Source organism: Heterodontus francisci, chromosome 3 (genome assembly GCF_036365525.1).
Source record: "Heterodontus francisci isolate sHetFra1 chromosome 3, sHetFra1.hap1, whole genome shotgun sequence".
NCBI lineage: Eukaryota > Metazoa > Chordata > Chondrichthyes > Heterodontiformes > Heterodontidae > Heterodontus > Heterodontus francisci.
Window position 1 is genome coordinate 193,141,350 of NC_090373.1, and position 253,243 is coordinate 193,394,592.

The window sequence follows — 253,243 nt, forward strand, 5'->3', positions numbered from 1 at the left end:
GACCCAAATTTGTCTTCACTAATCCTTTTCTCTTCACATATCTATAGAAGCTTTTACAGTAAGTTTTTATGTTCTCTGCAGCTTACTCTCATACTCTATTTTCCTCTTCTTAATCAATCCCTTTGTCCTCCTTTGCTGAATTCTAAACTGCTCCCAATCCTCAGGTTTGCTGCTTGTTCTGGCCATTTTATATTTCTCATCCTTGGATCTAATATTATCCCCAATTTGTTTTGTAAGCCACGGTTGAGCCACCCTTCCTGTTTTATTTTTGTGCCAGACAGGAATGAACAATTGTTGTAATTCATCCATGCGCTCTTCAAATGCTAGCCATTGCCTATCCACTGTCAACCCTTTAAGTAAAGTTCCCCAATCTGTCATAGCCCACTCGCGCCTCATACCTTCATAGTTTCCTTTATTTAGATTCAGGACCCTAGTCTCGGAATCAACTCTCTCACTGTCCATGTTAATGAAGAATTCTATCATGTTAAGGTCACTCTTCCCCAAGGGACCCTGCACAATAAGATTGTTAACTAATCCTTTCTCATTACACAATACCCAGTCTAGGATGGCCGGTTCTCTAGTTGGTTGCTCAACGCATTGGTCCAAAAAACCATCACGTACGCACACCAGGAATTCCTCCTCTACAGTATTATTGCTAATTTGGTTTGCCCAATCTATCTGTAGATTAAAATCACCCATAATTTCAGTTGCACCCTTATTGCATGCGTCTCTAATTTCATGTTTAATGCCATCCTCTACATCACCACTGCTGTTTGGGGGTCTATATACAACCCCCACCAACGTTTTCTGCCACTTGGTGTTTCTTAGCTCCACCCATACAGATTCCACATTAGGATTCTCTGAGCTAATATCCTTCCTCACTATTGTATTGATTTCCTCTTTTACTAACAACGCTACTCCACCTCCTTCCCTTTTTGCCTGTCCTTCCTAAATATTGAATACCCTTGAATGTTCAGTTCCCATCCTTGGTCACCCTGCAGCCATGTCTCCCTAATCACAACTATATCCTATCCATTTACATCTATTTCCATGGTTAATTCGCCTACCTTATTGCAAATACTCCGCGCATTGAGACACAATGCCTTCAGGCTTGTCTTTTTAACATTCTTTTAACATTCATCTTAGCATTATTTCGCACTATGGCCCTATTTTTTTTATTAAGAACATTACAGCGCAGTACAGGCCCTTCGGCCCTCTATGTTGCGCCGATCTGTGAAACCATCTGACCTACACTATTCCATTTTCATCCATATGTCTATCCAATGACCACTTAAATGCCCTTAAAGTTGGCGAGTCTACTACTGTTGCAGGCAGGGCGTTCCATGCCCCTACTACTCTCTGAGTAAAGAAACTACCTCTGAATTCTGTCCTATATCTATCACCCCTCAACTTAAAGCTATGTCCCCTCGTGTTTGCCATCACCATCCGAGGAAAAAGACTCTCACTATCCACCCTATCTAACCCTCTGATTATCTTATATGTCTCTATTAAGTCACCTCTCCTTCTCCTTCTCTCCAACGAAAACAACCTCAAGTCCCTCAGCCTTTCCTCGTAAGACTTTCCCTCCATACCAGGCAACATCCTAGTAAATCTCCTCTGCACCCTTTCCAAAGCTTCCACATCCTTCCTATAATGCGGTGACCAGAACTGCACGCAATACTCCAGGTGCGGTCTCACCAGAGTTTTGTACAGCTGCAGCATGACCTCATGGCTCCGAAACTCGATCCCCCTACTAATAAAAGCTAACACACCATATGCCTTCTTAACAGCCCTATTAACCTGGGTAGCAACTTTCAGGGATTTATGTACCTGACACCAAGATCTCTCTGTTCATCTACACTACCAAGAATCTTCCCATTAGCCCAGTACTCTGCATTCCTGTTACTCCTTCCAAAGTGAATCACCTCACACTTTTCCGCATTAAACTCCATTTGCCATCTCTCAGCCCAGCTCTGCAGCCTATCTATGTCCCTCTGTACCCTACAACATCCTTCGGCACTATCCACAACTCCACCGACCTTAGTGTCATCCGCAAATTTACCCTTCTACACCCTCTTCCAGGTCATTTATAAAAATGACAAACAGCAGTGGCCCCCAAAACAGATCCTTGCGGTACACCACTAGTAACTAAACTCCAGGATGAACATTTGCCATCAACCACCACCCTCTGTCTTCTTTCAGCTAGCCAATTTCTGATCCAAAGCTCTAAATCACCTTCAACCCCATACTTCCGTATTTTCTGCAATAGCCTACCGTGGGGAACCATATCAAACGTCTTACTGAAGTCCATATACACCACATCCACTGCTTTACCCTCATCCACCTGTTTGGTCACCTTCTCGAAAAACTCAATAAGGTTTGTGAGGCACGACCTACCCTTCACAAAACCGTGCTGACTATCGCTAATGAACTTATTCTTTTCAAGATGATTATAAATCCTGTCTCTTATAACCTTTTCCAACATTTTACCCACAACCGAAGTAAGGCTCACAGGTCTATAATTACCAGGGCTGTCTCTACTCCCCTTCTTGAACAAGGGGACAACATTTGCTATCCTCCAGTCTTCCGGCACTATTCCTGTCGACAATGACGACATAAAGATCAAGGACAAAGGCTCTGCAATCTCCTCCCTGGCTTCCCAGAGAATCCTAGGATAAATCCCATCTGGCCCAGGGGACTTATCTATTTTCACACTTTCCAAAATTGCTAACACCTCCTCCTTGTGAACCTCAATCCCATCTAGCCTAGTAGTCTGTATCTCAGTATTCTCCTCGACAACATTTTCTTTCTCTACTGCAAATACTGACGAAAAATATTCATTTAACACTTCCCCTATCTCCTCTGATTCCACACACAACTTCCCACGACGATCCTTGATTGGCCCTAATCTAACTCTAGTCATTCTTTTATTCCTGATATACCTATAGAAAGCCTTAGGGTTTTCCTTGATCCTATCCGCCAATGACTTCTCGTGTCCTCTCCTTGCTCTTCTTAGTTCTCCCTTTAGATCCTTCCTGGTTAGCTTGTAATTCTCAAGCGCCCTAACTGAGCCTTCACGTCTCATCCTAACATAAGCCTTCTTCTTCCTCTTGACAAGCGCTTCAACTTCTTTAGTAAACCATGGCTCCCTCGCTCGACAACTTCCTCCCTGCCTGACAAGTACATACTTATCAAGGACACGAAGTAGCTGCTCCTTGAATAAGCTCCACATTTCGATTGTTCCCATCCCCTGCAGTTTCCTTCCCCATCCTACGCATCCTAAATCTTGCCTAATCGCATCATAATTTCCTTTCCCCCAGCTATAATTCTTGCCCTGCGGTATATACCTGTCCCTGCCCATCGCTAAGGTAAACCTAACCGAATTGTGATCACTATCGCCAAAGTGCTCACCTACATCTAAATCTAACACCTGGCCGGGTTCATTACCCAGTACCAAATCCAATGTGGCATCGCCCCTGGTTGGCCTGTCTACATACTGTGTCAGAAAACCCTCCTGCACACACTGGACAAAAACTGACCCATCTAAAGTACTCGAACTATAGTATTTCCAGTCAATATTTGGAAAGTTAAAGTCCCCCATAACAACTACCCTGTTACTCTCGCCCCTGTCGAGAATCATCTTCGCTATCCTTTCCTCTACATCTCTGGAACTATTCGGAGGTCTATAGAAGACTCCCAACAGGGTGACCTCACCTCTCCTGTTTCTAACCTCGGCCCATACTACCTCAGTAGACGAGTCCTCAAACATCCTTTCTGTCGCTGTAATACTCTCCTTGATTAACAATGCCACACCCCCCCCCTCTTTTACCATCTTCTCTGTTCTTACTGAAACATCTAAATCCCGGAACCTGCAACATCCATTCCTGCCCCTGCTCTACCCATGTCTCCGAAATGGCCACTACATCGAGATCCCAGGTACCAACCCATGCTGCAAGCTCACCCACCTTATTCCGGATGCTCCTGGCGTTGAAGTAGACACACTTTAAACCAGGTTCTTGCTTGCCAGTGCCCTCTTGCGTCCTTGTAACCTTATCCCTGACCTCACTACTCTCAACATCCTGTACACTGGAACTACAATTTAGGTTCCCATTTCCCTGCTGAATTAGTTTAAACCCCCCCGAAGTGCACTAGCAAATCTCCCCCCCAGGATATTGGTACCCCTCTGGTCCAGGTGAAGACCATCCTGTTTGTAGAGGTCCCACCTACCCCAGAAAGAGCCCCAATTATCCAGGAAACCAAAACCCTCCCTCCTACACCATCCCTGCAGCCACGTGTTCAACACCTCTCTCTCCCTATTCCTCGCTTCGCTATCACGTGGCACGGGCAACAACCCAGAGATAACAACTCTGTTTGTTCTCGCTCTAAGCTTCCACCCTCGCTCCCTGAATTTCTGTCTTAAATCCCCATCTCTCTTCCTACCTATGTCGTTGGTGCCTATGTGGACCACGACTTGGGGCTGCTCCCCCTCCCCCCTAAGGATCCCAAAAACACGATCCGAGACATCACGAACCCTGGCACCTGGGAGGCAACACACCAACCGTGAGTCTCTCTCATTCCCACAGAACCTCCTATCTGTTCCCCTAACTATGGATTCCCAATGACTAATGCTCTGCTCCTCTTCCCCCTTCCCTTCTGAGCAACAGGGACAGACTCTGTGCCAGATACCTGTACCCCATTGCTTACCCCTGGTATTTGTTTCTTGCCCTTGATTTCTATGCCTTCCAATTTTGCCTTTTTGTTTCCTGTCTTTCGTTTCTATCCTTATTTCCTCCTCCTCCTCAGTCTCCCCACTCAGGTTCTCGTTCCCCCTGCCATTCTAGTTTAAATCCTCCCCAACAGCACTAGCAAACACCCCTGCGAGGACATTGGTTCTGGTCCTGCCTGGGTGTTAACTGGCCCACTTGTACAGGTCTCACCTTGCCCAGAACCGGTCCTGATGTCCCAGGAATCTAAATCCCTCCCTCCTGCACCATTCTCCAGCCATGCATTCATCTGGTCTATTCTCCTGTGCCTATACTCACTAACACGTGGCACAGGAGTAATCCTGTGATTACTACCCTTGAGGTACTGCTTTTTAACTTAGCTCCTAACTCCTTAAATTCATCTTGCAGGATTTCATCCCTTTTTCTCCCTCTGTCGTTGGTACCGACATGTACCACGACCACTGGCTTTCACCCTCCCCGTTCAGAATGTCCTGCAGCCACTCCGAGACATCCTTGACCCTAGCACCAGGGAGGCAACATACCATCCTGGAGTCTCATTTGTGGCCACAGAAACGCCTGTCTGGTCCCCTTACAATTGAATCCCCTATCGCTATGGCTCTCCCAGTCTTTCCTTCCCTCCCCTCCCCCCAGCACCCCGTGCAGCAGAGCCATCTATGGTGCCACAAACTTGGCTGTTGCTGTTTTCCCCTGGGAGGCCATCCCCCCCAACAGTATTTAAAGTGATGTATCTGTTTGAGAGGGGGTTGGCCACAGGGGACTCGTGCACTACCTGCCTGCGCCTACTACTCCGCCTGGTGGTCTCCCATCCCTTTTCTGCCTGTGCAGCCATTACCTGCGGTGTGACCACCTCACTAAACGTGCTATCCACGATGTCCTCAGCATCGCAGATGCTCCACAGTGAATCCACCCGCAGCGGTGACGGGGGCGTAGTGGTATTATCACTGGACTAGTAACCCAGAGACCCAGGGTATTGATCTGGGGACATGGGTTCGAATCCCACCACAGCAGAAGGTGGAATTTGAATTTAAATAATAAATCTGGAATTAAAAGCTAGTCTAATGATGACCATGAAACCATTGTCGATTGTTGTAAAAACCCATCTGGTTCATTAATGTCCTTTAGGGAAGGAAATCTGCTGTCCTTATCTGGTCTGGCCTACATGTGACTCCAGACCCACAGCAATGTGGTTAACACTTACATGCCCTCTGAAATGGCCTAGCAAGCCACTCAGTTGTACCTAACCACGACAAAGTCAATAAAAAGGAATGAAACCGGACAGACCACCCGGCATCGACCTGGACACCGGAAACGTCAACAGTCAACACAGCCCTGTCAACCCTGCAAAGTCCTCCTTACTAACATCTGGGGGCTTGTGCCAAAGTTGGGAGAGCTGTCCCACAGACTAGTCAAGCAACAGCCTGACATAGTCATACTCACGGAATCATACCTTACAGACAATGTCCCAGACACTGCCATCACCATCCCCGGGTATGTCCTGTCCCACCGGCAGGACAGACCCAGAAGAGGTGGAGGCACAGTGGTATAGTCGGGAGGGAGTTGCTCTCGGAGATCTCAACATCGACTCTGGACCCCATGAAGTCTCATGGCATCAGGTCAAACATGGGCAAGGTAACCACCTACTGATTACCACCGACCGCCCTCCCTCAGCTGATGACTCAGTACTCCTCCACGTTGTACACCACTTGGAGGAAGCACCGAGGGTGGCAAGGGCACAAAATGTACTCTGGGTGGGGGACTTCAATGTCCATCACCAAGAGTGGCTCGGTAGCACCACTACTGACGGAGCTGGCCAAGTCCTAAAGGACGTAGCTGCGTGACTGGGTCTGCAGCAGGTGGTGGGGGAACCAACACGGGGGAAAAACATACTTGACCTCGTCTAATCTGCCTGCCGCAGAAGCTTCTGTCCATGACAGTATTAGAAGTGACCACCGTACAGTCCTTGTGGAGACGAAGTCCCGCCTTCACATTCCGGATACCATCCATCATGTTGTGTGGCATTACCACCATGCTAAATAGGACACATTTCTAGCAATGCAAAACTTGGTATCGCTCAGGCATCAGAAGCCATCAGCAGCAGAATTGTACTCAACCAAAATCTGTAACCTCATGGCCTGGCATATCCCCCAGTCTACCGTTACCATCAAGCCAGGAGACCAACCCTGGTTCAATGAAAAGTGCAGGATGGCATGCCAGGAGCAGCACCAGGCATACCTCAAAATGAGGTGTCAACCTGGTGAATCTACAAACTGCGTAAGCAGCGTGCAATAGACAGAGCTAAGCGATCCCATAACCAACGCATCACATCTAAGCTCTGCAGTCCTGCCACATCCAGCCGTGAATGGTGGTGGACAATTAAACAACTAACTGGAGGAGGTGGCTCCACCAACAGCAATGTGCTTGACTCTTACATGCCCTCTGAAATGGCCACAGTTGTATCTAACCACCACAAAGTCAAAGAAAAGGAATGAAACTGGACAGACCACCCGGCATCGACCTAGGCACCGGAAACGACAACAGCAAACCCAGCCCTGTCGACCCTGCAAAGTCCTCCTTACTAACATCTGGAGGCTTGTGCCAAAGTTGGGAGAGCTGTCGAACAGACTAGTCAAGCAACAGCCTGACATAGTCATACTCACGGAATCATACCTTACAGACAATGTCCCAGACACTGCAATTACCATCCCCGGGTATGTCCTGTCCCACCGGCAGGACAGACCCACCAGAGCTGGCGGGACAGTGGTATACAGTAGGGAGGGAGTTGCCCTGGGAGTCCTCAACATCGACTCCAGACCCCATGAAGTCTCATGGCATCAGGTCAAACATGGGCAAGGTCTAATGCAGTTGGGAGGTATACAGTAAATGGCAGAACCCTTAGGAGTATTGACAGGCAGAGGGATCTGGGCGTCCAGGTCCGCAGGTCACTGAAAGTGGCAACGCAGGTGGATAAGGTAGTCAAGAAGGCATACGGCATGCTTGCCTTCATTGGTCAGGGCATAGAGTATAAAAATTGGCAAGTCATGCTGCAGCTGTACAGAACCTTAGTTAGGCCACACTTAGAATATTGCGTGCAATTCTGGTCGCCACACTACCAGAAGGATGTGGAGGCTTTGGGGAGGGTACAGAGGAGGTTTACCAGGACGTTGCCTGGTCTGGAGGGCATTAGCTATGAGGAGAGGTTGGAAAAACTCGGATTGTTTTCACTGGAACGATGGAGGTGGAAGGGCAACATGATAGAGGTTTATAAAGTTATGAGCGGCATGGACAGAGTGGATAGTCAGAAGCTTTTTCCCAGGGTGGAAGAGTCAGTTACTAGGGGACATAGATTTAAGGTGCGAGGGGCAAAGTTTAGAGGCAATGTGCGAGGCAAGTTCTTTACGCAGAGGGTAGTGAGTGCCTGGAACTTGCTGCCAGGGGAGGTGGTGGAAGCAGATACGATAGCGACGTTTAAGAGACATCTTGACAAATATATGAATAGGAAGGGAATAGAGGGATATGGACCCCGGAAGTGCAGAAGGTGTTAGTTTCGGCAGGCATCAAGATCGGCGCAGGCTTGGAGGGCCGAATGGCCTGTTCCTGGGCTGTACTGTTCTTTGTTCTTGTAACCTCCTACTGATTACCACCTACTGCCCTCCCTCAGCTGATGACTCAGTACACCACTGGGAGGAAACACTGAGGGTGGCAAGGGCACAAAATGTACTCTGGGTGGGGGACTTCAATGTCCATCACCAGGAGTGGCTCAGTAGCACCACTACTGACCGAGCTGGCCGAGTCCTAAAGGACATAGCTGCTAGACTGGGTCTGCAGCAGGTGGAGGGGGAACGAGGGAAAAACATACTTGATCTCGTCCTCACTAATCTGCCTGCTGCAGATGCTTCTGTCCATGACTGTATTGGTAGGAGTGACCACCGCACAGTCCTTGTGGAGACGAAGTCCCGCCTTCACATTGAGTATACAGTCCATCGTGTTGTGTGGCACTATCACCGTGCTAAATGGGATAGATTTCGAACAGATCTAGCAATGCAAAACTGGGCATCCATGAGGCACTGTGGGCCATCAGCAGCAGCAGAATTGTACTCAACCACAAACTATAACCTCATGGCCCGGCATATCCCCCACTCTACCATTACCAACAAGCCAAGAGAGCAACCTTGGTTCAATGAAGAGTGCAGGAGAGCATGCCAGGAGCAGCACCAGACATACCTCAAAATGAGGTGTCAACCTGGTGAAGCTACAACACAGGACTATCTGCATGCCAAACTGCGTAACCAGCAAGCAATAGACAGAGCTAAGCGATCACATAACCAACGGATCAGACTATCTGGAGGAGGTGGCTCCACAAATATCCCCATTCTCAATGATGGGGGAGCCCAGCACATCAGTGTGAAAGATAAGGCTGAAGCATTTGCAACAATCTTCAGCCAGAAGTGCCGAGTTGATGATCCATCTCGGCCTCCTCCTGAAGTCCCCAGCATCACAGATGCCAGACTTCAGCCAATTCTATTCACTCCGCGTGATATCAAGAAACAACTGAAGGCACTGGATACTGCAAAAGCTATGGGTCCTGACAATATTCCGACAATAGTACTGAAGACCTGTGCTCCAGAACTTGCCGTGCCCCTAGCCAAGCTATTCCAGTACAGCTACAACACTGGCATCTACCCTGCAATGTGGAAAACTGCCCAGGTATGTCCTGTACACAAAAAGCAGGACAAATCCAACCCAGCCAATTACCGCCCCATCAGTCTACTCTCCATCACCAGGAAAGTGACGGAAGGTGTCATCAACAGTGCCATCAAGCGGCACTTGCTTAGCAATAACCTGCTCAGTGACGCTCAGTTTGGGTTCCGCCAGGGCCACTCAGCTCCTGACCTCATAACAGCCTTGGTTCAAACATGGACAAAAGAGCTGAACTCAAGAGGTGAGCTGAGAGTGACTGCCCTTGACATCAAGGCAGCATTTGACAGGGTATGGCATCAAGGAGCCCGAGCAAAACTGAGGGCAATGGGAATCGGGGGAAAACCCTCCGCTGGCTGGAGTCATACCTAGCACAAAGGAAGATGGTTGTGGTTGTTGGAGGTCAATCATCTGAGCTCCAGGACATCACTGCAGGAGTTCCTCAGGGTAATGTCCTAGGCCCAACCATCTCCAGCTGCTTCATCAATGACCTTCCTTCAATAGGGCGGTACAGTGGCGCAGTGGTTAGCACCGCAGCCTCACAGCTCCAGTGACCCGGGTTCGATTCTGGGTACTGCCTGTGCAGAGTCTGCAAGTTCTCCGCGTGGGTTTTCGCCGGGTGCTCCGGTTTCCTCCCACAGCCAAAGACTTGCAGGTTGATAGGGAAATTGGCCATTGTAAATTGCCCCTAGTATAAGTAGGTGGTAGGAGAATTGTGGGGATGTGGCAGGAATATGGGATTAATGTAGGATCAGTATAAATGGGTGGTTGATTGTCGGCACAGACTCGGTGGGCTGAAGGGCCTGTTGCAGTGCTGTATCTCTAAATAAATATAAATAAATAAAATCATAAGGTCAGAAGTGGGGATGTTCGCTGATGATTGCACAATGTTCAGCACCCTTCGTGACTCCTCAGATACTGAAGTAGTCCGTGCAGAAATGCAGCAAGACCTGGACAATATCCAGGCTTGGGCTGATAAGTGGCAAGTAACATTCGCGCCACACAAGTGCCAGGCAATGACCATCTCCAACAAGAGAGAATCTAACCATTTCCCCTTGACATTCAATGGCATTACCATCGCTGAATCCCCCACTATCAACATCCTAGGGGCTACCATTGACCAGAAACTGAACTGGAGTAGCCATATAAATACCGTGGCTACAAGAGCAGTAACTCACTTCCTGACTCCCCAAAGCCTGTCCACCATCTACAAGACACAAGTCAGGAGTGTGATGGAATACTCTCCACTTGCCTGGATGGGTGCAGCTCCAACAACACTCAAGAAGCTCGACACCATCCAGGACAAAGCAGCCCGCTTGATTGGCACCCCATCTACAAACACTCACTCCCTCAACCAGTGATACACAGTGGCAGCAGTGTGTACCATCTACAAGATGCACTGCAGCAATGCACCAAGGCTCCTCAGACAGCACCTTCCAAACCCGCGACCTCTACCAACTAGAAGGACAAGAACAGCAAATACATGGGAACACCACCACCTGCAAGTTCCCTTCCAAGTCACACACCATCTGGACTTGGAACTATATCACCGTTCCTTCACTGTCGCTGGGTCAAAATCCTAGAACTCCCTTCCTAACAGCACTGTTGGTATACCTACCCCAAATGGACTGCAGCGGTTCAAGAAGGCAGCTCACCACCACCTTCTCAAGGGCAATTAGGGATGGGCAATAAATGCTGGCCTGGCCAGCGTCGCCCACATCCCATGAATAAATTTTTTTAAAAGCTCCAGCTTCGTAATGCGAGTAGCCAGTAGCTGCAGATGGATATACTTCCTGCACACATGGTCGTCAGGCACACTGGAAGCCTTCCTGATTTCCCACATAGCGCAGGAGGAGCATAAACTATGCTCCAACTTTCACACACAAACACACACACACGAAAATTTCATATACACAAGTAGGTTACATAGTGAAGAAGAATAGATTGAGTGGATTAGAGTACAGAACAAATAAAGGAATATACAGTGTTACGAAAGTGCGTCTGTTTTGTTAAATATATTTTTTGAGGATTCATTTTTGAAAGATTGAAGAAGTGTTAAAATTTGGGGTTTCAAAGGGGGTCATGTAAAGGCCACTCGACTTTGAAAAACAGTCTCTGAATTTTCTTTTTAAAAGGGGCACTGAGAGGTCTTGTCAGGAAAACAAGCCTTTCCAGGAAACCACCTGACTTCCAGTTACAACAATAACAAGCCTTTCCGGGAAATCACCTCACTTCCAGCTCAAGAAACAACAGAGAACATTGGACACCTGGAGAAGTTGTTTACAAAGAAGTGACAGGTCAAGATTGATGGCAGTCAAAAGGTTACCTCCTGTTGTGGTTTCGCTTTTGAATTGTTTTATGTTGAGGTTGAACTGTATAAAAAGGGAGAGAACTTCCAAGGAAGGAGAGAAGACCACAACCCAGCTCAGCTTTCCAACACCTCTCTAAAAGACCCTGAGAAGTCCAATGTCAATTCATCTCGTCTCCTGTCTTTGAAGAAAAGCCTGCTAAATTAATTCTCAATGCCCCCTGAAAATAACTGTTTTAAAAGATCCCAGTGACCTGTCTATGTGTACTCGGATGCCAGACTGTATGCCAGTTTTGGAACACAACATATCTCATCTGCTGTTTTCTTCAAGAATGAGCAAGTATTTAGCCCGTGTTTTTTTTTTGTCTGTCATTGAGCTCTGAAAACAAAAGTCCCTTTATTTCTCCGGTTAACGGTGTGCGTGTGAGTGTGAGGGGCTAAGGTAAAAAGGGAACTTTAATATTTCAATCTGTGTGTTTATGCTTTACTTCATTACTGGTTAAGACGTGTTTTATAACAAACTGATAATGTTGTTGTTTATTAATGAAACCTGGTTAGTGTGTTTTATTCCGGGATAAAAATAGTCTGATTGATGGTTTCGGTAAGTGGGAAAAATTTTAAATATGTTGTGAGCCATGGAGAAGTGGAACTGGAATAAACAGTGCACTCCTCCTGCCTCTGTTGTAACAACAGTCTGTGGAGTCCGGTAATTCCATTATCTTCCAGCTGAACTCGTGGTCCTGAAGTTGTTAGAGATTGCCACCTGGTTTTCTCCCCGGGATCTCTGTCTGCCACAATGATAGACTTGAATGTTTTGCAGCCAGCAGGCAGGCTTTGAACTTACAGGGTTGCGTGGAGAGGGAAAGAGAGAGAAACAGACCTCCACTTTCATCCTGCACTGGTCAAACTCAGGTGCTTGTCTGCTGTAGAGAGAAGAAACTGCAAGTGTTCACATAGATGGAGAGTCTGTCACATGATGGCCTGGTGTATTCTCTCTTTTGCATCTTAATTAGACCAGCGTGTACAGACCTCAACATTGTGACTGTCCACGAGATCACCAAGGTACCCATAACTGCAGAAGAGACCAAGGGTACGCATATTGAGTCAGTCCAGAACCTGTACCCGGACAGGTTCGACGCCATAGGAGATTTCAAAGGCGATGCTTTACTGCACCTCAGACAAGATGCTCTCCCTGTGTCCAGCCCCCTGATATCTGAAATTGAGTCACAATTCCTCCAGGATCTCAGTGGTTCTGGTTTGGAGATTATCAGCCCCTTCTCAGAGACGCCACACCAAGAGAATGAAGATCCAAATTCAGATGGTGCAAGTTCTTTGTCAACAGGCCGTGTTTCCTCACACTCCACTGACTCAGAGGAAGAGATTGACATTGTAACCATTGAGAAGAAAAGGCTGTCAGTGGGGAACATTGCCAAGGGGAAATCTCCATGGACTGGAACCTGCTTGTAGACTCGGGCCAGCATCAAACGGTGCAGTCTGGAAATCCATCAACAGCACAACTATGAACCACCAGCACCACAACGAGCCAGAACAGACAGGTACCACCATGAGGCCAAGTAATCCTCCCCGAAAAAGTCCTCAATCTTGAGCTGCAAGCCTTCAGACTTGGAGAATGAGGAGGCAAAGGACACGCAATGTCCTGAAGAGGTAGAGGAGGAATGAGTTGCAGCATTGTTTGTTGTCTCTTCGAGATGAGGTGCCAGAACTTTCCATAACGACAAGGCCTCAAAAGTGAGAAAAGCAACAGAGTATGTTAGCAGGCTGAAGGCAGAACAACAGAAACTGAATGCAGAGAGGAAGAAACTTCAGAAAGAACAGCAACAGATGAGACACAAATTCTCCGAGTAAGAGTTATCAAACCACCAAAATGATATATGGATTTTGAAGCTATTATACTTGTAAATGTCACAAACCCTATTCTTGTACCTGTGAATTTTATAATCTATATCCTTTACAAGTAATTTTGATATCTAATTTTATGTGTTTTTACTTGTAGCATATGAGACTTATATTTGGAAAGGGAATGGCATGTGATCACATTAAGAGTGATATCCCTTTAAGATCTCTGTATGCTAATGATTAAGTACCAGGATGTAGTCAAGTGACTACAAGCCAGGGTCACTCTGCAACTGTACAACCCAGATGAAGGTTCTGTAAATAGTTTGCTCTGTACTGTATCCAATAGTTCAGCTGTTAATAAACCTGTTACAGATCTTCAGCAAACTGGACTCCATTCATCTCATTTATGTTGCATCAGACAACACAAAGAACTCATTACAGGAACAGAGGAACATAGGAGCAGGAGTAGGCCATTCAGCCCATCGAGCCTGCTCCGCTGTTCAGTTAGATCATGGCTGACCATCTACCTCAATGCCACTTTCCCATGCTATCCCGATATCCCTTGATGTCATTAGTATCCAAATATCTATCGATCTCTGTCTTGAACATGCTCAAAGACTGAGGTTCCACAACCCTCTGGGGTAGAGAATTCCAAAGATTCACAACCCTCTGAGTGAAGAAATTCCTGCTCATCTCAGTCTTAAATGGCCTACCTCTTTTATTCGGAGATTATGTCCCCCTGGTTCTAGACTCACCAGCCAGAGGAAACATCCTATCCACATCCACCCTGGAAGAATTTTGTAAGTTTCAATGAGATCACCTCTTATTCTTCGAAATTCTAGAGAATACAGGCCCAGTTTATTCAATCTCTCCTCATAAGACAATCCTGCCATCCCAGGAATCAGTCTGGTGAACCTTCAATGCACTCCCTCTATGGCAAGTATATTCTTCCTTAAATAAGTAGACCAAAACTGTACACAATACCCCAGGTGTGGTCTCATCAAGGCTCTATACAATTGCAAGACATCTTTACTCCTGTACTTAAATCCCCTTGCAATGAAGGTCAACATACCATTTGCCTTCCTAATTGCTTGATGCACCTGCATACTAGCTTTTAGTGACTCATAAACAAGAACACCCAGGTTCCTTTGGACATTGTTATGACACGACCGCTTAAGACAAAGCCCCCAATCAAAATATATTATACTGATTGTGGTGGGAGCAACACACTGTCAATTCAGTCTCCTTGCTCCACAGGTCATTCTTTAAGCTTTCCCAAATCAAAGAAAGCAGCAGCCGAATTGAACAATGTAGTAACCCCCGAATGAGGTGAACCAAACAGGTATCTTTAGATATCAACAAATTAATTGGTTATTAAAAAAACTAAAATCTTAAACACTGCTAAGATAAACCAATATCTAAAGACCTTATAACTTATTTACAGAATCGAACTGCTGCATTCACATACAAATAGACAAACTATCGGTAGTATGGTGTTTAATTAGCTGCCCGAAATGAAACAACCACTGACCACCTCCAGGCGCGTATCCATTGTCTCTCGAGATAAGGAGGCCCAAAAAGAAAAAGAAGAAAAGAAAGAATAAAGTCTTTGTTGATTTATGTTCCTTATGAAATGGAATCTTCAATGTAGACATAGTCCAAGGTTGCTTGAAGTCTTCACAGTTGTCCGATGGGAAAAAACAAGTTCTTCAACAATAGGAAATTCAGCAATCCAGTTCAGCAGTTGAAGTGTTACTCTTCTTTTTCCAGCGATGAACACAGCAGATCAACAATTTGCTAACACTTTCAAAAGAATCAATTTGGCTTAACTTTTAGAATTTTGAGAGGTAAATAAACAGACCAGATACGCTTCCTTCAGTTTAAATGGTCTGAGAGCTCTCCTTTCAGGTGCTAACACACAGCTATGTCAACTGTGTCATGCAGGCTCCCATCTGCCAAAAATGAGGCACTTTAATTTCAGCACATGGACATTAAGTTTCAAATTGTTGCTGGGAAGAAGAGAAGGCTTGTTACAAGGAATTGCCAGCCCCCTGGACAAAAAGACATTTTTGCATAGTAGCAGACAGTGTTGGAGCAAAGGACCATTCCCTGACCCACCAAATACACAAAGCCAGAAGTAGTTTGTGACTGGTGAATGGTGGGTTCCGACTTTTTTTAAAAGCCTGCTGGAAAACCTCGAATCTGTCTGAAGTTCAGAAACTGCTGTTCCTGATGTCAGCACCTGTCAGCTGTGAAACTGACAGCACTATGTTTTAAAAAAATGACCAACCACAAAGCTGAGTGCTCCCGCTCCCTGCAACTGTCAAAGAGAGAGGGAGAGGGGGACAAAGAGAGAGAATGAGGTGGGTTGGGGGGAGAGAGAGAGACAGCAAGCGGGGTGGGTGTGGGAGAGAGGGGGGAACAGGGAAAAAGAGTGGGGGACAGGGTGAGAGAGAGGGACAGGGCTAGGGAGAGGGGGACAGGGCTATGAAGGGGGAACTGGGTGAGAGAGAGAGGGGAACAGGGCAAGAGAGCGGGGACAGGGTGAGAGAGAGGGGGTATAGGGCGAGAGGGGTGTGACAGACAGAGAGGGGACAGAGAGAGGGGGAACAGAGAGAGAGAGAGATATGGGGGTCAGAGAGAGAGGGGCTGAGAGAGGGGGGATAGAGAGGGACACAGGGCACGAGAGAGGGGGGACAGGGTGAGAGAGAAGGAGGCAGGGGATGAGAGAGGGGGACTGCGCGAGAGAGGGGTACAGGGCACGAGAGAGGGGGGACAGGGTGCGAGAGAGGGGGACAGGGTGCAGGAGAGGGGGACAGGGCACGAGAGAGGGGGACAGGGTGTGAGAGAGGGGGACAGGGCACGAGAGAGGGGAACAGGGCACGAGAGAGAGGGACAGGGCACGAGAGAGGGGGGAACAGGGTGAAAGAGAGGGGGACAGGGTGCAGGAGAGGGGGACTGAGCGTGAGAGAGGGGGGACAGGGTGAGAGAGAGGGGGACAGGGCGTGAGAGGGGATTCAGGGTGAAAGAGAGGGGACAGGGCATGAGAGAGGAGGGACAGGGGGCGAGAGAGGGGGGACAGGGTGAGAGAGAGGGGGACAGGGCATGAGAGAGGGGGGACAGGGTGAGAGAGAGGGGGACAGGGCGTGAAAGAGGGGGGCAGGACACAAAAGAGGGTGACAGGGCACGAGAGGGGGGACAGGGCGCGAGAGAGGGGGTCAGGGTGAGAGAGAGGGGACACAGCACGAGAGAGGGGGACAGGGCACGAGAGAGGGGTACAGGGTGAGAGAGAGGGGGACAGGGCACAAGAGAGGGGGGACAGGGCACGAGAGAGGGGGTCAGGGTGAGAGAGAGGGGGACACAGCACGAGAGAGGGGGACAGGGCGCGAGAGAGGGGGACAGGGCGCGAGAGAGGGGGACAGGGCGCGAGAGAGGGGGACAGGGCGCGAGAGAGGGGACAGGGCACGAGAGAGGGGACAGGGCACGAGAGAGGGGGACAGGGTGCGAGAGGGGGGACAGGGTGATAGAGAAGGAGGCAGGGCAAGAGTGGGGAGTATAGGGCGAGAGGGGGGTGACAGACAGAGAGAGAGGGGGACAGAGAGAGGGGGGACAGAGAGAGGGGGAACAGAGAGATGGGGGATCAGAGAGAGAGAGAGGGGGGTCAGAGAGAGAGGAGCTGACAGAGAGGGGGGATAGAGAGAGGGAGCAGAGAGAGCGGGGGGGGTGGGGGGTGGAGAGAGAAAGATGGGATAGAGAGAGGGGACCAGAGAGAGAGGGGGCAGAGAGAGAGAAAGCGGGAGGACAAAGAGGGAGAAGGGGGACAGAAAGAGAAAGAGGGAGGACAGAGAGGGGGGCGGGGTCACAGAGAGCAAGGATGACACAGAGAGAGGTGACCCAGGGAGAGAGAGAGAGGGAGATAGATAGATAGAGAGGGAAAGAAAGAGAGAGAGTGATCAAGATCACTCCTGACTGATGGACATCTATCTGGAATACGCTGCATCGCTACAATTGTGCAGGCAAACATTGACTACTCCTGCATGCAAAAAGATGCCAGGTATCTCACTAAATCAGTGTCCAACATAGTGATGAGAAAGTAAGTTCATAAATTAAACTTCTCATTTAAAGCTTCTTTACAAAAATGCACATATATTGTTGTTTTGATTAATAGTAAGATAAATGTTTAATTCTTTTTAAAATTGTCTCACCGGACCCCGCCCCATGTAAGACAGAATTTGTAACGTGGTTCCCGCTGGCAAAAACTTTGGACACCCCTGACTTAGCCTGCCCAAGTATCTGTGAAGCCTCCTTGCATCCTCCTCACAACTTTCCTGTCTAGTTTTGTGTCATCAGCAGATTTGGAAATATTACATTTAGTCCCCACATCCAAATCATTAATATTTATATTTGTTATAGCTGGTGTTGCCCAAATAAATAAACCCTTTCTTTCTCAACCGGAACCTTTCTTGCGCTCCTTCGGGTGCCTCATAAATGTTGCACGCTGTGCGGGGCGGAAGTGGTTGCTGGTGCAGCAGTTATCCAGGTCCCCCGGGGCGGAAGTGTCTTTTGGGTTGCTGGCGGCCAGTGGTGGCACAGGGATCCTGCTCCCCCGAGCCTCAGGCGGAAGTGAAAATGGAGGCGTTGGTTTTCATTGTGTCGCTGGTTGATTGCTGTACCCTGATTTTCATGGCGGTTTATTTCGTATCCTTTCAATCTGGAAGGAAAGATGGAATCTCTGGGAGCAGTTTGATAAATGGATCATGGCCAGAAACTGAGAGGTGCAGGGAGAGTGAGAGGAGTCAGAGAGGACAGGAAGAAGGAGGGGACAGAGAGTGGAGTGGAGTGGAGTGGGACAGAGAGTGTGGAGGGGGGGGACAGAGAGTGGAGTGGGGGGACAGAGAGTGGAGTGGGGGGACAGAGTGGGGTGAGGGGGGGGACGGAGAGGGAGGGGACAGAGAGTGGGGTGGGGGGGACGGGACAGAGAGTGGAGTGGGGGGGGGGGACAGAGAGGGAGAGGCAGGGGACAGAGAGGGAGAGGCAGGGGACAGAGAGGGAGAGGCAGGGGACAGAGAGTGGGGGGGGGGACAGAGAGTGGGGGGGGACAGGACAGAGATTGGGGGGGGGGGACAGAGAGTGGGGGGGGGGACAGAGAGTGGGGGGGGGGACAGAGAGTGGGGGGGGACAGAGAGGGAGGGGACAGAGAGTGGGGGGGGAACAGAGAGTGGGGGGGGAACAGAGAGTGGGGGGGGACAGAGAGTGGGGTGAGGGGGGGGACGGAGAGGGAGGGGACAGAGAGTGGGGAGAGGGAGGGGACAGAGAGTGTGGAGGGGGGGGACAGAGAGTGTGGAGGGGGGGGACAGAGAGAGTGGGGGGGGACAGAGAGTGTGGAGGGGGGGACAGAGAGTGGAGTGGGGGGGGGACAGAGAGGGAGAGGCAGGGGACAGAGGGGAGGGAGGGGACAGAGAGTGGGGGGGGACAGAGAGTGGGGGGGGACAGAGAGTGGGGTGAGGGGGACGGGACAGAGAGGGAGAGGCAGGGGACAGAGAGTGGGGGGGGGGACAGAGAGTGGGGGGGGACAGAGAGTGGGGGGGGACAGAGAGTGGGGTGAGGGGGGGGACGGAGAGGGAGGGGACAGAGAGTGGGGTGGGGGGGACGGGACAGAGAGTGGAGTGGGGGGGACGGGACAGAGAGTGGAGTGGGGGGGACGGGACAGAGAGTGGAGTGGGGGGGGGACAGAGAGGGAGAGGCAGGGGACAGAGAGGGAGAGGCAGGGGACAGAGAGGGAGAGGCAGGGGACAGAGAGTGGGGGACGGGACAGAGAGTGGGGGACGGGACAGAGAGTGGGGGGGGGGGGACGGGACAGAGAGTGGGGGGGGGGGGGACGGGACAGAGAGTGGGGGGGGGGACGGGACAGAGAGTGGGGGGGGGGGGACGGGACAGAGAGTGGGGGGGGGGACGGGACAGAGAGTGGAGTGGGGGGGGGACAGAGAGTGGGGGGGGGACAGAGAGGGAGGGGACAGAGAGTGGGGGGGGAACAGAGAGTGGGGTGAGGAGGGGGACGGAGAGGGAGGGGACAGAGAGTGGGGTGAGGGGGGGGGACGGAGAGGGAGGGGACAGAGAGTGGGGTGAGGGGGGGGGACGGAGAGGGAGGGGACAGAGAGTGGGGTGAGGGGGGGGACGGAGAGGGAGGGGACAGAGAGTGGGGAGAGGGAGGGGACAGAGAGTGGGGAGAGGGAGGGGACAGAGAGTGGGGTGAGGGGGGGGGGACGGAGAGGGAGGGGACAGAGAGTGGGGTGAGGGGGGGGGGGACGGAGAGGGAGGGGACAGAGAGTGGGGTGGGGGGGGACGGAGAGGGAGAGGCAGGGGACAGAGAGTGGGGGGGGAGGGAGGGGGAGGGGACAGAGAGTGGGGGGGAGGGAGGGGGAGGGGACAGTGGGGGGGGAGGGAGGGGGAGGGGACAGAGTGGGGGGAGGGAGGGGGAGGGGACAGAGAGTGGGGGGGGGACAGAGAGTGGGGTGGGGGGGACGGGACAGAGAGTGGGGGGGGAACAGAGAGTGGGGGGAACAGAGAGTGGGGGGGACAGAGAGTGGGGTGAGGGGGGGGGACAGAGAGTGGGGTGAGGGGGGGGGACAGAGAGTGGGGTGAGGGGGGGGACGGAGAGGGAGGGGACAGAGAGTGGGGTGAAGGGGGGGTGACGGAGAGGGAGGGGACAGAGTGAGGTGGGGGGGTGACAGGGGGAGGGGACAGGGAGGGAGGCGGAGGGAACAGAGGGGGAGGGGACAGAAAGGGAAAGAGAGAGGGAGAGGACAGAGAGGGAGGCGACAGAGGGAGAGGAGAAGCGAGTGAGGGAGAGGGAGGGAACAGAGAGGAAGAGGGAAGTGACAGAGTGAGGTGGGGGGGGACAGAGTGAGGTGGGGGGGGACAGAGTGAGGTGGGGGGGGGACAGAGTGAGGTGGGGGGGGGACAGAGTGAGGTGGGCGGCGACAGAGGGAGAGGAGAAGCGAGAGGGGACAGAGAGAGAGAGGTGGGAGGGGGGAACGGAGAGAGAGGTGTGGGGGGGGGGGAAACAGAGAGAGAGGTGTGGGGGGGGGAACGGAGAGAGAGGTGTGGGGAGGGGGAACGGAGAGAGAGGTGTGTGGGGAGGGGGAACGGAGAGAGAGGTGTGTGGGGGGGGGGGAACGGAGAGAGAGGTGTGTGGGGGGGGGGGAACGGAGAGAGAGGTGTGTGGGGGGGGGAACGGAGAGAGAGGTGTGTGGGGGGGGGAACGGAGAGAGAGGTGTGTGGGGGGGGGAACGGAGAGAGAGGTGTGTGGGGGGGGGAACGGAGAGAGAGGTGTGTGGGGGGGGGAACGGAGAGAGAGGTGTGTGGGGGGGGGAACGGAGAGAGAGGTGTGTGGGGGGGGGAACGGAGAGAGAGGTGTGTGGGGGGGGGAACGGAGAGAGAGGTGTGTGGGGGGGGGGAACGGAGAGAGAGGTGTGTGGGGGGGGGGAACGGAGAGAGAGGTGTGGGGGGGGAAGAACGGAGAGAGAGGTGTGGGGGGGGGGGAACGGAGAGAGAGGTGTGGGGGGGGGGGAACGGAGAGAGAGGTGTGGGGGGGGGGAACGGAGAGAGAGGTGTGGGGGGGGGGAACGGAGAGAGAGGTGTGGGGGGGGGGAACGGAGAGAGAGGTGTGGGGGGGGGGAACGGAGAGAGAGGTGGGGGGGAGGTGGGAACGGAGAGAGAGGTGGGGGGGAGGTGGGAAACGGAGAGAGAGGTGGGGGGGAGGTGGGAGACGGAGAGAGAGGTGGGGGGGAGGTGGGAGACGGAGAGAGAGGTGGGGGGGGTGGGAGACGGAGAGAGAGGTGGGGGGGGTGGGAGACGGAGAGAGAGGTGGGGGGGGTGGGAGACGGAGAGAGAGGTGGGGGGGGTGGGAGACGGAGAGAGAGGTGGGATGGGGGGGGGTGGGAGACGGAGAGAGAGGTGGGATGGGGGGGGGGGGAGAGACGGAGAGAGAGGTGGGATGGGGGGGGGGGGAGAGACGGAGAGAGAGGTGGGATGGGGGGGGGGAGAGACGGAGAGAGAGGTGGGATGGGGGGGGGGAGAGACGGAGAGAGAGGTGGGATGGGGGGGAGAGACGGAGAGAGAGGTGGGATGGGGGGGAGAGACGGAGAGAGAGGTGGGATGGGGGGGAGAGACGGAGAGAGAGGTGGGATGGGGGGGGGAGAGACGGAGAGAGAGGTGGGATGGGGGGGGAGAGACGGAGAGAGAGGTGGGGGGGAGAGACGGAGAGAGAGGTGGGGGGGGAGAGACGGAGAGAGAGGTGGGGGGGAGAGACGGAGAGAGAGGTGGGGGGGGAGACGGAGAGAGAGGTGGGGGGGGAGACGGAGAGAGAGGTGGGGGGGGAGACGGAGAGAGAGGTGGGGGGGGGGAGACGGAGAGAGGGAGAGGGCGGTGACAGAGTGAGAGGAGAAGCGAGTGGGGTAGAGAGAGGGGACAGAGAGGGGGAGATGGAAATGTATGAGAGGAGCAATTGTGAGTGAGTGAGGGATGTGAATGAAAGGAAGATTGTGTCAGGGAGAGTGAGTGTGAGAGGGGAAGATGGGCAATGAGAGTGAAAGAGAGAGACAGAGAAAGAAAAAGGGATACAGAAAGAAAAAGTTAGACCTGCCGAGAATAACAGGAAAAGCAGAGGGGTTGTAAGAAAAGAGGGAAATGGAGAGATAGAAACTCGAGGGAAAAGTGAGAGAGGGAGTGAGAGCATGGAAAACGGGCAGAAGATGGTGAGAAATTGAGGGAAAGGAGGAAGACGAGAAGGGAGAGAGTGGGTGAGATTGTCAAGTGGGAGAGAAGGGGAGGAAGAGAAACAGTGAAAGAGACAGGAGCTGAGGAAGGATCAGAGGCTGAAAGAAAATAAAGACAGGGAAAGGGTGCAAAACATCGAGAGAGAAAGCAACAGGGTAGGGAGAGAAAAACAAGCAGGAAGAGAGTCAGAGGTAGTGAGGGATTTCCTTGACCTGTGTAAAGATTATAACCCTGTCGGATTTAGAATGTGATTATATAAACGCCAGAGCGTGCTGCTCCAAACTGAACAAGGTGATTCCTCCACATAGGAAGCGTGTGGGGTGCGGGATGGGGTGTGTGTGTGTTGCTGAGAGATGGAAAAGCTCCCTCCAGCTGGTGCTGTTTTCCAATTGGGGATAAACAAGCAGACGACCATGAGCAGATGCTTTCTGGTCACCAATCACTCCTGTGGCATCAGCACCTTTTGGGTGGCACGGTTTGTGATTTTATGTCTGTCTTTCCTCCCCTTCTCCAACAGAGAGCTGTCATTGTGTTACTCCAGGCTGTGCGGCTGTATTGGACAACAGTACTTTCATGGACTAACTCGGTTCCTGTACAGATAGCTGCTGGGATAGTTTTCCTCTACCCAACCCAGGTTCAGTGCTCTCTGTCCTGAGCCTGGGAATTCTTACAACCCTCGTGCCTTACTGAGGGAGGCTGGCAGTGCCAGGAGGGTGGAGTCAACAAGCAGCCTGTTTGTTTTGTGAGGAGAGCAGATGCTCAGTGATTCGGCCTTCTTGTTCCCAGTTAGCTCCTGCACCTCAGTGCCCAGTGTGACTGGTTCTGAACCATCGGTTTCTCAAGATATACTGGTCTATACTTTCTCTTACAGTGGGTACTGCCCGAGCTGGTAGCTCTAGGAATTGTTACAGTGCTGATGTTCGTCTCCATGCATTGGTTCATATTCCTGCTCAATCTGCCAATAGCAGCATGGAATCTTTACAGGTGGGTGCCCGTTACTCAGTCAGCTCCGCTTTGAGTCTGGCTGGGAATCTTCACACAGCCTTTGGGCTGCTAACCCAGCAAGTAAATTTCAAGGGCCTTGTTTCCTGAATGTCCTGCACAGAGGTCGCACATCACCTTGAGGTCCACTTATAACTCAGTGGGTAACACCCGCCTCCAAGTCAGTGTGTTGTAGGTTCAACCTCCGCACCAGAGACATGACCCTATTATCCAGATTGATACATTCAGAGCAGTACTGAGGGAGAGCTGCACTGCCGGAGGGTCTGTACCGAGGGCGTGCGGCACTGCCGGAGGGTCTGTACCGAGGGCGTGCGGCACTGCCGGAGGGTCTGTACCGAGGGCGTGCGGCACTGCCGGAGGGTCTGTACCGAGGGCGTGCGGCACTGCCGGAGGGTCTGTACCGAGGGCGTGCGGCACTGCCGGAGGGTCAGTACCGAGGGCGTGCTGCACTGCCGGAGGGTCAGTACCGAGGGAGTGCTGCACTGCCGGAGGGTCAGCACCGAGGGAGTGCTGCACTGTCGGGGGGTCAGAACCGAGGGAGAGCTGCACTGTCGGAGGGTCAGTACTGAGGGAGTGCTGCACTGTTGGGGGGTCAGTAGAGCTGCACTGTCGGGGGGGGTCAGTACTGAGGGAGTGCTGCACTGTCGGAGGGTCAGTACTGAGGGAGTGCTGCACTGTCGGAGGGTCAGTAGAGCTGCACTGTCGGGGGGGGTCAGTACTGAGGGAGTGCTGCACTGTCGGAGGGTCAGTACTGAGGGAGTGCTGCACTGTCGGAGGGTCAGTAGAGCTGCACTGTCGAGGGTTCAGTACTGAGGGAGTGCTGTAATGTCGGGGGGGTCAGTACTGAGGGAGTGCTGCACTGTCGGAGGGTCAGTACTGAGGGAGTGCTGCACTGTCGGAGGGTCAGTACTGAGGGAGTGCTGCACTGTCGGAGGGTCAGTACTGAGGGAGTGCTGCACTGTCGGAGGGTCAGTACTGAGGGAGTGCTGCACTGTTGGAGGGTCAGTACTGAGGGAGTGCTGCACTGTCGGAAGGTCAGTACTGAGGGAGTGCTGCACTGTCGGAGGGTCAGTACTGAGGGAGAGCTGCACTGTCGAGGGGTCAGTAGAGCTGCACTGTCGGGGGGGGATCAGTACTGAGGGAGTGCTGCACTGTCGGAGGGTCAGTACTGAGGGAGTGCTGCACTGTCGGAGGGTCAGTACTGAGGGAGTGCTGCACTGTCGAGGGTTCAGTACTGAGGGAGTGCTGCAATGTCGGGGTCAGTACTGAGGGAGAGCTGCACTGTCGGAGGGTCAGTACTGAGGGAGAGCTGCACTGTCGGAGGGTCAGTACTGAGGGAGTGCTGCACTGTTGGAGGGTCAGTACTGAGGGAGTGCTGCACTGTCGAGGGGTCAGTAGAGCTGCACTGTCGGGGGGGTCAGCACTGAGGGAGTGCTGCACTGTCGGGTCAGAACTGAGGGAGAGCTGCACTGTCGGGGGGTCAGAACTGAGGGAGAGCTGCACTGTCGGAGGGTCAGTACTGAGGGAGTGCTGCACTGTCGGAGGGTCAGTACTGAGGGAGTGCTGCACTGTCGGAGGGTCAGTACTGAGGGAGTGCCGCACTGTCGGGGGGTCAGTACTGAGGGAGAGCCGCACTGTCGGGTCAGAACTGAGGGAGAGCTGCACTGTCGGGGGGTCAGAACTGAGGGAGAGCTGCACTGTCGGAGGGTCAGTACTGAGGGAGTGCTGCACTGTCGGAGGGTCAGTACTGAGGGAGTGCTGCACTGTCGGAGGGTCAGTACTGAGGGAGTGCTGCACTGTCGGAGGGTCAGTACTGAGGGAGTGCTGCACTGTCGGAGGGTCAGTACTGAGGGAGTGCTGCACTGTCGGAGGGTCAGTACTGAGGGAGTGCTGCACTGTCGGAGGGTCAGTACTGAGGGAGTGCTGCACTGTCGGAGGGTCAGTACTGAGGGAGTGCTGCACTGTCGGAGGGTCAGTACTGAGGGAGTGCTGCACTGTCGGAGGGTCAGTACTGAGGGAGTGCTGCACTGTCGGAGGGTCAGTACTGAGGGAGTGCTGCACTGTCGGAGGGTCAGTACTGAGGGAGTGCTGCACTGTCGGAGGGTCAGTACTGAGGGAGTGCTGCACTGTCGGAGGGTCAGTACTGAGGGAGTGCTGCACTGTCGGAAGGTCAGTACTGAGGGAGTGCTGCACTGTCGGAAGGTCAGTACTGAGGGAGTGCTGCACTGTCGGAAGGTCAGTACTGAGGGAGTGCTGCACTGTCGGAAGGTCAGTACTGAGGGAGTGCTGCACTGTCGGAAGGTCAGTACTGAGGGAGTGCTGCACTGTCGGAAGGTCAGTACTGAGGGAGTGCTGCACTGTCGGAAGGTCAGTACTGAGGGAGTGCTGCACTGTCGGGGGGGTCAGTACAGAGGGAGTGCTGCACTGTCGGAGGGTCAGTAGAGCTGCACTGTTGGGGGGTCAGTACTGAGGGAGAGCTGCACTGTCGGGGGGTCAGTTCTGAGGGAGTGCTGTACTGTCGGGGGGGTCAGTTCTGAGGGAGAGCTGCACTGTCGTGGGGTCAGTACTGAGGGAGAGCTGCACTGTCGTGGGGTCAGTACTGAGGGAGAGCTGCACTGTCGTGGGGTCAGTACTGAGGGAGAGCTGCACTGTCGTGGGGTCAGTACTGAGGGAGAGCTGCACTGTCGTGGGGTCAGTACTGAGGGAGAGCTGCACTGTCGTGGGGTCAGTACTGAGGGAGTGCTGCACTGTCGAGGGTTCAGTACTGAGGGAGTGCTGCAATGTCGGGGTCAGTACTGAGGGAGAGCTGCACTGTCGGAGGGTCAGTACTGAGGGAGAGCTGCACTGTCGGAGGGTCAGTACTGAGGGAGTGCTGCACTGTCGGAGGGTCAGTACTGAGGGAGTGCTGCACTGTCGAGGGGTCAGTCGAGCTGCACTGTCGGGGGGGTCAGCACTGAGGGAGTGCTGCACTGTCGGGTCAGAACTGAGGGAGAGCTGCACTGTCGGGGGGTCAGAACTGAGGGAGAGCTGCACTGTCGGAGGGTCAGTACTGAGGGAGTGCTGCACTGTCGGAGGGTCAGTACTGAGGGAGTGCTGCACTGTCGGAGGGTCAGTACTGAGGGAGTGCTGCACTGTCGGGGGGTCAGTACTGAGGGAGAGCCGCACTGTCGGGTCAGAACTGAGGGAGAGCTGCACTGTCGGGGGGTCAGAACTGAGGGAGAGCTGCACTGTCGGAGGGTCAGTACTGAGGGAGTGCTGCACTGTCGGAGGGTCAGTACTGAGGGAGTGCTGCACTGTCGGAGGGTCAGTACTGAGGGAGTGCTGCACTGTCGGAGGGTCAGTACTGAGGGAGTGCTGCACTGTCGGAGGGTCAGTACTGAGGGAGTGCTGCACTGTCGGAGGGTCAGTACTGAGGGAGTGCTGCACTGTCGGAGGGTCAGTACTGAGGGAGTGCTGCACTGTCGGAGGGTCAGTACTGAGGGAGTGCTGCACTGTCGGAGGGTCAGTACTGAGGGAGTGCTGCACTGTCGGAGGGTCAGTACTGAGGGAGTGCTGCACTGTCGGAGGGTCAGTACTGAGGGAGTGCTGCACTGTCGGAGGGTCAGTACTGAGGGAGTGCTGCACTGTCGGAGGGTCAGTACTGAGGGAGTGCTGCACTGTCGGAAGGTCAGTACTGAGGGAGTGCTGCACTGTCGGAAGGTCAGTACTGAGGGAGTGCTGCACTGTCGGAAGGTCAGTACTGAGGGAGTGCTGCACTGTCGGAAGGTCAGTACTGAGGGAGTGCTGCACTGTCGTAAGGTCAGTACTGAGGGAGTGCTGCACTGTCGGAAGGTCAGTACTGAGGGAGTGCTGCACTGTCGGAAGGTCAGTACTGAGGGAGTGCTGCACTGTCGGGGGGGTCAGTACAGAGGGAGTGCTGCACTGTCGGAGGGTCAGTAGAGCTGCACTGTTGGGGGGTCAATACTGAGGGAGAGCTGCACTGTCGGGGGGTCAGTTCTGAGGGAGTGCTGTACTGTCAGGGGGGGTCAGTTCTGAGGGAGAGCTGCACTGTCGTGGGGTCAGTACTGAGGGAGAGCTGCACTGTCGTGGGGTCAGTACTGAGGGAGAGCTGCACTGTCGTGGGGTCAGTACTGAGGGAGAGCTGCACTGTCGTGGGGTCAGTACTGAGGGAGAGCTGCACTGTCGTGGGGTCAGTACTGAGGGAGAGCTGCACTGTCGTGGGGTCAGTACTGAGGGAGAGCTGCACTGTCGTGGGGTCAGTACTGAGGGAGAGCTGCACTGTCGTGGGGTCAGTACTGAGGGAGAGCTGCACTGTCGTGGGGTCAGTACTGAGGGAGAGCTGCACTGTCGTGGGGTCAGTACTGAGGGAGAGCTGCACTGTCGTGGGGTCAGTACTGAGGGAGAGCTGCACTGTCGTGGGGTCAGTACTGAGGGAGAGCTGCACTGTCGTGGGGTCAGTACTGAGGGAGAGCTGCACTGTCGTGGGGTCAGTACTGAGGGAGAGCTGCACTGTCGTGGGGTCAGTACTGAGGGAGAGCTGCACTGTCGTGGGGTCAGTACTGAGGGAGAGCTGCACTGTCGTGGGGTCAGTACTGAGGGAGAGCTGCACTGTCGTGGGGTCAGTACTGAGGGAGAGCTGCACTGTCGTGGGGTCAGTACTGAGGGAGAGCTGCACTGTCGTGGGGTCAGTACTGAGGGAGAGCTGCACTGTCGTGGGGTCAGTACTGAGGGAGAGCTGCACTGTCGTGGGGTCAGTACTGAGGGAGAGCTGCACTGTCGTGGGGTCAGTACTGAGGGAGAGCTGCACTGTCGTGGGGTCAGTACTGAGGGAGAGCTGCACTGTCGTGGGGTCAGTACTGAGGGAGAGCTGCACTGTCGTGGGGTCAGTACTGAGGGAGAGCTGCACTGTCGTGGGGTCAGTACTGAGGGAGAGCTGCACTGTCGTGGGGTCAGTACTGAGGGAGAGCTGCACTGTCGTGGGGTCAGTACTGAGGGAGAGCTGCACTGTCGTGGGGTCAGTACTGAGGGAGAGCTGCACTGTCGTGGGGTCAGTACTGAGGGAGAGCTGCACTGTCGTGGGGTCAGTACTGAGGGAGAGCTGCACTGTCGTGGGGTCAGTACTGAGGGAGAGCTGCACTGTCGTGGGGTCAGTACTGAGGGAGAGCTGCACTGTCGTGGGGTCAGTACTGAGGGAGAGCTGCACTGTCGTGGGGTCAGTACTGAGGGAGAGCTGCACTGTCGTGGGGTCAGTACTGAGGGAGAGCTGCACTGTCGTGGGGTCAGTACTGAGGGAGAGCTGCACTGTCGTGGGGTCAGTACTGAGGGAGAGCTGCACTGTCGTGGGGTCAGTACTGAGGGAGAGCTGCACTGTCGTGGGGTCAGTACTGAGGGAGAGCTGCACTGTCGTGGGGTCAGTACTGAGGGAGAGCTGCACTGTCGTGGGGTCAGTACTGAGGGAGAGCTGCACTGTCGTGGGGTCAGTACTGAGGGAGAGCTGCACTGTCGTGGGGTCAGTACTGAGGGAGAGCTGCACTGTCGTGGGGTCAGTACTGAGGGAGAGCTGCACTGTCGTGGGGTCAGTACTGAGGGAGAGCTGCACTGTCGTGGGGTCAGTACTGAGGGAGAGCTGCACTGTCGTGGGGTCAGTACTGAGGGAGAGCTGCACTGTCGTGGGGTCAGTACTGAGGGAGAGCTGCACTGTCGTGGGGTCAGTACTGAGGGAGAGCTGCACTGTCGTGGGGTCAGTACTGAGGGAGAGCTGCACTGTCGTGGGGTCAGTACTGAGGGAGAGCTGCACTGTCGTGGGGTCAGTACTGAGGGAGAGCTGCACTGTCGTGGGGTCAGTACTGAGGGAGAGCTGCACTGTCGTGGGGTCAGTACTGAGGGAGAGCTGCACTGTCGTGGGGTCAGTACTGAGGGAGAGCTGCACTGTCGTGGGGTCAGTACTGAGGGAGAGCTGCACTGTCGTGGGGTCAGTACTGAGGGAGAGCTGCACTGTCGTGGGGTCAGTACTGAGGGAGAGCTGCACTGTCGTGGGGTCAGTACTGAGGGAGAGCTGCACTGTCGTGGGGTCAGTACTGAGGGAGAGCTGCACTGTCGTGGGGTCAGTACTGAGGGAGAGCTGCACTGTCGTGGGGTCAGTACTGAGGGAGAGCTGCACTGTCGTGGGGTCAGTACTGAGGGAGAGCTGCACTGTCGTGGGGTCAGTACTGAGGGAGAGCTGCACTGTCGTGGGGTCAGTACTGAGGGAGAGCTGCACTGTCGTGGGGTCAGTACTGAGGGAGAGCTGCACTGTCGTGGGGTCAGTACTGAGGGAGAGCTGCACTGTCGTGGGGTCAGTACTGAGGGAGAGCTGCACTGTCGTGGGGTCAGTACTGAGGGAGAGCTGCACTGTCGTGGGGTCAGTACTGAGGGAGAGCTGCACTGTCGTGGGGTCAGTACTGAGGGAGAGCTGCACTGTCGTGGGGTCAGTACTGAGGGAGAGCTGCACTGTCGTGGGGTCAGTACTGAGGGAGAGCTGCACTGTCGTGGGGTCAGTACTGAGGGAGAGCTGCACTGTCGTGGGGTCAGTACTGAGGGAGAGCTGCACTGTCGTGGGGTCAGTACTGAGGGAGAGCTGCACTGTCGTGGGGTCAGTACTGAGGGAGAGCTGCACTGTCGTGGGGTCAGTACTGAGGGAGAGCTGCACTGTCGTGGGGTCAGTACTGAGGGAGAGCTGCACTGTCGTGGGGTCAGTACTGAGGGAGAGCTGCACTGTCGTGGGGTCAGTACTGAGGGAGAGCTGCACTGTCGTGGGGTCAGTACTGAGGGAGAGCTGCACTGTCGTGGGGTCAGTACTGAGGGAGAGCGGCACTGTCGTGGGGTCAGTACTGAGGGAGAGCGGCACTGTCGTGGGGTCAGTACTGAGGGAGAGCGGCACTGTCGTGGGGTCAGTACTGAGGGAGAGCGGCACTGTCGTGGGGTCAGTACTGAGGGAGAGCGGCACTGTCGTGGGGTCAGTACTGAGGGAGAGCTGCACTGTCGTGGGGTCAGTACTGAGGGAGAGCTGCACTGTCGTGGGGTCAGTACTGAGGGAGAGCTGCACTGTCGTGGGGTCAGTACTGAGGGAGAGCTGCACTGTCGTGGGGTCAGTACTGAGGGAGAGCTGCACTGTCGTGGGGTCAGTACTGAGGGAGAGCTGCACTGTCGTGGGGTCAGTACTGAGGGAGAGCTGCACTGTCGTGGGGTCAGTACTGAGGGAGAGCTGCACTGTCGTGGGGTCAGTACTGAGGGAGAGCTGCACTGTCGTGGGGTCAGTACTGAGGGAGAGCTGCACTGTCGTGGGGTCAGTACTGAGGGAGAGCTGCACTGTCGTGGGGTCAGTACTGAGGGAGAGCTGCACTGTCGTGGGGTCAGTACTGAGGGAGAGCTGCACTGTCGTGGGGTCAGTACTGAGGGAGAGCTGCACTGTCGTGGGGTCAGTACTGAGGGAGAGCTGCACTGTCGTGGGGTCAGTACTGAGGGAGAGCTGCACTGTCGTGGGGTCAGTACTGAGGGAGAGCTGCACTGTCGTGGGGTCAGTACTGAGGGAGAGCTGCACTGTCGTGGGGTCAGTACTGAGGGAGAGCTGCACTGTCGTGGGGTCAGTACTGAGGGAGAGCTGCACTGTCGTGGGGTCAGTACTGAGGGAGAGCTGCACTGTCGTGGGGTCAGTACTGAGGGAGAGCTGCACTGTCGTGGGGTCAGTACTGAGGGAGAGCTGCACTGTCGTGGGGTCAGTACTGAGGGAGAGCTGCACTGTCGTGGGGTCAGTACTGAGGGAGAGCTGCACTGTCGTGGGGTCAGTACTGAGGGAGAGCTGCACTGTCGTGGGGTCAGTACTGAGGGAGAGCTGCACTGTCGTGGGGTCAGTACTGAGGGAGAGCTGCACTGTCGTGGGGTCAGTACTGAGGGAGAGCTGCACTGTCGTGGGGTCAGTACCGAGGGAGAGCTGCACTGTCGTGGGGTCAGTACCGAGGGAGAGCTGCACTGTCGTGGGGTCAGTACCGAGGGAGAGCTGCACTGTCGTGGGGTCAGTACCGAGGGAGTGCTGCACTGTCGTGGGGTCAGTACCGAGGGAGTGCTGCACGGTCTGAGGGTCAGTACCGAGGGAGTGCTGCACTGTCTGAGGGTCAGTACCGAGGGAGTGCTGCACTGTCTGAGGGTCAGTACTGAGGGAGTGCTGCACTGTCTGAGGGTCAGTACTGAGGGAGTGCTGCACTGTCTGAGGGTCAGTACTGAGGGAGTGCTGCACTGTCTGAGGGTCAGTACTGAGGGAGTGCTGCACTGTCAGAGGGTCAGTACTGAGGGAGTGCTGCACTTTCGGAGGGTCAGTACCGAGGGAGTGCTGTTCCATTGGAGGTGTCGTCTGTCAGTTGGGAGGTTAAACTGAGCCCCCATCTGCTGTCTGACTTGAATGTAAAAGGTCACACAGCCACAGGAAAAGCTCAGGTGTCCTGCCCAATAATTATTCCTCAACCCGTCAAGAAGGGCTGCACTGAGATGCAGAGGGATCTGGATGTTCCAGTGCATGAATCACAAAAGGTTAGTATGCAGGTACAGCATGTAATTAGGAAAGCTAATAGAATGTTACTGTTTATTGTGAGGGGTATTGAATAAAAAAGTAGGAAGGTTATGCTTCAGTTATACAGGGCATCAGTGAGACCACATCTGGAGTACTGTGTACAGTACTGGTCTCCTTATTTAAGAAAGGATGTAAATGTGTTGGAAGAATTTCAGAGGAACTTTACTAGACTAATAATTGGAATGGGCGGTTTGTTTTATGAGGAAAGATTGGACAGGTTCGGCTTGGATCTGCTGGAGTTTAGAAAAATAAGAGGCGACTTGATTGAAACATAAGATCCTGAGGGGTCTTGACAGGGTGGATGTGGAAAAGATGTTTCCCCTTGTGGGAGAATCTAAAACTAGGGGTCACTGTTTAAAAATAATGGATCACCCATTTAAGATAGATGTGAAATGTTTTATCTGAGGGTCGTGAGTCTTTGGAATTCTCTTCCTCAAAAGGCAGTGGAAGCAGAGTCTTTGAATATTTTTAAGATAGAGGTAGATTCTTGATAAACAAGGGGGTGAATGGTTATCAGGGGTAGGTGGAAATGTGGAGTTGAGATTACAATCAGATCATCCATGATCTTATTGAATAACGGAGCAGGCTCGAGGGGCCTACTGCTGCTCCTAATTCGTATGTAACCAATATCACAAAAACAGGATGAAAGTTTCCGCTGATAATGAGTTGCTATTTGTGACCTCTTGCTGGTCGCACAATGGCGGATGCATTTGACCACACGCTCAGCAACTGCTCTTCGAAGTAACTCTAGTGTATGTGAAGTGTTTGGGAAATTTCCAAATGACCGGTGGTGATGGAAGCCAAGTTAGTGGAACAAACCCAGAATGGTTTGTTTTATTCTTGTTATAAAGATTTTCCTCGCTGCCAGTTTCTGTGTTGATGCTGACTCACAAGGTAGATACGAATGAGCAAATCTTCCCGACAGCCAGCCTGTCTGGTGAAAGCCCACTGTCCCCCATTGGAGTAGTGAAAGAATGACTGGTCAGAAGTCACCAATCAGCATGTTTCAGGTGATGAGCAGAGTGGAGAATAGTGAATGCATGGCCTGACATTAAGATGGAGCAAAGAGGAGGACACATTGACTTCGAACCTGGGATGGGTTGTGCAGCAGTGAAAGTCTGAGTTTGGAAATTAGGCACATTGCATATGTGTTTTATCTTGAGCAGTTGTGAGGTCAGTAAGTGCATGTTATCCCTTACTCTGCCCTAGGTACCTGGCAGTTCCTTGTGGTAATGTGGGAATCTTTGACCCAACTGAGATCCACAATCGTGGACAGCTCAAGACTCACATGAAGGAGGCGATGATAAAACTAGGATTCCACCTCCTCTGCTTCTTCATTTATCTGTACAGGTGAGTGTGTTGCCAATGTCAACAGCCGCAAGGGGCTGGGGTAATAGAGTTATAACACTGTGTCCGATACAGAGGGTGGAATGTGTAATACAGAGAGTTAAACACTGTGTCCGATACCGAGCGTGGAGCGTGTCATAGAGTTAAACACTCTGTCCGATACAGAGGGTGGAGTGTGTAATACAGAGAGTTATAACACTGTGTCCGATACAGAGGGTGGAACGTGTAATACAGAGAGTTATAACACTGTGTCCGATACAGAGGGTGGAGTGTGTCATAGAGTTAAACACTTTGTATTACACATTCCACCCTCTGTATCGGACAAAGTGTTTAACTCTATGACACACTCCACCCTCGTTATCGGACAGAGTGTTATAACTCTCTGTATTACACATTCCACCCTCTGTATCGGACAGAGAGTTATAACACTCTATTACACATTCCACCCTCGTTATCGGACAGTGTTATAACTCTCTGTATAACACGCTCCACAGAGAGTTATAACACTGTCCGATACTGAGGGTAGAGTGTGTAATACAGAGTTATAACACTGTCCGATACAGAGTGTGGAGTGTGTAATACAGAGTGTTATAACTGTCCGATAACGAGGGTGGAGTGTGTAATACAGAGAGTGGAGTGTGTAATAGAGAGTTATAACACTGTCCGATACTGAGGGTATTACACGCTATAGGAAGGACATGGTTGCACTGGAGATGGTGCAGAGGAGATTCACCAGGATGTTGCCTGGGCTGGAGCATTTCAGCTATGAAGACTGAAAAGGCTAGGGTTGTTTTCCTTAGAGCAGAGAAGGCTGAGTGGGGGGGATCTAATTGAGGTATACAAAATTGAGGGGCATAGACAGAGTAGATAGGAAGAAACTTTTTCCCTTAGCGGAGGTGTCAATAACCAGGGGGCTTAGATTTAAGGTAAGGGCAGCTCAGCACCACCTTCTTGAGGGCAATTAGAGATGGACAATATACACTGGCCTAGCCAGCGATGCTGACATCGATGTGCATGATGGAAAGAGTTACAATGTGGTCTGATATTGAGGATGAGGTGTGTAATGGGGAGAGTTGTAACAGACAGTGGGGTGATCTATTCCAGTTTGCTACTCAGCTTCTTACTCCAGATAATTGTGAAAGCCAACAATCTGCTGCTGTTTTCCTTTTGCAGTATGATCCTGGCTTTGATAAATGACTGACACTGTTGTGGACCCCCCTCAATGGCAACGCGCTCGAAGTACAGACCAGGGACTGTTGCTCCCGCTCAGTTCTGTTCACTTGGAAGTTCTCAAGTACAAGAAAAGGATGCATCATGCAGTTTATTTTTTGGACATGATTCAAATGTGTTTTGAAATTATTTTTTAAGCAATAAAAGTTACTGTTTAAAAGGAAGTTGTTGATTCCCAGTTTGACTTATCAGGGAGAGATTTCCCATTGGCCCTTGCAGCACAGGCATTACCTGAATTGTACTTAGTGGGATTGGATTGCCAGAATGACCCTCAGTACCCTTGGGTTCAGGAAGGAACAATCCAAGCTGAGCTCCTCCTCCATCAACAATCGACAATGGTTTTATGGTTGCCATTAGACAAGCTTTTAATTCTAGATTTTTTTTTATTAATTGAATTCAAATTTCACCCTCTGCTGTGGTGGGTTTCGAACCCATGTCCCAAGAGCCTGGGGGGGTCTGGATTACTAGTTGTGACAATACCACTGTCTCAAGTATGTCTCTCACTTGCTGCAGAAGTTTCTACCTTTTGCTTTTTCCCATCTGCATCAGATAAATATTAGTCAGATGATGTCCCCTGTAATTGTTGTGCACTGCCCCTTCATCATCCTTCTCAATTTTTACATGAAGCAGAATGGCATGGCTAACCAACACCTCACCACCATCAACCAGCTGAGTGGGCCTGCCCACACCTAGTTCCATTCCTTTCTATCTAATTGTAGCCAGAGAAGCACCGATGGTGGTTTATTTCCCCACCTGGACCATTGCCTCTGGTGTTCCTCAATAGTGTGAGGACTCTGCATCATGGCAGTCATGAGCTGTGAAATTTGGATTCTAAATTACATTTGGCCAGTTCTGTCCAGGGAGGGAGGGGATGAGTGAGGGATTGGGGGCTTCAAGGTGTGTGTGCTAATCAAATCACCTTAATGCTGATGGTTAGTTTGAACACAAGATTAAAAATGTAAACACAATTCATATTGCACTGTGTAGTCCTGCAGCCACAGCTCCTTTTTATCAAGAGTACTTTTTTCAATACAGTGTGGGAGTGCTGGGCACTAAGTGCTCCAACACCAAGCCAGGCAGTGAGCCAATGATAAGTGAATCTCTGCAACACAATGGGTGTTTAAGCAGGTGCTGCCCTGGTCAATGTTTCTTTCTGTACATCATCACCGATGGACTAGTCTCACGGCAGTTAGTGGGACCTTGCTGTTACCTGCATAACAGTTTGCGCACTTCAAGTGGTCAGTCGGGGCAGAATCCCCCACTTTCCCTGTCTGTCTCTTTCTCTCTCTGTCTCCCTAACTATGTCACTGACTGACTCACTCACACCCTATGTCTCTCATTGTGTCTTTTCTCTCACTCACTGTTCCCATTAACAAATAGTACAAGGACTGGAGGACACAGATTGGAAGTTTTGGGCAAAGGATGCAGGGGGAGTATGAGGAAGCACTTTTTTTTTTTACACAGCGAGTGGTAACGACCCGGAATTCGCTGCCCATAATTACTTCAAGAGGAAGTTGGATGACCACCTCAGAGAAATAGACTTGCAAGGCTACAGGGATCGAGCTGGGGAGTGGGACTGATTGCATAACTCGATGGGCCGAATGACTCTGACTCTAATCGACAGAGTGCAAGTGTTGAGAGGAGTTCCTGACGAGAGAACAGCATACTGAAAGAATATACTACAGATTATTACTCAACTGAGGGGTGGAGGACAGGCTTATAGACATCAGCTGCACTTCAGAAGCTCAGGCAAGTGGTCAATCTGCATAGCTAAGCCTCGGCAGGGAGTTTCTACAGACCATGAAGCATCATATCCACAAACACAGTAGGAGCAGGATTCAGGCAGAGTTCCCTCTGACCTTTACACTTGGGGAATATTGGAACAGGAGTCGTCCATTTATCCCCTCGAGCCTGTTCCACCATTCTATGAGCTGATCTGTCACCCAACTCCGTATACCCACCTTTGCACCATCTCCCTTATTATCTTTAGTTAGTTTCAAAACAGTGATATTTTTCTTTACCATTGATATAGCATCACTTGCCCTTTATGTGTAGAAGTGTTTCCTAATTTCACTCCTGAAAGATCTGGTCCCGTTTTTAGACTATGCTCCCTAGTCTTAGATTGTCCAATCAGCAGAAATAGTAAAGTACTGTAAAGACTGGAAATCTGAAATAAAAACTAAGTGCTAGAAATATCAGCAGGTCTGACAGCATCTGCGGAGAGAAACCTGAAACCAGACTTGAAATGTTAACTCTGTTTCTCTCTCCACAGATGCTGCCAGACCTGCTGAGTATTTTCAGCACTTTGTTTTTATTACAGCAGAAATAGTTTCTCTCTAATCCTATTCCCTTTAATATCTTGAAAACTTCTTCAAATCACTCCTCTTTCTAAATTGCAGGGAATACAATCTTTGTTGCACTTTCTCCAAGGCCAATATATCCTTCCTAAAGTGTAGTGCCCAGATCTGTTCAGAGTACTCCAGGTGTGGCATTGAAGCCAGTTGTGGCGCAGTGGTTAGCACTGCAGTCTCACAGCTCCAGGGACCCGGGTTTGATTCTGGGTACTGCCTGTGTGGAGTTTGCAAGTTCTCCCTGTGTCTGCGTGGGTTTTCTCCGGGTGCTCCGGTTTCCTCCCACAAGCCAAAAGACTTGCAGGTTGGTAGGTAAATTGGCCATTATAAAAATTGTCACTAGTATAGGTAGGTGGTAGGGAAATATAGGAACAGGTGGGGATGTTTGGTAGGAATATGGGATTAGTGTAGGATTAGTATAAATGGGTGGTTGATGGTCGGCACAGACTCGGTGGGCCGAAGGGCCTGTTTCAGTGCTGTATCTCTAATCTAATCTAATCTAATAATGTCCCTGTCAAGATCAGCTGTCTACAGACCAGGGATTAAACCTGGGACCTTTTGCTCCATTAGACTCAGTGCCACACTAATAGCGAGCTCACTTACTGAGCCAGGACTCTGGAATCTCCCTATAACTCTGACCCTTCCTCTTATTCTCAGTACTGCAGACAAGGCATCTTACACCTTAGCCAGAATCACTGATAAAACTTTGTCCTGTCAAGACCACAGCTTTTCCCAGGTATGAATAAAAGCTGAAAGTTCAGTAAGATGCAGTAATTTATTTTTTATTGAGTTTTAAGAAACAGGGGTACAAATCATCCTTGTTTTTTTCCTGATTTTTGAAGCATCACGTGCATTGCAGTGATGTGACAAAGTGGATTTTCTCAAACCTAATACAACAGGAACAGAAATATTGGAAGCAGTTAACATTTATCAATCATTACGATATATTTAAAATGCTGTAACCTTTATAAAATAATGAAATGGTTTAAAATAATCTAAATTGGAAAAAATAAATAGGCAAAAAACAGGCTGGATATTAGGTTGTGTAATGGATTAACATAGAAACTAATGCAGAAAGAATTTACTTGTTCAATGTTGTTTCTAGGATTTAATGTAATGGCAAAGAAAATTGTGATATACACACCTTGTGTGATACTCATCCCCTCAGATTCTTCACACTACCAGTGACAGACACTAGTACTTCACCCGGTGTTACACGGTTCAAACTGCCCTCTCCAGATACAACCCAAGCTTGGAATCTGCAGTTGTATCTAGCTCGGCATGTTGATGCAAGCTCTCACACACCACACTGTTACACTTCATAGAAATCCCAGTTACAGCAGCTTGTTCAACGTTGCAAATTTCAAAAATAAGAGGCCAAAAGCAGTCACTCGAGCAAGAACATGACTGGTAGAGCAAATGATGAGTGTGCTCTTTGACATTTAGTATTAGCCTATTGCAAATATCCTTATAAATACCAAAAGCTCTAAATAAATTAGCTCTACCACATCTGTGCATAAAGTCAAAACAGCAAAAGGACCTTCAGCTCAAATGGGCTTCCTGCCTGCCACTCTTCATCGCTAGAACAAAGGCTCTTAAAGAACATCTATTTACTTCCCCTTCAGAGGCCAGCAGACAGTTGGTTCATTGTGGAGCGAACCTGCAATGGTAACTTTCAAACATCCCATCTCTGTTGTGAGATGGATATAATATTGATGTAATTATGCATTATACACTTTAGCAATAGAGAAATGGGGTTTTGTTCAAATACACCCACATTAAAATAGTTACATAAGGAACAGATTTTCTTTTTCAGATTCATGGGGCTCAAGAAACCAAAGGTTAAACCGAACACTTAACCAGAGTAATGATCAGACAACGGACTATCAAGTAAAAATTCTGGAAATATGCACAGGAGGATGTGTCAGCATCTGAAAGAGTAAAGGCTGTTTCGCATCTGGCTTTCTCAGTTCTGGGAGTGGAGGTCTACCCAAGATGCTGCCTTTTTCCTTCATGGATACTGACACATCATTCTGCGTTTAACCAGAATTTCCGATTCTTTTCTGGAAAATCGAGGGGGAAAACCCACTTGGGCAATCAGACAGTTAAAACCACCTAACTTTAGGATATGAACATGAACTGTCCATCCTCTTGTTAGGTTGTTTTTTAATCAGTGACTAAATTTGGGTCGAGAGAATGATTTCTACAAATGCACAAATCACTATTCTGATCAAAGGACCGATCAAATGCGGTTGCATTTTACTGGCCTTGTAATGTCCAATAGGCCTTTTAATTTCAAATATCATTTAAGAAAATTTTCTTTTGATACATAGCAAAACTTGATTGTGTTTAATTTATTATAATGCAGAATATAAGTCTGATAGCTCTCTTTATGGCTGAAATTGTATTTTTCAAAGTGTGGGGCAGCAGTTCTGGGAATGGAACACTTATCCAGGGGTCCCAGGTCAAGTATAGCACCTGGGTTTTATACACAACAAAACTTCTTCTACATGGCCTCAATAATATGCCATAGCACCAACCTTCAGAAGGGAACTCTGTACTGTACCAGGGTGATTTCCCCACCCTCCCACCTTCCATATGGCTTGATCGAGACTGATTATTCTTTTGGTGTGCATTAGTGCTAAATTAAGGCAATTCTATGCAGCAGACCTACTAGGGATCAAGGTTAAGCCTGTTCCCTAACTGACTGAGGAGTCCTCACACACTGCTTGCAGAGACAACATTTAACAAATGAACACAAGTCTCTAAATATTGAAGATCGTGTGATAACCTACTCTACCTCTGGTTACAATGCATCATAGTCTGCCGCATTAGGATGGTATTTGCCCATGGATTCCACGGCAACAAAGAGGAAACTCTAGTTCAACACATGGCCTGTCACACCCACAGATGTGTCTTGGTACTCTGTGCTCGCAATATGCTACACCATCATTATTACAGCTGTACAGAATGGATTTAGGCAATAGCAAAAGCATATCTTAACAGGAAGTTTAAAACCCCTTTGTTAGAGGTAGGTTTATGCAAACTCGCTACTGATTGTTAAGCCACAGCACATCTGAGCAATTGTCTGATTTAAGTCACAGCCTTGGAGACAGGCAACCTCTAATCCAGTCCCAATACAAGGGTCATCAGCCCTGGAGACAGGTAACCCCTATCAGTTCCAATACAAGGGTATGTTCTTTCCGTTAAGTAGCAAATGCTGCATCGCTTAAGGCTACTGATAATTCACTGCATTGAGGTAATTTATACTCTACAACCTCTCCCAAGTTGCCACCTTGTTATAGGCAGCATCTTGTGATATTCTGGGCAATTTCAAGGAGCTGAGCATCACACTTGCAATAAAGGCCCCCTGAAACCTTAGGTTCTGGTCAAAGAGCTCAAAATCTGGGTCCCCATTATCATCATCATTTCTCAATGAACACAAGATGCTAAGGATGTTGAAGATAGTGTAATAACCAAATCAGGCAGTGAAATAACAGACAGCAGCCACCTGCCAGCTTAATCTCAAGACAACAATGGCACAATACTTTAATATTTCCCTACGGATTGTACAGAAGATTCAATGTTGGGAACAAACATTCTGTCTGCTCATGTCATTGACCTCTACAATTCCTGGGTTCTGCCACCAGAAGGGAGCGGAGAGTCATAGCAAACCACGCATCTCCAGAAATTAACTGACACACTGAAAACCTCAGCAATTTGCACTACCAGATTAAACGGCCATTCATCTCATTGCTGTTTACTAGATCTTGTGTGTGCAAAACAGTGGATACATTTACCTATGTAAGGCATGACACCTCAAAGTAACTGTGTGTGTGAAGCACTTTGACTGGGCTGAGATACAGTAAGGTGTTGTGTAAATGCCAGTCTTAACTGTTTTTAACACAATGCTTGAAATAATTTAATATCCCCACCATTAACTACCCTATAGAAAGGGATTTTTTTTTTTTTTAAGCAGGGTGGGGTTTAAGGAAGTATTAGGTTGTAGCAAAGCCCCAAACCCAGTGTCTGCTTAAACAGTTTAACGTGCATTTGAGGAGCTAAATTTGATCTGTTGGCTCTTCAATGGCATTTCTTCTGTTTCGGGTAGCTTGCTCAATGTTAGAGTGTGTCTCAGAGTTAACTATATTATAAAAAGCATCTCAGCTAAAGGTTCAGGTCCTTTGCGCAATCCATAAGCAGCAGCAGAGAATACCTGAAGTTTCAGTCAAGAGGCCAATAGTTAACTCAAAGGTTGAGGAATCAGGATAAACCCTGGGTAATGGCCATCGATGGAAACTGGGCACTGAAAGGAGTTACATTGAGGGAGAGGGGTAGAATGTTGGGACCACTATTGTTTCTAAATTACATCAAGGACCTGGATTTAGAAACTCAAAATAAAATGGTCATATTTGCAAATACCAAATTAGGAGGGATCGTGAAATCAGAAGATGCTTCTCAACAATAGAAAAAGAAATATAAAGTTTAATACAAACGTTCTAATATCCTGCAGATAGGACGGAAAAATAGATGGGATTCATATCCATGAATGGTGTTGAAATAACTAAGGAGTAAACTCATACACCTGGGAGTTTTTGATTTGGCTTTAGACATGTCCAGCCACTGCAGAGCAGCAATCAACAAAGCCAATAGAATATTGAACTATGCAGCCAAGGCGGCAGAGTATGCCACAGATGGTGATCAAACTGTACAGTGTTCTGGCCAGACAGCACCCCAAGTACTGTATACCGGCTGCCAAGAAAAATGGGCCATTCAAACGCTAGACAGTTGGTATCAAGGGTCTATGTTATGAGACACACTCAGGTTTTTCATCCTGGGAAGAAGTCTGAAGATGGAGGGGTATCTAAGAGTAGGATAAGGGAATACAGGTAGAAAGTGATGAGAAAAATATTTAGGGCCGACACCAGAAAACTATTCAATAACTTGCATGAAATAGACTGGATAAAGTAGTGGAGGCAACAATTAAGAAACATGGATACCGCAAGAAAGATTTCTGGATCAATGAATTTAGATAGCTACATTTGCTCCATCTTGTGAAACTCCTGACTAGACGAGGAATACAAATTTCATCTAGGATAAAGAGATCGATCTAAATTCTTTTGACACAAATAAAAAACTGTGCTCCTACCCAAGACAAATAGATCCACTCAAGTGTCACGGGGTAAGATCGCACTCTTATTTATACATGATTCACAAGCTATTCTTGCAATTGTACATCTATACCTACTGGGCTACAATGTTGTGAGGAGCCCACAAAAACAGCCAATATTGACAAGTTCAAATGCCATCTTTCAGACTGACATAGCCCAAGAAAATAACATTTGTGAACTGGATTGAAAAGGACAGGAAAGACTTAAGACATGACTGTCAAAGTATTACCACCCTGTGACATACTTAGCTGATGCAAGTGAACTATCACAACAAGTTGAACCTGAAAGGCATTTAAAATCAGCAACAAATACGGCAGGCACCAAGGAAGGGCAGTGAAGAAGGTCTTAGTAGATGCCAGGTCTGAAGTCCTGGATATCTTGAGGTCCTGAAAAGAGATGCTGTATGGAATATGCCAATTGAAACCTAACTGGGTACAGGGTCCATATGAGCTGACTGATAACAAGTATACACCACTAAACCAATTGAGATTGAGATATGTATATGCAGGCTTCATTACAATGTATTACAAGACTATGAATGCAGAGGTTCTACTTAATAACTTTAACTTGCAGTGGCAGTACTTAAAAGCAAAGAAACTCAATATCCCTCACCAATGGATGCATCAAAGTAGATAACCTTGAGAGCCCGTATTACTCAGCAACCATACTGAGCTTTGAGATTTCTTTTATCAGATGTAGGATATATTAAATCACTGTGGTGAACTATGAAGGGAGACCAAACTTGGCTCTGTTCCAAGCTTCAAGCACTTTCTCAACAGCACCAGAGGATAAAATCCAATCTTGACAGTGAGGCACCCCATAACAATATCAAAATGGGCCAGCCTTCAGGCATCAGTGGAAACGATCTTCTGAAGCTAAACAATTTCGTCGAGGAACCAGAATCACTGATTGGATACATCAGGTGGTCTCTTTTGGGACTCCAAGCCACAGCACAGGCTCTTAAATCCCAAACAAAAACAAGCCCTTCTTTCAAGGAACTCATTTCAACTATAATCATCTCCTGGTTCTGTAAGTCAGAAGAATGGCCTTTGTCACTAAGTGGTTCTCTTCCTGGTATTTCCTGACCCTTTAGTAATGGCAGGGGATGAGCCAACACAATAAGCCACAGGACTCTCCAACATCTTGGAACCTTGGTGTGGTCTCCATTGTTCATTCTCTAGTGCTTAAAGAGGAGTGGTTTTATCCTTTGCTGTTCCTGCCCTCAGAATACTGTCTCATATGGCAAGTTGAATTCATGTAACAAATTTGTTGCAAAGCAATTTGTAGCTTTGAGTTCAAGTTGAGGTATTCCACAAAGTCCATTTTTAACACATTCAGAGGAAGAGCGAGCGAGGGTTTGAGCTCTGTCTGCCAAATTTCCTAATTCAAGACCAGTTACAATAGGACACTGCAATTGTTGGGCCAAGCCATTCCCCCAAGTTCATCATCAAGCAGTCACTTCCGACTGGTATATGGATGGATGATTCTGCTCACTGTGTCATTTAGAGGCAGGGTGAAACTCAAACTCCTGGCAAGGTGTGTAATGTACTTATCCAATAGATGGAGTGGCGGTGACATCCATATATACAGAACACATCCCACTTGGGTACTAAGGATATCAAAACAATAGTGTAAAGTAGAAAATGTTCACTATTGCATGCTGATACCACAGAGAACCCAACCATTACAAGTCCCAGGATACTCCAATTCTGACAAAGCCTTTTTTTGCTCCTGTTTATGAAATTATGCTTGAGATATCTTTGCAAAAAAAATCTCCATTAACTTATTTGTCAGAAAAGGTAAATCATTCTGTTTAGCATCATTTAAAACAGCAATGTTCTTGAATGTAAATGCAAGACGCAGAAAGTGTTTACAGTATGGAATGCTGCTGAAAAATTCACTGAAAAGAAAAGCAGCTAGACAAAATGCTGAACTTTGTGCATATTGCTGGCAGCCTCTTACCAAGCAATATTAAATATCCTTTGCACAATTTTTAATTTAAAATATCAAAGGTATTTCCTCGGAACAAGGTATAGAGACAGGTTATCAAAATACTGGCCAACCATCTTTTTGTGTGACTGGTTGGCAGAGGTGGGCAATGTCTATAAAAGGTATAGAGACAGAAGATCAATATACTGGGGGGGGGGGGGGGGGGGGGGGTGGAGATGGGAAATGGAGATGGGAAATGTCTGTAAAGGCACTAGAACCATCACAGGAATGATTACATTCTGCATCTGGCTACCTACTGGCTCATAATACGAATATTGTACCCATCCATAAAGTCCCAGGTGTCAGTGTAGCCGTGGGGAGGGGGGTAAACAGAGGGTTAAATTAGGCATGGTCCCAACTGATGATCAGTAACTTGATGGAATGTGAACATGACTAGTCTTAGATGTGGTGCTACCCATAGTTGAATAGCCTAACCCAGTGTCTAGATTTGCGTGCAGAAAATAAAAAACAAATTGGGGAAATGCCTGCATCAGGTACGAGAGCTGAATACCATACCTTTCAATATTTAAGAGTCTGCTCTCTTCACTGGATATGAACTCTTAACCCAAGGGACACTTCACCAAAGGAGATTCTGAAGCCAAACATAAAGCATCCCCTTATTTTTCTGACAATAACAAAGACTGTGGGAAGTTGTCAAAGTCCTAGATTCTGACCAACCTCAATGTCTAGGGACTACCTATTAGTTTTTCCAATGAGCTCCCTCTATCAACCTCGACAGATCTGAAGATTAAATCATGACCACTTGCGTTTGTGCAGAGTTAGCAGGTGCCACCTGGGGAAATAGGATATGTGCTACAATTAGCCTCTGTACCCTAGGGCAAGAGAAGAGCAAAACAAGCCTAGGTTTCCACCTCTGTCTCTAATTATCTTTACTGTGTGACTATTGTGTGAGTTAAATAATCACCCCAGATCAGCATATATGCATCACTAGGGTCACAATTTTTGAAGCTGGGATATAAGCAGTCTCCAGAACTAGAACACAGTGCACCCAACTAACAGGCCAACCTGCACCTTCTAACAGTAAACTGAACTGATTGACAAGGGCTGTGTAGTTCGCAATCTCTACTTTGTAGCTGGCACAATATAGCTCAAGGTGCACTGCCGACAGAACTCCAAAGCTGCATCATAATTTATATGAAAAGATGATTTGGTTTGTTCTGGTGGGATCTGCTCACAAACCTGCTCTTCCCAGTTTTTGGATCAAAACATCTGCTGACAACATGCTTCTCAGGAACTAAGCAATGTGAATATTGCACAAGGATCCACACAAAAGTATTTGTATCGCTAAGAATTGGTGCTATTTTAAGGACGGCAAACTCATCACAAAAAATGCTCAAATCAGTTTCCCCTTCTTTCTGAACACACTCAGCTTTGGATTTCACTCAAGGGGCTCTATTAGTGCTACACACAGATGTAAAGGCAGGTTTGCAGAAACATGTAAACTTGTCAGACAAGATTTTGAAACACTGTTTTAACTGAATGCGTTTAAAATAGAAACTTGGAATATATGTATTAACTGTATCTAGAATAATCTTGCCAAGAGCTGGAAAAACAGAACATATTTCCAATCTAAGACTGGTAAATTGTCAGTTAATATCTCATATCTATTCCCTAGTGCACAGCATCTAAACTCACACTGAAATATTGAATTTATACAGCACACTATATTTAAAGGTGGTCTGAAGGAACACACACTGTCGAAAGTACTTCCCCAATGTTTATATTGAACAAAGTGAATAATCTGATGCTCTTTTATCAATTTCCTACCTCTAACAGACACAGCAGGTGGGCCCTACTCACTGCTTGGCATAACAGAAAGAGCCTTATGTGGCTCAGGAGCAGCTCTGCAGAATCTAAATCTTGAATGGAATTGTACTACTAGGGGATATAAAACCTGTGGGAGTTGTGACAGAAAATTGATTATATAATAATTTTAAGTATATTCTGGGGTGGGGAGTAATATGAACACACTCCTACCCTTCTCTTATATTAAACCAACATTGTAAGATCACTTTATATAGAATGTTGAAGCTGTAGTCATTTTGTGTTACCTAACCCATCAAAATCGACTAGCAGTTAACCCAATCACCTAGGTTCATTAAGGGACACTCCCAAACTTTGAAAATTTAAAAGTGACTATTTAGCATCCTACTCCAAAATATATGACCAATGTGGCATGATAAATCATTTGAAATATCAAACAGTGCGGAGTATTAACACCACTTACATTTTCTATTTCACATTAAGATAGCAAATAACTAGCACACTCCAGGGGAACCTTTCTGCCCACTCTGTAACCTCAGGTCAGTAGATCTAGGGCAGTAAGTAACTAGCAAAAGGAACAAGTCACATGTCAGGGAGCATAAAATGAATGAAAGCAGGAACAAATCCTGCAAATATATTAACTAATTGGGAAGAAAACCCAATGCTGATCCATGTGGACATTCAATTCTTTGCACTGAAATTAGAGACCCAGTGCTAAAACTCTGCAGAACTAATGCTAAATGCAGATCACTGGAGCTGCCCCTGTTACAGAGACACAAATGTGAAAACATTAATACTGACTGCAATTAATTGACACCTTCAGAGCTATGGTGTGTGTGTTCAGCATGGGTATGAATCACAGCTAGTGAAACCATCCCAGGTGTGGGCCTGATTGACACTGGCACAAATTCTGGCTTTAAGTTGGGTGTTTTGCATGGCACACTGCCAGTTCTGAAGTACAGCCAATCTCTAACTGGACAAAGTCAGATTACAGTCTCTCAGCAATGCAGCTTTCTCTCCCCAACACTGAGTTTAACAGACTAAATACAAACTACAATTTTTGTTAATAGGATCCAATTTGCACCCCCATCTCGACAAAGTGATCTTTGTTTTCCTTTTCCTCTCCTTCCCCAGTGCAAAAAAGCAAACTTCCAAATAACACAAACCCAAATTTGGAAGAGATTTAATCTTGGTTCTAATAGCAGTTGTACATAAAAAATAAATCGTGGACTCTAAAAGAATGTACAAATAAATTGGCAAAGTACAAATTTGTGATCGATAGATATCTGATTGATCGAGTCACTATTCAATTTCAGATTGCATTGCTGTTTCCCCACGCCACCCTCCCCACCCCAGATCCAACTCACACAGGTCAAGTACTAGCTACACTACGAAATAAAGGCATTAAACCACATTGCTGCACCTTTTCTCTTGAGCCCTTAGACCTGCACACTTCCTTCAATGTCACTTTTCAAAAGGAGGAACAAATTCTATAGTAGAGAATGGTTCACCAGTAGGAGGTAACACCTATGCACTTCCCACTCCAGCAGCAGTGCAACACCTGGCAATTGTCAGTGTCGGTTAATAGTTTTGAGGGGTACATTAAATTATATTGGTAACATATGCAAAAAAAAATCTAAGCAGATTGGCCAATATGTGGTGAGAAATCTTGGGAGATTACTGTAACTAGTTGAGAATTTAAAAATGGGCAAAATAGAAATGGCAAAATAAAAAAGGGCAAACAGGATCATAGTATATTGCACAAGTGAAGGTGCGATAAGGTTTCTCCTCCTTAAGCATTTACATTTTCGCTTGTCCTTGCTTTAAGCCTTCCCATACTCAGCAGCAGTTCCCTGACAGGAAGGAAAGAAGGCATGTGCCCTGCTTCCAAGCCTCTACCAATGCTGCTCTGTAATCATCCACCTGAAAAGGTGCTGCAGGGTTCACTCAGTGATTTTTTTTTTAAACCAACTCATACCACCCACCCCACTCCCGCCCACTCCAAGGGAAAAGCACCTGGTGTCAACCCCGAGCTAAGATCAACAACTTGCCAAATTGAAATCAATGATGTAAAATCTTGCCACAGCTAGTTAGTACACTGGGCATGTCACATCACTTGGCACTGATTCTGTCTGCAATTCAAACAGGTGAAGTTACCAATCTGAATGAAAGAACATGTACTACTGTACAATTAGCAGTACCACACAATCTCTTCCAGTCAGCGTCAGTTTGGATTTAAAATCATCCCTATACAAATCAATGTAGCATCCCACTGCAGTGAAGTTAAAAAAAAAATCACTGCTGTGATCATTTCAAGAACACTGAAGTGAATTTATCATAAAACAAATGGAAGACCATGATGAGGGAATGAGTGCAGGAAATTAAGATTTAAATTTTTCAGCTAACATTAAGGTTCTTAAAAAACCCTGAAATTTTGTACATGAATTCCTAGCTCTTCCCCTTTCCAATAAACCACAATGAAAAGAAGTTCCAGGGCAGCATGACCCAAGGTGAAGTCCATGAACTGAGCTGTAGTAATTTCCACGAATTCAGGCTACCAGATTGAAAACAATCTTCTATTTGAGTGCATGTTTGTTCCAGACTAAAGCTTTCTTCACCCTAGCACGCCTAACTGTGTTAGACTCCAAACAAGCACTTAAAATTCCATGGTGTACGGCAAGGTGGTAGGCTGTCAGAGCAAAAAAAACCAAAAAGGCAGAAAACAATCTAAGTTCGATGGAGTCTCAATGTAACACACATTCCTCAAGATCAAATGGGTAAAATTCAAAATGGCATCCCACTGGGACCTAAAGGAGATTACTTCTCTTGGATTTGTAACTATGAAGCAAGGTGGTAAGATGCTGGCACCGGTTATAGGACCGGGAATGAGTTTTTTGTCACAAGCATGTCTTATCCAGTGATCAACCGCAGTTGCTTTGTGCCAAAACCCAAGCTGTTTTGTTCCGTGACTAATTTCAGTTCGAGGCTGTTGCAAAGTCACCGTCAACTATCCATGCTACTGCAAGCTTGAGGAGAAAGAGGAACACTAGATTAATATGGTAAAGCAAATTTGAAATTAAACCATTTGTGGCCAGCACATGTGTGATTTAACGTAACTGCATTACAGGGAAACAATTGTTTGGGCTGTTCAATGAACAATGTTGCTGGTTCCAGGTATCCCACAGTGGGTCCCCTAGTGACTGTCCATCAGGAAGAGATCTGAATTTAGCTTTCCCTTCAAATGTTTTAGTTTTGGAGTCACTTTACCAAATTGGTTACATCAACACGGGCGGCACAGAGGTTAGCACCGCAGCCTCACAGCTCCAGCGACCCGGGTTCAATTCTGGGTACTGCCTGTGTGGAGTTTGCAATTCTCCCTGTGTCTGTGTGGGTTTTTGCCGGGTGCTCCGGTTTCCTCCCACCACCAAAAGACTTGCAGGTTGGTAGGTAAATTGGCCATTATAAATTGCCCCTAGTATAGGTAGGTGGTAGGGGAATAGAGGGACAGGTGGGGATGTGGTAGGAATATGGGATTAGTGTAGGATTAGTATAAATGGGTGGTTGATGGTCGGCACAGACTCGGTGGGCCGAAGGGCCTGTTTCAGTGCTGTATCTCTAAATAAATAAATAAACACATGGACTTGGAATTAAAGAAATGACAGAACACACAGCAGCCATTCAGTTCTATTGCACCTGTGCTGCCAGCTTTTCAACTAGAGCTCTAAACTCAATTCGGGTAATGTTGGCAAAATGCTAATTATTCCATGCTTACACACACACTGGAAAAAAATAGTGAACACACTGAAATTTAAGAAACAAGGCATAAACATTTTGGTAATATAGGCTCTCAACTTAAAAGGAATTTGTACTGTTTTTGATTTAGAAACCATCAAAAATCTGCAATTCTTTTGCATCTTTAATGTAGGAAAGACACATCAAAATCAGTGTAAACCATTTCTGCAGAATGCGATTCCAGGCTTCAAGTGGTGTAAAGTCATAACTTGAATCCTAAAGCTCCACAATTTTATTTTTCTGCTAATTGTCTAATCCCAGTAATTTCCAGTACAAACATCCTATTAACAGTGTTCATATAATTTTGCCTTGTAAACCAATATGCAGCTACTGTACATCTTACAACGCCAAGTTTGTGACGTAACAGAAGAAACAGGGGCATTAGTAGGCCATGTGGCCCATTGAGCCTACTCTGCCATTTAGTAAGACCATGGCTAAACCTCTCAGCATGTACCTGCTGAGACCTCTCATTTTACGCAATCTGTCCTCATAGGACAATCCTCATCCCAGGAATCAATCTAGTGAACCCTCATTGCACCCCTTCTAAGGCAAGCAGATCCTTCAATAGATAAGAAAACCAAAACTGTAGTCTAGGTGGAGCCTCATCAAAGCCCATATAATTGCAGCAAGACTTCATTACTCTTATACTTCAACCCCCTTCGCTGGCATACCAATAGCCTTAACTACATGCTGTACGTGCATGCTAACTTCCTCTGATTTGTGCACAAGGACCCCCAAATTTCCTCCTAATACCATTATTAGTCTCCCACCTTTTAAAACAATATTCTGCTTTTACATTCTTCCTACTAAAGTGGATAACTCCACACTTCCCCACATTATACTCCATCTGCCACTTTTTTGTCCCATCACTCAATTGAGTATGTCCCTTTGCATCTTACTCACAGCTGGGTTTCCCACCTTGCTTTGCAATAGATTGTTAACTGCAGTAAATAATGCAACTCATCACCTTCAGACTCCTGGTTGTCTAAGAAAGGTGCTGGTCCCCATATCCTGACCGTACCATCATCTGAAGCACTAGCCATCATGGATGGGATCTGTGGGTTCCAGCTCACGCAGTTTACAGTACGAGTGTGTCCTGTCAGCTCTGCTATTGGCAGTTCACTCCGCTTGTGCCAAATATAAACCTTGTGATCTGCAAGAGATTTTCTTTTGTCAACATACAAATTACAGCACTCTGTTTTAGCCCCTCACACGCAGATCCAACCCATATTTCACAAATTGATTAGTAACAAGAAAATTAAATGGTAAAAGTTTAGTGTTAATTACTGTTATGTTAGCATTTTATCATTAAACCCCCGCTGCAGTCTCCTGGCTGAGGGGGTCAGGCAGGCAGTCTACTCTCTGCTCTCAGCCACTCCGCACTCAACCATCTAGAAGGGGCCTCTATATTAGATGCAGCCTGGCAAAAGTGCAGATCAGGGCAACTTGCCCAGTGATTTCTCTTTTCCACACTGTGGAAGAATCAGGCTTCTGTTTGTCACCTCCTAACCAATGCACCCAACACCAGCAAATGCAGAGAATCAGGAGACAGAATGGGACAGGGTAGGGCAGGAGAGATTTTGCCTTCCCATTCTGTGATGGAGCAACAACTTCCTATCTCAGCTGACAGTTACCATCATCCACCACTGGTCACAGTTCCAAATCAGAGCTATATTGTTTGGTGGATGGCAAGCAAAAATGTCCCACTTTCCCACAGGGAGTCGGCAGCAGAAAACCTTTTTAAAAAATCTACTGTGAACCCTCAATTCTAGTCAATTAACTACCTGAGTTAACTGAATGGGGCTGAACACACTCTTTCATCACAGGCGTCATCACAATTAAAGTGCCCCAATATTAAAAAAAAATCTCATTTACAGATACAAGCTGAAGACTGTATTTTAAAGAAAGATGTGTGTTTCCAAACTGCTAATCTCTATTTTTTTTTAAACCCCTTAGGTTCGCACGAACAGCCACAACCCAGGGTGAAGGTCAGGAGGAGGCAGCTATAGCAGTCAGCACTGAAAACAGTCTGTTACAAAATCTTCAATGTACCTTTGTTACTCAGGAGTGGCATCACAGCACAGCAAATCATCAGCACACAGTTCAGGGCAGTGCAAACAGGGTCGCCAACCTTTGATCAGAGCTGTGGTGCTGTGGGAAACTGATAAGCTGAGGACAGATGGTTCTCCATATGGGGAGGTGCAAGTCAACCAGCTCAAAGCAGAAAGAGCTGAGAGCAGACTCCATGCCTGTCCCTCTCTGCCCCAGGATGTGGTGAGTCCTAGGAAAGCTGATGATATTTATCATCTCACAATGCTAGTAAGATTGTGTGAAAAATAGAAAATGTGGACCATAAAATTTTATACAGTCATTGCTGAAAAACAAATTGTTTGAGGTAGATCCACAAAGTGACACAGGAAATATTAGAATCATAGAAAGTTTAAGGCACAGAAAGAGGCCACTTGGCCCATCATGTCTGTGCCGGCCGAAAAACGATGCACCGACTTTGGAATCAAGAGAAAATGGGTGAGATTCTAAACGAGTACTTTGCATCGGTATTCACCGAGGAGAGGGATATGACGGATGTTGAGGTTCGGGACAGATGTTTGATTACTCTAGGTCAAGTCGGCATAAGGAGGGAGAAAGTGTTGGGTATTCTAAAAGGCATTAAGGTGGACAAGTCCCCAGGTCCGGATGGGATCTATCCCAGGTTACTGTGGGAAGCGAGAGAGGAAATAGCTGGGGCCTTAACAGATATCTTTGCAACATCCTTAAACACGGGTGAGGTCCCGGAGGACTGGAGAATTGCTAATGTTGTCCCCTTGTTTAAGAAGGGTAGCAGGGATAATCCAGGTAATTATAGACCGGTGAGCCTGACGTCAGTGGTAGGGAAGCTGCTGGAGAAGATACTGAGGGATAGGATCTATTCCCATCTGGAAGAAAATGGGCTTATCAGTGATAGGCAACATGGTTTTGTGCAGGGAAGGTCATGTCTTACCAACTTAATAGAATTCTTTGAGGAAGTGACAAAGTTGATTGATGAGGGAAGGGCTGTAGATGTCATATACATGGACTTCAGTAAGGCGTTTGATAAGGTTCCCCATGGTAGGCTGATGGAGAAAGTGAAGGCGCATGGGGTCCAAGGTGTACTAGCTAGATGGATAAAGAACTGGCTGGGCAACAGGAGACAGAGAGTAGCAGTGGAAGGGAGTTTCTCAAAATGGAGATGTGTGACCAGTGGTGTTCCACAGGGATCCGTGCTGGGACCACTGTTGTTTGTGATATACATTAATGATTTGGAGGAACGTATAGGTGGTCTGATTAGCAAGTTTGCAGACGACACTAAGATTGCTGGAGTAGCAGATAGTGAAGGGGACTGTCAGAGAATACAGCAGAATATAGATAGACTGGAGAGTTGGGCAGAGAAATGGCAGATGGAGTTCAATCAGGGCAAATGCGAGGTGATGCATTTTGGAAGATCCAATTCAAGAGTGAACTACACAGTAAATGGAAAAGTCCTGGGGAAAATTGATGTACAGAGAGATTTGGGTGTTCAGGTCCATTGTTCCCTGAAGGTGGCAACGCAGGTCAATAGAGTGGTCAAGAAGGCATGCTTTCCTTCATCGGACGGGGTATTGAGTACAAGAGTTGGCAGGTCATGTTACAGTTGTATAGGACTTTGGTTCGGCCACATTTGGAATACTGCGTGCAGTTCTGGTCGCCACATTATCAAAAGGATGTGGATGCTTTGGAGAGGGTGCAGAGGAGGTTCACCAGGATGTTGCCTGGTATGGAGGGCGCTAGCTATGAAGAGAGGTTGAGTAGATTAGGATTATTTTCATTAGAAAGACGGAGGTTGAGGGGGGACCTGATTGAGGTGTACAAAATCATGAGAGGTATAGACAGAGTGGATAGCAAGAAGCTTTTTCCCCAGAGTGGGGGATTCAATTACTAGGGGACACGAGTTCAAAGTGAAAGGGGAAAGGTTTAGGGGGGATATGCGTGGAAATCTCTTTACGCAGAGGGTGGTGGGTGCATGGAACGCTTTGCCAGCGGAGGTGGTAGACGCGGGCACGATAGCCTCTTTTAAGATGTATCTAGACAGATACATGAATGGGCAGGAAGTAAAGAGATACAGACCCTTAGAAAATAGGCGACAGGTTTAGATAGAGGATTTGGATCGGCGTAGGCTTGGAAGGCCGAAGGGCCTGTTCCTGTGCTGTAATTTTCTTTGTTCTTTGTACTTTAATCCCACCTTCCAGTATTTGGTCCGTAGCCCTGCAGATTACGGCACTTGAGGTGCATTTCCAGACTCCTTTTGAATGAATTCCAGACCCCCACCACCCTCCAGGTGAACAAGTTTTTCCTCATCACCCCTCTAATTTTTCTACCAATCACTTTAAATCTATGCCCCCTTGTCACTGACCTCTCTGCTAAGGTGAATAGGCCCTTCACCTCCACTCTATCCAGGCCACACAAAATTTTGTACATTTCAATCAGATCTCCCCTCAGCCTTCTCTGTTCCAAGGAAAACAACCCCAGCCTATCCAATCTTTCCTCATAGCTGCATTTTTCCAATCCTGGCAACATCCTCATAAATCTCCTCTGTACCCTCGCTAGTGCAATTACATCCTTTCTGTAATGAGGTGACCAGGACTACACACAATACTCAAGTTGTGACCTAACCAATGATTTATACAGTTCCAGCATAACATCCCTGCTCTTATATTCTATACCTCGGCTAATAAAGGAAAGCATTCCATATGCCTTCTTAACCACCTTATCGACCTATCCTACTACCTTCAGGGACCTGTGGACATTCACTCCAAGGTCCCTCACTTCCTCTACACTTCTCAGTATTTTCCCTTGGCCTTGTTTGACCTCCCCAAATACATGACCTCACACTTCTCCAGGTTGAATTCCATTTGCCTCTTTTCTGCCCATCTGACCAGACCATCAATATCTTCCTGCAGCTATCCTCCTCGCTATCTACCACACAGCCAATCTTAGTGTCATCTGCAAACTTCTTGATCATGTCCCCTAGACCACATAAACTGCACTACCCTCATCTATCTTCCTTGTTACTTCTTCAAAAACTTTGATCAAGTTGGTCAGACAAGATCTTCCCTTAACAAATCCATGCTGACTATCCTTGATTAATCTGGGCCTAAGTGACAGTTTATCCTGTCTCAGAATAGATTCCAGTAATTTGCCCACTACTGAGGTTAGACTGACTGGCCTGTAATTATTCGGTCTATCCATCGCTCCCTTTTTAAACAGAGGTACAAGGTTAGCAGTTCTCCAATCCTTCCAGTGGATTATTATTGTATTATTATTGTATTTACTGCAATTTTTTCTGGCCCAATTATATGGTGGGTTTCTGTTAATAAAATGCCAAGACCTAGGCATTTAATGATCATTTTCTCTCTAACACCCACATCAAGACCTACCATGGGCGGGCAAACAGAACTAAGTGGATAACTCTTGCAGAGAGCTGGCATAGGTACAATGGGCCAAATGGTTTCCACCCGTGCTGTAAAGGTCTATGATGTTGTGTACCCCTCTTCTTACCTTCACTGCCACTGGCTATAAAGTCTTCATTGTTGCCTCCAAAACATGAATGAATTGTGTAAAACCCTTGTGTGACACCTTGATACTTTCTCACTAAAACACGGTCCTGCAGGTCCCATAGATGAACTCCCTGGCAACAGAAGATAGGCAAAAGTTTAGATTTTCTTTCTATTGCATTTCATGCTAGATAAAATAGCCTTAAATAAAAAATGTGCAATTAACATTCAGATGTTCTGGACAGTAGGAAGGGATGATACCCAGATGGCCACCTTACAGTAATAATTTGATTAGAAGTACCTTTTTGGTTGACAGAGAGCATCTGAAAAGATTAAGATTTCTGGTTCTGGCAAGGGTTCAACATTAAGCTGCCCCTTGTCTTTTCAGATGCAGATTGGTCTTCTGTACTTTTCCGGTATTTCCATTTAAATTTTTAAAAAATTTATAGCATTTGCAGAGCTACGCAGATAAACACTCCACACTGGGCTTTAAAAGTCGAGGCCACTGCAGCTCTTAGTGCATGGTTTGAGCGCTAGCCAGTAGCTAACAATTTTTCCATTGATGGTTTTAACTATTTAACCAAACTGGCTCACTGTGGTTAAGTGAGTTTGGATGTAATCAGCTATCATGCACTCATGTTTCTTCCAAACTCTGATGCATTATAGTTTGGCTGTGTTCCTGGCCCAGAGTCTTTTAAACGCAGCAATAATCCACCTCCCTCCCCATCTTTCAGATCTTTTTAAAGCACTATTTCTTTGACCAAGCTTTTAGTTACCCTCTTATATTTAATGTCCATGTTTTGTTGTACACCTCTGTGAAGCACCGTGGGACTTTTTCTACACCGAGAGGTACTATATAGATGGAAAAACAGCAGCTTACATCATGTCCACATTGCTTTTCTCCACATTAGTCATCTTATCTAATCTTACGCTTCCCCATTCCCTTTCACAGATACACAGACATGGATCCAAAGAATGAAATATTGCAAGGATAACCAAAAGCTTGGTCAATGAAGTGGAATTTTAAAAGATCTTAAAGGAGAGAAGGGAGGTGGAGTGGCTTAAGAAAGTATTTCTAGATCATGGGGTACAGGTGGCTGAAGGCATGGTTACCAGCAATGAGGCAACGGAAGAGAAACACATAAGAGGGCAGACTCAAATTGTTTCAGTTCTGGAACACTCTATGATTCCAAGTTAATGCTGGAAACAGCACACTTTCCACATTAAGTACCTCCTGCCAGCATAAAGGTACTCTACCTCGACAATTTAGTTCAGCTCCAGAGGAGTGCATTTATTTGTGCCAGATTACCAGCTAGTGCCGTTTAGTGCTGTGAGCCCTTATTCATATTCAAAGCTCCCCAAGCATTCACTATTCAGTACTGTACTAGAAAATGATACAATAGAACCTCATTATAACAAACATTTATTTTACACGAAGAGGTACAAATTTCTCAGTTATAAGTTTTGCCAGGATTGAAATATGTTTGATAATTAAACCTTTCATAATTTCAGTACAAATTGATCAGCATTACTTGCAAAAAAGTCAGTGCAAAATATACACGGATTATTTAGGTCCCTGCAAAAAAAAAAGGCTCAAGCACAGAAAACAGCATGTTATGGTAAATGGTTGTTTCAAAAGGTGAAGTCACACGGGATCAGAGGTGAGCTGGCAAGATGGATACAGAACTGGCTCAGTCACAGAAGACAGAGGGTAACAGTGGATGGGTGTTTTTCTGAATGGAGGGATGTGACTAGTGGTGTTCCACAGGGATCAGTGCTGGGACCTTTGCTCTTTGTAGTATATATAAATGAGTTGGAGGAAAATGTCGCTGGTCTGATTAGTAAGTTTGCGGACAACACAAAGGCTGGTGGAGTTGCGGACAGTGATGAGGATTGTCAGAAGATACAGCAGGATATAGATCGGTTGGAGACTTGGGCGGAGAAATGGCAGATGGAGTTTAATCCGGACAAATGTGAGATAATGCATTTTGGAAGGTCTAATGCAGGTGGGAAGTATACAGTAAATGGCAGAACCCTTAGGAGTATTGACAGGCAGCGAGATCTGGGCGTACAGGTCCACAGGTCACAAAGTGGCAACGCAGGTGGATAAGGTAGTCAAGAAGGCATACGGCATGCTTGCCTTCATCGGTCGGGGCATTGGGTATAAAAATTGGCAAGTCATGTTGCAGCTGTACAGAACTTTAGTTAGGCCACACTTAGAATATTGCGTGCAATTCTGGTCGCCACACTACCAGAAGGACGTGGAGGCTTTGGAGAGGGTACAGAAGAGGTTTACCAGGATGTTGCCTGGTCTGGAGGGCATTAGCTATGAGGAGAGGTTGGATAAACTCGGATTGTTTTCACTGGAACGACGGAGGTGGAGGGGTGACATGATGGAGGTTTACAAAGTTATGAGAGGCATGGACAGAGTGGATAGTCAGAAGCTTTTTCCCAGGGTGGAAGAGTCAGTTACTAGGGGACATAGGCTTAAGGTGAGAGGGGCAAAGTTTAGAGGGGATGTGGGGGGCAAGTTCTTTACACAGAGGGTGGTGAGTGCCTGGAACTTGCTGCCGGGGGAGGTGGTGGAAGCAGGTACGATAATGACGTTTAAGAGGCATCTTGACAAATACATGAATAGGATGGAAATAGAGGGATACGGTCCCCGGAAGTGCAGAAGGTTTTAGTTTAGGCAGGCATCAAGATCGGCGCAGGCTTGGAGGGCCGAATGGCCTGTTCCTGTGCTGTACTGTTCTTTGTTCAAACTGGAGGATGGTAGACAGTGGTGTTTCCCAAGGGTCAGTGCTGGGGCCACTGCTTTTTTGCTATATATAGATGACTTTGATCTTGGAATACAAAATGGAATTTCAAAATTTGTTGACACCAACTTGAAGGAGTGGCTAACAGTAATGATATGAGCAGCCTGCAGCAGGACATAGATAGGCTAGCAGAATGGGCAGACAAGTGGCAGATGGAATTTAATGCAGACATATGTGGGGTGATACATTTTGGCAAAAGGGATAGTGTGAGGCAATATCGACTTAACGGCAGTTCTAAAGAGTGTGCAGGAAGTATAATCGATCTTTGAAAATGGCAGGACATATTGAGTGTGTGGTTAGCAAAACTTATGGGATCTTCATCTTCATAAATAGAGGCATACAGTACAGAAGCAGGGAAGTTATGCTGAAACTTTATAAAGCTCTGGTTAGGCCACAACTAGAATATTACATCCAGTTCTGGTCATCACACAGGAAAGATGTGAGGGTCCTTGAGAGAGTGCACAGGAGAGTTACCTGAATGTTTCCAGGGATGGGGGACACCTTAGTTACAAGGTTAGGCTGGAAGAAATGGGGTTGTTCTCCTTAGAGCAAAGGAGATTGAGGGGCAATTTCATAGATAAGTTAGACAAGGAAAAACTGTTCCCATTAACTGATGGGTCAAGGACTATGACACAGATTGAAAGTTCCGGGCAAGAGATGCAGGGGGAATGGAAGAAGGCATCTCACTACCACCTTCTCATGGGCAATTAGAAATGGGCAATAAATGCTGGCCTGGCCAGCAACGCCCACATCCCCATAAACGAAAAAAACACTTTTTTACGCAGTGAGTGGTAATGACCTGGAACACTCTGCCCACGAGGGTGGTGGAAGCTGAGACAATGATTTTAAAAGGAAATTGGATGGACACTTGAAGTAAATAAACTTGCAGGGCTACAAAGATTGAGCGGGGGGTGGGGGAGTGGGATTGACTGGATTGCTCCACAGAGAGCCAGCATGGACTTGATGGGCCGAACGGCTGCCTACTATGCCGTAAATGACCAAACATGACTCGGTAGGGCGTATGTGGGAAATTTGAACTTCTAAAACATAATCAGAAAAATACTTTAAAAATGCAACAGGTGATTGAAGCAGCTCATTGCAAATAGTCTGGTTTCAATCCTAACACTGGCAAATTGCCTTATTTATTACAAACCAGATGTTTTCTGCTGGCAAATTCCAAAAGCCAGTCATTTCCTGAATTTCCATCATCCAGTGTTGTTCAAAGTTAAGAATCTGTAGCAGAATTCTCAATTGCTGGAAATCTTTTCAAAGTAATGTCCACTGAGCTGTAAGATGCAGCTGGTTATACAAATAGAATTTGCACAGTATCTTCTTATTGCAGGCTCCCACTACTTCAGTCAGTTTCACTCAAATGGATTTTCTTTTTCATGGAGTCACTATGGCTTGCAGTTGTGTACCGTTTAACCAGACGGCCCACTGGCTTTCTGGAGGTTGTAATGCTTAGTAAGTCACTGAGAACCTCCCTTCTCTATCTTTCTGAACAATGCTGCATTCTGATCACACTTGTAGATGAGTGGACACCACCGCTAGGTTTTTCTCTTTATATTGACCCAAGAGATGCAGTAATAAGCTCACTGTAAGAGGACCCTCAATACTCATAGGTCAGGAAGAACTGGAGAGGTGTAGTAATCAGCTCACCGCAATTGGGCCCTCAATACTCTCAGATTATGAAGAGATCCATCATATTGTTACTATAAGAGACTGAGTTTCTGAATTCCAAAGAAAACGACAGCAACATGACCTTTTACATCACTAACTGGAGACACCTGTCCACGCCTGAAACAAGAAATCAAGGTGACAGAGGTGATGGTCAAGGTCAAGAGATCCACTTTAACTGTGTGAAGTTAGTCAGCACTGAGGTCATTGGAAGGATCTGGTATGTCCCTCCCAGCAAGTAGATTCATCATCGCTTTAATCCTCTCCATTGAGTGGTCTAAACACGCAGATCACAGTGTTGGGTCAAACAGGCAGACATTCAGAGCCATCATCCAAGGTCAAAAATCTCTCCATTCTGTCCTAAAACTACCAGATGTAGGACCACCCCCCCTCCAACCCACAATCCCATTTCTATATTAGTTTTTAACTTTCAATTTCACAACTGACCCAAAAGCAGCTGAGTCAAATCTACTTTCAGTAAGGCAAAGTCCATCAAACATTGTGCTAATCAAAAATCAGAGTTCTTCAACTTTAGGCAGTGAGCTTCTTTCATTAGTTTAAAAAATTTTCAGATTGCTGATGAAATCTATAGCGTTCGTTCCACCATCCTGCGTGCAACCATTAAAAAAAGTCTTAAAGGTAGTTGGACCAAGACCCTAAGTCACCATCACTACTTAGTGTCAAAAGCAGTATAAGCTTAAATCAGTTTTGGTTGTTTTGTGCAGACTTTCTACTCACTCTGGAGCGAATCGGCTTCTCCTGCCTTTTCTCTTCATCTTCCACTGTCTTTAGTTACATTTTCACCATGCAGAGGGAAACATATGAGTCCTGTTAAAAATTCAATTCCAAATAGCTGGCTGCTTCTTCAGGTATCCCAGAGAGATCAATGTACTTGCAGGTAGATATAACGGAGAGATCTTGCAGTAGAGGTTGGAGGAAAAGCACATAAAAAGACAAAAAAAAACACAAAGCTGCCATCAAGTGATAAATGCACCCCTCCCCATTAATCTGATCAGCTTCGTCAGAAGCAAAAAAGACAGCTGGTTTCAGTGCAGTGAATGCAGTGATAATACTGTGGGAAAGCATCAAGAACTAAGACTAACGCTTCCTGCACAGTTTGTGGTGTTCAATACCAACATTCAATCTGCCATCTTAATGAATGGCCGACATTACACTGGTTTAAGGCCTACAAGTACCAGTGAATAATTTCCATCTGTTCAAATGGAAAGCATGCTTTTCTACATCTAATTATCTATATTATACCACCTCCTCACACATGAAGTTGGTTCATCATGACAAACCGCCAGAAGTATCTCATGATGGAAGCAAATGTTAAAAAGTAAACACTACCATCGTAACTAGGAAATCCCAGGTTTGATCATTGCTGAATTGGCCTTAATCAAATCATAATTAAGTCAGTTCTCCCACTGTTGATTGCTATCCAGCCAACTATGCTGAAAAATGCATGTGTGGATGTTGGACGGGGGAGAAAAGTGGCTTGGCTGTGATAATTTCTTTGTTAATTCATTCAGCAGATATGGCCATTGCTGGCAAAGACAGCATTTACTGCCCATCCTGAAATGCTCTTAAACTGGTGTTCTGAGCTGCCTTGACAAGTGAGTGGCTTGCTGGGCCATTTCAGAGGGCAGCTAAGAGTCAGCCACATTACTGTGGGTCTGGAGTCACATGTTGGCCAGACGGGGTAAGGACAGCAGTTTTCCTTCCCTGAAGAAAATTAGCAAACCAGATGGGTTTTTAATGACAATCTGGTAGTTACATGTGCACAATTACTAATATTAGTTTTTTAAATAACAGATTTATTTAATTAACAGAACTCAAATTCCTCAGCCGCCGTTGAGAGATTAGAACTCATGTCTCCAGATCATTAATCCAGGCTTCTGGATTATTAGTCCAGTAACATAACCACTATGCTATCGTTCCCAATATAACCACACCTCCCAACGTCAAACTGCCATATTGGATCAGGCAAGAAGAATGTCCACTTGGGTAAGGGACCTGGGGAAGCAGGCACCCACAAAACCATCCCTCAGCACCTCGAAGGTAGGAACTACAGGGAGTGCTATGTACAAAAGTGGATTTGTAAGGACACGGGTTTGTGCTCACAATTCTTGAATCACAGTTATCCAATTTAAACTGCACTGTTATAAGTGCATACTTGCTTTTAGATAACACTATTTCAACACTGCCAAAAAACAGCTCAAAATGTTCCATACAGTGAAGTACAGCAAGTTATATAGGCAAACTCCCCCGTAATAAAGGTACTGAGTGAAGGCCAAGAGAGAGGGCAGAAAAGGTCGGTCACCCCAGGTTGGTCTCACATAGGCAGTTTCAGACTCCCAACAGTAGAGGGCTAGGAACTCTATTAAAATATGAATTTAACAACTTGCATTTATATAGCACCTTTAATGTATAAAACACCCCAAAGCATTTTACAAGCATTATAAAACAAAATTTGATATAGCCATATTAGGACAGGTGAACAAACTGGATCAAAGAGGTAAGTTTTAAGGAGTATCTAAAATGAGGAAAACGAAGTAGAGAGGCAGAGAGATTTAAGGAGGGAATTCCAAGCTTAGGGCCCAGGCAGCTGAAGACACAGCCAGCAATGCTGGAGCAATTAAAATCGGGAATGCTCAAAGGCATGAAACTTCTGAATGTTGATGTTCAAAGAGATTTGTGTGTACTCGTACAAGGAACAGAGTTAGCATGCACGTACAGCAAGCAATTAGGAACGCAAATGGCATGTTAGCCTTTATTGCAAGAGGATTGCAGTATCAGGAAGTCGTACTACAATTGAACAGGGCTTTAGTGACACCACACCTGGAGTACTGTGTGCAGTTTTGGTCTCCATATTTAAGGAAGGATATACTTGCATTGGAGGCGATACAGCACAGGTTCACTAGATTGGTCCCAGGGATGAGCGGGTTGTCCTATGATGAGGAGTTGAGTAAATTGGGCTTATACTATTTGGAGTTTAGAAGAATGAGAGGTGATCTCATGAAAATATACAAGATTCTGAAGGGGCTTGACTGGGAAGACACAGAGATTGTTTCCCCTGGTTGGGTATCTAGAATGTGGGGGCATAGTCTCAGGATAACGAGTCGATCATTTAGGATTAAGAGGAGAATCTTCTTTGGATGGGAACCAAATGAGGTCAGTGGACAGTAAGGAGGTAGTAACTAAAGCCTGTAAGGAACTAGATAATGAATTCAGCGTGACTAAGGGAAAGAGTAGGCAGGGAGCAGATGATGAAAGCAAAGGGACTGGTGGTCTGAGGTGCATTTGTTTTAATGCAAGAAGTGTAGTAGGTAAGGCAGATGAACTTAGGGCTTGGATTAGTACCTGGGAGTATGATGTTATTGCTATTACTGAGACTTGGTTGAGGGATGGGCATGATTGGCAACTAAATATCCCAGGATATCGATGCTTCAGGCGGGATAGAGAGGGAGGTAAAAGGGGTGGAGGAGTTGCATTACTGGTCAAAAAGGATATCACAGCTTTGCTGAAGGAAGGCACCATGGAGGACTCGAGCTGTGAGGCAATATGGGCAGAACTCAAATAGGAAGGGTGCGGTAACAATGTTGGGGCTGTACTACAGGCCTCCCAACAGTGAGCGTGAGATAGAGGTACAAATATGTAAACAGATTATGGAAAGATGTAGGAGCAACAGGGTGGTGGTGATAGGAGATTTTAATTTTCCCAACATTGACTGGGATTCACTTAGAGGTCTAGATGGAGCAGAATTTGTAAGGAGCATCCAGGAGGGTTTTCTAGAGCAGTATGTAAATAGTCCAACTCGGGAAGGGGCCATACTGGACCTGGTGTTGGGGAATGAGCCCGGCCAGGTGGTTGAAGTTTCAGTCGGGGACTACTTTGGGAATAGTGATCACAATTCCGTAAGTTTTAGAATACTCATGGACAAAGACGAGAGTGGTCCTAAAGCAAGAGTGCTAAATTGGGGGAAGGCCAACTATACCAAAATTCGGCAGGAGCTGGGGAATCTAGATTGGGAGCAGCTGTTTGAAGGTAAATCCACATGTAATATGTGGGAGGCTTTTAAAGAGAGGTTGATTAGCGTGCAGGAGAGACATGTTCCTGTGAAAATGAGGGGTAGAAATGGCAAGATTAGGGAAGCATGGATGACAGGTGAAATTGTGAGACTAGCTAAGAGGAAAAAGGAAGCATACATAAGGTCTAGGCGGCTGAAGACGAAGCTTTGAAAGAATATCGGGATTGTAGGCGCAATCTGAAACGAGGAATTAAGAGCGCTAAAAGGGGTCATGAAATATCTTTAGCAAACAGGGTTAAGGAAAATCCCAAAGCCTTTTATTCATATACAAGGAGCAAGAGGGTAACTAGAGAAAGGATTGGCCCACTCAAGGACAAAGGAGGAAAGTTATGCGTGGAGTCAGAGAAAATGGGTGAGATTCTAAACGAGTACTTTACATCGGTATTCACCGAGGAGAGGGACATGACGGATGTTGAGGTTAGGGACAGATGTTTGATTACTCTCGGTCAAGTCGGCATAAGGAGGGAGGAAGTGTTGGGTATTCTAAAAGGCATTAAGGTGGACAAGTCCCCAGGTCCGGGTGGGATCTATCCCAGGTTACTGTGGGAAGCGAGAGAGGAAATAGCTGGGGCCTTAACAGATATCTTTGCAACATCCTTAAACACGGGTGAGGTCCCGGAGGACCGGAGAATTGCTAATGTTGTCCCCTTGTTTAAGAAGGGTAGCAGGGATAATCCAGGTAATTATAGATTGGTGAGCCTGACATCAGTGGTAGGGAAGCTGCTGGAGAAGATACTGAGGGATAGGATCTATTCCCATTTGTAAGAAAATGGGCTTATCAGTGATAGGCAACATGGTTTTGTGCAGGGAAGGTCATGTCTTACCAACTTAATAGAATTCTTTGAGGAAGTGACAAAGTTGATTGATGAGGGAAGGGCTGTAGATGTCATATACATGGACTTCAGTAAGGTGTTCGATAAGGTTCCCCATGGTAGGCTGATGGAGAAAGTGAAGGTGCATGGGTCCAAGGTGTACTAGCTAGATGGATAAAGAACTGGCTGGGCAACAGGAGACAGAGAGTAGCAGTGGAAGGGAGTTTCTCAAAATGGAGACGTGTGACCAGTGGTGTTCCACAGGGATCCGTGCTGGGACTACTGTTGTTTGTGATATACATAAATGATTTGGAGGAAAGTATAGGTGGTCTGATTAGCAAGTTTGCAGACGACACTAAAATTGGTGGAGTAGCAGATAGTGAAGGGGACTGTCAGAGAATACAGCAGAATATAGATAGATTGGAGAGTTGGGCAGAGAAATGGCAGATGGAGTTCAATCAGGACAAATGCGAGGTGATGCATTTTGGAAGATCCAATTCAAGAGTGAACTATACAGTAAATGGAAAAGTCCTGGGGAAAATTGATGTACAGAGCGATTTGGGTGTTCAGGTCCATTGTTCCCTGAAGGTGGCAACGCAGGTCAATAGAGTGGTCAAGAAGGCACACGGCATGCTTTCCTTCATCGGATGCGGTATTGAGTACAAGAGTTGGCAGGTCATGTTCCAGTTGTATAGGACTTTGGTTCGGCCACATTTGGAATACTGCGTGCAGTTCTGGTCGCCACATTACCAAAAGGATGTGGATGCTTTGGAGAGGGTGCAGAGGAGGTTCACCAGGATGTTGCCTGGCATGGAGGGCGCTAGCTATGAAGAGAGGTTGAGTAGATTAGGATTATTTTCATTAGAAAGACGGAGGTTGAGGGGGGACCTGATTGACCTGTACAAAATCATGAGAGGTATAGACAGGGTGGATAGCAAGAAGCTTTTTCCCAGAGTGGGGGATTCAATTACTAGGGGACACGAGTTCAAAGTGAAAGGGGAAAAGTTTAGGGGGGATATGCGTGGAAAGTTCTTTACGCAGAGGGTGGTGGGTGCCTGGAACGCATTGCCAGCGGAGGTGGTAGACGCGGGCACGATAGCGTCTTTTAAGATGTATCTAGACAGATACATGAATGGGCAGGAAGTAAAGAGATACAGACCCTTAGAAAATAGGCGACAGGTTTAGATAGAGGATCTGGATCGGCGTAGGCTTGGAGGGCCGAAGGGCCTGTTCCTGTGCTGTAATTTTCTTTGTTCTTTGTTCACTCAGATGGTTGTGAAGCTTTGGAATTCTCTACCCAAGGGTTGTGGATGCTCCATTGAGTATATTTAAGGTTGAGACAGACAGATCAGGCAGGAAGAATGCCCACTTGGGCAAAGGACCTGGGGAAGCAGGCACCCATGAAACCATCCCTCAGCACCTCGAAGGTAGGAACTACAGGGAGGAAAAATGTGCTATGTACAAAAGTGGATTTGTAAGGACATGGGTTTGTGCTCACAATTCTTCAGTCACAGTTATCCTCAGGGAATCAAGGGATATGGGGAATGGGCAGGAGAAAGTGGAGTGAGGCAAAAGATTGGCCATGTACGTATTGAATGGCGGAGTAGTTTCAAGGGGCCATATGGCCTAAGCCTGCTCCTATTTCTAATGTCCTTATGCTCAAGAGCCCAGAATTGAATGAGAGCAGAGATCGCAATGGGCTGTAAGGCTGGAGGAGATTACAGAGATAGGGTGGGGCAAAGCCAGAGAGAGATTTGAGAACACGGAATGAAAATTTTAAAAACTGAGGTGTTGCTGAACTGGGAGCCAATGTAGTTCAACAAGCACAGGGATGACAGGTGAATGGGACTATAGGACTTGGTGCAAGTTACGACGGGGTAAGCAGAGTTTTGGATGACAAGTCTGCAGAGGGTAGAACTAGGGAGACCAGCCAGGAGAGCATTATAAGTCACATTTAGAGTTAACAAAGGCATGGATGAGGGTTCCAGCAGATGAGCTGAGGCAGGGGCGGAGCCAAGCGATGTTATGGAGGTGGAAATAGGTGGTCTTAGTGATGGTGCAGATTTGTGGTTGAAAGCTCATCATGGGGTCAGATATGACACTGATGTTCCAGTCAGGCTGAGCCTCATTCAGCTGCTAGGGAGAAGGATGGAGTCAATGACAAGGGAATGGAGCTTGTAATAGGGACCAAAGACAATGGCTTCAATCTTCCCAATATTTAGTTTGAGGAAATTTTCAACATCCAGTACAGGATGTCAGACAAGTAGTGTGACAGTTTATTGGCACTGGAGGGATCAAGAGAGGTGGTGGGGAGTTAGAGCAAGGTACTGTCAGCACATGTGGAAACTGATGTGTTTTCGGATGATATTACCAACGGCAACATGTAAATAATAGGAGGTGGCCAACGGTAGATCTTTGGGGAACCAGAAGTAATGGTGCGGGAGTGAGAAAAGAAGCCATTGCAGGTGATTCTCTGGCTGCTACTGGGTAGATAAGAATGGAACCAGGTGAGTCCAGTCCCACCCAGCTGAATAACAGTGGACAGGCGCTGGAGCAGGATTTTGCGGTCAACTGTGTCAAAGCTGCTGACAGATTGAGAAGGACAAGGGGGGACAAATTACCTTTGAGTGTCATAAAGGACGTTATTTGTGAATTTGGTTAAGAGCTATTTTGTTATTTTGGCATGGGAGGAAACCCAACAGGAGGAATTCAAACACTAAGTTCTGAGAAAGATGGGCACAGATTTGGCAGGTTTCATAAACATTCAAGAATTTGACAGGCCAATGGGTTTGGTGGTGGAACAGTCATTTACCAGGACAGATAGGTCAAGGGTTGCTTTCTTGAGAGGATTGAGGATGGCAGATTTGAAAGAGGGAACAGTACCTGAAAGGAGAATACCATTAAGATAAGCTAACAAAGGAGCCAGGAACTGTCTAATTAAGAAACACTACACCAAAGCATTCACATTCATTGAATTACACTCAACTATAGTGACATTTATTAGGCAAATGTGGCAGCTATTTGGCTTACAAGATCAAAGAAACAGTAATGACAGTTAATCTGTTTTTGATGCTGTTTGTTGGGGAAGGAATATTGGCCAGTATACTGGGAGAACTGTTTGAATAGCATCATAGATCTTTAATTTGATCTTGGAATGTCCACCTTAGCCACTGGACAACAGGCAGGCAGGGCCGCATGTAACATCTCATCCATAAGGCAGCACTTACAACAACGCAGCAGTTCACAAGTACTGCACTGGACGTCAGCCTAGATTATGTGCTCAAACTTTGGAATGGAGCTTGAAACCTTTTGACCAATGTTCCCTCAAAAGACATGCGCAGGTCGCACAGCAACCTTAAAAGGGACCACGCAGTGCATCAAACCGGTCATGCACAAAGAAAAATTAGAGGGAACATTACTTCTGACAGAGGTGTAAGTGCTAGTAACTAAACCAACTTGGCACTTCGGCAGCAAAAGGAAATAGTCTCTCAACAAAAAAATTGCATTGCATGCAAAATTAATGGCTGGGAGACAAATTGCAGAAGCTTATTCTCTTGTTCGCCTGAACATGCCACCCAGTTGTCACAAAATTAATTAAAAACCAATAGACTATCTCCAAGTCATCCGCGACCATTTCTCCATATGCTGTACATCTGGTAAGAGGAAGATAACTACAGTATGTTCAAGCCTAAAGATAGCTTTGAACACAACATGGAGTACTTTTCAGTGTCAACAGCCAAGCACGGAGAGATGTTGCTTCAAACTTCATTACTGCAGTGCATCTATAGAATATACTTTTAGTAATCCACCCTCAGAAGCCGTATAAAATTAATAGAACCCAGAAAGTTCTTTGCTCCAATTTCCCTATTCTTTCATCAGAGGATGCTGACCAAGAGTAGGGCAATTGCATCAAAAGTTTCATGGAAAATGTAATAGAATACAACAAATCTCACCCTCTTAAAACAAATTTTATGATTTTCTTTGTGATTGGGAAGTTAGGCAAAGGAAGTAACTAAAGGCAGTCAAAGAGGCAGGTTTCAAGGAGCCCTTTGAAGGTAGCAAGTGGTGTAGCAAGCCGGAAGGATTTAGAAAGCACTCAAGTCCTGATTCGAAAGAATGGAGTGTTCAAGCTGTGTTAGGGTTGAAGAAAGTTGCAGGGGTAAGGTTTGTCAAAGACACAGAGGGATCTGTAACTGACAATCATTTAGAATTCATAGAGTCATAGAGAGATACAGCACTGTAACAGGCCCTTCGGCCCACCGAGTCTGTGCCAACCATCAACCACCCATATTATACTAATCATACATTAATCCCATATTCCCTACCACATCCCCACCTTCCCTCAATTCTCCTACCTACACTAGGGGCAATTTACAATGGCCAATTTACCTATCAACCTGCAAGTCTTTGGCTGTGGGAGGAAACCGGAGCACCCGGCGGAAACGCACGCGGTCACAGGGAGAACTTGCAAACTCCGCACAGGCAGTACCCAGAACCGAACCCGGGTCGCTGGAGCTGTGAGGATGCGCTGCTAACCACTGCGCCGCCCAATGTGCTGAAAAATGGGGAACTAATAGTGGTAATGAAAAAAATATTTGCATTTAGATCACAATTTTCATAACCACCGGACAAAGTGCTTTACAGCCAAATTACTTTTGAAGTCATTGTTGTAATGTAGGAAACTTGGCATCCAATTTGTGCACAGCAAGCTCCCACAGATGGCAATGAGATAATGACCATATAGTCTGCTTTAGAGATGATGAATGAGGGATAAACATTGGCCAGGACACTGGGGATAATTCCCCTGCTCCTCTTTGAATAGTGCTATGGGATCTTTTACATCCAGCCAGGAGGGCAGACAGGGCCATGGCTGAACGTCTCATCTGAAAGACGGCACTCCGACAGTGCAGCACTACCTCAGTACTGCGTTGGAGCATCAGCCTTGATTTTTGTGTCCAAGTCCTGGAGTGGGACTTGAACTTGGAACCTTGTAACTTAGAGGTGAGAGTACTACCAACTGAGCATGGCTAAGATGTTTGAGAAGACCTTGGTGCAACTGGTTCAGTTGGAGTTTGGAAAGACTGTTAGGAAAAGCCGGAAAAGTCAAGCCTTGATATGGAAAGTTTGTTGAGGGTTTTAGTAATAGTGGGATGAGGTACAGATGCAAGAAGTAATGTTTTAGAGGTGGAAACAGGCCTTCCTGATACGTGGAAATGAGGTCTGAAGTTCAGCTCAAGATTAAATCAGACTCCAGGTTCAGCTTGAGATTGGTCAAGGAGAAATCAATGGTTTGTGGCTTGTGTCTGACAGGCAGACAGCATAACAGTAATGAAGTCAGAATGATGACAGAGAGGCAAAGTTTGGTGTCACTGGCATACATGTAGAAACTGACCCAATACTTATTAATGTCAGACAGGCAGTATGTAAATATGGAATAGAAAGCAGCCAAGGACAGAATCTTGGGGCACACTGGAGGTGTATTTATAAGGGCAGTTAGAAAAATAACTGCAGGAGATCAGACAAGGAATAGGATGATAAAAGGGTGATGTTGCAAAGAGGCAACGGAGAACTGACCCTCACTGGACAGCAACAAGTGAGAACTCTGCCTGATTTCCTCCCCCTCATGAGGTGGTCTCTGCATCTAGAAATGAAGCCAACTACACACAACTGTTCCAAGCTGATCTCAGCTTAGTACAGACCATGGAATCTAACCCAGGATCAACCTGATTTCCACGTCTCAGCAACCAACCATGTGGTGCATTTACCTACTGCGTTAAGGTGAGGCATTCATACACTATCAAATTAACTGGTTACACTACCCATACTTGAAACAGAACTAAATTTGTCCCCTTTGGTCTTGGGACCCAAATGTAAACGTTGTACTAAGAAGATACATGTCAGATTCAAACAAATTGATTCCGCTCTACATACCTGAGTTGCAACATTTAACAAGGCTAACCTTCCATTTTTCGAAACAGTGAAAGACATTATAGGATGATCCTCTTGTACTCTGTAATAGAACCAAACAAGAATCAAGAAGAGCAACAACTACTTCAATGCACTGGATATACTTGAATAACTTTCACAGCACAATGAGTTGAGGCAGCTATGGGCAATTATGAGTCAAGATTTTTCATCATACAGGTTATACACAAGTAGATAGGAAGGTCTTAAAAAGCAACTCTTCCTTAACATCTCAATAAAACTACAATCAATGGACATCCAGTTATTTTATTCCATTATTTTAAGATTTTTTTCTTTAAAAATTTCTTTAAAAATTTCTTTAAAAACAAGTATTAGCATTGGAGATAAGGGATTGAGAGGATTACTGAATTCCATCACATGATGAAATAGAATTAAACAGTTAGTGCTGAAGTATACCAGATTGACAATCTCTATTAATATTAGTTAAACCCAGAGTGTCCAACTATCTTTTCTTCATAGGCTGCATAGGTGTGCAATAATTGAATCCTGGGAAGCACGAATAAAGCTTAAATCAGTGTTTCAATTAGTCTGCACGTTTCTGAAGCTGTGGAAGCAGATCTTGCTGTTAACGACTTATCCACCAGTGAAGCAATAGCCATTTCCAAGTCCGAGGCCCACAAAATTACAAATAAAAATTTGATAGAAACATAGAAAATAGGAGTACGCCATTCGGCCCTTCGAGCCTGCTCCGTCATTCATCATGATCATGGTTGAACATCCAACTCAGTAACCTGTTCCCACTTTTGCCCCATATCCTTTGATCCCTTTAGACCGAAGAGCTATATCTAACTTCTTCTTGAAAACATACAATGTTTTGGCCTCAACTGCTTTCTGTGGTAGTGAATTCCACAGGCTCACCACTCTCTGGGTGAAGAAATTTCTCCTCATCTCAGTCCTGAAAGGTTTACCCCATATCTTGAGACTATGACCCCTGGTTCTGGACTCCCCCACCATTGGGAACATCCTTCCTGCATCTAACCTGTTAGAATTTTATAGGTTTCTATGAGATCCCCCCCTTACTCTTCTGAACTCCAGCGAATATAATCCAAACCGACTCAATCTCTCCTCATACGTCATCCCAGGAATCAGTCTGGTAAACCTTCACTGCACTCCCTCTATAGTAAGAACATCCTTCCTCAGATGAGACCAAGACTGCACACAATATTCCAGGTGTGGCTTCACCAAGGCCCTGTATAATTACAGCAAGACATCCCTGCTCCTGTACTCGAATCCTCTCGCTATGAAGGCCAACATACCTTTTTTTTTAATTCATGCATGGGATGTGGGCGTCACTGGCCAGGCCAGCATTTATTGCCCATCCTTAATTGCCCTCGAGAAGGTGGTGGTGAGCTGCCTTCTTGAACTGCTGCAGTCCATATGGGGTAGGTACACCCACAGTGTTGTTAGGAAGGGAGTTCCAGGATTTTGACCCAGCAACAGTGAAAGAACAGCGATGTCAGGATGGTGTGTGACTTAGAGGGGAACTTTCAGGTGGTGGTATTCCCATGCATTTGTTGCCCTTGTCCTTCTAGTTGGTAGAGGTCGCGGGTTTGGAAGATGCTGTCTAAGGAGCCTTGGTGCATTGCTGCAGTGCATCTTGTATATGGTACACACTGCTGCTACTGTGCGTCAGTGGTGGAGGGAGTGAATGTTTGTAGATGGGGTGCCAATCAAGCGGGCTGCTTTGTCCTGGATGGTGTTGAGCTTCTTGAGTATTGTTGGAGCTGCACCCATCCAGGCAAGTGGAGAGTATTCCATCACACTCCTGACTTGTGCCTTGTAGATGGTGGATAGGCTTTGGGGAGTCAGGTGGTGAGTTACTCCCGCAGGATTCCTAACCTCTGACCTGCTCTTGTAGCCACGGTATTTATATGGCTACTCCAGTTCAGTTTCTGGTCAAAGGTAGCCCCGAGGATGTTGATAGTGGGGGATTCAGCGATGGTAATGCCATTGAATGTCAAGGGGAGATGGCTGGATGGTCATTGCCTGGCACTTGTGTGGCGCGAATGTTACTTGCCACTTATCAGCCCAAGCCTGGATACTGCCCAAGTCTTGCTGCATTTCTACACGGACTGCTTCAGTATTTGAGGAGTCGCAAATGGTGCTGAACATTGTGCAACCATCAGCAAACATCCCCACTTCTGACCTTATGATTGAAGGAAGGTCATTGATGAAGCAGCTGAAGATGGTTGGGCCTAGGACACTACCCTGAGGAACTCCTGCAGTGATGTCCTGGAGCTCAGATGATTGACCTCCAACAACCACAACCATCTTCCTTTGCGCGAGGTATGACTCCAGCCAGCGGAGGGTTTTCCTCGATTCCCATTGACCTCAGTTCTGCTAGGGTTCCTTGATGCCTTTTGCCATTTGCCTTTTTTACCGCCTGTTGGACCTGCATGCTTACCTTCAGCAACTGGTGTACGAGAACACCCAGGTTTTGATTGATTTTTGATTTAGAGATACAGCACTGAAACAGGCCCTTCGGCCCACTGAGTCTGTGCCGACCATCAACCACCCATTTATACTAATCCTACACTAATCCCATATTCCTACCACATCCTCACCTGTCCCTATATTCCCCTACCACCTACCTATACTAGGGGCAATTTATAATGGCCAATTTACCTATCAACCTGCAAGTCTTTTGGCTGTGGGAGGAAACCGGAGCACCCGGAGGAAACCCACGCAGACACAGGGAGAACTTGCAAACTCCACACAGGCAGTACCCAGAATTGAACCCGGGTCGCTGGAACGGAGAGGCTGCGGTGCTAACCACTGCGCCGCCCGATATGCAGTCTCACTGCATATTCCCCTCTCTGTTTATAGCTGTTCAGATAATAATCTGCCTTCCTGTTTTTGCTACCAAAGTGGATAACTTCACATTTATCCACATTATACTGCATTTGCCATGCATTTGCCCACTCACTTAACCTGTCCAAATCACCCTGAAGCCTCTCTGCATCCTCCTCACAACTCACCCTCCCAGTTTTGTGTCATCTGCAAATTTGGAGATGTTACATTTAGTTCCTTCACCTAAATCATTAATATACATTGTGAATAGCTGGGGTCCTAGCACCGATCCCTGCAGTACCCCACTAGTCACTGTCTGCCATTCGGAAAAAGATCCGTTTATCCCTACTCTTTGTTTCCTGTCTGCCAACCAATTTTCTATCCATCGCAATACACTAACCCCAATCCCATGCGCTTTAATTTTACACGCTAATCTCTTATGTGGGACTTTGTCGAAAGCCTTCTGAAAGTCCAAATAAACCACATAGGAACATAGGAACAGGAGTAGATCATTCAGCCCCTCGAGCCTGTCCCGCCATTCAATGAGATCATGGCTGATCCGTGACCTAACTCCATATACCTGCCTTTGGCCCATATCCCTGAATACCTTTGCTTAACAAAAATCTATCTATCTCAGATTTAAAATTAACGACTGTTCAAGCTTCAACTGCTGTTTGTGGGAGAGTGTTCCAAACCTCTACCACCCTTTGCTTGAAGAAGTGCTTAACATCACCCCTGAATGGTCTGGTCCTAATTTTTAGACTATGCCTCCTAGTTTTAGAATCTCCAACCAGTGGAAATAGTTTAACTTTATCTAGCCTGTCTTTTCCAGTTAATATCTTGAAGCCTTGGATCAGATCACCCCTTAACCTTCTAATTCTAGTGAAAACAGGCCTAATGTGTGTAATCTCTCCTCGCAACTTAACCCCTGTCCAGGTATCATTCTTGTAAACCTACGTTTAACCTACATCAACTGGCACCCCCCCCACCCTCATCAACTCTACCAGTTACATCCTCAAAGAATTCTAGTCGATTTGTCAAGCATGATTTCCCTTTTGTAAATCCATGCTGACTCTGCCTGATTCTACCACTGTTCTCCAAGTGCTCTGCTATAAAATCTTTGATAATGGACTCTAGAATTTTCCCCACAACTGACGTCAGGCTGACTGGTCTATAATTTCCTGTTTTCTTTCTACCTCCCTTTTTAAATAGTGGGGTTACATTAGCGACCCTCCAATCTGTAGGAACTGTTCCAGAGTCTAAAGAATCTTGGAAGATGACCACCAATGCATCCACTATTTCTAGGGCCACTTCCTTAAGTACTCTGGGATGCATACCATCAGGCCCTGGGGATTTATCGGCCTTCAATCCCATCAATTTCCCCAACACCATTTCTCTACTAATACTGATTTCCTTCAGTTCCTCTCTCTCACTAAGCCCTGTGTTCCCCAACATTTCTGGTATGATATTTGTGTCCTCCTTTGTGAAGACAGACCAAAGTATGCATTTAGTTGGTGAGCCATTTCTTTGGAGTTGTACAGAACTTTGGTAAGGCCACAGCTGGAGTACTGTGTGCAGTTCTGGTCGCCACATTATAGGAAGGATGTGATTGCATTGGAGTGGGTGCAGAGGCGATTCACCAGGATGTTGCCTGGGATGGAACATTTAAGCTATGAAGAGAGGTTGGATAGGCTTGGGTTGTTTTCGCTGGAGCAGAGAAGACTGAGGGGTGACCTGATCGAGGTGTACAAGATTATGAGGGGCATGGACAGGGTGGATAGGGAGCAGCTGTTCCCCTTAGTTGAAGGGTCAGTTACGAGGGGTCACAAGTTTGAGGTGAGGGGCAGGAGGTTTAAGGGGGATTTGTGGAAGAACGTTTTTACCCAGAGGGTGGTGACGGTCTGGAATGCCCTGCCTGGAAGGGTGGTAGAGGCGCGTTGCCTCACATCCTTTAAAAAGTACCTGGATGAGCACTTGGCACGTCGTAACATTCAAGGCTATGGGCCAAGTGCTGGCAAATGGGATTAGGTAGACAGGTCAGGTGTCTTTAATGCATTGGTGCACACTCGATGGGCCGAATGGCCTCTTCTGCACTGTATTATTCTGTAATTCTTTATTCCCCATAATAAATTCCCGTTTCTGACTATAAGGGACCTACATTTGTCTTCACCAATCTTTTTCTCTTCACATACCTATAGAAACTTTTACAGTCAGTTTTTATGTTCCCCGCAAGCTTGCTCTCGTGCTGTATTTTCCCCTTCTTAATCAATTCCTTGGTCTCCTTTGCTGAATTCTAAACTGCTCTCAGTCCTCAGGTCTGTTGTTTTTTCTGGCGAATTTATATGCCTCTTCTTTGGATCTAATGCTATCTCTAATTTCCCTTGTAAGCCATGGTTTGGCTATCTTTCCCATTTTACTTTTGCGCCAGACAGGGATAAACAATTGTTGCAGTTCATCCATGCGCTCTTCAAATGTTTGCCATTGCCTATTCACTGTCATCCCTTTAAGTAACGTTTCCCAATCCGTCATGGCCAACTCGCGCCTCATACCTTCGTAGTTTCCTTTACTAAGATTCAGGACCCTTATCTCAGAATCAACTACGTCACTCTCCATCTTGATGAAGAATTCTATCATACTACGGTCGCTCATCCCCAAGAGGTCTCGCACCACTAGGTTGTCAATTATTCCTCTCTCATTACACAATACCCAGTCTAGGATGGCCTGTTCTATAGTTGGTTCCTCAATGTATTGGTCCAGAAAACCATCCCATATACACTCCAAGAATTCCTCCTCTATGGTATTGTGACTAATTTGATTTGCCCAATCGATATGCAGATTAAATTCACCCATAATTACAGATTTTCCTTTATCGCATGCGTCTCTAATTTCCTGTTTAATGCCATTCCCAACATCACCACTACAGTTTGGGGGTCTATATGCAACCCCCACTAACATTTATTGCCCCTTAGTGTTTCTCAGCTCTACCCATACAGGTTCCACATCGTCGGAGCTAATATCTTTCCTCCCTATTGCGTTAATTTCCTCTTTAACCAGCAATGCAACTCCACCGCTTTTTGCTGTTTGTTTGTCCTTCCTAAATACCGAATACCCCCGATGTTCATTTCCCATCCCTAGTCACCTCCTGACTATATCATACCCATTTACATCTATTTGCGTGATTAATTCATCCACTTTATTGTGAATGCTCCGCGCGTTAAGGTACAAAACCTTAAGGCTTGTCTTTTTAACATTACTTGTCCCCTTCCCACTATTTCTCACTGTGGCCCTGTTTGATTCTGGCCCTTGATTTCTCTGCCTATCACTTTTCTTATTCCCCTTACTGTCTTTTGTTCTTGTCTTTGATTCCCCCCCCTCCTCGCCTTGCAAAGGTTCCTATCCCCCTGCCAATTTAGTTTAAACCCCCCCCACCCCCCAACCACTCTAGCTCTAGGACATCAGTCCCTGTCCTGCCCAGGTGTTAACCCGTCCAGCTTGCACTGGTTCTACCTCCCTCAGAACTGGTCCCAATGTCCCAGGAATCTAAAACCCTCCCCTACACACCATCTCTTCAGCTACGTATTCATCTGATACATCCTGCTATTTCTACTCTGACTAGCACGTGGCACTGGTAGTAATCCTGAGATCACTACCTTTGAGGTCCTACTTTTCTACTTACTTCCGAGCTCCCTATATTCTGCTTTTAGGACCTCATCCTTTTTTTTTACCTACATCGTTTGTACCAATGTGTACCACTTCCACTGGCTGTTCACCCTCCCCCTTCAGAATGTCCTGTAACCGCTCTGAGACATCCTTGACCCTAGCAACAGGGAGGCAACATACCATCCTGGAATCTCTTTTGCGGCCACAGAAATGCCTATCTAATCCCCTTACAATTGAATCCCTTATAACTATTGCATTCCCACACTTTTTACTCCTCCCCTGTGCAGCAGAGCCAACCATGGTGCAACGAATTGGGCTGTTGCTGCTTTCCCGAGAGGCCATTCCCCCCAACAGTATCCAAAGCAGTATACCTGTTTTGCAGGGGAATAGCCATAGGAGATTCCTGCTCTGCCTGGTGGTCACCCATTCCCCTCCTGCCTGTGGGGTCTGAGCCTGCGGCGTGACCACCTCTCTATACATGCTATTCACGATACTCTCTGCCTCATGGATGCTCCGCAGTGTCCCCAGCTGCTGCTCCAGCTCCGAAACCTGGGCTTCCACGAGCTGCAGTTGGAGACACTTCCTGCACACATGCTGGTCCTGGGCACTGGAATTGTTCCCGACTTCCCAAATAGAGCACGAGGAGCACACCACGGCTTTGAGCTCTCCTGCCATGACTTAACCCTTTAAATTAAACCTTTTGGAAGATCTTAATATCAAATAATATTACTCTAGGGCCCTTCATCCCTGGTCCTCGTTATTACAGAACTCCCTAAAATACACTACTTACTATATATAAAAATAAACTGTAAACCTTTCTTACCTTACTTACCCAGCTATTTAGAGCTATTCTCTAACAGCAGAGACTCACCAACCAATCACCTTGCAGCTTTCCTGTGACATCACTGTTGGCTTTCTTTTCAAAACTCCGGTGCGCCTGAAGAGGTCCGACTGCTCTCCGCTCCTGAAGGTAAGTGAAGGCCCCGAGCTCCGCGCTGGTTTTATCTGCTCCCGATTCTGGTTGTTTCCACACAGGTCTGACTGCTCTCCGCTCCTGAGCGTTGCTGATTATTAAGCTTTGAGAGTTGAAAGTGACCCAAAGACCATATTTTCAAAACCCTGATTTAACTTGCCTTACACTGCTCAACTTGTCAGTTAAGATCAGTCTGTGCTGTTTGAACAAAAATAATTAAAAGCTGACAAATATGAAGTACTAAGTTTAATATTTAAAATTTAGAATATTTAATGTTATAACTTAGAAGTTAACCATTCTCATTACTACAAACTACACCACCAATGAAATTCACAATATTCAGTCTCAATGTGTTGTGGATGTCATTGCTTCCCAGAGAGTCTCTTCACCTTCCAAGCGATTATTTTAAATTGGTGACCCCCTCATCATTGACTTCCCAACCAAAAAGAAGTCTTTCCCTATTCACTATCAAAACTTTACCTAAATAAACATCTATATTAAAATTCTCAGCTTCTCTGTTCCAGTGGAAATAATCCCGGAATGTCAGGTCTTCCCTCACAAATACAGTTTCCTCTCCCAAGCATCATCCTGGTGAATCTGTGGTGTACATTCTATATGGCTTTAATATCTCTTCTATAAAGTTGTACACCATATTTTAAACAATGTTTTGAATAAGTTCATCAGGATTTCATTACTCTTGCACTCTGCACTCATTTCTAAAATTATTTTTTATCTGGCTTCATCAACCTGCACTCTCACATGAAGGTATATAATTGAACCCCTAGATCTCCACATATCCACTTCAGTGTGTTTCCATAAATTCCAGACTAACTCCATGTACACTCATTCTCTATTTGCCCTAAAAGCATTATCTCACACTTATACACATTAAAATGCACCTGCCTGCCCATTTCACTCCATATTAATCCATTCCCTCTTGAAGGGTTTTACAGAGCTCCCAACAATTTTCCAAATCTACTTTTGCGTCATCAGCCAAATCATCTGCATATGTAAAGCAAAAGTAGACCCAGCACAGATCCAAGGTACTGTTTCTCTGTTAGCAATTTAAGAATATAAGAAAAGCTCATTCGTCCTTAAATATAAGCCTACTCCAATCCGAGAAACATCTTATTTCTTTTCTGCCCGTCAACCAAACTTCTAACCATTCTGCTATACTTCCTCATACCATATGCTAGAATTTTCATAACTAGACACCTCAAATTACTTCAGGAGATACATATATATCCATTGCATCCCCTTTATCTGTCTAGTCACTTTAAAAAAATCTTTAATTTGTAAAGTCTGATTTACCTTTAGCCAGTTTTTGCTGATTGTCCTCAATTAATGCATATATTTCTAAATGCACACCAATTTTATTAGGGTATAAGGATTGAGCTTAAATAGGATGAATGAGATTTTCTTATATTCTTAAATTGTTAACAGAGAAACAGTAAAGTAATTCCTAAACTGCACAGCAGAAATGAGCTGAAATGAGAGTCTGAAGTAAGGGTCAATCATACTCCAATGTGCTGCCCTGAGAATGATGCATAGTCCTGCCTGCAATCCACAATCTTGACATTACCATCAAGAGCAGGTATTCAGGAAGTTAAAACTTGAACGAGTGTCACTCAGGTTGGGTGCACTCTTACGACTGGATCCTTAATAACATTATTATAATGGTCTACTCCTGCTCCTATTTTTTATGTTGTTTATTGGACAAAGCCTCAGAGCCGCTTACCTGCCTGCACTTGCAGATGGAATAGATGCACAGCAAGGTGGAAAACCCCAGGGGATAGAAGGAAAAATTAAGTTGTGCAAGAAAAACTAAAAGCAGCACTGATAGGTGACACAGCACACTGGCACCATTATACATGCAATGCCACCACAAGGGGTGCAGGAACTTAAGAGAAAAATTCAGTGCACAGTAAGTGTATACTAGAAACAGTGAACTATGTTCACAACTAACACCATGCCCCCTCCCTGAGTCAATTAGTCCAAATAGAGCTTTAATCTCAGTGTAAACAGCCAATTACAACATGGCTTACATATTTCTATCAGTCAGGTCCTCGAAGTTGTAGCCTCGTATCCGCTGATGCGTGTCTGAGGCAAGAACCGTTTTCCCATCGTTTAGACACCATAGGCACTGCACTCTCACGCCTTCCCACGAATCCAGTAGATTTCCCTCCAAATCCTAGCCCAACACAAAGAACTGTTACACATCGGAACACAGCAATGTCATATTCCCAGCTAATTTTGTATAGCTAGAACATAATTCTCTCCCCCTCTCCCACGTTTTCACTTCCTCTCCTGAAGACATTGATTCTTACTGGAATCAGTTCCACATGCTGTGGAAACCCTCCTGGTATTGCACATAAGTGCCCATTTGATATGTGCAAGCAGTCTTCAACTGGGGAAGGGTATCACAGCCACGTCTGATCTTTTCCACAATCAATATTCACAAATAAGAATTTTCAAATAGGAGTTATGGTCAGGAGGGAGAAGCTATGGATGAGTTTTCTCTGCCATGCCTTTGGGTCATAGAGTTATACAGCACAGAAACAGGCCCTTCGTGTCTGTGCCGGCCATCAAGCAGCTATCTATTCTAATCCCATTTTCCAGAACTTGGCCCGTAGTCTTGTATGCTATGGCATTTCAAGTGCTCATCTAAATACTTCTTCAACGTTGTCAGGGTTACTGCCTCTACCACCCCTTCAGGCAGCGTGTTCCAGATACCAACCACCCTCTGGGTGTAAAAATATTTCCTCAAATCCCCTCTAAACCTCCTTCCCCTCACCTTAAATCTATGCCCCCTGGTTATTGACCCCTCTGCTAAGGGATGAAGTTTTTTCCTATCTATCCTATCAATGCCCCTCATTATTTTGTATACCTCAATCAGGTCCCCCCTCAGCCGTCTCTGCTCTAAGGAAAACAACCTTAGGTCAGCAACTACAATCGCAGATCCCCAAATTCTGATCTGACTGATCAGCTGAGGACAAATCAAAGGAATAAGATTTTCCAAGTCCACGAAAATGTCACAGAAAATAAATCAGGACTGGTAGCATTAACGTTTACATTTCAAAATTATAAAAATCAAACTATACCAGTATTTTAAAAAATCAATTATTAATTAGGAACAACCAAAGTTGATCAATCTGACACAATCTTTTATCCTACATTAATTCAATACCCACCTTTATAGGCCTGGAACCAGAACCACTGAAGTCTGCTGCAAGTGTTCAGTCCTGCCCTGGAATCTGATATCTGTGAAGTTAACCTTTCTCTCTTCCAGATATTCAATTACCTGCTGTGCATTTCATCTTAAGTTTTTGTTCGATTATTCTAATTTTTAGCATTTCCAAATTATCGTTTATGAGAGCAGGCTTAGCTAGATCAGGTAAAGGTCAGGAACTGACTAAGTCTTGATACAAACACAGAAAATGCTGGAAATTCTCAGCTCAGGCAGCATCTGTGGAGAGAGAAACAGCTAACATTTCAGGTCAAGGGCCTTTCATGAAAGGTCATCGAACTGAATCGTTAATTCTTCTACTCTCTCCGCAGATGCTTCCAGGCCTGCTGAGTATTTCCAGCATTTTCCGTCCTCATTTCAGATTTCCAGTATCTGCAGTATTTTTGCTTATGTTTTGATGCGGCCTTTGCAAATCAGGCAAATTAAATGTTCACTGAGTGTATTACACAATAACACCTAGTGCAGAGAGAAATAATTAAAATTTAGATGGGATGTACGAAACTCAACTGATTCTCAATAAAAAGCTTTTGAGGAATGGAATTGATAGACTCAAAACTTAGTTCCGCCATTGAATTTTTTGTTCATTCATGGAATGTAAGCCTTGCTGGGAAAGCCAGCATTTAGTGCTCATCCCTAAGTGCCCTTGGAGAAGGTGGTGGTGAGCCATCACCTTGAACTACTGCAGTCCACATGCTGCAGGTACACCCACAATGCTGTTGGGAAGGGAGTCCCAGGATTTTGACCCAGTGAACGGCAATATAATTCCAATCTTCATTCCAACATAAGGTCAGAAGTGGGGACATTCGCTAATGATTGCACAGCATTCCGTACCATTCACAACTCCTCAGATACTGAAACAGTCCATGGCAGTATGCAGCGAAGACCTGGACAACATTCAGACATGGGGCTGACAAGTGGCAAGTGCCAGGCAATGACAACCTCCAACTAGAGAATCTAACCATCTCCCCGTGACATTCAATGGCATTACCTTTGTTGAATCCTCCACCAACATCCTGTGGATTACCATTGACCAGACACTTAATTGGATATTGTGCTAGAGCAGATCAGAGGCTGAGAATTCTGAGAACTCACCTCCTGACTTCCCTAAGCCTGTCCATCTACAAGGCACAAGTCAGGAGTGTGATGGAATACTCTCCACTTGCCTGGATGAGCACAGCTCCAACATTCAAGATTGACACCATCCAAAACAAACCTGCCACTTGATTGACACCCCATTCACCATATTAAACATTCACTCCTTCCATCACGAGCGCACTGTTGCTGCAGTGTGTAGCAGCACTGCAGCAACTCACCAAGGCTCCTTCAACAACACTTTTCAAACTTGTGACCTCTACCATGTAGAAGGACAAGGCCAGCAGAGCATGGGAACACCACCATGTACAAGTTCCCCTCCAAGTCACACACCATCCTTTCTTGGGAACTATATCGCCATTGCTTCACTGACCCTGGGTCAAAATCCTGGAATTCCCTCCTTAACTGCAATGTGGGTGTACCTGCACCACATGGACTGCAGCAGTTCAGGGGGCAACTCATCACCACCTTTGAGAGCAAATTAGGGACGCACAATAAACGCTGGCCTTGCCAGGTGGCAATCAAATCCCAAGAACAAATAAAAAAAAAGTCAAGATGGTGAGTGACTTAGAGAGGAACCCGCAGGTGATGGCTTTTCCATGCATCTGCTGCCCTTGTCGTTCTAAGCAGTAGAGGTTGCAGGTTTGGAAGGTGCTGTTGAAGCCATAGTAAGTTACTGCAATGCATCTTGTAAATGGTGCACACTGCAGCCACCGTGCGCCACTGCTGGAGGGAGTGAACGTTTAAGGTGGTGGATGGGATGCTAATCAAGTGGCTGCTTTGTCCTGGATGGTGTTGCACTCCTTGAGTATTGCTGGAGCTGTGGAGAGGGCATTCCATCACACTTCAGACTTGCGCCTTGCAGATGGTGGACAGGTTTTGGGAAGTTCGGAGCTGAGTTACACGCCATAGAATACCCAGCCTCAGACCATTTCTTATAGCGACAGTATTTATGTGGCTGATCCAGTTGTGTTTCTGGTTAATGGTAACCCAACAGGATGTTTGGGGATTCAGTATTGCAATGGCACTGAACATCAAGGGGAGATGGTCAGACTTTACCTTGTCCGAGATAATCGTTGCCTGGCAATTGCGTGGCGCGAATGTTACTTGCCACTTATCAGCCCAAGACTGAATGTACTCTGGGTCTTGCTACATGCAGGGACAGACTGCTTCATTATATGAGGAGTTGCAAATGGGACTGAACACTGCAATCAACAAACATCCCCACTTCTGATTTTATGGTGGAAGGAAGGTGACTGATGAAGCAGCTGAAGATATTTAGGTCGAGGACACTACCTTGAGGAACTCCTGTAGCGAAGTCCTGGGGCTGTGATGATTGGCCTCCAATGATCACAACCAACTTCCTTTGCTTTAGATATTATTCCAGCCAGCAGAGACCATTCTCCCCAATTCCCACTGACTAATTTTACTAGAGCTCCTTTTGCCATACTCAGTCAAATACTGCCTCAATGTCAAGTGCAGTCACTCTTGTTGCTGGAATTCAGGCTTCGTCCATTTTTGGGCCAAGGCTGTAATGAGGTCTGGAGCCAAGTGGTCATGGCAGAACCCAAACTAAGCAGGTTATTGCTGAGCAGCTTATTGATAGCACTGTTGATGAAACCTTCCATCCCTTGACTGAAGATTGAGTGTAGTCTGATAGGTCAGTAGCTTGCTGGGTTGGAATGTCCTCCTTTTTGTTCACAAGTGTTATGACCAAGGTGGGAGGAGTGCACTGTTTTTCTTAGTTCCACTTCTCCACAGGTCACAACATATATTTAAATGTTTACAAAGTTACCGATACGGTCAATCATAGACTATTTTTATCCCAGAATAAAATACACCAACTAGGTTTCTTTAATAAACAACAAATTCTTCTTCTTTGGCCTCCTTATCTCGAGAGACAATGGATAAGCGCCTGGAAGTGGTCAGTGGTTTGTGAAGCAGCGCCTGGAGTGGCTATAAAGGCCAATTCTCGAGTGACAGGCTCTTCCACAGGTGCTGCAGAGAAATTTGTTTGTCGGGGCTGTTGCACAGTTGGCTCTCGCCTTGCGCCTCTGTCTTTTTTCCTGCCAACTGCTAAGTTTCTTCGACTCGCCACACTTTAGCCCCGTCTTTATGGCTGCCCGCCAGCTCTGGCAAACGCTGGCAACTGACTCCCACGACTTGTGATCAATGTCACAGGATTTCATGTCGCGTTTGCAGACGTCTTTAAAGCGGAGACATGGACGGCCGGTGGGTCTGATACCAGTGGCGAGCTCGCTGTACAATGTGTCTTTGGGGATCCTGCCATCTTCCATGCGGCTCACATGACCAAGACATCTCAAGCGCCACTGACTCAGTAGTGTGTATAAGCTGGGGATGTTGGCCGCCTCGAGGACTTCTGTGTTGGAGATACGGTCCTGCCAACTGATGCCAAGTATTCTCTGGAGGCAGCGAAGATGGAATGAATTGAGACGTCGATCTTGGCTGACATATGTTGTCCAGGCCTCGCTGCCATAGAGCAAGGTACTGAGGACACAGGCCTGATACACTCGGACTTTTGTGTTCCGTGTCAGTGCGCCATTTTCCCACACTCTCTTGGCCAGTCTGGACATAGCAGTGGAAGCCTTTCCCATGCGCTTGTTGATTTCTGCATCTAGAGACAGGTTACTGGTGATAGTTGAGCCTAGGTAGGTGAACTCTTGAACCACTTACAGAGCGTGGTCGCCAATATTGATGGATGGAGCATTTCTGACATCCTGCCCCATGATGTTCGTTTTCTTGAGGCTGATGGTTAGGCCAAATTCATTGCAGGCAGCCGCAAACCTGTCGATGAGACTCTGTGTGAGATGTTAAAGCAGCATCGTCAGCAAAGAGGAGTTCCCTGATGAGGACTTTCCGTACTTTGGACTTCGTCTTAGACGGGCAAGGTTGAACAACCTGCCCCCTGATCTTGCGTGGAGGAAAATTCCTTCTTCAGAGGACTTGAACGCATGTGAAAGCAGCAGGGAGAAGAAAATCCCAACAAGTGTGGGTGCGAGAACACAGCCCTGTTTCACACCACTCAGGATAGGAAAGGGCTCTGATGAGGAGCCACCATGTTGAATTGTGCCTTTCATATTGTCATGGAATGAGGTGATGATACTTAGTAGCTTTGGTGGGCATCCAATCTTTTCTAGTAGTCTGAAGAGACCACGTCTGCTGACGAGGTCAAAGGCTTTGGGTGAGATCAATGAAAGCAATATAGAGGGGCATCTGTTGTTCACGGCATTTCTCTTGTATCTGACGAAGGGAGAACAGCATGTCAATGGTCGATCTCTCTGCACGAAAGCCACACTGTGCCTCAGGGTAGACGCGCTCGGCCAGCTTCTGGAGCCTGTTTAGAGCGACTCGAGCAAAGACTTTCCCCACTATGCTGAGCAGGGAGATTCCACGGTAGTTGTTGCAGTCACCGCGGTCACCTTTGTTTTTATAGAGGGTGATGATATTGGCATTGCGCATGTCCTGGGGTACTGCTCCCTCGTCCCAGCACAGGCATAGCAGTTCATGTAGTGCTGAGAGTATAGCAGGCTTGGCACTCTTGATTATTTCAGGGGTAATGCTGTCCTTCCCAGGGGCTTTTCCGCTGGCTAGAGAATCAATGGCATCACTGAGTTCCGATTTGGTTGGCTGTATGTCCAGCTCATCCATGACTGGTAGAGGCTGGGCTGCATTGAGGGCAGTCTCAGTGACAACATTCTCCCTGGAGTACAGTTCTAGGTAGTGCTCAACCCAGCGGCCCATTTGTTTGCGTAGGTCAGTGATTATGTCCCCTGATTTAGATTTGAGGGGGGCGATCTTCTTGATGGTTGGCCCAAGAGCTCTCTTAATGCCATCATACATTCCTTTGATGTTTCTGGTGTCTGAGGCCAGCAGAATATGACTGCATAGGTGTTGCCAGTAGTCGTTTGTGCAGCGCCTGGCTGTTCTACGTGCAGTGCTTCTGGCTGCTTTAAGTGCTGCGGATGTTAAATCGCTGGGGGCTTTCTTGTAGTTCAACAGTGCAATGTTATGATACAGCAAATTATCCAACAAATTATCCGATTATAAAGCAAGACTTAATCAGCAACAAAGCAAAGCATTAACACACAGATTGAAATATGAAAGTTCCCTTTTTACCTTAGCCCCACACACAGCACCACCACTCTGCGCCTCCGCCCCACCCCCCGCACCGATTAACTGGAAAAGTAGAGATTTCTTTAGAGTCCTTTACAAAAAAAGAACACAATGGCCAAATACTTGCTAATTCTTGAGGAAAGAAAGAAAAGATATGGAAAGACGTCAGTTGTCCTCTTTTGGTTTGGCGTCCCAAATACAAATAGACAGGCGTCATTGGGATCTTTCTCTGGAGCAATTCATTCAGGCAACGTCGAGGATTTATCTGACAGGTTTTTCCAGAGTTTCAGGAGAAATGCGGCAACAGCGGTTTCAAGCAGGCCTTTCAGGACAAATGTATCAATTTCTCTATTTCTTAAACTCGCTTCGAAGAGCTTCTCAAAGAGATGGAAAAGGCTGAGCTGGGGCGACTGCTCTCTTGGTTGGTTTTAAAACTCCAACACACTGTCCAAAGTGAAACCAAAAACAATCTCTCAAGAGTCAAGCTTCCTGACTCACATAAATCTTGCCCTATCACTTCTCTGTAAATATCTCCCCCAAGTCAAAATGCCCCTGCTGGGTAATTATCTGAAGACAGGTGACTTCCAGTAAGGGTTGTTTACAAACCAAGTCCAAAAGACCTTCCGATAACCTTTGTTTTGAAAAAGAAAGTCTAGCATCTATGGAATCCTTTTTTTAGTTTTAAAGCACAAGTCCTCAAAATTTAACAAAAAATGGAAGTACTTCCGTAGCACAAGACATATCTTGTCAATTTTCCACTTTGGTCAATGCCAGTGTTATAGCTGTACTGGAATAGCTTGGCTAGGTGTGCAGTTAACTCCGGAGCACAAGTCTTCAAGCACGACAGCCCAGATGTTGGTTGGGGCCCAGAGCCTTTGCTGTGCCCAGTACATTCAGCTGTTTGATATCACATGCAGTGAATCAAGTTTGCTGAAGATTGACTTCTGTGATGGTGGGGACCTCAGGAGGTGGCAAGGATGGGTCATCCACTTGGCACTTCTGGCTGAAGATTGTTGTAAACTCTTCAGTCTTGTTTTTCTGGACTGACGTGCTAGACCTGGCCATCATTGAGAACTAGGATGCTAGTGGAGCCTCATTCTCCCATTAGTTGTTTAATTGTCCGCAATCATTCACAATGTGATGCGGCAGGACTGCAGCGCGAGATGAACCCGCTGGTTGTGCAATCGCTTAGTATGTTGCTTTCACTGTATCATGCATGTGGTTCTGTGTTGTAGCTTCATCAGGTTGGCATCCCATTTTTAGGTATGCCTGGTGCTGCTTTTGGCATGCTCTAACTTCCTCACTGAACCAGGGTTGGTCGCCTGGCTTGATGGCAATGGTAGAGTGAGGGATATGCTGGGGCATGAGGTTACAGATTGTGGTGGAATATAATTCTGCTGCTGCTGATGGCCAACACCTCATGGATGCTCAGTTTTGAGCTGCTGGATCTGTTCTGAATTTATCCCATTTAGCATGGTGGTAGTGTCACACAACATGAAGCACGTACTCAATGTGAAGACGGGACTTGGTCACTGCTACCAATATTGTCATGGATAGACACATCTGCAACAGGTCATAGAGTCATTTACAGCATAGAAGGAGGCCATTCAGCCATCAAGTTCATGCCAGCTCTCCATGGAGCTAGACAGTCAGTCCCACACCCCAGCTCGATAACGGTAGCCCTACAAGTCTATTTCTCTCAGGTGGTCATCCAACTTCCTCTTGAAGTCACTGATCAGTGAGGATGAGGTCAAGTCATGTTTGCACTCTCACTACCTGCTGCAGGCCCAGTCTGGCAGATATATCCTTCAGGACTCGGCCAGCTGGGTCAGTAGTGGTGCTAACAACCCACTCTTTGCAACGGATGTTGAAGTTCCCCACCCAGAGCACATTCTGTGCCCTTGCTACCGTCAGTGCTTCTTCCAAGTGGCGTCCAACATGGAGGAGTACTGATTCACAGAATCACAGAATAATACAGTGCAGAAGAGGCCCTTCGGCCCATCGAGTCTGCACCAATGCATTAAAACACCTGACCTGTCTACCTAATCCCATTTGCCAGCACTTGGCCCATAGCCTTGAATGTTATGACATGTCAAGTGCTCATCCAAGTACTTTTTAAAGGATGTGAGGCAACCCGCCTCTGCCACCCTCCCAGGCAGGGCATTCCAGACCGTCACCACCCTCTGGGTAAAAACGTCCTTCCTCAAATCCCCCTTAAACCTCCCGCCCCTCATCTTAAATTTGTGACCCCTCGTAACTGACCCTTCAACTAAGGGGAACAGCTGCTCCCTATCCACCCTGTCCATGCCCCTCATAATCTTGTACACCTCGATCAAGCCACCCCTCAGTCTTCTCTGCTCCAGCGAAAACAACCCAAGCCTATCCAACCTCTCTTCATAGCTTAAATGTTCCATCCCAGACAACCATCCTGGTGAATCGCCTCTGCTCCCCCTCCAATGCAATCACATCCTTCCTATAATGTGGCGACCAGAATTGCACACAGTACTCCAGCTGTGGCCTTACCAAAGTTCTGTACAACTCCAACATGACCTCTCTGCTTTTGTAATCTATGCCTCGATTGATAAAGGCAAGTGTCCCATCTGCCTTTTTCACCACCCTATTAACCTGCCCTTCTGCCTTCAGAGATCTATGGACAAACACGCCAAGGTCCCTTTGTCCCTCGGAACTTCCCAGTGTCAGGCCATTCATTGAATACTTCCGTGTCATATTACTCCTTCCAAAGTGTATCACCTCACACTTTTCATCGTTAAATTCCATCTGCCATTTTTCTGCCCATTTGACCATCCCGTCTATATCTTCCTGTAACCTAAGACACTCCACCTCACTGTTGACCACTCGGCCAATCTTTGCGCCATCCGCAAACTTATTGATTCTACCCCCCACATAATCATCAATGTCGTTTATATAAATGACAAATAATAGGGGACCCAGCACAGATCCCTGTGGTACGCCACTGGACACTGGCTTCCAGAAACTAAAACAGCCGTCTGTCATCACTCTCTGTCTCCTACAGCTAAGGCAATTTTGAATCCACCTATCAAATTACCTTGTATCCCATGTGCATTTGCTTTCTTGATAAGTCTCCCATGTGGGACCTTGTCAAAGGCTTTGCTGAAATCCATGTAAACTACATCAACTGCACTACCCTCATCTACACACCTGGTCACATGCACAAAAAATTCAATCAAATTTGTTAGGCATGACCTCCCTCTGACAAAGCCATACTGACTATTCCTAATCAAATTTTGCCTCTCCAAGTGAAGATACATTCTCTCCTTCAGAATTTTCACCAATAGTTTCCCTGCCATTGACGTGAGACTCACTGGTCTGTAGTTCCCTGGCTTATCTCTACAACCTTTCTTAAATAGTGGGACCACATTAGCTGTTCTCCAGTCCTCTGGCACCTCCCCCATGGCCAGACAGGAATTAAAAATTAGGGTCAGAGCCCCTGCAATCTCCACCCTCGCCTCCCACAGCATCCTGGGACACAAATCGTCCGGACCTGGAGATTTGTCCACTTTCAAGCCTTCCAAAACCTCCAATACCTTGTCACTCCCTATGACAATTTGCTCAAGAACCTCAGTCTCTCTCTAAAAGTTCCATATCTGCATCCTCATTCTCTTGGGTGAAGACAGATGTGAAGTATTCGTTCAACACCCTACCAATGTCCTCTGGCTCCACCCACAAATTTCCCCCTTGGTCCCTAATGGGTCCTACTCTTTCCCTGGTTATCCTCTTCCCATTGATATACTTATAGAATATCTTGGGATTTTCCCTATTTTTACCAGCCAGAGCTTTCTCATATCCCCTCTTTGCTCTCCTAATTGCTTTCTTAAGCTCCATCCTACACTTTCTGTACTCCACTAATGCTTCCATTGATTTGCACTCCTTGTATTTGCTAAAAGCCTCTCTTTTCCTTCTCATCATAACCTGAATGTTTCTGGTCATCCATGGTTCTCTGGGCTTATCGCTCCTACCTATTACCCTAGAGGGAACATGTTGGGCTTGTACCCTCCCCATTTCCTTTTTGAATGCTCCCCACTGCTCTTCTGTAGATTTCCCGACAAGTAACTCTTTCCAGTCTACCTTGGCCAGATCCTGCCTTAATTTACTAAAATTCGCTCTCCCCCAAAGTAAACCTTTTTTTGCAACTTGTCTGTTTCTTTCTCCGTAACAAGCTTAAATTGTACCATGTTATGGTCACTATCACCAAAATGCTCCCTCACCAACACATCAACCACTTGTCCGGCTTCATTCCCCAGAATTAGGTCCAGCACTGCACCCTCCCTTGTTGGATCCTCTACATATTGAGCTAAAAGGTTCTCCTGTATACATTTTAAGAACTCCACTCCATCTAAGCCCTTAACACGATGACTATCCCAATTAATGCTGGGAAAGTTGAAATCACCTAATATAATTACCCTATTATTTTTACACACCTCTGCAAATTGCGCACATATTTGCTCCTCAATTTCCCGCTGACTATCTGGGGGTCTATAATAAACACCTAGCAATGTGGCTGTCGCTTTTTTATTCCTAAACTCTACCCATAAAGCTTCATTTGATGCCCCCTCCAAGATATCATCTCTCCTTACTGCAGTAACTGACTCCTTATAGGGGCGGCACAGTGGCGCAGTGGTTAGCACCGCAGCCTCACAGCTCCAGGGACCCGGGTTCGATTCCGGGTACTGCCTGTGTGGAGTTTGCAAGTTCTCCCTGTGTCTGCGTGGGTTTTCTCCGGGTGCTCCGGTTTCCTCCCACAAGCCAAAAGACTTGCAGGTTGATAGGTAAAATTGGCCATTATAAATTGTCACTAGTATAGGTAGGTGGTAGGGCATTATAGGGACAGGTGGGGATGTTTGGTAGGAATATGGGATTAGTGTAGGATTAGTATAAATGGGTGGTTGATGTTCGGCACAGACTCGGTGAGCCGAAGGGCCTGTTTCAGTGCTGTATCTCTAATCTTAACTAATATTGCAATGCTCCCTCCTCTTTTACCCCCTCCTCTGTCTCGCCTGAAGATTCCATATCCCGGGATATTGAGCTGCCAATCCTGCCCCTCCCTCAACCAAGTCTCCGTGATGGCTACTATATCACAATTCCATGTGTCAATCATTGCCCTTAACTCATCCGTTTTACCTGTAATACTCCTGGCATTAAAGTAGAGGCCTTCCATCCTGGTCTTACTCCCGCTGTATTCCTTCTGACTTGTTTGCTTTCCTGTGCTTAGCTGTGTCCCTATTCTGCTCGGACTCTGCATCCCCTCCCCCTGCCAAATTAGTTTAAACTCCTCCCAACAGCACGAGCAAACCCGCCAGCAAGGATGTTAGTCCCCCTCTGGTTCAGATGTAGACCGTCCCGCTGTACAGGTCCCACCTTCCCCAGAAACGGTCCCAGTGGTCCAGGAATCTAAAACCCTCCCTCCTGCACCAACTCTTAAGCCACACATTCACCTGTGCTATTCTCCTATTTCTATACTCGCGAGCACGTGGCACTGGGAGTAATCCAGAGATTACAACCCGAGAGGTCCTGCTTTTTAGTCTACTGCCTAACTCCCTGAATTCTTGATGCAAGATCTCATCCCTCTTTCTACCTGTGTCATTGGTACCAACATATACCATGACCTCTGCCTTATCACCCTCCGCCTTCAGGATGCCCTGCAGCCGTTCAGTGAGGGAGGCAACACACCATCCTGAAGTCATGTTGACGGCCACAGTAGCGCCTATCTGTTCCCCTGGCTATAGAATCCCGTTACTAATGCTCTTCCTCTCTTTCCCCCTTCCTGTGCAGACAGGCTGCTTGCGGTGCCAGAAGCTCGGCTCTGTCCGCACTCCCTGGAGGAACCAGCCTCATCAGCCTCCAAAATGGAATACCGATTTGCAAGCAGGACCCCAGCGGGCTCCTGAACTACCTGCCTGTTTCTCTTGGACTGCCTGGTGGTCACCCATTCCCTTCCTTCAAGTCCCTTCAGCTGCGGTGTGACCACCTCTCTATACATGCTATCCACAATGCTCTCAGACCCGCGGATGCTCCACAGTGTTTCCAGCCGCCGTTCCAGCTCTGAAACCCAAGTTTCCAGGAGCTGCAGCTGGACACACTTCCTGCACACATGCTGGTCCTTGGGACTGGAAATGTTCCCAGATTCCCACATGCAGCAAGAGGAGCAAACCATGGCTTCAAGCTCTCCTGCCATGACTAAACCTGATGCCATGTCATCAGCTGACAGAGGGCAGAAGCTGGTAATCAGCAGAAGGTTTCTTTGTCCATGTTTGATCGGATGCCATGAGACTTCATGGGATTCGATGTCAATGTTGAGGACTCCCAGGGCCACACCCTCTTGACTGCATGCCAATGTGCCACCACCGCTGGTGGGTCTGCCTGCTGGTGAGACAGGACATAGCCAGCGATGGAGCAGTCTGGAATATTGGTTGACAGGTATGATTCTGAGAGTCCGACTACTTCAGGGTGTTGCTTAACTAGTCTGTGGACAGCTCTCCCATTTTTGGCACAAGTCCTTAGATGTTAGCGAGGGAGGAGTTTGCAGGGTTGACTGGGCAGGGTGCGCCTTTTCTGTGTCCGAATCTGATGCTCAGGTCAATGTCGGATGCTCTGTCAGGTTTTATTTTGATCATATTTTGGCACAATATTTTAGTACAACTGAGTAACTTGCTCGGCCATTTCGGGGTCAATTAAATGTCAACCACATTGCTGTATGTCTGGAGTCACATGTAGGCCAGACCGGGTGAGGACAGCAAATTTCCTTCCCCAAAAGACATAAAAACCATCTGGTTCAATCTGTTCCATGGTCACCTTTACTGTACTAGTGTTTTATTCCAGTTTTCTTTAATTAGCTCAGAGATTTTATTGCAGATTGAATTAGCTCTTATTTAGGCCAGAAGTGGCGATGTTCATTGAGGATTACACAATGTTCAGTTCCATTCACAACTCCTCAGATAATGAAGCAGTCCATGTCCATATGCAGCAAGACCTAGACAACATTCAGGCTTGGGCTGATAAGTGAAATTTAACATTCACACCACACAAAAGACAGGCAATGACTATCTCCAACAAAAGAAAATGTAACCAACTCCCCTTGACATTCAGCAATGCTGAATCTCCCAGCAACATCCTGGGATCAGATTGCACCAGCCATATAAATACTGTGGCTACAAAATCAGGTCACAGGCTGGGAATTCTGTGGCGATTAACTCACCTCCTGACTCCCCAAAGCCAGTGCACCATCTACAAAGCACAAGTCATGAGTGTGATGGAATGCTCTCCACCTGTCTGAATAACTGCAGCTCCAAAGCACTCAAGGAGTGCAATACCATCCAAGACAAAGCAGCCGCCTGATTGGTATCTCCTCCACTACTCGTACTCAGTGGCAGTAGTGTGCATCATCTACAAGACGCACAGCAGCAACTTGGCAAGTCTCCTTTGACAGCACCTTCCAGAGATCTCTATCACCTAGAAAAACAAGGTCTGCAGGTGCATGGGAACACCAAGTTCTCTGACAAATCCCACACCATCCTGACTTAGACCTATATCACCTTTCCTTCACTGTCGCTGCATCAAAATCTTAGAACTCCCTCCTTAACTGCACTGGTTCAAGAAGGCACCTTCTCCTACTCAAAAGGCAATTTGGGATAGAGTCATAGAGATACACAGCACTGAAACAGGACCTTCGGTCCACCGAGCCTGTGCCGACCAACAACCACCCATTTATACTAATCCTACATTAATCCCATATTCCCTACCACATCCCCACCATTCTCCTACCACCTACCTACCTACCTACACTAGGGGCAATTTACAATAGCCAATTTACCTATCAACCTGCAAGTCTTTGGCTGTGGGAGGAAACCCAGGTGGTCACAGGAAGAACTTGCAAACTCCGCACAGGCAGTACCCAGAACCGAACCCGGGTCTCTGGAGCTGTGAGGCCTTGCCAGTGACATTTAAATCCCTAAATGAATAAAAAAATAGCTGCCATGTTGGGATTTGAACTCATGTCTCTGGATCTTTAGTCCAGCACCCTGGGCTACTAATCCAATAACATAATTATGCTACATTCTCAGCATGTTTGTGTACAAGGGGGCAACAGATCTGCAGGGACCTGAACAGAAGCAGCAGCTTTTTGGGGGATGTGCAGTGATGAACAATGTTAATAGGACAGACTGCAACAGAACATGCAAAACTGATTGATCCAATTGAGGTCAGCAGTGAACTTTGTAGCATTTGAGTAACTGTATCTTTTAACCACTCTCGAACAAAGTGTTCCAGATTAACTAGACATTCAGTGCCTTGCAGAGTACTGCCCGGCCTGCTACAAACAGGTTTCAGCTGGTTTATATTAAGGTGCAGCAAATACATAAGTCAACACACCCATCCAGCTAATAAACTGAAGACAAATGCATCACATTTCAGTATTTGATACTGCAGCAACTGCAGGCTTCTGCTGAGTTGACCGAACCAAGAGTCTTTTAGAGCTAGAAATGTTCGCATAGGGGACATTCCACAGGACCAGCAACCTGGGGCTTAAAATATATTAAAAGAAAAGACTTGTATGTTTAAGTTCCAGATCTTGTGACACCTTTCAATGTGCTTTCACAGGGGTAAAAGCAGGTTCATTTTCATCAATAGTGTGCATCAAGTGCTATGCTCTGCTTCTTCCCAGCCACTTGAGTGTCACACAGTATAGTAACTGGACATATGTGCTCCAATCACTGGCAGGCATCTAAAAGGATCTGATTCAAACACTGCTGTAATGGATTAAAAACAAGAAATGCTGGAAATACTCAGCAGGTCTGGCAGCATCTGTGGAGAGAGAAGCAGAGTTAACGTTTCAGGTCAGTGACCCTTCATCAAAACTGGCCGAAGCTAAAAATGTAACAGGTTTTAAGCAAGTAAAGTGGGGGTGGGGCAAGAGATAACAAAGGAGGTGGTGTAGATAGGATGAGGTCACAGAATAACTGACCAGAAGGTCATGGAGCAAAGATACGTTAATGGTGTGTTGAAAGACAAAGCATTAGTACAGAAAGGGTGTTAACGGACTGAAAATTGAACAGCCACAAGTACAAACATGAAAAAAACCAGTGGGTACACCTTCTCCTTTGTTATCTCTTGCCCCACCCCCACTTTACTTGCTTAAAACCTTTTACATTTCTAATATCTGCCAATTTTGATGAAGGGTCACTGACCTGAAACGTTAACTCTGCTTCTCTCGCCACAGATGCTGTCAGACCTGCTGAGTATTTCAAGCATTTCTTGTTTTTATTTCAGATTTCCAGCATCTGCAGTATTTTGCTTTTAACTGCTGTGTGGATAATAGTTTGGTCATTATATTCAGAGAACAATTTTTCCAAAAGCTTTCTTATACTTCCGACCATTTTTGTTGAATTATGAGTGGATTCGCAAGCTGGCACCCTGAAGGATGTGCAATGGTCATCCAATTACACTCAATGACCTTCTAACTCTTTTGTGATGAGCAAACCTCCTCTAAATTCCTAAAGTCCTTTAAGAGGTAACTGTACCTCCTGTTCCAAGACATTCAGAGTGGGTTATACAGAACATGGAAACAGACTGTTCGACCCAACCAATCCATGATGGAGTTCATCCTCTGTGCAAACAACAGATCTTAAGTTCATGTGTCTGCTGTGCTTCCATATCAGGGCACGAGCAAAAACTTTCACCCAGAGGGTGGTGGGTGTCTGGAATTCGCTGCTTGGATCAGTGGTGGAGGCAGAAATCCTCAACTCATTTAAAAGGGACCGGGATCTGCACCTGAAGTGCTGTAAACTGCAAGACGACGGACCAGGTGCTGGAAGGTGGAATTAGAATGGGCGGCTAGTTTTTTTTTTCAGCCGGTGCAGACACAATGGGCTGAATGACCTCTTTCTGCGTCATAACTTTCCTATGGTTCTATCCCTTTATCCCCTTTCTTTCAACCACCCATATAACCTGTTCTTAAAATGTGACATGGTCTCTGCTTTATATTAGTAATTCTGGTAGTACATTCCACGCACTCAATCCTGTGTATAAAGTAAGTTTCTGCAGTTCTGTCTAACTTACTTACATTTAATCTTGTGTGTATATATTCTCTCATCCAAGATCTTTCAACCATTAGAAAACAGTCTGTTCCGATCTCTGTCCCATCCCTTCATCATTTTAAACACCTCTATCAAATCACCCCATAATCTCCTCAGAGCACATATCTATAAAACCAGCCAGGAACCTTATGGGTGTGGAATGCTGTAGTTATTGGGTGGAACCAGCAACTGAGGTCACGTGTCAGAGACACCATCAATAGGTTTTGAAAGGGCCAAAGGGGTGTTGTGGAGGGTTTTAAAAGCAGGATAGAAAGGGGTGGAGGGATTTAGGGCAGGAATTCCAGAGCTAATGTCTAGGCAGCTGAAGTTGCGGCAATGCAAGAGGGATAATGCACAGGACATCAGAGTCAGAGAAATATGGAGTTCAGGGAAGGGCAATGTGCAGAACTGGAGGAGGATACAGAACTAGGGAGTGACAAGGCCATGAAGGGAATTAAACACAAAAAAAAAGAATTTGAAATTTGAGACTTTGAGGGGTTAGGAGCCAATGAGGACAGTGAGGACAGGGGTGATTGATGAGCAGAATTTGTTGCAGGACTAATGAGCTGAAGTTTACAGAGGGTGCAGGATGGAAGGCTGGCAGGAGGGCATTAGCATATATGTCTGCAGGCGACAAAGGCATGAGTGAGACTGCAGCAGCAGATGGCCGATTTTATGAGGTGGAAGCAGGGAGTCTTTGTGACACATTATGTGGTTAGAAGCTTACCTTAGAGTTGAATATGATGCCAAGGTTGGTTCAGCCTGAGACAGTTCCTGGGAAAGGGGATGGAATAGCTGTCGAGAACATGGAGTATCTGGTGGGAGTCAAAAATGACTATTTTGGTCTTCCCATTGTTTAACTGGGGGAAATTGCAGCTCATCCAGTTTTGTCTAACTGGTTGTCTGACATTCAGAGGCAAAGGTGGGATCAATAACAGTGGTGGAAAGATTGAGCTAGGTATCAGTGTACCTCTGCAAGCTGATCTTGTGTCTGTGGATGACATTGCAAAGGGACAGCATATAGATGAGGAAGCAAAGAGAGCAAGGACAGATTTTGGGGGGACTCCAGAGGCAAAGGTGCAAGGGCTGAAAGACAAAACATTGTTGAAAATGCTCTGACTACAATAAATCACAGAGATACGTGCGGACAGACCCACTGAACTGGACAATCATGAAGAAGCTATGAGGAAGATGGTGTGGTCAGCTGTGTTGAAGGCTGCAGAGTGGTTGAGGAGGGATAGTTCACCATGGTCACAGTCAGAGAATGCTATTTGCAACCAGATTGGCATGGGGATGGGAACCTAAGAGAGAGAGCTCAGATTGGAGGGAAGCAAAACTGCTAACAGGAAGTAGTAAAGTAGTAAGCGAAATTAGAAGACAGAAAGCGAAGGCAAGCATCAAATAGGATCAGAATGCAGAATAATGTTAAAAAGGCAGAATTAAAGGCAGTCTATCTGAATGTATGCAGCATTCGCAACAAGATTGATGATTTGAAGGCATAAATTGAGGTAAATGGGTATGATTTAATTGCCATGACAGAGACATGGCTACAGGGTGACCAAGATTGGGAACGGAATATCCAAGAATATTTATCATTTAGGAAGGATAGGCAAAAAGGAAAAGGTGGGGTAGGGCTCTTAATAAGGGACGAGATCAGTACATTAGTGAAAGAGGACCTTAGACCGAAGGATCAAGATGTGGCATCAGTTTGGGTGGAGCTAAGAAACACTAAGGGGCAGAAAACATTGGTGGGAGTTGTTTATAGGCAACCAAACTGTAGCGGTAATGTTGGGTACGGTATGCATCAGGAAATTGTAACGTGGGTAATACTGTAATAATGGGAACCTTCAATTTACATATAGACTGGGTAAACCTAATCAGCACTAATGCTATGGAGGATGAATTCCTGGAGCGTGTACGAGATAGGTTTCTGGAGCAGTACATTGAAGAACCAACTAGGGATTTAGTATTATGCAATGAGAAAGGGCTAATTAATAACTTTGCTGTAAAGGAGCCTTTGGGAAACAGTGAACATATTATGACAGAACTTCACATTAACAGAATCGTTAAGGTGCAGAAGGAGGCCACTCAGCCCATCGTGTCTGCACCGGCTCTCTCTCCAATCCCCTGCCTTCTCCCCACAACCCTGCACATTCTTCCTTTTCAAATAACTGTCTAATTCCCCTTTGAATGCTTCAATTGAACCTGCCTCCACCACATTCTCAGGCAGCGCATTCCAGACCATAACCACTCGCCGCGTGAAAAAGTTTTTCCTCATGTCACTTTTGCTTCTTTTATCAAATACTTTAAATCTGTGCCCTCTTGTTCTCGATCCTTTCACGAGTGGAAACAGTTTCTCTCTATCTACTCAGTCCAGACCCCTCATGATTTCAAATACCTCTATCAAATCACCTTCTCTTCTCCAAGGAAAAAAGTCCTAACTTCTCCATCTATCTTCATAACAGAAATTCTTCATCCCTGGAACCATTCTCGTGAATCTTTCCTGCACTCTCTCCAATGCCCTCACGTCTTTCCTCAAGTGTGGCGCCCAGAAATGGACACAATACTCCAGTTGAGGACGAACTAGTGTCTGATACAAGTTCCACATACCTTCCTTGCTCTTGTACTCTATGCCCTATTAATAAAGTCCACGATACTGTATGCTTTATTAACCGCTCTCACAACCTGTTCTCACCCAGGTCCCTCTGCTCCTGCACCCCCTTTAGAATTGTACCCTTTATTCTATGTTGTCTCTCCATGTTCTTCCTACCAAAATGAATCACTTCACATTTCTCTGCATTGAACTTTATCTGCCACCTGTCTGCCCATTCCACCAACTTGGCTATGCCCTTTTGAAGTTCTACACTATCCTCCTCACAGTTCACAATGCTTCCAAGTTTGAGTGTGACATAGTTCATTCTGAAACTAGAATCTTACATATTAACCAGGGAAACTAAGAAGGTACGAGAGGCACGTTGACTATGGTGGATTGGGAAAATACACTAAAAGATTTGATGGTAGACAGGCAATGGCTAGCATTTAAAGAAGTACTACATGGTCTGCAATAGATACATGCTCCTCTAAGGCACAAGTACCCAATGGGAAAGGTGAATCAACTGTGGCTAACAAAAGAAGTTAAAGATTACATTAAGTTAAAGGAAGTGGCTTATATGGATGCCAGCAAAAGTGGTAAGCCTGAGGATCGGGAGCAATTTAGAACCCAGCAAAGGATGACTAAGAGACTGATAAAGAAAGGGAAAAGAGAATATGAATGCAAGCAAGATACAAACATAAAGGCGGACTATAAAAGCTTCTTTAGGCATGTGAAAAGGAAAAGATTAGCAAGGACAAATGTGGGCCCATTGCAGGTGGAAGCTGGAGAATTTGTGAAGAACAGGGAAATGGCAGAGAAACTAAACAATTACTTTGTGTCTGTCTTCACGGAAGATGATACAGAAAAACACCCAGAAATACTAGGGAACCAAGGACCTTGTAAAACTGAGGACCTGAAAGAAATTAGTATGAGTAAAGAGGTAGTACTTGAAAAGTTAATTGGATTGAAAGTTGAGAAATCCCCTGGACCAGTTGAGCTACATCCCAGAGTGTTAAAGGAAGTGGCTATGGAGATAGTGCATGGATTGGTGGTTATCTTTCAAAATTCTACAGATTGTGGAAAGGTTCCCGCAGATTGGAAAGTAGCAAATGCAACCCCACTATTTAAGGAGGAAGGGAGAGGGAGAATGGAGAACTACAGACCTGTTTGTTTGATGTCAGTAGTAGGGAAAATGTTAGAATCTATCAAAAAGGACATGGTAACTAGACACTTAGAAAATAATGGTCAAATTGGGCAGAGTCAACGTGGATTTATGAAAGGGAAATTATGTTTGCCAAACCTGTTGGAGCTATTTGCGGATATTACTTGTAGCATAGTTAAAGGAGAACCACTGGACGTGGTGCATTTGGATTTTCAGAAGGCTTTTGATAAAAGTCCCACACAGGTGGTTAGTAAACAAAATTAGAGCGCATGGGATTGGGGGTAATATACTAGTATGGATTGAGAATTGGCTAACGGACAGAAAGCAGAGAGCAGGAATAAATGCATCATTCTCAGGATGGCAGGTGTTAGTAATGGGGTACCGCAAGGATCAGTACTTGGGCCACAGCGGTTCACAATCTACATAAATGACTTGGATATGGGGGTGAATAGTAATTCTTCCAAATTTGATGACACAAAACCAGGTGGGAATGTAAGTTGTGAGGAGTATGCAAGGCGGCTTCTTGGGGATTTGGAGGCTAAGTGAATGAGCAGATGGAATATAATGTGAATAAGTGTGAAGTTATCCACTTTGGTAGAAAAAACAGAAAGACAGAGTATTTCTTAAATGGTTAGAGGTTGGGAAGTTTTGATGTCCAAAGGGACCTGGGTGTCCTTGTTCATGAGTCACTAAAAGGTGCAGGTGCAGCAAGCAATGGCCTTCATCGCAAGGGGATTTGAGTACAGAAGTAAAGATGTCTTGCTGCAATTGTATACAGCCTTAATGAGACCACACCTGGAGTATTGTGTACAGTTTTGGTCTCCTTATCTAAAGAAGGATGTACTTGCCAAAAAGGGAGTGCAACAGAAGTTCACCGGACTCATCCCTGGGATGATGGGACTGTCTTAAGAGGAGAGATTGAGGAAACTGGGCCTGTATTCTCTACAGCTTCGATGAGAACTGATCTCATTGAAACTTACAAAATTCTTACAGGGCGTATGTAGATAGGATGTTTCCCCTGACTAATGAGTCTAGAACCAGGGGGACATAATCTCAGAATAAGGGGTAGGCATTTTAAGATTCAAAGGGTGGTGAATCTTTGGAATTCTTCACCGCAGAGGGCTGTGGAAGCTCAAACACTGAGCAAGTTCAAGACAGAAATCGATTAGATTTCTGGAGACAAATGACAAAGGATATGGAGATAGCGCGGGAAAGTGGCATTGAGGTAGATGATCAGCCATGATCTAAATAAATGGTGGAGCAGGCTGGACCAGCTGAATGGCCTTCTCCTGTTCCTAACCAATATTAGTGCCAGTCTGGTGTTTTAGCAGGGGTTGGGTTCAGCACTAAGACAGAGGGATTTGGCTTGATGAGCAAGGGGTCAGCATGTAAGGAGCAACACAAGCCACTGAATGTAACCAAGATTGAGACAATCTGAAGTAATTCACAAGGTCCTTGCACTAGTTCAAGGTGATAGTGGAGGGGCAGAGGTTTAAGGAAACTGTTCATAGTGGAGTAAAGATGCCAGGAATTATTTTTTCTCTCCAGGACGATCCTGAAGTAGTGGACACTGTTATGAGTTCTTCCTTTTTTTTTGTTAAATTATGAGGATGCGTGTTTTAAAACTGAAAAGATTCCAAAGAACAAAGAACAAAGAAAATTACAGCACAGGAATAGGCCCTTCGGCCCTCCAAGCCTGCGCCGATCCAGATCCTCTATCTAAACATGACGCCTATTTTCTAAGGGTCTGTATCTCTTTACTTCCTGCCCATTCATGTATCTGTCCAGATACATCTGAAAAGACGCTATCGTGCCCGTGTCTACCACCTCCGCTGGCAACACGTTCCAGGCACCCACCACCCTCTGCGTAAAGAACTTTCCACGCATATCCCCCCTAAACTTTTCCCCTTTCACTTTGAACTCGTGTCCTCTAGTAATTGAATCCCCCACTCTGGGAAAAAGCTTCTTGCTATCCAACCTGTCTATACCTCTCATGATTTTGTACACCTCAATCAGGTCCCCTCTCAACCTCCGTCTTTCTAATGAAAATAATCCTAATCTACTCAACCTCTCTTCATAGCTAGCGCCCTCCATACCAGGCAACATCCTGGTGAACCTCCTCTGCACCCTCTCCAAAGCATCCACATCCTTTTGGTAATGTGGCGACCAGAACTGCACGCAGTATTCCAAATGTGGCCGAACCAAAGTCCTATACAACTGTAACATGACCTGCCAACTCTTGTACTCAATACCCCGTCCGATGAAGGAAAGCATGCCGTATACCTTCTTGACCACTCTATTGACCTGCGTTGCCACCTTCAGGGAACAATGGACCTGAACGCCCAAATCTCTCTGTACATCAATTTTCCCCAGGACTTTTCCATTTACTGTGTAGTTCACTCTTGAATTGGATCTTCCAAAATGCATCACCTCGCATTTGCCCTGATTGAACTCCATCTGCCATTTCTCTGCCCAACTCTCCAGTCTATCTATATTCTGCTGTATTCTCTGACAGTCCCCTTCACTATCTGCTACTCCACCAATCTTAGTGTCGTCTGCAAACTTGCTAATCAGCCCACCTATACTTTCCTCCAAATCATTTATGTATATCACAAACAACAGTGGTCCCAGCACGGATCCCTGTGGAACACCACTGGTCACACGTCTCCATTTTGAGAAACTCCCTTCCACTGCTACTCTCTGTCTCCTGTTGCCCAGCCAGTTCTTTATCCATCTAGCTAGTACACCTTGGACCCCATGCGCCTTCACTTTCTCCATCAGCCTACCATGGGGAACCTTATCAAACGCCTTACTGAAGTCCATGCATATGACATCTACAGCCCTAGATGCTGGAATGCTCTGGGGGTTTTTTTTTTAAAAAGAGGTCATCAAAAGGTCTTTGGACTGAGCTTGTAAACAACAGTTCCTGAAAGAATCAGTGTTAAAAACAAGCCCTTGCTGCAAGGCTTCAGATAATTATCCAGCTGGGGAGGAGGGGGGGGGCTGACTTGGGGATGTTTACAGAGAAGTGACAGGTCAGGATTTATAGGGGTCAGAATGCTTGACTCTTATGACACGGTTTTTGGTTTCGCTTTGGACAGTGAGTTGGGATATGGACAATGGTTTGAAAAGACAGTCGGAAAAAACTTGCCAAGGGAGCAAAACTCCAACTCTGCGTGTTCAAACGCTTTGAAAAGCCTGCCAGTTTTGCCATCTCTTTGAGAAACTCTGAGAAGCAAGTGCAAGAAACTGCCTGAAACCCCCTGTTGCTGCATTTTTCCTGGAAAGCCTTCAACATCGCGAGAGAAGAACAGTACTAGGAAGATCCCAGTGATAGCCATCTACGTGTACTTGGGACGCCAAACCAAAACAAAGCACATCTGATATCTTTCCATATCTTTTTTTTTATTCATTCATGGGATGTGGGAGACGCTGACCAGGCCAGAATTTATTGCCCATCCCTAATTGCCCTTGAGAAGGTGGTGGTGAGCTGCCTTCTTGAACCGCTGTAGTCCATTTGGGGTAGGTATACCCACAATGCTGTGAGGAAGGGAGGTCCAGGATTTTGACCCAGCGACAGTGAAGCAATGGCAATATAGTTCCTAGTCAGGATGATGTGTGACTTGGAGGGAAATTAGAACATTACAGCGCAGTATAGGCCCTTCGGCCCTCGATGCTGCGCCGACCTGTGAAACCATCTGACCTACACTATTCCATTTTCATCCATATGTCTATCCAATGACCACTTAAATGCCCTTAAAGTTGGCGAGTCTACTACTGCTGCAGGCAGGGCGTTCCACGCCCCTACTACTCTCTGAGTAACGAAACTACCTCTGACATCTGTCCTATATCTATCACCCCTCAACTTAAAGCTATGTCCCCTCGTGTTTGCCATCACCATCCGAGGAAAAAAACTCTCACTATCCACCCTATCTAACTCTCTGATTATCTTATATGTCTCTACTAAGTCACCTCTCCTCCTCCTTCTCTCCAACGAAAACAACCTCAAGTCCCTCAGCCATTCCTCGTAAGACCTTCCCTCCATACCAGGCAACATCCTAGTAAATCTCCTCTGCACCCTTTCCAAAGCTTCCACATCCTTCCTATAATGCGGTGACCAGAACTGCACGCAATACTCCAGCTGCGGTCTCACCAGAGTTTTGTACAGCTGCAGCATGACCTCGTGGCTCCGAAACTCGATCCCCCTACTAATAAAAGCTAACACACCATATGCCTTCTTAACAGCCCTATTAACCTGAGTAGCAACCTTCAGGGATTTATGTACCTGGACACCAAGTACCTGTTCATCTACACTACCAAGAATCTTCCCATTAGCCCAGTACTCTGCATTCCTGTTACTCCTTCCAAAGTGAATCACCTCACACTTTTCCGCATTAAACTCCATTTGCCATCTCTCAGCCCAGCTCTGCAGCTTATCTATGTCCCTCTGTACCCTACAAAATCCTTCGGCACTATCCACAACTCCACCGACCTTAGTGTCATCTGCAAATTTACTAACCCACCCTTCTACACCCTCTTCCAGGTCATTTATAAAAATGACAAACAGCAGTGGCCCCAAAACAGATCCTTGCGGTACACCACTAGTAACTAAACTCCAGGATGAACATTTGCCATCAACCACCACCCTCTGTCTTCTTTCAGCTAGCCAATTTCTGATCCAAAGCTCTAAATCACCTTCAACCCCATACTTCCACATTTTCTGCAATAGCCTACCGTGGGGAACCTTATCAAACGCCTTACTGAAATCCATATACACCACATCCACTGCTTTACCCTCATCCACCTGTTTGGTCACCTTCTCGAAAAACTCAATAAGGTTTGTGAGGCACGACCTACCCGTCACAAAACCGTGCTGACTATCGCTAACGAACTTATTCTTTTCAAGATGATTATAAATCCTGTCTCTTATAACCTTTTCCAACATTTTACCCACAACCGAAGTAAGGCTCACAGGTCTATAATTACCAGGGCTGTCTCTACTCCCCTTCTTGAACAAGGGGACAACATCTGCTATCCTCCAGTCTTCCGGCACTATTCCTGTCGACAATGACGACATAAAGATCAAGGACAAAGGCTCTGCAATCTCCTCCCTAGCTTCCCAGAGAATCCTAGGATAAATCCCATCTGGCCCAGGGGACTTATCTATTTTCACACTTTCCAAAATTGATAACACCTCCTCCTTGTGAACCTCAATCCCATCTAGCCTAGTAGTCTGAATCTCAGTATTCTCCTCGACAACATTTTCTTTCTCTACTGTAAATACTGACGAAAAATATTCATTTAACGCTTCCCCTATCTCCTCTGATTCCACACACAACTTCCCACTACTATCCTTGATTGGCCCTAATCTAACTCTAGTCATTCTTTTATTCCTGATATACCTATAGAAAGCCTTAGGGTTTTCCCTGATCCTATCCGCCAATGACTTCTCGTGTCCTCTCCTTGCTCTTCTTAGCTCTCCCTTTAGATCCTTCCTGGCTAGCTTGTAACTCTCAAGCGCCCTAACTGAGCCTTCACGTCTCATCCTAACATAAGCCTTCTTCTTCCTCTTGACAAGCGCTTCAACTTCTTTAGTAAACCACGGCTCCCTCGCTCGACAGGTGGTGGTGTTCCCATGTATTTGTTGCCCTTGTCCTTCTAGTTGGTAGAGGTCGCAGGTTTGGAAGGTGCTGTCGAAGCAGCATTGGTGCGTTGCTTCAGTGCATCTTGTAGATGGTACACACTGCTGCCACTGTGCGTCAGTGGTGGAGGGAATGAATGTTTGTAGATGGGGTGCCAATCAAGCGGGCTGCTTTGTTCTGGATGGTGTCGAGCTTCTTGAGTGTTGTTGGAGCTGCATCCATCCAGGCAAGTGGAGAGTATTCCATCACACTCCTGACTTGTGCCTTGTAGATGGTGGACAAGCTTTGGGGAGTCAGGTGGTGAGTTACTCGCCTCAGGATTCCTAGCCTCTGATCTGCTCTTGTAGCCACGGTATTTATATGGCTACTCCAGTTCAGTTTCTGGTCAATGGTAGCCCCTAGGATGTTGATAGTGGGGGATTCAGTGATGGTAATGCCGTTGAATGTCATGGGGAGATGGTTAGATTCTCTCTTGTTGGAGATGGTCATTGCCTGGCACTTGTGTGGCACGAATGTTACTTGCCACTTATCAGCCCAAGCTGGATATTGTCCAGGTCTTGCCGCATTTCTACACGGACTGCTTCAGTATCTGAGGAGTCACGAATGGTGCTGAACATTGTGCAATTATCAGCGAACATCCCCACTTCAGACCTGATGATTGAAGGAAGATCATTGATGAAGCAGCTGAAGATGGTTGGGCCCAGGACACTACCCTGAGGAACTCCTGCAGTGATGTCCTGGAGCTCAGATGATTGACCTCCAACAACCACAACCATCTTTCTTTGCGCTAGGTATGACTCCAGCCAGCGGAGGGTTTTCCCCCTGATTCCCATTGACCTCAGTTTTCCTCGGGCTCCTTGATGCCATACTCGGTCAAATGTTGCCTTGATGTCAAGGGAAGTTACTCTCACCTCACCTCTTGAGTTCAGCTCTTTTGTCCATGTTTGAACCAAGGCTGTGATGAGGTCAGGAGCTGAGTGGCCCTGGCGGAACACAAATTGAGTGTCACTGAGCAGGTTATTGCTGAGCAAGTGCCGCTTGATGGCACTGTTGATGACACCTTCCATCACTTTGCTGATGATTGAGAATAGGCTGATGGGGCGGTAATTGGCCTGGTTAGACTTGTCCTGCTTTTTGTGTACAGGACATACCTGGGCAATTTTCCACATTGCCGGGTAGATGCCAGTGTTGTAGCTGTACTGGAACAGCTTGGCTAGGGGCGCGGCAAGTTCTGGAGCACAGGTCTTCAGTACTATTGTCGGAATATTGTCGGGGCCCATAGCTTTTGCAGTATCCAGTGCCTTCAGTCGTTTCTTGATATCACGCGGAGTGAATCGAATTGGCTGAAGTCTGGCATCTGTGATGCTGGGGACTTCAGGAGGAGGCAGAGATGGATCATCAACTCGGCACTTCTGGCTGAAGATTGTTGCAACTGCTTCATGTTCTGGGCTCCCCCATCATTGAGGATGGGGATATTTGTGGAGCCACCTCCTCCAGTTAGTTGTTTAATTGTCCACCACCATTCACAGCTGGATGTGGCAGGACTGCAGAGCTTCGATCTGATCCGTTGGTTATGGGATCGCTTAGCTCTATCGCATGCTGCTTACACAGATTGGCACACAGATAGTCCTGTGTTGTAGCTTCACCAGGTTGACACCTCATTGAGGTATGCCTGCTGCTGCTCCTGGCATGCTCTCCTGCACTCTTCATTGAACCAGGGTTGGTCTCTTGGCTTGATGGTAATGGTCGAGTGGGGGATATGCCGGGCCATGAGGTTACAGATTGTGGTTGAGTACAATTCTGCTGCTGCTGATGGCCCACAGCGCCTCATGGATGCCCAGTTTTGCATTGCTAGATCTGTTTGAAATCTATCCCATTTAGCACGTGATAGTGCCACACAACACGATGGACGGTATGCTCAATGTGAAGGCGGGATATCGTCTCCACAAGGACTGTGCGGTGGTCACTCCTACCAATACAGTCATGGACAGAAGCATCTGCAGCAGGCAGATTGGTGAGGACGAGGTCAAGTATGTTTTCCCCTCGTGTTGGTTCCCCCACCACCTGCCGCAGACCTAGTCTCGCAGCTCTGTCCTTTAGGACTCGGCCAGCTCGGTCAGCAGTGGTGCTACCGAGTCACTCTTGGTGATGGACATTGAAGTCCCCCACCCAGAGTACATTTTGCGCCCTTGCCACCCTCAGTGGTGTTCAACATGGTGGAGTATTGAGTCATCAGCTGAGGGAGGGCAAAAGGTGGTAATCAGTAGGTGGTTACCTTGCCCATGTTTGACCTGATGCCATGAGACTTCATGGGGTCTGGAGTCGATGTTGAGGACTCCCAGGGCAACTCCCTCCCTACTGTATACCACTGTCCCGCCACCTCTGCTGGGTCTGTCCTGCCGGTGGGACAGGACATACCCGGGGATGGTGATGGCAGTGTCTGGGACATTGTAAGGTATGATTCCGTGAGTATGACTATGTCAGGCTGTTGCTTGACTAGTCTGTGGGACAACTCTCCCAACTTTGGCACAAGCCCCCAGATGTTAGTAAGGAGGACTTTGCAGGGTCGACAGGGCTGGGTTTGCCGTTGTCGTTTCCAGTGCCTAGGTCGATGCCGGGTGGTCCGTCCGGTTTCATTCCTTTTTATTGACTTCGTAGCGGTTAGGTACAACTGAGTGGCATGCTAGGCCATTTCAGAGGGCATGTAAGAGTAACCACATTGCTGTGGGTCTGGAGTCACATGTAGGCCAGACCAGGTAAGGACAGGACAGCAGATTTCCTTCCCTAAAGGACATTAGTGAACCAGATGGGTTTTTACAACAATCGACATGGCCATCATTAGACTAGCTTTTAATTCCAGATTAATTGAATTCAAATTCCACCTTCTGCTGTGGTGGGATTCGAACCCATGTCCCCAGAGAAATACCCTGGGTGTCTGGGTTACTAGTCCAGTGATAATACCACTACGCCACCGCCTACCCCTTCTGTTTTTCTTCAAGAATTCGCAAGTATCTGGCCAAAGTATTCTTTGTGTGTTTTTTTTCTAATAGAGTTCTAAAGTGTAAATCTCTATTTTTTCGGGTAACAGCTGTGTGCGTGTGTGTGTCTGTGTGTGTCCGAAGGTAAAAAGGGAACGTATATATTTCAATTGTGTGTTTATGCTTTGCTTCGTTACTGGTTAATTCATGTTTTGCAATAAACTGATAATTTTGTTGTTTAGTAAAGAAACCTGGTTGGTGTATTTTATTCTGGGATACAAATAGAGTCTATGATTTACCGTATCAGTAACTGGGGAAGAACGTAAATATATGTTATGACTTGTCGAAAAGTGGAACTAGAAAAATTGGTCCTAACAGCACATAGACAATCTTTGCACAATACTCCAAAATATGGGTAATGTTCCAACTGTTTTGATCTGAAATTAACTTATTTTGTAGAAGTATGTCACAGTTGGCTAATCCAATTACAGCCATCTTTATGCGAATTTGGCTGAACAAGATGAGCACACAGGTATCCAAGATAGAAAAATAGAAACTGAGCACTTACACACTGATAAAATTGTCCACGCTGTCCACCCGTCACAAAGCGTTTTCCATCTGGGTTCCAAGCCACACTTGTTAGACTATCCTCATGAGATTGACTCATCTTGGTTCTTAGTTCCCCTGTCTGGAAAGGGGAAAAGTTTAACCCATTGACTGTAATGTGTTCTGACATCAAAAGTAACACAACAATGCACAGTTACCACTTTCTTCAATTCTGATATCAGGTTTCAGTGTCGCAAACTTGCAGACCCAGACCTTTTAAAGATAATCTGGTCAGTGTTTTCATCAGGCTTATTTATTGCAACAATAAGTTTCGGAAGAAAGCTTTCATAATGTGCAATATTCCTGTGAGAGGCTCAATTACCTTGACCTTCTCCTTCCACTTATCATTACCAGGATTTCGCCCATGTTTTTGGCTCAAAATGCTCCAGCTACAGCCCAAACTTGGAAGAACTAAACCTAATTTTAATGGTTATCTTCAAAATTTAAATGTGCTTATGAAAATTTTGCAAGCCAAAACGCTGATGGTCTTCTCAGTTAAGGGTCCAGCTAGTTTCAAATACTTCCACATAAATGCAAATGTTGCTAATTTTTAAAATCTCTACTTCCACATTCTCCTTCCCGCTGGTTTTTCTTCAAGTAACGCACTACCTACACCTGGTTTGTTCCCAGGCCATTCCAAACCAGCCACTTAACAGGCTGGAGAATATTAGGATCATAAGAAATAGGAGCAGGAATAGGCCATTTGACCCGCCGAGCCTGCTCTGCCATTCAAACAGATCATGTATCTCCACGCCATTTCCCCCCACTCCCTCAAATGCCTGGATATCATTAGTATCCAGAAATCTATCAATTTCTGTCTTGAACATGCTCAATGATTGAGCTTCCACAACCCACTGGGGAGAGAATTCCACAGATTCACCACCCTGAGTGAAGAAATTCCTCTTCACTTCAGTCTTATATGGCTTGCCCCTTATTCTGAGACTGTGTCCCCTGGTTCTAGACTCACCAGTCAAAGGAAACATCCTATCCACATCTACCGAGTCACGTCCTGTGAGAATTTTGTAAATTTCAATGAGATCACCACTCATTCTTCGAAACTCCAGAGAATACAGGTCCGGTTTCTACAATCTCTCCTCATAAGACAATCCCACCATCCCAGGGGTTAGTCTGGTGAACCTCCGTTGCGCTCCCTCTATGGCAAGTATAGCCTTGCTTAACTAAGGAGACCAAAACTGTAGACAATGTGGTCTATATACAATTGCAGCAAGACATCTTTACTTTTGTACTCAAATCCTTGCACTGAAGGCCAACATACCATTTGCCTTCTGTTACGATCAGGTGAGCAATGCCTAGGGGTCTTTTGCTATCTTTACCTGGTCTTACAGGGTTTATTTTTTAAACACACTGTGTTTTGAGCTCCCTTTTGTGTGAATCCTTGTCACAGTTTCCAATTATAAGGCAAAGAACTGAGCACAAACAGGCTTTCTTTGGTTTAAAGCAGAAAGATGAAATTTATTAAACCTTAAACTTATACTCCAATACAGTTCACACTTACGGATATATGACGCACTCGCATGCACACGTGATATAAACATGCAAAATAGGGACAGAAGAGAGAAGAAAAGATAAGTAAAACAGTTTGAGGGAATATCTTGTTACTGTTTGTCGAACCTGCTGCAGTCCTTGATTGAAGATATAGTCTTGCATTTCGTTGGGGCCCAGTAATCTGAAAACTTTGTTCACGTGGCAAACCTTTCTCTGAGTTTCACATGTTTTCACAAGATTCAGTTCCATGGGAAAAGATGAAGGCAGGCAGACAGGAGACAGGCAAGCAGAGGAGATCTTCTCAGTCCATGAGCACATGGCGTTCTGCCTGAGTTCAAATTCCTTTGATGGGAGTTCAAATTCAAAAGACTCCCAGGTTGCCCTGCAGGTTAGTCATGTGACTAGTTTCTTATATGATACAGTCTCTTCACATCCTTTGGTGAAGGTTCAGTTTTCTCTGCCACAGCCAGTTAGCCATGTGACTAAAACTGGTCTGACCACTTCTGTGTACTGGAGAAGCAAGTGCTGGATCCCCATTGTTTCAACATTGTCTGTTACCATGGAAATGTCTTTCCAGTCAGAACTTGCAATTTTAAGTTTTAATGTTCATGTGGTGAAATAATGTGTGCCTCAGTCTTGGCAGGTGGAGTTTTCCTCATCTTCGTAATGCTTGCTGCATACTAGCTTTTAGTGACTCATGAACAAGGGCAGCCAGGTCTCTTTGGACATCAAAACTTCCCAACCCCTCATCATTTAAGAAATACTCTGCCTTTCTATTTTTCTATCAAAGTGGATCACTTCACACTTATACACATTATATTCCACCTGCCCATTCACTTAGCCTGTCCAAATTCCCTTAAAGCCTTCTTGCATCCTCCTCACAATTTATATCCCTACCTAGTTTTGTGTCATCAGCAAATATGGAAATATTACAATTGGTCCCCACATTCAAATCATTGATGTAGATTGTGGCCTGCCATTCTGAGAATGACCCACTCTCTCTGCTACCTGTCTGTTAACCAATTCTCAATCCATTGCAGTATATTACCCCCACTAACCTCCTGGGTGGGACTTCATCAAAAGCCTTCTGAAGATCCAATACACCAAATCCAATGGCTCCCCTTTATCTCTGCTACAAGTAACGTCCTCAAAATCTCCAACAGGTTTGGCAAACACGATTTCCCTTTCACAAATCCATGTTGACTCTGCCCAATTATATGATTTTCCAAATGTCCAGTTATCTCATCCTTTATAATAGATTCTAACATTTTCCCTATTGACATCAAACTAACAGGTCTGTAGTTCTATTTTCTCTCTTGCTTCCTTCTTAAATAGTGGGGTTACATTTGTTACTTTCCAGTCTGCAGGAACCCTTCCAAAATCTACAGAATTTTGAAAGATAACCACCAATGCATCTGCTACCTCTATAGCCACTTCCTTCAATACTCTGGGATGTAGCTCATCTGGTACAGGGGATTTATCAACTTTCAATTCAATTAATTTTTCGAGTACCACCTCTTTATTGATGCTAAGTACTTTCAGTTCCTCATTTTGAAAAGTTCCTTGGTTCCCCAGTATTTCTGGGAGATTTTGTCTTCCTACATGAAGACAAACACAAAGCAATTGATTAGTCCCTCCGTCATTTCCCCGTTCTCCACCACAAAGTCTCCTGTCACCGCCTGCAATGAACCACATTCTTCTTTGCTAATCATTTCCTTTTCACATGCCTAAAGAAGCTTTTACAGTCCGCCTTTATGTTTCTACCTAGCTTGCATTCATATTCCCTTTATCAGTTTCTTTTACTCTAAATTTTTCCCAATCCTCGAGCTTACCACTTTTTCTGGTAACCTCATAAGCCACTTCATTTGACCTAATGTAATCTTGAACTTATTTTGTCAGCCACGATTGATTCATCTTTCCTGTTGGGTTTTTGTGGCTTAGAGGAATGTATATTTGTTGCAAACGGTAATATATCTTTAAATACTAGCCATCGCCTGTCTACCGTCAAATCACAGAATAATACAGTGCAGAAGAGGCCCTTCGGCCCATCGAGTGTGCACCGATGCATTAAAGACACCTGACCTGTCTACCGGATTCCATTTGCCAGCACTTGGCCCATAGCCTTGAATGTTATGACGTGCCAAGTGCTCATCCAGGTACTTTTTAAAGGATGTGAGGCAACCCGCCTCTACCACCCTCTCAGGCAGTGCATTCCAGACCGTCACCACCCTCTGGGTAAAAAAGTCCCTCAAATCCCCCTTAAACCTCATGCTCCTCACCTTAAACTTGTGTCCCCTCGTAACTGACCCTTCAACTAAGGGGAACAGCTGCTCCCTATCCACCCTGTCCATGCCCCTCATAATCTTGTACACCTCGATCAGGTCACCCCTCAGTCTTCTCTGCTCCAGCGAAAACAACCCAAGCCTATCCAACCTCTCTTCATAGCTTAAATGCTCCACCCCAGGCAACATCCTGGTGAATCGCCTCTGCACCCCCTCCAATGCAATCACATCCTTCCTATAACGTGGCGACCAGAATTGCACACAGTACTCCAGCTGTGGCCTCACCAAAGTTCTGTACAACTCCAACATGACCTCCGTGCTTTTGTAATCTATGCCTCGATTGATAAAGGCAAGAGCCCCATATGCCTTTTTCACCACCCTATTAACCTGCCCTTCTGCCTTCAGAGATCTATGGACAAACACGCCAAGGTCCCTTTGTTCCTCGGAACTTCCCAGTGTCAGGCCATTCATTGAATACTTCCGTGTCATATTACTCCTTCCAAAGTGTATCACCTCACACTTTGGAAGGAGTTAAATTCCATCTGCCACTTCTCTGCCCATTTGATCATCCAGTCTATATCTTCCTGTAATCCAAGACACTCAACCTCACTGTTAACCACTCAGCCAATCTTTGTGTCATCTGCAAACTTACTGATCCTACCCCCCACATTGTCATTTATATAAATGACATAAATGACTAACAATAGGGGACCCAGCACAGATCCCTGTGGTACGCCACTGGACACTGGCTTCCAGTCACTAAAACAACCGTACGTCATCACTCTCTGTCTCCGACAGCTAAGCCAATTTTGAATCCACCTTATCAAGTTACCTTGTATCCCGTGTGCATTTGCTTTCTTGATAAGTCTCCCATGTGGGACCTCGTCAAAGGCTTTGCTGAAATCCATGTAAACTACATCAACTGCCCTACCCTTATCTACACACCTGGTCACATGCTCAAAAAATTCAATCAAATTGTTAGGCATGACCTCCCTCTGACAAAGCCATACTGACTATTCCTAATCAAATTTTGCCTCTCCAAGTGGAGACAGATTCTCTCCTTCAGAATTTCTTCCAATAGTTTCCCTACCACTGACATGAGACTCACTGGTCTATAGTTCCCTGGCTTATCTCTACAACCTTTCTTAAATAGTGGGACCACATTAGCTGTTCTCCAGTCCTCTGGCACCTCCCCCGTGGCCAGAGAGGAATTAAAAATTAGGGTCAGAGCCCCTGCAATCTCCACCCTCGCCTCCCACAGCATCCTGGGACACAAATCGTCCGGACCTGGAGATTTGTCCACTTTTAAGCCGGCCAAAACCTCCAATACTTTATCACTCCCGATAACAATTTGCTCAAGAACCTCACAGTCTCTCTCTCTGAGTTCCATATCTACATCCTCATTCTCTTGGGTGAAGACAGATGTGAAGTATTCATTCAACACCCTACCAATGTCCTCTGGCTCCACCCACAAATTTCCCCCTTGGACCCTAATGGTTCCTACTCTTTCCCTGGTTATCCTCTTCCCATTGATATAGAATATCTTGGGATTTTCCCTATTTTTACCAGCCAGAGCTTTCTCATATCCCCTCTTTGCTCTCCTAATTGCTTTCTTAAGCTCCATCCTACACTTTCTGTACTCCACTAATGCTTCCGTTGATTTGCTCTCCTTGTATTTGCTAAAAGCCTCTCTTTTCCTTCTCATCGTACCCTGAATGTTTCTGGTCATCCATGGTTCTCTGGGCTTGTTGCTCCTACCTATTACCCTCGAGGGAACATGTTGGGCCTGTACCCTCCCCATTTCATTTTTGAATGCCCCCCGCTGCTCTTCTGTAGATTTCCTGACAAGTAACTCTTTCCAATCTACCTTGGCCAGATCCTGCCTTATTTTACTAAAATTCGCTCTCCCCCAATCCAAAACCTTTTTTTGCAACTTGTCTGTTTCTTTCTCCATAACAAGCTTAAATTGTACCATGTTGTGGTCGCTATCACCAAAATGCTCCCCCACCAATATATCAATCACCTGTCCAGCTTCATTCCCCAGAATTACGTCCAGCACTGCACCCTCCCTTGTTGGATCCTCTAAATATTGTGCTAAAAAGTTGTCCTGTATACATTTTAAGAACTCCACTCCATCTAAGCCCTTAACACGATGACTATCCCAATTAATGCTGGGAAAGTTGAAATCACCTAATATAATTACCCTATTATTTTTACACACCTCTGCAAATTGCGCACATATTTGCTCCTCAATTTCCCGCTGACTATCTGGGGGTCTATAATAAACACCTAGCAATGTGGCTGTCCCTTTTTTATTCCTAAACTCTACCCATAAAGCTTCATTTGATGCCCCCTCCAAGATATCTCTCCTTACTGCAGTAATTGACTCCTTAACTAATATTGCAATGCCCCCTCCTCTGTCCCGCCTGAAGATTCTATATCCTGGGATATTGAGCTGCCAATCCTGCCGCTCCCTCAACCATGTCTCCGTGATGGCTACTATATCACAATTCCACGTGTCAATCATTGCCCTTAACTCATCCGCCCTCTGCCAAATTAGTTTAAACTCCGTCCAACAGCACTAGCAAACCCGCCAGCAAGGATGTTAGTCCACCTCTGGTTCAGATGTAGACCATCCCGCTTGTACAGGTCCCACCTTCCCCAGAAATGGTCCCAGTGATCCAGGAATCTAAAACCCTCCCTCCTGCACCAACTCTTAAGCCACACATTCACCTGTGCTATTCTCCTATTTCTATACTCGCTAGCACGTGGCACTGGGAGTAATCCAGAGATTACAACCAGAGAGGTCCTGCTTTTTAGTCTGCTGCCTAACTCCCTGAATCCTTGATGCAAGACCTCATCCCTCTTTCTACCTAAAATCTTTTCATGTATTTTCCCAATCCACCATAGCCAACTTGCCCCTCATACGTTCATAGCTTCCTTTGTTCAGATTTAATACCCTAGTTTCAGAATGGTGATAATACTGACATGGGGTGGGGAGTAATTAAGAAGGGTATGGAACTTGCTTGAGAGTTGTTGAGCTGATGTGGCATCATTAAACAAAGCTTTTTTTATTTGTTTGTGGGACGTGGGCATCGCTGGCCAGCATTTATTGCCCATCCCTAATTGCCCTTGAACTGAGTGGCTTGCTCGGCCATTTCAGAGGGCAATTAAGAGTCAACCACATTGCTGTGGGCCTGGAGTCACATGTAGGCCAGACCAGGGAAGGACATCACCATTCGACTAGCCTTTAATTCCAAATTTATTAATTGAATTCACCATCTGCTGTGATGGGATGCGAACCAGTGTCCCCAGAGCATTAGCCTGGGCTCTGCATTACTAGTGTTATGACCGACCGCTCAAGTCAAAGCCCTCAATCAAAATATACGATTCTGATTGTGGTGGGAGAAACGCACTGTTAATTCAATCCCGTCCCTCCACAGATCACCTAACATATCACCTTAAACTTTCCAAATTAAAGAAAGATCAAGCCAAGTTGTACCATCTATTAACACCCGAATGAGGCTAACCAAATAGTTAAAGGAATTGGTTACTTTCTTTTTAAGAAGTTAATCTGGCTTGACATCAGAATTCTGAGCATATAATAAATAAGGTTTAAATTAAAAAAAACAAAGAACAAAGATAATTACAGCACAGGAACAGGCCCTTCGGCCCTCCAAGCCTGCGCCGATCCAGATCCTCTCTCTAAACATGTCGCCTATTTTCTAAGGTTCTGTATCTCTTTTCTTCCTGCCCATTCATGTATCTGTCTAGATACATCTTAAAAGACTCCATCGTGCCCGCATCTACCACCTCCGCTGGCAATGCGTTCCAGGTGCCCACCACCCTCTGCGTAAAGAACTTTCCACGCATATCCCCCCTAAACTTTTCCCCTTTCACTTTGAACTCGTGTCCTCTAGTAATTGAAACCCCCACTCTGGGAAAAAGCCTCTTGCTATCCACCCTGTCTATACCTCTCATGATTTTGTACACCTCAATCAGGTCCCCCCTCAACCTCCATCTTTCTAATGAAAATAATCCTAATCTACTCAACCTCTCTTCATAGCTAGCGCCCTCCATACCAGGCAACATCCTGGTGAACCTCCTCTGCACCCTCTCCAAAGCATCCACATCCTTTTGATAATGTGGCGACCAAAACTGTACGCAGTATTCCAAATGTGGCCGAACCAAAGTCCTATACAACTGTAACATGACCTGCCAACTCTTGTACTCAATGCCCCGTCCGATGAAGGAAAGCATGCCGTATGCCTTCTTGACCACTCTATTTACCTGCGCTGCCACCTTCAGGGAACAGTGGACCTGAACACCCAAATCTCTCTGGACATCAATTTTCCCCAGGACATTTCCATTTACTGTATAGTTCACTCTTGAATTGGATCTTCCAAAATGCATCACCTCGCATTTGCCCGGATTGAACTCCATCTGCCATTTCTCTGCCCAACTCTCCAATCTATCTATATTCTGCTGTATCCTGACAGTCCCCTTCACTATCTGCTACTCCACCAATCTTAGTGTCGTCTGCAAACTTGCTAATCAGTCCACCTATACTTTCCTCCAAATCATTAATGTATATCACAAACAACAGTGGTCCCAGCACGGATCCCTGTGGAACACCACTGGTCACACGTCTCCATTTTGAGAAACTCCCTTCTACTGCTACTCTGTCTCCTGTTGCCCAGCCAGTTCTTTATCCATCTAGCTAGTACACCTTGGACCCCAAGCGCCTTCACTTTCTCCATCAGCCTGCCATGGGGAACCTTATCAAACGCCTTACTGAAGTCCATGTATATGACATCGACAGCCCTTCCCTCATCAATCAACTTTGTCACTTCCTCAAAGAATTCTATTAAGTTGGTAAGACATGACCTTCCCTGCACAAAACCTTGTTGCCTATCACTGATAAGCCCATTTTCTTCCAAATGGGAATAGATCCTATCCCTCAGTATCTTCTCCAGCAGCTTCCCTACCACTGACGTCAGGCTCACCGGTCTATAATTACCTGGATTATCCCTGCTACCCTTCTTAAACAAGGGGACAACATTAGCAATTCTCCAGTCCTCCGGGACCTCACCCGTGTTTAAGGATGCTGCAAAGATATCTGTTAAGGCCCCAGCTATTTCCTCTCTCGCTTCCCTCAGTAACCTGGGATAGATCCCATCCGGACCTGGGGACTTGTCCACCTTAATGCCCTTTAGAATACCCAACACTTCCTCCCCCCTTATGCCGAGAGATCAACAGCAATAAACCGAGAGAGAGCTGGTCCAGCTGTCTGTCTGCGTTTGAGAGTTAGAACAGTCTGTTTCCATTATAAGCCAGTTCAAAATTAAATTGTAACAGTGTATCTCTTGGCCTTCAACCTCTGAGTGGCTGTATCCTGGGCAACGAGAATGCACTCTTTGAATTATAGTCTCTGGAGCTTGTTGCCTGAAAGCAATACGACTCCTTTACCAGTCTTAAAGGCATACTGCATTCTTCCCCCCAAAAAAACTACAGGATCATAACACCTCTGCCCCTGGCGGAATGAAACGCCATTCCTGAAATGCCTTTCATTACAATGTGTTAAAAAAAAAACAAATTGAAAAAAAAACGCTAACACATTTTTTTTCGCATTTGCAGGCATACACTTTTCTAAAATGTTAAGACTACAGCAACAAGTTGCACCAGAACAGTTCGGCTTTACATTTTCAAAAGGTTGTCCCAATTAACCCATTTCCAAGCATAGTCTTCCAATTGTTTCGTGTTTTCCTTCCACGTGTTCCTGTTGTCCATCACCTCAGCCAGGTGAACTGCACAACTAGCAGCAATGACCACTAGTGGGTCCACTATTCTGAGAAGTTTCTCAAGTACCCCTTAACCTATGTGGCATCACTTGACACTGGAAAACCCTGTCCAGTGTAACAGAAGCTGATTTTTTTCTCACCCTGGGGTGTCAAAGGAATTTGACAGGTTTCCTCCAACACATTTGTCTCTTTAAGACACATGGTGTTGCCCACTCTGTCCATACAGTCCTTTAAATGAAAATTTGGGTAGGAATCAGCCTTCTTTATTGTGGTGACTTTTCTATTGTCTATGCCAGTTCGAGCCGTCCCACAAGATTTAGATATTAAGACCATCTGCAAATTCCAGCGGTCCCGACTAGGTTCAACTAAGCTGCCCTTCAGCATGCATTGTACCTCTGCTTCCACTTGGGCCTGTCTGTCTGGACCTAAGCAGCAAGGATGTTGTTTTAAAGGAATGGTTCCCCCTATACCCACATCATGTGTGGCTAAGGTTGTACATCCTGGCTTATCCCTACAAACCTTTTGAAAAGTTGTGAAAACCCTGGTTAGGACTTCACGCTGTTTTGCCTAAGTGTAAAAGCCTATTGTTTAATTTTCCAAGCCATTCAGTATTTGCTAATCGGATAGTTGGATGTTCAATCTGAGAAATTCCTAGGCCTGCATCTGCCTCATTCTCACTATCCTTTGCTTTCTCAACAGTCCCGATTACCTGACATAACCGGACTGGCTTATCCTCCTCTGTGCGGTAATACTGTTTGAGCATATTAATGCGACACAACCGGTTCTTCTTAGTGGGGATCAGCAGTGTCAATCAAGTAATCTACCTTACCCACTCTTTTGATCACTCTATATGGGTCACTGACCCTTTTAATGGTTCTCCCTGTGACAGTAACACTAATACTTCATCCCCTGGTTTTATGGTAGGTTGTGGTTTTCCCACCAATTGACAGGTACGGCATGTCCTACAAAATTGTCTCACATCCTTTGTAAGACCTGGCCGGTAATAATGTTTGTTTATGTGTGATTTGGTCTTCCAAATTCCCCTATGTCCTGCAAAAGGAATGTCGTGTGCTAACCTTAATAATCCTGGTCGATATTTAGGTGGTACCACTATCTGTTTAACAACTGTCCAGTCTTCGTCGGCAGGCCTATGAGGCAGTCTCCATTTCCTCCTCAAAACCCCGTTCGCCATACAATAGCCTTCCAGAACTCCTTTCACCTCAGCTTCTGAGGGAGCCGTCTGTGCTATGCGGTATATCTCTGGATCAGCTTGCTGTGCTGCAATGATAGACGATTTGCTAAACAACTCATTTGGATTATCTAAATCCTCAAATAAGGCTTCAAATGCTTAGCTATCTATTTGTGGTTCCGCTTTTACCTCCAACAATAGATCCTGTTTAGCCACAGCTCGGGTAACTACACATGCAGGAAATATTCCCGGAACTTGTTCCTGTAATTGCTCCAGTTCCCTAATTCCATAGTTCCTCTGTAACTATAGGAGAAACAGATATTTTTGATCCAGCCAAATCATTTCCTAGAAGATCAATTCCCTTTACTGGTAAACTGTGGACAACACCTACAGTTACTATCCCAGATGTTAAGGCACACTCTAGGCATACTTTATACAAAGGTATGGGTATATACTCCCCGCCAATTCCATTAACTAAAACTTTCGCGTTCAAGGCGCTCTCTGGTGGAAATCTCATATCTTTCTCCAGCAAGAGTGTTTGGGTTGCTCCTGTGTCCCTGAGTATAATGATAGGTTTTCCTGCCTCACTTACAGGATATGGAGTTACTCTCCCCTCTGACAAAAATTCATTATAACTCTCAGGTATTTTATTCTTTTAGTTTTCTTCTTCTTTTAGTTTTCTTCTCCTTTTAGTTTTAGTATCTGGTTGCACATTCACAGTTGTCGTTAAAGCTATAGCTTGGTCTACTATACTCTCAGTCAGAGTCTTTTCCTCTGCACTAACTTTGCGTACCCCAACAAGTCCTATGGGTTTACCTCGCAACTTCCAACAATCTGAACGAAGATGACCCATTTTGTTGCAATGATAACACTTTGGCTTGCGAACCTTCTTCTATCCTCAGCACCTTCCTTTCTGACCTGAGGTGGTGAATCTGGGGCATTCCCAGCTGTTCCTTCTTGTCCCTGGCTATTTGCCTTACTTTCACTCTCCCACTTTCTATCCTTCTCGGGTTTATGGGGGTGATGGACAACATAGGTTGCTTTATTCACAAGCTCAAAATCATCAGCAATCTCTACTGCTTGCCTAGCTTTTAAAACTTTGAGGTTATCGATGAGTTCTCACTACTGAAGGAATTGAGTTTTTAAACTCCTCTAAGAGAATCAATTCTCAAAGTTTCTCATATGTGACTTCCATTTTTAATGCCCATGTCCAACGGTCAAAAGTAATTTGCTTCACCCTCAAATTCTAAATATGACTGCCCAGTCAATCTCCGTAAGTTCCTAAACTTCTGACGGTAAGCTTCAGGGACTAACTCACAGGCAGCAAGAATAGACATTTTTGCCATCTCAATCTGCAGAAGCCTCTTCAGGAAGCACGGCTTAAGCTTCATGAGCTCTGCCGACCAGCCTGCCCTGCATGAGCAATGTCCAGCTTTCTTTCGGCCATTTCATCTGTTTGGCTATTTTTTCAAAAGGTATGAAAAATGTCTCCACGTCCCTTTCCTCGAACTTACGAAGAGCCTGAATAAATTTAAACAACTTCTCGCTGGGTCCTGATCTAAATTCAGATTCATCCTGACCCTTTTGTTTTAGTTCCATCTCTTTTAGCCTAAATTCCCTCTCTTCTCTTTCACTTTCTCTTTGAATTTCAGGTTTTCTTATTGCTATTGCTTTTTCTGGTTGAAGCTCCAGTTTTATCATTTCTAACTGAATCCTAGCCAATTCCACTGCATCACTCTCGGACCTACTACCTTCTTGACTCGCGTATTCCCTTTCTTGTTCCACATATTCCCCTTCAGCTTCATCAACATCATCTTCTACTAATTCCAGATGTTTGGCTATTATGTCAATTATCTCTGCTTTTTTGGCACCTGATTTCAAGTCCAACCCCAGTTTCGCTGCCAATTATTTGAATTTGTTCTTAGTTAAAGTTATTAAGTCACTCAGGGCAACATTCTGCTTTCCCAAAAACTCTGCTACAACCACTAATGCCATTACAATGGTATAGACCGTACCTTATTATACAGAGACCTGGCTCTTTTAATTTTTTGGTAATTGGCATTAGATTTAGATCCCAACAATCAAATTTCCAATTGATTTGATCCCAGAATCAAGAGCAATTAATATGATGCCAAACGCATGACCCCAATTTAAATGTTATCTCAGAAACGAGTAATTAATATGATTCCAAATGCGAGCCCTCCAAATTAGTCTGATTCTGATCCCAGACATGAGTTACCGAATTAAATATGATTTAATCTTGAGCAAGCCCCCAATTAATATGATTCAATCTCGCTGACCAGCCCCTAATTAAGATATGATTCAAATTCCGGACGAGAAACTCAATTAATATGTTACGACCAACCGCTCAAGTCAAAGCCCCCAATCAAAATATACGATTCTGATTGTGCTGGGAGCAACGCACTGTTGATTCAATCTCACCCCTCCATAGATCGCCTAACATATCATTTTAAACTTTCCAAATTAAAGACCCAGCCAAATTGTACCATCTATTAACCCCCGAATGAGGCTAACCAAACCAGGTGTCTTTAGATCACCAAATTAACTGTTTAATTAGAAAAACTAAATTCTTAAACACGAAGATATAAACAACATTTAAAATAGAAAAAATTCGAGTCCTTTCATATTTACGCGCCGGCCGAAGTGAAATATTCCAACGTGGAATAGTCCAAGGTTGCTTGAAGTCCTCACAGCCATCCGATAGGGGAAAATAAAGGTTCTTCAACAGTAGAACAGTCCAGAGTCTAGTCGAGCAGTTGAAGGTGATGCTGTCCTTCTCCAGCAATGAATTTCAACAAATACAGTTCAGTAGTTAAAGGAATTGGTTATTTTCTTTTTAAGAAATTATTCTGGCTTAACATCAGAATTCTGAGCGTATAATAAATAAGGTTTAAGTAAACCGAGAGAGAGGTCTCATTTCCTTCAGTATTTGCTGGTCCAGCTGTCTGTCTGCATCTGAGAGTTAGAACAGTCTGTTTCCACTATAAGCCAGTTCAAAATTAAATTGTAACATTGTATCTCTCGATCTTCAATCTGAGTGGCTGTATCCCAGGGCAGCGAGAATGCATTCTTTGACTCCGTCTCTGGAGCTTGTTGCCTTAAAGCAGCAGGGCTCCTTTTCCCACCTTAAAGGCACAACGCATTCTTCCCGAAAAAAAAAACTACAGGATCATGACACTAATCTAGAGACCTTACCACTACGCCACCGCCTCCCCATAGTTACTACAGTGATTCATGTCAATTAACCGAGTGTTAGTCAATATATTAGCCATTAGCCAAACATGGCCAATTGGGAAGCCAGCTGTGGCTGAATGCATTTTTTGATTACAAAGAATTGGTGATAGACACAGTTGTTGGAGTTTTAAGATCAGCATTCATATTTCCATGGTATGTGCAGGTGAACTTCAACATATTTGTGCATTTGTTTGTAAAATGGTAGGACGAAAAGCAGCGTGGTCATTATGTGCTATAACTAATAAGCCGTAACCAAGGAAATAAAGTGGTGTATAACAGGTTAAAACGCTAGCCTTTAGCACCACAGAAACACGAGCAACATTGTATGGACAGAGCAACTAAATTCTGGTCAGTTCGACCAATGTGAATAACCACTCTAGGCCCGAAGAAAGTAAGATCAACCAATAACAAGCAGATCAAACTGAGCACACAGCATCTAACCATGTTCTGGATGGAGAGCATATATATATTGGGCAAGATAACACTCTTAGAAATCTCTCAGATGAACTCAAAATACTGCTCAGAACTGCAGAGCAAAAACCTACAAGCTGTAATTAAGATGAGTTGTGTCTGATAAACTTATGCCAGAATGCCAAAATTTGGTGAAAGACAAAGACTGCAAAGTTTCACACTAAGTGGCAGATGTTTGTTACGTAAATATACATGCAAAGTACACTTTCCTGTATTGCGTGGAAGGTGTTTTCCACTAACATTAGTGGATGTGGCTTAGGCAGTGTCGGCATAGCCACGCTTGTGGCTAGACAGTGATTTCTATTTGACAACACTGAATTAAACCATGTACTTACCAAACAGTACTTATGAGAAATCATCAATATCAGGATTTGAACAAGCGTTAGAAACAAATTAAAACCAGTTAGATCATCTTTTGCTATTGTTTGATGAGCATACCATTGCAGACAGAGTGCTCCAGGCTTGCATTCAAATTAAAACAGGGAGTTACAGAACAAGAGTGTTAGTGCCATATGCAGCTGCATGTAACTTCTCTATTGATGTATACTACAGAGGCTATCACCACAAAGTTCACCTCACCGGTTAACAGAGAACATCGGGAACACAAGAAATAGCAGCAGGAGTAGACCATATGGCCCATCGAGCTTGCTCTGCCATTCAATATGATCATGACTGTTCTTAGGCTTCAACTCCACTTTCCTGCCCCCTCGCAATATCCCTGGATTCTGAGACCTCAAAAATCTGTCTATCCCAGCCTTAAATGTATTCAACGATGGAGCATCCATAACCATCTGGGGTAGAGAGTTCCAAAGATTCACTTTGAGTGAAGTAATTTCTCCTCATCTCAGTCCTACAGATCGGCCCTTATGCTTAGACTGTGACCCCATGTTTCAGATTCCTTGACCAGTGGAAACAATCTCTCAATGTCTACTCTATCCAGCTCTTCAGAATCTTTTATATTTCAATGAGATCGCCCCTCATTCTTCTAAACTCCAGAGAATATAGGCCCAATTTACTCAGCCTCTCATCACAGGACAACCTTATCATCCCAGGGGCCAATTTATTGAACCTTCGCTGCACCGCCTCCAATGCAAGTATATCCTTTCTTCAATGTGGAGAGCAAAACTGCACACAGTACTCCAGATGTGGTCTCACCAAAACCCTGTACAATTGTAGCAAGATTTCTTTATTCCTGTACTCCAATCCCCTTGCAATAAAGGCGAACATCCTAATTGCCCGCTGTACCTGCATGCTAACTTTCTGCATTCCTTGTACAAGCACATCAAAGTCTCTGAACATCACTTACAAATTTCAAACCTTTTAAAAAATATTTTGCTTTTCTATTCTTAACATCAGTGAATAACTTCACACTTCCCTACATTATACTCTATCCACCATCTTGTTGCCCGCTCACTTAACCTGTCTAATGTCTCTTTGCAGCCTCTGTGTCCTCCCCACAACTTACCTTTCCATCTACCTTTGTATCATCAGCAAACTTAGATACATTACTCTCTGTCCCTTCATCTAAGTCATCAACATGTAGATTGTAAATAGCTGAGGGTCCAGCACTGATCCTTGTGGCACCCCGCTATTCACTGCCTGCCAACTTGAAAATAGCCCCACTGATGCCCACTCTTTGCTTCCCATCCGTTAACCAATCCTCTGTCCATGCTAATATATTACCCCCAACTGCAATGAGCCCTTACCCTGCCTATTAACCTTTTATATGGCATCTTATCCAATGCCTTTTGGAAATCCAGGTAATACGACATCTACTGGTTGCCTTTTATCTACCCTACTAATTACATCCTCAAAAAAATTGTCCAACAGGATTTCCCTTCAGTAAAACCATGTAGACTTGTTCTAATCAAACTGAGCTTTTCTAAGTGCATTGTTAAGACTTCCTTAATAATAGATTCCAGCAGTTTCCCCAACAACTGATGTTGGGCTAATTGGCCTGTAGTTCTTGGTTTTCTTTCTCCCTCCTTTCTTGAAAAGGTTTCTGACTGTTCATTTACCATCAGACATGTCTTAGACATGTAAAGTAACTCCAAGGAACTTGCACATCAGCCATTTTGAGCTCAACAGTCTGGGCAAGGGAGTCAATGGAAATACTCTGTATAGACACGATCTATTAGCAGTGCACTAAATGAAGAGAGTGAAAACTTGGGAGATTTCGCAAACTTATTAGTGCATCTTATTCCTGATCATCCGTTTTACAACTTTTTTTTTTAAAGAAAGGTTGAATCCAGTGCAGTCACTTAGAATTACTATCTGTGCCAATAATATTCATGTCTATTACATTATCATTAATGTTGCTTACCTGCACATTCCAGAGCCATAATTCAGAGCAGTCATCAGGACCACAGGCGAGAAGGTAAGTATCATCTGGACTCCAAGCTAGGTATGATACTCCGTAAGCATGACCCTCTAAAGTTTTAAGCAATCTAAGTTGGTGAGAGTCCTAATAATAAAAAAAAGGAATTAACAAAGCCATGAGCAAAGCATGCCCACATTATCAGTACACTTGGACAATTAGGATAATGCTGCAAACACAGGAGCCTGTCACTTCAATCTTTTAAACTTAACTTCAGTTTCCCCTCTATGAAACAGCCCCATTGTTCAAATGTTCAGTGGCTGCAATCTCCAATCAACACCCAGCCTCAGTGTAATGCTATTGCACAATATTTCATCAGTGTTAGCTACAGCTCAGTTAAATTCCCACTCTAGAGATTTGAGCGCAAAAAAAAGTCTAGGCTGACAACCAGTGCAGTACTGAGGGAGCACTGCAGGGTTGGCTGTGCCATCTTTCAAACAAGACATTAAACGGAAATCCCATTTGCCCTCTCAGGTAAAGATTCCACGTCACTATTCAAAGTAGAAGAGAGGAGTTATCCCCAGTGTTGTGGCTAATACGCATTCTTCAAACAACATCACTTAAAAAAAAAATTACCTGTTATCAGCATGTTGCTGTTATTATGACCGAGGTGGGAGGACTGCCACTTCTCCACAGGTCACAACATATCACTAAATTTTCCCACAGCATCCTTACCGTTTAAGTCCACAGAAACAGGCCCAAGTAAAAGACATCCTGCGTGACAATGGCAACCCCGATCAGATCATTTCTCGCTATATATCTCGCAAAATTATGAACGGGTCTAAGGCCGTCATTTTCGGCCCTGAAAAGTGTCCAGTCTACCTCGATTACCCTGGAATGGTAATGTATCCCAAAAGTTTGAGCAACAGGTGAAGCTAGCTGTTTCACGCTGCTACTCTGCAGTAGCAGCACGTGTGGTGTTCGTCACTAACAGGATGCTGCCGTGAAGCCAAAAAGACATCCTGCCTATCACACAAATAAGTAATGTGATATATGAATTTCAATGCCAGTGTGATGCTAGGTATATAGGCCGTACATCCCCAAAACTGGCGGATCATATCAAACAATGTCCCTTCCAATGTTCGTAACCGGCAAGGTACAGGCTGTACCCAACCAGCCCATGCTTACAAAACTAGAAACAGTGTCCAAAGTTAGATGTGATTCCACGATTGGACAACATTTGCTAAATAATCCTCAGTGTGCCAAGAATTACACAGAGAACCAATTTAAGATAGTCAGTTGGGCTCGCAGTGTGGCGCATTTGCACGTACTGGAAGCTACATATATGAATACACAGAGGCCTGTTCTTTGCAGACAGAAAAAACATGGAAAAACATTGCGCCTGTTTCAGCCAAACAAAATAAGTGACAGCCATTCATTCACTGGTTCATTCCTCAGGGCAATGCCTTGACCAGTCAAGCTGCTTGGTTTAAATTTCAAAGAAAGCTTGGCAGTTAATTGTCCGTCACCGTAAACTGGTGCAATTTCCATGGCAATGCCTCTACCAGAGTTCACTTGTCAACCAATCAGCACTCTCTTCTCATACAGTATAAAATTGTTATTTTCCCTTACATTGATATTATTGTGGATTGTCCTGATGTGTGCAAGATGACGTGTCTATTTTCAGCAATACCCAAGTTCTGTACTAGGAAACGACTAATCCAACCTATAATTTGTTAAAACATATTTTACACTGAAAAACAGAAGCACTCACGTAACACTGTTTACACGAGCTTGTCATTTGCAAATTGGCTGCTGCATTTCCTACATTACAACAGTGACTGCACTTGAAAGAGTACTTCATTGAATGTACAGTACTTTGGCATGTCCGGAGGTCATTTTGACAGAGAAACACGAGACAAATGCTGCACCAGCATTCAACACTGGGTAGTTGTAGGTTCTAATCCAATTGCATTTTAATTATTTTTGTGGAATCACAATGAGGTATATTAATGCTGGGTAATTGGACCACTCTCTGTTTTGGGCAGCCAGCATTAGCATCGAGTTCTCCCACATCAGGTTGACGCAGTGTAAAGGTCATCCCTAGCATTTCCCCAAAATGTACCTCACCACCAATCTCAGGAGAGCCCCCATTACTTTCAGTCCATTACTTTCCCGATTTCCTACACCAGTTTTCCAAGAATAAAAAAAAAGCTATGATTTCTTCTGGAAGATATTTACTGTGGAATTCAGGCAAGAATAGAACTGACAACTGCCCCCCCCATGGGTTTCCAATATAATGCAAAGGCTCAGGCATAAGGAATAACTACAGCTGCCTGGGCGAGGAACTATAGTGCTACCAGCATTAATGAGGGAAAAGGTTGAGAGAAAAAACTGCATCGAAATGTTACATTTAAAACATGTAAAGTTCATTAATGATTTGATATAACCTATGACAGGTTTTATACACTGTGCAGAAAATTCAATTCCTCAGAAAAATAGGTCTATGCTGAGCTTATCAAAGCAATTTACCATGGACTTTGAATATGGCGAGCCAAATTAGGGCAAAGAAAAGGCCAGGTTTCTCACAGCCATAATACTTACTGAATCAACCTGCCATATAATAACCGTGGTGTCTTTGGACCCTGTTGCTAATTTAGTGCCATCATTGGAGAACTTGCAGAACCACACCTCATTGCAGTGCTCTGTGAGGATCTGTTGTGTATAACAAGGGAACTGTTTCCTGTAAAAAAAAAGAAAATTAAAACTTGTCTCTTTACTAATTTTTAAGAGCTATAAAGTCCACCATTACTATAACGCCAGCAGGTCCAGCACTACTCCAGAACCGTTAGTTACCCACATGAGGGGGAGACGGTGGCGTAGTGGTAATGTCACTGGACTAGTAATCCAGAGCCCAGGCTAATGCTCTGGGAACATAGGTTCGAATCCCACCATGGCAGCTGGTGGAATTTGAATTCAATTAATAAACTGGAATTAAAAGCCAGTGTAATGGTGACCATGAATCCATTACCTATTTTCTTTAGGGAAGGAAATCTGCCGTCCTTACTTGTGACTCTAGCAATGTGTTTAACTCTTAAATGCCCTCTGAAATGGCCCAGCAAGCCACTCAGTTTAAGGGCAATTAGGGATGGGCAATAAATGCTGGCCTCGTCAGCGACACCCAAATCCCACAAACGAATAAAATGCAGTGTGTACCATCTACAAGATGCACTGCAGCACTGCAGCAATGCACCAAGGCTCCTTAGACAGCACCTTCCAAACCCGCGACCTCTACCAACTAGAAGGACAAGGGCAGCAAATACATGGGAACACCACCACCTGCAAGTTCCCCTCCAAGTCACACACCATCCTGACTTGGAACTATAATCGCCGTTCCTTCACTGTCGCTGGGTCAAAATCCTGGAACTCCTTTCCTATCATCACTGTGGGTATACCTACCCCAAATGGACTGCAGCGGTTCAAGAGGGCAGCTTACCACCACCTTCTCAAGGGCAATTAGGGATGGGCAATAAATGCTGGCATAGCCAGTGACGTCCACATCCCATGAATGAATTTTTAAAAAAATTTGGTACAGTCTTCGTGATTCTTTGACCTGTGCAAGCAAATACATACCACCTAGGTCACAGGCCCTTAAAAGAGGTTGCTTCCATATGGGTCTGGATGTTTTCCTTAGTCGTACACACATCTTAATTCTGAATCATTTCCCAGCAAAGCGCGAACAGAAAAACAATGAAATGCTCCAAAGTAAAGAGAGTATTAACAGTGGACAGAGGTAGATAGATTCTTGATAAGCAAGAGGGTGAAAGGTTATCAGGGGTAGGCAGGAATGTGGAGTTGAGCTGACAATCGAATCAGCCATGATCTTGTTGAATGGCAGAGCAGCCGACTCCTAATTCATATGTTTGTATGGACAGAAAGCAAGCTATGCTAAGATTAAGGAAAACCATCCTAAGATAGTTAACATTTAACTTCACCTGCTTAAACTTCATGTGATAGTCACAAAGAAACAAAGTTCCCCTCAGATTTTGAAGCTATCCAGAAGTATAGCACCAACAGAATGCCCATGAGCTTGAGATGGCAATGGCTCACATCCTTGGTTCTACTTAAGCTGAATTCTAGGATCTGTTTAAAAATAAAGCACTCTATTTTACACAGAAGGGAAATGCAGGTGTGGAAAAGAAGCATTTCTAGACCATTAATTCCAGAAATAAATTAAGTTCAGGTCAACTTTATTTATATCAAATCTCCCCTTAACCTTCTCTACTCTAAGAAGAGCAACTCCAGCTTATCCAGTCACACCATATAACTCAGCCTGTCAGCCAATACCATTCTCGTAAATCTCTTCTTCACCCTCTCTAAAACCTTTCCAAAGTGTGATGCCTAGAATTAAACACACCAGAGGCCAAACCAGGGTTTCATAAAGGTTCTCCACAACTTCTTGCTTTTCTACTCTATGTCTCCATTAATTAAACCAAGAATCCCATATAGATAGGGCTAAGAAAAAGGTGTTGCATAGGAAGTATGAGTAGCTAAGGGCCAAATTAAAAGGCAGAACCTCAAAAGGTAATAATCTCTGGATTATTACCTTAGCCATGAGCAAATTGGAGCAGGGTAAATAAGATTAGAGAGTTAAATGCGTGGCTCAAAGATCGGTGCAGGAGAGATGGGTTTTGATTCATGGGGCACTGGCACCAGTACTGGGGAAAGTCTTCACTTGAACCATGCTGGGGCCAGTGTTCTTGTGAGTCGGATAACTAGGGCAGTAGAAAGGGTTTTAAACTAAAGAGTGGGGGTGAGGAATCAAGTGAGGGAAGATGTGATAATTTTGAGAGAGAGAAGGCCAGAGAGCAAGGTAGCAATAAGGGAATTGATAATCTGAATGTGGCAGGAAGGGACAGAGCATACAAACTTAAGAGTGCACCAGAAGATAAGACTAGAGGTTGTGAAAATAATAAAGGCAGAATTAAAGACACTATCTGAATGCACACAGCATTATCAACAAGGTAGATGAATTGACAGCACAAATAGAAGCAAGCAGGTATGATCTAATTGCCATTACGGAGATGTGACTGCAAGGTGACCAAGGCTGGGAACAGAATGTTCGAAGGTTTTCGACATTTAGGAAGGATAGACAAAGGAAATGGAGGTGTGGTAGCGCTGTTAATAAAGGAGGAGATCAGTACATTAGTGAGAGAGGACCTTAGATTGAAGGATCAAGATGAAGAATCAGTTTGGATACAGCTAAGAAACAGCAAGGGGCAGCAAACATTGGTAGGAGTTGTTTATGGGCCACCAAACAGTAGCCATAATATAGGGCATGGTATAAATCAGGAAATTAGAGGTGCATGTAACAAGGGTAATACAGTACTCATGGAAGACTTCAATCTACATATAGACTGGGTAAACCTAATTAGCACTAATGTTGTGGAGGCCAAATTCCTGGAATGCATACGAGATGGTTTTCTAGAAGAGTTATGTTGAGGAAACAACTAGAGAAAGGGCTATTTAAGATCTGGCATTGTGCAATGAGAAAGGGCTAATTAATACTTGCGTTGTAAAGGAGCCTTTAGGGAAGAGACCATATGATAAAACTTTAAGTATGCAAGTGATGTACTTAAATTCAAAACTAGGGACCTAAATCTAAATAAAGGAAAGTATGAAAGTATGAGTGGTAAGTTGGCTGTGATAGATTGGGAAACTACATTAAAAGGTATGACAGTAGACAGGCAATGGCTAGCATTTAAAGCATACATAGCTTACAACAAATTTGCATTCCTTTGAGGTACAAAAACTCAGCAGGAAAGGTGATCCAACCATGGCTAACAAGGGAAGTTAAAGATTGTATTAGATAAAAGGAAGAGGCTTATAAAGTTGCCTAAAAAGTAGCAAGCCTGGGGTTTGGGAGAATTTTAGAATTCTGCAAAGGAGGACCAAGAAGGAAAGAGAAAATAGAGTATGAAAGTAAACTAGAGGGAAACATCAAAACAGAATGTAAAAGCTTCTGTAGGTATGTAAAAAGGGAAAGATTAGCAAAGACAAATGTAGGCTCATTACAGGCAGAGACAGGGGGATTTATAATGGGGAATAAAGAAATGGAATAAAGAAACAAATACTTTGTATCTGTCTTCACAGAGGAAGATACAAAAATCCTCCCAGAAATAAGGAAGAACCAAGGGACTAGGTGAGAATGAGGAACTGAAAAAATAAAATTAGCAAAATAAAGTATTATGTTAATATTAATAGTAATCTAAATCAGGGGACACAATCACTAACCAACGCAAGCAAATGGACCGCTGGGTGGAACACTACCTAGAACTGTACTCCAGGGAAAATGTTGTCACTGAGACTGCCCTCAATGCAGCCCAGTCTCTGCCAGTCATGGATGAGCTGGACATACAGCCAACAAAATCGGACTGTGATGCCATTGATTCTCTAGCCAGCAGAAAAGCCCCTGGGAAGGACGGCATTACCCCTGAAATCATCAAGAGTGCCAAGCCTGCTATACTTTCAGCACTGTATGAACTGCTTTGCCTGTGCTGGGATGAGGCAGCAGTACCACAGGACATGCACGATGCCAATATCATCACCCTCTATAAGAACAAGGGTGACTGCGGAGACTGCAACAACTACTGTGGAATCTCCCTGCTCAGCATAGTGGGGAAAGTCTTCGCTCGAGTCGCTTTAAACAGGCTCCAGAAACTGGCTGAGCATGTCTACCCTGAGACACAGTATGGCTTTCGAGCAGAGAGATCCACCATTGACATGCTGTTCTTCCTTCGCCAGCAACAGGAGAAATGCCGTGAACAACAGATGCCCCTCTACGTTGCTTTCATTAATCTCACCAAAGCCTTTGACCTCGTCAGCAGACGTTGTCTCCTCAGGCGACTAGCAAAGATTGAATGCCCACCAAAGCTACTAAGTATCATCACCTCATTCCATGACAATATGAAAAGCACAATTCAGCATAGCGGCGCCTCATCAGACCCCTTTCCTATCCTGAGTGGTGTGACACAAGGCTGTGTTCTCGCACCTACACTGTTTGGGATCTTCTTCTCCCTGCTGCTCTCACATGCGTTCAAGTCTTCAGAAGAAGGAATTTTCCTCCACACAAGATCAGGTGGCAGGTTGTTCAACCTTGCCCGTCTAAGAGCGAAGACCAAAGTACGGAAAGTCCTCATCAGGGAACTCCTCTTTGCTGACGATGCTGCATTAACATCTCACACTGAAGAGTGTCTGCAGAGACTCATTGACAGGATTGTGGCTGCCTGCAACGAATTTGGCCTAACCATCAGCCTCAAGAAAACGAACATCATGGGACAGGACGTCAGAAATGCCCCATCCATAAATATCGGCGACCACACTCTGGAAGTGGTTCAAGAGTTCACCTACCTAGGCTCAACTATCACCAGTAACCTGTCTCTCGATGCAGAATTCAACAAGCGCATCGGAAAGGCTTCTTCTGCCATGACCAGACTGGCCAAGAGAGTGTGGGAAAATGGCGCACTGACATGGAACACAAAAGTCCGAGTGCATCAAGCCTGTGTTCTCAGTACCTTGCTCTATGGCAGCGAGGCCTGGACAACGTACGTCAGCCAAGAGCGACGTCTCAATTCATTCCATCTTCGCTGCCTCTGGAGAATCCTTGGCATCAGGTGGCAGGACCATATCTCCAAAACAGAAGTCCTCGAGGCGGCCAACATCCCCAGCATATACACACTACAAAGCCAGCGGCGCCTAAGATGGCTTGGCCATGCGAGCCGCATGGAAGATGGCAGGATCCCCAAGGACACATTCGACAGCGAGCTCGTCACTGGCATCAGACCCACCGGCCGTCTTTGTCTCCGCTTTAAAGACGTCTGCAAACGTGACATGAAGTCCTGTGACATTGATCACAAGTCGTGGGAGTCAGTTGCCAGTGATCGCCAGAGCTGGCGGGCAACCATAAAGGCGGGGCTAAAGCGTGGTGAGTCGAAGACACTTAGCAGTTGGCAGGAAAAAAGACAGAAGCGCAAGGAGAGCGCCAACTGTGTAACAGCCCCGACAACCAATTTTATCTGCAGCACCTGTGGAAGAGTCTGCCACTCTAGAATTGGCCTTTATAGCCACTCCAGGCGCTGCTTCACAAACCACTGACCACCTTCAGGCGCTTACCCATTGTCATTCGAGACAAGGACGCCAAAGAACAAGAAGAAAAATATTAATGGACTGAAAGTTGATAAATCCCCCTGGACCTAATGATCTGCATCCCAGAGTGTTGAAAGAGGTGGTTGTCTTCCAAAACTCTCTCGATTCTGGAATGGTTCCTGCAGAATGAAAGGTAGCAAACGTAACCCTACTATTTAAGAAAGGAGGGAGAGAAAACGGGGAACTACAAACTTGTTAGCCCGACAGTAGTAAGGAAAATACTGGAATCTATTATAAAGGACATGGCAACTAGACACTTAGAAAACAATTGTAAAATTGGGCAGAGTCAACATGGACTTATGAAAGGGAAATCACGTTTGACAAACCTGTTGGGAGTTTTCTTTTTTGAGAATGTAACTCCAGGATACATTCCAGCTTCCAAACCAAAAGGTTCTGATGAAAGGTCACTGACCTGAAACGTTAACTCTGCTTCTCTCTCCACAGATGCTGCTAGCCCTGCTGAGTATTTCCAGCACTTTTTGATTTTATTTCAGATTTCCAGCATTTTGCTTTCATATTGTGGTTACCTTTCTTTTGTTTGCTGTGCAGCCCAGGCATGATTTTATGAGGTGTAGACTTGCCTAGTATCTGCACCACCCACCCGACCTCATAGTCTGGTGTCCAGAGGAAAGACGAAAGCTATATGTCTGCGTCCATTCGGTTGCAGGAGTTGCCAGAAGGTGCTAACTTGAGGGAATCACCAACAGCCTCATGGGACTCCACTCCAAATTTTGTCAGGTTTACACCCTTACCCAATATCTCTTGATACGGTTAATGTTGAAGGCACCAACCTGCAGGGCCCAGGATGTAACCAGCAGAAAAGATAAGGGGAATCAGTGGATGTGGTGTATTTGGATTTTCAGAAGGCTTTAGGTAAGGTCACACACGAGGTTAATAAGCAAAATTAGAACACAGAGGATTGGGGGAAATATACTGGCATGGATTGAGAATTGGTTAACGGACAGAAAACAGGAATAAACGGGTCACTCAGGTTGGCAGGCTGTGAATAGTGGAATACCACAGGATCAGTGCTGGGTCCCCAGCAATTCACAATCTATATCAATGATTTGGATGCGAGGACCAAATGTAATATTTCCAAGTTTGCTGATAACACAGGTGGGAATGAGAGTTGTGAGGAGGTTGCAAAGGGGTCTCAAGGAATTTAGACAGACAGTGAGTGGCAAGAACAGGGCAGATGGAATTTAATGTGGAAAAATTAAGTTATCCACTTTGGTTGGGAAAAACAGAAATGCAGAGTATTTCTTAAATGGAGAGATTGGGAAATGATGTCCAAAGGGACCTGGGTGTCTTTGTTCATAAGTCACTGAAAGCTAATATGCAGGTACAGCAAGCAATTAGGAAGGCAAATTGTATGTTGGCCTTTATTGCAAAAGGATTCGAGTACAGCAGTAAAAGAAGTCTTGACACAATTACAGTCATAGAGTCAGAGGAGTCGTAGAGTCGTACAGCACAGAAACAGGCCCTTCGGCCCAACGTGTCCATGCTGACCATAATGCCTATCTATACTATTCCCACCTGCCTTCATTAATTCCATATCCCTCTATGCCTTGCTCACTCAAGTACCTGTCCAGATGCCTCTTAAATGTTGCTACTGTTCCTGCCTCCACCACCTCCTCAGGCAGCTCATTCTAGATACCTACTATTCTTTGTGAAAAATTTACCCCGTTGTTCCCCTTTAAGCCTCCTCCCTCTCATCTTAAATCTATGCCCTCTAGTTTTGGTCACCCCTACCATGGGAAGCAGACTCTGGCTATCTACCCTATCTATACCTCTCAATTTTATCATGTCCCCTCTCAGCGTCCTTCGCCCCAGAGAAAACAGACCCAGCCTATCCTATCACTCACTCTAACCTGTCCCCCTCTGAACTTGAGGCACTCCGTTCTCTCAGGTCTAACCCCGACATGGTCATTAAACCTGCAGACAAGGGTGGTGCTGTTGTTGTATGGCGTACCGACCTCTACCTTGCAGAAGCTCAATGCCAACTCACAGACACCTCTTCCTACCTCCCTCTGGACCATGACCCCACCACCGAACATCAAGCCACTGTCCAAAGGACTGTCACTGACCTCATCTCCTCTGGAGATCTTCCCTCTGCAGCTTCCAACCTCAGTCCTGCAACCCCGGACAGCCCGCATCTACCTCCTTCCCAAAATCCACAAACGGGATTGTCCCGGCAGACCCATTGTGTCAGCCTGCTCCTGCCCCACTGAACTTATTTCTTCCTATCTTGACTATCTTTTCTCCGCTGGTCCAGTCTCTTCCCACCTACATCCGTGACTCTTCTGAAGCCCTACGTCATATTGATAATTTCCAGTTTCCTGGTCCCAACCGCCTCCTCTTCACTATGGACGTCCAATCGCTCTACACCTCCATTCCCCACCAGGATGGTTTAAGGGCTCTCCGCTTCTTCCTTGAACAGAGGCCCAACCAGTCCCCATCTACCACCACCCTCCTCCGCCTGGCTGCACTTGTTCTCACATTGAACAACTTCTCTTTCAACTCCACTCACTTCCTTCAAGCAAAAGGTGTTGTTATGGGTACCCGCATGGGTCCTAGTTATGCCTGTCTTTTTGTGGGATATGTCGAACATTCTTTGTTCCAGTCCTACTCAGGCCCCCTCCCCAAACTCTTTTTCCGGTACATTGACGACCATATCGGTGCCGTTTTCAGCTCCCACCCCGAACTGGAAAACTTTATCAACTTTGCTTCCAATTTCCACCCTTCTCTCACCTTTACATGGTCCATCTCTGACACTTCCCTTCCTCAACTTCTCTGTCTCCATCTCTGGGGATAGGTTGTCTACTAATATCCATTATAAGCCCACCGACTCCCACAACTACCTCGACGACACTTCTTCACACCCTACCTCCTGTAAGGACTCCATTCCATTCTCCCAGTTTCTCCGTCTCCTACGCATCTGCTCTGATGATGCTACCTTCCATGACGGTGCTTCTGATATGACCTCCTTTTTCCTCAACCGAGGAGTCCCCCCCCACTGCTGTTGACAGGGCCCTCACATGTGTCCGGACCATTTCCCGCACCTCTACCCTCACCCTCCCTCCCAGAACCGTGACAGGGTTCCCCTTGTCCTCACTTTCCACCCCATCAGCCTCCATATCCAAAGGATCATCCTCCACCATTTCCGCCACCTCCAGCGTGATGCTACAACCAAATGCATCTTCCCCTCCCTTCCCCTGTCAGCATTCCAAAGGGATTGTTCCCTCCGCGACACCCTGGTCCACTCCTCCATTACCCCCACCACCTCGCCCCCGTCCCATGGCACCGTCCTCTGCAATCGCAGGAGGTGTAATACCTGCCCATTTACCTCCACTCTCCTCACTATCCCAGGCCCCAAACACTCCTTTCAGGTGAAGCAGCGATTTACTTGTACTTCTTTCAATGTAGTATACTGTATTCGCTGCTCACAGTGTGGTCGCCTCTACATTGGGGAGACCAAGCGCAGACTGGGTGACCGCTTTGCGGAACATCTCCGCTCAGTCCGCAAGCAGGACCCTGAGCTTCCGGTTGCTTGCCATTTCAACACTACCCCCTGCTCTCATGCTCACATCTGTGTCCTGGGTTTGCTGCAGTGTTCCAGTGAACATCAACACAAGCTCGAGGAACAGCATCTCATTTATCGATTAGGCACACTACAGCCTGCCAGACTGAACATTGCGTTCAATCATTTCAGAGCATGACGGGCCCCCCATTTTACTTTTATTCTTAGTTATTTGTTCTATTTTTTACAATTTATTTTTGTGTTTATTTCATTTCATCTTAGTTTGTTCAGTTTGCTTACCAACTGTTTTTTTTCATGTTTGTACTTGCTGCTGTTCAATCTTCAGTCCGTTAACACCCTATCTGTACTAATGCTTTGTCTTTCAACACACCATTAACATATTGTTTGCCTTTGCTCCATGACCTTTTGGTCAGCTATGTGGCCTTGTCCAATCTACACCTTCTCCTTTGTTATCTCTTGCCCCACCCCCGCCTCACTTGCTTATAACCTTTGACATTTCTAATATTTCCTAGTTCCGAAGAAGGGTCACTGACCCGAAACGTTAACTCTGTTTCTCTTTCCACAGCTACTGCTGTATGGTTCCAGCATTTCTTGTTTTTATCCCAGCCTATCCAATCTCTCTTTCCAACTCAAGCCCTCCAAACCAGGCAACATCCTTGTGAATCTTTTCTGCACCCTCTCTAGCTTAATTACATCTTTCCTGCAGTGCGGCGACCAGAACTGCACACAGTATTCCAAATGCGGCCTAACCAACGTTGTGTACAACTGTAACAGGACGTCCCAACTCTTGCACTCAATGCCTCGGCCGATGAAGGCAAGCATGCCATACGCTTTTTTCACCACCCTGTCTACCTGCGTTGCCATTTTCAGGGAACTATGTACTTGCTACCAAGCTCTCTGCACAACACTCCCCAGGGCCCTGCCATTCACTGTTTCGGTCCTGGCCTGGTTTAACTTTCCACAATGCATCACTTCACACTTGTCTGCGTTAAATTCCATTTGCCAATCCCTTGCCCACTTTCCCAGTTGATCTATATCCTGTTGTAACCTTCGACAACCTTCTTCACTATCCACTATACCACCAATTTTGGTGTCATCTGCAAACTTACTAATCATGCCCCTTACATTCACATTCAAGTCATTAATATATATGACAAACAGAGGGCCCAGCACCAATTTCTGCAGCACACCACTGCTCACTGGCCTCCAATCTGAAAAACAACCCTCCACTACCACCCTCTGCCTCCTGTCACAAAGCCAATTTTGTATCCAATTGGCTAGCTCACCCCGGATCCCATGTGTTCGAACCTTCTGGACTAGCGTACCATGCGGGACCTTGTCAAAGGCCTTGCTAAACTCCATTACATAGAGTCTTGGTGAAACCACACCTGGAGTATTGTTGTTTTGGTCTCCTTATCCAAGGAAGGATACACTTGCTATATAAGGAGTGCAACAAAGGTTCACCAGACTGGTTAATGGGATGGCAGGATTGTCCTTGGAAGGGAGAATGAGACCGAGCCTGTATTCTCCAGAGTTTTGAAGAACGAGAGGTGATCTCATTGAAGCATACAAAATCTTACAGGCTCCAACAGGGTTGATGCAGCAAGGATGGTTTTTTGGTGGGGGGGGGGGGGGGGGGGAGGAGAAAGGGGGGTGCAGTTTAGAACCAGGGGCCACAGTCTCAGAATAAAAGCTAGGCCATTTAGAACTGAGATGAGGAGGGATTTCTTGACTTAGAGGGTGGTGAATCTTTGGAATTCTCTACCCCAGAGGGCTGTGGAGGCTCAGTCATTGGGTATGTTCAAGGCAGAGATTGATAGATTTCAAGATATTAAGGGATATGGGGATAGTGCGGGAAAATGGCTTGGCGGTAGATCAACCATGATGTAGCTGAATGGTGGAGCAGGCTCGTGGGACCAAATGGCCGACTCCTGCTTCTATTTCTTATTTTCCTATGCTTTTTAACAGCCTTTTCAACTTGTACTGTCACTTTCAAATATTTGTGCAAATACACCCTCAGGTCTCTGCTCCTGCACCACCTTCCCTCCCTTTTAAAGTTATATATCATTTAGTTTACATAAATGCAAATTCTTTTAAAACTGACTTCCTGTTTCTGAAATATTTTAATTCAGAGTAGGCACAGTACCTAATTAACCACACGCTTCAGTTGACAGTCCAGCAGTTTGTGGTCACACCAAAACTTACATGAGTGGAGGTAATAAATTACAATTTCCTTTGGTGATACATGGGTATGATAGATAGTGTACTGATACCACTGGAGTTTAGATCTTATTGAAACGTACAAGATCCTGAGGAGACTTGACAGAGTGGATACCAGGAGGATGTTTCCACTTGTGGGGAAGACTAGAACTAGGGGACATAGTTTAAGAAGAACAGGTCATCCTTTTAAGACGGAGATGAGGAGAAATTTTTTTCTCACAGGGGGGCTAGTCTGTGGAATTCTCTTCCCCACACGGCAGTGGAGGCTGGGTCATTGAACTTATTCAAGGCTGAGTTAGTTGGATTTTTCATAGTCAAGAGGGTCAAGGGTTATGGGAGACAGATAGGAAAGCGGAGTCGAGACCACAACCAGATTAGCCATGATCTTATCAAATGGCGGAGCGGGCTTGAAGGGCCGAATGGCCTACTAATGCTTCTAAATACTATGTTCCTATTATGGTCCTGGACAAGCAAATGTTACGACCGAGGTGGGAGAAGTGCACTGTTTATTCTAGTTCCACTTCTCCACAGGTCACAACATATATTTAAATTTTTTCCCACTTACCGATACAATCATTGACTCGATTTTTATCCCAGAATAAAACACACCAACCAGGTTTCTTTGATAAACAAAATTACCAGTTTATTATAAAACAAGTCTTAACCAGTAATGATGCAAAGCATAAACACACAGATCGAAATATAAAAGTCCCTTTCTACCTTAGCCACATACCCTCCCCACACCAGTTAACCGAAAGAGATATACTCTTTCGAGCTCTAATTTTAAAAAAAAGTTGGCCAAAATACTTGCTAATTCTTGAAGAAAAAAAGAGAAGATATGGAAAAGATGACAGAAGTCCTTTTTAGTTTGGCATCCCAAATACATATAGACAGCTGTCACTGGGATCTTCCTAGAACAGTTCTGGTCAAGCAATGTTGAAGATCAGTTTGAGCAGGCTTTCCAGGACAAATGCAGCAACATGGGGTTTCAAGCAGTTTCTTACACTTGCTTCTCAGCTTCTCAAGAAATGGAAAACTGTCAGGCTTTTCCCAAAGAGCTTGAACAGACTGAGTTGGGTGTTGCTCTCTTGGCAAGTTTTCTCCAACTGTCTTTTCAAACCATTGTCCATATGCCACCTCACTGTCCAAAGCAAAACCATAAACAATGCCATGAGTCTAGCCTCCTGACCTCAAAATCTTGACCTGTCACTTCTCTGAAAACATCTTTCCCCAATTCAAAAACAACCCCTACTGGGTAATTATTTGAAGACAGGTACCTTTCAGTAACTGTTTATACTCCAGACTGTTCAGTGACCCTTGTAAAAAAAAAATCCATGGACTCCTTTTCAGTTTTAAACCACAAATCTTCAAAAATTAACAAAAAAGTGGAAGCGCTCGTAACGCCTCCACTCTTGGAGGAATGAAATGCCATTTTTAAAAGCGTTTCATTACAAAGTGTGGAAAAAATAGAATATGAAAAAAATTTTAAATCACATTTTCATACTCATTCACTTATCTGTAGCTGCGTTGTATGATCTTTGCATTCAGATAACTCAAAGCAAAGTTAGATTCTAGATAAAGCATCTGCAATTACATTATTTTTGCCCGCAACGTGGAATAACTAAGTGATAAGGCTGTAATAGCAAACCCCATTGGAATAACTAGCATTCTGGTTTTTGAGTTTTTGGCAAGGTTTATTACCAAATCAGCTGACTGTAATTTTCTAAACAGAGCTTCTAGTTGTTTCAAGTGATTCTTTCAAGTGTCACTGCATACCAGCACCTCATCAAGGTAAACCGCAAAGTTAGGAACACTGGTTGCCACTTGGTTCCTTAGTCTCTGAAAAGTGGCTGGGGCATTTTTTAAGCCAGAGTGGATTCACTCGGCATTGGAAAAGACCGTCTGGTGTGACAAAGGCTGTTATTTCTTTAGCTCAAGGTGTGGAAGGATCCAGTATCCCTTTAACAAATCTATTTTTGTAAGAAACGTGGCACTGCCCACTCGGTCAATGCAGTCTTAAGCAAGGAATTGGGTAGGAGTCTGTCTTTGTTACTGTAGTCTATGCAGAGTATAGTTTAACCGTCAGGCTTAGGCTCTAATACTACTGGGGAATTCCAGCTGCTTTGACTGGTTTCAAGTAGGTGGTTTTCCAGCATGTATTGGATTTCTGCTTTTACCTGGGCCCGTTTCTCTGTACTTAAGCGGTAAGGATGCTGCTTCATAGGAACGGATTCCCCGACATCCACATCATGTGTGGCTAAGACTGTACATCCTGGCTTATCCCTACAGACTCTTAAATGCCTTGAGTAGCCTTGTTAGGTCTTCTTATTGGATTGCAACTAAATATGAAAGCAGTGTCCAATCTCCCTAGCAATTCAGTATTAGCTAACCAGATAGTAGGAGATTCAATCTGAGAATTGTCTAGGCCTCAACAAAGAACAAAGAAAATTACAGCACAGGAAACAGGCCCTTCGGCCCTCCAAGCCTACGCCGATCCAAATCCTCTATCCAAACCTGTCGCCTATTTTCTCAGGGTCTGTATCTCTTTACTTCCTGCCCATTCATGTATCTGTCTAGATACATCTTAAAAGACGCTATCATGCCCGCGTCTACCACCTCCGCTGGCAATGCGTTCCATGCACCCACCACCCTCTGCGTAAAGAACTTTCCACGCATATCCCCCCTAAATTTTTCCCCTTTCGCTTTGAACTCGTGTCCCCTTGTAATTGAATCCCCCACTCTGGGAAAAAGCTTCTTGCTATCCACCCTGTCTATACCTCTCATGATTTTGTACACCTCAATCAGGTCCCCCCTCAACCTCCGTCTTTCTAATGAAAATAATCCTAATCTACTCAACCTCTCTTCATAGCTAGCGCCCTCCATACCAGGCAACATCCTGGTGAACCTCCTCTGCACCCTCTCCAAAGCATCCACATCCTTTTGGTAATGTGGCGACCAGAACTGCACGCAGTATTCCAAATGTGGCCGAACCAAAGTCTTATACAACTGTAACATGACCTGCCAACTCTTGTACTCAATACCCCGTCCGATGAAGGAAAGCATGCCGTATGCCTTCTTGACCACTCTATTGACCTGCGTTGCCACCTTCAGGGAACAATGGACCTGAACACCCAAATCTCTCTGGACATCAACTTTCCCCAGGACTTTTCCATTTACTGTATAGTTCACTCTTGAATTGGATCTTCCAAAATGCATCACCTCGCATTTGCCCGGATTGAACTCCATCTGCCATTTCTCTGCCCAACTCTCCAATCTATCTATATTCTGCTGTATTCTCTGACAGTCCCCTTCACTATCTGCTACTCCACCAATTTTAGTGTCGTCTGCAAACTTGCTAATCAGCCCACCTATACTTTCCTCCAAAGCATTTATGTATATCACAAACAACAGTGGTCCCAGCACGGATCCCTGTGGAACACCACTGGTCACACGTCTCCATTTTGAGAAACTCCCTTCCACTGCTACTCTCTGTCTCCTGTTGCCCAGCCAGTTCTTTATCCAGCTAGCTAGTACACCTTGGACCCCATGCGCCTTCACTTTCTCCATCAGCCTACCATGGGGAACCTTATCAAACGCCTTACTGAAGTCCATGTATACGACATCTATAGCCCTTCCCTCATCAATCAACTTTGTCACTTCCTCAAAGAATTCTATTAAGTTGGTAAGACATGACCTTCCCTGCACAAAACCATGTTGCCTATCACTGATAAGCCCATTTTCTTCCAGATGGGAATAGATCCTTTCCCTCAGTATCTTCTCCAGCAGCTTCCCTACCACTGACATCAGGCTCACCGGTCTATAATTACCTGGATTATCCCTGCTACCCTTCTTAAACAAGGGGACAACATTATCAATTCTCCAGTCCTCCGGGACCTCACCCGTGTTTAAGGATGGTGCAAAGAAATCTGTTAAGGCCCCAACTATTTCCTCTCTCACTTCCCACAGTAACTTGGGATAGATCCCATCCGGACCTGGGGACTTGTCCACCTTAATGCCTTTTAGAATACCCAACACTTCCTCCCCCCTTATGCCGATTGACCGAGAGTAATCAAACATCTGTCCCTAACCTCAACATCCGTCATGCCCCTCTCCTCGGTGAATACCGATGCAAAGTACTCGTTTAGAATCTCACCCATTTTCTCTGACTCCACGCATAACTTTCCTCCTTTGTCCTTGAGTGGGCCAATCCTTTCTCTAGTTACCTTCTTGCTCCTTATATATGAATAAAAGGCTTTGGGATTTTCCTTAACCCTGTTTGCTAAAGATATTTCATGACCCCTTTTCGCCCTCTTAATACCTCGTTTCAGATTGCGCCTACAATCCCGATATTCTTTCAAAGCTTCGTCTTTCTTCAGCCGCCTAGACCTTATGTATGCTTCCTTTTTCCTCTTAGCTAGTCTCACAATTTCACCTGTCATCCATGCTTCCCTAATCTTGCCATTTCTACCCCTCATTTTCACAGGAACATGTCTCTCCTGCACGCTAATTAACCTCTCTTTAAAAGCCTCCCACATATTACATGTGGATTTACCTTCAAACAGCTGCTCCCAATCTACATTTCCCAGCTCCTGCCGAATTTTGGTATAGTTGGCCTTCCCCCAATTTAGCACTCTTGCTTTAGGACCACTCTCGTCTTTGTCCATGAGTATTCTAAAACTTACGGAATTGTGATCACTATTCCCAAAGTAGTCCCCTGCTGAAACGTCAACCACCTGGCCCGGCTCATTCCCCAACACCAGGTCCAGTATGGCCCCTTCCAGAGTTGGACTATTTACATACTGCTCTAGAAAACCCTCCTGGATGCTCCTTACAAATTCTGCTCCATCTCGACCTCTAACACTAAGTGAATCCCAGTCAATGTTTGGAAAATTAAAATCTATCACCACCACCCTGTTGCTCCTACATCTTTCCATAATCTGTTTCCATATTTGTACCTCTATCTCACGCTCGCTGTTGGGAGGCCTGTAGTACAGCCCCAACATTGTTACCGCACCCTTCCTATTTCTGAGTTCTGCCCATATTGCCTCACTCTCACTTTCATCCTTCTTTGTCCCTACTACCTGACATACCTGCGCTTGCTTATCCTCCTCCCGGCAATGATGCTGTTTCAACATATTCATATGACACAGCGATTCTTTTTCCAGCAATCTGGGGTGTCAAATAATTTAATTTACCAATTCTCAACTGTTTTATACGGACCACTGAACCATGCTTTCAACGGTTCACCCTGTAAAGGCAGGAATACGAACATCTCAGCCCCTGGTTGAAATGCTCGGGTCTTGGCATACTTATCTGCCCATTTCTTCATAGTTGTTTGGGAAACTTTATGATGCTCCTGAGCTACTTTGCAAGCTCATGGGCCGTACCCGGATACATAATCTAGCCCAGAAGATTCAACCCTCTGTTCTAAAAACCTTTCTTTAATTAGTTTTAGAGGACTTCTTATCTCATGTCCATAAACTAATTCAAAAGGACTAAAACCAGTAGATTCATTAGGTGAATCCCTAATGGCAAACAAAAGCAATTCTAGCCCTTTATCCCAATCATGGGGATATTCATGACAGTTTGCCCTGACCATCATTTTGAGGGTCTGATGTTCCCTTTCTAAAACTTCTTGTGTCCATGAGTGGTATGCTGAAGACTTGAACTGTATTATATCCAAATTACCCACAACATTTTGAAAAATTTGAGACAAAAAATTGGAATCAAGATCTGACTGAATCTCAATCGGTGAACCATATCTAATGAAGACTAGGTTAACTTCTCCATCACTACCTCAGCAGGAATTGTTCTCAAGGGAATGGTCTCTGGAAATAGAGTAGCCATATCCATGATGGGTGTATATATTGCTGTCCCGCTTTTATTTTTGGTAAGGATCCCACACAGTCTACCAACACCCTACTAAATGGTTCCCCAAAAACTAGCATGGGAATTAGAGGTGCTGGTTTTATGACAGGTTGTGATTTTCACATGTTTTATAATCTGCACCACATCTTTGCAAAGACCTGGTCATTAAAAATGTCAGCTTATAAGTGATAGGGTCTTCCGGATCCCATGACCCGCTGTAGGAACTTCATGCGCTATCCTTAATAGTTCCCAGCAATACTTTGGCAGTACCACTATCTTCGTCTGCAGGTTTGTGAGGAGGTCTCCACTTTCTTATCAGGATCCCATTTTTAATATAGTAGCCTTCTGGAACTCCTTTTGCCTCAGCTTCAGAGCTGATTGTATCACTTTATTAAATCTGGATCGGCTTGCTGAGCCTTGATCAGAGAAAACTTATTTCCTTCGGATTATCCAAATCCCCAAAGAAAGCTTCAGATATTCGGTTATCTGACTGTGGTGCCAATTCTACCTCTGACAATGGAACTTGTTCAGCCATTGCTCAGGTCATTACTCAAGGAGGAAAAAATCTTGGAACCTTTTCCTGCAATTGCTCAGTCTCTTAACTTCACTTCGTTTTTCCATGACCACTGGAGAAGCTACTATCTTCCCTCTGGCCAAATCATTCCCCAGGAGCAGGTTAACTCTGTCTACTGGCAAACTATGGACAACTCTAACAGTTACCGTTCCAGACATTAGGTCACACTCTCGGTGCACCCGATACAAAGTTACAAGTATATACTCCCTCCTAATAACATTCACTAAAACCTTGGCGCTCCGTGCGCTCTCTGGTGGAAAAATTATGCCTTTCCCCAGCAAGAGTTTGGGTGACTCGTGTATCCCGAAGTATAACTATTGGTTTACCTGCCTCACTTGAGGGATAAGGAGCTACTTTTCCTTTTGACAAAAATTTCCTATAACTCTCAGGTAGCGTATTCACAATTCCTGCACACTGGTTTGTGTATTTAGCCTTACAGCTGCAATTAGAGCTGCAGCCCAATCTGTTGCACTCTCGGTCAGGGTCCCTTTCTCTGCATTGGCTTTGCATACCCCAATAAGTCCCACGGGTTTACCCTGCAACTTCCAGCATTCCGCATTGTCCCACCTAGTGACAATGGTAACAATTAGGCTTGCAGACCTCATCTCTGCCCTCAGCATCTTTCTTTCTGGCCTGAGGAGATAATCCCGGGGTGTTCCCAGCTGCCCCATTCTTGTCCCTGGCTACTTACCTTCCTTTCACCCTTCCATTTTCTATCCTTCTCGGGTTTGTGGGGGTGACGGACAAAGAATTTCCACTGCCTGTCTGGCCGTTGAAACTTTCTGGTTCTCTACATGGGTTCCTACTAATGGAGGAAGTGAACTTTTAAATTTTTCCAGGAGAATTAATTCCCTAATACATATAGACAGCTGTCACTGGGATCTTCAACAGCTCTCGTCAGGCGACGTTGAAGATCAGTTTGAGCAGGCTTTCCAGGACAAATGCAGCAACATGGGGTTTCAAGCAGTTTCTTACACTTGCTTCTCAGTTTCTCAAGAAATGGAAAACTGGCAGGCTTCTTCAAAGAGCTGGAACAGACCGAGTTGAGTGCTGCTCTCTTTGCAAGTTTTCTCCAACAGTATTTTCAAACTCGCTGTCCAAAACTGAACCACAAACAATGTCAAAAGTCAAGCCTCCTGACCCCTATAAATCTTGACCAGTCACTTCTCTGCAAACATCTTTCCCCAAGTCAAAAACAACCCTTGCAGGTGCCTTCCAGTAACTGTTTACAGTCCAGACCTGTCAATGACCCTTGCAAGAAAAAAATCCATGGACTCCTTTTCAGTTTTAAACCACAAATCTTCAAAATTTAATGAACAAACAGAAGCACCCGTATCACAAACCAGAGGCAGAGTTCAAAACTCATAGTAGCAACTTATTGAACTAAATGCAATAATCTGGTAACAACCAGAAAGATAACTAGATTGTTGCATAAACTGGTTTATTAATGTTTAAGGAATGGAAACCCATACCTACACATAACTTTAGTCCCACACTATGCAGTTGACTCGTGATGCCCTAAAAACCATTGTTACAAAGTTTGAGGAGAAAAAAAACTCTATCCCAGATGACCCTGCAAAGTCTTTCTTACTAACATCTGGGCACTGGGAAAGTTGTCCAACAGCCTAGTCAAACAATAGCCTGACATTAATCCTCATAGAATCATATCTCACCACTCAACATCCAAAAACCCAACAACTACAACTTGCATTCATATAGCACCATTATTGTATTAAAACGTCCCAGGGGCACTTCATGCGAGCATTATCAAATGAAAATCTGACAGTCACATAAGGAGATATTAGGATAAGTAACCAAAGATTGGTCAAAGAGGTAGGTTTTAAGTGCCTTAAAAGGAAGAAAGAGAGGTAGAGAGGCGCAGAGGTTGAAGGAGGAAATTCCAGAGCTTAGGACCTAGACAGCCGAAGGAGGGATTAAAAATGGGGGGTGCACAAAAGGCCAGAATTGGAAAAGCAGTTACCTCAGAGGGTTGTAAAGTTAGAGGATGTTAGAGTGACAGAAAGGGTCAAAGCCATGGAGGGATTTGTAAACAAAGGATGATAATTTTTTTAAAAAGAGGCTTTGCTTAAGCAAGAGCCAAAATAGGTCAGCGAACATGGTAGGGGTGATGGAATGGGACATGGTGATTTAGGCGCAGGCAACAGAGTATTTGATGACCTCAAGTTTACTGACGGTGGAAGATGGGAGGCCAGCCATTAGTGCAGGAATAGACTAGAGATAACAAGGGTATTGCTGAGGATTTCAGCAGAAGAATGGAGGTGGGGCAGAGTCAAGCAATGCTACATAGCTGGAAATAGGAAGTTTTGGTGAGGTCGCATGTGGGTGGTTGGAAGTTCCTTTCAGGAAAAATACTACACTTCAAAGGGTTCAACAAAAGTACATTCCATTCAAAAACAAAAACTTGTCAAGAAAGACCCATCCGTGGCTCACTCAGGAAGTTAAGGAGAGTATTAGACTAAAAGAAGAGGCTTACAACGTTGCAAAAACATAGCAGCAAGTCTTAGGATTGGGAGTGTTTTAGAAACTAGCAAAGGGCCACTAAAAAGTTGATAAAAAGGGAAAAAATAGAATTTGAGTGTAAACTAGCCAGCAATATACAAACAGATTGTACTTTTATAAGTACATGAAAAGGGAGAGAGTAGCTAAAGTAGACAGTGGTCCCTTAGAGGCAGAGACAGGAGAAATCATGGTAAATGAGGAAATGGCAGAGGCATTGAACAAATATTTTGTGTCTGTCTTCACAGTAGAAGACACGAGTTCCATACCAGAAATAGGCAGTAACCCAAGGGTTAAAAAGAGTGAGGAATTTAAGGATATTGATATCAGCCGAGAAAAAGTATTGGAGCAACTTGAGGGACTAAAATCTGACAAGTCCCCGGGTCCAGATGGCCTATATCCTAGGGCTCTAGAAGAGATAGTGGATGCACTGGCGATGATTTTCCAGAATTCCTTAGATTCAGGAATGGTCCCGTCAGATTGGAAGTTGGCAAATATTAAACCACTTTTCAAGAAAGGAGGTGGAGAGAAAACAGGGAGCTACAGGCCAGTTAGCCTATCAGACGTGGGGACGATGCTGGAAACCATTATTAACGAAGTCTTAACATTGCACTTGGAAAAGCATACTATGATTAGAACAAGTCAGTATGGTCTTACTAAAGGGAAACTCTGTTTGACAAAGAGTTTTTTGAGGATATAACTTGTCGGATAGATAAAGGGGAACCTTTATGTAGTATACTTCAATTTCCAAAAGGCATTTGATAAGGTGCCTCATAAAAGATTAATAGGCAAGATAAGGGCTCATGGTGTTGGGGGTAATATATCAGCGTAGATAGAGGATTGGGTAACAGGAAGCAGAGTGTGGGCATAAATGGGGCATTTTGAAGTTGGCAGGCAGTGAATAGTGGGGTACCGCAAGGATCAGTGCTGGGGCCTCAGCTATTTACACTCTATATTAATGACTTGGATGAAGAGAGAGTGATGCATCTAAGTTTGATGATACAAATCTCAGTGGAAAGGTAAGCTGCAGGGAGGACAGAGAGGCTGCAAAGACAGGCTAAGTGAGTGGGCAACAAGATGGAAAATGGAGTATTATGTAGGGAAGTGTGAAGTTGTTCACTTTAGTTATAAAAATAGAAAAGCAGAATTTTTTTTTTTAAAAAGGAGAGATACCGGTAAGTGTTGATGTTCTGAGAGACTTGGGGGATACTTGTACAAGGTACGCACAAAGTTAACATGTAGGTGCAGCAGGCTATTAGGAAAGCAAATGGCATGTTGGACTTTATCGCAAGGGGACTGGAGTACATAAAGAAAGAAGTCTTACTCAAATTGTACAGCACTTTGGTGAGACTGCACCTGGAATACTGCTTGCAGTTTTGCTCTCCACATTTAAGAAAGGATATACTTGCATTGGAGGCAGTGTAGCGAAGATTTACTAAATTGGTCCCTAGGATGAGGGGGCTGTCCTATGATGAGAGGATGAGCAAATTGGACCTATATTCTCTGGAGTTTAGAAGAATAAGGGGCGATCTAACTGAGACATACAAGATTCTGAAAGGGCGTGATAGGGTAGAAGCTGAGAGATTGTTTCCGCTGGTCAAGGAATCTAGAACGTGGGGGACACAGTCTCAGGATAAGGGGCCAATCATTCAGGACTGAGATGACGAGAAATTACTTCACTCAAAGGGTTGTGAATCTTTGGAATTCTCTACCCCAGAGGGTTGTGGATGCTCCATCATCGAATACATTTAAGGCTGGGATAGATAGATTTTTGGTCTCATGGGGAATCAAGGGATATGGGGAGCGGGCAGGAAAGTGGAACTGAAGCCCAAGATCAGCCATGATCATACTGACTGGCGGAGCAGGCTCGATGGGCCATATGGTCTACATCTGCTCTTATTTCTTGCGTTCTCATGCACAGACAGTGCGAACAGTTTGGCTCAGCCGCAGAGACAGTTGCCAAGAAGAGGGGTGGAGTTGGAAGCTAGGGAACGAAGTTTGCAACATGGGCCAAAAACAATGGGTTTAGTCCTCTCAATCATTAGTTGAAGAAAATTTCTACTTATCTAGTTCTGGATGTCAATCGAACAATTTGACAACTTGGAGTGGAGGGGTCGAGATGTCGTGGTGAGGTAGAGCTAGGTGACATCAGCATACATGTGGAAACTGATACTACATTTTCGAATGTCCTCAGAGGGGCAGCATACAGATGAGAAAAAGGAGGGGCCTAAAAATAGACACCAGAGCTAACTGTGTGAGAGTAGGAAGTGAAGCCATTACAAATAATTCTCTGGATAGACAAGAATGGAACCAGGCACGTAAAGTTCCACCCAACCCTGAGTATCTCCAGTTCCACTGGCAGGATGTGCCCCAGGGAGTCCTCACTTCTTGATGAAGTTTCATTAGGCTCATCGCTCTGGGTCAAACAATATCAAGGAAACAGCTGATTGTCACGATCCCTCTCAACTGACAACTCAGTATGTTCAATAACAGAGAAAGCACCAAAGGAAGCAAAGGCAAAGAAACAATGTCCAACAGTTTGGTGACAGCAGAACTGACCCAATATCTGAAGGTTCGAGCTTGCACCAGGTGGTGAGTGAATCAACTCAGGGAAGTAACTTACTTAACCTTTGCCCACAAATCTGTTCGTTGCAGATATGTTTGATCACAACTGCATTTATAAGATTGATCATCGCAGTCTTTGTGAAGACAAAGTCCCAACGTCACAGTAAGGACACCCTCATGCAATCAGCGTGACACTACCACAAGTGGGACAAACTAACAGACCTAGCAGTCCAAAACTGCTTTTTAAAAATTCTTTCATGGGATGTGGGAGTTGCTGGCAGGCCAGCATTTGTTGCCCATCCCTAACTGCCCTTGAACTGAGTGACTTGCTAGGCTGTTTCAGAAGGCAGTTAAGAATCATATTGCTGTGCGTCTGGAGTCACATGTAGGCCAGACCAGGTAAGGACAGCAGATTTCCTTTCCTGAAGGACATTAGTGAACCAGATGTTTTTTTTTTAATGATTTCCGTGCTGTATCTCTCTATGAAAATGACTGGCAGTTTCATGGCACCATTACAGACACTAGCTTTCAATTCCAGATTCTTATTAATTGAATTTAAATTCCACCAGCTGCTCTGGTGGGAATGGAACCCATGTCCCGAGGGCATTAGCCTGGGGTTCCAGATTACTAGTCCAGCATAGTGCCACTGTCTCCCCTTTTTATGCGTTAAGGTGCTGTGGTTCAGCAGAATTGCATACCATAACAATCAGTAGCCCCATGGCTGAATACACCCCATTTTGCCCCTCAAGCCAGTAAAACAATGGTTCAATGAGCAGTGTAGATGACTGTGCCAGTATAAACATCAGGCATATCTTAGGAGGTTCCAACCTAAGTGAAGCTACAACATAAGCTACCTATATGCTAAACAGAAAAGATGTTTTTGGCAGGAGCCAAATGGACCCACAACCAATGATTCAGTACAAAACCCTAAATGATCTACCACATCCAGTGGAGAATGGTAGTGAACAATATGGTAACGAATGGAAGGAAGATGCTCTATCAATATCCATCTTAACCATAAGCCCAGCACATGAATACATGATTCATGCTTTTGTAAGTGACTCAGCCAGAAGAGCCATGATGATCCAACTGAGCCTCCTCCCAAGGCCCTCACCAATACAGATGCTACCATACAATTCGATACTTTTCAAATACCATTAAGCAACTGAATGCAGTTACAAAAGCAGGACAGAGGCTGGAGTAACTTTGCAACGAGTGGCTCACCTCGAACTCCCAAAATCTCCCCAGTATCTGCAAAACCCAAGTCATGACTGCAATGGAATACTCAAATTGCCCGGATGGATGCAGCTGCAACAAAATAAGTTTGACACTATACTGGACAAAACAGTTTGTTTGATTGGTACCCACCATTGAAATCCTCAGGCACTGCAGCATATACTATCTACAGGATATGGAAGTATGCACCAAGCTTACTTCGACAACAAATTAAAGTGCATGGGATTGGGGGTAGTGTATTGCGATGGACAGAAAATTGGTTGGCAGACAGGAAACAAAGAGTAGGAATAAACGGGTCTTTTTCCGAATGGCAGGCAGTGACTAGTAGGGTACCGCAGGAATCGGTGTTAAGACCCCAGCTATTCACAATATATATTAATGCTTTAGATGAGGGAACTAAATGCAAGATCTCCAAATTTGCAGATGACACAAACCTGGGTGGGAGGGCGAGTTGTGAGGAGGATGCAGAGGCGCTTCAGGGTGATTTGGACAAGTTGAGTGTGGGCTAATGCATGGCAGATGCAGTATAATGTGGATAAATGTGAGGTTATCCATTTTGGTAGCAAAAACAGGAAGGCAGATTATCTGAACGGCTATAAACTGAGGGAGGGGAATATGCAGCGAGACCTGGGTGTTCTCGTACACCAGTTGCTGAAGGTAAGCATGCAGATGCAACAGGCAGTAAAAAAGACAAGTGGTATGTTGGCCTTCTTAGCGAGATGATTAGAGTACAGGAGCAGGGATGTCTTGCTGCAATTATACAGGGCCCTGGTGAGGCCACACCTGGAATATTGTACACAGTTTTGGTCTCCTTATCTGAGGAAGGATGTTTTTGCTATAGAGGGTTTGCAGCAAAGGCTTACCACATTGATTCCTGGGATGGCAGGACTGACGTATGAGGAGAGATTGAGTCGGTTAGGATTATATTCGCTGGAGTTCAGAAGAGTGAGGGGGGGGGGGATCTCATACAAACCTATAAAATTCTAACAGGACTTGACAGGGTAGATGCAGGAAGGATGTTCCCGATGATGGGGGAGTCCAGAACCAGGGGTCATAGTCTCAGGATATGGGGTAAACCTCTCAGGACTGAGATGAGGAGAAATTTCTTCACCCAGAGAGTGGCGAGCCGGTGGAATTTGCTACCACAGAAAGCAGCCGAGGCCAAAACATTGCATGTTTTCAAGAAGTAGTTAGATATAGCTCTTGGGTCTAAAGGGATCAAAGGGTATGGGGCGAATGCGGGAACAGGTTACTGAGTTGGATGATCAGCCATGATCATAATGAATGGTGGAGCAGGCTCGAAGGGCCGAACGTCCTATTCCTGCTCCTATTTTCTATATTTATATGCAACATCTTCCCCTACAGCCTCTACCGCCAAGAAGGACAAAACAGCAGTCATAGGAATGCCATCATCTCCCAGTCAAGTCTTGGAAATAAACTGACAATCCTTCATCACTAGGTAAATATTTTGGAAGTTCTATCGTTGTGGGAGAACCATCAAAAAGACTGCAGCAGTTCAAGAAGGTAGCCCATTACCGTCTCAGGGCAACCTGAGACGGGCAATAAATACAGTCTAGTCAGCGAGAGGGTAGAGGTCCAGCAAATAGTCTCAGCAGCACTTGGATGGAGACAGAAAAATCAGCCATTATGATCAGTATGCAGCAAGACCTGGACAATATCCAGGCTTGGGCTGATAAGTGGCAAGTAACATTCGCGCCACACAAGTGCCGGGCAATGACCATCTCCAACAAGAGAGAATCTAACCATCTCCCCTTGACATTCAATGGCATTACCATCCCTGAATCCCCCACTATTAACATCCTAGGGGCTACCATTGACCAGAAACAGAACTGGAGTAGCCATATAAATACCGTGGCTACAAGAGCAGGTAACTCACCTTCTGACTCCCCAAAGCCTGTCCACTATCTACAAGGCACAAGTCAGGAGTGTGATGAAATACTCTCCACTTGCCTGGATGGGTGCAGCTCCAACAACACTCAAGAAGCTCGACACCATCCAGGACAAAGCAGCCAGCTTGATTGGCACCCCATCTACAAACACTCACTCCCTCCACCACTGATGCACAGTGGCAGCAGTGTGTACCATCTACAAGATGCACTGCAGCAATGCACCAAGGCTCCTTAGACAGCACCTTCCAAACCCGCAACCTCTACCAATTAGAAGGACAAGGGCAGCAAATACATGGGAACGCCACCACCTGCAAATTCCCCTCCTAGTCACACACCATCCTGATTTGGAACTATATTGCCGTTCCTTCACTGTCGCTGCGTCAAAGTCCTGGAACTCCCTTCCTAACAGCACTGTGGGTATACCTACCCCAAATGGACTGCAGCGGTTCAAGAAGGCAGCTCCCCACCACCTTCTCAAGGGAAATTAGGGATGGGCAATAAATGCAGGCCTGGCCAGTGACGCCTACATCCCATGAATGAATAAAAAAAGTATCCAGCAATTCCTACTGTCAGCATATATATTCAGGCCATCAAATGAGGATCTGGCATTAGCTGGGATTCCCTCGGTCAAATAACTTGCCAACACTCTCTGGAAAGGCTCATGCACGAATAATGAATAATGGTCAGTCAAAATTTTCATGTGCAAAAAGCAGAAAATTAGCTATAAAGAAAAAAGTTGTCTGTTATATAGATGTACCGACTGATGCTCACATCTACATGTGCATAAGCACACCAAGTTATATGGAAAAATGGAAGCAAAGGGAGGACCAGAGGAGTAATATAATCTGCAGCTGAGAAATCACGTGAGTCAAATTTTGATGAGATCAAGTGTGATGAGATTCAATTCCAATTATTCCAAAGGAACTAGATGAAGTAAAAAAAAAACTCAATGATGCAAAGTACTTTTCAATTGGAAATGTAATTTCTTTTTAAAAACATTCATATAGCATCTTAAACGTAATGAAATGTACCAAGGGTACATCACAGGAGCATTATAAAATGACAAAATATGACACCAAGCCACAAAAGGAGATATTAGGTCAGATGAACAAAAGCTTGGCCAAAGAGATAGGTTTTAAGGATAGTCTTAAAAGGAGGAAAGTGAGGTGGAGAGGTGAAGTATTCCAGAGCTTGGCGCTTAGGCAACTGAAGGCACGACCACCAATAATGCAGCGATTAAATCAGGGATGTACAGGACGCCAGAATTAAAGGAGCACAGATATCTTGGAGGGTTGTGAGGCTGGAGGAGATTAGAGATAGGGAGGGGCGAGGCCAAGGAGGGATTTAAAAACAAGGATAAGAATTCTAAAATCAAGGCATTGCTTAACCAGAAGCCAATAAAGGTCAGTAAGCACAATTGTTTTAAAAATTCGTTCATAGGATGTGGATATCGCTGGCTAGGACAGCATTCATTTCCTATCCCTAATTACCCTCGAGAAGGTGGTGGTGAGCTGCCTTCTTGAATCGCTGCAGTCCATGTGAGGTAGGTACACCCACAGAGCTGGAAGAGAGTTCCAGGATTTTGACCCAGCGACAGTGAAGGAATGGCGATATAGTTCCAACTCAGGATGGTTGTGGCTGGCAGGGGAACTTGCAGGTGGTGGTGTTCCCATGCATTTGCTATCCTTGTCCTTCTAGTTGGTAGAAGTAATGGGTTTGGAAGGAACTGTCGAAGGAGCCTTGGTGTGTTGCTGCAGTGCATCTTGTATATGGTACACACTGCTGCCACTGTGCGTCGGTGGTGGAGGAAGTGAATGTTGAAAGTGATGGATGGGGTGCCAATCAAGCGGGCTACTTTGTCCTGGATGGTGTCAAGCTTCTTGAGTGTTGTTGGAACTGCCTCCATCCAGGCAAGTGGAGAGTATTCCATCACATTTGTGACTTGTGCCTTGTAGATGGTGGACAGGCTTTAGGGAGTCAGGAGGCGGGTTACTCGCCTCAGGATTCCTAGCTTCTGATCTGCTCTTGTAGTCACAGTATTTATGCAGCTGGACCAGTTCAGTCTCTGGTCAATGATAACCCCCAGGATGTTGATAGTGGGGGATTCAGTGATCGTGATGCCATTGAATGTCATGGGGAGATGGTTAGATTCGCTCTTGTTGGAGATGGTCATTGCCTGGCACTTAAGTGGCAAGTAACATTCGCACCACACATCAGCCCAAGCCACTACCACCACCACCACCTTCTCAGGGGCAATTAGGCTTGGGTACTAAATGCTGGCCTAGCCAGTGACGCTCACATCCCATGAATGAATAGGAAAAAAAACGTCATCTTGTCCTCCTATCACAGCACAATCAAAATTTTTTTTTTAAACCACAAATATACACAGCAAAACTTTGGAACTGACACAGTGATAACTGAGTCTCTCCTGGCCCATTAACTTGGCTCAGTGGCGTCTCATCCAAGTCAAATGACTGTTGGCTCCTGGCTCCAGTTGAAGATTTAATCAAAATCTACGATGTTATCCCACAGCAGTACTGAGGAACTCAGCTGACCTTCAGAAGAGGAAATTAACTACAAATTCATTTGCACGTTCTGGTATTTGAGGCAGAAAAAACCCATGTCTCTGAAGAGATTCCATCTAAAGTGCTGTCGATATTATTTGTTCAACTACTACTCCAAGATAAAAAAAAAGATCAGCTGGTCACTCAAAATGGCTTCTGTTCTTTCTTACACAGGAATTTTAAAGTAATTTACTGCATATGAAGAGTTTGGAGGGACACAGTAAGGTTCTATATAAAGCAGGCATTTTATAATTTATTCCTTACCTACTGCAAACATGGTCTATGAGCAGAGACATCGAGTCCAGGTTGCCATCTAGTTTAGTATTGTGATACAGGCACCGGTCCCGTTGCAGTTCCACTGCCTGGCGCAGCAGAGTCTGTAAGCGTCGTGGAGGTAGCATCACTGACGGGGGCAGGTGCACTGGGAAAACAAAGTCAAAATAAAGATGGATTTAATTTTCTGAATGAATGGCGTAGTTCCACTAAAAGAACTCCACCTCAAATCTGAGCTAATATGTAATTTTACAGCTCTTTGGTTAAGTAAATAAAAGGTGGAACATAACCAATGATTCCGTTAAAATTTAGTTGCGCGCAGCCAGTTTTTTCAGTATCCAGTCCCTTTCAATTGTTTGCATGGCTGCGCACAAGTATTTACAATGGAACAATGGAGAAGTTGGGACTGTTCTCCTTGGAGAAGAGAAGGAGTGGGGAGAGTTGATAGAGATATTCAAAATCATAAGGGGTCTGGAGTGGATAAGGAAAAACTGTTCCCACTCACGAAAGGATCACGAATGAGAGGGCACAGATTTTATAGTGATTGGCAAAAGCAAAATGAGGGAAAACTTCTTCATGCAGGGAATGGTTAGGATCCGGAATGCACTGCCTGAGAGTGTGGTGAAGGCAGGTTCAATTGAGGCATTCAAAAAGGAATTAAATAGTTTTCTGAAAAGGAGAATGTGCAAGGTTGCAGGTAGAAGGCAGGGGAATGACATTAGGGGAATTTTTTTTTTAATTCTTTCATGGAATGTGGGTGCAATTTTTGCCCATCCTTAATTGCTCTTGGCAACTGAGTGGCTTGCTAGGCCATTTCAGAGGGCAGTTAAGAGTCAACCACATTGCTGTGGATCCGGAGTCACATGTAGACCAGACCAGGTAAAGACAGCAGATTTCCTTCCCTAAAGGAAATCAGTGAACCAGATGGGTTTTTACCACAATGATACTTTCATAGCACCATTACTGAAACTAGCTTTCAATTCCAGATTTTTATTAGTTGAATAATTAATTAACAGCTGCCACGGTGGGATTTGAACTCATGCCCCCAGGGCATTAGCCTAGATCTCTGGATTGCTAGCTCAGTGACATCACCATTACGGCATTATCCCCCCCGCCCCCCCCCCCCAAATGGCTCATTTGGTGAGCCGGTGCAGACAGAATGGGCCAAATGGCCTCCTTCTGCGCTGTAACAATTCTGCGATTCTGTGAAGACCTGTGTGGTACCTTCCAGATTGCTACAGATGCGCAGATTGGCAGATCAGCGGAACACTAACCATTACTCCAGGCTACATGGAGTGACTCTTCAATTCGCTACTTCACCTTTCCTCTCCCTAGAGGGGAACCAGCTAAACTCTTCTCAGTGCTGCTGTAACAGGCAAACTCAGCATACAGGCATGAAACTGCACCTTATGAACCAGTGTGCTGCAGTAGAAGCAAATTAAATGTATCTTCTGGAATAACCAGAAAGAATTTCAAAAACAATTGATCAATTGTGCTTTTTTCATTTCTACTGCTTGAAATTCTCCCAATAAAGAGTTGTGCAAGCATGCCCTGGGGCAACTCCCCCACCAGGAAAGGACCACATCACCTTCAATTGTTTCTATGGTTGAGATCACAATATGGCTGCATCCATGTCCAAGAATTTCACAGCACAATCCAGTAGAACACCAACAGGTCAGCATTTGTTTTGGAGTGAGCTCAGCAGTCATATAACCCTATGCTGTTATGGTCATTAGTTAACAACCACCATTAAGGTCCAAAGGCCCTTGCAACCTTGTTTATTAATCTGTCTCAACATCACTTTACTATTTTGTTGCAAAGCAGCACCAACTTACTCTGAAGTTTGTCGAGTAACTTTGATCGTGAAACAGTTCCTTTTCCTTCCCACTCTGCCTTTGCTCTCAGGTCATCTGTATGGCTGCACATTAGATACCTGCATAGACAGAGATGGGGATGATCTTTCAGCAGCCATACTAAAAGGGTTAACTTTTGTTTGTGAACATGGAAGATGAGAACCACAACAGTAGTACCTTAAGAAGCGCTCTATGGAAATTAAAATTAAATGAGTTCTGCTGCTGATTGTTTGTTACTTAAACTCCATAGTTTTTTTTTCACTTCTGCGGGCAGACAAATATTGCCATGTTATTTATATGGAATTCCAGAAAGCATCTGATAAAGGCTGTCATAAGAGACTGTTAGCTGAAGTTGCAGAGTTAGAGATCTGGGTGTCCTAGTGCATGAATCATAAAAGGTTTATATGCAGGTACAGCACATAATCAGGAAAGTTAATAGAATGTTATCATTTATTGCAAGGGGAATTGAATATCATAGAAAGATCTGTAGAAAAATTATGGCACAGAATGAGGCCATTCAGCCCATCGTGCCTGCACCGGCCAGAAAAAGCTAGCCGCCCAATCTAATCCCACCTTGCAGCACCTGGTCCATAGCCGTGCAGGTTAAAGCACTTCAGGTGCATGCCCAGGTATCAAAAGTAGGGCGGTTATGCTTCAGTTATACAGGGCATTGATGAGACCACATCTGGAGTACTGTGTACAGTATTGGTCTCCTTATTTAAGGAAGGATGTAAATGCGTTGGAAGCTGTTCAGAGAAGGTTTCCGAGACTAATAACTGGAATGGGCGGGTTGCTTTATGAGGAAAGGTTGGACAGGCTAGGCTTGATTCCGCTGGAATAAAGAGTAGGAGACAACTTGAATGAAACATACAAGATCCTGAGGGGTCATGACAGAGTGGATGTGGAAAGGATGTTTCCTGTTGTGGGAGAATCTAGAACTGGGGGCGGGGGGGGGGTGGGGTTCACTGTTTAAAAATAAGGCATCGCCCATTTAAGACAGAGAAATTGTTTCTCTCAGAGGGTCGCAAGTCTTTGGAACTCTCTTCCTCAAAAGGCAGTGGAAGCAGAGTCTTTGGATATTTTTACAGCAGAGGTAGATTCTTGATAAACAAGGGAGTGAAAGGTTATGGGGATAGGCGGAAAAGTGGAGTTGAGGTTACAATCAGATCAGCTATGATCTTATTGAATGGCGGACCAGGCTCGAGGGGTCAAGTGGCTCCTAATTCGTATGCAAGTTGGCCATCATGGAATTGAAGGCAAATTATTGACCTGGTTACGAAATTGGTTGAGCAGCAGCCAACTGTAATGATAAGAGACAGGTACTCTAATTGGCAGGATGTGACTTGCGGTGTCCTGCATGGATCTGCATCGGGCCCCAACTATTCATTCTATTTATTAATGACTTAGATGGGGATAGGAAGTCAAATTTAAATTTGCTGATAACACAAAGTTAGGCAGTATTCTTAGCAGTGTAGATGGAAATGTAAAATTACAAAGACGTATTGATAGCTGCTGAAAATAGAGACATTTTGTCAAAGTTTTTCATCTTGCACTCATCAGGACAATCTGAAAGAATATCAATGTAAGGGGAAACAACAACTTTATACTGTATGAGAAGAAATTACTGATTGGTAGAGGCGTCGCCATGGAGAATGCACCAGTTTATGGTGACAGACAGTTAACAGTCAAACTTTGTTTGAAATTTAAACCAGGCAGCTTGACTCTGATTGGTCAAGGCATTGCCCTGAAGAATGAACCAGCGAATGGCTGTCACTTATTTTGTTTAGCTGAAACAGGCGCAGCGTGTATTAATATATACAGCTTCCAGTACGCGCAAATGCGCCATACTGAATCTTAAATTGGTTGTCACCTTAGCACACTGAGGATTATTTAGCAAATTTTGTCCAATGACAAATGCCCATACTCAAGCTAGGAAATAAAGATTTGTGAGGTCTTGAAGGTGAATTGGAGGATTTGCAGAGCTGAAGCTAGAGGGAGAATCCAGAGGAAATCTCAAACCATGGAAGACAGTATGACAAATTAAGGAAATCAAAGTGAATTCCCAAGAGCTGTGGTACACTTTGGATTGGTCCCAGAAGTGAACGAACTGCCAAGATTCTGTAATGTACAGAGAAATTCTTGGGGTGGAAGTAACAATAGGAGTGTCTGTTGAGATTTAGAGTTTAAAGCATATGACTTCATGTTCCAAAATTTTGAGTTTAAAAGTACAGTGGCGCAGTGGTTAGCAACGCAGCCTCACAGCCCCAGCGACCCGGGTTCAGTTTTGGGTACTGCCTGTGCGGAGTTTGCAAGTTCTCCCTGTGTCTGCGTGGGTTTCCGCCGGGTGCTCCGGTTTCCTCCCACAGCCAAAGACTTGCTGGTTGATAGGTAAATTGGCCATTGTAAATTGCCCCTAGTGTAGGTAGGTGGTAGGAGAATGGTGGGGATGTGGTAAAGAATATGGGGTTAGTGTAGGATTAGTATAAATGGGTGGTTGTTGGTCGGCACAGACTTGGTGGGCCAAAGGGCCTGTTTCAGTGCTGTATCTCTAAATATAAAATGTAATAGTTCCCAAATTGTAGTGTTAAGTTAGTTCTTTGCTTTGATTAACTCTTGTACCGTAAAGATTTTTGTTTAAAGCATGACATCTTGTGGCGTAATTCTCAGTAAAAAATGGGAATTCCACTTTCTCTTTTTTTTTTAAAAAACTGTTCCCAATGGGATCATAATTGCCATGGCAGGGGGAATGCCAGAATCAACTTAAATTTGCTCGTGCAAATCCCAGACACAAGCATTGGCAGATTGGGCTGATTTCCAAACTCATTTCAAGGACCAATGCCAGAAGACCATTCTTAGGTTTCTGCCCGTTTTTCCTAACTTTTAATCCATGCATAGGAACAGAAGTAGGCCATTCAACCCCTCGAGCCTGTCCCGCCATTCAATGAGATCATTGCTGATCCGTGGCCTAACTCCATATACCTGCCTTTGGTCCATATCCCTTAATATCTTTGCTTAACAAAAATCTACCTCAGATTTAAAATTAACAACTGTTCTAACCTCAACTGCTGTTTGTGGGAGAGTTCCAAACCTCTACCACCCTTTGCATGAAGAAGTGCTTCCCAACATCTCTCCTGAACAGTCTGGTCCTAATTTTTAGACTATGCCTCCTAGTTTTAGAATCTCCAACCAGTGGAAATAGTTTATCTTTATCTAGCCTGTCTTTTCCTGTTAATATCTTGGAGATACCTAGCATAGAAACCATTGGGGATGGAAGTATTAAAATAGACAACAGTGATCTTACCAGCTTTCCTCGTACAAGATAGCTTTAATGCTTCCTATGTCAGTAACTCAAGATTCATACTTTAATTGGCAATGTAGTTAATTCTTTAGCACACATTGCCAGTTCTTCCATCTCCAGATAGCAAGGGTATGAGGAACTAGGATTGTAGTTGTTCACATAATTCCAAGGGACGTTAGGGGTACTCACAAAGTTTGTCAAGGGCCAAAGTCCTAAGCACTGACGCATTCGGATTATTTTCAGACCTACCATAAAGCAGCTTTGTCTTTTTCTTGCTCTCTCCTCTAAATTCCATATCCACTAGAAACAGGTGGATTTGCAGCTCAGCTGATAACATAGGAATGGGAGAAAGTGGACAGCAATTTCAGAGAACCAATGGTCTTTTTCTATGTAGAATTTCCTGATCTGAGAGGTGGATTAACGCCAGGAGATACTGCTCACTGGAGTGACTGAACCCACATCCAAGCTACAGGTCATCCCTGGAAGCGAATGTGGTCATTTTACAGCTATATACGTGTGTCAATAAATTTCTAGCAATTCTTTTAAGTATTATAACTTGAATTAGAGCACTTGACACAGTATCTGTCGTGCAGTGGATAGAATTTCAGAAAGGCAATTAGGCGGTTAGTCAGTAGAATAAACGCAAAGCCCAGCTGTTGAATCCAACAAATGAACTTGTAATTTAAGATCAAAACCAGCACTGGATTTGGTAATTGAGATTCCAGTCAACGTTGCCTTTCTTTAGCTCCTCAATGGTTTCACTGTTTTGATTCACCGCATAAGGTAAATCGGAACCATAAAGACCAAGAAAATCCCAGATTCAACTTCTGATCTATACAGTTAGGAACAGAAATCTCAAGCAGGAAAAAGATCAGAGTTTCATTCAGTCCATTCTGCTATTCAAGCCACTGTAACTGATGTTTCTCTTCAAACAAATCCATTTGACCTTGGAGTTAACTGTTCTTAGCCTTACACATAGTAAAGATGTTAAAATTATATTAAGCATCTCGCAACCTGGGTTCCTGCTTGCTAATGAGCGACTCCACATGCAAAGTGCACAGAAGGTGAGAACAAGAACAGGCTTGACTGCAATGCCCTTTCTCAACCAAATATAACTTGCCACCACCCATCATCTAGGTTCACACAAAGAAAACAGAGGATGGATGTCACCTGTAGCAAACAAATCCAAGCACGACTCAGCCCATTTAGATAAATATGAAAAAATGGACAAAAATTACTCTGCTTAAAACCCTAAAGTTTCAATTTCACCACTCTGCTTTGAAGAATCTGAAAATTAGCAACATGCTAGCCACATTACGACTTTCTGTTGGAGGCCATGAAAGTGAGTGAGGAAAGAGTACGAAGATGAGATAAAAAGCATGGACAGGGTTATTAAATCAGTTTTAGAAGCAGAAGGAAATGCCCACTGAGAACTCAATGCCATTTAGCAGGCCACAAATTTGTTACCAGCAACATGATTACTTGTTCCAAGCAGAATAGACGAAGTGACAATTGTAGAGCTCCACACATTACCCATCTCAAAGCATCCAAAAGCACACAGCACAAATAAATTTTATGTTTCATGTGCTTTCAGCATCTGCACTTGTGAAAATTCTCTACTTGCTTCTCCCACTTACCCACTCAAGATGTGTATTCTCTCTGTGTTGTATTTCAAAGGAGTCAGTTCACAGCGCAGGACCTGAAGGGCTTCCAGAACCTTGCCATCTTCCAGGTATTCCAAGTACTTCTGCTGCAGCAACAAGAATTTCATTTTCTGAAAAAAGACATTCAACATAACAAAATAAAGACCAGGAATTTCACAATTTACAATCTGTAAATTCAGATTACTGAGTTTTGATTTAAATGCTAAATTAGGCCACAGTCAGGCTGCAAGGGATCTTTTTAGTCTTCTTGTACCTAATTTCAGGACTATATGGATTTATGGTTCAAGTGGTAGACATTAGACATTGTTGTTCCATTATTTACACTATCACAAACTATTCTGACTTTGACACATATCACCTTGCCTAGAATGTCACTGGGTCAATATCCTGGCATTCCCTACCCAAGTATATGCCACAAGAATTCACGTTTTAAGCAGAAAATTTATAAGAGCCAAACATAGCAAAACACTACTAACTTAATACTACAATTTGGAAATACATTTTAAACTTAAAATCTTAACAGAAAATGAAGGCGCATACCTCAAACTCTGAATCTCAACAGAACACTCCTATTTGACTGTTACTTCCACTCCAAGAATTCTCCTGTTACAGGATCTTGGCAATTTATTCACTTCTCCTGGGACCAATCCAAACTGCACCACAGCTTTAAGGAATTCACTTTGATTTCCTTAATTTCTCATACTGTTTTTTGAGTTATCAGATCTCCAGAATCTAGGCTTCCCAGCATGGGCCTCACTCAAAAGAGAAACACCCCTAGTTCCTGATGACCTTTGTTCCTAAGTCCAGCTGCACCAAATGCCAACTTGCTTTGCCAAAAGCTTTCCAAAAACCAAATGCCTGTGAGTAAGCACCCCCCAAAAAGTGACCCAAAAGGTCTTTCTCTAGCAACATCCATCTCCACAGCAATGTAGTACAAGTGGTTAAGCTAATTACCTCAACGTCCATAACATTTGATTTCTGCTATCCACATAAATAATTGTTATTGCTAACAATGGCAGGGCAATTTCCTCTAAACGTTCTGGTTACAACTGTCCAACTAATCAAGCCCACCTGCAGTTTTTTGGCTCCCACCTCTGTCTTCGTAAGCACTCATGGAGAGCTTTTTGAACTTTGAATCTTCTTTGTTTTGGGAAATCATGAATAATTTAAATCCCTGATGGAGATGGTGTGTCTGCAGCTACCTCAATCAAGAAGTTCAGGAGGTTCCCACTGTGTAGAGTCTTCACACTTACCATTATGGCCTTACTAAAGAATAAATATATGGGCCACCCTTTCATTTGTTTGTCAGCTTCTCAAACCAGGTGTTTTCATTTGCCTTACATTAAAACAAATTTAATTCTCAAATTAAAAGTTACCTCCAGAAAATTAATACAAACCATGAACCAGGTGATCATAACATGTATATAAGTATATATCATACATATACACACAAATATACACAAAAACTAAATACTATGTATTAGAGTTACACAACTTTCACTACAATGCAGTACTGAAACCTGACTGACAAGATCAGAGTATTTTGTACGCATTTCCTGTGACAGCTAATGGCAAATTTGTTTTAAATGGCTGATGTAATACTATGACTGGATGCCGAGTATTCGTTGGTGGCACCTTCTTCCCCGAAGGTTGACTGCCATGGATCTCCACCTCAGTCTGTCCTGACCTTACACATTCTGCATAGGTCAACTACATCCAGTCCATTATATCTGACATCCATTTTCTTCTCTGCTTCCCTCTATGTTTTCCATTGATCTTTCCTTCCATAATTGTTTCTGTCTACCTTATGCTCTAATGATGTGACTGAAGTATTGTATCTTTCGCTCTTTGACGTTATGCACTAATTTCCTCTTTTCTCCAGCCATTTCCAGCACTTCATTAGTCTGTGCAGAATATGCAGAACATCCTTCGATATGTCCACATCTTGAATGCATTCAGCTCAATAGTCTGTTTGTTTGTTGCCCATGTTTCTGAGGCATATAACAGATGACAAAATGTGGCACCTCAGCATTCTTTTCCGAAACTTCAGGATCGGTTTCTCTTTTGTTAAAAAGTCCTTAATTCTAACAAAAGCTGGTCTTGGCTATCTTAATTCTCCTTCGGATCTCACAAATCAGATCTCCCAGATAACCTGCCCAATGAATGTAAAGCTTTTCACTTGTTCCAGGACTTGTCCATTTACTTCAATTTTCATGTCTGGGGTTAGGTGTCTACTCATCACCATTGTCTTGGTTTTCTTCACATTCATTCATTCTTAATCCATATTCCACACTCCTTGCATTCACTTTGTTCACAATTGCCTGTGGTGCCCATTCTGACTCTGCTATCAGTGCAATGTCATCTACATATCTCAAATTGTTCTTGTTCAACCCATCAATATTGCAATATGGAAGACGTTCTATGTCTCTGAAGAAAGCTTCAGTGAATAGTTTGAATAGTTTTGGGGACATGACACATCCCTGAAGCACTCCTCTTTTGATTGGAAAACTGACTGACAAGCCGCTATCAAAACTCATCACCGCTGATTGCTTCCAATATAGAATTATCCTTTTACCATTTGTCAACTTCTAGTTTGTTTAAGCACTCCATTATTTTCTGATGGTAGACTCAAATGCCTTCTCAGTCTATAAAGCATGCATAGGTTTTTGTACTTCCAGATATCTTTTGACCACTACTCTCAAGTTAAAGATGCCCTCTCATTCCTTTCTTTGGTCTGAATCCTGACTGACTGTCATCTATCGCCACTTCTATAGACTGGTCATTTCTTTCCAAAACGATAGTTCAGGAGGCTTATTGTCCAAGGAACACAGGAACAGGAGTAGGCCATTCAGCCCAGCGAGCCTCCTCCGCCATTCAATACCATCATGGCTGATCATCCACTTCAATGCTTTTGTCCCCCCACATAATCCCCGCATCCCCTTATGTTACTTGTATTTAGAAATCTGTCAATCTCTGCTTTAAACATACTCAATGACTGAGCTTCCACAGCCCTCTGGGGTCGAGAATTCCAAAGATTCACAACCCTCTGAGTAAAGAAATTTCTCCTCATCTCTGTCTTAAATGGCTTCCCCCTTATTATGAAATTGTGTCGCCTCGTTCTGGACTCCAACATCTTAGCTGCATCTACCCTGTCTATCCCTTTAAATATTTTCTAGGTTTCAATGAGATTACCTCATATTCTTCAAAACTCTAGAGAATACAGGCTCAGTTTCTTCAATCTCACTTCAAAGGACAGTCCTGCCACCCAGAGAACAAATCTGGTGAACCTTCATTGCATTCCCTCTATAGCAATAATATCCTTCCTAAGATAAGGGGACAAAACTGCACCCAGTACTCCAGATGCAGTCTAACCAAGGTTCTATACAATTGAAGCAAGACTTCACTACTCCGGGACTCAAATCCTCTTGCAATAAAGGCCAACATACCATTAGCCTTCTTAATTGCTTGCTGCACCTGCAGGTTAGCTTTCAGTGACTTATTGACAAAGACAACTCTTTATACATCTACACTTTCTAATCTCTTACCATTTAAGAAATACTCTGCACATCTGTTCCTCCTACCTTATTTTTCCACATTATATTCCATCTGCCACATCCTTGCCCACTCACTAAGTCTGTCCAAATCCCCTTGAAGCCGCTTTGCATCTTCCTCACAACACATATTCCCACCTAGTATTGTGTCACCCGCAAACTTGGAAATATTACATTTAGTCCCCACGTCCAAATCATTGATATATATTGTAAACAGCTGGGGCCCAAGCACTGATCCCTGCGGTACCCCACTAGTCATAGCCTGCCAACGTGAGAATGACCCATTTATTCCTACTGTTCCCTGCCTGTTAACTAATCCTTAGCCATGCCAGTATATTACTTCCTATCCCATGTGCTTTAATTTTACTAACAAACCTCCTGTGGGGGACTTTATCAAAGGCCTTTTGAAAATCAAGTATACCATGTCCACCGACTCCCCTTTATCAATTCTGTTAGGAACATACTCAAAAAACTCCAATCCATAAATCCATGTTGACTATGCCCAATCAGATTATCCAATTGTCCACTTATCACATCCTTTGGAATAGATTCTAACATTTTCCCAATGACTGTTTTCTCTCTCCCTCCCTTCTTAAATAGTGGGGTGACATTTGTGACCTTCCAATCTGCAGGAACCATTCCAGAATCTATAGAATTTTGGATGATGATCAGCAATGCATCCACTATCTCCATAGCTACCTCTTTCAACACTCTGGGATGTAGACTATCAGGTCCTAGGGACTTATCAATCTTCAGCCCCATCAATTTCTCCAATACAACCTTCTTACTAATACTAATTTCCTTCAATTCCTCATTCACCCAACCCCTTGGATCTGGATTTCTTGCATCTTCCTCAGTGAAGACAGACACAAAGTAATCATTTAGCTTCTCTGCCATTTCTCTATTCCCCATTATAAATTCTCCTGACTGCCTGTAATGGACCCACATTTGTCCTAGCCAAACATTTCCATTTTACGTGCCTATAGAAGCTTTTACAGTCAGTTTTTATATTTTTTGCCAGCTTACATTCATATTCTATTCTCCCTTCATCAGTTTCTTCATCCTCCATTGCTGTGTTCTAAAATCCTCCCAATCTCAGGTTCACCACTATTTCTGGCAACCTTATAGGCCTTTTATTTTAATCTTATGCAATCCTCAACTTTGTTATCCATGGTTGACTGCCTTTATTTTTGGAGTTTTTGTGCCTTGAAGGAATTTATAGTTGCTGTAAACTATGTAATATTTCTTTAAATTGCCTATGTTCTGTCAGATCTTTTAATGTACTTTCTCAATCCACCTCAGCCAATCTGCCCCTCGTACCTTCATAATTTCCTTTGTTCAAATTTAACACCCTGGCTTCAGATTGAACGACCTCACTTTCAAACATAATGTAAAATTCTAGCATATTATGATCACTCATCCCTAAAGGTTCTTTTACAACAAGATTATTAATTAGCCCTTTCGCATTACATATTAGATCTAAAATAGCTTGTTCTCTAGTCGGTGCCTTAACATACTGCTCTAGAAAACAATCCCTAACACACTCCGAAACTTGTCTTCCACACCATTCGTGAACATTCGGTTTACCCAGTCTATATGCAGACTGAAGTCACCCATGATTATTGTATTACCCATACCACATTCTTCTCGAATCTCCTGATTAATGCCATACTCCACACTACCATTACTGTTTGGCGGCCTATAAACAACTCCTAGCAATGTTTGCTGCCCCTTGCAGTTTCTTAACTCCACCCAAACGGATTCTACATTTTGTTCTTCCGATCAGAGATCCTCCCTTACTAATGTCCTGATCCCATTCTTTGTTATCAGTGCAACACCACCTCAGTTTTCTTTTTGCCTGTCCTTCCTAAATGTCGAAGATCCTTGACTATTCAGTTCCCAGTCTTGGTCACTCTGCAGCCATATTTCCGTTATGGCAATTAGATCATACCCATTTACCTCTATTTGGGCCTTTAAATCATCTACCTTGTTGCGAATGCTGCGTGCATTCAGGTAGAGTGCCCTTAACCTTGTCTTCTTGACATTCTGCATTCTAAGCCTAGTCAATACTCACCTTTGTTTCACCAGCCTTCTAATGTCACTTGCTACTTTTCTACATCCTGTTACCAGCTTTACCTCCTTCCAATTTGAGATACACCTCAGGTTCCCATCCCCCTGACAAGCTAGTTTAAACCCTCCCCAAGAGGGGAGAATATTAGTTCCAGTCCTGTTAAGGTGTAGCCCGTCCATCTTATACAGGTCCCACCTGCCTCAGAAATCTGATGCCCTCCCTCCTACACCAATTCTCCAGCCACATGTTCAATCCTCCTATTCCTATGCTCACTAGCACGTGGCACTGGGAGTAATCCAGAGATTACTGCTTTAGAGGTCCTACTTTTTAATTTCCTTCCTATACTGAAGACAGAAGCTAAAATATTTGTTTATTTCGTCCGCCATTCCCTTATCAGCTATTAATTCCCCATTTTCACTTGTGAGAACAGATTAAAAGTAAGCTAATCAACTAACTGTGAAGCTGTGGAGTCAACTTGTAACAATAACAAGCAGAAGCTAACAGGACAACTGCAGATAGCTTATTAGCCGCCCATTGTTGATGGTCAGTCTAACGAGTATACCAATCAGGCTCTGACAACACAAAATTGCGGAGGTTGTGAACCACTCAGAAACAAAGGGGGGGTAGGGGGGGGGTTACGAGTTTTGCTTGAATAACTATAAGAAAGGCTTGGTGTAGTAAGTTCTCTCTCTCTCTCTCCTCTTCTTTGTTTCTTTCTTTGTTTCTTATTTTTGCTTTGTTCTTCTGCATGTTCTGTTTTGTTTTTTGTTTCTTTTGTAACCTTGCAATGTAACAACCATATACTGCAATAAAGTTTCTAAAAGTTACAGTCAGACATTGTCTCTCCTTGTAATCGATGGGATCCAACAACTTGGCATAGTCGGCAGGATCGCTGGAGGATTAAAACCGAAGCCCTCGACATCGGACCTATATCAGCGCCCCCAGAGGTAAGGACTCCTCTTTACTTTAAAAGTCCTCGGCCGTTGTCTGACTTCAGTATTCCATCACGCGATCCCGAACTTTTCTTCGGCTCGAGACCCCCTTTATAGACGTCTAAATCGGCAGCGTGCGAGGGTAATACACCAGACCGGCTGAAAAGCCCCACGTCTCGAGACCCCCCTCTCTACTCGAATCGATACAATGGAGTGTTTTAGTCGGGCCGACTTGGCCGATAAAAGCCAGAGGACTCCATGACAAAGTTTATGGCAGAGTGACATAAATGTGAAAAGGCAATTCATTTCAATTTAAGATTGTGCACCCAGGAATGGGATATAAACTTGAATTATATTTTAAGTTAAAATTTTATTTTTTAAAGTTGGTTTTGCAACTGTGAAAAGGCCATGAACAATTTTCTAAGAGATAAGCTTCAGCCTTGAAGGTCTGAAGATGTCTGGCAAAAATCCAATTTGAAATTTAAAACATTATTTTAGTTGGAGTTCCAGTTTAAAATCTGTTCTTGTTTTTTTTTTAAGTTTAAACTTGAAGACATGTTTTACTGACTGTTTTTAAGTAGCATATGTCAGAAATTGGATATTGTTTTAAGGGAGAGAAGGATAAACAAAGGAGATATAGGAAAGATTCTGTCTGTTTAAAGTTTATTTAAGAAGTTGGTGTTAAGTCTTTTGTTGTAAGAATGATAAATAACTTTTTCTTTAGTTTTTGGTTTTATTACAGTCATTTGAAAAGGCACCTGAAGAACAAGAAAAATTACGTAATTTACCCATCTTTTTAAAAAAAAAGCACGTGCTATTCTGTTGTGTGTGTAATTAAAGAGTATTAAAAGTTAATAAGTCTGAATTAAATTACACTATTAAGGTTAACTGACCTGTTAAGCTGAAAAACTGGAAATTTCATTTGTGGCCACAATGAACTTTCAAGTTTATTATGTCAAGCTTGGAAGAGTCTTCAGTTCCGGACATAAGACTCGTTCATATAACATTGGCAGTTTTGATTTTTAAATATTTATTGCAGTGAATTGGAATTTGGAATCATCTTTGTTATAAAAAAATCCTGGCATTAGAAACCTCTTACAAAAGATGCTAAAAATTTGAAAACAATTGCAGTTTGATCTAAAATGCTGCCTTTCCTGATGGAGATGCTTTCCTTTGAAGTTATTAATGTTACTAATGATTTTGTGGTTTTCAAACCCTAAGGATACCAAAAGGATTGAAAAAAAGTTGAAAATGGAGTAGTTCTTTTCAATCAGAAAAAAGGTATATAAAGTCAACAGCAAATGACAGACTCCGAAATAAACACCACCTGGTATGCAAAGAGATACCCGGAATGGAAGAAAATGTGATTTGTTACATGTAGAGCAACTGAACTAATGACAGGACTGGTGAGAGTACTAGAAGGTCATGCTCATACTATTAATGATATCATAGAAAAGGTAAAGGAGGTCCACGACATTGGAGGCAAACTGATGCGGGACAGGTGCCAGTTTGGATAAATGACACCCAGTTGGAGGACTTAGCTAGTGACACGAATGATAAAATTACCAGGTGCCAACTCAGAAAACTTAAGGTATGGAAAGGTCAGGGGTGTGTAAATACAGGATCTATGAGTATTGGAGTAGTGTTGGGAATACCTGTAATTCTGAGAGATAAGTTAGGGATGCAATTATATGAAGTAGAAAATATAGGGGTGATAAGGGGAAAGGAGTACATAAAATACCACTCAGCAGGTCTGGCAGCATCTGTGGAAAGAAAAACAGAGTTAACGTTTCGGGTCAGTGACCCTCCGAAGAAGGGTCACTGACCCGAAACATTAACTCTGCTTCTCTTTCCACAGATGCTGCCAGACCTGCTGAGTGGTTCCAGCATTTCTGGTTTTCATTTCAGATTTCCAGCATCCACAGTATTTTGCTTTTACATAAAATGATATTTTATCCTACATTATGGAAATTGGAAAAGAGGTAGTTGGAACAACATTGTCTGAGTGTAGTCTGGAAAACCAGGTGGTCATATGTCCTCATCTTATATATAAAATGGCAGAATCAAAATGTGGATTTAATGCCACTGTAAATTGCACCATGGAGACTAGGAAAGCATTGTCAGGGCTAACCCATGTGGCCTATATGGGAAAGGGGAGATATTGCTTAACCACCACAATGAAGGAGTACCAGTATGGACATAACCGGACTTGTCTGGTGAGCCACAGTACGTTTTGTTTCAACCCACAAATACAAACCAGAGTGGGGAAGATGGAGTTGGTAAACATACAAAAACGAAAGACAGAAAGTATTAAGGAGGGTTTGACAAATTACCTCCGGGAATATGAATATACTATTCAGCCATTGCCCACACGCTTGGGTAAAGAGACACAGCAGCTAGAAGCCATTGCTGTAGTGTACTACAATCTGGAACAACATTCGAAGATGCTACAAGATGAGATTGACGAGATATATGATTCTACCTGGTGGGAGGACTTATGGAACTGGGGGTCAAACGTGCAGATACACCCCTGGTTTAGAATTATCTCCCATGTCCTGATAGTGGTTTCGGGTATCATGGTGTTATATGTGACCTACTTAATTTGGCAACTTAAGAAATTAATTAGGCGATGTGAGAGGATGTATGAATACAGGTTTGACAGCTACCCGAAAGGCAATTACTGTTCGAACTTGCTCTATAAAAAGAGACAATTAGTTATGCCATAAAAGGGTAATTATATAACCTTTTCATATATACTTAAAATGAGTTAATGAATGATCAATGTAATCTAAGAATGAAATTGTATTATGTTTGTACAATTGATTATGTAATAGTGATGCTTAAATTGTGCTTTTTTTAAACATTACACTGCTTATGCTTTTGCTTTGAAAATGAAATTGTAATTGTACAAGTGTACTACCTAATAGACACGAGTGTGAGATCCCTTGGGCATCGCCTTGCAGGATCAAAGGGGGGTACTTGCGCCTTGATGGGGCCTGAATGCTGCACCTACATTCCAGACAGCTCCGAAGAGATCTCTAATCTGTCGGAGCACATCCGAGAGGAAGTAGAAAAGCTCAAACAACCCCCAACTCCCACCTTATGGAGTTGGGCAACCGGGCGGTTGGGCTCAATAGGGACCTCAGTGGTACAGGGTTTGATCTTTTTTGTTATAATCATAAACTTTGTATTTTATGTTTTTGCTTATTAAGTGCTGTGTAAACAAGTAATTGAAACCCCTGCCAAGCTTATGCCTTTACAGAGATCCCACCGTCTCCTTTTCTGGCACAAGTGGGCAACGTATTAAGCGTAACCCTTCCGAGTGTTGAAGGCTGTTTCTAGACAAGTAGAGACCATTAAAGGCACCAAGGCTGGATTGATGGATTGATTCTTAAAGGAGTTTGAAGAATCAAAGGGGGGGGACTGTGGGAACAGATTAAAAGTAAGCTAATCAACTAACTGTGAAGCTGTGGAGTCAACTTGTAACAATAACAAGCAGAAGCTAACAGGACAACTGCAGATAGCTTATTAGCCGCCCATTGTTGATGGTCAGTCTAACGAGTATACCAAACAGGCTCTGACAACACGAAATTGTGGAGGTTTGTGAACCACTCAGAAACAAAGGGGGAGGGGGGGGTGTTACGAGTTTTGTTTGAATAACTATAAGAAAGGCTTGCTGTAGTGAGTTCTCTCTCCCTCTTGTTACGTTTTTTTGCACGTTCTTGTTTCTTTTGTAACCTTGCAATGTAACAACCATATACTGCAATAAAGTTTCTAAAAGTTACGGTCGGACGTTGTCTCTCCTTGTAATCAATGGGATCCAACACACTCTAGAGGACCACGCACTTTACTTACTCTTTTCTTCTTTAAATACCTGTAAAAACTCTTGCTATCTGTTTTTACATTTCTATCCAGCTTCCTCTCATACTCTAATTTCTTTCTCCTGATTAACCTTTTTGTCATTCTCTGCTGCTCTTTATATTCTGACCAATCATCTGACCTGCTACTCACTCGTCTTTGCACAATTATATGATTTTTCCTTAATTTCTTTAGTTAACCATGGATTGCAGATCCTCCTCTTAGAATTTTTCTTTATAGTAGGAATATACTTCGAGTATTCTGAAATATCCCCTTAAATGTCTGCCACTGCTTCTCTATTGATCTATCTCCTAGCCTAGTAACAGTTCACTTCAGCTAGCTCAGCTCTCATGCCCACATAGTTGCCGTTATTTAAGTTTAAAAAACTAGTCCTAGACCCACTCTTCTCTCTTTCAAACTGGATGTAAAATTCAATCATATTGCAGTCGCCGCTACAAAGAAGTGCCTTTATACGAGGTCATTAATTAATCCTTCCAAGATTATTACAGGTTTGGATAGGGTAGGCAAAGAAAAGCTATCTCCATTAGCTGATGGGACAAGGATTAGGTGATACTGATTGAAGCTCTGCAATCTTGACATATCCAGTCATGAATGGTGGAGGACAATTAGTGAACTAATGGAAGGAGGTAGGCTCCACGAATATCCTCAACAATGCCAGAACAGTCAGTAACTCCAACAATGGCTTCGCCTCCAATCCTGCACCATCATGAGGCTCAAAAACATTCCATCCTTAGGCCTCCTCTTCAACTACTTGCTGCTCAAGGTTAACACATCCAAGACCTGCATCAACTTTTAGATGCCCGCCTGATCTACCATCACCTTATTTCATCCTTCCATTGTACATGTACTGTCAGACTGCTTGTTCCAAAAAACAGCCTTCAGCTCATTTCTAGATGCTTTGGTGGAGTGTCTTTAAACGGAGGCAATATAGGAGGGTTCCTATGTGTCTGATCTATAATTTGAGATATAATTATTAAGCATTTGGAAATTATGGGTTAATCTAGGACAGATTTGCCAAAGGCAAACTGTATTTGATAAACTTAATGGAGCTTTTTGAAGAAGTGACTGATTGGATAGATAAAGGGAGTACAATAGATGTAGTGAAAATAAATTGGCAAAAGGTAAAGTATTTTACAAGAGACTTGCTTAAAAAAAAAATGAGGTGCATGGAATAAGAGGGAGTGTCACAGCAGGGATAGATAAATAGTATGGGTCATGTAGCAGATCAGCCATGATCTCGTTGAATGGCAGAACAGGCTCAAGGGTCTAAACAGCCTATTCCTGTTGCTAAACATTGTGATGGTCTAAGTCACTGTCGCAAACTCCCCTTTCTTTGTCCACTGTCTCAGGCTGAACTGGATTGCTCACAATCTTAGCATTCTATTTGACCTGAATTTATTCGCTCCATCAAAAATATTGCCTCATTTCACATGACATACCTCCACCTCTAGTTACAAAGACAATCACATTCTTGAACTTGACACTAATTTGGTACACCTGCAGGACAGCATCTCACAATTTCATCTCTGCCTTGTTCAGAGACCAAAAATTACATGAGCAATGATCAAACATGGCCTTATGCTGTACATTCATTTTACACAACTGCCAAGGCCCTTCCTTTTGTAGGTTTGCAAAGTTCACACCCATCTGTTCTTACAGCTTGGTAAATAGATCTGCAACAGGGTGCCTACTTTTGGCAGTGTTCCAACCCCTTTCATATACTTTCCCATTCAATCCCTCAGAAAATGATGATCAGGTTTCTCCACAGCAGCATTTGCAGAATACCATCCCCTCAATGTATCTGGAACCATTTCATTCTTGGCAGCTGCTGCTTGTATCAAAGCCATTTTGCAGTGTCACCTTGCTTGTCATGCCAGCCCTGCTTCTCTTTCTGCTCTTAATTTGGTTTCTGGCTGATCACATGATTCTTAATATTCTTCTTTGTGCAGTCAAGTTAATATCTGAAGACAGGCCATACAAGGTTCCCCTCCATCGTTAGATCATCCAGACAAATTGATAAACATTTCTTCAGAGGTGTGGCAAGTCTTCTTTTTTACAAAGTCACAAGTGCAAAACATACACCAAAGGGGAAAGTAAAACTGCAAATGCAACTTTATAATTATTTGTTATACATTTTGCTTTTATAAATGAATTAGTAAGTTACCTAGTGAAAGAAAACATGTGCAAGAAAGCACTGCCAAATGCCACAAGGTGCATTGTGGCTGAAATGGCATTAAACAAAACCATATCCATTGCAGGGTTCAACACAAACATCCCCAAAACATCAAACATGCAAGGGATATGGTGACTAGGAACAGTTCCACAATTTATTTCAAAAAATGTAGCTTTTCAGGGAGAATGTTTAAAATTATAAATATAACCATGGAAAAAACTTTAACATATACGGTTTACTTCTCAGAAAGTTAAATCTAAAAATCACAGAAGGAAGTCATTCAGCCCATCACATCTGTGCTGCCTCTTTTAGAACAATTCAGAACCATAATCTTGTATCCACATTCTATCTTAGCCTGCTTCAAATATTTATCCAGTTTTTTCCCTTAAAAGATGCACTCTGATCTTCGCCTCAACTATTTCCTGACAGCATTCTATATTTCAACAATCCATTATGTAAAGAAATTTTTCCTAACCTCTATCCTCATTTTAAGGAATTAGAGATCAACCTTGGCTCAGTGGCAGCACTGGCACCCAAGTCATGTGATCAAGGTTGGGAAATAAATATTCCAGGGTACACAATATTTCAGAAAGATAGACAGAACGACAAAGGAGGAGGGGTAACCCTGATAGTAAAGAATGCCATAAGGACATTAGTGAGAAAGGATCTGGCCTCAAAAGATCACAATGTAGAATTAGTATGGATGGAAAATAGGAATAGCAAGAATCAAAAAACACTGGAGAGAGTAGTTTATAGGCTCCTTAACAGTAGTTATATGATAGAATCTATTCTGAGAGACAGGAAAAACTGCCACTTCGAAAGGCACGGATTAATCAGGGATAGCATGGATTTGTTAAGGATAGGTCATGTCTTACTAACTTAATTGAGTTTTTTGAGGAAGTTACAAGGAGGATTGATGAGGATAGTGCAGTGGATGTGGTCTGCATGGATTTTAGTAAGGCATTTGACAAGGTCCTGCATGGCAGACTGGTCAGAAAAATGAAAGTCCATGGCATACAGGGGAATGCGGCAGATTGGATCCAAAATTGGCTCAGTGACAGGAAACAAAGGGTAGTAGTCAACAGATGTTTTTGTGAATGGAAAGCTGTTTCCAGTGGCGTCCCACAGGGCTCAGTGTTGGGTCCCTTGCTGTTTGTGGTATAAATTAATGATTTGGACTTAAATGTGGGGGGCATGACTGGGAAATTTGCTGATGACACAAAAATTGGCCGTGTGGTTCATAGTGAAGAGGAAAGCTGTAGACTCGAGAAAGATATCAATGGTTTGATTGAGTGGGTGGAAAAGTGGCAAATGGAATTCAATCCAGAAAAGTGTGAGGTAATGCATTTGGGGAGGGCAAATAAAGGGAGGGAATACACAATTAACAGGAGGATATTGAGAGGGGTAGAAGTAGTGAGACACCTTGGAGTGCATGTCCACAGGTCCCTGAAGGTGGCAGGACAGGTAGATAGAGTGGTGAAGAAGGCATATGGAATGCTTTCCTTTATTGGCCGAGGTATAGAATTCAAAAGCAGGGATGTAATGCTGGAACTGTATAAAACGCTGGTTAGGCCACAGCTGGAGTATTGCATGCAGTGCTGGTCACCACATTACACAAAGGATATAATTGCTCTGGAGAGAGTACAGATGAGATTTACAAGAATGTTGCCAGGGCTCGAATGTTGCAGCTATGAGGAAAGATTGGATTGGCTAGGGTTGTTTTTCTTAGAACAGAGGAAGCTGAGGGTGACTTAATAGAGGTGTACAAAATTATGAGCGGCCTAGATAAAGCAGACAGGAAGGACCTGTTTCCCCTAGCAGAGTGGTAAAGTACCGGGGGCACAGATTTAAGGATTAGAGCGGACATGAGGAAAAACTTTTTCACCCAGAGGGTGATGGGTGTCTGGAATTCACTGCCAGGAAAGGTGGTGGAGGCAGAAACGCTCAATTCTTTTAAAAGGTACCTGGACATGCACCTGAAGTGTTGTACCCGTCAAGGCTATGGACCAGGTGCCAGAAGGTGGGGAGTAGATTGGGCGGCTACTATTTTTCCGACCAGCATAGGCACAACGGGCTGAATGATCTCGTTCTGTGTTGTAAATTTTTTTATGCTTCTATGGTCCTATTCAGTGAGACAGAGCATTAAACAACAAATTACTGGAGCTTGGACCAATAATTGTAGGAGAATTTAATTTTCATAGACTGGGACAATGAAATTGGCAAGAATGATCTAGAAGATGAGTTTGCAGGATGTTTTTGGCACAGTTTCTTGGAACACATTGTGGAACTGACTAGGGATAAAGCTTTCTTAGATCGAGTATTGTGCAATGAAGCAAGGTTAATTAGTAATGTCATAGTGAAAGATCCATTGGGAAATAGTGAGAATACCATTGAATTCCATGTCAAGTTTGAAAGTGACATACCCCAATCACAAACAAGAATCCAACTTAAACAAAGCCAATTGCATAGATATGAGGGGAGAACTGGCTCAGGTAAATTGGGTAAAGAGACTAAAAGGTATGGCAGTAAATGAACAGTAGGAAACTTTTAAAGAAACAATTCAAAATGTTCAACAAAAATACATTCCATTGAAAAACAAAAACTCAATAAGACAGACCCACCCATGATTGAAAGAAAAGGCTGACAATGTTACAAAATAAAGAGCAAGTCTGAGGATCGAGAATGTTTTAGAAACCAGAAGAGTCACCGATAAGCTAATGATAAAGGAAAAAATAGGAGAGTAAACTAGCCAGCAACATAAAAACAGATTGTTCCTTTTTATATAACTATAAAAGCTAAGAAAGTAGCTAAAGTAAACATTGGTCCCTTAGAAGCAGAGACAAAAGAAATTATCATGGGGAATGAGGAAATGGCAGAGGCACTGAATAAATATTTTGTGACTGTCTTCACAGTAGAAGACACAAGTTTCATACCAAAAATAGACAGTGGCCTAGGGGCTGAAAAAGAATGAGGGAATTAATATCAGCAGAGAAAAAGTATGGAGAAACTTAAGTGACTAAAATCTGACAAATGTCAGTCAGGGATGATGGGTGAACAGAACTTGGTGCGAGTTAGGACATGGGCAACAGAGTTTTGGATGACATTAAGTTTATGGAAGGTCGAAAATGGGAGGCTGGCCAGGAACGGTAAAATTAATATCAAGAAATTAATATAAAAAGGTATCAATAGCAGCACCATCTCATTAATCCTATTGTAACACAGGACTTGACAACTACAATGCAGTACTAAGGGAGCACTATAGTATTGGAGGTGCTGACTTTTAGATAAGATGTTATGCTGAGGCTCCATCTGTCCTCACAGGCAGATATAAAAGATACCATAACATTATTCAAAGCAGACCAGGTATCCTGGCAAATATATATCCCTCAAACACCAAGAGGAGATTACACAAAACACAAAAAGCTTGAAAAATGCTGGAAACACTCAGCTGAAAATTAACTGGTCATTCATCTCATTACCAGGTGTGGAACCTTGCAGTATACAAACGGACTGCCGTGTTTCCTTAAAAAACAAAAGCAATGTCACTTCAAAAGTAATGAATTGGCGGTATAGTGCTTTGGATGCCATGTAGAAGTGAAAAACATTATACGACAGTTCTTTCCGTTAAGGAATGACCCCTCGTCACCCACACCCTTATCAGACAAAATGGTCTTTTCCCATTCCTCCTAAAATTCTTAATTTTGAAGCCTTTATTAAATCTGCAGTCGATATTTCTACTCCAATGGAAATTGTCCCCAGATCTCATCTCTCCCCAGAATTTTCCATTCCTTAAATCACCTGATGAATCCACACTGCATGCATTGGTCTATGGCTTTAATGTCAACCCCATCATTTCCAAACAAAACTTGGTGGCTTAACTAATGCTTTATATAAAGGAATTATTACTTAATTCTTGTACTTCATGTCCTTACTTGTCAAATCTAAAATAGACGTTGTTACAGAATACAAAAAGTTTCAATATTGAATAATTTGTGAAGTAGATAGTTCTCAATTTTCTTTGAATTAATTTGCAAGATTAGGACATTAATCAAATTTCCTTACTGGAAAGAAACATTAAAGTCCCAGCAGTCAACAATACAAGACTTTCAAACTGCACCAACAGGACACAGGATCCAAGAGACTGAACACATTTTTTTCTTTAGCCTCCTTGTCTCGAAAGACAATGGGTAAGCGCCTGGAGGTGGTCAGTGGTTTGTGAAGCAGCGCCTGGAGTGGCGATAAAGGCCAATTCTTGAGTGGCAGACTCTTCCACAGGTGCTGCAGATAAAATTGGTTGACAGGGCTGTTACGCAGTTGGCTCTCTCCTTGCGCTTCTATCTTTTTTCCTGCCAACTGCTAAGTTTCTTCGACTCGCCACACTTTAGCCCCGCCTTTATGGTTGTCCGCCAGCTCTGGCGATCGCTGGCAACCGACTCCCACGACTTGTGATCAATGTCACAAGACTTCATGTTGCATTTGCAGACGTCTTTAAAGCGGAGACAAGGACGGCCGGTGGGTCTGATACCAGTGACGAGCTCGCTGTACAATGTGTCCTTGGGGATCCTGCCATCTTCCATGCGGCTCACATGACCAAGCCATCTCAGGCGCCGCTGGCTTAGTAGGGTGTATATGCTGGGGATGTTGGCTGCCTCAAGGACTTGAGTGTTGGAGATACGGTCCTGCCACCTGATGCCAAGGATTCTCCGGAGGCAGCGAAGATGGAATGAATTGAGATGTCGCTCTTGGCTGACGTACGTTGTCCAGGCCTCGCGGCCGTAGAGCAAGGTACTGAGGACACAGGCTTGATACACTTGGGACTTTTGTGTTCTGTGTCAGTACGCCATTTTCCCACACTCTCTTGGCCAGTCTGGACATAGCAGTGGAAGCCTTTCCCATGCGCTTGTTGATTTCTGCATCTAGAGACAGGTTACTGGTGATAGTTGAGCCTAGGTAGGTGAACTCTTGAACCACTTCCAGAGCGTGGTCGCCAATATTGATGGATGGAGCATTTCTGACGTCCTGCCCCATGATGTTCGTTTTCTTGAGGCTGATGGTTCGGCCAAATTCATTGCAGGCAGCCGCAAACCTGTCTCTGCAGACACTCTTCAGTGTGAGATGCCAGTCATGGATGAGCTGGACATACAGCCAACAAAATTGGAACTCAGTGATGCCATTGATTCTCTAGTCAGCAGAAAAGCCCCTGGGAAGGACGGCATTAACCATGAAATCATCAAGAGTGCCAAGCCTGCTATACTTTCAGCACTGTACGAACTGCTTTGCCTGTGCTGGGACGAGGGAGCAGTACCACAGGAGATGCGCGATGCCAATATCATCACCCTCTATAAGAAAAAGGGTGACCGCGGTGACTGCAACAACTACCGTGGAATCTCCCTGCTCAGCATAGTGGGGAACATCTTCGCTCGAGTCGCTTTAAACAGGCTCCAGAAGCTGGCTGAGCGTGTCTACCCTGAGACACAGTGTGGCTTTCAAGCAGAGATCCACCATTGACATGCTGTTCTCCCTTTGACAGCAACAGGAGAAATGCCATGAGCAACAGATGCCCCTCTACGTTGCTTTCATTGATCTCACCAAAGCCTTTGACCTTGTCAGCAGACGTGGTCTCCTCAGACTACTAGAAAAGATTGGATGCCCACCAAAGCTACTAAGTATCATCACCTCATTCCATGACAATATGAAAGGCACAATTCAGCATAGCGGCGTCTCATCAGACCCCTTTCCCATCATGAGTGGTGTGACACAAGGCTGTGTTCTCGCACCTACACTGTTTGGGATCTTCTTCTCCCTGCTGCTCTCTCATGCGTTCAAGTCTTCAGAAGAAGGAATTTTCCTCCACACAAGATCAGGTGGCAGGTTGTTCAACCTTGCCCGTCTAAGAGCGAAGACCAAAGTACGGAAAGTCCTCATCAGGGATCTCCTCTTTGCTGACAATGCTGCATTAACATCTCACACTGAACACTTTAGGCACTAAAAAAAAAACTGAAAGTGGGGCAGAAAGGTGAGGAGCACTTAAGTCACAGTAAATGAGTGTTGTAGTAGCAGCTTTTTAAACTTCTGTTGCTCAAAGACTTCCAGGCCCTATCACCAAATTCAAACATTAGCGAGGTCAGTTAATGATGCCATCCATTTTCCCATGGAAGTGGTGAGCCAGTGGCTAGATTCATAATATATAGCATGAAAATTATACATTATAAACAGTTTTCAGATTCATTTGCATTCCCAAATACCTCCAAGCATCCATCATTTTACAATAAGTCAAAATTATCCCAGAGGAAATCTCAAGAAATAAATCAGTTTCCAATTACTTTAAAATTCTATCAATTCAATACTCCTCTAAGCCTTCACTCTACCTCTGTCTGCACTCTTTCACAAAACTACATCACTCCTCTAACTCTGGCCTGTACATTTCCCTTCCCCACCCACACCCACCTTCAGCAATAAGTAGTCATCAGCCAACATGCTTCTGCACTCGAACTTCGCCATCCTGCCATTTTACTCCTGACCTTCCAAGGCTCCTTTTAACTGTGCCTTTGGTCACCTTCTATAACTTCCCTCCCAATTACTGTTCAGTTACCTCCAATATCTTGTAAAGTGTCTTTGGATAGGAGACATGTACGAACATACGAATTAGCAGCAGGAGTAGGCCACTCGGCCCCTCGAACCTACTCCGCCATTCAATATCATGGCTGATCTGACTGTCACCTCAACTCCATATTCCTGCATACCCCCAATAACCTTTAACCCCTTGCTTATCAAGAATCTACCCCACCTTAAAAATATCCAAAGACTCTGCTTACACTGACTTTTGAGGAAGAGAGTTCCAGAGACTCTCACCCCTCAGAGAAAAAATTTCTCCTCATATGTCTTAAATGGGCAACTTATTTTTAAACAGTAACCCCCAGTTCTAGATTCTCCCACAAGAGGAAACATCCTTTCCACATCCACTCTGTCAGGACCCCTCAGGATCTTACATGTTTTAATCAAGTCGCCTTTTGCTCTAAACTTCAGCAGATATAAGCCTAGCCTGTCCAAACTTTCCTCATAAGACAACCTGCCCATTCCATGTATTAGTAAACTTTTCCTGAACTACTTCCAACTCATTTACATCCTTCCTTAAAAAAGGAGACCAATACTGTACACAGTACTCCAAATGTGGTCTCACCAAGGCCCTGCATAATTGTAGCTCAACCTCCCCACTTATGTATTCAATTCCACTCGCAATAAACAATAACATTCTATTAGCTTTCCTAATTACTTGCTGCACCTGCAGGCCAACCTTTTGCATGGACTAGGACACCAGATCCCTTTGCATCTCAGAGCTCTGCAATCTCTCACCATCTGGATAATATGCTTTTTTATTCTTCCTACCAAAATGGACAATTTCACATATTCCCACATTATTCTCCATTTGCCAGAACTTTGCCCACTCACTTAACCTATCTATATCCCTTTGTAGCCTCATGGCCTCTTCACAACTTATTTTCCTACCTATCTTTGACATCAGCAAATTTAGCAACCATACCTTCAGTCCCTTCATCCAAGTCATTTATATAAATTGTAAAAGGTGGAGGCCCCAGCACCGATCCCTGTGGCACACTTGTTACATCTTGCCAATCAGAAAATCACCCATTTATGCCTATTCTCTAGTTTCCTGTTAGCTAGCCAATCTTCTACCCATGCCAATATATTATCCCCTAAACCATCAACTTTTATTTTCCGCAATAACCTTTGATGTGGCACCTTAACAAATGCCTTCTGGAAATTTAAGTACAGTACATCCACCTCTTTATCCACAGCACATGTCACTTAGAGTCATAGAGTTGTACATCATAGAAACAGGCCCTTCGGCCCACCGTGTCCATGCTGACCATAATGCCTATCTATACTAATCCCACCTGCCTGCATTAATTCCATATCCCTCTATGCCTTGCTCATTCAAGTACCTGTCCAGATGCCTCTTAAATGTCACTACTGTTCCTGCCTCCACCACCTCCTCTGACAGCTCATTCCAGATACCCACTATTCTTTGTGTGAAAAATTTACCCCTGTGATCCTCTTCAAACCTCCTTCCTCTCACCTTAAATCTAAGCCATCTAGTTTTAGTCACCCCTACCATGGGAAACAGACTCTGGCTATCCACCCTACCTATGCCTCTCATAATTTTATATACCCCAATCATGTCCCCTCTCAGCCTCCTTCGCTCCAGAGAAAACAGACTCAGACTATCCAATCTCTCTTTATAACTCAAGCCCTCCAAACCAGGCAACATCCTTGTGAATCTTTACTGCACCCTCTCTAGCTTAATCACATCTTTCCTGTAGTGTGGCGACCAGAACTGCACACAGTATTCCAAATGCGGCCTAACCAATGTTATGTACAACTGTAACATGGCATCCCAACTCTTGTACTCAATGCCTCGGCCAATGAAGGCAAGCATGTCATACGCCTTCTTCACCACCCTGTCTACCTGTGTTGCCACTTTCAGGGAACTATGTACTTGCACCCCAAGGTCTCTCTGCTCAACAACACTCCCCAGGGCCCCGTCATTCATTGTATATGTCCTGCCCTGGTTTAACTTTCCAAAATGCATCACTTCACACTTGCCTGCATTAAATTCCATTTGCCACTCCCTTGCCCACTTTCCCCATTGATCTATATCCTGTTGTAACCTTAGCATGAAATAAGGTAGAACTACAAGATTGGAAGTGGGCTAATTTCAATGCTCTGAGAAGGTATCTAGCCAGGGTAAAATGGAACCAAATACTGACAGGAAAGCTACAACGGAACAATTGATTATCTTTAAGGAGGAGATGCTTCAGGTCCAGCTAGGTACATTCCAACAAGGACAAAAGGTAGGGAACCTAAAACAGGGCTCCTCGGATGACAAGGGAGACAGAGATTACGATGGAACCAAAGAAAGGGGGTACAATGCATGTCAGGTGAATAATTCAATTGAGAAACAGACCAAATACAATAAGTTGAGAGGGGAGGTGAAGATGAAAAGGAAGACTGGCAAAGTGAGAATATGAGAATTGAATGGAAGTCAACATAAAAGGGAAACCAAAAATCTTCTCATAGCATGTAACTAGTAAGCAGGTAGCAAGAGGTGGAGTGGGTCTTACTGGGGACAAAGAGTGTGGTATGCTTAGAGCTGCAGGGCAAGGCTAGAATACTCAATGAGTACTTTGTATTGGTGCTGGCGAAAACAGAGGTTCCTGACACAGTATCGGTAGAAGCGGAGAGAGTAAAGGCAATGGATGGGCGAAAATTGCGGGTGGTGGTATTGGAAAGGCTGGCTATGCTTAAGGTAAATAAAGTCACCTGGTCCAGATGGTTTGCTTCCCAGGTTTACAGGAAATGGGGGGTGGAGATAGTACAAGGGGTTGCCATAATCTTCCCTAGATATGGGGCAGGTGCCAGAGGATTGGAGAGTCGTAAGTGTGACACCCTTATTCAAGAAAGGGTGTAAGGACAGTCCTAGTAACTGCAGGCCAGTTAGTTTATCAGTGGTGGGTAAGTTTTTAGAAATAATAATCAGAGAGGAAAAAAAAAAGAACAGGCACTTGGAAAGGTTTGAGTTAATTCAGGACAGCCAGCATGGCTTTGAAAAGGCAGATCATGCTTGACTAATCTAATTGAATTTTTTGATGAAGGAACAGAGAAGGTTGATAAAGGGAATGCAGTGGATGTTGTCTATACGGATTTTTAAGAAAAGCGTTTGATAAAGTACCAGATAAAGGCTGGTTAACAAAGTTAAAGCTAATGGAATAGGAAGGTCAGTGTCCAACTGGATAAAAAATTGGCTCAAAGACAGAAAACAGTGAGTTGCGGTAAATGGCTATTTTTCAGACAGGAGGATGGTAGACAGTGGTGTCCTCTGAAGGGCAGTGCTAGGACCACTTTTTTTTTTGATATAAATGACTTGGATCTTGGAATAGAGTAGAATTTCAACATTTGATTATACCAAACTTGGACGAGTGGCTAACAGTGGAGGATATGAACCATTACAACAGGACGTAGATAGGGCTAGCAGAATGGGCAGACAAGTGACAGACGGAATTTATTAGACAAGTGTGAGGTAATGCATTCTGGCAGAAGGGATAGGGTACAACAATACAGAATAATGGCACAGTTCTGAAGAGTGTGCAGGAACAGAGGGACCTGGGGGTGCGTGTGCATGGATCTTTGAAGGTAGCAGGAGAGAGCAGTTAGCAAAGCATATGGGATTTTGGGCTTCATAAATGGAGGCATGGAGTACAAAAGCAGGGAAGTGATGCTGAACATTTATAAAGCTCTGGTTATGCCCCAACTAGAGTACTGCATCCAGTTCTAGTCATCACACTTGAGGAAGGATGTGAGGGTTCTTGAGAGGGTGCAGAGGAGATTTACCAGAATGGTTCAGGATTGAGGGATTTAAGTTACAAGGTTAGGTTGGAAGAGCTGGGTTTGTTCTCCTTGGCGCAAAGGAGATTAAGGGGAGGTTTGATAGAGGTGTACAAGATGAAGACAGGCTTAGATAAGTTAGACAAGGAAACATTGTTCCTATTAACTGATAGTGCAAGGACTAGCAGACACAGAATGAAGGTTTTGGGCAAAAGATGCAGGGGACTATGAGGACGAACTTTTTTATGCAACAAGCAGTAATGATCTGGAACTCGCTGCCCATAAGGATGGTGGAAGCTGAGACAAGGCTTTCAAAAGGAAATTGGATGGGCACTTGAAAGAAAAACTTGCATGGCTACGGAATTGAGCGGGAGAGTTGGATTTACTGAATTGCTCTACGGAGAGCCAGCATGTACTCGATGCTCCTTCTGTGCCGTAAATGACTATTAATGCCATGGAATCTTTTACATCCACCCGAGGGGCAGACTGAGCCTCAGTTTAATGTCTCATCTGCAAGACAGCACTTCAAACCTCGCACTGAAGTGTCAGCTTAGTTTATGCGCTCAAATCTCGAACAGTACTTGAACACAACCTCCTGACTCAGAGGCAAGAGTCATAACTGAGTGGTAAAGTATTTTAGGGGAAGGAAAGATGAGGATGTGGGCAGGGAGGGGGGGGGGGGGGGGTGGTTGTGGGGAGTGGGGAACAACCCAAGCTCTCAATTCAATGCTATCACTGAAATTAAGGGAAGAGTTTTGTTTTAAAAAAAGAAAACACACATGCATGGGAGGTCATTAGTTAAAATTCCAATATACAGCATCAAGACTTGGGGGTAGAGATGAGAAACAGACCACAGAAGACAGAACAAGGAGTAGGAGCACGAGCCTTTATTTTCCTCTCCGCTACCTCATCGAAGTGGTAAATTCTCCTCCACAAGCATAGACAGCTAGTGCCCAAATGCTATTTCTCCAAAGGGGCACAAAACCAAGCACAACCACATCCTCTCTGAACTCATATCACCTACTGAACGCTACTGAACTACTGCAGGGAACAGGATTCAGAGGACCAAAATAGTTTAATTATAATGCAGAACATAATAATGCATCTTTCACACACACTGCCCTCAAAATGTACATTGTAATTTTAACCTTGTCACTAACTTCAGAACACTACGTATCATTTCCCAGGGGAAGGGTTTGCATCCCAGACCTTTACGACCATGTAAGGAATTGCCTGCTCAAGTCTAGCGTGATTACCCCACAACTTGCCTATGCAGGTACTCCTAATCTTCGCTTTTTGTTTTCCAAAAATTTGGGAACCATCCCTGTGGCCAGTCACAGATCCTTGCCCATTCCACAGCATATAGCTTTGATAGCTCAATACCTGTAAAAGCACTGTTGAGTGTTGACATTTATTCAGTGCAATTACATCAGCATGCTTTAGCAAATCATACCCAAGTCTAAAACACACTTTTCACCTGCAATTCATCATCCATCTCAAATTGCTGAGAGTACCACCAATGGCAGCTTTATAACCAATATTTCAAGCTACAGCCCAAATGGTTTTTTTAGGCACAGCTTAAATTTTAAAGGATAGATACTACAATTTTACTGTTGGATATTTTGACTGTTCAGCTGAAAACACTATGAAAATTTGCTATTTCTACAATCGCATTTTATTACGTTTTACCACAGCACACTTTACATTTGATGCTATATACTGTACATAGCCAAGACAATTCCTAGTTCATAGAATCTGCGAGATAATAATCTAGTTCAACTCACCGTCAAAAAAGTCCTCAAAGGGTTAAGCTAGAGATGTGGTTATATGCTTCAAACGTCAGTTCCTGTTCTCAGCACACCCATCCCCCACTCCTAGACAGGAACCTCTCCAAACGCTCTACAAAACAAATGAATCAGCTGGAACAGACAAACAGCTGATCATCTTTGTTTATCCTCACTTCCAATCCAGCACAAACACCAGCCTTTTCTGTCCCTAGACCACACTTCCAACACCAAAAGCAAATATATATTTTTAAAAATCACAACCTTGACACATTCTTCCACTGAACAGTTAGTCAATCATTGGCCTACCATCCTATGTCCAGAATCTTTTACATCAAAGCATTTTTTTTTTAAATGGGGGGAAAAACAAAAACTCCACACTGCAGCTTTTATTGTTCCTTACCACAATCACATGAGGCGAATGCACCAAAGACTTTAATTCATTAAGATCGTTTTCAGCCTATTAACAAGAGACAGTAATAATTAGTTCAGTCCAAAACATTCAATGCAAAGAATCTGCATATATAAATATAGAGAGCTGAAAGGATGTTACCTTCTCCCATTCTCCCTCCATAACATGATTACGGAATTTAGTTGCAGAAGGATGCTCTAAGCGGCAGCCCGATTCCTGCATCAAAAGATCCACTGTTTGGCTACAAGAGGAGAAATAATTCAAACCTTGAACCCCAACCACAGCATTGACTCCACATTTATAGTATTTATGACCAGATCACTATAGCCAAATGCAGAAGCTGTTCCTTTAAAAAATTTCCCCAACTATATTAAGTGTTGTGATATAATGTCAAACTTACGGGCTTTGCTTGATGTGAGTATTAAGGCTTTGCACGTGTGGACAGCTTTGGTTTTAAAGCTGTAAATCCTATATTCATACATCTATAAATAGATTGTCAATAAGTCCATTGCCAATTTCACAGTGTAGTCACAAAACAGTAAAACCCATCCCAAGGGCCGGCCCCTTCAAACATTTGGAGCCAACGGCATGCCAGGTTTCCCAGACATGTGATCTAAGTAACATATATACATAGCACCTTTAACATAATAAAACATCGCAAGGCGCTTCACAGGAGCATTATAGAAGTGTGACAGAGCCACAACTTCAATTTTCAGTCTTAGTTCTTTGCCCAACGTCAAGTTCATATCTATTAAGCTAATAATTACAGTATAAGGAAGGAATAAAAAAAGTTGATTTTCTATTTTGAATCATTAAATGGGCCTCTACTTGGCCTCCCAGTACTTGGCAATTTCCTACTATACATCACTGCAGAATCTACTTCAAAAATTAGTTAAAGTAATTAATTCTGGAAATAAGCTACAGACAGAAGCATTTCTACTTCTGAATCTTGTTACTTCAATGTATAGTTCTGAGCCACTAAATGACAGCAAGACACCATCACTGACATTCAGAACCCAAGAACACAGAACTGGTCAGCTCACCATTTATCCTTCTAACATACAGTTTAAGATTTGGACTTGCATACAGGCTTAACCTGAAAGTGAAAAAACACACACAATACTTTTAAGAAAAATTAAATTTCTCCATTCCCTAAAGATAATCATACAAAAGTTTTAGGATATCAAATCACTGTTATCCACATTACCCATTCTGGACAGAGGTAACATTCCATGGATGACAGTTCAATGGTCACAGGAGGCTGGAATGCAGATCTCAACCCTTATATTGAGCAGAGATGTACAATTTTACATTAATATAAACAATGTTAGATTGATGAGGGGATGGGGGATACATTCAGAAAGGATGAGAAAAGCCCTAACCCACCAAAGCTCATTCGATTCATTAAATTGTGCAACCCCACATACAACTTTCCCCAATTGCTCGTACTCTTCATTTCTGGCTGAGGTTAATAAAAAAGGAAAACATCTATGACTAAATGCAAGAATTACCCAAATTTCTCCCCGACTTCCTAAAGCAATTACAAAAGTTCCAAGAGATATCAGTAAACTCAAATTACTCCTTTACATGCCATCATGAAGTCCTTAGGAACTTAAGGCTACACTGGGCAAAAAGGGAACATGTCATTCCATTGGCCCAGTCTTAAAGGTCAAAGTGAAAGGGCTTCCAAATTCAGTTACATAAGCACTAAAATAAAAGCAAAATACTGCAGATGCTGGAAATCTGAAATAAAAACAAAGTGCTGGAAATACTCAGCAGGTCAGGCAGTATTTATGGAGAGAGAAGCAGAGTTAATATTTCAGGTCTGTGACCTTTATACAGAACTGGCAAGGGTTAGAAAAAAATTCTGTCTCCATCTCTGGGGATAGGCTGCCATTGATATTCATTATAAGCCCACTGATTCCCACAGCAACCTTTACTACACTTCCTCACACTCTACTTCCTATAAAAGGACTCCATTCCATTCTCCCAGTTTCTCTGTTTCTGACGCATCAGTTCTGATGATGCAACCTTCCACAACAGCATTTTGGACACGTCTTCTTTTTCCTCAACTGAGGATTCCCCCCACCGAGGTTAACAGGGCCCTCAACCGTGTCAGACCTATTTCCCGCCCCTCTGCCCTCACCCCATCCCCTCCCTCCCAGAACCGCGACAGGGTTACCCTTGTCCTCACTTTCCACCCCAACAGCCTTGGGATCATCCTCCGCCACTTCCAGCATGATGCCACCACCAAACACATCTTCCCTTCCCCTCCACTGTCAACATTCTGAAGGGATTGTTCCCTCCGCAACACCCTGGTCCACTCCTCCATCACCCCGACACCTTGTCCCCTACCCACTACACCTTCTCATGCAATCGCAGAAGGTGGAATATCTGCCCTTTTACCTCCTCTCTCCTCAGCATCCAAGGCCCCAAATACTCCTTCCAGGTGAAGCAGCGATTTACTTGTACTTCCTTCAATTTAGTATACTGTATTCGCTGCTCACAATGCGGTCATCTCTACATTGGGGAGACCAAACGCAGATTGGGTGAGCGCTTTGCAGAACGCCTCTCAGTCCGAAAGCATGACACCCAAGCTTCCAGTTGCTTGTCATTTCAACACACACTCCAGCTCTCATGTCCACATTTCTGTGCTTGGCCTGCTGTCGTGTTCCAGTGAACATCAACGCATGCTCGAGGAGCAGCGCCTGATCTTTCAATTAGGCAGTCTACAGCCTTGCAGACTGAACACTGACTTCAATAACTTCAGAGCATGACTGGCCTTTTTTATATATTTTTTTTTAATTAGTTTTTTTAACCATCTGCCCATTTTAATGTAGTCAAAGCTGCTCATAAATCTGCTATTAACACTCTCTCGGGACTAATGCGGTCTTTCACCACAAGCATGAACACACTCTTTGCCTTTTCCCATGACAGCTTTGTTGTTTAATCTCTCCTACCCTATCACACACCTTCCTTTTTGTTCTCTTCCCCACCAAACCCCACCCCCCCCATTTCATTTGCTTAAAACCTCATTCTTTTCAAACCTTTGCCAGTTCTGATGACAGGTTATAGACCTGAAATGTTAACTCGGCTTCTCTCGCCACAGATGCTGCCTGACCTGAATATTTCCAGAACTTTGTTTTTATTTCAATTATATAAACATGTTTCGCACTGGTGCAAGGTATACCCTTGCCACCCTAACATTTCTCCGCAGTCATTTCTAGCCCCTGTTTTTCTCTTCAGTGCCAGCTTGCCTGCTTTTCCTCTCAAGTCACAATTTTTCTCACGACCCCTCTTTGCCCATTATAGACTGTCGTCAGTTACTCCTTGGATCTCCCTCAGTAGTTTTAAAGGCTTTTTCAAAACATAATTTCTCCACCAAACTTTTGGTCATCTCTTAACACTCCCACAAAGCTCTGTGTTTGCCCCATTTCTCTTTTATGATATTAAATGGATGAAAATGGAATAGTGTAGGTCAGATGGTTTCACAGGTCGGCGCAACATCGAGGGCCTGTACTGCGCTGTAATGTTCTAATTCTAAATACATTCATTACCTTCTGACTCATTTCACTCACTGTCCAAGTTTTACTCAATTAACCCACATTGCTCACTCTGCTGAGTTTTATTAATTTCTCACTGTTTAAGGTTTCACACACCACCTATCCTTTCAAATTACACTCAGTTCAGCCACGGTTCCTACTTCAGAGTGCTATTATCTCAGGTTCGACGTCACGTATATGGAGCCAGGTTTTACCCTGTATCCACTACCAGGTTTTATCCACCTCACTCAGTATCCAGGAGCATTGGATTGTACCCGCTGCCCCGAGTTTTATTTCATACGTCCACTATCCCGCAGTGTACCTCCAGATCTGAGTTTATTTAACTCACTTCAGCCCTAGGCCGTGTAGGTGTTGTCCGATCAGGCGGATGACATCCTCGTCGCTCTGAGAGAGGCGCTTCTTCTTCTTGAGCGCGGTCTGCTCCGGGTTCATGCCCCCAGGCCCAGGAACCATGGGGGCAGTGGTGGCGGCAGACGAGGAGGAGGGCAGCCCGTTGGAATGGGAGGCTGGGGCCTGGGCGGATGGTGAGAACCCGGAGCCGCCGCTTGTGGTGTTGGAGATGGGCTCTTCCCCGGGCTCGGCTTGACTCAAATCCCGGCCCATCACGTCCCCGTTCTGGGCTCCAGCTGAGGGAGTCTCGCCGCCGCCTTGGTTCCCGTTGGCCTGCATGATGCCGGGAGCCTGGCGCCCGGAGCCCCCGCTGCCGAGGAGCAGGAGGCCGCTGAAGTTGCCTGGAGGGTTGCTGGGGCCTAGTCGTGCTCCTCCGAGTCCCGCCGCCCCGGGCGCGCCCTCGCCCTCCGCCGCTCGCTGCTTCTTCCGCGGTGGCGGAGACACTCCACCGGTCTCCGAGTCGGAGGAAGAGGAGGAGGCCAGAGTGAACGTCGTGTCCCCGGCCGCAGCTGCCGCCGTGATGACTCGGTGCTTTATGTCTTTCTTCCTTTCTCCCCTGCACGGACGATCTGTGGGTCGGCCGGTGGGAGGGTGGTGGAGCCCCAGGGCCTCCTCCTCCCCGAGGGGGGAGGTTTGGGATTCTCTCAGCGGCGGCGAATGGAGTGGGCCTGGGAGACGGTGGTTCCGGGGTGAGGGGGCTGGGGAAGAGGTAGTGTATAAGGTTCCGGGGTGGGTGGGGGTGATGAAGGTGGTTCCGGGAGGGAGGGAGGGAGGAGGGGGAAGGTAGTTTCTGTATTGGAGGGTGGGTGAAGGTAGTTCTGGGGGGGGAAGAGGGTGAAGGTAGTTCTGGGGGGGGAAGAGGGTGAAGGTAGTTCTGGGGGGGGAAGAGGGTGAAGGTAGTTCTGGGGGGGGAAGAGGGTGAAGGTAGTTCTGGGGGGGGAAGAGGGTGAAGGTAGTTCTGGGGGGGGAAGAGGGTGAAGGTAGTTCTGGGGGGGGAAGAGGGTGAAGGTAGTTCTGGGGGGGGAAGAGGGTGAAGGTAGTTCTGGGGGGGGTGAAAGAGGAGGGTGAAGGTAGTTCTGGGGGGGGGGAAAGAGGGTGAAGGTAGTTCTGGGGGGGGGTGAAGGTAGTTCTGGGGGGGGGGGGGAAGAGGGTGAAGGTAGTTCTGGGGGGGGGGAAGAGGGTGAAGGTAGTTCTGGGGGGGGTGAAAGAGGAGGGTGAAGGTAGTTCTGGGGGGGGGGAAAGAGGGTGAAGGTACTTCTGGGGGGGGGGAAGAGGGTGAAGGTAGTTCTGGGGGGGGTGAAAGAGGAGGGTGAAGGTAGTTCTGGGGGGGGGGGAAAGAGGGTGAAGGTACTTCTGGGGGGGGGGGGGAAGAGGGTGAAGGTAGTTCTGGGGGGGGTGAAAGAGGAGGGTGAAGGTAGTTCTGGGGGGGGGGAAAGAGGGTGAAGGTAGTTCTGGGGGGGGGGAAAGAGGGTGAAGGTACTTCTGGGGGGGGGGGAAGAGGGTGAAGGTAGTTCTGGGGGGGGGGAAGAGGGTGAAGGTAGTTCTGGGGGGGGGGGAAGAGGGTGAAGGTAGTTCTGGGGGGGGGGGGAAGAGGGTGAAGGTAGTTCTGGGGGGGGGGGGGGAAGAGGGTGAAGGTAGTTCTGGGGGGGGGGGGGGGAAGAGGGTGAAGGTAGTTCTGGGGGGGGGGGGGGAAGAGGGTGAAGGTAGTTCTGGGGGGGGGGAAGAGGGTGAAGGTAGTTCTGGGGGGGGGGGGAAGAGGGTGAAGGTAGTTCTGGGGGGGGGGGAAGAGGGTGAAGGTAGTTCTGGGGGGGGGCGAAGAGGGTGAAGGTAGTTCTGGGGGGGGGGGGCGAAGAGGGTGAAGGTAGTTCTGGGGGGGGAAGAGGAGGGTGAAGGTAGTTCTGGGGGGGTGAAAGAGGAGGGTGAAGGTAGTTCTGGGGGGGTGAAAGAGGAGGGTGAAGGTAGTTCTGGGGGGGTGAAAGAGGAGGGTGAAGGTAGTTCTGGGGGGGTGAAAGAGGAGGGTGAAGGTAGTTCTGGGGGGGTGAAAGTAGTTCTGGGGGGGTGAAAGAGGAGGGTGAAGGTAGTTCTGGGGGGGGGGGGAAAGAGGAGGGTGAAGGTAGTTCTGGGGGGGGGGAAAGAGGAGGGTGAAGGTAGTTCTGGGGGGGGGGGAAAGAGGAGGGTGAAGGTAGTTCTGGGGGGGGGGGAAAGAGGAGGGTGAAGGTAGTTCTGGGGGGGGGGGAAAGAGGAGGGTGAAGGTAGTTCTGGGGGGGGGGGGAAAGAGGAGGGTGAAGGTAGTTCTGGGGGGGGGGGGAAAGAGGAGGGTGAAGGTAGTTCTGGGGGGGGGGGAAAGAGGAGGGTGAAGGTAGTTCTGGGGGGGGGGGGAAAGAGGAGGGTGAAGTTAGTTCTGGGGGGGGGGGGGAAGAGGGTGAAGGTAGTTCTGGGGGGGGGGGGAAAGAGGGTGAAGGTAGTTCTGGGGGGGGGGGGAAGAGGGTGAAGGTAGTTCTGGGGGGGGGGGGGGAAGAGGGTGAAGGTAGTTCTGGGGGGGGGGGGGAAGAGGGTGAAGGTAGTTCTGGGGGGGGGGGAAGAGGGTGAAGGTAGTTCTGGGGGGGGGGAAAGAGGAGGGTGAAGGTAGTTCTGGGTGGGGTGGGTGGGGGAGAAGGTAGTTCTGGGTGGGGTGGGGTGGGGGAGAAGGTAGTTCTGGGTGGGGTGGGGTGGGGTGGGGGAGAAGTTAGTTCTGGGTGGGGTGGGGGGGGGGGAAGAGAAGGTAGTTCCGAGGTGGGGGGCGGAAGGAGGGTGAAGGTAGTTCTGAGAAGGTAGTTGTGGGCGAGTCGATTCGGGCGCGAGCAACTTCCTAACGGTCGCCCGGCCGCGGGGTTTCCCACGCTGTTCCCTGTTGCCTGCCTCGCGCCGGTGGCAGTGACCGCGGCTGCGCCTGTTGCTGTCGGGCGCTCGCGTCCGTCTCGCTCCCTCTCGAGCTCGGTCTCTCGCCGCTGGCGATCCCTCAGGTTAGTGTCGGTGCTGGCCTCCCCCTCTTCCTCACAAGTACATCCCACTCCTCGTCGGGTCTCTCCCTCGCTGCTGCTACCAGCGACGCCGTCGGTTTGTGTCTCTTTCACTCTGTCCCTTGTGTTTTTGTTGCTGTCGCTTCGGCTGCAGCTAATGGATTCCTTACAACAACCGAGCCTGATGTCACTGCAAATTCCCACACTCCACACTTCCGCTGGCCTGGGGGCGGGACGCGGACTCTGTGACATCATCGCGCACGTTCTCAAAGCGCATGGTTCACCTCCACCCTCGGACTAAAATGTATTTATATTTATAAAAAAACCCTTACATACGCTTGCACCTTCACTCCACTTTTACTCATGAATTCCTATCTAAATTTATAATGCAAACTGCTTTCTGTAACTTGTCACGCTGTATTTACACCCTCCTGCCAGTGGTGGCACTGCAGTGCATCTGTTGGCCCGGGGGCGGGAAGGTTTAGTTTAGTTTCGAGATACACCCGACTGAGTCAGCGGTGCTTGAGATGGCTTGGCCATCTGAACCGCATGGAAGATGGCAGGATCCCCAAAGACACATTGTACAGCGAGCTCACCACTGGCATCAGACCCACCGGCCGTCCATGTCTCCGCTTGAAAGACGTCTGCAAACGCGACATGAAATCCTGTGACATTGATCACAAGTCGTGGGAGTCAGTTGCCAGCGTTCGCCAGAGCTGGCGGGCAGCCATAAAGACGGGGCTAAAGTGTGGCGAGTCGAAGAGACTTAGTAGTTGGCAGGAAAAAAGACAGAGGCGCAAGGCGAGAGCCAACTGTGCAACAGCCCCGACAAACAAATTTCTCTGCAGCACCTGTGGAAGAGCCTGTCACTCTAGAATTGGCCTTTATAGCCACTCCAGGCGCTGCTTCACAAACCACTGACCACCTCCAGGCGCATATCCATTGTCTCTCGAGATAAGGAGGCCCAAAAAAAAAGAGATACAGCACTGAAACTGGCCCTTCAGCCCACCGAGTTTGTGCCGACCATCAACCACCCATTTATACTAATTCTACACTAATTCCATATTCCTACCACATCCGTGCCTATCCCTATATTTCCCTATCACCTACCTATACTAGGGGCAATTTATAATGGCCAATTTACCTATCAACCTGCAAGTCTTTGGCATGTGGGAGGAAACCGGAGCACCCGGAGGAAACCCACGCAGACACAGGGAGAACTTGCAAACTCCACACAGGCAGTACCCAGAATTGAACCCGGGTCGCTGGAGCTGTGAGGCTGCGGTGCTAACCACTGCGCCACTGTGCCGCCCCAAGTGCAGTCTCCATATGGGGTGGACATAGGAAAAAGATACAAATAAGGGCAGGTTGTTGGACCTAAACCGGGACAGAATTATATCTTGGTGTAAAAACAAAAAATGCTGGAAGCGCTCGGCAGGCCAGGCAGCATCATCTTCTTTGGCCTCCTTGTCTCGAGAGACAATGGGGAAGCACCTAGAGGTGGTCAGTGGTTTGTAAAGCAGCGCCTGGAGTGGCTATAAAGGCCAATTCTAGAGTGAAAGACACTTCCACAGGCGCTGCAGATAAAATTGGTTGTCGGGGCTGTTACACAGTTGGAGCCAACTCCATGCACTTCTATCTTTTTTCCTGCCAAATGCTAAGTCTCTTTGACTTGCCACACTTTAGCCCTGCCTTTATGGCTGTCCGCCAACTCTGGCGATCACCGGCAACTGACTCCCATGACTTGTGGTCAATGTCACAGGACTTCATGTCACGTTTGCAGACGTCTTTAAAGCGGAGACATGGGCGGCCGGTGAGTCTGATACCAGTGACGAGCTCGCTGTACAATGCGTCATTAGGGATCCTGCCATCTTCCACGCAGCTCACATGGCCAAGCCATCTCAAGCGCCGCTGGCTCAGTAGGGTGTATATGCTGGGAATGTTGGCCGCCTTGAGGACTTCTGCGTTGGAGATACGGTCCTGCCACCTGATGCCAAGGATTCTCCGGAGGCAGCCAAGATGGAATGAATTGAGACGTCACTCTTGGCTGACATATGTTGTCCAGGCCTCGCTGCCATAGAGCAAGGTACTGAGGACAGAGGCTTGATACACTTGCACTTTCATGTTCCGTGTCAGTGTGCCATTTTCCCACACTCTCTTTGCCAGTCGACATAACAGCGGACGCCTTTCCTATGCACTTGTTGATTTTTGCATCGAGAGACAGGTTACTGGTGATAGTTGAGCCTAGGTAGGTGAACTCTTGAACCAATCCAGAGTGTGGTCACCGATATTGATGGATGGAGCATTTCTGACGTCCTAACCCATGATGTTTGTTTTCTTGAGACTGATGGTTAGGCCAAATTCGTTGCAGGCAGCACAGTCCTGTCAATGAGTCTCTGCAGACACTCTTCTGTGTGGGATGTTAATGCAGCATCGTCAGCAAAGAGGAGTTCCCAGATGAGGACCTTCCATACTTTGGTCTTCGCTCTAAGACGGGCAAGGTTGAACAACCTACCATCTGATCTTGTGTGGAGGAAAATCACTATGTAAGTCCGAGAACACAGCCATGTTTCATGCCACTCAGGATTGGAAAGGGGTCTGATGAGGCACCGCTATGCTGAATTGTGCCTTTCATATTGTCATGGAATGAGGTGATGATACTTAGTAGCTTTGGTGAACATCCAATCTTTGCTAGTAGTCTGAAGAGACCACGTCTGCTGATGAGGTCAAAGGCTTTGGTGAGATCAATGAAAGCAACGTAGAGGGGCATCTGTTGTTCGCGGCATTTCTCCTATAGCTGGCGAAGGGAGACCAGCATGTCAATGGTGGATCTCTCTGCTCAAAAGCCACACTGTGCCTCAGGGGAGACATGCTCAGCCAGCTTCTGGAGCCTATTTAAAACGACTCAAGCGAAGACTTTCCCCACTATGCTGAGCAGGGAGATTCCACGGTATTTGTTGCAGTCACTGTGGTTACCCTTGTTCTGATAGAGGGTGATGATATTGGCATCGCGCATGTCCTGTGATACTGCTCCCTCATCCCAGTCCAGGCAAAGCAGTTCATGGAGTGCTGAGAGTATAGCAGTCTTGGCACTCTTGATTATTTCATGGTTAATGCCGTCCTTCCCAGGGGCTTTTCCGCTGGCTAGAGAATCAATGGCATCACTGAGTTCTGCTTTTGTTGGCTGTTTGTCCAGCTCATCCATGACTGGCAGAGACTGGGCTGCATTGAGGGTGGTCTCAGTGACAACATTTTCCCTGGAATACAGTTCCATGTAGTACTCCACCCAGTGGTCCATTTGCTTGCGTTGGTCAGTGATCGTGCCCCCTGACTTAGACTTGAGGGGGGGCAATCTTCTTGATGGTTGGTCCAAAAGCTCTCTTAATGCCATCATACATTCCTCTGATGTTTCTGGTGTCAGAGGTCAGCTGAATACGACTGCATAGCTGTTGCCAGTAGTCATTTGCCCAGCGCCTGGCTGTTCTTGTGCAGCGCCTCTGGCTACTTTAAGTGCTACGGATGTTAACTCGCTGGAGGCTTTCCTGTAGTTCAATAATGCAATGCACTTAGCGGCTATGACAGGTTCCAGCTCTTCAAAGTGAGATTGAAACCAGTCTGCATTCTGCTTCTCACGTTTCCATAAAGAACAAAGAAAATTACAGCACAGGAACAGGCCCTTCGGCCCTCCAAGCCTGCGCCGATCCAGATCCTCTATCTAAACCTGTTGCCTATTTTCTAAGTGTCTGTATCTCTTTACTTCCTGCCCATTCATGTATCTGTCTAGATACATCTTAAAAGACGCTATCGTGCCCGTGTCTACCACCTCCGCTGGCAACGCATTCCAGGCACCCACCACCCTCTGCGTAAAGAACTTTCCACGCATATCCCCCCTAAACTTTTCCCCTTTCACTTTGAACTCGTGTCCCCTAGTAATTGAATCCCCCACTCTGGGAAAAAGCTTCTTGCTATCCAACCTGTCTATACCTCTCATGATTTTGTACACCTCAATCAGGTCCCTGCTCAACCTCCGTCTTTCTAATGAAAATAATCCTAATCTACTCAACCTCTCTTCATAGCTAGCGCCCTCCATACCAGGCTAGCGCCCTCCATACCAGGCAACATCCTGGTGAACCTCCTCTGCACCCTCTCCAAAGCATCCACATCCTTTTGGTAATGTGGCGACCAGAACTGCATGCAGTATTCCAAATGTGGCCGAACCAAAGTCCTATACAACTGTAACATGACCTGCCAACTCTTGTACTCAATACCCCGTCCGATGAAGGAAAGCATGCCGTATGCCTTCTTGACCACTCTATTGACCTGCGTTGCCACCTTCAGGGAACAATGGACCTGAACACCCAAATCACACTGTACATCAATTTTCCCCTGGACTTTTCCATTTACTGTATAGTTCACTCTTGAATTGGATCTTCCAAAATGCATCACCTCGCATTTGCCCTGATTGAACTCCATCTGCCATTTCTCTGCCCAACTCTCCAATCTGTCTATATTCTGCTGTATTCTCTGACAGTCCCCTTCACTATCTGCTACTCCACCAATCTTAGTGTCGTCTGCAAACTTGCTAATCAGACCACCTATACTTTCCTCCAAAGCATTTATGTATATCACAAACAACAGTGGTCCCAGCACGGATCCCTGTGGAACACCACTGGTTACACGTCTCCATTTTGAGAAACTCCCTTCCACTGCTACTCTCTGTCTCCTGTTGCCCAGCCAGTTCTTTATCCATCTAGCTAGTATACCTTGGACCCCATGCGCCTTCACTTTCTCCATCAGCCTACCATGGGGAACCTTATCGAACGCCTTACTGAAGTCCATGTATATGACATCTACAGCCCTTCCCTCATCAATCAACTTTGTCACTTCCTCAAAGAATTCTATTAAGTTGGTAAGACATGACCTTCCCTGCACAAAACCATGTTGCCTATCACTGATAAGCCCATTTTCTTCCAAATGGGAATAGATCCTATCCCTCAGTATCTTCTCCAGCAGCTTCCCTACCACTGACGTCAGGCTCACCGGTCTATAATTACCTGGATTATCCCTGCTACCCTTCTTAAACAAGGGGACAACATTAGCAATTCTCCAGTCCTCCGGGACCTCACCCGTGTTTAAGGATGTTGCAAAGATATCTGTTAAGGCCCCAGCTATTTCCTCTCTCGCTTCCCTCAGTAACCTGGGATAGATCCCATCCGGACCTGGGGACTTGTCCACCTTAATTAATGCCTTTTAGAATACCCAACACTTCCTCCCTCCTTATGCCGATTGACCGAGAGTAATCAAACATCTGTCCCTAACCTCAACATCCGTAATGTCCCTCTCCTCGGTGAATACCGATGTAAAGTACTCGTTTAGAATCTCACCCATTTTCTCTGACTCCACGCATAACTTTCCTCCTTTGTCCTTGAGTGGGCCAATCCTTTCTCTAGTTACCCTCTTGCTCCTTATATATGAATAAAAGGCTTTGGGATTTTCCTTAACCCTGTTTGCTAAAGATATTTCATGACCCCTTTTAGCGCTCTTAATTCCTCGTTTCAGATTGCGCCTACAATCCCGATATTCTTTTAAAGCTTCGTCTTTCTTCAGCCGCCTAGACCTTATGTATGCTTCCTTTTTCCTCTTAGCTAGTCTCACAATTTCACCTGTCATCCATGCTTCCCTAATCTTGCTATTTCTATCCCTCATTTTCACAGGAACATGTCTCTCCTGCACGCTAATTAACCTCTCTTTAAAAGCCTCCCACATATTACATGTGGATTTACCTTCAAACAGCTGCTCCCAATCTACATTCCCCAGCTCCTGCCGAATTTTGGTATAGTTGGCCTTCCCCCAATTTAGCACTCTTCCTTTAGGACCACTCTCGTCTTTGTCCATGAGTATTCTAAAACTTACGGAATTGTGATCACTATTCCCAAAGTAGTCCCCTGCTGAAACGTCAACCACCTGGCCCGGCTCATTCCCCAACACCAGGTCCAGTATGGCCCCTTCCCGAGTTGGACTATTTACATACTGCTCTAGAAAACCCTCCTGGATGCTCCTTACAAATTCTGCTCCATCTAGACCTCTAACACTAAGTGAATCCCAGTCAATGTTGGGAAAATTAAAATCTCCTATCACCACCACCCTGTTGCTTCTACATCTTTCCATAATCTGTTTACATATTTGTACCTCTATCTCACGCTCGCTGTTGGGAGGCCTGTAGTACAGCCCCAACATTGTTACCGCACCCTTCCTATTTCTGAGTTCTGCCCATATTGCCTCACAGCTCGAGTCCTCCATAGTGCCCTCCTTCAGCACAGCTGTGATATCCTCTTTGATCAGTAATGAAACTCCTCCACCCCTTTTACCTCCCGCTCTATCCCGCCTGAAGCATCGGTATCCTGGGATATTTAGTTGCCAATCATGCCCTTCCCTTAACCAAGTCTCAGTAATAGCAATAACATCATACTCCCAGGTACTAATCCAAGCCCTAAGTTCATCTGCCTTACCTACTACACTTCTTGCATTAAAACAAATACAACTCAGACCACCAGTCCCTTTGCTTTCATCATCTGCTCCCTGCCTACTCTTTCCCTTAGTCATGCTGACTTCATTATCTAGTTCCTTACAGGCGTTAGTTACTCCCTCCTTACTCTCCACTGACCTCATTTGGTTCCCATCCCCCTGCCACATTAGTTTAAACCCTCCCCAACAGTGTTAGCAAAAGCACCCCCAAGGACATTGGTTCCAGTCTGGCCCAGGTGTAGACCGTCCAATTTGTAATAGTCCCACCTCCCCCAGAACCGGTCCCAATGTCCCAAAAATCTGAACCCCTCCTTCCTGCACCATCTCTCAAGCCACGCATTCATCCTGACTATTCTTTCATTTCTACTCTGATTAGCACGTGACACTGGTAGCAATCCTGAGATTACTACCTCTGAGGTCCTACTTTTTAACTTGGCTCCTAACTCCCTAAATTCTGCTTGTAGGACCTCATCCCGTTTTTTACCTTAATCATTGGTGCCTATGTGCACAACGACAACTGGCGGTTCACCCTCTCCCTTCAGAATGTTCTGCAGCCGATCTGAGACATCCCTGACCCGTGCACCTGGGAGGCAACATACCATTCGGGAGCCTCGTTTTCGACCACAGAACCGCCTATCTACTCCCCTTCCAATCGAATCCCCTATGACTATAGCCCTTCCACTCTTTTTCCCGCCCTTCTGAACAGCAGAGCCAGCCACGGTGCCATGAACCTGGCTACTGCTGCCTTCCCCTGGTGAGCCATCTCCCTCAACAGTATCCAAAACGGTATATCTGTTGTGGAGGGAGATGACCGCAGGGGACACCTGCGCTGCCTTCCTGCTCTTTCTCTGCCTTTTGGTCACCCATTCCCTTTCTCCCTCTGCAATCCTAATCTGCGGTGTGACCAATTCGCTAAACGTGCTATCCACGACCTCCTCAGCATCGCGGATGCTCCAAAGTGAGTCCATCCGCAGCTCCAGAGCCGTCATGCGGTCTAACAAGAGCTGCAGCTGGACACACTTCCTGCACGTGAAGGAGTCAGAGACATCAGCCGTGTCCCTGAGCTCCCACATTGAGCAAGAGGAGCATAACACGGGTCTGAGATCTCCTGCCATTTTTAATCTTAAGCTTAACTTAGTCTGAAACTTAGATAAATGAAAAAGGAACGAAAAGTTTTTACCAATCACACGATAAAAAACAAAGTAGAAAAAGCCTTACCTTATCTACACACCACCGAGTCCTTTTTTTTTGGTTAGAGGAGGAGGGCGGGTGTGAGACACTACCCGTGTCGTGTCTCGGATTCAGAAACGGCCCAAATATATAGGGTTTTACTTACCCAGCAGCCCCTTGGTCCACCGAAAACAAAAGGAAATTAAGTTTAAGCTGAAACTGACCTTCCCAGCTGCTCACTCGCTCGCACTCTCTGCTCCCGAATAAGCTGCTGCAATCATAGGTTGTCATTGCTGAGTAATAGATGGCGTTTCTGATGTGGGCCCACTTGGTCTCTGCATCCCTTGTAGGAATGTTTTGAAGGGCTTTTTCAAGTGAATTTAGAAATATGTAACAGCTGTGGATAAGAAATTCTGTTCGTGTTGATGTGCAGGCGGCCCTTCTGCTTGGAGTGATGTAGCTTCTTTGGTTTGCGTCTAACTTTGCTGCACACCAGGGAGTGGTCGGTGTCGCAGTCCACACTGTGGAAGCTGTGTGTGATTTGGACACTGTTTATAGAGGCTCGCTTTGTGACGATGCAGTATCTATGCTCCAACACTCTGCTCCGCACCTGAAGTTAAAGACCAGTTCTACGAGGAACTTCATAATATCATTAAAATATAAGCAAAATACTGCGGATGCTGGAAATCTGAAATAAAAACAAGAAATGCTGCAACCACTCAGCAGGTCTGGCAGCATCTGTGGAAAGAGAAGCAGAGTTAACGTTTCGGGTCAGTGACCCTTCTTCGGAACCGAAGAAGGGTCACTGACCCGAAACGTTAACTCTGCTTCTCTACCGAAGAAGGATCACTGACCCGAAACGTTACCTCTGCTTCTCTACCGAAGAAGGATCACTGACCCGAAACGTTAACTCTGCTTCTCTACCGAAGAAGGGTCACTGACCCGAAACGTTAACTCTGCTTCTCTTTCCACAGATGCTGCCAGACCTGCTGAGTGGTTCCAGCATTTCTTGTTTTTATTTCTTAATATCATTAGTAGCATTCCCAATACCGAACACTTGTTCCTGCTGGGGGACTTTAATGCCAGGGTTGGGAATGATTCGTCGCCCTCCTGCCTTGGGCGCTATGGCATTGGAAGGATGAATAAGAATGGACAGAGACTGCTGGAGTTGTGTACCTATCACAACCTCTGCATCACCAACTCGTTCTTTCATACTAAACCCTGTCACCAGGTTTCATGGAGGCAGCATCTATGAAGAGGGAAACAGAGTTAATGCTTCAGGCTGATGACCTTCCATCAAAACAGAACTGGCAAAAGTTAGAAAATAATTGGGTTTGAAGCAAATGAAGGGGGAGGTTTGGTGGAGAAGAGAACAAAAGGGAAGGTTTGTGAGAGGGCAGGGGAGATTAAGTAACAGATGTCATGGGACAAAGGTAAGAGAGCGTTAATGAGCAGCTCTGGCCAAAAGTGCATGATAAACAGGCATCATGGTTTAAAAAATAAAATAAAATGTCCGACGCATTAGCAAAAAAGTTTTTCTCTTCCTTTCAGGTGTAAAGGAATGCCAGCTCCAGCACCTTATGGGCACCAATGCCCCTCCAGATCCTTCTTCCCCCTCACTTCCCTCTGACCCCATCCTTTCTCCTCATCTGACATCTTGCCGTGTATTCACAATACCCTGTGACCTTCCCATCTCTGATGCTGAACGATCTGTACTTAACAAAGGACTCAGTTTTATCCTCTTATGCCCCACCTCAATGAATTTCGCGCTTGGCATGACGTTGAGCTCTTCTTCCGTCCTCTCCGCCTGCAAGCTCACCTCTTTGACCAATTCCACTCACTTCCTTCAAATAAAAGGTGTTGCTATCAGTACCTGCATGGGTCCTAGTTATGCCTGTATTTTTGTGGGATATGTCAAACATCCCTTGTTCCAGTCCTACTCAGGCCCCCTACCTCACCTTTTTTCCTGGTACATTGATGACTGTATCGGTGCCGCTTCCTGCTCTAGCAGGGAAACTTCATCAACTTTGCTTCCAATTTCCATACTTCTCTCACCTTTACATGGTCTATCTCTGACACTTCCCTTCCCCGACTTCTCTGCATCTCTGGGGATAGGTTGTCTACTAATATTCATTATAAGCCCGCCAACTCCCACAGCTACTTTGACTACACTTCCTCACACCCTGCCTCCTGTAAGGACTCCATTCCATTCTCCAGTTTCTCCATCTCTGACGCATCTGTTCTGATCATGCAACCTTCCACAACAGCGCTTCTGATATATCTTCCTTTTTCCTCAACTGAGGATTCCCCCCCACCCCACTGACGTCGACAGGGCCTTCAACCGTGTCTGACCCACTTCCCGAACTTCTGCCCTCACCCCTTCCCCTCCCAGAACCGTGACAGGGTTACCCTTGTCATCACTTTCCACCCCAACAGCCTCCACATCCAAAGGATCATTCTCCGCTATTTCCGCCACCTCCAGCGTGATTCCACCACCAAACACATCTTCCCTTCCCCTCCCCTGTCAGCATTTCAAAGGGATCGTTCCCTCTGCGACATCCTGGTCCACTCCTCCAACACCCCTGACGACACGTCCCCTTCCCATGGCACCTTTCCATGCAATCGCAGGAGGTGTAGTACCTGCCCTTTTTCTCCTCTCTTACCATCCAAGGCCCTTCCACGTGAAGCAGCGATTTACTCGTACTTCCTTCAATTTAGTATACTGTATTTGCTGCTCACAATGCAGGCGCTGCTACATTGGGGAGATCAAATGCAGATTGGGTGATCGCTTTGCGGAACACCTCCACTCAGTCTGAAAGCATGACCCCGAGCTTCTGGTTGCTTGTCATTTCAACACACACCCCTGCTCTCATGCTCACATTTCTGTCCTTGGCCTGCTCTAGTGTTCCAGTGAATATCAATGCAAGCTCGAGGAGCAGCACCTCATCTTTTGATTAGGCACCTTACAGCTTTGTGGACTCAACATTAAGTTCAACAGTTGCAGAGCATGCCTGGCCTTTTTTATATTTTTTAAATCGTTTTATGTTTTAACTATGTGCCTGTTTTTCATGTGATTTTGGACAGAGCTGCTCATTACTCTGCCATTAACATTCTCTCTGGACTAATGTTTTGTCTTTCACCACTAGCATTAGTGCTCTGTTTGCCTTTGTCCCATGACATCTTTGTTGCTTAATCTCTCCTGCCCTCTGCTCCATCACACACCTTCCCTTTTGTTCTCTTCCCCACGAAACCACAACCCCCTTCACTTGGTTAAAACCTAATTCTTTTCTAACTTTTGCCAGTTCTGATGAAAGGTCACAGTCCTGAAATGTTAACTCTGCCTTTGTCTCCACATATGCTGTCTGACCTGCTGAGTATTTTCAGCACTTTCTGTTTTTATATGTGAAAAATGGGGCAGTGTTTATCATCTGAAATTGTTGAACTCAGTGTTGAGTCCAGAAGGCTGAAAAGTGCCTAATGGACAGATGAGGTGCTGTTCTTCAAGCCACACTACCAGAAGGACGTGGAGGCTTTGGAGTGGGTACAGAAGAGGTTTACCAGGATGTTGCCTGGTCTGGAGGGCATTAGCTATGAGGAGAGGTTGGATAAACTCGGATTGTTTTCACTGGAACGACGGAGGTGGAGGGGCGACATGATCGAGGTTTACAAAGTTATAAGCGGCATGGACAGAGTGGATAGTCAGAAGCTTTTTCCCAGGGTGGAAGAGTCAGTTACTAGGGGACATAGGTTTAAGGTGCGAGGGGCAAAGTTTAGAGGGGATGTGCGAGGCAAGTTCTTTACACAGAGGGTGGTGAGTGCCTGGAACTTGTTGCCGGGGGAGGTGGTGGAAGCAGGTCCCATGGAGACGTTTAAGAGACATCTTGACAAATATATGAATAAGAAGGGAATAGAGGGATACGGACCCCGGAAGTGCAGAAGGTTTTAGTTTAGGCATGCATCAAGATCGGCGCAGGCTTGGAGGGCCGAATGGCCTGTTCCTGTGCTGTACTGTTCTTTCTTCTTACATGAGCTTCATTGCACTGGTGTAGGATGCCAAGGTCAGAGTGGGGGAGGGGCAGAGAATTAAAGTGACAGCTGACCAGAATCTTTCGTGGACACATCACTATCGTCAGCAACTGTCTCCGGCTCCGACTTATTTCACTTGGATTCCAAAAGAAAATTCCGTTCTTTGTGTTTCAGATCCACCCACGATTATGGATATCTCCAGGATATTCAGCCTTCCTCAAACCACTGCTCTTACCACATGCTGAGACCCGCACTCTATGTCATGCACTGCCATATGCACGCTCTTGATCTCTCTCTTCAGCAGCACCAACTCACTTTATCTCAAAGTTGTCCGGTCCGCTCTTCCATTTCATCCTTCGCCTCATCTACCGAATATTAATCATTTCCTAGACTGCTACTGACCTCATCTCCTCCGGAGATCTTCGCTCATGGCTTCCAACCTCATAAGTCACCCAATCAGCACAGCCCGCTTCTACCTCCTTCTCAAGATCCACAAACAGAACTACCCTGGTAGACCCATCGTTTCACACTGCTCCTGCCCCACTATACCTACTTCGTCCTATCTCGATTCTAATTTTACTGCCTTTGTCTAGACTCTTCCCACCTACATCCACAACTCTTCCAATGCCCTTTTCCACTTTAACAGTTTCCTGTTTCCTGGACCTAACTGTCTCCTTTTCACCAAGGACATCCAATCCCACTACACCTCCAACCCCTACCAGCATGGCCTGAGAACTTTCCATTTCTTCCTTGAATGGAGGCCCAGCCAGTCCCCATCCACCTCCACCATCCTCCTCTGCTTGGTTGAACCTGTTCTCACATTGAACAACTTCTCTTTTGACTCCACATGTTTCCTTAAAAATAAAAGGTGTTGCTATGGGAACCCGAATGGGTCCTAGCTCTGCCTGCATTTTTGTGAGATATGTGAAATATTCTTTGTTCCAGTCTGACTCAGGCCCTTCCCTCATCTTTTTTTCCAATATATTGCTGACTATATCAGTGCCATTTCCTGCTCTCGCCCCAAACTGGAAAATTTCATAAATTTTGCTTCCACTTTCCACCCTCTGTCACCTTCACATGGTCTATTTCTGAGTCTTTTCTTCCCTTCCTCAACTTCTCTATCTCAATTTCTGGGATAGGCTATCAGCCACATCTACTACCACTTCCTACTACCCTACTTCCTGTAAGGATTCTTCCGGTTTCTCCATCTCCATCACTCCATCGCATCTGTTCTACCAATGCCACCTCTCTTACCAGTGCTTCCAATGTGTCTTTTTTTCCTCAACCAAGGATTCCCCTCCACCATGGTTGACAGCACTTGACTGTGTCCATTCCATTTCCCATGCTTTTGCACTCACTCCTCCTGCTCCTTCCCAGAACCACGATAGGGTTTCCTTTGTCATTAACTTCCATTTCCACCAGCACCAGCATGATGCCACCACCAGACATATCTTCCCATGCCCTCCCCTTTCAGCATTCCAAAGTGACTATTCCCTCATGACATCCTGGTCCACTCTTCAATCACTAATACTCCCTTCCCATGGCAGCTTTCCATGCAAGTGCAGGAGATGCAGCTTCTGCTCTTTTACCTCCTCCTTTCCCACTGTCCAAGGCCCCAAACACTCCATTCAGTTTAAACAGCGACTTACTTGTGCTTCTTCAATTTAGTATACTGTATTTGCTGCTCACGATGTGGTCTCCTCGACACTGGGGAAACCAAATGCAATTTGGGTAATCACTTTGCGGAGCACCTCCACTCAGTTGGTAAGCATGTCACCAAGCTTCCAGTCACCTGTCACTTTAATTCTCCACCCCATTCCCACCCTGACCTCTCTGTCCTCGGCCTCCTGTAGTGTTCCAATGAACATCAATGTAAGCTTGAGGAATGGCACCTCATCTTTCAATTACCCAGTTTACAGCCTTCCGGACTCAACATTGAGTTCAGCAATTTCAGATCACAACCATAGACCCCAATGTTTTCAGACAACAGCTGTAGGTAATAATTCTCCTATGCCATTTACACCTCCTCTAGACACATCTTTTGTTTCTTTATTTGTTCCATTACCATCCGTTTTTGTCATTTAATCTCTCCTACCTTCCATCCTATCACAGAGCTACCATTTTACTTTTCCCCGTCCCCTTTTCCTGCCTCTGTACTTGCTTAAAACCTTTTGTGTGTCTAACTTTTCCCAATTCTGATGAAAGGTCACTGACCTGAAACGTTAACTCTGCTTCTCTTTCCACAGATGCTGCCAGACCTGCTGAGTGGTTCCAGCATTTTCCGTTTTTATTTCAGATTTCCAGCATCCGCGGTATTTTGCTTTTTTATCTGGTGCCTGGTTCAATTATTTCCTCTCCATCTGTCCATATCTAACCTGAAGACTGCAATTGGTTGGGTATCAACAACAACAACTCCATATAAGGCCTTTAAGATAGTAAAATGTCCCAAAGCTCTTCATAGGAGCATTATTAAACAAAATTTGACACAGAGGCCCATAAGAAAATATTAGTAGAGGTGACCAAAGTTTGGTCAAACAGATGGGTTTTAAGGAGCGTTGTAAAGGAGGAGAAAGAAGCTGAGAGCCAGCAAGTTTTATGGAGGGAATTCTAAAGCTTAAGGCCTTTACAGCTGAACGCACAACTGCCAATGGTGGAGAGATGAAAATTCAGGATGCACAAGAGGCCAGAATAGGAGGAGTTCTCTGAGGTCTGCAGGAGGTTACAAAGATAGTGTAATGGGGTATCCCCATTTATAATGCCGTGAGAGATCAACTCGGAAATCTATTGAAAGTATTACATCTTGGTGCATTTCTTGCCAAATGTCTCCATTGTAAATACCTGCATTCACAACGTTCCTATGTAAACTTATGTGGTAAATACAGCACTCCATGAGTGGAGGTGCTGTAGCATCATCACTGGTGGCAGGGTGTAATAATTGCATAACAAGTTTACATAAGCAGTTACCATTATAAACTGGAGATAAGAATTTGTAATTAATATATAAAATGGTGACTGGATTACATCTGTGCAGTCGAGTCCAATTAGCTCCTGCCCACTACACCTAATGATTATAGTGGAGGTGGGGGGGAATTTTCCCAGGTAAGGGGAGGCGGGTTTGCTTGTTTATGGGAATTAAATCCATTTAAAGTGACGTTGGCACTCTTCTGGGTTTTACAAGGGCAGCTTTAAAGGCAAGCAGGGAACCCCTTTTGATCTGTTGGATAAGTAATTAAGGTACTTAAAAAGTCAATTAAGAACTGTTTTAACCCTGATTTCTGGATTTCCCAACTATGGGACCTATTTCCTGACCTGTCAGCAACTTGCTAGGGTCAAGGGGAGGCGGTGGCGTACTGGTATTATCACTGGACTAGTAACCCAGAGATCCAGTGTATTGATCTGGAGACATGGGTTTGAGTCTCACCACAGCAGAAGGTGGAATTTGAATTTAATTAATAAATCTGGAATTAAAAGCTAGTCTAATGATGGCTAATGATGGCCATGAAACCATTGTCGATTGTTGTAAAAACCAATCTGGTTCACTACTGTCTTTTAGGGAAGGAAATCTGCTGTCCTTACCTGGTCTGGCCTACATGTGACCCAGACCCACAGCAATGTGGTTAACACTTACATGCCCTCTGAAATGGCCTAGCAAGCCACTCAGTCGTCCCTTACCGCTGTGAAGTCAATGAAATGGAATGAAACCGGACGGACCACCCGGCATCGACCTAGACACTGGAAACAACAACGGCAAACCAAGTCCTGTCGATCCTGCAAAGTCCTCCTTACTAACATCTGAGGACGTGTGCCAAAGTTGGGAGAGCTGTCCCACAGACTACTCAAGCAACAGCCTGACATAGTCATACTCACGGAATCATACCTTACAGACAATGTCCCAGACTCTGCCATCACCATCCCTGGGTATATCCTGTCCGAACGGCAGGACAGACCCAGCAGAGGTGGCGGGACAGTGGTCTACAATAGGGAGGGAGTTGCTCTGGGAGTCCTCAACATCAACACCGGACCCCATGAAGTCTCATGGCATCAGGTCAAACATGGGCAAGATAACCTCCTACTGATTTACCACCTACTGCCCTCCCTCAGCTGATGAGTCAGTACTCCTCCATGTTGAACACCATTTGGAGGAAGCACTGAGGGTGGCAAAGGCATTGCCAGGAGCAGCACCAGGCATACCTCAAAATGAGGTGTCAACCTGGTGAAGCTGCAACCCAGGACTACTTGCATGCCAAACTGCATAAGCAGCATGCAATAGACAGAGCTAAGCGATTCCATAACCAACAGATCAGATCTAAGCTCTGAAGTCCTGCCACATCCAGTCGTGAATGGTGGTGGACCACTAAACAACTAACTGGAGGAGGTGGCTCACTGTAGGGTTAGTATAAATGGGTGGTTGTTGGTCGGCACAGACTTGGTGCGTCGAAAGGGCCTGTTTCAGTGCTGTATCTCTAAAATAAAAATAAAAAACAATCTTCAGCCAGAAGTGCCGAGTTGATGATCCATCTCGGCCCCCTCCTGAAGTCCCCAGCATTACAGATGCCAGACTTCAGCCAATTCGATTCACTCCAAGTGACATCAAGAAACAACTGACGGCACTGGATACTGCAAAGGCCATTGGCCTCTGAAAATATTCCAGCAATAGTACTGAAGACCTGTGCTCCAGAACTTGCTGCACCCCTAGCCAAGCTGTTCCAGTATAGCTACAGCACTGGCATCTACCCAGCAATATGGAAAATTGCCCAGGTACGTCCCGTACACAAAAAGCAGGACAAGTCCAACCCGGCCAATTACCGCCCCGTTAGTCTACTCTCAATCATCAGTAAAGTGATGGAAGGTGTCATCAACAGTGCCATCAAGCAGCACTTGCTTAGCAATAATCTGCTCAGTTTGGGTTCCGCCAGGGCCACTCAGCTCCTGACCCTGTTACAACCTTGGTTCGAACATGGACAAAACAGCTGAACTCAAGAGGTGAGAGTGACTGCCCTTGACATCAAGGCAGCATTTGACCGAGTATGGCATCAAGGAGCCCTAACAAAACTGGAGTCAATGGGAATCAGGGAGAAAACTCTCTGCTGGTTGGAGTCATACCTATCGCAAAGGAAGATGACTGTCGTTGTTGGAGGTCAATCATCTGTGCTCCAGGACATCACTGCCGGAGTTCCACAGGGTAGTGTCCTAGGCCCAACCATCTTCAGCTGCTTCATCAATGACCTTCCTTCAATCATACGGTCAGAAGTGGGGATGTTCATTGATGATTGCACAATGTTCCACACCATTCGCGACTCCTCAAATACTGAAGCAGTCCGTGTAGAAATGCAGCAAGACCTGGACAATATCCAAGCTTGGGCTGATAAGTGGCAAGTAACATTTGCGCCACACAAGTGCCAGGCAATGACCATCTCCAACAAGAGAGAATCGAACCATCTCCCCTTGACATTCAATGGCATTACCATCCCTGAATCCCCCACTATCAACATCCTAAGGGCTACCATTGACCAGAAACTGAACTGTAATAGCCATATAAATACCGTGGCTACAAGAGCAGGTCAGAGGCTAGGAATCCTGTGGCGAGTAACTCACCTCCTGACTCCCCAAAGCCTGTCCACCACCTACAAGGCACAAGTCAGGAGTGTGATGGAATACTCTCCACTTGCCTGGATGGGTGCAGCTCCAACAACACTCAAGAAGCTCGACACCATCCAGAACAAGGCAGCCTGCTTGATTGGCACACCATTCACAAACATTCACTCCCTCCACCACCGACGCACAGTGGCAGCAGTGTGTACCATCTACAAGATGCAATGCACAAGGCTCCTTCGACAGCACCTTCCAAACCCGCACCTCTACCACCTCGAAGGACAAGAGCAGCAGATACATGGGAACATCACCACCTGCAAGTTCGCCTCCAAGTCACACACCATCCTGACTTGGAACTATATCGCCGTTCCTTCACTGTCACTGGGTCAAATTCCTGGAACTCCCTTCCTAACAGCACTGTGGGTGTACCTACCTCACATGGACTGCAGTGGTTCAAGAAGGCAGCTCACCACCACCTTCTCATGGGCAATAAATGCTGGCATAGCCAGTGACGCACACATCCCATGAATGAATTTAAAAAAAAACTAGGCAGGTGCACAGTGGGAACAGCTTCTTCAGTGAAACTGACAAGCTGGGAAGGCTTTAGATAGGGTGCAGAAAAGGTTTACGAGAATAGTTCAAGGGATGAGGGACTTCTGTTATGTGGATAGTCTGGAGAAGCTGGGTTTGTTCTCCTTAGAGAAGAGAAGTTGAGAGGAGATTTGGTAGAGGTGTTCAAAATCATGATGGGTCTAGATAGAGTAGATAGAAAAACACTGTTCTCCTTGGCAGCAGGATTAAGAACCCGAGGACACCAATTTAAGGTGATTGGCAAAAGAATCAACAACACCATGAGAAAAACCTTTATTACGCAGTGAGCGGTTAGGATCTGCATTGCCCGAGAGTGTGGTGGGGGCAAGTTCAATTGTGGCTTTCAAAAGGGAATTGGTTAATTATCTGAAGAGAAAAAAATTTGCAGGGCTACAGGGAAAAGGCGAAGCAGTGGGACTAACTGAGTTACTCTTGCAGAGAGCAGCCACTGACACAACAGGCCAAATGCCCACCTTCTGTGCTGTAACCATTCTGTGATTCTATTCTATAAGGCTGTCGAGCACTTAACTCACCTTCAGCTGCATTTCCTTGCTGCCAGACTTCAACATGGCATGGGAGCAGCTTCTGCAACTTCACCTTCCACCTCTGTTGAGGGGCAAGAGCAGAATCAACATCAACAGCAGCTGCCTTCTCAGCCGCATGCCCTTCCACAGGGCAGATGGGCTGGACACTGAGATTCAGCTGGAAGGAGTTGAGATCCCCAACACAGGATTTACAGGCAGAGGATCAGCTCTTTCAACATGTCTCAGCACTGGAGCCTCAGGCTGTCATGGCAGGTCGCTGCTCACTTAAACCTCCTTAAAGAAGACCTCCTTCCCATGGAGCAGATGGGCTTGCATTGCCAGTGGTCGTCAAGATGTCTGTCGCTGGAGGCCCCCACCCCCCACCCCGGGTCTTTGCCTCTCTTCAAGTTATATGCTCTCTTCTGCTGTAAGGAGAGAAGCAGAATGGTGTGAGTGTTAATGTCTTGTATGGGGAGGAGGGGGAGAGCACCATTTGTGGAGTGTCATTGCAGGGCATGGATGTGAGAGGGCAATAAGCTGAGGGTGAGTGTAAGTGTAGGCTGTTCAGATGTTGATGTGAGGTGCCTACAGAGAGAGGAATAAGTGGAGCTGTGAGGTGTGTTGTCCTGTGGAATTCTGGGCAAGTTAGAATGTGGGGCTTGGCATCTGAAAATGTTATGCTACTCACCTGTCATGTCTTCCTGAGGTCCTGGGATCTTCTTGGTGCACTATCTTCAGGTTAGAGGGACCACATTTCTGCTGCTGATATCCTCACCACTTCCATCCATGCCTGCTTGGTTGGATAAGCTGTCCTCTTCCTCCTGTCTTTGGGAGAGCTCACCTCACTGCAGCCCCTCAGAACCCATAGTAAGACCTCCAGATAAGAGTGAGAGACCTGGGGAGCAACCTTCCCAGGTTTCCTCTGCATTCCTGTTGTGGCTGCAGCCTCAAAAATCCAAGTGCTGGTGAGCCCTTATAACCCATGGCATGGTCCCTTTAATTGGTAATCCTTCCTTTGACAGAATTCATGCGTCATTCCGCCCTCCCTCCCTAATTGGTTAGGGAACCCGGACGGGGGATGATAATGCCATGGCTCAGGGAAAGAGCCTTGGCAAAGTCCATCTATTGTTAAAATGGGTTCCTGAGCCACAAATGGTCCCACCATTCCGTCAGGGACTAAGTCCATAAGATTCCACCCTACATCTCAACTTTCCAAATAGTATGCCCAGTCCAATTATCACGACTCTAATCCCACATCACCTGAAGACTACACTTGGTCATGACTCCTGTGTTTCACACTACAAGAAGATTGCCGAGTGTCACACACGAGAAGTGCAATGATACAACAAAATGAACAAAATCTATAAAATTATAAAGTTATAAAAATTGACTTTTTCTTTTTAAAATGAACCTTTCCTTTAAAAAGTGAACAATGTGGTCCAAAAAGGCCACCAAAGAAATAAAAAAGGCTTGGCCTTTCTGGATTCAAACTGTCTGACAGGGACAAAGGGAAATCCTTCTAAGCTAAATGTCAATTGAACCCATCCTACACCGAACCGAAAACATTCCAGAATTGAATGACTTTTTCTGAAACAAGAAAGTTGTGAAATAGCCACATCCTGGGCCATTGTGCGATCACCACGGGGAAGAGACCAGAGCATCTCCTACCAGGATGTGAGAAGTAACACAGCTTTACCTTTAAAAAGATAGCCTAGAGAGGGAGACTCCAGAGAAAAACAACATCCAGCAGCTTGTTTTCCAGCATACCAGAAGGCACATGCCCTGCTTTAAAATCCTACATCTACACTAGACAGCAGTGAACTAGAAGTGACCTACCGTCTTCAACTGAACCTTTAACCATGAGAGAAATCTACAATTACCTCAGGCCTGCACCCAACGACAACTGGATTTCTAAGAGAATTCAACAGATTTACGTGACCTCCCCAAAACCTACCCTGATAATCACTTACCCCTTTTACGTCTCTATCTGTTTCATGTGTGTGCGCGCGCAAGCGAATGCATGAGTGGATGCAGTTGCGACAATTTCAGGATAAGGCGTCTTAATTAATAAATAATTGATTTTATGTTTTTAAACCTATATGAAAACCTATCGCTGTCTGTTTATTTGATAAATAAAACACCAGGAGGTTAAACCCTAATAACAAAACACACTTGCTGTTGTCAGGTGGGGACTTGAACAGCGGAAACTACCCACATCTCACCATGTGGCCGTAACACGAGTGTTATTGTCAAATACCCAATATAAACTGGTATCCACTGACGATGTGGAAAATTGCCCAGGTATATCCTGACCACTAAAAGCAGGACAAATCTAATCCAGTCAATTACAGCCCCATCAGTTCACTGTTTTGAACAATGGAAAGGGGTGTGGGTGGTTCTTACTGTTTACCTCCCAACTGACCACAATTGTGTTTTGTTAAAAATTATGTTAGTCCTTGAGAGTCAAATAAACAGACAAATGACAGGTTTTCCCACAGGTAAAAAAAAATAACTATTTTTACACAATTGCTGATATGGTTCTGCCTCACCCACGCACACGTTCATTCACACACGTATACACAAGAATAGATAGAAAAGAGTAAGTAAAATTCAAAGTGAGGTAGGTGTTTACGGTTTATGGTAAACCTGTTCAATTTTCTCAGGAGGACAGTTTCTTTTAAAGATGCAGGCCTGGAAGTTTGTAGTCTTGGACTTGATGAGGTGTAGATTTTCTGGTGATTAAAACTTTGGACTGGAGGTGGTGGTCACTTTAAGTTCTCTGCTGCAGTAAGTTGAAGTGAGAATTAGCAGGGCTTCTCTCTTGTTTGGCTGGATCTCTTTCACAGTCCCTGGCTGGACAGCTTTCTGAAGGTGTTGGCTTAATTCTGCCCCCCCTCCCCCTCCATGGGTTACCTTTATAAGGTAAAATTTCATCACATTAGAGTTTCTGTTAGGAGTCACATGGCTCGCTCCCCTGGTGTGACCACACTATGGACCAGGATGTGGAGACCATGGCTATCGATTAATGTCTGAATGGTGACCCTTCTGTTAACACGGTGCTATTTCATACCTATTTAATTTTGGTTTATGCTGTGAGTCCGTCGGTCTCCAGAATAGAAACATAGAAAATAGGAGCAGGAGTAGGCCATTCGGCCCTTTGGGCCTGCTGCGCCATTCAAAAAAGATCATGGCTGATGGTCTAATTCAGTACCCTGTTCCCGCTTTTTCCCCATATCCCTTGATCCCTTTGCCATTAAGAAATATATCTATCTCCTTCTTGAATATATTTGATGACTTGGCCTCCTCTGCCTTCTGTGGTAGAGAATTCCACAGGTTCACCACCCTCTGAGTGAAGAAATTTCTCCTCATCTCGGTTCTAAATGGCATACCCCGTATCCTGAGACTGTAACCCCTGGTTCTGGACTCCCCAGCCATCGGGAACATCTTCTCTGCATCGAGCCTGTCTAGTCCTGTTAGAATTTTTCGGTTTCTATGAGATCCCCTCTCATTCTTCTAAACTCTAATGAATATAGGCCTAGTTGACCCAATCTCTCCTCATAGGTCAGTCATGCCATCCCAGGAATCAGCCCAGTAAATCTTCTTTGCACTCCCCCCATGGCAAGAACATCCTTCCTCAGATAAGGAGACCAAAACTCCACACAATACTCCAGACGTGGTCTCATCAAGGCCCTGTATAACTGCAGTAAGACATCCTCGCTCCTGTACTCAAATCCTCTTGCAATGAAGGCCAACATACCATTTGCCTTCTTAACTGCTTGCTGCACCTGAATGCTTGCTTTCAGCGACTGGTGTACAAGGACGCCCAGGTCTCGTTGCACCTCCCCCTTTCCCAATTTATCACCATTCAGATAATAATCTGCCTTTCTGTTTTTAACAACCAAACGGGATAACCTCACATCTGCCATGCATTTGCCCACTCACCCAACTTGTCCAAATTACATTGGAGCCCCTTTGCATCCTCCTCATAGCTCACAATCCCACCTAGCTTTGTGTTGTCTGAAAACCTGGAAATGTTACATTTAGTTCCCTCACCCAAGTCATTAATATATATTGTGAATAGCTGGGGCCCAAGCACTGATCCCTGCGGTACCCCACTAGTCACTGCCTGCCACCCAGAAAAAGACCCGTTTATTCCTACTCTCTGTTTCCTGTCTGTCAATCAATTCTCAATCCATGCCAGTATATTACCCCCAATCCCATGTGCTTTAATTTTACACACTAAACCTCTTATGTGAGACCTTATCAAAAGCCTTCTGAAAGTCCAAATACACCACATCCACTGGTTCTCCCTTATCTATTCTACTCGTTACATCCTCAAAAAACTGCAGTAGATTTGTTAAGCTTGATTTGCCTTTTGTAAACCCATGCTGACTTTGTCCAATCCCGTTTGTCCGTTGATAAGAGTCATTAATGCAATAGTGCTCTTTTCAATTTCAAAGGGGTTCTCCCCAGAGCATTTTCAGATGAGGTTAACGAGTTCCATTCTTGTAATCAGGTTTGTTGATTTTCAGTCCAGGAGGTGGTCACATGACTGCGAACCATTTTGACTGTGGTACAAGTAGCCATGTTCTTGTGGTTTTGTTTAACAGTTGATTTTTTAAAGAATTCATAATTCTTCCATTTCATTGTTTATTGCATCCCGGCTCTTTCCGTGCATGATACCACTCTCAATCATCAGCAACGTGATAAAAGGTGTATTCGACAGTGCTATCAAGTGGCACTTACACAGCAATAACCTGCTGACCAATGCTCAATTTGGGTTCTGCCAGGGGCACTCAACTCCAGACTTTATTACAGCCTCAGTCCAAACAAGGACAAAAGAGCTTAATTCTAGAGGTGAAATGAGAGTGACTGTCCTTGACATCAAGGCAGCATTTGACTGTGTGTCATCAAGGAGTCCTAGCAAAATTGAAGTCGCTGGGAATCAGGGAGGAAAACTCTCCACTAGTTGGAGTCATACCGAGCACAAGAAAAGATGGTTGTTGTTGTGAAGACCAATCATCTCAGCCCCAGGATACTGCTGCAGGAATTCCTCAGGGTAGTGTCCTAGGGCCAACCGTCTTCAATTGCTTCATCAATGACCTTCACTCCATCATAAGGTCAGAAGTGGGGACGTTCGCTGATGATTACACAGTGTTCAGTACCATTCATGACTCCTCAGATACTGAAGAAGTCCATGTCTGCATGCAGCAAGACCTGGACAACACGCAGGCTTGGGCTGATAAGTGGCAAGTAACCTTTGCGCCACACAAGTTTGGCTGTAAAATTCTAACAAGACTTGACAGGGTAGATGCAGGAAGGATGTTCCCAATGGTGGGGGACTCCAGAACCAGGTGTCATAGTCTCAGGGTATGGGGGTAAACCTTTCAGGACTGAGATGAGGAAACATTTCTTCACCCAGAGAGTGGTGAGCCTGTGGAATTCGCCACCACAGAAAGCAGTTGAGGCCAAAACATTGTATGTTTTCAAGAAGGAGTTAGATATAGCTCTTGGGTCTAAAGGGATCAAAGGGTATGGGGCGAAAGCGGGAACAAGTCACTGAGTTGTACGATCAGCCATGATCATAATGAATGACGGAGCTCGAAGGGCCAAATGGCCTACTCCTGCTCCTATTTTCTATGTTTCTATGGCTACAAGAGCAGGTCAGAGGCTGGGAATTGTGCATGAGTAACTCACCTCCTGACTCCCCAAAACCTGTCCACTATATACAAGGCACAAGTCAGGGGTGTGATGGAATACTCTCCACTTGCCTGGATGAGTACAGCTCCAACAACACTCAAGAAGTTTGACACCATCCAAGACAAAGTCTCACACTTGATCGGCACCTCATCCACCAAGTTAAACATTCACTCCCTCCACCACCGGCACACAGTGGTAGCAATGTGTACCATATACAAGATGCACTGGAGCAACTCACCAAGCCTTCTTTGACAGCACCTTCCAAACCTGTGACCTCTACCACCTAGAAGGACAAGGGCAGCTGACGCATGGGAACACCACCACCTGCAAGATCCCCTGTAAGCTATACACCATGCTACTTGGAATTATATCGCCATTCCTTCACGGTCACTGGGTCAAAATGTGGAATCCCTTTCCGAACAGCACTGTGAGTGTACTGTGTACTGTCCTAGGCCCAACCATCTTCAGCTGCTTTATCAATGACCTTCCTTCAATCATAAGGTCAGAAGTGGGGATGTTCGCTGATGATTGCACAATGTTCAGCACCATTCGTGACTCCTCAGATGCTGAAGCAGTCCGTGTAGAAATGCAGCAAGACTTGGACGATGTCCAGGCTTGGGCTGATAAGTGGCAAGTAACATTCGCGCCACACAAGTGCCAGGCAATGACCATCTCCAACAAGAGAGACTCTAACCATCTTCCCTTGACATTCAATGGCATTACCATCCCTGAATCCCCCACTATCAACATCCTAGGGGCTACCATTGACCAGAAACTGAACTGGAATAGCCATATAAATACCGTGGCTACAAGAGCAGGTCAGAGGCTAGGAATCCCGTGGCGAGTAACTCACCTCCTGACTCCCCAAAGCCTGTCCACCATCTACAAGGCACAAGTCAGGAGTGTGATGGAATACTCTCCACTTGCCTGGATGGGTGCAGCTCCAACAACACTCAAGAAGCTCGACACTATCCAGGCCAAAGCAGCCTGCTTGATTGGCACCCCATCTACAAACATTCACTCCCTCAACCACTGATACACAGTGGCAGCAGTGTGTACCATCTACAAGATGCACTGCAGCAACGCACCAAGGCTCCTTAGACAGCACCTTCCAAACCCGCAAACTCTACCAACTAGAAGGACAAGAACAGCAAATGCATGGGAACACCACCACCTGCAAGTTCCCCTCCAAGTCACACACCATCCTGACTTGGAACTATATCGCCGTTCCTTCACTGTCACTGGGTCAAAATCCTGGAACTCCCTTCCTAACAGCACTGTGGGTGTACCTACCCCACATGGACTGCAGCGGTTCAAGAAGGCAGCTCACCACCACCTTCTCAAGGGCAATTAGGATGGGCAATAAATGCTGGCCTGGCCAGCGACGTTGACATCCCATGAATTAATTTTTAAAAAACTAATACCACATGAACTTCAGGGGTTCAAGAAGGCAGCTCACTGCCTCCTTCTCAAGGGCAAAAAGGGATGGCAATAAATGTTGGCTTTGCCAGTGATGCTCACATCCCATGAAAGAATCAAATAAAAATACCACACTCTTTTTGGCCCTTATTCTGTTATATCTGGGGACCAACATTTCGCAGGCTGTCTTGGGTAGGTCCTTGCCTTAAGCTGATGAGGAAATTGAGACTTGGGATGACAGGTGCCGGCAGGGATTACCTGAAGTTCGAGTATGAGAACACATGCTCACATATCCAGGGCTTGGTGCCAACTATGATTGAATTGCACAGGAACGTGCATCTGCCACTGAAGCTCCAACTGGTGAAACCAGGTTTATATGGAATATAATGCTTTTGTCAGAAGGATTCTGTCAATGCACATATATTATGGTGAGTTGTGCTGCACACCAGGCCACTCATGAGGAGCTTCTCATTTCTGCCATTCAGTGAGTGCTTGTCAGTTGTCTAATGAGCACTCAGTGACTTATCTTTTTTGGAGAGGAGGTAAGCTGTCTGTCTGGGGTTCAGTTGGTTCTAAAGCGACATGCTTGCTGACAGAAATTTGGAATAAAATCAATCCTGTGTTGTTAAGTTCGTAATCCAATACCCCAGACAGGCAGATTGCTATTGATAATTCACCAGCTAGCATAGCTCATTAATTGCACCTGGATGGGCAGCCTTGTGACTCGGGCTGGGATTCTTCCCACTCAGCTCTGCAAAACCCTGCAATGCTCTCATGTGTATTGTACCCTATACGGTCAACCAATAGAAAGCTTCTTAGTGCTCAATATCAAAATATTGTGGGTTCAAGCCCCACTTCAGTGACTTGAGCACTTAATCTAAGCTGACACTTCAGTGCAGTACTGACTGACTGCTGCACTGTTTGAAGTGTTGTCACTGGGATGAGATGTTAAATTGAGGCCTTGTCGTCCCTCTCAGGTGGACGTAAAAGATCCCATGGCTGTATTTCTAAGAAGAGCAGGTGAGTTCTACCTGGTGTCCTGGTCAATATTTATCCCTCAACTAAGATCACTGAAAAAACAGAATATCTGGTCAGGGATGGTAGGGTGAAGGAACCTTGGATGACAAGAGATGTGGAACAGCTAGTCAAGAGGAAGAAGGAAGCTTACTTAAGGTTGAGGAAGCAAGGATCAGACAGGGCTCTAGAGGGTTACAAGGTAGCCAGGAAGGAACTGAAGAATGGACTTAGGAGAGCCAGAAGGGGACATGAAAAAGTCTTGGCGGGTAGGATTAAGGAAAATCCCAAGGCGTTCTACACTGATGTGAGGAACAAGAGGATGGCCAGAGTGAGGGTAGGGTCGATCAGGGATAGTGGAGGGAACTTGTGCCTGGAGTCGGAGGAGGTAGGGGAGGTCCTTAATGAATACTTTGCTTCAGTATTCACTAGTGAGAGGGACCTTGTCGTTTGTGAGGACAGCGTGAAACAGGCTGATATGCTCGAACAGGTTGATGTTAAGAAGGAGGATGTGCTGGAAATTTTGAAAGACATGAGGATAGATAAGTCCCCGGGGCAGACGGGATATACCCAAGAATATTATGGGAAGCGAGGGAAGAGATTGCCGCGCCTTTGGCGATGATCTTTGCGTCCTCACTGTCCACTGGAGTAGTACCAGATGATTGGAGGATGGCAAATGTTATTCCCTTGTTCAAGAAAGGGAATAGGGATAACCCTGGGAATTACAGACCAGTCAGTCTTACATCGGTGGTGGGCAAATTATTGGAGAGGATTCTGAGAGACAAGATTTATGATTATTTGGAAAAGCATAGTTTGATTAGAGATAGTCAGCATGGCTTTGTGAGAGGCAGGTCATGCCTCACAAGCCTTACTGAATTCTTTGAGGATGTGACAAAACACATTGATGAAGGAAGAGCAGTGAATGTGGTGTATATGGATTTTAGCAAGGCGTTTGATAAGGTTCCCCATGGTAGGCTCATTCAGAAAGTAAGGAGGCATGGGATACAGGGAAATTTGGCTGTCTGGATACAGAATTGGCTGGCCCATAGAAGACAGAGGGTGGTAGTAGATGGAAAGTATTCAGCCTGGAGCTCGGTGACCAGTGGTGTTCCGCAGGGATCTGTTCTGGGACCTCTGCTCTTTGTGATTTTTATAAATGACTTGGATGAGGAAGTGGAAGGCTGGGTTAGTAAGTTTGCCGATGACACAAAGGTTGCTGGAGTTGTGGATAGTGTGGAGGGCTGTTGTAGGTTGTAACGGGACATTGACAGGATGCAGAGCTGGGCTGAGAAGTGGCAGATGGAGTTCAACCTGGAAAAGTGTGAAGTGATTCACTTTGGAAGGTCGGATTTGAATGCTGAATACAGGCTTAAAGACAGGATTCTTGGTAGTGTGGAGGAACAGAGGGATCTTGGGGTCCACGTCCATAGATCCCTCAAAGTTGCCACCCAAGTTGATAGGGTGTTAAGAAGGCGTATGGGGTGTTGGCTTTCATTAACAGGGGGATTGAGTTTAAAAGCCGCAAGGTTATGCTGCAGCTCTATAAAGCCCTGGTTAGACCACACTTGGAATATTGTGTTCAGTTCTGGTGCCTCATTATAGGAAGGATGTGGAAGCTTTAGAGCGGGTGCAGAGGAGATTTACCAGGATGCAGCCTGGACTGGAGGGCATGTCTTATGAAGAAAGGTTGAGGGAGCTAGGGCTTTTCTCATTGGAGCGAAGAAGGATGAGAGGTGACTTGATAGAGGTGTACAAGATGATGAGAGGCATAAATAGAGTGGATAGCCAGAGACTTTTTCCCAGGGCAGAAAGGGCTATCACCAGGGGGCATCATTTTAAGATGATTGGAGGAAGGTTTAGGGGAGATGGCAGAGGTAGGTTCTTTACACAGAGAGTGGTGGGTGCGTGGAATGCACTGCCAGCGGTGGTAGTAGAAGCAGATACATTAGGGACATTTAAGCAACTCTTGGATAGGTACATGGATGATAGTAGAATGAAGGGTATGTAGGTAGTTTGATCTTAGAGTAGGTTAAAGGGTCGGCACAACATCGTGGGCCGAAGGGCCTGTACTGTGCTGTTCTATGTTCAATGTTCACATTGCTGTTTGTGGGAGCTTGCTATACTTAAATTGGCTGCTGTATTTTCTACACATTAAAAGTACTTTGTCAGCTGTAAAGGACTGTGGGAGGTTGGGTTAGTTGCTGGATAAATGCAAGTTCTTTCTGCACTTTTTTTTGTCGGTTAAGTTCCCTGTTTACACTTAAAGGTCCCTATGGCTGAGCTCTTTGCTCAAGTTTTCTAAGTAAGGTTGTAATGATAGGGAAAGAATATGGATCTCATATTGGGCAAACAGATACAGTTTGTGTGGATTTCTCAGTAGATCTGTTTAGAGACTCTTAAACAGATGGATATCTGCACGTTTTAGACACCAGGCTGAGCACAAAAATAAATAGTCCCCTTAAAGGAATATAGGAACAGGAGGAAGCTTTTTAGCCCCTCGAGCCTGTTCCACCATTCAATGAGATCATGGCTGATCTGTGGCCTAACTCCATATCATTTTTAATTAATATACAACATATGTATTTTTATAAATTAGGAATAAGAAATAGTTTCCTAAATGCTTTTTTATGGAACTGAAAATTTTCCCCTGAGGTCATCAATCACCAGGCCACAATATTCTTCATCACAAACAACATTATATCCCCTCCCATGATCTTCAAGTCATGTCATTTCAGTGCAATTCCCTGCTTTTACTCAATTCACCAAGCCTTTTCCCAGTGTTTGCTAACTGCTAAACTCGATCAGAAGTGGTTGTGCTGTTGCAAACCTACCATCTTATTGGTTGAGCTTGATGCCATTGTGACAAAACTTATGCACAATAATTCCATTTGTTCACTCTTGAGCAGTCAAGAGAAAGAGACAGAAAGAGAAAGAGGGCAGCACAGTGGTGCAGTGGTTAGTACTGCAGCCTCACAACTCCAGCGACCTGGGTTCAATTCTGGGTACTGCCTGTGTGGAGTTTGCAAGTTCTCCCTGTGTCTGTGTGGGTTTCCTCCCACATGCCAAAAGACTTGCAGGTTGATAGGTAAATTGGCCATTATAAATTGCCCCTAGTATAGGTAGGGAGATGTGGGGATGTAAGGAATATGGAATTAGTGTAGGATTAGTATAAATGGGTGGTTGATGGTTGGCACAGACTTGGTGGGCCGAAGGGCCTGTTTCAGTGCTGTATTTCTAACTAACTAAGATAGGGGAGGGGAGTGCTCCTTCAAGTGAGATTAGCATAATTTGTTTTTGAATTAGGAGCACAATTAGGTAAGAATTAAACTCATTAGGTCCTTTTTTGTTCAATCTCAATTCAATCTGCCTTCTTGCCATATCCTTTAACATATATGCCAACTAAATTGAGGAAAGGCAAATTTTACAAAGCTGAGAGGTGATCTGGGTGAAAGTGGACTGGATACAGCTACTTGAAGGAAAATCAGTGGCACACCGGTGGGATACATTCAAAAGCGAGATTCTACAGGCACAGTGTAGGCATGTCCCCACAAAGATAAAAGATGGTATGGCCAATTCTAGAGCCCCCGGGTTATCTAGAAGTATACAGGGCAAGTTAAAGCTGAAAAAGAAAGCTTATGACGATCACAAAAAACTTAATACTTTAGAAAGCCAAGAGGAGTATAGAAAGTGCTGGGGTGAAGTAAAAAAGGAAATTAGAAAAGCAAAGATAGGACATGAAAAGTTATTGGCGGGTAAAATCAAGGAAAACCCAAAGATGTTTTATCAGTACATTAAGAGCAAGAGGATAACTAAGGAAAGGGTAGGGCCTATCAGATGTACAAGGGAACTTATGCGTGGATGCAGAAGATGTGGGCAGGGTTCTTAATGAGTTTTTTGTCTCTGTCTTCACAAAGGAGAGGAATGATGCAGACATTGTAGTAAAAGAGGAGGAGTGTGAAATATTAGATGTGATAAGCATAATGAGAGAGGAAGTCCTAGAGGGTCTGACATCCTTGAAGGTGGATAAGTTGCCAGGGCCAGATGGATTGCATCCCAGGTTGTTAAAAGAAGCCAGGGAGGAAATAGCGGATGCGCTGAAGGTCATCTTCAAATCCTCACTGGATACAGGTGAGGTGCCAGAGGATTAAACGTCTGAGAATGTTATACCATTGTTTAAACAGGGGGCGAGGGATAGGCCAACTAATTATAGGCCGTTCAGTCTGACCTTGGTGGTGGGTAAATTATGAGAATCAATTCTGAGAGACAGGATAAACTGCCAATTAGAAAGGCACATCTTAATCAGGGATAGCATGGATTTGTTAAGGGAAGGTCATGTCTTACTAACCTAATTGAGTTTTTTGAGGAAGTAACAAGGAGGATTGATGAAGATAGTGCAGTGGATGTGGTCTACATGGATTTTAGTATTGCATTTGACAAGGTCCCGCATGGCAGACTGGTCAGAAAAATGAAAGTCCATGGGATACAGGGAAATGTGGCAGATTGGATCCAAAATTGGCTCAGTGACAGGAAACAAAGGGTAGTAGTCAACAGATGTTTTTGCTAATGGAAAGCGATTTCCAATGGCACTCCACAGGGCTTAGTGTTGGGTCCCTTGCTGTTTGTGATATATATTAATGGTTTGGACTTAAATGTGGGAGGCATTATTGGGAAATTTGCTGACGACACAAAAATTGGTCTTGTAGTTGATAGTGAAGAGGATAGCTGTAGACCCCAGAATGATATCAATGGTTTGGTTCAATGAGCGGAAAAGTGGCAAATAGAATTCAATCCATAGAAATATGAGGTAATGCATTTGGGGAGGGTAAACAAAGCAAGGGAATACACAATTAATGGGAGGATATTGAGAGGGGTAGAAGTAGTGAGAGACCTTGGAGTGCATGTCCACAGGTCCCTGAAGGTGGACGATCAGGTAGATAAGAGTGGTGAAGAAGGCATATGGAATGCTTTCCTTTATTGGCCGAGGTATAGAATACAAAAGCAGGGATGTAATGCTGGTTAGGGCACAGCTGGAGTATTGCATACAGTTCTGGTCACCACATTACAGGAAGGACATGATTGCTATAGAGAGAGTACAGAGGAGATTTACAAGAATGTTGCCAGGGCTTGAAAGTTGCAGCTATGAGGAAAGATTGGATCGGCTAGGGTTGTTTTTCAGTGCAGCAGCTTTTCCCTTTCAGTGCAGCAGCTTTTTCGGGAGCAGCGTGTGAGCGAGTGAGCAGCTGGGAAAGTCAGTTTGAAAGTAAATTTAATTTCCTTTTGTTTTTCGGCGGAGGCCAGGGGGCTGCTGGGTAGGTAAAACACTACATATTTGGGCGGTTTAAAATAACTTTCGTTTCAGTGCAGCAGCTTTTTCGGGAGCAGCGTGTGAGCGAGTGAGCAGCTGGGAAAGTCAGTTTGAAAGTAAATTTAATTTCCTTTTGTTTTTCGGCGGAGGCCAGGGGGCTGCTGGGTAAGTAAAACACTATATATTTGGGCGGTTTCTGAACCCGAGACACCACACTTGTAGTGTCTCCCACCCGCCCTCCTCCTCTAACCAAAAAAAAAAAGGACTCGGTGGGGTGTTTATAAGGTAAGGCTTTTTCGATTTCTCTGGTTTTATTGTGATTGGTAAAAACTTTTCGTTCCTTTTTCATTTAACTAAGTTTAAACTTAAGATTAAAAATGGCAGGAGATCTCAGACCCGTATCATGCTCCTCTTGCTCAATGTGGGAGCTCAGGGACATGGCTGATGACCCTGACTCCTTCACGTGCAGGAAGTGTGTCCAGCTGCAGCTCTTGTTAGACCGCATGACGGCTCTCGAGCTGCGGATGGACTCACTTTGGAGCATGCGCGATGCTGAGGAGGTCGTGGATAGCACGTTTAGTGAATTGGTCACACCGCAGATTAGGATTGCTGAGGGAGAAAGGGAATGGGTGACCAAAAGGCAGAGAAAGAGCAGGAAGGCAGCGCAGGAGTCCCCTGCGGTCATCTCCCTCCAAAACAAGTATACCGTTTTGGATACTGTTGAGGGAGATGGCTCACCAGGGGAAGGCAGCAGTAGCCAGGTCCATGGCACCGTGGCTGGCTCTGCTGCTCAGAAGGGCGGGAAAAAGAGTGGAAGGGCTATAGTCGTAGGGGATTCGATTGTAAGGGGAGTAGACAGGCGGTTCTGTGGTCGAAAACGAGGCTCCCGAATGGTATGTTGCCTCCCAGGTGCACGGGTCAGGGATGTCTCAGATCGGCTGCAGAACATTCTAAAGGGGGAGGGTGAACAGCCAGTTGTCATTGTGCACATAGGCACTAATGATATAGGTAAAAAACGGGATGAGGTCCGACAAGCAGAGTTTGGGGAGTTAGGAGCCAAGTTAAAAAGTAGGACCTCAGAGGTAGTAATCTCAGGATTACTACCAGTGCCACGTGATAGTCAGAGTAAAAATGAAAGAATAGTCAGGATGAATGCGTGGCTTGAGAGATGGTGCAGGAAGGAGGGGTTCAGATTTTTGGGACATTGGGACCGGTTCTGGGGGAGGTGGGACTATTACAAATTGGACGGTCTACACCTGGGCCGGACTGGAACCAATGTCCTTGGAGGTGCTTTTGCTAACGCTGTTGGGGAGGGTTTAAACTAATGTGGCAGGGGGATGGGAACCAATTGAGGTCAGTTGACAGTGAGGAGGTAGTAACAAAAGCCTGTAAGAAACTAGATAATGAAGTCAGTGTGACTAAGGGGAAGAGCAGGCAGGGAGCAGATGATGAATATAAAGGGACTGGTGGTCTGAGGTGCATTTGCTTTAATGCAAGAAGTGTAGTTGGTAAGGCAGATGAACTTAGGGCTTGGATTAGTACCTGGGAGTATGATGTTATTGCTATTACTGAGACTTGGTTGAGGGAAGGGCATGATTGGCAACTAAATATCCCAGGATATCGATGCTTCAGGCGGGATAGAGAGGGAGGTAAAAGGGGTGGAGGAGTTGCATTACTGGTCAAAGAGGATATCACAGCTGTGCTGAAGGAGGGCACTATGGAGGACTCGAGCAGTGAGGCAATATGGACAGAACTCAGAAATAGGAAGGGTGCGGTAACAATGTTGGGGCTGTACTACAGGCCTCCCAACAGCGAGCGTGAGATAGAGGTACAAATATGTAAACAGATTATGGAAAGATGTAGGAGCAACAGGGTGGTGGTGATAGGAGATTTTAATTTTCCCAACATTGACTGGGATTCGCTTAATGTTAGAGGTCCAGATGGAGCAGAATTTGTAAGGAGCATCCAGGAGGGTTTTCTAGAGCAGTATGTAAATAGTCCAACTCGGGAAGGGGCCATACTGGACCTGGTGTTGGGGAATGAGCCCGGCCAGGTTGTTGAAGTTTCAGTAGGGGACTACTTTGGGAATAGTGATCACAATTCCGTAAGCTTTAAAATACTCATGGACAAAGACGAGAGTGGTCCTAAAGGAAGAGTGCTAAATTGGGGGAAGGCCAACTATACCAAAATTCGGCAGGAGCTGGGAAATGTAGATTGGGAGCAGCTGTTTGAAGGTAAATCCACATGTGAAATGTGGGAGGCTTTTAAAGAGAGGTTGATTAGCGTGCAGGAGAGACATGTTCCTGTGAAAATGAGGGATAGAAATGGCAAGATTAGGGAACCATGGATGACAGGTGAAATTGTGAGACTAGCTAAGAGGAAAAAAGAAGCATACATAAGGTCCAGGCGGCTGATGAAAGACGAAGCTTTGAAAGAATATCGGGAATGTAGGACCAATCTGAAACGAGGAATTAAGAGGGCTAAAAGGGGTCATGAAATATCTTTAGCAAACAGGGTTAAGGAAAATCCCAAAGCCTTTTATTCATATATAAGGAGAAAGAGGGTATCTAGAGAAAGGATTGGCCCACTAAAGGACAAAGGAGGAATGTTATGCTTGGACTCAGAGAAAATGGGTGAGATTCTAAACGAGTACTTTGCATCGGTATTCACCGAGGAGAGGGACATGACGGATGTTGAGGTTAGGAACAGATGTTTGATTACTCTAGGTCAAGTCGGCATAAGGAGGGAGGAAGTGTTGGGTATTCTAAAGGGCATTAAGGTGGACAAGTCCCCAGGTCCGGATGGGATCTATCCCAGGTTACTGAGGGGAGCGAGAGAGGAAATAGCTGGGGCCTTAACAGATATCTTTGCAGCATCCTTAAACACGGGTGAGGTCCCGGAGGACTGGAGAATTGCTAATGTTGTCCCCTTGTTTAAGAAGGGTAGCAGGGATAATCCAGGTAATTATAGACTGGTGAGCCTGACGTCAGTGGTAGGGAAGCTGCTGGAGAAGATACTGAGGGACAGGATCTATTCCCATTTAGAAGAAAATGGGCTCATCAGTGATAGGCAACATGGTTTTGTGCAGGGAAGGTCATGTCTTACCAACTTAATAGAATTCTTTGAGGAAGTGACAAAGTTGATTGATGACGGAAGGGCTGTCGATGTCATATACATGGACTTCAGTAAGGCGTTTGATAAGGTTCCCCATGGCAGGCTGATGGAGAAAGTGAAGGCGCTTGGGGTCCAAGGTGTACTAGCTAGATGGATAAAGAACTGGCTGGGCAACAGGAGACAGAGAGTAGCAGTAGAAGGGAGTTTCTCAAAATGGAGACGTGTGACCAGTGGTGTTCCGCAGGGATCCGTGCTGGGACCACTGTTGTTTGTGATATACATTAATGATTTGGAGGAAAGTATAGGTGGACTGATTAGCAAATTTGCAGACGACACTAAGATTGGTGGAGTAGCAGATAGTGAAGGGGACTGTCAGAGAATACAGCAGAATATAGATAGATTGGAGAGTTGGGCAGAGAAATGGCAGATGGAGTTCAATCAGGGCAAATGCGAGGTGATGCATTTTGGAAGATCCAATTCAAGAGTGAACTATACAGTAAATGGAAATGTCCTGGGGAAAATTGATGTCCAGAGAGATTTGGGTGTTCAGGTCCACTGTTCCCTGAAGGTGGCAACGCAGGTAAATAGAGTGGTCAAGAAGGCATACGGCATGCTTTCCTTCATCGGACGGGGCATTGAGTACAAGAGTTGGCAGGTCATGTTACAGTTGTATAGGACTTTGGTTCGGCCACATTTGGAATACTGCGTACAGTTCTGGTCGCCACATTATCAAAAGGATGTGGATGCTTTGGAAAGGGTGCAGAGGAGGTTCACCAGGATGTTGCCTGGTATGGAGGGCGCTAGCTATGAAGAGAGGTTGAGTAGATTAGGATTATTTTCATTAGAAAGACGGAGGTTGAGGGGGGACCTGATTGAGGTGTACAAAATCATGAGAGGTATAGACAGGGTGGATAGCAAGAAGCTTTTTCCCAGAGTGGGGGTTTCAATTACTAGAGGACACGAGTTCAAAGTGAAAGGGGAAAAGTTTAGGGGGGATATGCGTGGAAAGTTCTTTACGCAGAGGGTGGTGGGCACCTGGAACGCATTGCCAGCGGAGGTGGTAGATGCGGGCACGATGGAGTCTTTTAAGATGTATCTAGACAGATACATGAATGGGCAGGAAGAAAAGAGATACAGATGCTTAGAAAATAGGCGACATGTTTAGAGAGAGGATCTGGATCGGCGCAGGCTTGGAGGGCCGAAGGGCCTGTTCCTGTGCTGTAATTATCTTTGTTCTTTGTTCTTTGTTTTCCTTAGAACAAAGGAAGCTGAGGGGTAACTTAATTGGGGTGTACAAAATTGTGAGGGGCCTAGATAGAGTAGACAGGAAGGACCTGTTTCCCCTAGTGGAGAAGTTAATTACCAGGGGGAACAGATTTAAGGTGATTGGTAGAAGGATTAGAGGGGGCATAAGGAAAAACAATTTTACCCAGAGGGTGGTAGGTGTCTGGAATTCACTGCCAGGAACGTTGGTGGAGGCAGAAACCTTCAACTCATTTAAAAGGTACCTGCACCTGCACCTGAAGTGCTGTAACCTGCAAGGCTACGGACCAGGTGCTGGAAGGTGGGACTAGATTGGGCGGATAGTTTGTTCGGCTGGCGCAGACACGATGGGCTGAATGGCCTCCTTCTCTGCCGTAATTTTTCTATGGTTCTACCAGTATTTCACATTGACAGTATTTTAAAGGCCTTAGTAACATTACAGAAATCACTGATGAAAGTTAGCCCCTTCACCCTTGACCCCTGCTCTTAGCTCTTCATAGCTGCTAATGCAGCAAACCAAGCACCCCCATCCACCAGTTCTCCCCTGCCACTCAGGAGTTCCTGCCTTCAGTATACAGAAGCTACTCTCTACCAAAAGCAGCTTGAAGTAGTTTTGAGTGGTACTGAGTGAGCACAGGAGAGGGAGGAAAAGAGTGACAATGAAATGGGGGAAATGGATTATAATGAAAGGGAAAGAAAGCAGGGCAGTGGGATTAGTGTCTGGTTCCTCAAACAATAAATGATGGGCAGAATGGTTTCCTTCTGTGTTGTAAACATCTGTTGGAAAATGTTTGGAAATAAAGGGAAGGGAAGGAAAAATGAGGGGAGAAAGAAGGGAGGAAATGAAACAAGGGGGAATGTGTGTGAAGGGATATTGTGTACAAGTGAAGGAATGTTGGATACACCTACAGCTTCAATTACAAAACCCATGTAACTACTTGTTTTCATATCTTGGGGCCATTCTTCAGTTATCAGCTTTCTGGGAGCTATGTCAGCTTATTTAATTTGACAGGGGGATGGGCATCAGGATGAAACATTTAAGAGGAGAGATAAGGTGCTCAGAAAACTTGGATAGATAAAGAGTGTAGAGTAAAGAACAGTTTAGAAATAGGAGGGATCAGATGGGGCAAATGCGAGGCAATCTAAGATGGGTTTGGAGTGCATGTGTGTAAATGTACACAGCGTGGTAAATAAGGTTAGTGAGCTGCAGTACAAGTCACCACATTGGACAGTGATACAGTGACAATAACAGAGACTTGGCTCAACGAAGGGGAAGATTGGGAACTTAATGTTCCAGGCTACATGATATTCAGGAAAGATAGGGAAGGAGAAAAAAGAAAGTGGGGATAGATGGCAGTATTGATCAAATAAACTATTATGGAACTGGAGATGAATGATGTAGTTGAGGGGTCAGAAAGAATCTATGCACATAAAATTCACGACCTTTTTTATTCATTCATGGGATTTGAGCATCATTGGCAAGGCCAGCATGTATTTGCCATCCCTAATTGCCCTTGAGAAGGTGGTGTTGGAGCTGCACTCATCCAGGCAAGTGGAGAGTATTCCATCATCCTCCTGACTTGTGCCTTGTAGATGGTGGACAGATTCTAGGGAGTCAGAAGATGAGTTACTCCCCACAGAATTCCCAGTCTCTGACCTGCTGTTGGAGCCATTGACTGGTCCAGTTCAGTTTCAGGTCAATGGTGACCTCCAGGATGTAGATAGTGGGGGATTCAGCAATGCTAATGCCATTGAACATCACGGGGAGATGGTTACATTCTGTCTAGTTGGAGATAGTCATTGCCTGGCCCTTGTGTGGCACTAATGTTACTTGCCATTTATCAGCCCAAGTTGATATATTGGGTGTATATGATAGGCTACCAAATAGTGGAAATGGAGATTGAGGAGCAAATGTGCAGGCAAATTACAGAAAGATGCAAGAACTACATAGTAGTGATAATAGTGGACATCAATTATCCTGAAACAAAAACAAGAAATGCTGGATTCACTCAGCAGGTCTGGCAGCATCTGTGGAAAGAGAAGCAGAGTTAACGTTTCGGGTCAGTGACCCTTCTTCGGAACCTGATTATCAATTATCCTGATATAGACTGAGAAAAAACTTGCAATTCTATAGCGCCTTTCACAACCACAGGACATCCTAAAGTGCTTTACAGCCAATGAAGTACTTTTGAAGTGTAGTCACTGATGTACTGTAGCAAATACGGCAGCCAATTTGTAAGCTCTCATGAACAGCAATGTGATAATGAACAGACAATCTATTTTTTATGATGCTGATTAAGGGGTAACTTACCTGCTCTTCCTCGAAATAGGGCCATGGAATGTTTTACGTCTATCTGAGAGGGCAAATGGGGCCTCAGTTTAATAATGTCTCATCCAAAAGATGGCACCACCAACACTGTAGTACCAACTCAGCATTGATTTTTTTAAAATATCCAAGTCCTCAAGTGAGACTTGAACCCATAACCTTCTAATACAAAGCTTGAGAGTGCAACCAACTGCACTACAGTTGACACTTACTAGGATACTGGACTGACTGGACTGGTAACAGTGTCAAGGGCAAAGATGGGGAGGGATGTTTGCAATATGTACAAGAGAGATTGCATGATCAGTGTGTTTGCAGCCCAATGAGGAAGGAAGCAGTATTGGATCCAATTTTAGGGAATGAAGTAGGGTGAGTGGAGAAAGTTTCAGTGGGGGAGTATTTGCAGAACAGTGATCATAACATCATTTGGTTTAGAATCGTTATGGAAATTATTTCAACCATCTTCAGCCAGAAGTGCAGAGTGAATGATCCATCTCAGCCTCCTCCTGAGTACCTAGCATCACAAGTGCCAGTCTTCAGCCAATTCGATTCACTCCAAGTGATATCAAGAAACGCCTGAATGCACTGGATACAGCAAAGGCTATGACAACATCCCAGCTGTAGTAGTCACACCCATAGCCAAGATGTCCCAGTACAGCTACAACACTGGCATCTACCCGACACTCTGGAAAATTGGACATGTCTGTTCCGGCCACAAAAAGCAGGAAAAATCGAATCTGGCCAATTACAGCCCCATCAGTCTACTCTCGATCACTTTTTAGTTTGCTCTTAGGATGTGAGCGTCGCTGGAAAGACCAGCATCTATTGTCCATCCCTAATTCCACTTGAACAGGGGGTGGTGAGTTAGCCACCTTCTTGAAACACTGCAATCCATGTGGCGTCGGTACACTCACAGTGATGTTAGGGAGGGAGTTCCAGGATTTTGACCTATCAACAGTGAAGGAATGTGATATGGTTCCAAGACGGGATGGTGTGTGACTTGGAGGGGAACTTGCAGGTGGACATGATTGGCTGAATGGCCTCCTTCTGTGCTGTAACCATTCCATGATTCTAAGAGTGGGTCAGAGACTGAGAATTCTGTGGCAAGTAAATCACCTTCTGACTCCCCCAAAGTCTGTCCACAGGACACAAGTCAGCAGTGTGATGGAATACTCTCCACTTGCTTGGATGAGTGCAGCTCCAACAACACTCAAGAAGCTTGACACAATCCAGGACAAAGCAATCACTTGCTTGTCACCTCATCCACCACCTTAAACATTCACTCCCTCCACCACCAGCAGACAGTGGCAGCAGTGTGTACCATATTCAAGATACACTACAGCAACTCGCCAAGAGTCCTTCGACAGAACCTTCCAAACCTGCAACCTCTATCACCTCGAAGATCTAGGGCAGTTGATGCATGGGAACATCACCACCTGCAAGTTCCCCTCCAAGTCACACACCATCCTGACTTGGAAATATATCACTGTTCCTTCGCTGTCACTGGGTCAAAATTCTGGAGCTCCCTCCCTTATAGCACTGTTGGTGTACCCACAACACATGGACTGCAGCAGTTCAAGAAGGTGGCTTACCACCACCTTTTCAGGGCAATTAGGGATGGCAACAAATTCTGGCCTTGCCAGCGATGCTGACATCCCATGAACAAGTTAAAAAAGGACAAGGAGCAATAAAATGTGAAAATACTTAACTGGAGAATGGGTAATTCCAGTGGGTTAAAAGTAGATCTAGCCCAGGTGGACTGGAATCAAAAATTGGAAGGTGAAACTCTAACTAAATACTGGGAGGCCTTCAGAGGAAGGAGATGTTTTGAGTATAGCGCTATGATCATCTCATTTCATGGCTTGTATGAATATTTTAGAGCTCCCTTTTAGTTTTGGGAATTAAATGTATAGCTGTAAGAATTTCAAAAGGTTGCAGACCACCCAAGATTTAAAGTTCAAAAATCTCTCCATGTGTGCATACCAAGACAGTTAGAGAGGTGAGAGTCATAAAGCAGCAGGAAGACTTGTTTAGTTGGAAGTTGAAGCCAGAGAGTCTGGAAGGGATTGCTATGTCATTGTTAGCAATATCAATTATTCATGTGGGTATCAAAAATCAAAGAAATGTTTGGAGATGGAGGTAATTAGTTTAAATTGCTATCTGGGACATCCCATGCATACCACATTGCAATGGAGATAGATGATACAGGGGGTGCCTGTTGGTCTAGTTTTTTTTTATCTCTGTGCTTGCTGACGTAGCCAATTGGCTTTTGGAAAGCAGTTGGCTTTGGAAGTTGCTGGACTCAGGAGCAAAGTGGCCATCAGGAACCAGGGGCTGTTTCTGTTTTGAATAAGGTCCATGCTCAAGCTGGAAGTCCAGATTCATGATGTGTTGAAAGAGAGTTGGACAATTGCCCAGCTGGATGCCAGCGGGAGAATCATACCTTGGAAGATAGCTGAAAAATAAGGAAAATTTAAGTGAATTCCTATGAGTTGTAGTATACTTTGGACTGGTCCCAGGAGTAGTACACAAACTGCCAAGATCATGTAAAGTATAGGGGAACTCTTGGGGTTGAAGTAAAAGTCAAATGGGGGTATTCTGTTGAGATTTATAAATTAAAATATGTGTCTTTATATTTTGTTAAGATTTTATATTTAAAGTGATTTCAAATTGTAAAGTTACGTTAGTAGTGTTTTGCTTTGTTTAACTCCTGTACAGTAAAGTTTTTTGTTTAAAATGTGACATCTTGTGGCACAGTTCTTTCAGCAATGACTGGGAATTCGACTTTCTCTTTTTAAAAGTTTAACAGTCCCAAATGGGATTGTAACAATAGACTAGATACATCTCTACAAGGAGGAAAGGAAAGGCATCCAAAGCTACAGTTCCCTGGATGACTGAAGATGTAGAGATTAAAATCAAACAGAAAAAGAAGGCTTATGATAAATGCCAGGCTCGTAATATATTAGCGAACCAAAATTAATACAATAAGTACAGTGAAGACCTAAAAAAGGGAATTAAGGGGGGACAAAGAGCAGCTGTCATGTCCAATAAAGACATCATATTCCTAACTTTTAAGTTATGAACTTTATTCAATGTAGACTCTTTGAAATTGACTTTTCCTTTAAAAAGGTGGACAATGTGCTGCAAAGATGGTCTTTGAAGGTCAGATGACCTGGCCTGTGTATTCAAAAACTCTCCACTGTCTCGAAAGGACAAAAGGATACATTTCAGACTAAGAACTGTTAACTACACCCATTCTGAAACCATCAAGAGACATTCCTGGATTGAATGGGTTCTTATGAGACAAGGTAAGTGTGAAGTACCTTCAGAATAACAGAATGGTACCCATCCAGATATCAATCGATAACCATGGACTCTACATCCTGGTCCATTGTGTTGTCACACCAGGGGAGAAAGCCATGTATCAACTAACAGAAATGTGATGGGTTTTGACCTTAAAAGGTTGCCTTCTGGTGAGAGAGGAGAGATCACAACAACATCACAAAAAGCAGTCCATCAAGAGGCTGCACCTCAACTTGCTGCAGCAGAGAACTGAAAGTGACCACAACCTCTGGCCTGAAGTCCTAACCACCAGAAATCTACAACTCTTCAACAATTTCAAGACTGCAAACATCCATGCCGACACTTGTAAAAGAGGCTGTCCTCCTGAGAAGTTTCAACCATAAATCATGAAATCACTTTGAATTACATTCTACCCTTCTCTATATATCTATCTATTCTTGGGTATGTGTGGGTGGGTGAATGTGTGTGTGAGTGAGAACAAAGAACAAAGAACAGAGAAAATTACAGCACAGGAACAGGCCCTTCGGCCCTCCAAGCCTACGCCGATCCAAATCCTCTATCTAAACCTGTCGCCTATTTTCTAAGGGTCTGTATCTCTTTACTTCCTGCCCATTCATGTATCTGTCTAGATACATCTTAAAAGACGCTATCGTGCCCGCGTCTACCACCTCCGCTGGCAATGCGTTCCAGGCACCCACCACCCTCTGCGTAAAGAACTTTCCACGCATATCCCCCCTAAACTTTTCCCCTTTCACTTTGAACTTGTGTCCCCTTGTAATTGAATCCCCCACTCTGGGAAAAAGCTTCTTGCTATCCACCCTGTCAATACCTCTCATGATTTTGTACACCTCAATCAGGTCCCCCCTCAACCTCCGTCTTTCTAATGAAAATAATCCTAATCTTCTCAACCTCTCTTCATAGCTAGCGCCCTCCATACCAGGCAACATCCTGGTGAACCTCCTCTGCATCCTCTCCAAAGCATCCACATCCTTTTGGTAATGTGGCAACCAGAACTGCACGCAGTATTCCAAATGTGGCCGAACCAAAGTCTTATACAACTGTAACATGACCTGCCAACTCTTGTACTCAATACCCCGTCCGATGAAGGAAAGCATGCCGTATGCCTTCTTGACCACTCTATTGACCTGCGTTGCCACCTTCAGGGAACAATGGACCTGAACACCCAAATCTCTCTGTACATCAATTTTCCCCTGGACTTTTCCATTTACTGTATAGTTCACTCTTGAATTGGATCTTCCAAAATGCATCACCTCGCATTTGCCCTGATTGAACTCCATCTGCCATTTCTCTGCCCAACTCTCCAGTCTATCTATATTCTGCTGTATTCTCTGACAGTCCCCTTCACTATCTGCTACTCCACCAATCTTAGTGTCGTCTGCAAACTTGCTAATCAGACCACCTATACTTTCCTCCAAATCATTTATGTATATCACAAACAGTGGTCCCAGCACGGATCACTGTGGAACACCACTGGTCACACATCTCCATTTTGAGAAACTCCCTTTCACTGCTACTCTCTGTCTCCTGTTGCCCAGCCAGTTCTTTATCCATCTAGCTAGTACACCTTGGACACCATGCGCCTTCACTTTCTCCATCAGCCTACCATGGGGAACCTTATCAAACGCCTTACTGAAGTCCATGTATACGACATCTACAGCCCTTCCCTCATCAATCAACTTTGTCACTTCCTCAAAGAATTCTATTAAGTTGGTAAGACATGACCTTCCCTGCACAAAACCATGTTGCCTATCACTGATAAGCCCATTTTCTTCCAAATGGGAATAGATCCTATCCCTCAGTATCTTCTCCAGCAGCTTCCCTACCACTGACGTCAGGCTCACCAGTCTACAATTACCTGGATTATCCCTGCTACCCTTCTTAAACAAGGGGACAACATTAGCAATTCTCCAGTCCTCCGGGACCTCACCCGTGTTTAAGGATGTTGCAAAGATATCTGTTAAGGCCCCAGCTATTTCCTCTCTCGCTTCCCACAGTAACCTGGGATAGATCCCATCCGGACCTGGGGACTTGTCCACCTTAATGCCTTTTAGAATACCCAACACTTCCTCCCTCCTTATGCCGACTTGACCGAGAGTAATCAAACATCTGTCCCTAACCTCAACATCCGTCATGTCCCTCTCCTCGGTGAATACCGATGCAAAGTACTCGTTTAGAATCTCACCCATTTTCTCTGACTCCACGCATAACTTTCCTCCTTTGTCCTTGAGTGGGCCAATCCTTTCTCTAGTTACCCTCTTGCTCCTTATATATGAATAAAAGGCTTTGGGATTTTCCTTAACCCTGTTTGCTAAAGATATTTCATGACCCCTTTTAGCCCTCTTAATTCCTCGTTTCAGATTGGTCCTACAATCCCAATATTCTTTCAAAGCTTCGTCTTTCTTCAGCTGCCTAGACCTTATGTATGCTTCCTTTTTCCTCTTAGCTAGTCTCACAATTTCACCTGTCATCCATGGTTCCCTAATCTTGCCATTTCTACCCCTCATTTTCACAGGAACATGTCTCTCCTGCACGCTAATCAACCTCTCTTTAAAAGCCTCCCACATATCAAATGTGGATTTACCTTCAAACAGCTGCTCCCAATCTAGATTCCCCAGCTCCTGCCGAATTTTGGTATAGTTAGCCTTCCCCCAATTTAGCACTCTTCCTTTAGGACCACTCTCGTCTTTGTCCATGAGTATTCTAAAACTTACGGAATTGTGATCACTATTCCCAAAGTAGTCCCCTGCTGAAACGTCAACCACCTGGCCCGGCTCATTCCCCAACACCAGGTCCAGTATGGCCCCTTCCCGAGTTGGACTATTTACATACTGCTCTAGAAAACCCTCCTGGATGCTCCTTACAAATTCTGCTCCATCTAGACCTCTAACACTAAGTGAATCCCAGTCAATGTTGGGAAAATTAAAATCTCCTATCACCACCACCCTGTTGCTTCTACATCTTTCCATAATCTGTTTACATATTTGTACCTCTATCTCACGCTCGCTGTTGGGAGGCCTGTAGTACAGCCCCAACATTGTTACCGCACCCTTCCTATTTCTGAGTTCTGCCCATATTGCCTCACAGCTCGAGTCCTCCATAGTGCCCTCCTTCAGCACAGCTGTGATATCCTCTTTGATCAGTAATGAAACTCCTCCACCCCTTTTACCTCCCGCTCTATCCCGCCTGAAGCATCGGTATCCTGGGATATTTAGTTGCCAATCATGCCCTTCCCTTAACCAAGTCTCAGTAATAGCAATAACATCATACTCCCAGGTACTAATCCAAGCCCTAAGTTCATCTGCCTTACCTACTACACTTCTTGCATTAAAACAAATACAACTCAGACCACCAGTCCCTTTGCTTTCATCATCTGCTCCCTGCCTACTCTTTCCCTTAGTCATGCTGACTTCATTATCTAGTTCCTTACAGGCGTTAGTTACTCCCTCCTTACTCTCCACTGACCTCATTTGGTTCCCATCCCCCTGCCACATTAGTTTAAACCCTCCCCAACAGTGTTAGCAAAAGCACCCCCAAGGACATTGGTTCCAGTCTGGCCCAGGTGTAGACCGTCCAATTTGTAATAGTCCCACCTCCCCCAGAACCGGTCCCAATGTCCCAAAAATCTGAACCCCTCCTTCCTGCACCATCTCTCAAGCCACGCATTCATCCTGACTATTCTTTCATTTCTACTCTGACTAGCACGTGACACTGGTAGCAATCCTGAGATTACTACCTCTGAGGTCCTACTTTTTAACTTGGCTCCTAACTCCCTAAATTCTGCTTGTAGGACCTCATCCCGTTTTTTACCTTTATCATTGGTGCCTATGTGCACAACGACAACTGGCGGTTCACCCTCTCCCTTCAGAATGTTCTGCAGCCGATCTGAGACATCCCTGACCCGTGCACCTGGGAGGCAACATACCATTCGGGAGCCTCGTTTTCGACCACAGAACCGCCTATCTACTCCCCTTACAATCGAATCCCCTATGACTATAGCCCTTCCACTCTTTTTCCCGCCCTTCTGAACAGCAGAGGCAGCCACGGTGCTATGAACCTGGCTACTGTTGCCTTCCCCTGGTGAGCCATCTCCCTCAACAGTATCCAAAACAGTATACCTGTTGTGGAGGGAGATGACCGCAGGGGACACCTGCGCTGCCTTCCTGCTCTTTCTCTGCCTTTTGGTCACCCATTCCCTTTCTCCCTCAGCAATCCTAATCTGCGGTGTGACCAATTCGCTAAACGTGCTATCCACGACCTCCTCAGCATCGCGCATGCTCCAAAGTGAGTCCATCCGCAGCTCCAGAGCTGTCATGCGGTCTAACAAGAGCTGCAGCTGGACACACTTCCTGCACGTGAAGGAGTCAGGGACATCAGCCGTGTCCCTGAGCTCCCACATTGAGCAAGAGGAGCATGTCACGGGTCTGAGATCTCCTGCCATTTTTAATCTTAAGATTAAACTTAGTTAAATGAAAAAGCAATGAAAAGAGAAATAGAAAAAGCCTTACCTTATCTACACACCACCGAGTCCTTTTTTTTGGTTAGAGGAGGAGGGCGGGTGGGAGACACTACAGGTGTTGTGTCTCGGGTTCAGAAACGGCCCAAATATATAGGGTTTTACTTACCCAGCAGCCCCCTGGTCTCCGCCGAAAACAAAAAGAAATTAAGTTTACTTTAAACTGACCTTCCCAGATGCTCACTCGTTCGCACTCTCTGCTCCCGAAAAAGGTGCTGCAATGAAAGGCAAGTTATTTTAAACGGCCAAAATATATATGGTTTTACTTACCCTGCAGCCCCCTGGTCTCCGCCGAAAACAAAAAGAAATTAAGTTTACTTTAAACTGAGCATCCCAGCTGCTCACTCGCTCGCACTCTCTGCTCCCGAAAAAGCTGCTGCAATGAAAGGCAAGTTATTTTAAATGGCCCAAATATATAGGGTTTTACTTACCCAGCAGCCCCCTGGGCTCCGCCGAAAAGAAAAAGAAATTAAGTTTACTTTAAACTGACCTTCCCGGATCCTAACCACTCGCTGTGTAAAAAAGTTTTTCCTCTTGTCACTCTTGCTTCTTTTGTCAATGACCTTAAATCAGTGCCCTCTGGCTCTGGATCCTTCCACCAATGGCAACAGTTTCTTCCCGTCTCCTCTGTCCAGACACCTCATGATTTTGAATACCTCTATCAAATCTCCTCTTAATCATCTCCAAGGAGAACAGACCCAGTTTTGCCAACCTATCCACGTAACTGAAGTTACCCCAAAGCTGTAAATCCCCATCCCACACACTCTCCTTCCTCCCCATGCTGAAATTTAAACCCATCGCACCATCTCTACCATTTCTTTCCTCCATTCACAGTTTTTTCCTCCCGCTATTGCGACTGGGTTCAGTTCTCCAGCCCCTGTGCACAGAGTGAGAATCAAATCAATGAGTCGATAATTTTCTTTCCTGGTCACTGGGACATTGAAGCTCCACCTATTCTCTGTGCCGTCACCAAGATGACCAAGCATGCACTCTCCTCCCTGCTCAACCAAGATGGCAGCCATTAAACTGGGCCTGTTCCCAGGAAAAAGCTCCGGAGCTGCAAATGCGGGACCTGGAAGTTATTGGGGGCTTGCAGCCTACATCAGATGTTACTGAAGCCTCCCCCCCCACTTGCTGGCTCCATTCCTCCCCTGCGCTCTCCCGACTCTCATCCACTGCAAAAGCCGACAGCTTTCTTCTTTATTATCAACTACTCAGTCATTTTCTGAATCATACATCCCTACATTCAAGTCCATATCATTGATAGATACCACAAAAAGCAAGGGACATAGTGTTGAACTCTGCAGAACCCCACTGGAAACAACCTTTCAGTCACAAAAACACCCATCAAACGTTACCCTTAGCTTCCTATCTCTGAGTCAGTTTTGAATCCAACTTGCCACTTTGCTTTGGATCCCATGGTCTTTTACTTTTATGACCAGTCTGCCATGTGGCTCATCAAAAACCTTACTAAATCCATGTAGACTACATCAAATGCACTGCCCTCATTGACCCTCCTTGCTACCTGTTCAAAATATTCAATCATGTTAGTCAGACAAAGACCTACCCTTAACAAATCCATGCTGACTGTCTTTGATTAATCTGTGTCTTTCTAAGTGATGATTTATCCTGTTCCTCAGAATTTATTCAATAATTTTCCTACCAAGGAGGTTAGGCTGACTGGCCTACAATTACTCAGTCTATCCATTTCTCCCTTTTTAAACAATGGTACAACGTTAGCTGTCCTCCTGTCCTCCAGCACCATACCTGTAGCAAGAGAGAATTGGAAAACGATGCTCAGAGCCGCCGCTATTTCTTCTCTTGCTTCCCTTAACAGCTTAGATACATTCTGTCCGCACCTGGAGATTTATGCACTTTCAAAGATGTCAAACCTCTTAATACTTCCTTTCTCATGATGTTAATTTCATCTCATATTTCTCACTCCTCCTCCCTGATTGCAATCTCTTACTGTAACTTTTGGTGGAAATTCAAGAGAAATGGTGTAAAACATCTAGTTGAAGCTATGGGTGGTAACTTCAACTTCAACTTGGATAATGTGACAACTTACAGTTACTGCTTGGGAGACCAGTCCCACTGCTGAGATTTTGAGTTTATGTCCAGAAGAGGGCACCAAACACGCACCAAATTAGCAAATCCACCGTCTGATCGTTCCAGTGTGGATTTCCCATTTGCTGTCTGATTTATTCTGTGGCTTCTCACGCTGTGGATCCTGGGGTAAACATAGACATCTACAGCACTGAATGAAGCCATTTGGCCATAATTTCTGTGACAGTCGAAAAAGAGCTATTCAACCTAATCCCACTTTCCAGCTGTTATATATTGTTATTCTATCTGTAAAGTGCTAGGAACTAATTAGCTAGGAACTAGTTGTTATGTGCAAGTGTTCCAGCGGGGCCACATTCACGGCTGCACTGGAGAGAGAGTCATGTGGCCAGTCCTACAGCAGGCAGCATGGTGGCTGAACAAATAAATGAAAAGCTCAAGGGTGGTAAGGATAATCCAGGAAATTATAGGCCGGTGAGCCTTACGTCAGTGGTAGGGAAACTATTGGAGAGGATTCTTCGAGACAGGATTTACTCCCATTTGGAAACAAACAAACTTATTAGTGAGAGACAGCATGGTTTTGTGAAGGGGAGGTCGTGTCTTACTAATTTGATTGAGTTTTTTGAGGAAGTGAGGAAGATGATTGATGAGGGAAGGGCGGTGGATGTTGTCTATATGGACTTTAGTAAAGCCTTTGACAAGGTCCCGCATGGCAGACTGGTGCAAAAGGTGAAGTCACACGGGATCAGAGGTGAGCTGGCAAGATGGATACAGAACTGGCTCAGTCACAGAAGACAGAGGGTAACAGTGGATGGGTGTTTTTCTGAATGGAGGGATGTGACTAGTGGTGTTCGGCAGGGATCAGTGCTGGGACCTTTGCTCTTTGTAGTATATATAAATGATTTGGAGGAAAATGTCGCTGGTCTGATTAGTAAGTTTGCGGACGACACAAAGGTAGGTGGAGTTGCGGATAATGATGAGGATTGTCAGAGGATACAGCAGGATATAGATCGGTTGGAGACTTGGGCGGAGAAATGGCAGATGGAGTTTAATCCGGACAAATGTGAGGTAATGCATTTTGGAAGGTCTAATGCAGGTGGGAAGTATACAGTAAATGGCAGAACCCTTAGGAGTATTGACAGGCAGAGAGATCTGGGCGTACAGGTCCACAGGTCACTGAAAGTGGCAACGCAGGTGGATAAGGTAGTCAAGAAGGCATACGGCATGCTTGCCTTCATCGGTCGGGGCATAGAGTATAAAAATTGGCAAGTCATGTTGCAGCTGTACAGAACCTTAGTTAGGCCACACTTAGAATATTGTGTGCAATTCTAGTCGCCACACTACCAGAAGGACGTGGAGGCTTTGGAGAGGGTACAGAGGAGGTTTACCAGGACGTTGCCTGGTCTGGAGGGCATTAGCTATGAGGAGAGGTTGGAAAAACTCGGATTTTTTTCACTGGAACGACGGAGGTGGAGGGGCGACATGATAGAGGTTTACAAAGTTATGAGCGGCATGGACAGAGTGGATAGTCAGAAGCTTTTTCCCAGGGTGGAAGAGTCAGTTACTAGGGGACATAGGTTTAAGGTGCGAGGGGCAAAGTTTAGAGGGGATGTGCGAGGCAAGGTTTTTACACAGAGGGTGGTGAGTGCCTGGAACTTGCTGCCAGGGGCGGTGGTGGAAGCAGATACGATCGCGACGTTTAAGAGACATCTTGACAAATGTATGAATAAGAAGGGAATAGAGGGATATGGGCCCCAGAAGTGCAGAAGGTGTTAGTTTCGGCAGGCATCAAGATCGGCGCAGGCTTGGAGGGCTGAATGGCCTGTTCCTGTGCTGTACTGTTCGTTCTTCTTTGTTCTTTCCAAGTGTTATTATTTCCAACAGCTGGGAATCAGAAAACAACAAGAAGACGTAACACCAGCTCTTAATCCATAGCTCTGGAGGTTACAGCATGTCGTACATATCCAAGTATTTTTTGAATGTGGGTTTTTACCTCCTCCACCCTGACAGACAGTGAGTTCCAGACTCCCTCACCATCCTCTGGGTGAAAACATTTCTCCTCATTTCCCACTAATCCTTCATTCAACCAATTACTTTAAATCTATGCCCCCGGTTATTGCCCTCTTTGCTAAGGGAAATCGGTACTTGTTATCCACTCTATCTAGACCTCTCATAATTTTATACAGCTCACTTAAATTTTCCCTCAGCCTCCTCAGTTCCACAGAAAACCCCAACCTATCCAAACTTTCCTCAAAGCTAAAGTCCTGGCAACATTCTTCTCGTAAAGTTGAGACATGGGAGTTCTTCAACTCTGCATTGAAAAAAAGGAGCACTATCTGCTTAAATAGTGCATGGGGCACTGAGACAGCACAGTGTACCTGAGCACTGTGATGGGGTGAGGGGCTTCAGTTACATGGAGAGAATAGATAAACTGGGATTGTTTAGAAGGTTAAAGGGAGATTTAATAGAGGTGTTCAAAATCGTGAATGGTTTTGGCAGAGTAAAAGCAGAGAAACTGTTTCCAGTGGCAGAAGGTGTTGGTAACCAGAGGCCACAGATTTAAGGTAATTGGCAAAAGAACCAGAGGCAACAGGAGATTTTATTTTACACAGCGTGTTGTTGTGATCTGGAATGTACTGTCTGAAAAGGAAGTGGAAGCAGATTCAACAGTAATTTTCAGAAGGGAATTGGTTAAATAATTGAACGGAAAAAGAATTACAGGGCTGTGGGAAAAGAGCAGTGGTGTGGGACTAATTGGATTGCTCTTTCAAAAGGCCGGCATAGGTGCGATGGGCTGAATGGCCTGCTTTTGTACTTTATGATTATACATAGCTCCTAACACAAACTCAGCAGGTCTGACAGCATCTGTGGATTCAATGAATGGCCTGACACTGAGAAGTTCCGAGGAACAAAGGGACCTCGGCGTGTTTGTCCATAGATCTCTGAAGGCAGAAGGGCAGGTTAATAGGGTGGTGAAAAAGGCAGATGGGACACTTGCCTTTATCAATCGAGGCATAGATTACAAAAGCAGAGAGGTCATGTTGGAGTTGTACGGAACTTTGGTAAGGCCACAGCTGGAGTACTGTGTGCAATTCTGGTCACCACGTTATAGGAAGGATGTGATTGCATTGGAGTGGGAGCACAGGCGATTCACCAGGATGTTGCCTGGGATGGAACATTTAAGCTATGAAGAGAGGTTGGATAGGCTTGGGTTGTTTTCGCTGGAGCAGAGAAGACTGAGGGGTGACCTGATCGAGGTGTACAAGGTTATGAGGGGCATGGACAGGGTGGATAGGGAGCAGCTGTTCCCCTTAGTTGAAGGGTCAGTTACGAGGGGTCACAAGTTTAGGGTGAGGGGCGGGAGGTTTAAGGGGGATTTGTGGAAGAACTTTTTTACCCAGAGGGTGGTGACGGTCTGGAATGCCCTGCCTGGGAGGGTGGCAGAGGCGGGTTGCCTCACATCCTTTAAAAAGTACCTGGATGAGCACTTGACATGTCATAACATTCAAGGCCATGGGCCAAGTGCTGGCAAATGGGATTAGGTAGACAGGTCAGGTGTTTTAATGCATCGGTGCAGACTGGATGGGCCGAAGGGCCTCTTCTGCACTGTATTATTCTGTGAAGCTGAGGTACTCACACAAGCTAAGATCCTCACACAAGCTGAGATACTCACACAAGCCTACTGCACCTGGTATTCCCAGGCAGTCTCCCATCCAAATACTAACCAGGCCTGAGTCTGCTTAGTTTCTGAAATCAGATGAGATCGGGCATTTTCAGACTAGTATGGCCGTAGGCAGCAGTTACCAGGGGCAGTCACTTGGCTGGGAGTGTACTACAGGCCGCCAAACAGTCAGGGCGAGATAGAGGAGCAGATATGTCGGGAAATCTCAGAGAAGTGTAAAAATAATAGGGTGAGTGACTGCCCTTGATATGAAGGCAGCATTTGACTGAATATGGCATCAGCGCACAGACTGCAGGGGCCAGCGAGAAAAAGCTTGCCCATTGCTTGTGTGCCTGAGTGTATGTGAAGGGCTGTCATGTCAGCAGCCTCTGCTGGCAGCAAAAGCCTACTGCACCTGGTATTCCCAGGCAGTCTCCCATCCAAGTACTAACCAGGCCTGAGTCTGCTTAGCTTCCGAGATCAGACGAGATCGGGCGTGTTCAGACTAGTATGGCCGTAGGCAGCAACTTTCTGCCTTTTTCTTTACTTCAAGGCATGCGGTGCCGTCACTTCGTTTTGCCAGTCTCTGTGTTTTTTTTTGACAAATCTTGCCCACCTTGCTCTCTTCCTTCCCCGCCTGGCACATCTGAAAACTACAAGCCCTACTCACGCTTCACCAGCCTCCACCCTGCACTCTCCAACAATTCAACATTCCTCCCTTCCACGCTGCTGCCAGCAAACCCTGCACAAGCGGCAGCCACAAATTCAAAACCCTCTCTTTTCTCATTCTCTTTCAACACAGCCACCGGCAGCACACCAGCAACTTGCTTTCATACAGCGCCTTCAACTTAGCAACCCTTCCCTCCGCGCCATACGGGATACAAAGACAAATACCAATTCAAGGCGGCCAACCGGAGCCAAGGCACACAGCAGCCATCCACCAATTCAACTGCGCAACCACTCCAGACCACCAGAACACTTGACAAGTCACTTCTCTGTAAACAACACCCACAGTCACAAAACACCTGCTGTTTACTTAGCTGAAGACATGAGACTACCAGTAATTCTTTTTAAACAAAGTTCTTCCAGTCATCTTTTAAAAAAAACCAAGTCCAGCATCTATGGAATCACTTCAGTCCTCCAAAGGAATCCATTTCTAGAATCTTCAACCACGAGTCCTCAAAAAAAATTTAAAAATAGAAGCACTTTCATAACTGCCCGGGTCTGGTTAGTCAGCGACTTTACCTAACAGAAACAGCTTCTGAATTCAGTCTTCACTGTCATCTGCTTGATGGCACGCCACTCCTGCCTAATCTGCCTTGTCTGCCTGCTCTGCTTGAGCTGGCAAGGATTCTGTCTCCTTTAATCTGGTTCTAACCAGTGTCAGTTTCCCTGGAAACCTGAAGTTGTTTTTCCAGCTTCTGATGCTGTTTCAATTCTAGTTTTTGTTTCAATTCTAGTTTTCCTCTCAGGGTAGAAAAAAAACAAGCTTTGCAGCAAAAAGATTCCATCACACTGGTCCATTGATATATTCCTGCAATCATAGAATAGAATCATAGAATGGCCTTTCACCCCATCATGTCGGTGCCACTATCTGCAAGAGCAATTCACCTAGCCCCACTCTCCTGCTTTTTCCCCATAGCCTCAGATAATTCTCCAGTTCTCTTTTGAAGGCCTCCATTACACTCCATTGCCTCCACTACAGTCTTATCAGTGCATTCCGGATCCTAACCACTCGCTGTGTAAAAATGTTTTTCCTCTTGTCACTCTTGCTTCTTTTGTCAATGACCTTAAATCAGTGCCCTCTGGCTCTGGATCCTTCCACCAATGGCAACAGTTTCTTCCCGTCTCCTCTGTGCAGACACCTCATGATTTTGAATACCTCTATCAAATCTCCTCTTAATCATCTCCAAGGAGAACAGACCCAGTTTTGCCAACCTATCCACGTAACTGAAGTTACCCCAAAGCTGTAAATCCCCATCCCACACACTCTCCTTCCTCCCCATGCTGAAATTTAAACCCATCGCACCATCTCTACCATTTCTTTCCTCCATTCACAGTTTTTTCCTCCCGCTATTGCGACTGGGTTCAGTTCTCCAGCCCCTGTGCACAGAGTGAGAATCAAATCAATGAGTCGATAATTTTCTTTCCTGGTCACTGGGACATTGAAGCTCCACCTATTCTCTGTGCCGTCACCAAGATGACCAAGCATGCACTCTCCTCCCTGCTCAACCAAGATGGCAGCCATTAAACTGGGCCTGTTCCCAGGAAAAAGCTCCGGAGCTGCAAATGCGGGACCTGGAAGTTATTGGGGGCTTGCAGCCTACATCAGATGTTACTGAAGCCTCCCCCCCCACTTGCTGGCTCCATTCCTCCCCTGCGCTCTCCCGACTCTCATCCACTGCAAAAGCCGACAGCTTTCTTCTTTATTATCAACTACTCAGTCATTTTCTGAATCATACATCCCTACATTCAAGTCCATATCATTGATAGATACCACAAAAAGCAAGGGACATAGTGTTGAACTCTGCAGAACCCCACTGGAAACAACCTTTCAGTCACAAAAACACCCATCAAACGTTACCCTTTGCTTCCTATCTCTGAGTCAGTTTTGAATCCAACTTGCCACTTTGCTTTGGATCCCATGGTCTTTTACTTTTATGACCAGTCTGCCATGTGGCTCATCAAAAACCTTACTAAATCCATGTAGACTACATCAAATGCACTGCCCTCATTGACCCTCCTTGCTACCTGTTCAAAAAATTCAATCATGTTAGTCAGACAAGACCTACCCTTAACAAATCCATGCTGACTGTCTTTGATTAATCTGTGTCTTTCTAAATGATGATTTATCCTGTTCCTCAGAATGTATTCAATAATTTTCCTACCAAGGAGGTTAGGCTGACTGGCCTACAATTACTCAGTCTATCCATTTCTCCCTTTTTAAACAATGGTACAACGTTAGCTGTCCTCCTGTCCTCCAGCACCATACCTGTAGCAAGAGAGAATTGGAAAACGATGCTCAGAGCCGCCGCTATTTCTTCTCTTGCTTCCCTTAACAGCTTAGATACATTCTGTCCGCACCTGGAGATTTATGCACTTTCAAAGATGTCAAACCTCTTAATACTTCCTTTCTCATGATGTTAATTTCATCTAATATTTCTCACTCCTCCTCCCTGATTGCAATCTCTTACTGTAACTTTTGGTGGAAATTCAAGAGAAATGGTGTAAAACATCTAGTTGAAGCTATGGGTGGTAACTTCAACTTCAACTTGGATAATGTGACAACTTACAGTTACTGCTTGGGAGACCAGTCCCACTGCTGAGATTTTGAGTTTATGTCCAGAAGAGGGCACCAAACACGCACCAAATTAGCAAATCCACCGTCTGATCGTTCCAGTGTGGATTTCCCATTTGCTGTCTGATTTATTCTGTGGCTTCTCACGCTGTGGATCCTGGGGTAAACATAGACATCTACAGCACTGAATGAAGCCATTTGGCCATCATTTCTGTGACAGTCGAAAAAGAGCTATTCAACCTAATCCCACTTTCCAGCTGTTATATATTGTTATTCTATCTGTAAAGTGCTAGGAACTAATTAGCTAGGAACTAGTTGTTATGTGCAAGTGTTCCAGCGGGGCCACATTCACGGCTGCACTGGAGAGAGAGTCATGTGGCCAGTCCTACAGCAGGCAGCATGGTGGCTGAACAAATAAATGAAAAGCTCAAGGGTGGTAAGGATAATCCAGGAAATTATAGGCCGGTGAGCCTTACGTCAGTGGTAGGGAAACTATTGGAGAGGATTCTTCGAGACAGGATTTACTCCCATTTGGAAACAAACAAACTTATTAGTGAGAGACAGCATGGTTTTGTGAAGGGGAGGTCGTGTCTTACTAATTTGATTGAGTTTTTTGAGGAAGTGAGGAAGATGATTGATGAGGGAAGGGCGGTGGATGTTGTCTATGTGGACTTTAGTAAAGCCTTTGACAAGGTCCCGCATGGCAGACTGGTGCAAAAGGTGAAGTCACACGGGATCAGAGGTGAGCTGGCAAGATGGATACAGAACTGGCTCAGTCACAGAAGACAGAGGGTAACAGTGGATGGGTGTTTTTCTGAATGGAGGGATGTGACTAGTGGTGTTCGGCAGGGATCAGTGCTGGGACCTTTGCTCTTTGTAGTATATATAAATGATTTGGAGGAAAATGTCGCTGGTCTGATTAGTAAGTTTGCGGACGACACAAAGGTAGGTGGAGTTGCGGATAATGA

At 45.5% G+C, this 253,243-nt stretch overlaps 2 protein-coding genes and 2 non-coding genes across 9 annotated transcripts; 1 reads left to right on the forward strand and 3 right to left on the reverse strand.

The window, feature by feature from the left end:
• The first annotated feature begins 18,172 nt into the window (after nt 1-18,172).
• On the forward strand, nt 18,173-34,722 carry cnih4 (cornichon family member 4). Its single transcript, XM_068019726.1, has 5 exons — nt 18,173-18,303; nt 22,606-22,674; nt 23,255-23,367; nt 33,197-33,337; nt 34,508-34,722. Exons 1-5 carry the CDS (start codon nt 18,235-18,237, stop codon nt 34,533-34,535), a joined length of 420 nt encoding a protein of 139 aa, XP_067875827.1. The 5' UTR covers nt 18,173-18,234; the 3' UTR covers nt 34,536-34,722.
• A 2,959-nt stretch (nt 34,723-37,681) lies between these two features.
• LOC137365567 (WD repeat-containing protein 26) lies at nt 37,682-194,639 on the reverse strand. Of its 6 annotated transcripts, none has more exons than XM_068027953.1 (15): nt 193,789-194,639; nt 190,039-190,138; nt 189,889-189,945; nt 164,668-164,804; nt 159,715-159,812; nt 157,871-158,027; nt 129,011-129,149; nt 126,413-126,553; nt 109,548-109,667; nt 80,068-80,213; nt 70,546-70,624; nt 60,451-60,498; nt 55,224-55,353; nt 50,620-50,805; nt 37,682-48,886 (listed from the first exon to the last, which is right to left on the reverse strand). In XM_068027953.1, the coding sequence occupies exons 1-15, from the start codon at nt 194,127-194,129 to the stop codon at nt 48,864-48,866; spliced, it is 1,902 nt and encodes a 633-aa protein (XP_067884054.1). In that variant the 5' UTR covers nt 194,130-194,639; the 3' UTR covers nt 37,682-48,863. The 6 variants fall into 6 exon arrangements, with proteins under 6 accessions (XP_067884054.1, XP_067884047.1, XP_067884072.1 ...); XM_068027946.1 differs by having other exon boundaries at nt 164,668-164,780; nt 193,789-194,211; XM_068027971.1 differs by lacking the exon at nt 193,789-194,639 and adding an exon at nt 190,298-190,356.
• A 54,353-nt stretch (nt 194,640-248,992) lies between these two features.
• Nucleotides 248,993-249,111, reverse strand: LOC137367766 (5S ribosomal RNA). The gene has a single exon (XR_010974246.1). It is a non-coding gene; the product is annotated as a 5S ribosomal RNA (ribosomal RNA).
• A 269-nt stretch (nt 249,112-249,380) lies between these two features.
• Nucleotides 249,381-249,499, reverse strand: LOC137368518 (5S ribosomal RNA). The gene has a single exon (XR_010974733.1). It is a non-coding gene; the product is annotated as a 5S ribosomal RNA (ribosomal RNA).
• Between the last annotated feature and the right edge of the window lie 3,744 nt (nt 249,500-253,243).

Excerpts from the sequence above, each read along its gene's own strand:
- cnih4 (XM_068019726.1), top strand. The coding sequence starts at position 18,235 with ATGGAGGCGTTGGTTTTCATTGTGTCGCTGGTTGATTGCTGTACCCTG. Across the intron at positions 22,675-23,254 it reads GCTGCTCCAAACTGAACAAG|TGGGTACTGCCCGAGCTGGT; the intron begins GTGATTCCTCCA and ends TTTCTCTTACAG. Across the intron at positions 33,338-34,507 it reads TTCTTCATTTATCTGTACAG|TATGATCCTGGCTTTGATAA; the intron begins GTGAGTGTGTTG and ends TTCCTTTTGCAG.
- LOC137365567 (XM_068027953.1), bottom strand. The coding sequence starts at position 194,129 with ATGCAGGCCAACGGGAACCAAGGCGGCGGCGAGACTCCCTCAGCTGGA. Across the intron at positions 126,554-129,010 it reads TTATATGGCAGGTTGATTCA|GACTCTCACCAACTTAGATT; the intron begins GTAAGTATTATG and ends TTTTATTATTAG. Across the intron at positions 109,668-126,412 it reads TATGGCTCTGGAATGTGCAG|ACAGGGGAACTAAGAACCAA; the intron begins GTAAGCAACATT and ends TCCCCTTTCCAG.